The 243,793-nt window shown below is 55.3% G+C and overlaps 1 protein-coding gene and 3 long non-coding RNA genes across 14 annotated transcripts; 2 read left to right on the top strand and 2 right to left on the bottom strand.

Moving 5' to 3' along the window:
• The first annotated feature begins 7,512 nt into the window (after nt 1-7,512).
• Nucleotides 7,513-133,099, top strand: ADGRD1 (adhesion G protein-coupled receptor D1). 5 transcript variants are annotated; one of them, XM_032472189.1, is made up of 26 exons: nt 7,515-8,501; nt 8,590-8,626; nt 18,898-18,981; nt 21,123-21,218; nt 23,052-23,174; nt 33,019-33,198; nt 35,095-35,349; nt 39,233-39,297; nt 40,371-40,526; nt 44,485-44,544; nt 47,525-47,642; nt 48,611-48,721; nt 50,614-50,689; nt 58,405-58,546; nt 89,999-90,072; nt 93,755-93,878; nt 105,216-105,319; nt 106,890-107,001; nt 109,330-109,483; nt 114,598-114,664; nt 117,008-117,074; nt 125,041-125,132; nt 127,811-127,937; nt 129,101-129,142; nt 130,435-130,527; nt 130,910-133,099. In XM_032472189.1, the coding sequence occupies exons 1-26, from the start codon at nt 8,436-8,438 to the stop codon at nt 131,003-131,005; spliced, it is 2,721 nt and encodes a 906-aa protein (XP_032328080.1). In that variant the 5' UTR covers nt 7,515-8,435; the 3' UTR covers nt 131,006-133,099. The 5 variants fall into 5 exon arrangements, 4 of the variants coding, with proteins under 4 accessions (XP_014410139.1, XP_032328080.1, XP_032328079.1 ...); XM_032472188.1 differs by lacking the exon at nt 21,123-21,218 and having other exon boundaries at nt 7,517-8,212; nt 8,349-8,501; XM_032472187.1 differs by lacking the exon at nt 21,123-21,218 and having other exon boundaries at nt 7,517-8,229; nt 8,349-8,501.
• A 39,945-nt stretch (nt 133,100-173,044) lies between these two features.
• Nucleotides 173,045-199,191, top strand: LOC116660920. 7 transcript variants are annotated; one of them, XR_004316578.1, is made up of 5 exons: nt 173,045-173,255; nt 191,067-191,205; nt 195,167-195,298; nt 195,986-196,287; nt 198,654-199,191. It is a non-coding gene; the product is annotated as an uncharacterized LOC116660920 (long non-coding RNA). The 7 variants fall into 7 exon arrangements; XR_004316582.1 differs by having other exon boundaries at nt 195,234-195,298; nt 195,986-199,191; XR_004316577.1 differs by having other exon boundaries at nt 195,986-199,191.
• Nucleotides 191,118-198,689, bottom strand: LOC116660921. Its single transcript, XR_004316583.1, has 4 exons — nt 198,635-198,689; nt 192,577-192,696; nt 191,407-191,574; nt 191,118-191,185 (listed from the first exon to the last, which is right to left on the bottom strand). It is a non-coding gene; the product is annotated as an uncharacterized LOC116660921 (long non-coding RNA).
• Nucleotides 199,192-226,053: 26,862 nt separating the features above from the next.
• On the bottom strand, nt 226,054-230,772 carry LOC116660879. The gene is made up of 3 exons (XR_004316522.1): nt 230,661-230,772; nt 226,459-226,554; nt 226,054-226,142 (listed from the first exon to the last, which is right to left on the bottom strand). It is a non-coding gene; the product is annotated as an uncharacterized LOC116660879 (long non-coding RNA).
• Between the last annotated feature and the right edge of the window lie 13,021 nt (nt 230,773-243,793).

The following is a 243,793-nucleotide window of genomic DNA, read 5'->3' as shown; positions in this document are numbered from 1 at the left end:
TGCTCAGGGCTCTCACCACCCTAGCGGGCTTGGGGGTGGGTCCCCAGGTGCTGGAGCAGAAGCCCAGAGGGTCATGTTCGAGCCTGTTCCGTTCCCTCTGAGTGTGCACGCTCCCTCTCCCAGCCAGGGCACCTTCGCCCCAGAGGGGAACAGGGCTGGACTGAAAGGCCCAGAGTGAGCACCTGGTGCAGGCCTGGACGACCGCTGGGGTGGTCTCGGCCCACCAGCCAGGGGTCCTGACCTGCTGCCTCCGAGAACATTGGTAACGGCCACGCTCACCTTGTTTGGATGCAGTGCTGGGTTGTCGCCACCCCTGTCCCCGACAGCTGCACACCCTCTCTGGCCATGGCGGCTTCTGTCCTCGTGGGGAGCTGCACCGGAGCTGCACGGGTGAGAGCAGGCACGTGGCGTGCGCTGGGGTGTGTGCGGGTGTGGCCACGGGAGTCCCGGGCAGTTTCAGTCTGCTCCCTCTGCCGGGTTCCTGGGTGTGAGCACGTGTGTGTGCACACTCATTACAAGGGGAGTCTAGGTTTCTTACAGCCCTCCTGTTAGTCCCACTGGCTTTCCAACCAGCTAACGGGACCCATGTTCCCACTGTCAGACCCCGGGACTGGGATGGCCCGCGTGTGGTCTGAGCTGCTCACTCCCCAGGGAGGGTCTTCCCCCTGCGTAATCCCTTTCCTCCTCTGCGTCCCTGCCTAGGGGCACAGGTCTTGGCCTGATCACATCTCTCCCCTTCCTACCTGACTCCACGTGGATTTTTTTTACAGCCTTGGTTGTACAAGAGTCTTTCTGCCAGTCTCCAGCTGGTTTTCGGTGAGAGCTGTTCCACGCGTACATGTATTTTTGATGCGTTCTTGTGGGGAAGGGGAGCCCAGCCTCTTTTTGCTCTGCCATCTTGATCCCGCCGCCTCTCTTTCATTTTTTATTGAGGTAAAATTCAAGCACCTACAACTCACTTCTTTAAGGTGCAAAATTGAGTGATTTTTTTTTGTATATTCACGAAGTTATGCAGCCATCACTACTGTCTAGTTTCAGAACATTTTCACCCTCCCCCCAGAGAAATTATACCCAGGACCAGGCACTCCTCAGTCCCCCGACTCCCAGCCTTTCTCCTTCACTTTGAAAAATAATGTTACTAGATACAGAGTTCTGGGTTGCAGGGCCCCTCCTCCTCATGCCCCAAACTCCGGATGTTTCACCACATTGTCTCCTGACTTGCACAGTTTCTGATAAGAAGTCTACCGGCTCCTCTGTACGTGATGTGTATTTTCCTCTTGCTGCCTTCGTGATTTCTCTTTTGGTGATCATGTGTCCAGGCGTGTTTATGTAGTGTGTTTACATGGTGTGTGTGCACGTGTGGTGTGACGTGTGTGCGCATGCGTGTGTGTGTGCATCTGTGGGTGCGCACCTGTGTGGTGTGTTTGGTGTTTATCTTTCTTGGGATTGTCTGAGCTTCTTGGGTCTGTGGTTGAATGTATTTCATTATTTGTGGACTTTCTTGTCCGTTGTCTTTTCAAATGCCTTGTTCTGCCTCACTCTCTCCCGTCTACATCTGGAATTTCAATTTCAGCATCAGAATATCGGATAGTGAGATACGCTTCTTCATGCTCTGTTTTCTTAAAAAAATTATTTTTTTTTTGACTTTGTGCTTCGGCTCGGCTCATTTTAATTGACTTATCGTAGGGTTCGTGGATTCCGTCCCCGCCAGTGTTGAGTCTCCTGCTGAGCCCAGAGCAGGAGTGTTCGATCTGTTATCAGCTGCATCTTTAGTGAGAGCATTTCCATTCTGCTCCTTCGTGTGCGCCTCGTCTCTCTGCAGACCTTTCCCTCCTGTCCATCAGGGCTGTCGCACGTCCCAGGAAAGCATTTAACATATTAGTCAGCGTTACTGGAACCTTTCTGACTTCCAGTTTTGATTGCTCTGTCTCTTGACAGCGTGTTGGTTTTTCTTGCTTTTTTGTGTGTGTCACAATTTTAGAATGAGTGCTGGGCATCAGGCGGGAAACAGTGCAGACTGAGGTAAGTAGTATTCATGCCGGGAAATGGGTACAGCTCTTTTCTGCTAGGTCACTAGTGCACATGTGTGCTTGTGCCTGTGTGTGCAAATGTGTAAATGCATGTGTGTGCATGCATGCACATGCTGTGTGTGTGTCACATGAGCATGACTACGCGTGTGTGCATGCATGTGTGTGCGTGTTAAGCCAGTCTGGTTAGCAGCGGAGCTGGGTTTGGGTTCTGTTGCCGTGGTTACCTCAGTGCACCACTGGCTTCGGCTGCCTCTGGCATAACCTTGCACTTGGGGGGGGGTTTGCTTTGGCAGAGTGTTCCTGCTCCACTTTCAGTTTTAGGCCTTTCTCATCTGCCAGAACATCTCGTGCTCTCGCCTCTCCCATCACCAGGGTGCTGAGTCCTGCTGGCCTGGAAGTCAGGCAGTGGGAATTCTGTTTCCCTGGTCAGCCTCAGTCTCAGGTGGCCCAAGTCCCTTGTCACGGGTGGATTTCCTCAGCGGCTCTGCCCCTCTCCCAGGAGAAGGGGATCTCCCTGCCTCTCTCTGGGGTCAGAGGGTGGTGTCTCCCCTGCCTCCTGCCATAGAGGTGCTCCTGGTGCCCTGGGGTGCAGTGCTGGCTGTCCTCCAGCGACTCCAGGACTGTGGTCCCTGGGGGACAAGGCCCAGGCAGGCATGATGCCTTCGTGGTGGTGGCCACTCACTTCTCCAGTGGGCCCCACTGAGAGACTGTCTCCAGGCTCCCCCCTGCCCTCATTTTCCTCTGAGTACCTGTTGGGGTCACGGAGAAGGGGGGGTGTGACCTCCCCTTTGTTTGCAGCAGCCAGGACCCTGTGCTCTCAGCCTTGTCCACACCAGACATCCCAACATCACTGCAATTCTTTTTTTTTCGGTGGTGGTAGGGTAATTTGGCTCGTTTGTTTATACTGGAGAAACTGGGGACTGAACCCAGGACCTCGTGCATGCTAAGCACGTGCCCTACCCCTGAGCTGTACCCTCCCCCTCACTGCAATTCTTTCGCCAAATTCTCCTTACCTGCTGGAGCCCCACTTCTTCCCGTGCTCTGCCTCACATGAGCCAAGGCCCACGTCCCCTCTCTCCTTGGAGGGGTCTGTCTTCCTCACACCTCCAGCCAGGCAGGGTCTCTCAAACGCTCCCTGTTCATGGGGTCAGGATAAGTCACGAGTTTGGAGGTTAAAGGGCTGTTCTTGTTGCAGAGCGGGAAATGCTCCTTCCAGCTTTCTACGTCCTGGGAGCAAAAGCTTGGTTTTCCCACTCCTGCGCCTGCAGGAGAGCGTCCCCGTCTCTTCAGGAATAGTCAGTTTCCAGCGTTGTGTTAATGCCTGGTGTACCGCGTACTCATATGTGTTCATACCCATATGTGTTCAGCTGTGTGTATATATACATATGTACTCCTTTCCACGTTCTTTTTCATCATAGGCTGTTACAAAGTATTGAACGGAGTTCCCTGTGCTACACAGCAGGTCTTTGTCTGGTTTTAAGGTTTTCCTTGTGTTTCCACTTGTACAAGGGCTTCTGCCAAAGTTCAGTACGTATTCTGTGAGAATTGTTTCACGTGTGGATGCATTTTTGACGGATTCTGAGAGAGGGTGAGCTCCGTGTCCTTCTTGAAGGCCCTTCTCCATCCCTTCTTATCACTTCCACGTTCTGGCCAGAAAGAAGGTCCAGGGCAACAGGCTTCAGGAAGAGCGAAGATGACAAGCGTTTTCTCAGACGCCCGTGCCGGACACCTCTCCCTGTATCTTGCTGTGTGTCTCCACTTGGCCACCCTGACTGAAAGGGAAGCGATCACTTTTCACTGAGCTTACGGGCACCCGGATGCACGTGGGGTTCTGCCTGGGGAGAAGGCAGAGACTAGATCTGGGTAGGCCATTAGCCACGTCGGCCATGCACAGCCTTGCGTAAAACCCTCCTCCCCAACTCGACAACTTTTTAAGCTTTTACCTCTCCCCTCCTCTTTGGAAACTGGATGAAATCTATGCACACTCTTCCCCTAAAATTTCACATAGCCTGCATTTGGACAAAGTTGTGCGTGTGATTTCAGGGTGTGCTTCCCGGGCGGGCTCTGGGAACCCAGTGGGGGGATCAGCAGGGCCCAGCGGCTCCTCACAGGTCTGATGGTTTGCTGCAGGGCATGTGGAGGGTGGGGAGGTGTGCAGGGGTGATGAGAGTCAGGCGTTAAGGACTGGTGGTCCTCACTGCTTCTCCAGCCCTGCCCTGCGTCTGGGCAGCTCTGCGGCGTTTTCCTTCGTGGGGAGCGGGCTGTCCTCTTGCCGGGCACGAGGACGCTTGTCTGGATGTGGGTGAGTCATCTAATTATGTCCCCATTTTCAGCCGGCTTCACACTTGGCTTCATCCTTGTAAAAGTTTACGGAATAGAGCCTAACTGGAATTTAAAGTCCCTTTACATTTGTTCGGCTTTATTGATGTATAGTTGACAAAACTGTAACACACGTTGGGTGTGCAGCGTGGTGACCTGATACACGTGTGTGTGCTTGTGAAAGGGTTCCCGCAGTAGGGTCAAATTAACACGTCCTTCAACTCACGCCTCACATGTTTACCTTTTTTTTCTTTTTTTTTTTGGTGAGCCCACTTACGCTCTACTCTCTTAGCAAACTTCAATTACACCACAGTTTCACCAGCCACAGCCACCATGTGGTACTTTAGCTCCTCAGGCCGCGTCATCGTGTAACGGAAAGTTTGTACCCTTTTACCAACCTCTCCCCATTCCGCCCCCAACTCCCCCAAAACCACCATTCTGCTTTGCTTCTATGACTACAAGTTTTATTTATTTATTTATTTTAAAAAATCTCACACGTAAGGGACATTAGGGTCCCATTTAAAATATTTAATTAACATCTACCCCAGTACAAACCTGATATACTTTTACCGTAGCATAACAATTTTTCCGCCCCTTGAATTAAACACATTCGCTCATTCAAGAGATATTATTGATGGCAAATGCTGGAGAGGGTGTGGAGAAAAGGGAGCACCCCTACACTGTTGGTGGGAATGCAATTTGGTGCAGCCACTGTGGAAAACAGTGTGGAGAGTCCTTAAAGAACTAAAAATGGACTTGCCCTATGAGCTAGCAATCCCATTCCTGGGCATATATCTGGAGAAAACTCAAAGAGACACATGCACCCCAGTGTTCACAGCAGCACTGTTTACAACAGGCAAGACATGGAAGCCACCTAAATGTCCATTGATAAATGGCTGGATAAAGAAGATGTGGTATATCTATACAATGGAATACTACTCAGCCATAAAAAAGAACGAAATGCCATTTGCAGCAACATGGATGGACCTAGAGATGACCATACTAAGTGAAGTAAGCCAGACAGACAAAGACAAAAATCATATATCACTTGTATGGGGAAACTAAAGAAATGAAACAAATTAACTTAATTATAAAACAGAAACAAATTCACAGACATGGAAAACAAGCTTACAGTTACCAGAGAGGAAAGGGGAGTGGGGAGGGCTAAATTGGGAGTTTGGGATTAGCAGATACACACTACTGTATATAAAATAGATAAACAACAAGGTCCTACCATATAGCACAGGGAACTCTATCCAATAGCTTGTAATAGCCTATATTGAATATATGCATAACTGGATCACTATGCTGTACACCAGAAACTAACACATTATAAATCCATAAAAACCTAGAAATATTGTTTGAATAATATCTTGAATATTAAGTACTAGCCCTGTTCTAGGGGCTGAGGATACAGAGTAAACCAGACAGAAAAATTTCCCTACTCTTATGGGGAGACACTGACAGCAAACGACATAAACACTGAAGGTATAAAGGGCGTCGGGCAGCAGCGGCACGAAGAAAAATGTAACAGAAAAGGAAAGGCTTTAAGGAGCGGAAGCATGAGCGTCAAGATGGTCTTGGGGCTGACCTGAAGGAGATGGTGAGGCCAGCACACAGAGGGTCCACGGTCCCGGCGCCCGGACCACGCTCCGCCAGCGCCATCTCCAGCGTCTCCCACTGCGGGGCAGGCTGCTTTCCACGAGGGCGGGCTCGTCTCAGCACCCGAGCATGCAGGGGGGAAGGTGAGCGGTGTGAATCCACACAAACCTGCTCTGCAGGGGGTTGAGACGGAAGGTAAGTCCACGGCGAGTGAGGGCAGGCTCTGCCGAGTTTGATTTATATCCAGTTCACATGACTATTACTGTGCTGCGATACCTCCCATTACCTGATGCTGAATTTTATGGTTAAAAAAGGAATGTACTGGGGGTGGGGAGGGTATAGCTCAAATGGTAGAGCGCATGCTTAGCATGCATGAGGTCCAGGGTTCAATCCCCGGTCCCTCCTCTAAAAATAAATAGATCTAATTGCCTCCCCCTGTTAGAAAAAAAAAAAAAAAAAAAGCAATGTACTGGCAGGGGTCCAGTCTGGGCAATGGGCGAGCTCCACATCATTAGCAATCTGTCTAATTCTTTGCAAATGAAGAACTGCACCGAGAAAACCTGCATCTCCTGCGGTTCCTGCTGCCTGCTTCCCTTTCTTCCAGCGGGAGGCAGCTGGAGGGCAGAAGACTGCCGAAATGCAGAGATAAAGGCTGTAGATTCGTTTCCCCGAGGCCACCAGCCGAGGCAACAGGATAAAGGTCGTAATTACAACAGTGGAATTGATCATTTTCTCAACTGTGAAGAGATAGAGAACCATGCGGGGAGTTTTCTGGAGCCCAGCTGCAGCGGTGCGGTGGGGTCAGGCTCTCAGATCATCCGCGAGGCTGTGGGCTGCAGGCACAAGTTAAAAATAATCACTTCCCGGTTTTGACATCACATTTTTTTTCTCCCCCATGGAGACTGGAAGTCATTTTCTTACCCTCTTTAGGAAGTGCTTGGCCTCAGGACTGTTCCCATTTAAAGTCAGGATGGAGGAGGTAATAATATTAGCTAACGTTTAATGGGTGTTATTGTCTACTTTACAGTAATAGTAATGATCCGAGCTAACATTTATTGAGTGCTGTGTCTTTTTTCATTGCAAAAAATAGCAAGCCTTTATGGGGTGCTGCATATTTTCCAAGCACTGCTTTTGAGAGCCTTGTCTGTATCATCTCATTTCTTATTACAACCCCAGGGAGCAGGAACGATTACCTCTATTTTACAGATGAGGAATTTGAAACAGAGATGTTCAGTAACTTGCCTAAGAACACACAGCGAGTGAACACTGGCAGTGCTACAGGGTGGTGTTAAATCACAGCACATTACAGCTGTGACGGTAACCGTGTGTGTGTGTGTGTGTGTGTGTTTACACGTATGCTGTGTAGATTAGATGAAGTTTTGGTCTCTTGTGAAATGAGGTGCAGGGTCTGCTGCTCTGCTGTCCCCTTGAAAACGCTGTGCGGGTCGCTGTGCTGGCTGGGACCTGGGGTCTGGTGTGATCGCACAGATCACCTTGTAAATGGTTTCATTCGCCTGGGAAAGGGTTAAAGAGAAAAATGCCAGAATTATGTGGAGGGCACGGGGGTGCAGTTCACTGTCTTTCCCCACCCCCTAGATCATCTTCTTTCTTTCTTTGGGCAGACAAAATTCAGCTCTCCACGGAGTTTATGGTTTGCTGTACGTTTTGTATTTGTTGGTGTTTGTGCCGACTTCTGAGGGTGTTGTTGGAAGGCACCTAACGTGGACACAGCGCAGGTCTGTTCCCTCTGCTTCTGAACCTAAGGTCCTGAAAACGTTTCCAGTTGCTCTTAACGGACTGGTGTTAGGACCCAGGAAGGGCAGAGCAGCCATGGGATATAAATAGAGAAGCAGAGCAGAGCGAAGTTTGTGGAGCGGGCCTGACATCACTCACTCTCTCCACTCCGGGCGCTGGGGACGGACAGACAGGACGGACAGACGAGCTGTGAGCCAGGGTCAAACCGCCAGGAGCTGGGCAGAGACGCACCAGCCGGGGCGCCCACGGGGGCTCCAGAAAGTTCCTCCCACATCTAGGAAGGAGAGAACCGTCCAACTCCAAACCTGTATGGAGACAATGAGGACTCTTGACATAAAAAGGAAACCGTGAGGGGCCACGACCTCCCTCTGCGAGCCTGAGGCTGAGCGCTGCCGCCGCAGCCCCACTGCCCCCGGCCGTGCCCGGGGCTGCTTCTCCTCCCCGGCCCCCAGCCCGTCCGCCCCGCCGGTGTGTTTAGCGGTCACCGGAGACTGAAGCACTGGAAGGCGAGGGACAAACCCCGGTTAGCTCCCCGCGGCTGACTCCCTGCGTTAACTCTCTGTGGTTCACAAACTTTGGAGAAACAGATTGTGGGGGTTTTGTCTTTCTTTCTGGAACATGTGAAAATGTCCTTTTCCCAAGGAAGTGAAAACTAAAGAGGACACTGTGCCAGAGACCCTCGGGAATTCCGCTTGGACCACATTTTCACCTCGTCGGGGGAGAAACACCATGAGGAAGCTGCTGCCCCTTTGCTGCTGGCGTCCCTGGCTGCTCTTACTTCACTGCGGCTTCCAGGTAACGTCCCCGGCCGCTCTCACCGCGGCGGGCTAGGTTCTGCCGGGGGGCTCCCAGCGGGTCTCACAATGTGGTGTTTTGTGCGCAGGTGCACGGAGCCGTCGCCAGGTCACAGGCCCATCCAGGTAAGGCAGCTCCCCTCCCGCTCCGCGCAGCGCGGGGGTCTGGAAGCACTTTGCTTGTCTGTTTCTGCACCTGTGGGCGAGGGGCCCTTCCTGGGGCGCCTCTGGCCCCCAGCCGCCCTGACACCCTGCCCTCCGGGTCACTCTGCTTCACCGCCCACGTCCGACTTGGAGAAGCAGGTCTCCCCGTGCGTGCGCGCCCGGGAGCCTCTGGCTCTGGGGCATTTGAAACCTTGTGATTCAGGAAACGAGGTGAGCTCGGATGGAGGGAGCAGCTCTGTCTCGGGCCCCCATCATGTGTCTCCTGTGCAGATTCGCTGGAGCGGACTTAGTGCTCCCTCCCCGCCCCGTTCTGTCCCCGTCCCACCATGGGAACTTGGCCCCTCTGGCCCTTCCGTGGAAACCCTCTGCCCGCGTGCTTTCCTGCTGCCGGGCCCACGTTTCTTCTGCCGCCGTGAGTCCTCGGCCTGCAAGTACTGGCACTAGGCTCTCCGCCGGGGCGGGCAGAGAGGGCATGAAGCCTTCTGCTGCCTCCTCTGCAGCCGGAGGCCCAGCGCGTAGAGGCGGAGGCCTGTGTGAGGGTGGCGGGAATTGGCCTGGCTGGTCCTCGATCCCATTTGCTGCTTGGCTGGCTTGTGCGTGGTGGAGGAGACCCCAAGTCCTTGTTCGGGAGCTGTGAGAACAGCCCCGGCCTCGGGGTGAGCACGCCTCTGACCCACGATTTCTCCTATGAGCAGCGCTGCCCGCCTCCCCGGCGAGCTGGGCGTTAACGACTCACCGGAGATTGTGGGCACAGCACCCGGCCCATGCAGGTCCCAGGGGACAGCTCAGGTCTGGAGGGAGCAGCAGCGCCCTGCGGGTGAAGGCGGACGTGGGGTGGGGCTCCGCCCCCTTCGGAGGGACGCTGCGCTCACGGTGATCTGGGGACATCCCGCTGTCCCCCACCTCCACCTGCCCTTCTCAGTGGTTCTGGTGTTGCCATTTCTCTCTCGTCCCCACGTTCAAGTTAAATCTTCTGTTGAAAGGGTGTGAAGGCAGTGCATTTGCACCAGCTCCCCTTTCCAAAATGCTGAAAGAAAGAAAAGGGCTTTCTGTGGTTGGGGATAGAGAACTCCATCCAGCACCACGTGAAGGAGAGCCCCTCTCGCTTCTCCACGCCTGGAGGCGCCTGCTGGCTTCCCAGGGGAGATGCGGGCAGCCCTCTGGCCGGGGATGTCAGGCAGAGCCACCAGACCGCCCTGAGGCTCCGGCCCGGGCAGGCGGAGAGGAAGCTGTAGGCGTTCCCCACTTCAGGCCTTGGCCATGTGGAGGCCACCGTGCCCACCCATGTCCACCCATGTCCACTCGCATCCTTGACCCTCAACTTCAAGGAACGGCTTAAATTCAATCTTGGTTCCATAGAGAAACTGCTCCTCTCACGTCTTAACTTAGGGTTGGGAAAAAAGCGTTCCTCGGTCAGCTAACCACTGTAGAGAAGTAGTAATGATACTGACGATCATAGAAATGTTACTAAAAAGAATCAACCAGCGCCAAAGCCCGTGTGGAGAACTGGGCCCGGGGGTGCTGGCTGCTAAGCCCCGGGCCGCCTGGCGAGCGGTGCTCGGCGCTTGGAGGGCGCCGCTCCTGACGAGTTCTCCAGCTGTCACGCTCTCGCTCTTCTCGTTCTCCGTCACCCCGAGTGTGTGGTGCCCATTATTTCCTTCTCTTCTGCCTTCCCTCCTTCCCACTGAGAATACAGATGAAGGCTAACCTAGGTGGGTCTTCATCCCCTGTGGACGAGGCGTTATTGCTTCTTTTCCTTTTCTTCCTCCCCTCTCTCCTCCCTCCCTCCCACCTTCTGTCCTTCCTTCCTTCTCTTTCTCTCCCCTTTTCTTTCCTGCCGTCCTTTCCCTCTTATTCCCTCCCTCTCCCTCTCCCTCTCCAGTCCTTTTACCTTGTCTTCTCTTCCTCCGTCGTGGACCCTGCTCAGCCCCCTTCCTGCTGACAGGTCAGACCCCCCAGTGTCACTGCAGCGTCAGCCCCTGGGAGCCTTGCTGCGTTTCTGCTTCTGCGCAGGACGCCTGCAGCATCCCGAGGGGAGCCCGGCGGAGGAAGCCTGACCCCCAGCCGGCCTTCCCGAGAGCGACCGCCTAGGCACACATCAACGCGCAGAGACCCTGTTCCTAATGGGAAGAAATTTGGGTTTTTTTTAAAAATATATATTTTTTTAATTGGAGTGTAGTTGATTTACAGTGTTGTGTTAATTTCTGGTGCACAGCATAGTATTTCATTATACACATGTGCTCCTTTCAGATTCTTTTCCGTTATAGGTTATTACAAGCTATTGAATACAGCTCCCCGTGCTGCACAGTAGGACCTTGTTGTTTATCTGTTTTGTACGTGGTGGTGTGTATCTGCAGATCGAGTGGGAAGAGATGTGGACACAGCCCGAGTACTTAAGAGTGTGGCCGTGGCTACGTGAACTGTAGCCTTTTATTCTGAGGAACGCGAAGTGGGAAGTAAGAACGCCAAGATGATGGTGTCTGGGGTGGGGTTACGTCGACCCTGTACAACCCCCAGCCCCTGGAAGGGGCCTCGTCACTCTCCTGCTGCAGGTGAGGACGCGGTCTCTCCCAGAGAGTAAGTGCTTGGCTCAAGGGCGCACAGCCGGTAGGGCACAGAGGTGACTTGAGGCGGTCACGGTGTGGAGTGGCTGGGGGAGGGGTGCCCTGGCTGTTAGGTGAGCCTGAAGCAGGGGTCCCCAGTAGAGGCTGGACTCCTAGTCTCCTGAAGGGCAGCCTGTTTTCCAGCACACCCACGCCAGGCCGTCCTTTCTGGGGCCCTAACCGGGTGAGTCCGCGTTTCCTGCTTCCCAACACCGTGCTTGCGCACAGTGGGTGCTTAGCTAACTGTCCGCTGGCTGGATGAGCGCCGTCAGCTGATTTGCTGGCCGTCTGCTGAGCTGAGTCACTGAAGATGGCCAGCCTGGTGATTTCAGCGCCCAGCTGGGGGTCTGGCTTCATTATCTGGCTCAGCTGTCTGCATTTCCCCGGTCTTTCTCTCCCCCATGCAGGGAGGCGTTTAGTTTCACCAATAGTTGGAAAACAACCTCAGATCCTTTTGAGTCTTTGCGTTATCTGTGTTCTGTCATTTTGGAGACGTTACAGCATGCTGTGGCTGGAAGGACCACCAAGCTCTATCTAGCCCACCTCCCCATTTGACAGCAGATGGAGGTGAGGCCCAGAGAGGGGAAGCTGGGGACCCCACCCCACACCTGAAACCTTTTCTCTGGCCCCAGGCTGCCCGATTTCTTGCTCGGGCCCCGAGGACGGTGTTCGGAAACTGCGACCGTGGGTAGATCTAATCCATGAATGGTACCAGCCAAGAGATTGCACGTCATTTAAAAAAAGTTTATAAACAGATGACTTTTTTTAATGAGGAAAGGGGGACTTAAAACCCATGTCATCGTCCACAAGTTTCCTGGCCCTGGGGGACGTGGGCAGCTGGTTTCATCTCCAGGGGGTGGTGCCGCTTGCCTCACTGGCCCCAGTTAGAGGGCCGGGCGGCCAACACCGTGATTATGGTAATTATAATTCCCTCTGTTTACAGAGTGGATTTTTTTTTTTCTGGGTGAATCAATAGTTTTTTTCCTTCATTTTTATTTTTTAATTGAGATATAACTGGCATTTCAAATTGCATTAGCTTTGGTTGGAGGGTATAGCTCAGGGGTCGAGCACGTGCTAGGTGTGCACAAGGTCCTGGGCTCAACCTCCAGTGCTTCCATTAAGGGGAAAAATATACATTTGTTTCAGGTGTTTGGCATAATGGTTTGATTTCTGTACCTTTGTGCAATGATCAGCACAGTACGTCCAGCTGGTGTTTGTCACCAGCACAGTGTTGTATGTATAGCCTCTAAAGGACCGTTGGAACCACGAGGTCAAGGCAGAAACCTCATTCTTCATCCCCCTGGTGCAGACACAAAAGTGTTTATGATGGAATTGGTAAAAAGTAATGTTTATGCCCTACTGAATGTGAAAATTAGGCAAACAGAGATTTGGGCGGTATCAGAATTACATATGTAGTCTTTCTGGTTTATTCTTTTGTTTATTCATGATCGCATTTCATCATTCATTCTACCTGTATAGTTAAAAAAATTTATCTTTAAATGGAGGTGCTGGGGATTGAACCCAGGACTTCGTGCATGCTAAGCGCACACTCTACCACTGAGCTGTACCCTCCCCCACTACCTATATTGTTTAAAAAAATTAATTGCTGACATTAAGATTGAGAGGAGATTTCAAATGCAAAACCCTGAATTTCTGGTGCACACACAGACACGTGCCAGCCCGTTTTGGACGTGGGGAGACAGCGCAAACAGAACAAGGTCTCTGCGCTCAAGCTGCAAAGAGCCTGATACAGGAGGGAAGCAAAAAGCAAACATACTCACGAACAGAAGCGTTCAAATAACAGTACGCACCGCGGGAAGACACAATGAGGAACTGGGAGAGAGTGTGGATTGTGGTGGTGGCCAGGAGTGGTCAGGGAAGGCCCCTCAGAGGAGGTGTCCTGGGGGCTGAGGCCCGAATCACAGAGTGAGTTATGCACAGTGAGAGAAGGGCCTTCCGGTCAGTGGGGCCGGCAGGCCAGCCCTGCCGTGGGCGGTGAGCTTGGTGTGCCATGGGCAGAGCAGGACGGAGCCGCCATCTGCCCAGCGGCCGGCCGGGACCAGTCTTCCTCCGGGTGGCGTGGATTTCTGCGGAATAGTCAGCAGAACACTGGGGACGTATCTCCCTACACAGATTCAAGGCGTAAGGGCTTCGCTTCAGTGACACAAAGAGTAACAGGGACGGGATAGAAGTGGGAAATTAGGAAGAAAAACTGAACAGGAAAAAATGAAAGGTTTGGTTCACTTTCTTTTTGAATATTTTCTGTTTTTGGTGATAAATGTTTCCTTTTACTGTTACTATCTTATTTTCCAACCAGTGTCAAAGAAGGATTTGCCGGCCACTGTCACTGCTGTCACTTGCGATACTTATTATCGCTTTAAGTTGAAGTACAGTCAGTTGCAACGCGTCTATCACAGTGTCTCTTTCTGAATATTGTTTGTTTGCTGAAGGGGAGCTAGTGAGGTTTCTTCATTGATTTCCACCTGGAGGAGGCACCGGGGATTGAACCCGGGACCTCCTGGGTGCTGAGCGTGCGCTCTGCCACTGAGCTATACCCTCCCCGCTTCTCTTTCTGAATATCGATACCCCTCCTTTCCTCCCTCCTTACCTCCCTCCCTCCCTCCTTATCTCACCGAACTGGATCCAGGGAACATTAAACCCAGACGGGAAGTTGTCCCTGAAGAACTGATGTGGCGATGCAGGCTGAAAACCTCTCTCCTAGCTTATCTTTTAGGGCCGGGGACGTTGTGAAGTCCCTGTGTGAGCTGGGTTATCACACGGCTGCTGCCTTGTCCAAGTAGACACTTAGTCTGTATGAGAGTTTATCCGGTGAAAACCAGGTGATTGTACAACCCAGAGATCTCATTTCACCTTCTTTTTGGGAAAACAGCCAGAGTGAATTATTTGCAAAGAATGAGATCTTCTTCTGACAGTTTCAGGGTGATGGGTGATTTGCCCCTTAGGTTGTAAAAAGGCATCTTCATATTACATTCAGTTCTTTGGATCTTGGTGACATCTCGCGATGTTTTAATTTAAAAAAAAAAACAACAACAACAACAACCCTTAATTGCTAGCATTAACATTTGGGGAGATTTCAAATGAAAAAATCTGGGTTCCTGGCTTGCCTTTGGAAATGGGAGGCCTGGCTTCGTCCTGGGATCTCCCTGCAGAGGGGTGATCTTCTGTCCTGGGGAGCAGCACTCTTCTTTAGAGAGGACACACAGTGTCCGACTTGCACCAGCCTCCACCCCTCCCACCTCGAGACTTCAGTACCGAAACTCGGGGTGATTCCTTTGTTTCCAGCCTCTGTCCTGGTGGGTCCCCGCCTGGGCCTTCCAGGCTGGAAACCGTCTTGAACACTATGCCTGGCCTCGGTCCAGGTACCTCCTCGTGCCCCTGGCCCCTGTGGATATTTCAGTCATCACCCCCTCCATTCCTTCTTTCGGTCTGTTGGACTAACTCCGTGTTGATCGTTAACCAGACGTCTGTGCAACGTGGTGGGAGTTCACCATCGTCCGCAGTGCAATGGTGTGGAGTGGCCGCCCCTCCTGACCGCAGACCCCCCCTTCCCATCACTCACACTTCCCATCCCTGGGCTGCCTTGGACGGGGCGGACACAGTCCTTTGATTCTGTCAGCCCTGCTGCCCAGAACGGACGTGGCCATTTGTAAACGGAGCTGGCAGGAACAGATTCATTACCCACAGGGTTTACTTTCTGAGGATGAGGATGCTGAAGATACAACGTCTGTTCTTTGGGCACAGATGTTAGTTCCTTTTCTGACTCTACCCGCCCCACGATGAATTGAATAACAAGTCCGGGATGTTTTCTCCTCTTCAAAATGAATATCCTAGATTTCCCCAGAAAGCATGGTAGAAATGAAAGTGAGTATGTCTGAACGCTGTGTTTCGCATTCTCGCGATTGCAGTGCTGGCGAGAACCATTCCCAGCAGACGTCCGCTAAGTCTCTTGACTTCCAGTTTGGACCCGTGTCCATAACCCGGGAGGGACCGCCTCGCTGATGCAAACTGAACAGCAGACCCGATGATGTGGGGCTGGGTGCGCGGTTTGCATCCTGCAGACAGAAATTCAGATGTTAGACGGGGCACTTCCGTTTTCATCTGAAAATTTAGTGTGGACATCACCTATGGTTGTTTGAATTGCGAAGCCAGCCTTAAAGTACTTTTTAAAAGAATACAGGTCTGAACATTCAAATAGAACAGAAATATAAATCTTCTCACATCTTATACCCACTTCCTCAATTTCTTTTCCCCAAAATACGGTTATCAGTTTCTAGGGTGTCCATCCAGACCTGCCCCACTTCCTCTTTTCCTCTTCCCTTCCTCCATGCCCGTTGACAACTGTATTTTACGCAAATAGTTCATAGCACATACATTTTTTCTCACTCTGAGTTTTAAAAATGTAACAATGTAACTTGAAGAACATTCTATATCCAGGCCTGTATATGAGCCTCAATATTTACCAGCTACACACTAGACCATTATAGAGACGCCCCGTATTTGCCCAGCCAGCCTGCTGTTAATGAGCATGTATGCTGTTGGCAGATTCTTGATACTATAAAAAAAAAATGCAGCTGTTACTCTTGCACGTAGGTCTTTGATCATGTGCATGAGTGAATCTGCAGAATAAATTCCCAGGAGTGGAATGACTGGATTGCATGGAGTGTGCGCTTAAAGTTTTGATAGATATAACAATCCTGCCCTCCAGAAAGGCTGTGTGGATTTGAACTCTTACCAGAAAAGTGGTAGAACCTGCCAACTCAGTGTATGTAACTTCTTGTTTGCCAGCCTGACAAGCGAACAGGCTAGCTCACCGCAGGTTTAAACATGCGTTTTAAAATTATGAGCAAGGTTGAGCTTCTTTCCATATCTCTAAAAATCATTTGCATTTCTTTTCCTTTGAGCTGTCTGTGTCCTTGGCCTCAATATTCTGTTGGTTTCAATTTCCTTAATGACAGGAGTTTTATTCGCAGAATGCATTTAATATAGCTAACAATAAATCAGTATGTTTTACTCTAGGTGCTCTATAAATACGGTTCCCCAGTTTAATTTAGCTTGATTCATTCTTCAGAACAGGAAATATTAAAAATCTTCCGTACAGAAATGTTAGAGTAAAAACTTTTTAATTAAAAAATTGTTTTAATTAAAAAATTTTCATATTTATAACCTGATTTGCTCAGAAGCTTTTATGTTTTGTTTTATGGTATTTAAATTTTGATCCATCTGGAAATTGTTATAGTAGAAAGAGGGAGGTGAGGATCTTAATGTTTTTGTAGGTGGCTGATGGGTTCTCATATCTTTGGCTGAATGAATGAACTTTCTCATCTGATTTAAAATACCGTCTATATAATAAATCAAACCTTCGTATTTGCTTGGGAATATTTATGGGCTCTCCCCCACTGAACGGTCTACTCGTGTGTGAGACCACATCGCCTTTACCATCTGGCTTTACAGTGCGTCTCAACATCTGCTGTAGCTAGCCCCCCTCCCCCACTGTCCTTTCACGTCCTCTCTCCAGATTTGCTGGGTTATTCTTGCTTATTTATCATTCTCTATAAGATCCACAATCAGCTTTCTCTGACACAAAAATCTCAGGATTTCTACACCAAATTTCCTAATATATATATATTTATATTAATGAAAGGATAGGTGACAACTGAAATGATTTTTTGAGTTTTCTTTATGAAGAATAGGTTAAGTCCACTATGGAGGACAGTACAGAGTTTCCTTAAGAAACTAAAAATGGACTTACCATATGATCCAGCAATCCCACTCCTGGGTGTATATGTGGAGAAAAACTCTCATTCAAAAAGACACATGCACCCCAGTGTTCATGGCAGCACTGTTTACAACAGCCAAGACATGGAAGCCACCTAAATGTCCATTGCCTGATGGCTGGATAAAGAAGTTGTGATGTGTTTATATATACACAATGGGATATTACTCAGCCATAAAAAAGAATGAAATGATGCCGTCGGCTGCAACATGGATGGACCTAGAGATCTCCATTCTAAGTGAAGTAAATCAGACAGAGAAAGACAAATATCATACGATAGCACCTATACGTGGAATCTAAAAAATGATACAAATGAACTTACTTACAAAGCAGAAACAGACCCACAGACATAGAAAACAAACTGTGGTCATTGGAGGGAAAGCGGGGTGTGGGAGGGTTAGGTTAGGAGTTTGGGATTACCGTATGCACACTGCTGTTTATAAATAAAGATAAACAAGGACCTATTGTATAGCAGGGAGAACTGTATTCAATTTCTTGTAATGAGCTATAATGGAAAAGAATCTGAAAAAATATGTATGTATGTATATGTAGAACTGAATCGCTTTGCTGTACACATGAAGCTAGCATTGTAAATTGACTACACTTCAAGACGAAATAAGAATTAAAAAAAGAGTAAGTTAAGTCCTTCATTTATCCAAGGGTTCTTTTACACCCTTCAGTATTGTTTTATTGTGTTCTTCACGGGCATGTGGTGTAGTTCTTATTCTTTTGTTCTTAAATGTCTTCTCTTTAGTGGCTGCATTTACAAATGAGAACCTTGCTTCTGTTTTTTAGCATTATTTTTTGAATACAGGAGAGCCACTGACATTTGCATATTTAGCCTGTATCAGCCGTCTTACTAAGTTCTTTTATTGTTTGTAACAGTTTTTCACTTTCCAAATTCTTTTCTTATGTGTAATAGCTTTTCATTTTCATTATCAGGCATACATCATTTGAAAATAATGATCGTATTATCTTTTTTTTTTTTGCAATGAACAACCCGAAGATTCCTTTCTTAATTTTAACTTTTCTAGGATCTGGCAGACATTAGGGCATTTCGTCATCTGGACCATTATTTCCACTTTTGGGAACCCATCACAGAGAACTAATCCAAGAGATGATTCAAGTTAGAGAACGGTTGAGTGTGTGACGGTGCAGCCGCCCGAGGGACAGTTACCCCAGCTTGATTATGAGGGCTAGAGAGAAGAAAATGCATGAAATAATTCGTGTGGTATTAAGTGAGTAGAGCTGGGCCAAAAAGAATGTATCTGCACAAAATAGCATCTGCTCAAAGTACTAGGCTCACGGAGGCAATTTTGGAACAATTCATTTTTAGTATGGCGGAAGCAGAGAGAGAGAGCAGAAAGTTCAAGACCAAACACCACGCCCAGCACGATAACAGTGCAGGTTTTCCTCCTTTTTCAGCCTTATTTTTCCCTCTTGTCTGATTGCATCAGGCACTTCTTCTAAAACTCGGGAAGGGATGATGGGATAATGGACTGTCTTGTCCTGTTTCTGGCGCGTGTGGGCGTGCTTCTCACGTGGCACCATTAGACGCCGTGGCTTTCATTTTCTTTGATTAAAAGATCATCTCCCTTCCAATTTATTCTGTTTTATCCTGTACAAATATTCGTTTATGTTTTAACTTACTGAGTTTTTCGAAAACCAGGAGTGGCTGTTGAGTTTTTATTCACATGCCTTTCGAACCCACCCCACGGCCCCTGCGATGCTGACTCCACCTCCCGTTCCTGATGCAGGTGGTAAGTAGCTCCTGGTGTCCAGCTCTGTCTTTCCTAGTGGTGATTTAACATTATCATTGTTTTTTTACCCCCAAGGGTTTGAAGTCTTGGCTTCCGCTTCCTATTACTGGCCGTTGGAAAATGTGGACGGGATCCACGAACTTCAGGACACAACTGGAGGTAGGCACGGGTGGTGAGAGTAACTGAGGCTGTCGGCAGGGTGGCTCTCGGGAATCGGGGGGCCTTCGAGAGAGACAAGCAAAGAGCACCCGCTTTGAAGTCAGGATGGTGGAGATTAATATGCATCTGTGTAGCTTCCCCCAATCATTGTTATTGCAAAGTATTGTACTGGAACTGTTATAGATTTTTATGATTGAAGGACAGCGTTTATGATTCGAAATACTATTAAGATGTGCATTTTCTCCAACAACCTTACAGCAAAAGCAGCTGTTTAAAGCTTTAAACTGCAGACGATAGATCAGCCTCTGTACGAGCACAGATGGATGTTTCCAGAGTAGACCCACCTAGCATCAGCAACATGCCCGTCAAAACAGGGGTCCATCTGAAACTAGCGCCTAAGGTCATGCCAGCAAGGTGAACCCCCTGTTTGCGGGGTCACCATTTCACTCAGCAAAGATGCCCCCCTCCCACCCGTCAGCCCCTCTGCACATGACTGGCAGCTGCCCTTTGAAAAGATCAAACATATAAGATGCTTCCAGTGGTCCCCAAGTCCATGCGAAGTCGTTAATGTTTCCAGTTGACTCAGTTCAGGCAGTGCAGAAGGCACCCCCACCCCAACCTCCCCGAGCACTTTTTCCATTCCAATAAGAAGCTTTTGTAAAGTCTAAGTGCTGAGTGGTTTCGGATGCTTTTCCATTTTAATTTCTCTTTCCTTGCCGCTCTTGGTCATGTCAGACGGCCGACGTGAACAGCAAGGGCTTATGTGCTGTCCTTGCACGTGCTCGCAGAGTCCATACTGGCTCTTTGTAATGGATTAAAAAAAAAAACAAAAACACGCGACACGTTGCTGATCACTGTGCTTCCCACACCAGCACACGGCTGTTTCCTGATTCCCGGGACTTAACGGGCTGCTGTAAGTTGCCGCCTCAGATTCTGAAACGTTTCCCTTGAAATTTGCAAATGGAGAAGCATGACAGGTGAGGTCTGGGCGGCTGGCATCCTGAGAGCAGCAGCTTGGCCAAGGGCGGGGTCATCCCCGCCGGCCGGGCCACCTCCCCCCGCCCCCCCCCCCCCCCCCCCCGTTGCCTCGCGCTGGCCTGCGTATCGGGCAGCAGTGGCAGCCGCGGTGAAAATCCGTCCAGTGGCTGCGTATTTGCTCCAAAGAATCTGTACCACAGGGGTGCAAGTGCCCTGTGGAAATCTATTTTATGACTAGCTCAGGTTAAAAGAAATGGCTTCCCCTCATTTTAATCCGACTCTCTCTTCTCAAGGCCTTTATTATAAAGCCTCTGAAAGGAGATCATTCCTCCAAGTGGAAAATGCATTGTCCGAACACCTCCTAACATCTTAGCAATTACTTCAAACAGGGTCTCCAGTAATGAGCAGTGTATCTCTCTCCTCGCCCCCTTGGCTCAGCTCATTGTGGAAGATGACCAGACACAACCACACTGTGGTGGAATTTTGTTCCCCGAATGTATTAATTCCCCATAAAACTGGGCATATATAGATGTTTGTCCCGAAACCCTCGAAAGATGGAGATTGCATCCATTCTTTATGTTATGACGCTCTGCTGGCTGGCATGTGTCAGTTTGATTATAGGCTTCTTAAGAGGGAAAAAAAAAGGCCCCGAATCCATCAGCACGTCTGGCTGCTGGGGACAGCTGAGTGGCGCTGAAGCCATTGCCGGGCGCACTGCTCTGTCATTTGTTGCTCAGTTCTCTGTTGCTTTGTCCATTTGTCATAATAACGTGTGGTCATTTCCATGCCGTGTTTCATGTTCCATCCGTTCTTGTGACATCACAACCATTAATCCTCTTGTGAAGGCTCTTTTATGGCCGAGTTCGATTTCATATCTCTCAACTAGGGATCCGATGGCAGGGGGAGCCAGCCAATGGGACCCACTGTTGGCGGCCAAACGCAGCGGCACGTGCGCCCCAGCTTCCGGCCTGAACCGGCCGCTGGGGTCTGCCCTGATGCGGACTCCGCCGGGGAGAGGGTGCTAGGACTTACAGACAAAGTCTGCTGGGTAAAAGGCAGGCTTCTCGATGCGTCCGCTGAGTTGAGAGATATGGGGATTCCGTTTGTGTTTTGTGTCACTCATTCATTGTGCTTTTTCTTTTTTCTTTTGTTGTTTCACCCAGCGTTACGAACCCACAACCTCACTGTGCTTCTTCCCCATAATTCTGCCTTTGTTTATACCAATGACTCTGCCTACTCAAATTTCCCTGCGACCGTAGGTGAGCACTCGTTCCTTCTGTGTTCTGCCGAGTTCGGATCTGCGATGAACGTCCAGTCCAGTCCCCTTTGGTTCTCTGTGAAGTCCCTGTAGCTTGGCGAGCCAACAAGAAAATGTCCCCAGAAAGGAGCCCAAGGTCCAGGATCCTGAAGATGGCTACTTCGAGTTAGGTCTAAAGAAAGTGTCCCAGATTGCCCCGGATAGGTGATTTCAAGTGACCTGGGTCTTCCAAACCAGTTGCTTGTTTTTAGAACGATACAGACGTAAGATGAGATGTTTTCTAAAAATAGCAATTGTTTGGATTTTTAAATGGATTATACTCTTTTGGGGGAGGAAAAACATGCCCTTCTAATGGAAAATCCAAGCTGATTTTAGCATACCTCATCAAAAATTTGATCTCTTCCAAACATTAAAATCAGCGTTTCTTCTGTAACTGGAATTAAAAAAAACAAAACAACAAACTCATTGGAAGCTGTTACATAAACTGCACACCCCCCAGGAGTCATGGTTAAACGATTTCTTATTTAATAACCTCCAGACCCCGTATGTTTCAGATTTTTCTTGCCCAGCACAGAGCGACAGGGTAGCAGCAGCTGTGGTATCTCCCCGATCAGCACAGAAAATCAGCTCAGATACTTCAGGTCTCACCGAGGGTCTTTTTTCAACGTACAACCCAATTGCTTTTTCAGCTACAAGATGTTTCGCTTCTAAGATTAATTTTACCCATCAAACTGGCTGGTTTGGGGGTTTCTATAGCCTCATTCAATCATGCAACTGCTAGTTATTTGCCCTTTTAATTTCACAACTATATGAATGCCACCCCCCGCCCCCACCAGCAATAAATGAGATAGAGGGAAGAATAATGAGTTTAAAGACAGAAGGGAAACATGCTGGAACCCTTCAAGTTGTTTATCCCCATGGCAACGGTTGTTAGCAAACCTGAGCTGGTGGCGTGGTCTGACCCCAGAACCCGCACCTCCGGTACGTCTTCAGTGGGGCCGACGGCTCCGCGGGCAGTGGGCGTGTGCCCTTGTGCCTGACAAGGCATCTGGGCGACTTTGACCCTGGTTAACAATCCGTGACAAATCACCCTTGGTCTTCGTAGTCTCCCCTGATCCATTCTGTAAACCATTTACATCACACTCACACCATCAGATAGGTTTGCTACGGGAATGGAACAAAACAAAACGATGACGGAGTTCGCGTCTCAGCCAGGACAGCTGGCCCTGAGGTCTTGTCCTTGGCGGGCTCCACTGGGCCGGCTCGGAATGTAACTCTGGGTTTTCCTCCGGGAGCCTGAAAACGGATTCTCGTCAAGTCACGGGCTCCCAAGCCTAGGTTTGGGGCGCTTTCGATTAGAACTCAAAAGGAGACAGAGTTCAGGGGTAGTTTTTTGCTGAAACTTGCATCTCAGTGTTTCACTTGGAAAGTCTAGTGTCAAGGTGGCCGTGGGAAGGACTCGTGAACAGGCTGATGGAATGAAAGTTTAGGGCAGGAGGAGATGCCAATCATAGCGCTCCTGGCAGCTCTGCCATCAGCAGATGCAGGCATTAGAATCTCATTATATTATAGGACGTACTATACCCTAGAAAATACTAATATGGTAGGATATTTACTCTTAAATAGTCACCCCAACCTACATTGCTGATAATTTAGTTATTAATAAATGTTGATGCCATTAATATTATAGACTAGCAATGCTAGAAATACGTAATTATAAAGATAAATCATGCAGTGTGTTTAGCTGTAAGTTGTCTGTAAGCCTCACACGTCTTTGGACTTTTCATCTTGTGTGGTTATTAAGCGACACCGTCTCGCCGTTCTTCTTGCTTAGACATTGTGGAAGGGAAGGTCAGCAAAGGCGTTTACTTCAAGGAGGACAAAGGAGTCACGTTTCTCCATTACGGGAGCTACAAGGCTTCCTGCATCAGCAACCCAGCGCAGTGCGGCCCTGAGGGTGAGTGATGGGCCACCGTCTTCTTTTTTAATTCATTTCACTTTCAGGTAGCATCTACTCCTCTGGGCCGGGGCAGACACGGAAGTGAGGTTCCCGTGGGCTGCGGGATGCGTGAGAACCTCACACGTGGACCTGAGCGGATGGGAGGGCGGGGGATGGGGGCACCTAGAATTGTAATGAGAGACCACCCTGGAGACAGAATTACTTACTCTTGTAAAGAAGAAAACAAAACAAAACAAAACAAAACACCGAGAAACAGCAGGGGAGGGGATAGCGCAGGGATGGAGGGCATGCCTAATGCACCCGAGGTCCTGGGTTCGATGCCCAGTACCTCCATTAAAAAAATGAATAACCTGATTACCTCCCCCCCAAAAAAAGATGAAAAATAAATAAATTTAAAAAAATAAAATAGTTGCCAAACAATTGGAAAAAAAAAACCTAAGAAAGAAACAAACAAAAACCCCTCCACATAAAAGAGACACAAGGATGTCCCGTTGGGGCTTGGATAGGGCCGTGGCGTTGGTAGGAAGCAAACTGGTGGTGTGGCTCACACAGTGTCATTTCTGGCTCTAGGCTGCTGGTGATCGGTCTGGGCAGGACTTGCCCTTCTTCTTTTCCTTTCTTTTCTTTTTTAAAATTGAAGTACAGTTAATTACAATGCGTCAGTTTCTGGTGCACAGCACGATGTCCCAGCCATGCATATATATGCATGTATATGTTTTCATATTTTTTTCCATTAAAGGTTATTATAAGATATTGAACATAGTTCCCTGTGCTCTACAAAATAAACTTTTTAAAAAATCTATTTTTATATAGATAACATTTGTAAATCTCAAACTCCCAAATGTATCCCCTCCCACCCCTTTTCTCCAGTAACCGTAAGATTGTTCACTAAGTCTGCTTCTGTTTTGTAGATGAGTTCAATAGTGTCCTTTTTTTTATTTTTATTTTTTAAATTCCACATGTGAGTGATATCATGTGGTATTTTTCTTTCTCTTTCTGGCTTATTTCACTTAGAATGACGATCTCCAGGTCCATCCATGTTGCTGCAAATGGCATTATTTCATTCTTTTTATGGCAGAGTAGTATTCCATTGTATAAATATACCACAACTTCTTTATCCAGTCATCTGTTGATGGACATCTAGGTTGCTTCCATGTCTTGGCTGCTGTAAATAGTGCTGCTGTGAACATTGGAGTGTGTGTATGTTTTTGCATTAGAGTTCCCTCCGGATGGGAATGGCCAATAGACATGTCAAAAAAATGCTCAGTATCACTAATTATCAGAGAAATGCAGATCAAATCTACAATGAGGTATCACCTCACACCAGTCAGAATGGCCATCATTCAAAAGTCCATGCACGATAAATGCTGGAGAGGCTGTGGAGAACAGGGAACCCTCCTGCACTGCTGGTGGGAATGTACTTTGGTGCAGCCACTGTGGAAAACAGTGTGGAGATTCCTCAAAAGACTAAAAACAGACTCGCCCTATGATCCAGCCATCCCACTTAAGACCCGTGCTTGTGGGTTTGCTTTTATGTCCATCAAGGTTGGAGGGGGGCGGTGCAGAGAGCTGTCCCAGCAAAAGGTTGCAGGTCTGTGGTTGAAATGATGCCACGGACAGAACACACAGAGGCCAGAGGGAAGCTAGGGGCCTGTTCCTTCCTCTTTTTCTCTGTGAAAGGTAACATGCTCCCTAGTCGCTTTATCTGAGCTTCAGGCAGTGGACATCTGGGCCATGTTTCAAAACTTCCTGGAAAATTGTTCCCGGCCATCCAAATCAAGCCTCAAGCCTCCAAGTTCCATTATCCGAAACAAATGAACATTTTTTTCTTTCTAGGAAAAAAAAAAGAGTTTAATGCAGCCTATCTGAAAGTCCTAAAGATTTTTGGTTATCCCATGGCCTTATCAAAGAAGCCTGGTGGTGAATTCATTGTTCTCGAAGCTGGGCCCTATTGGAGTGCGTTCCAGTAAAAGTAAACAAAACTTCCCACGGTGATAACCTGAGAGAGGAGGCGTCTTGGCCTCTGCAGGACCAAGTTTTGAGAAATGGTTTTGAGGTCCGAAACCGTGGCCAGGTTTACAAATCTGCAGCTCAGGCCGTTCCTGAGTTCCAACAGCCCTATAAACACAGCAGGCTTGTTTATTTCTCTAAATTTAAAACAGCCCCACCTCAGCTGCGGGGACCGCGGCAACCGGGAGGGCAGGCGTGTCCCCGCCCCGGCCGGGAGGGCTGGCGGGCTCTGCCCGGCCTGTCTCTGGGTCTGTGGGACCCGCTTCTCTCCAGCTGCCCACGGGAGTGTATTCACCTGGGATGGGAGGGTCCCAGGAGGTCCCGTGATGGGACTGTCCCAGACAACCAGCCCTTGAAGGGTGACTGGGCTGGGACCCCTGGGAAGCATGGCTGTTGGAAATCAGAACTGTTGGGAAGTTTTATCTGAACTCTGAGGTCACAGACTGGACGCCTCTGAGTGGACTCTGGCCTCTGGCTGCATTTGGTTTTAAATTGGAGTTAAAATTTTTTAATTAGCTGCCAACATTGAAACATAGGAAAATGTCACATGAAAATATAGATTTTAATTTCTCTTAAGAAATCCGCCCCCGACCTCGACTCTGACTGGGTGGGACTGAATCACGGGGGCCCCTTTGTGCTGGACGTTGCCCTCCAGTTCATCCCAGGCTCCTGGCCCTTTGGGCATCGGGCCAGGTGGACACGGAGCACAGTAATAATGTGGGCTCCGTGGCCAGGCGGCCTGGGTTCCAGCCCCAGTTCTGATCCTTTCTGCGGTGACCTTGGGCAGCCACTTAACCTCTGAGTCCGAGTTCCTTATCTGTAAAACCAGTCAATCAAATTGCCTTCTCATGCAGCTGTCCGGAAGGCTGAGAGTTCACACACCCCTGGCACGTGGTCGGGCCAGCTTTGAGAGGCCCTTGGCTTCATTTTTGCCTGTGTGGGTGGCTGTCATTGGGATCTTGGTGTTATCCAACTTGCCCATTTTTTAAAATATAGTTCCATTTATTTTATAGTTGATTTACAATGTTGTGTTAGTTTCTGGTGTATGACAGAGTGATTCAGTTATACACACACACACACACACACACACATATATTCTTTTTCATTCCAGGCCATTACAAGGTATTGAATGTAGTTCCCTGTACTATATAGTAGGACCTTGTGGTTTATGTTTTGAATGTAGTGGTGTGTATCTGCTGATCCCAAACTCCTAATTTATCCCTCCCCTGCCTTTTCCCTTTGGTAACCATGAGTTTGTTTTCTATGTCTGTGAGTCTCTGTTTTGTAAATAAGTTCATTTGTGTCATTTTTTTTTGATTCCACACATAAGTGGTATCACATGGTATTTGTCTTTCTCTGTCTGACTTACTTCACTTAGTATGATGATCTCCAGGTCCATCCATGTTGCTGCAAATGGCGTTATTTTTGTTCTTTTTAATGGCTGAGTAGTATTCCATTGTGTATCTTCTTTACCCAGTCATCTGTAGATGGACATTTGGGTTGTTCCCATGTCTTGGCTGTTGTAAACAGTGCTGCTGTGAACATTGGGGTGCATGTATTTTTTCAAACAAATTTTCTCTGGATACATGCCCAGGAGTGGGACTGCATAGGGTAAATGTACTTTTAGCGTTTTAAGGACACTCCGTCCTGTTCTCCGTAGTGGCTGCACCAGTTACATTCCCACCAACAGTGTAGGAGGGTTCCCTTTTCTCCACACCCTCCAGTTTGCCTGCTTAATGTGACCCTCTGATGAGGGCAGACATAGTTGGACTGATCATAATAATGACCCATGATTGTTAATTGTTTACTACATGCCAGTCAGGGTTTTAATCCCATTACACGTATTAATTCATTTCATCCTCAAAGAAAACGAAACGAGAGAGACTGGAGCTCCAGTGGTGGAGAAAGCTGTGAACTTTGACTTCATGTCCCACCCTGTGGACCTCTCGTGTGTCACGGTTAACGGGAGACTTTTAAAGTGTTTCTTGGGTGGCCACCTTCCGTAGAGTATGGCCAGGTAGCCAGTGAAGCCAGGAAGCCTCCAGTCAACCTTGGCCCCCCCAAGAGAGGATGCTGGTGTGGGCCTTGATGTGGACACTGAGGGAGGCTGGGTATTCCTGGATCTACCGCCCTTGGTCTAGACTTCAGACAGGGCCTCCAAGCATGGATACCACCCTAAGGACCACTGCATGCGTTTCCCAGTTTTATGACCATATCCTTTGCTCAAGTGGGGTTCCCTGGGGCTTCCATGAGCTTGTATGTCTGGGTTCAACAAGAGCAGGGTGTGAACAGGGAAGATCTGTCCAGCATTTTCCAAATGCACCTCCGTGGAGCACGTGAGGTCTGTGAGATGATTCAGGTGGCCCTTGGAGCGGTTACAAAATGCATGGTTATGTTTTAATTTTAAGACAGATAGCTGAGCAGAACTGGGATTCCACTCATACTAGTTAGAATGAGACTTCAGTAAGTAGCAAGCTTTTAAAATTTTTTCTATTTTTTTCATGGAGGGAGGTAATTAAGATTTATTTTCTTATTTATTTACTTGATGGAGGTACCGGGGATGGAACCCAGGACCTCGGGCAAGCTAGGCGTGCACTGTGCCACTGAGCTGCACCCTCACCCCAGTAGCAAGCTTCAAAAATGGGTTGACTTAAAGAACAGTGTTTCATAATCATAATAGAGGCGCTTTGCAGACGTGATGAAAACATGAGCGACTAAAATGCAGGAACCGCGGCTTCTTCGGGTACCTTGGCCTCGCCTCCCCCGCACTTCTTCCTGGAGGTGCGGGTGGGCACAGATGTATAACCCGTTATTCTTACAACGGAACCAACACTTAGATAAAGAGGGAAGCTCTCCCACGCCCGGTCCCACAGGTCAGCTGTTTTCATGCTTGTTGTTTTCAAACTCTCTTGTGGTCTCTGTTCATATTTTCGGCTGTTTTTTTTTTTTTTTTTTTTTTTTTTTTTTTAAGGAATGTTTTAAGAGACAGGGTTGAGGTTAGAGCTTTTCAAAACAGGACGAAGCATCTGAGCAGTCTGGCTGCTCCCTCTCCGGGCTCTCCGCTAGACCCTGGAGTCTTCCTTGTCCGCCCGGGCGCCCGCTCCAAGCCCGTCCAGCCACATCCTGCTGGGCCCCGGGGGTCTCTCCACCTGCCCGTCCACCTTCCTTTGTTTCTCCGAACTGCCCGTGGGGCTTGCCTTCTGGCAAACGGCGCCTCCTGAGGAAGGTTTCTCACAGTACTGGGTGTGGATGCAGGGAAGCTTTTGAGGATCTTTTGAGAGAAAAAGGCTATTTGAACGTCAACCTCGGGAAACACTGCGTTCTTTCAATACCAAGCTGGCTCTCCAACTCCCATGAGCGGCACACACACACGTGGGGAAACCCAGAGTAGGAAGGGGCCCTTCCTGGAACGTCCCAGCACCTTGTGTCCCCCCCATGTAGACCTCGAGGGCTCAGTTCCAGTGTCTCCTCTTAGTGCTCACCACAGCTGTCACCGTGGGGACGCCCACAGTTTATGTCTGTCTTTCCACTTCCTGGCCACTTCTGTCTTCAGACCCTTGCTCATAGTGTCTGATGTGTATGAGCTGCTAAAAAATGTTTGTTGAATGAATAACTGAATGTATGAATGACCCTGTTGCTGTGGCCTGGATGTCTATGTCTGCCCCCTAATTCATACACTGCAGCCGTATCCCTGCTGTGACCATATTTGGAGGGATTAGGGTTAGATGAGGTCATAGTGGGGGACGGGATTAACGCCCTTCTAAGAGAAGGTGGGAACGTGGGCTCTCTGTGTGCGTGGACCAAGGAAGGCCATGTGGAGACAGAACCAGGAAGAGAGCTTTCGCCAAGAACCCAACGTGCTGGCAACCTGGTCGCAGACTCTCAGCTTCCAGAACTGTCGGAAACGACCGTTGTTTAATATGCCCAGGCTGCAATGCTTGTTACAGCAGCCCGAGTGGACTGAGACAAGCGTTGTCCAAGACAGGTCTCAGCCCGGAAGTGACATCGATGTCCTGAGCTTCCCCCTCCAGGATGTTCTTTTTAAAAAAAAAAAATTTTTTTTATCGAAGTGCAGTTGATTTACAATGTGTTAGTTTCTGGTGTACAGTGAAGTGCTTCGGTTATACATACATATATATATTATTTTTCATATTCTTTTCATTATAGTTTATTACAGGATATTTAATATAGTTCCTCATATTATATAGTAGGACCTTGTTGTTTATCTATTCTGCATAAGGTAGTTTGTATTTGCTGATCCCAAACTCCTAATTTATCCCTCCCCCTCCCTTTTCCCCTTTGGTAACCACAAGTGTGCTTTCTATGTCTGTGAATCTATTTCTGTTTTGTAAATAAGTTCAATTTGTGTCATAATTTAGATTCCACATGTAAGTGATACCATGATGTTTGTCTCTCTCTGTCTGACTTACTTCATTTAGAATGATGATCTCCAGGTCCATCCATGTGGCTGCAAATGGCATTATTTCATTCTTTTTTTATGGCTGAGTAGTATTCCATTGCGTACATACGCCACATCTTTATCCAGTCGTCTGTGGATGGACACTTAGGCTGTTTCCATGTCTTGGCTGTTGTAAATAGTGCTGCTCTGAACACTGGGGTCTGTGTATCTCTTTGAATTAGTTTTCTCCACTTAATTTCCTTTATAAGGTATTCTTTATACAGTAAGGAAATTCATTTCTGGTCTGTTAAATGTATTACAAACATTTTTTTCCTGGGCTGCCATTTGTCTTTTGACTTTGTCATGATACATGCTTTGCCTTGCAGAATGTTATAATATTTATGCACTCAAATTTATCCATCTTTTCTCGTGTCAGCTGGGTACTTTTTCTTTTCATTGTTTTGTCTTATTGAGAAAGAGCTTTCCTCACTTTATTTTTCGGATGGGTTAGGGTTCAGTGCTCCTAAGAAGAAAAAAAGCACTGAATCAATTTGTCGATACTGCGCTTATTTCTCCTTCAGATTTATTCCTCTTCGTGCTGACAGTCCCAAGTGCGGGAAGCAAAGTTCCTGAAAAAAATGCGAATATTAGCAGGCTCACTGTGAGCCTTTCAGGACTCTGCAAAGACGCAGATTGATATTTAAATACCAGCTGTTCCTCAGACAGAAATGACTCTCCTCCAGGCTGGATTAACAGAAATGGAAAGCTTGCCTTAGAATAACCATCGTTTCTTTCCCTCTTCCCTTACCTAACACCAAATTGAATGTTTTGTCTTTTTCTCCCAGCGCTGAAAGACATTTGGCCAAGACAGGACTGACTTAAAGGAATTTTTAAATGCGGCGAAGTGTTTGGGGAAAAATGGACTTTTGTGAATCCTGCTGGGAATTCGTTTCATAACAAAAGTTTCACAATGCACTGTATTCGTTTGTTTCTCTGTGAAATTGGTTGTTTCTGAGCGGAGGGGTGCGGCAGGAGGTGGGGGTGGGGGTTCTTCTGGAATCTGGGCCGCCGCAGGGCAAGGCGGACAGAGGTGGCGGGATGCCCGGCCCGTGGGTCCTGCCACCCACCGCCTTCAGGGGGTGCGCTGGGGACAGAGTGTCCGGGACAGGCCAGCTGACCCCTGGGCAAACTCCAGAGTCCCATCCTTCTGCTGGGGTGACCCACATCACAGGGCACTTTTGAGGACTTCCTGCTTTTCTCACTGACCCTAAGAACACAGTCCTCACGACCTGGAGTTCTCCTCTGGGGTCTCTCTGAGCTCAAGGAGAGTCGTAGGCCCCATCCGTTTTTTTGAGATTTCTCTTAACATTAAAAAATACAGATTTTCATACTTCATAAGTGAAGTAAGCCAGAAAGAGAAAAAAAAAACACCACATCACTCATATGTGGAATCTAAAAAAAATGACACAAATGAGCTTATTTGCAAAACAAACAGACTCATAGACATAGAAAACAAACTTACGATTACCAAAGGGGGAAGGGGGTGGGGGATAAATTAGGAGTTTGGGATTAACAGATATACACTACTAACTATAAAATAGATAAACAACACGGTCCTACTGCAGAGCACAGGGAACTATTCCAGTATCTTGTAATAGCCTATAATGAAAAAGAATATGAAAAGGAATATATATATATATATAAAACTGCATCACTGTGCTGTATACCAGAAACTAACACAACATTGTCAACCAACTACACTTCAATTAAAAAAAGGCAAAAAAATAAAGAAACGCCAAACCAGGCTCGTAAAATCCTGCCATGTTTACACGAATCATACCAGGGCTTTGGACTCACAAAGGCATCATGCAATGTGATTGTCACGATTTCATCGTCACAAGACATTTGAACAACTTGTAACACATCTGTCCACTCAGAAGGCGTTACAGCCAGGACGGCTGGTAGTGGGACAGAAGTTTATACGTGATGACAGATGTCTTCTTTGAACTCAGTGACTCAGCCTGTGTCCATAATCTCATTTGAAGGTAAGGGCTGAAGTCTCACTTTGGCGCCATTTATATAAAGAGGGTCCTGGGCAAAGGGTCTTCCGCGTTTCCCTCCCACCCCCGTCACGGGTGGGCTTTGCTCAGCTCTGGGCATCACACGCTTTCCCCGCCCAGAGCCTGGGCCAGGCTGTCGGGGGTGCGGGGGCAGCCTGACCTAGCTCTGGCTTTCACGCACCGGGGCCAGGCAGGCTGCTGGTGCGCACGCGCGCGTACACACACACACACACACACAAACACACACACACACACACACACACACACACACACACACACAGAGTTACTCTCACGCAAAGAAGGGACAAATGTTACCGGCGGTGGAGAAGCAGAGCAAAATACTCAGGGCTCCAAAGGCGACGTCTGGAGCCTCTATCGCGGTCAGGCTCTTACCCGTCGCTGGGCGGCGGTGGGGGCACCCGCCCCCAGGCTTGCAAGGTGATCGTGGCGCCAGGTCTTCACCGTCATAAGCTGGACTTGCTTCTCATGCTCCACCTGCTTCTGGTGATGGAGAGACACCAACCAACGAGCCAGCTCATTCCTGCTCCCGTTTGAGTGGAGACCATTCAGTCCACGTGGAGCATGGGGCCCGGGCCCAGGACGCCAGCGTCTGCAGACTGGCTGTCTTGACAGGGACCTTGGCTGCCAGGGCCCCGGTGAGCCCCACTGTGTTGGAAACAGACAACCATCGGTATCAAAACCTTTAAGACTGGGTCTCCCCTTGGACTAGAGACTCCCTACTACTGGGAGTTAATCCTGAAGGCATGTCGTCTGACGTGTGCAGGAAGGCTTAGCTTCCAGTGCTGTTTGCAAAAGAAAGAGTTGAAGGAAACTGTAAGACCCCGCTCTGGGAGGGTTGCTGTTTAAAAAAAAAATTAGAGTTCCTGCTTAGAAGGTAACGCTGTGCAGATAAAAACAATAGCGATGTGAAGGTGTAGGTATGGGCATTGGAGGGGGTTTATGGTGTAGTAAGTTTAAAACACGTGCCTTGTAAACTGGCCAAATAGGTTTCTGGAGGAGCTCCCTCAACAGACGATGTCTGTGGGGTCAGAGTGGGTTTGAATCTGAAGGGAGTCCATCTCTAGTTCAGTGACTTGGGCAAACCGGCCTCAGTGTTTTCATCTGCATAATGGGGATGAAAACCAGGATCTGTAATATTTAAAACTCTCAGAAAAGTGTCTGGTACTTAGCGGGCTCTTGATAAATATCACCTGGTGGTGTTGCCTGTATTTTATGAATTGAACATACATTGTCTCTAGAATGAGGGGGAAAAAAATGCCTTTTCAAAGAACCAGGAGAACCATCTGCTTCTGTGAGGTTAAATCCCCTCAGCTTTTCATGAACACTGACCCATCGCCTTTCCTGTCCTCAGGGGTCACGTTCTCTTTTTTCTGGAAGACCCAAGGAGAACAGTCCAGACCAACCCCCTCTGCGTACGGGGGTCAGGTCATTTCCAACGGGTTCAAAGTCTGCTCCAGCGGCGGCAAGGGCTCGGTGGAGCTGTATGCGCGGGAGAACTCCATGACGTGGGCGGCCACCTTCAGCCCCCCAGGTAAGGGTGCCCGCGGCCAGAGGGGTGCGGGGAGGCGGGAAGAGGGGGAGGCGGGAGGAGGGGGAGGCAGGACCGCCCACGAGGGAGGGGACGGACCCCAGGGGCAGCGCGCTCTTCCTTTGGCCTCCGGGCACATGAGCCCTCCCGGCACATGAGCCCTCCCTCTAAGGGGCTGTTTGGGAAACTGGGCAGGGTAAGACGGCGTCCTTTGCTGAGATGCCCGTGGTGGGTTAAGGGCCTGGGTCCTGCAGCTGGGTGTCTGGGTTCCCTCTGACCCCCGACTGTGTCTCTGCATCATGTTGCTTAATGTGCTGAGCCTCGGTTTCCGGACAGTGAAGAAATGAGTGCTACTTAGCTTCCAGTTTGGGGGAAATTACATGGAATGCTGCCTGCAAAGGGCTCAGCACAGTGGTGTCTGTTTTCTGCCTCTTCCTGCACATCCCCCGCCCACCCCCGCATCTTTCTTTTCCTCCTTCTCCCCGCCTCCTTCGTTTTGGTGGTACAGACTTGGAAGTATTTAGAAGATGATGCAAAGAAGCTTTTGGAAAAGAGGGTGACGACTGGGGGAGAAAGGAGAGCGGGAGGAGGGGTGTGCGGGCACTGGGCAGTGGGGGCCTGGGGCTCGGGGGGATGCTCTGGGCCAGGTGGGAGGGTGCGGGCAGGGCAGCATGGTTCTGTCTGATGACTCTGATTTTCTCCGGGGTGCAGTGTCGTGGGTGGACGGCCGGGCCTGAGGCAGAGGTGCAGGGCAGGCAGCTGGGGGAGGCTGGGGTCTGGAGTGGGAGCGGGGAGGGGGCCCGGGGACTCAGAGTGTTGTAGGTAGCGTGGTGAGGGGGCCCAGGCCAGACTAGAGACTAAGAAGGGCAGTGTGGTCCTGTTTGTTGATGGAAGGGACTTGTTGTTCTTGCTTCCACGCTCAAGGACAAGTGATGCTTTGGGCCTGTCTAGGATCCAGGGGCGCTCTGGGGACTCACAGTTAGAAAGCTGGGCAAGCCTGAGCACGAAGCCGGGGGTAGCTGCTGGGTGACTTAAGCTGACCGCCTGGCTCGGGTAATCTGTACCCTGCAAAATGCCCCTTCCAGCAGCAAGTCCGTGAGGGCGTCTAGACACACACTTGCACAAATATTTGTGGGGCAAGCTGCCGCCAAAGTCCGGCGGACTCTCTTTTTGTTGGTGAACGTGGTTCTCATGCTGGAGAGATGAGTCACGCAAAGGCTCCTTGATGGAAGGTCCTGATGGAGCCAGGACCGGTCTGGCCTCCCCTGGAGCTGCCATGGTGGTTGGCACGAGGTCAGGGCCAGGGTGGATGGGTACCAGTGGTCTGTGGGCTGAACTGGGTCCTCCAAGAGGTCTCATTGACCTGCACTGTGATGGCCGAGGCTGGGTTAAAAAAAATATTTTTGAACAAATTATGACCATTAGTTATTACTTCATTTAATTGAAAATAGCCAAGGGTCTCTTGGAACTGCTTCTGGCGTTTGGGGGGTGGGGGCAATTTCTTTCCTGGTGCTGCGAAGGACTGAGGGAAGTCAGGTGGATATTATGACCCACACTAGGACTCAGCCAAAGGCAGCAGTGCCCCGCCATCATAGGAAAGAGAAATATCGGGCTGGGCACACCTCAGTGGTAGAGCACGTGCTTAGTATGCATAGGGTCGGGGGTTCAATCCTCAGTGCCTCCATTAAAAAAAAAAATGATAAATAAACCTAATTACCTCCCCCCCCCCCCAGAAAAACAAAACAAAAGTTGCTTGGTAAATGAAAATGAAAGAAAGAAAGAGAAAAAGAAAGAGAAGAAGGAAAGAGAGAGGGAACGGTGCTTACAACTGAAATAACCATGGGGGGACGGGCTGGCACTGGGCCCGCGTCCTCAGAAGGCATCTCTGCTCTCTCCCAGGCCCCTACTGGACTCACGTGCTGTTTACATGGAAGTCCAAGGAGGGTCTGAAGGTCTACGTCAATGGGACCCTGAGCACATCAGACCCAAGTGGAAAAGTGTCTCACGCCTACGGGGAGCCCAGCGTCAACCTCGTCATAGGATCTGAGCAGGACCAGACCAAGGGCTACGAGAACGGAGCTTTTGACGAGTTCATCATCTGGGAGCGGGCCCTGACTCCGGATGAGATCGCCATGTACTTCACGGCCGCCGTTGGTCAGTGGAGGGGGGGCTGCGGGCAGGCCTGACCTCGGCTCCTGGGGTCCTCTTCCCACCCGCCTCCCCTTCCTGGCGCTTCTCTTCTCCCCCGTCCCGATGCAGCCGTCAGGACTGCAGGCTGAGATGGGTCCTGGTGAGCCTCAAAGGCAGTGGTTTTTCTAGAACCCCTGTTCCCTAGGATGGAGGAATTAAGTAACGGTTTCCCAGAAACACACGGAGATGAGTATTCTCCCGCTGGCCGTCGGGGAGGTTTCGAGGTGTCTGTGGTAGGCGGTTATGGAAAGCTTTGGGGAGCAAATATTCCAGGCCCATTAGTGCATGCGATCCACAAATGACACAAATGGCGTTTACCACACGTCCCTTCATACCAGACTCGGCGATGGGCCCTTGGGGAGCCCCAAGGATGCCCTCCCCCCCCCCCCCCGCTCAGCACAGAGCTGTGGTTCAGGTCGGGGACCTGTGGGACAGGTGGACCTGGCTTAAATCCTCACTCAACCGCGACGAGCCGTGGGACTTGGGAAGTCACCTTTAAAAATCTGAGGCAAAACTCATATAACGTGAATGCAACCATTTTACAGCGTGCAGTCGTGTGGTCCTCACTCTATCCATGATACTGGGCAACCATCACCCCAGCAGGAAGCCAGGCACCCACGAGCAGTCACCCCCCACTTCTCCTCCTTCTGGCTCCCGGCAACCGCTTGTTTACCTTCTGTCTCTATGGACTTACCTACTCTGGATTTTCCATATAAATGGACCATATAACATGTGACCTTTCGTGTCTCAGATGATGTCACAGGAAACCTCTGTTTTGGACTCTGCCTTCCTTTGCTTTCTTGTGCTGCCAGGACGGGCTCCCCGCAGGGTTCCATCCTCCAGCAACCTTGGCAGGAAACTCGGTGTGTCTCTCCTCTGTTACCTGCTGACCATCACTCTCATTGGCCCAGATTGACCCGTATGTTTCCCACGAACCAATTGCTGTGGCTGCGGGTGTAGAATACCCCGATTGGCTTAAGCCTGGGTCACAACCCACCCCTGAAATGGCAGTGGGGTCAGCCTCACCCAAAACAAAGAGAAAAAGGGGCTCCCCAACACATGGTCAGGTTTGCTGGGTTCAAGAGCTGCTGTGCAAGCGAAACAGCCTGTGTCCATGGAAGCTCTGACAATTCCATCTTTCACCCAGAAAACAGAATTCATTCCTTTTCACAGAAGTGACGTAGTGAGACAGGCTGGGACCTGGGGCCGGACACCCTTTACTGCAGGGCTGGCACCTGGACAGACCTCTCCTCGAGCAACAGAACACAAAGAAACTATAAGGGACTAAAACTAGCCGCACACATGCACAGTAGCAGTCGGGGCAAATGATGACCCTTAAGATGAGGCCACAACCCACAACATGTGTTACCGGCCTGTGCCCTTGGACTCTTTAATCAATAGACGTTGACAAGAGGCCAGATGAGACATTCAGGCAAGGCTTTACTGGGACTCGTGCTGCAGCCTCGGGGAGCAAAAACAAGGAACAGGTTCCCTTGCTCACTCCCTAGGCGGGTGGTGGGGAGGCCGTGAGCTGGCCCCATGGGTGAGGGTGAGGGCAGATTGATCGATCAGGCCAGAGGGGTGGCTTAGGGGTCTGCCCACCCCCTTGGTGGTGCTGTGAGCAAGGACCGTGTGCAGTCCTCTGCCTTTGCTCCCAGCACCTCAGAAGTGGCCATCAGGAGGCTTTGCCTAGATTGCTCACCTGCCCTCTTATTAATTTTTATTGATTAAAGAGTCCAAGGGCCCAGGCTGGTCAGTAGGACAAAATATACCTCTCTTTAGGAGAAAGAAAGGATATCAGCCTATTGCATTTTATTGCCTAAGAGTCAGAGATTTGTCACTTTGAGACCAAGATGTCATCTGTATTTGCATTACTGAGAGCCTCAAACAAATCCTGCCTTCGCGATAGCTTGCTGTTGTAGCAGCCTTAGGAAGAGGCCGTACCGCTGCTGATTCTTGTGGCCGTCCCAGCAAACCCTCGTCACCAAGACATGCCCAGGCTCAGGGATGTGGCACGTCAGTACCCACCCTCCCCCAGTGGTACAGCGTGTCAGGAAGTCCTTGCTGCTGAATCGCATCTGTGCCGTTCACTCTCGCCCTCCATGCTTCTTGAGGATGCTGTGCGAGTCTCTGGGGGACTCAGGAGAAGTGTTCTGTTAACATTCCTGCATCCTGGTGTGGGGGGCGGGGGGCGCATGCCCTCACTTTTGCTGAACCAGAACTGGACCCATCAGGTCCCCACGCCACTTGGGGACTTGGTTCTGAAGACGGGGCCATGATGAAAAGCATCATAGGAGAAGGGGCCCTTGAAGCCCCCGCAGGGCTGCCCGTGGGGCTCTGGGGCCTTCGCTCTGTCAGCCAGCTCAGCCTGTTCACAGCTGCTGTGCTCAGACAGACGACTGGGGCTGAAATCCAGCCTGCCATGGGGCTGTGTCCACAGGAGGAACTAGACCCTGGTCTTTGCACAAAGATGTGTGTGCACGTGGAGCTGTGGGCAGGGGCTGCACGTGCCCTGTCCTGAGGGGCCCTCTCCTGACCCTGGTAGCTCGGGCAGGTGCTGTTTTCTGATGGATCGGTCCAGATGGGGTGGCCTTCCTTCTCTCTCAGTCACGCAGAGGTGGAGTGCCGATCCACTGCCACCCTGGCGGGGCTTCCCTCCAGCACTGGGATGGAGGGCTCCTCCTTTTGTAGGGAAGCAGAGGGAGTGGAAGGCTGTCTTCAGAGTCCCAGGACTGGAACGCGTGCCTCTTTGACACTAGGAACACACTCAGCACAGCCAGATGCTCACACAACAAGAGCAACCCAGGAACCGGGGCTGACCTAGGACACGGCAGACTCATTTCTCACCTGAGTCTCGCGTGCGCGTAACTGTGAGCGGCGGTGCGAGGAGCAGGGCTGCGGGCAGAGTTTCATTGTCCTCCACTTTCTCTGCCGGACTCACAAGTGAAATGTAATTTGATGGGGCTCCTGGGCCTCCCAGGAGCAAATGTCACTCTGACTTGGAGAACAGAGTCTGGGGCCCTGGGCTGCCCAGCAGTGTCACGCTTTCTGCTCTCACCAGCTACCCAGCCCGACCCCCACCCACGGGGTCATTTACTTCTGGAACCAGCGAGGGGGGTGATGAGGCCACTTCCTCAGGCCACCGAAAGCTACCGGAGGCGTTTCCAGCAGTGAAGCAGCGTGTCTAGCCAAGTCTGTGTCCTCACCAGGGACTACTAAGATTAGGGATCGTTGGTGGAAACAGGCAGAAAACAGCAAGTCACGGCTAAGTCTTTGACCTGAGATGCCTTCATTGTTGTAATCGTTCGTAGTTAACCAAATGGGGTCTTTAATAGAAAGAACAATTAGAGTTCCCCGGGGTGGCAAGGGCTCAGGAAGATAGTCCCCCCACCACGTCACTGGGGTCCACTCCAGCATCCCCTCGCTGGGAGGGGAGGTGGCCAGGTCTCCTGTCTGTCCCGGCCCAATGGTTCACAGAGCTCTGTATTTTATCTCCGACTAGTCCAGACGCAAAGGAAATCCATTTCCTCTGCTTCTTTATTTATTTGAAATCGGCAAAAAGCCTGTGTAAAATCATCTTTTTCTGTGATGACTTGCATGATGGGTGTTGCAAAGCAATTTAGATTATACATAGAAAAATAATTGGACCTGGGAAAATCCATGCCATCTAGCCATCCAGCCAATTTATTAGCCCTGATCTTCCCAGCAATGTTCCTCCTCAGAACATTCTCAGGCTGGCTTAGTTGCGTCTGAAGCTAGTAGGTTTCTGAACAAGGACAAGCCTTCCTGAGGGTGAACCTGGTGACCATGTTTTAGTCCCTAACTAAGCATTATCGATTTTTTCCAGGAAAGCATGTCTTCTTGTCTTCAACACCACCAAGCCTCTTCATGACACCCACAGCAAACACCGTGGTGAGCAGACACGTTTATCTTTTGTCCCCCATCTTGGTGATGTCTTGTTGCTGATTTTTCGCTTGGACTGTATGCGGGCAGAGTGGGAGTCGCACTAGACAGCCTGGCTCTCCCTCACTGGCAGGATAATGTCTGGGAGGAAATAATACATGGAGGAGAGGCTGACTTTGGCACTAATTCTTGATGCTCAGAGTGACTAAAGGGAAGCCCCTCTGCTTCCCGGGGCCTGTAGCCTCAGGTGCCTCCACGGAGTAGCCAAGACTGTCTGGGGACACCTGGACACTGAGCCTGTTTGCTGGTGCACTTGGCACAGTGAGCACAGAGCGAGGACGAGCTGGCCTTGATGCTTGACTTCTTCCTTTGCCATTTTCTTCCTTTTTGGGGGGTGGAGTGGGTAATGAGGTTTGCTTGCTTGCTTGTTTGTTTGTTTGTTTACTAATGGAGGTTCTGGGGATTGAACCCAGGACCTCGTGCATGCTAAGCATGTGCTCTATCACTGAGCGACATCCACCCCCTCCCTTATGCCATTTTTTCCTGATGTTTGAGGAAAGGATGAATTCATTTAGAAAGCATTCCCCTCTGGAATTAGCATTTGTGATCAAACAATTTTTCTTCCACGAGGACTTTAATGTCAATTGCGAGTGAGCAGACTCTAGAACCATCTGCTTGGGGTCAAATCCCGGTTCCACCAGTCATTTCTGCGCAAGTGTCTTGATGCTTAGTTTTGTCTGTCAAACGGGTGTGTTATTTCGTGAGGCTGTTGTAAGGATGAAATGTTAGCATATGTAAAACAGTCACAAGAGTGCCTGGTGTACGGTAGGTCCTATTACTCTTATTATTGCAGTGTAAGAAGCACAAGACCCAGAGGATGCACTGAACTTCTGTAGAACATCTCGGCTTTAGTTCTTAATAGGAACTCAGGTCTCTGATTTCTTAAATATTTTTCTTTTTAATGGAGGTACTGGGGATTGAACCCAGGACCTCGTGCATGCTAAGCGTGCGCTCTACCACTGAGATCTCTACCCACCACCCTTCCTAAATAATTTATTTTAAATGTCACTGATTTCTTTTAGCCGCCCACCGATGCCTACCGTCCCATCATAACCAACTTGACAGAGGAGAGGAAGAACTTCCAGAGTGCTGGAGTTGTTTTGAATTACCTCCAAAATGTGTCCCTCAGCTTACCCAATAAATCCCTCTCGGAGGAAACAGGACTGAATCTCACCAAGGTAAAGCTGTTTGATTTCTGTGCCGAGCGGATCGGGGATGGCCGACTGTCAGACTATGGCCCACAGATGTGTCTTGTTTAACTTACACAGAGTTTAAAAATTAGAAACTGTAAAAGTCTGGACTTGAGACTTCTCACGAACAACCAGGTGGTGTAGCCACTCCAGCCAGCTCTGCACAGCTCCGTGGGGCCTCCTTCTGATGGGACTCAACCCTTCATTTCTTTTTCTCAGCACTCAGCCAGCCTGGCCCATCTCCCCATCTACCTGGCCCCCGTAGGCATTCGGGTTTGGAACTCCTGTTCTAAATTCTGCCGTCTCCCTTGTATCAGGTAAAAGGTGGAGCTGGGTCTTCGGCAGATTTAGCTGTGGGGCCACAGTGGGACCCCAGCGCTGTGACTTGTATCTCAGTGGGAATTCCCAGGCTCATCTAAATCGTTTTGTAAATGCACCGTGCAAGGCATTGGCACCAAGGTGCTTTCTCTTTTCATTCTCCTCAAAATCTTTCCAGGCCAAGGTAGAGGAGGGTGCTGGGCTCTCGTGGACTTGATAACTTCAATCTCAGCACCAGGGCTCTTGGCTGATGTGGAGACAGAAGGGATGTTTGAGGCTGTTTCACTTCAAAAGTACAGCATAAGGGTGAAGAGCAGGATGTGCAGGGTCTGACCGCCGGGTTGAATGTCTCTCTGCCGGTTACTTCCTGTGCACCCTTGGTCATGTTACTTAACACCTCTTTGCCTCACTTTGCTCATCTGAGAAGTGGGGGAAAGAACAGTAGTATTCACCCCATTGGGGACTAAATGGGTTCCTCTGCAAAGCCTGATGAGTACTTTTTAAGGGTTCTTAATTCGTACTGGTTTCCTTGCTGAAGACAGACCCAGAGAAGCACCCAAAGCAGCAGGTGAAAGCACGTGTTCAGTAAACAGAGACACCCTGAAATGCAGGGTGGGCCCCAATAGCTTTCCTGCCCAGGTGAGGGAGGCAAGAGACTTCTCAGATTGCTTTCATCCATTCATAGCACATGCTAGGTCTGGGGCTGCAGGATGGCCGAGAGCCACTTCCTGCCTCCAAGAGGCTCAGGGCTGAAGGGCGAGGGTGGACCACGGGCTCTGAAAAGCGCTGGAAGGCGAGGTCCGGAGCTGCAGGAACCGGGGGGTTCAGGGCTCAAGCAAACCCAGCTCTGTGTCCTAGCACGCCTCCGCTTCCGGACTCACTCACCCAGGGCTCTCTCTGTTACAATGGTTGTGACCGCAAATCACCAATATGATTAAATACTTTTCAAAAAATAAAAATCAGAGCATTTAATCGCTTCCCTCCAGGCAAATCGGTTTCTTCGTTGTTCAGTCACAGCAGGGATCCGGGAGGCAGCCCTCTGGCTCCCTTGGCACCTGCTGTTTCCCGGGCGCGGGGGCAGCTGCACACACCACGCCTTACAGACGGCGACCCTGTGAGAAAGGAGGGGCGGGGCACCGCTGACTTTATAGGGAGGGACTGTCTTTCCCATGAGTCCCTCTGCCAATATCCCCTCACATGACCGTGCCTAGACCAATCACTGGCCGAGGGGAGGTTCCCGGCATGCTGCCTCAGCCAATCACAGGAGATGTGGGCGGGGCCGAGGCGGCCCGAGCACTTCCGGGCTCCCCACATGAGCCCAGCGGTGTGGGTGTGAGGCTGCCCAGCAGGAGGAGGCTGCCGGGAGGGCTCGGGCCTCTCCGTAGCCTTGACGGGGTGTCTGTGCGGGAACAGAGAATCCACTGCTCGTCTCCTTGGGAAACGCTTCCTGAGCTTGGTTATTCCCTGTTTGCTTTGACTCCCTTCTCCCCTCGCCCAGACAGGACAGTCAGAGGTCATAAGCTCAGATGCGTGCAGGGACCAAATAAGGTAAATGGATGCCGGGGTCCGATGGATAATAGGGAGGAGTGGAGACTGTGGCAAACTGGAAGGCACCCACCCACAGGGAGGAGCAGCTAGCTGCTCCGAGTCACCTGATTTTAATCTTTACCGTGACCGCTTCTGGTTTTGCAAGCAAAGCTCCATACCTGGTTTTTTTTTTTTTTTTTTTTAGAAAATCATCCAATTTTAAAAAATAGACAGCTGACTGAAATTTAAAAGCAATTATGGACAAACCAAATCAAAGACAGTCATGAGGCAGATTTGGCCTGTGGGTCATCAGTTTGAGATCTCTGGTGTGGATCCGTGTGGAGATACCCAACTCTCAGTATCCCGGAGAGGAACCATACCGATGTACCCAGAACTCCACCAATCTCTGATTTGATGAGAAATAAAAAATCTTTGGCATCCATTATTCAATTTTCCATTAAGTCCTGGCTTCTCACCACTGATAGCTGAACAGGAAAATGACAAGAATTCGTTTCCTGTGCTGCATAATAAGGTGGTCATTAGCCACAAGTGGCTCCTGGACACCTGAACTGTGGCCAGTTCAAATTAGGATGTGCTGTAAGTGTAAAATACACATAGAATTTCTAAAACTTAGTATCACAGAAGAATGTGAAATACCAAATTGATCATTTTTACAGTGATTACCTGTTGCAGTGATATTTTAGGTTTATTGGACCAAGTAGAATATGTTTTTAAAATTAATTTCACCAGTTTTCTTTTTACTTTTTAAAATATAGCTACTAGAAAATTTAAAATAAAAATGTGGCTCCCATTGTATTTCTATTCAGCTGAACCACTCTAGATCAGTAGTCAGTAAACTATAGCCCTTGGGCCAAATCTAGCCCATTGCCTGTTTTTGGAAATAAAATTTTGCTGTACCACACTCATTTACTTGTGTGTTGTCTATGGCTAATTTTGCCCGACAGTGGCAGGACTAAGGGTTTGTGACAGAGTGAGGGTATAGCACATAAAGCCTGAATTTTCTACTAGGTGACCCTTTAAAAACAAAAAAGTGCTGGTCCTTGGTCTACATTATAAACTCTGCCCACTAGACCTCAAGCCCAGTGAGGATAGAGATCACGGTTGGTTTTTTTCATTCTAAATTCTTCAGGCATTGCACTTAGGGTCTTAGTGTCTATAAAATAAATATAAATGAAAGAATGAGGGGTTTTGGTGATGTATTCTCTAAATATTTAGTGTCTAAATGTGTGAGGAAGAATGTGATTTTTCCCGAGAGAGCAGTTTGTTGGAAATACAAGAGACTTAGATCAGGCTCTAAGTGTAATTCTGATAGTAGGAGACACAGTTAAAAACCCGCGTGAGTAATGAAATGAGGGAGACAGACTAGGTGTAGCTATAGGGCGGGGTGAGGACTGGGGTGACCCGGGTAACGCACATCTGCCCAAGGGAGCAGCTGCTGTTCAATTTTGGTCAGTGGCGTCTATGTGGGACAGTGGGGTAGGGATTGTTCTAGCTTCTGCTTTTTTTTTCAAAAGAACCAGGAAACACATATATTTTCAGTTAAATCTCCCGTTTGAAGATGTTAGAAGCTAATTTCCTTTTTCAGAACAGTAGTGAGCCAAACCAGACATGGTTTTAAGGTGATTTTGACCAAGTGCCCCCAAGTAACTTCTGCTTTATGGAGAGGTAATTTCCAATGAACAAGTGTTTTTTTTTGTTTTGTTTAATGCCAGGGAAAGCATATTGAGCATGATTTGTTTGTTTATTCATTCAGCCGTTCGTTCATTCATTCATTCATTCAACAGGCATTTACTGAGGGCCTGGCACTGTGCTTAGGGCTTCTGCTGTAACTAAATGGTGTTCATTCTGACATCTAAATGCTTCTCGTTGCCTAAAGGGTTGTCACAGGGAAAAAAATGAGAAAACGCGTATAAAAGGGCTTTGTAAAATATAACCCAATCCATTCATGGGAGCTATTTTCATTTACTACTTTACATATTCAAAATGCAGCCTGTGGCTGGCAAAGATGGGAAAATCGAAGGTCTTACACTTCTGAGACTTAAGGACACACACTCAGCAGTGTCATCTTGTCTGCTTTTAGACTTTCTTGAAAACCGTGGGAGAGGTTCTTCGTTTGCCCAGTTGGACTGCCGTGTCAGAGGTAAGAGGAAAGACCATTTTGAACTTCAAAACGTACATACCTTGGGAGCCATTTTGTCTTCCTTGAAGGGGCGTTAACCTGGCCCCATCCTTATCTGTGAGGGAAACAGCCCTTAGTCCTGAGATCCGGGATATAAAAGCTCATTTCGACTGGATGGATGACCTACTTGCCATGCTCTTTCTTCTCTGTGGACCAGAGTTCTGTGAGCATCAGGGACATGGTGCCGTTGTCAGTCATGAGCAGGGAAACGGATTTCTTCATGAAGAATGTATGCTTGTTTATCATTTTAATAATACATATATTTTCACCATCACATTGTTCCTGAATGATAATAAAACACATGTATGATGTTTAAAGATCACTAGATTAAATGAAAAAAGTAGAACATGTAACAATACACTTCATGATTTTCTTTTTAAATTGAAGTATAGTCGGTTTACAGTGTTGTGTTAGTTTCTGGTGTACAGCATAATGCTTCAGTCACATATTATATATATATATATATATATTCCTTTTCATATTTTTCTTCATTATAGGCTATTAACAGGCTATTTTCTGTGCTATACAGTGGGATCTTGTTGTTCATCAATTTTATGTATAGTAGTTAGTATCTGCAAATCCCAAACTCCCAATTTATCCCTCCACCTCTTCCCCTTAACCATAAGTTTGTCTTCTATGTCTGTGAATCTGGTTCTCTTTTGGAAATAAGTTCATTTTTTGAAGTTTCCGTATATAAGTGATATCATATGATATTTTTCTTTCTCTTTCTGACTTACTTCACTTAGAATAATAATCTCCAGGTCCATCCATGTTGCTGCAAATGGCATTATTTTATTCTTCTTATGGCTGAATAGTATTCCATTGTATATATACACCACATCTTCTTTATCCAGTTATCTGTCAATGGACATTTCACTTCATGATTTTAAGTGTAAAAATCAAAACAGCTTCTCTTTTTCTCTGTAATCAAAAGAATTGGAAAGGAGGTTAGAATACTTTTTGTTTTCTTTTTTAAAATAACTTTATTGATTTTACTTATTTAAAAAATAAAACAAGTGAATATGTTGTGGAGAAGTTAGAAAATGCAGATGATAAAAGTATATAAAATAAAAGTCACCTGAAATCCTCAGGCTGAGAGATAATGTTGACACTCTTGTGCATATTCCTTAGAGTCTGGTTTTCAATTCTCTTGTATGCATATATAGTCTGCACATATGCTATGGACCTGAGTTTACCCATTTTCCTTCATTATGTCAAGAGCACTTCCCAATGATATTACATATTCTTCCATGATGCTGTATCAGTCAGGCTAGGCTAGGCTGTGCTGCAGTAACAAATAGCTCCTACATCTCAGTGGCTCAGCACAGTGGACGTTTACTTCTTACTCCTGCCAAGTCTGATATGGGTCAGAGGAGCCTCTTCTCCACCCAGTGACCTGAGGATCCTGGCTTGGTCCATTTTCTGATGTCTCTGTCTCAACACATGACTTCCAAGGTTACCCCACCGTGGAGGTGGTGGAGGAAGACAAGACTCTTAACTGCCTTGCCTAGACTGGCCGCACACATACCAGTGTGACATTACACTGCTCCCTTTTCTGAACTCCTATAGTGTTCAATGCATATTTGCCAGTGTGAGGCAGAATGACATCTCATTCTCTCGTAAGTAATGAGATTGCTCCAGGGTTTACGTTTTGTGAACTTTTTATTTGAATGAGATTGGACTTCACCTTGGCAGAGGGAGAAAAAAATGGTCTTAAATTTAAGGCTGATATGATCTTACCTAGAAACACATTAAAAAAAAAAAAAGGCACAGCCCTCCAGAGTTCATGATTTCTTGGGGGGGGGTGGGGGGCTGTGTGCAGGGCTGCTGCTAGGAACCACCCGGAGGCTGACCCGTGGAGGACCTGAGCAGATGTTTTTTCTGCATTGTTTTCAGTTAACTCTTCCTGAAGGCTCTGCCGCAAAACATGAATAACCATGAAACTATTCAGACCCAGGCAGGCTCTACTGTGCATTAAAGAGGAGATATGAATCAGCCGCCACCCAGCAGAACTGCCTGCCAGAAACAGATTTTCCTGTGCTTAACTGTGCTTGCCTGATTGAAATCAGACACAGGCCTGAAGGAAAAGGTCTCACGTTGGCCTAAGTGTTCTATTTCCAGCTCATTGGACTCTCGTGGAGCATGTGTTTGTGAGCACGCCGAGGACGCTTAGCAACAGACAGATGTTTGTTTCAGAAAGGCGGGAAGGAGGGGAGGCAGTGAGGCAGAGACTCACACGCTGCGCTCCTGGGGGAACCTGAGAGGCCCCTCCCTGCTCAACGTGTGTCTGACGATGAGTGACAGCTCAGTCTGAGCTCACTGCAGAGAAATGGGGTGGCCAGGAGGGACCCCTGCCTTCTTGGGGTGGCACCCACTGGGATCTCTTTTGCTGTGGGGCCTCAGAGTGAGTGTGGGGACTCCCACGGGGGAAGGGCATGCTAGCTAGCACATGGGGGAGGCCAGGGATGACTTGGGGTGCTGGCGTCTCTGAAGCACCCGCCCCTTCACGGAGATCAGGACAGAACTGCTAGCATCCTCACTTTGGAGGGTATTTGGGGCTGATTACCCTCCTCCTCGTGAGACAGAAGGGGATGCAGCTGGAGGGGCAGGTCAGAGACTTGCCAGGGTCCCCAGCGAGTTGAGGCTGGAGCCAGGACCAGGTCCCAGTCTCCCCCGTCTGAGCATAGATGCCTTGGAGCCGATGTGACCTCCGTGGTCGCCTCCGCGCCTGTGAAGTGGGGTAGGGGTGTGACCCTCTCCTCTCCCGGGGGCGTGAGGACAGAGCCTGGCCCGCGAGGCGGCTCAGCAGGTGCTGGCGGTGCTCCTTTGGAGGAATGTTGACGGCGAGCGCGGTGCCTGACTGTGCGTTTGGTGCCTCCTTCTCCCGCCATCACTGCACGAGCTCCCTCTTCACGTCTCCTTCCTCTTGTGGTGTTTTCAGGACAGCGCCGTGGTGCTGGGCTTGATAGAAACCATCGACGCCGTCCTGGGCCACATATCTTCCAACCTGCAGGCCAGCGAGCCCAAGGTCACCATCGCGGGCTCCTCGTCCATGGCAGGTAGCTCGGGGCGCGTGCGCGCGGGTGGGGACCGGCGGGGCGCGGGGCGCGTTTCCCTCGGCGCCGCGCACCGGTGCGCACGGGCTCGCGCGCCGGCAGCGGGGACAGCGCTCTCCCGCGTCCTAAACTACGTTGCCCGAGGCGCGGTCACATTTTGGAGGAAGGCGGAGTTCGGTCACGGCGGCCGTGCTCAGCGCGCTGCTCACGCAGGACCATGTGAACCTTGGATGCTGACTTGGGGGCCAAACTCATCTCGTATGACAACGGCCTGGAGTGTCCGTGGGGTAACGGGCGCACGGTCAGGTTTCCCACGGTCAGCTGGAGGCTTTGCCAAGATAACCCTCGCGCAGCCCCTGCAAGCAGACGTCTCGGCCCTTCTGTTTGAAAGTCTGTATCTGGCGAGCATGGCAGAGCTAATGCGTCACCCCAGAGCCAAGCTCTGGGAAGTAAGCTGAATTCACCCACTTGCGTTAGTTTTAACGGGAGTTTGTCGGCCAGGAGAGCTCCCTTCGGGGTGGGATGATGCGTCTGCCTCTCGTCAAAGATGGGCGTCTGAGGTGTTTTCATGGGCTCCCCAGCCTGGAGGAGGAGCCTCCCCGCCCCCAGCACAGGGGTCTCCCTGCAGGACTGGGCGCAGCCAGTGCCCGAGGCATCTGGAGCCGAGGGGCTGCCCCAAGGGCGGAGGGGTCACTGCAGGCCTGGAGCCCCCGCAGCGTGTGGCGGGCGGACATGCCAGCCACATGGTTGCAATTTCCACCCTGAATGCGCCTACTTTTTAGGTCCTCATTTCCTAAAGGTAATTACACTCCCCAGGAGCGCTCTTTCTGTTAAAAAAAAAAAAAAAAAAAAAAAAAAAAGAAGAAGAAGAAAGAAAGAAAGAAAAGAAAAGGCAAAAGCAGACGGGGTTTACAGCCTGGTTTCCTGCCCTGCAGCTGACTGACTGCAGCTTCCTCTCTGGCTTGTTCTAGACTTTTCAGTGGCCAGACTCCTACCCAAGACCATGAACTCCTCCCATTACCGCTTCCCGGCCCGGGGCCAGAGCTACATCGAGATCCCCCACGAGGCTTTCCACAGCCAAGGTGAGCACAGCCGCGGACCCCTACAGCCCGGGACCCTGGGGGGAGACTCAACCCAGAGAGCTCTGGCCTGGCCGAGGGGCTGCCTGGCCTCCTCCGGGTCCCTGCGGGGGCAGCTCTGGGCCAGGTCTCCGTGGTGGGAACACAGTGTGTCACTGGAGGAGCCTAACGTGTTCTCCCAGGCTCTCTCCAAGTCCGCGCCAGCCCAGCGAGCCGGGACTGGGGAGGAGGGGCTGGGAATCCGCATCCTGGACAGCCTGCTGGGTGATTTTGGTCCTCCGGGCAGGAGGCTGTGCGTCCTCTCGAATCTGCACGGCTCCTCGCTAGCAGAACTTAAACAGATGTGACCACCTCCCCGCTCAGGGTGGCCTCAGGCTGGGTGAGGGGGTCTGCCTGCTCAGGGACCCCGGGTCCTCCTGGGCAGGATGAAGCCGAGGGCTGTAATGAACCAGCAGCCGAGGTGACCCTGGTTACTCCTTCCGGGGCCCCAGGTGGTTCTGGCCATTTTTGCTGCAGTGACTGTCCCCTCTGCCCCTTGAAAGGTGACTGTGCTCTGCAGGCCTTTCCCTTCATCCCAGGGGTCTTGGGCAGTCAGGGAGTCGTGGGTTCTTAGCTCCTGACAACCTGGCCAGAGGCCACATGCTTCCTGGTTCTGCCTTGTTGACTGGGGACCAGGCTGGGTGATGCAGGACCGTGATGGCCTCTCCCAGCAAGGAGTCGTCACTCCCCGGCCCTCGGGAGCCCTCCTCTGTTCCCTGTTCCCTCTAGCTGGCTGGTGTGACAGGTGCTCCGGGATGTCAGGTGTGTCCTGTCCTCAGGGGGCCGTCCCCCTACACTCAGGGTGAACGGGGGAGTGCAGTTCAAGGGCGGACAATGCCGCGGGCGACCGGCTGCGTATGCGATCCTTTCTCATCTCACGCCACCTGGCTGCATGAAGTGTTAGAAATCCTCAGTTTTGCAGAACTGGCAGGGCCACAGCCTCGTGGTCTGTACATATGGAAACTTCTCACACTTGGCAGGAGAACTTATTAGTCACAGCACCGACTCTGTGGCTGGAATTTTTGGCCTCGAATCCTGGCTCGTCCACTTACCGGCTGTGTGGCTTGGACAAGTTGCTGCACGTGCCGGGCCTCAGTTTCCTCCTCTGTGAAACAGGGGGCAGTAGGAGTACCTGCCTCAGTGCATGGCAGTGGGAACTGAAGCAGCAAAGCCCTCATCCCGGGGCCTGGCCCACGGGGAGCGGTGAGCACCATCTGAATTGCTGATTGCATTTGTGAAATGCTAACACCCTCCACAGAGTCCGGAAGAACTGAGAAGTCAGCTCGCAGCTTGCTTCCCCCAGCCTCCTGTTGAGCTGGTGGAGGGAAGTAACGGAATATATGATTCCGGCTTCCAAGTTGTGATATTCTGAGAGGTGGGACCCAGCCGGAGGCACGACAGACGTCGGGGTGACTTGTGAATCCTGCTTCTGCTGCCTCGCTCAAGTGCTGGTGTTGCTATAAATACTCCACGCAGACGGCCTCCGAGACACGCTCACGGCTGCCGCACTGGGCTGCGGCCCGCAGCTGGAGCGGGGCTCTGGACTCAGATGCTCGTGCTGTTCCTGGCGGGTCTGGCTCCCCCGGGAGCTGCAGCGTCTGTGCATCGAGAGCTGGCTCAGGCGGGAGGTGGGGAGTGGTCACCACGGTTGAATTCACAATTGAAGAGTGGAGTGGGCTCTCGCCAGCTCTGACCCTGGGTGTCCCTCCCCGTCTCCCCCTCCAGGAGCTGCCCGGCTCCTGCTTGTGAGGTCCGCGCCGCGCGTCGCTGGGCGAGTGGGCCTGGCGGGGGCTTTGTGTCTCTCCTGCGCGTCCCCCGGGATGCTGACAGGTGTCTGCCGTCTGTTCTTTCCCCAGCCTGGACCACCATCGTGGGCCTCCTCTACCACTCCGTGCACTATTACCTGAGCAACATCCCGCCAGCCAACACCAAGTGAGTCTCCTGGGGCCGCACGGCATGGAGCGGGGAGAGGGCGTGCGGGTTTGCGTGGCGCTGACCTCGGTGTGTGCCAGAGGACTTGTGATGCCACTATCAGAGTGAGGGAGATGCAGGGACTCCTACGCTGGGGGTCCGGCTAGTCCTGGGGCATGTGACAGCACAGTGATGACCGTGTGGGTTCCACCTTGCCAGCTGTGTGGCCTTGGACAAGTGACTTGATTATTCTGCACCTCAGTTTCCACTTCTGTGGGATGCAAGGCCGGCAGCACATGCTTATATCAGTCAAGGCTGTGTGGGATGCATCAGCTTAGGCCGAAGGCCAGGGAGCTAAGGGCTCGAGCGACTAAGAAGGGCTGTAGGCTGGCTTCAGGCATGGCTGGATCCAGGGACCCAGAGGATCTGTCTTGACCTGGCCTCTCTGTCCCCTGCCTCTGCCCTCCTCTGTGCTGGCTCATTTCCAGGCAGGCCCCTCCATCGAGGCACGGCTAGCTCTTGTAGCTTCAGGCCCACATGGGTTTGGGTCCTGAGATCTCAAGAAGGAAAGTGACTCTCTTTCGTGAATGAAAAGTCAGTTTCATTCAAAACCCAGGGAGGTCTGTGACTGGCCCACTCGGGTCAAGTGCCCATCCTGGCCCCCCAGTCATGGTGTGAGAGGATCCTGCTCTCTGTCCTGTTCTCTCACTGGCCACGTCTGCTCACGTGACCGTCTAGGGTTCAGGGATGGATCAGCCCTACTCAGACCACGGGGAGGGGCTGGTTCCCCAGGGAGCGATTAGGGAAGGTAGAAATATCGTCGGGGAGTGGGGCCTGCTCCTCCCTTTCACGGGGTCGCTGGGAGGGAGCAGGAGGGCAGAGCCCAGGGCCCGTGCAGAGAAGGTGCCAACAAGGTGTGAGCCTGAGGGACTGTTTCTACAGTTAGTGTTTGGAGGATGGAGCCATTTCTGGCAGGGCAGAGCCGCCCCAGATAGGGGCTCAGTGGAGGGCAGCAGGCCGGCTCGGGTCCAGCTCCATTCCCGGTCACCTGGCGCAGTGCCCGGCCCAGAGTGGGGGCTCGGGAGAGGGCCCTGCATCTCAGAAGGAGCCATCCAGCGCCTTCACCACGGGCCCCAGCGAGGCCCTGCTTCCCGGCCCCAGTGGACAGAGACTGGGAGCGCTGATGGGTGCGGGGAGGGCCGTTCCTGCAAGTTTGCCCCCCCTGCCGGTGGGGAGCCCGGGGGTGAGCTGTAGCTGGGGTCTGGCGTCATCGGTGGTGGGGAGCAGAGGCTGTTTGCACCACCTACAGTTGGGGGGTAGATGGCAAATACCTCCCCGTGGTGCCGGCGCCTGCGCCCTGCGGTCTTGTGTCTCTCCGATGAAGCACCTCTCCTGACGCCCGATGTGAGGGGCCGGTCCTCCTGCAGACCCCTGGGGGAGGGCTGGGGTGGGCGGCACGCAGCCGTGGTTCACCTGTAGACCTGGAGGAAGGCCAGGTTCTGGGCCTCTCTTTGAGAAAGTCGCAAAGGAAGATGCAACCTACTTTCCTCTGAAACATCCCTTCTCGACTCTTTGGGGGAAATTTCTCCAAACCCGAGATTCTGAGTGAAAAGTGGACCCACTCGTGGCCCCCACGCACTTATTTAAGCTCTCACTGCTGAAGGTTCAGACAGAAACGGACTTTCCAGTGAAATCCAGGAACATGTATTTATGGCTGTCACCGGTCCCAGCTCCTCCTGCTCACTGCACGACAGGCCAGTAAATTGAGGGGCGAGCTGTTGGGGGCGAGGAATAGCGACTTTCTTCGGAAAGCCAGCAGATGGAGAAGATGGTGGACTAGTGTCCCAAAGAACTATCTTCCCTGAGTTAGAATTCAGACTTCTTTTGTACTCAGAGGGGAGGGAGCAAAGTCAGGTGTTCCCTGGGTCCGGTCAGCCTCCCGAGGGGTGTGTTAATTTCGTCCTTCCTGCGGTCGTTCCCAGGGGGGGCCTGGTCAGGGTGCTCCCTGTGAGCTCAACCAAGGTGTTTTAGCTTAACGCGCACTCCCTGGGAGGCAGGTTCCCCAAGATGGGCCGTTACGTGTAATTTAAGCTCGTTGGTGAGCTTGGCACGTGCCTGGCTCCCTCCGTGCCTGCGTTCTCCTTTCTAAGAGTGGTGCCGGCTGTCCCGACGCCCGAGGGGCTCCGTGAGCGCTTAGCTCGTGGTTTACATAAAGCGCGATGCCCTGGAACGTGACATGTTAAGCGCTCGCTGGCTTTATCCCTCCACAAGGTGGTCGGACGTTCTCCCGTGACCTGCCTCTGAGATAATTAGCAAGTTGCACGCAGGATCAGAAGCAGACCAGTGGAATCGCGCTGATAGCATTCTGGCGTCTGCACGTGCAGGCACTGCTGACTTCGTTCCGTTTTAGTTTTGTGCACGATCCTCTTCACCTGTTCATGGGTTTTGTGAGGTTGAAAAGACGCGGTGGAACCGTAATGTCCTTTAAATCCCTCTGCAGTGTTGGGGGTGGAGTCAGCACGTGAGTTTAAGGCACTGGGATGCATTCCCCAGCCCCACGCCCCGCCCTGTGTGGACCACTCAGGGCCCAAGTGACACCTGCCTGGGGCAACGCCTGACCGTCCACAGGTCCTGGGCGGGGCTTAGCTGGTCCCTGCAGGGCCGCCTGCACACAGCGGTCCTCTGAGTCTCCCCTCCCCTGGCCCCGCAGTACAAGGAGTGTTGAGTTCTTACTGATTCTCTTCCTGCCAGACGAGCGACTGGGATAACTGATGCCTTCAAACCAGCCACCTGAGCTGGACGGGGCAGGGTCACCTGCTCCCACTCCTCCTCCATAGAGGACATGCGGCCCAGAGCTCCAGCGGTCAGAGACGGGCTGAGACTGGCCCTCAGGGTGTCAGCGTCTCGTTGATGGACTCTCAGGTGCTTCAGAAGGATGCATTCCTGGAGGCTGACTCAGCTGAAATGTCTCCACTTCTTTGTAGAGTTAACGCCGAGCAATCAAGGCAGGAGCAATGGCAGAGTCAGAAAGTACGATCTTGCAGCCCTTGGTGTAGTCACTGATTCATCCTCTGTGCCAACACCACTGGGCGAAGGGCCGTGGGGGGACAGGGCTGTCATTCACCATCACCCCACGGGGTACCTGCTAATCACCAGGTGAGGAGGTCCCCGAGAGCAGAGTTGTTGTCAACCTCACTCCCACCAACAAGTCTTACCAGCACTGGGACAGGCTGACATCCTGCGTCCCCCGAAGTGAAGCAGTGGGAAGGAGTTAGCATGGCCGGTGGGGTCATCTTGCCCCCAGGTGCTTGACCAGAAGCCCCTATCAGGACACAGTCAAGGGACATTCTGCAAAACTTTGGTTTGGACTGGGGAACCGTCCATGCAGTAGAAGGAGTGGGGGCTCTGCCAGCTCGGGGAGGACTGAGACCCGGGAGTCAAATGGGGTGCAGCCCTCCCCTTGACTGGAAGGAAGCAGAGCTCTGGAGGACACCGCAGGGGCACCGGGGACACTGGCCTGTGGGCCGGGCGCCAGATCACGTATGGAAGCCACGTTAGCTTTCTGAGCCAGATGATGGTGTGGTTGTGATGGAGGGGACAGACTTTATTTTTAGAAGATGCACATTAGAGCATCTCGAGGCGAGTGTCATGACGTACCTTCTGATGGCTGAGCAGAAAGAAGGGGTGTGTGTTGCTTGGCGTTTCCAGCGGTTTGTCGCTGCTGTGCTGGTGGTCAGCATGAACGCGGCTCTGATGGCGAGGGTGAGGCTGGGCTCCAGAGTTAAGTGGAGTTTTGGGGCTGATCGGAACAAGGGAAGCGGGTGGGCTGCGACCTCCTCGGGCTGACGGGGCAGGAGGACACAGCTCCTGAGCGGAGCTGGAGGGGCCGTGGACAGGCCACCAGACAGGCATCGCGCCCGACGGTGGGCTGGGGCCGACGTGGCGTGACCCCTGGGAACAGTGCTGTCTGGGGCTCACTCTCCTAGTGGATTAAAAAAGAAATCAAACCTGGATCAGATTTATGAAAACAAAGCAAAACCCTTATTAAAATTCAAGGAGGGGCGAGGATGTAGCTCAAGTGGTAGAGCGCATGCTTAGCATGCACGAGGTCCTGGGTTCAGTCCCCAGTGCCTCCGAAAAATAAACAAATAAACCGGGTTACCTCCGCCCGCCCCACCCCGTGCTAAATCAATCAGCTGATCAAGGGGCCGGAAAGATTAAGTGAAGTCATTAAAACAAAACAAAACAAAACAACCTCTTTTTATTCTGAAAAAAATTCAAGCATCTGTGAAAACAGAGAGGTGGTCCTCTCCGGGTCACAGCGGTTCCCACCCACGGCCATCTGCGCTTCGTCCGCACACCCGCCCTCTCTCCCCGGCCCCACCAGTTAGTTATTTTGAGGCAAATCTCTGACATCGTTCAGTTTCATCTGTAAATATTTAGTCTCTATTTTTAAAAGATAAAGACGCTTTAAAAGAGACAGAGTAAACGACGTTCTGTGATCGCATCTAAAAAGTAAACTTAGTCGGTCCGATGTCTCGTCCCTGTCGACCTGGGTGGGTCGTGTTGGGGCGGTGGGCTCCCCCTGGATGGGGCCTCTGCAGGGCAGACCCAGCCAGGAGGAAGGGCCTCGCTGGCTGCAGGAGGAGTGAGTCACTGGGGACCAGCCATGCAAACCCGTCTGCTTAAACTGGGAAATCGCGCTTTTGCAGAGTAAAAATATTCTTAGGGGCAGGGTCGCCCGACAGCCTCACCGTGATTTGGTGAGTCTGGCATCCATTTCTGCCCTGAAACGCGGTGTTTACCAGGCTACGTGCGGCTGAATCCTGGAGTGCAATCATGGAATCTGAATCCGCTCTGGATTTGCGGTCTGCCTGTTGATTTAAGGTTGTCCGTTAAGGCTTACATTTCCCCCGTATGTGTTTCTTAAGACTTTGATCTAAGTCATCATTGTCTGCTTGTGAGCAGATTCATTCATCCTGCACATTAGTGGAGTACCTACTGTGTGTCGGGCAGTGACCAGGATGGATAAGAATTGGGCCCCAATGGAGCTTATATCCCAGTGGAAGGTGACCGCCGACCGGACGAACTATTAGAAAATGTGCACAGAGTTGGGGAAGGGGGAGTGATAAAGGTGCTCTAGTTTTAGGGTCTCACACTCATGGTTGCGATTTTATTGTTGGCTCATATTATAGTCCTAATTTCTGCTAGAAAAATGATTTCTAGTTTGTCTGGTGGAACTACACACACGATGAATTCCCGGACTTCTGCAGAGAAAAGCATGACTTTAAGGGGCTGGGTACCTGGAGTCTCAGGGGAAACGATGCTGAGCTGAAACATCTTAGCTCCCCGGAGTCACGGGCAGAGAGGCTGCCCCCTTGGGCCGCCTGCTCGTTCTGTGAGCGCGTTGGCCTCTGTCACTGGGGACCACGGCTTTCTGTCTTTGGGTCTAATTTGCCCCTGGTGACATCAAGCCAGTCTTAACTTTCTAACACAGAAGCTGAACCACAGGCATTCTCAGCGGGAGTGATGCCACCCCTGTGGGGTGAAAATTGGTTTTGGGGACAAAGAGTCTGAGACGTTACAATGGCTGTGGCTTTGCAAAGTTCCAGAAAGCATATTTAGGTACGTAAGCAGATTTCCTGTATCTCTGTGATACTAAAATTCCATGGGGTGGGTGGGGTATTAGAAAAAAATGTTTCTAAAAAGACTCTTTAAGGGGCGAGAATAAAAAAAAAAATGTTTGGGAAGCGCTAGGCTAGAGTGATGCTTTCTTCTCGGTGTGTTTTGGGTTTGAAAATGCGTGTTTCCTCTTCCACGGGTGTCTTCTAGCTTTGGGCAGGCTCCAGCGAGGGTTCCCCGAGGAAGGATAACCAGATAGGGGATCGGACGTGTTTTGTGAGTTTCCAGGGGAGCCTCGGGGTTTCGCCCTGGGTGGTGATGGCACGGGCACGAGGAGTGAATGCCTGTGTTTTGCCTCAGACCCGGGTGCTTGGTGGCGTTCCGTAGAGATACCCACTTGCTCTAGTGAAGGCAGGGCTGGGCTGTTAAACCTTTATGGCGCTGTTTGTGTAAACATCTCATGCTTACCATTCCAGGAGTAGTTCCGCGTGCCTCTGGGGGCCTGCTCTTTCTCAGGGACTCGTGTGAGAAGCGTGGGCAGAGCGGGCGGGGTGGGGGGAGGGGGAGGCTGCTGGCCCCCCCGGCTCCGCCCCAAGTGCCCCAGTTTGAGTCTAGGTAGCAGGTAAAACTAGTCGAAGGCGGAGGAAGACGGTGCGCCCAGCTCGCAGGGGCCCATCAGCTGCTCTGAAGATGGTTCTCTGGGCAGAAACACACGGAGGCGCGGAATCCTCAGTCGGGCTTTGGAGAGTGAACAGGAAGGCGCGCCAAGTCCAGATTAGGCGAGAAACCCGCACATGGCTGGGTGCCCCGAGTGGGGCCGGATGACTCCGGGTCTCAGGCACCCTTGCGGAAGCTGCCTGAGATTCAAACTCCAGCCACAAACATGCTGCCCCAGGCCAGGCAGGGCCAGACGGGGGCGAGGCAGGCAGTCACCTAGAGCACGGCATTCGGAGCAGTGCCCAGTCTGGGAGTCATTCACGGGCCGCCTGTGCCAGACCCTGACCGTGAGCACCTCCTTAGCTCTTGCCCCCCAGGTTCCTTGCTTGCCTGGCCCTGAGTATCCTTTCGGCCTCATGACTCCAGGAGGCAAGTGGCATGTATATCAGTCAGGGTTCTTTTGACTGGGTTGTAAGTGAGAGAAACTCCAGCTCGAGCTGTTTTAGGCAGAAGAGGAGTTTACTGGATCATGTAAACTGAAAAGTGCACGGGTAGGGTGGCTTCAGGAGCAGCTTGATCCAGCATCCAGTTACTGTCGCTCAGCTCGATCTCTCAGCTCTTCTGCAGGGTGGACTCCCTTCCCAGTCAGTCTCTCTGCTCCTGATTGTAAGCCACCACCAAGACCTCATGCTTCAGGGCTGACATCTAGCAGAGAGACGTGAGACTCGCTGATTTAGGATTTCTCATCTGAACCTTGTTGCTTCTCCTGGGATCTTCCTGGCTCACGTGCTCATCCCTGAAAAACCCCCAGGAGGAATGCAGCGCTCTGATTAATTCAGGCCTGGACAGCAGGGTTTACTCTTGAGTCAAGGAGGGAGTCCCTTCCAAAGCACACGGGCTGGAAGTGGGGAAGGGTGGTCACCTGGAGGGGAGCTGAGGTCCCTTCATCGGGAGGAGAATGACGGGATCCTGGGCGACAGGACAGCGGGTGTCCATCACACGACTTCTCCCCGCACTGGTTAACAATCAGGGCAAGCGAGGTTCCACCAGGGGAGTCACTTGCCCAAGGCCACACAGCCAGGCATGGGCTTGCTGAGGCTCCAACTCACTGTGCTGGCTTCTCTGCCGTCCCCACTCCATGGGCCACCTCCCCCTCTTCTGCTAGATTATAGGCGCTGTGCGGTCAGTGGTTCCGTCTCACCTTGGCACCAGCTTCAGGCCTTAAAGAGAGAGCCACGTCCTGGATGATAGAAATAAAAGGCCAACCCCGAGACTTCGGTCTCAAAAATCTGGCTCCACGTTAATGGTTTTTACTGGTGCACAGTCGATTTACGGTATTGTCTCAGTTTCCGGTGTACAGCACAGGGGTTCATTTCTGCATATTTTAAACCCGAGCCCAGCGGCACGCCGCCCCTTTGAAAACCCTGATTTGTAACGATGTTCCCTTTGTTTCCAAGGATCACTGAGGCAGCACATTACAAAAGCTGCTTGCTGTCTGCCGCCAGCCACCTGATCTCCCTGGAGGTCTCCCCGACGCCCAGGCTCTCCCAGAACCTGTCGGGCTCCCCGCTCGTCACTGTCCATCTCCGGCACCACTTGGTGAGTTGAAGCGAATTCGCCCTCATTTCTGTTCTTCGGTTTGTTTTGCAACGAGGACTGTTCCGTCGTCTGTATGATTGTGCACAGAAACCTAGGAGGGATCGGTGGTGGCGGCCGGAGTGAGCAGTTCTCTCCCCAGCGTGCCTTTTCTCCTGACTGTCTTTGAGCTCCCGGGGAAAGGCCCCCGGGCGGTGGGGGGGATGGACACAGCACTGACTCGGGTGCCAGGGCCTCTGAGGGCCGGCGTCGCCCTCAGAGATGCGTGTGCGGCAACTGTGGGTGCTTCTGACTTACAGCGTGTCCTTTTGGGAGGAGGGGACAAACTGGCCAGTTGTCCCTTACCTTGATGACAGCCATTAGCAAGACGAAGCGCTCTGCTGTCTCTGAGAAACGCACGTCCGCGCTTCGAGAGACCGTGTTTACGCTTTGTGCCCTGGGGGATGAGCCATTCGCCTTGCTCCCCCGGAGCCAGCGCTCTCTCTGCGTTCGCTTTGTCCTTGTGGGCGGCGGGAACCACAGAGGTACTGGGGACACAGGTGTGCGCCTGTCCTTGAGGAAGTGCAGCTCTTCCTGTGCCGGGATCATGTCCTATGTGTGACACAGCGTCGATTCAATGCCCGAAGGCTGCGGCTTTTCAGGAACTCAGTGTGCATTTCTGTTGTTTGAAGTAATACAGAGAGGTTTCCCACTGGGATTTTTGACTTCATTCTGCTTTATACTGTTCCGTCCCATTCCACCCACGCTACCTGAAGACCACCACACTACCTGCTGCGTGCCAGCTGCTGGGTTTGGGGCCTCTCTTGCCGGTCCACGTGTGAGCGCGTTTCATCCCCTCCTGGACGAGACGGCCCTCGGGCTGCTGAGGGAAGCCGGCCAGTCGGGCCGGAGGACCGCTCACTGCAGCCTCTGTGTCGCCCGGCCCGGCCCCTCCTTCCCTGCGGTGGCAGGTCCTTTCTTGTCTCCCTGGAAACCCAGTCCGCCCAGTGGTCCGTATTTGTGCTGCACAGGCCGATGGGTGCCCCCAGATGGCCGTGGCCTCCTGACCTCTTTCATCCTGACCATGTCACCTCCATGTCACCACCTGTCTCATCAGTCCTCAGGGAAGGACGTCTTCCTCCTCTTCTTCAGAGCTACCCTTTCTTCAGGAACCTTCCCTGCCCTCTGCTCGCCACCCACCCCCGCATGCCCCACCCCCCTCCCCATGATCCTTTCCATCCTGCAAAGGTGCCCCATCCACCTGCAGAGAGTCTTGACCTGAGGATGCCCCACCACCCTACTACCAATCTCTCTCACCTTTTGAAAATCACAAAACATTTAAAATTTTTCATTTGTGTGGGGGAGATAGAGCTCAGTGGCAGAGTGCACGCCTCGCATGCACGAGGTCCTGGGTTCAATCCCTGGCACCTCCATTAAAGAAAAATGCATCAACAAACCTAATTGTCTCCCCCCAACAACAACAAAATAAATGAAGCTTTCCAACTGTGGTAAAATACACTCCATCGCAGGAAGTTTACCACGTGAACCGTTTTTAAGCGAACAGTTCCGTGATGCGAAGTGCATTTCGTATTGCTGTGCACCCGTCACCACCACCCCCCTCTAGAACCCTCTTCATCTTAAAAAACAGAAACTCTGTCCCCGTTAAACACTGACCCCCCCCCCCTCCCAGCCCCGCCCCCCCCCCCCCACCGTCTCCGTGGCTTTGACGGCGCTGGGGACCTCACCTAAGTGAAGTCGTGCAGGACTTGTCCTCTTGCGTCTGGCTTGTTCTGCTTGGCATCACGTCCCCGAGGTTCACCCGTGTCGTGACGCGTGCTGAAATTTCCCCCTTTCTAAGGCTGAATAATATTCTGCTGTGCGGATGGACCACACTTTTATCCGTGCGTCCATCGACGGATGCGTGGGTTGCTCCCAGCTCTTGGCTCTTGTGAGTGATGCTGCCGTGAACGTGGGTGGATGAGCACCTCTGCAAGACCCTGCTTTCAGTCCCCGTGGGTGTGCGTGCAGAAGGGGCTGCGCCGGATCCCACGTTCTGGGGACCTTGTGGGACGTGCACCTCCCCCTTCTCTTCTTCGAACTATTCAAAGTCGATTTGCACCATCTCTGCTTTCTATACCCATTTCCAAGCTGTACAGAATGGTCTCAGAAGTCTGCAGAGACCTCTGCTCACCTGAGCTCCGTCAGGCCGGCACCCCCGAGGCCCCGAGGTCCCCACCCTGACCCGGCCTGCGCGGGCGCCGCCCTGACCCTGACGCCGGCCCGTCTCTGCCGCACTGCCTGCTCTAACTCCTGAGACAGGTGTTGCTTCGGTCCCTCTGTGTCACGCTCACTTCTCTGAGTTCACGGGCTTGCTGTGGTTTCAGTCGCCACCGCCGTGCACACGTCCCTGACGACAGGAAGCCCACAGCTTCCCTTGGCCCCGCCCGGCAGCTCCTGCTGGCCGGCGGGCTTCTCGGCTCCAGGCGCGCAGCGTGGGCACCTGGCCCCGAGCATGCGTCCTCAGGTCCGGTGCTTCTGTCGCAGCGCCGTCCGCCTTTGGCTCCGAGTCTGGGACCTTGGCGCCCTCCTGGGTCCTGGCCGCTGCGCTCCACGCAGGCCCGGGGTGTCCCTCCCACGTGCCCTCCCTCCTGCTGCCCGCCCCCCGGTTCAGAGTCTCGTTGCTGATTCGGTCCTGCCTGAGCTAGGCGCTTCCGGACGGTTGTCCCTGCTTCACTCCCGCCAAGTTCCCAGGCTTATCCTCCAGAAACACACACCAGATGGTGTTACTCACCTATTTAAAATCAATCAGTGACTCAAGTTTCCCCGAAGAAACTGGGCCTCACAGTCAGGTCTCCAGCGGACCTTTCCTAGCCTGACTTTCCATGTGAACCTTTGTCCAGCAGAATGGAAACACTCGCTCTCCTTTGAAGTCCAGGCCCAGTCGGCCTCTCCATCTTTCTGTGCCCCCCTCCCTTCGTCTGGAATCCCTCCTCCCATGTCTCTGGGATCCGGCCCCACCCATGACAAGGTCGCTGGAGTCGCTCCCAGCTCCTCCGCCAAGCCCTCTCCGATCTCCCGGGGAAGAGCCGTTCTTCCCTCCATGGCGTCCCTGCACTGCATCGGTCCATGTCCGAGGACCTTTATTTCTGCAAGTCTGCCATCTCTTCAAGCAGCCGGGCCTTTCTGCAGAAGCCACCCTGTTCCCCGTCTGGAGTCACCTCTTCCTTCCATAATGCCCAGCGTTGGGCTTTGGATCCGGCAGCGGCTCAGCGAACCTTTGTGCTCAGAGCAGGCAGCCTCCTCCTGGAGCTGTGTTGTTATCTGTGCGTCTTTGTGTGGAGAGAATGCTCGTCCTCGGGGCTCTTCCCCCACAGCCCCCGCGAGGACGCTGCTAACTCTACGAGAATGAGCGCGGCAGGCTCAGCCTGCATTGGAAATTGAGTCCTGCCGTGACGCAGAGGCAGCTTTAGTGCCTCCAGTGCTGGGAGTTTTGTAATGTGGCGTTGAGATATTGCAAGTCTGTAATCAAGAGAGCATAAAAGCAGAGAAGGCTTGCTTTAAAGACTCTGGCAGCGGCATGCATTTGAGGTTGAAGTTGCCCCAGTGAAGGGGGGCTGTGGGTCACAGCAGATGTCGGGGGCCAGCTGTGCTGGGGCTGCGGGGTGCTGAGAGCAGGCGGGCTGGGGACCAGGTCCCGACCCCGAGACAGGAGGCTGAGCAGGAAGGGTAGGGAGGAACAGCCTGGGGAGGTGCTGAGAAGACAGTCGTGCTGGGATTTCCCGGTGTTTCCCGTGAGTTCACATGCGCATGGGCATGTCCATGCACGTGTGCACACACACACACACACACACACACCCAGTACACATGGAGACACACTAATACAGGCGCACAGCCGGACCCAGCACGCCAGAGGGAGAGTGGTAGGAGGGATGGCTCACGAGTCGCGGGCCTGTCCTGGGCCAGAGGGTGCCAGGGAAGGGGGTGTAGTTCCAGGGTCACCTGTCTGGGTTTGTGCACCGAGACAGCAGCCCCCCAAGCCATGGACCATGCGCACAGACGCACTCACACATTCCAGCACCCAGGCTTCCTCCTGCGTCTGGAAGGCGCCCACGTGCTCATGGACAAGTGCTCCTCGGGGTCTGTGACCTTCTCAAAGCACAAACAGGCACACACACGCACACACGTTGCTGGACCCAGAATACACACACACACGCACACACAAGTGCACACCCGTGCCCACAGCTCCCACACCCCCGTCCTTGTTAGATCGGGTCGGCGTGAGCCTGGAAATTGAAGAGTGGCCGTGATTTTGTTTTGTTCATCACAGTTTTTTTACCCCCCTGCCAACCCCTTTCCGAGTGGGGCCGGCTCCACCCTCAGGAGGGCCCCCCCCCAGGACCTCACAGTCTGCCTGCTCTCCCACCCAAGCAGCCCCTTCACCTTCTCCCTCCTTCCAAGCAGGGCTGCCCCACATTCTGATGGCACCGAACCCTCGCCCTCACGGCTCGCAGCAAGGCAGGGAGGCTGTCAATGGAGTTCCCCCTCTACCCCCGATGTGAGATTGCGGTCCTTCTCCTGCTGTTTGCGTGTCTCTGAGGGGCGCTGGTCCCGGTCACATGCCGCCACACGCCCGCTGCGGAGCACCCTCCCCCAGAGTTTTCCCAAAGAGACTTTTCATCCAACAAGACAAAACCTCACAGGATGCCAGGGTCAGCGCACCCTGCCAGCGGGGGCTCCCCCTCAGCCCGTTTCTTTTGGGATGCTCTGCCATCGATTTATTTCATGCCACAAAGAGCCCTGCTGTAAAAGTTTTTCACAATTTTCTTAGGAAACCAACTCAAGTCAGTTGCTGCTGCAAACAAATGAACAAACCAGAATCCACTTGCCTGCTCTCAAGCGGCTTTGCTTTGAGACCTCGGTGTTCGCGGCAGTGCGACGTGGGCCTGCGGGTGGGGACCAGGGCAAGTTACTGTGCTCTCCCTTCGTGAGTTACAGCGTCTTGCGGGGGAGATGCTGTGAAACTGCACAGCTGTCCTTCATCCCGTTACTTTCTCCGTGAATTTTAGCTTCCGTGGGTGGTGGTTTCCTGCAGAAATCATTACTGTAGTGTCTGCGTAATGGTGATTTCTGTGTCCGTCGTTCCTTCTGCATTTATTAACTGCAACACTAATATAAGGACAAAGCGTCATTCATGCATTCAATTATTTATTTACATCAACGTGACTCCTTGAATATTTCTTCCCTAGATTATAATCCAACAACGATCACTGTCTATTTCGTTGCTCAAATACCCCCAGCTGTGACCATCGGGAGCTTTTTTCCAGTTGGCTTTTCTGTGTCCTTTTGACGTGCCTTCCTCGTTTTTCAATCTTTTCGTACTTTCTGGCATTAAAGCCATTCTAGGCTCATGGAACCCACCCTTTCTCCAAGAAGCCCCAGGCCATTTTATTGGAGAGCGGTGGTGTTTAGACACCAAGATCTGGGTGCCAGGTGTGCTCATTTCTGCTGGGGTGTCGTTGCTTCCTGATCCCCTGAGCAGACGGAGCTGGGAAGTTACGTATGTACTTATACAAGCGAACACACGCACTTCCCTGTGTCTGTCCATCTGTAGGTACGTATGTCAAAAAGCATGGGTTCATTCTGATAACTCTTTCCGATCTAAGAGCACAGAACTCACTCGCGTCTTTCCTCACATCCGTCATCCTCCAGACCTGCCTCTCATTGTTCTTGGTGTTTGTTTCTTATTCGTTTAAGTGCATTGCACACAGCAGATGCAGGATTGCTCACCGTACCCCTGTGGGAAACAACTGTGCTAACTAGAGAACAGCATTTGTTCGAGTTCTCTTGGATGTTGGCTTATGTGTGACGGCTGAAATTCTGTTTCACAAACGTGCCTAAGTCTGTTCCTTTCTTTCCTGCTCCCAGAGGGGTTGCATCCTTTATGGTAGAGTGAGATTCATCGGTGCTTGTCTGTATCCCCTTCCTGGTCCATTTCAGTTGCTGATTCACTGGGGGCGGGGTGCATGTGGTCAGATCTGTGCAAGCAGGTGCACTCAGCAGAGGGGCCCCCCCCCGCCCCGTCCCATCCTCTGTTCCTTCTGCTCCACCCCCACCCACGCACTCTAGGTAAGCAGTTCTCTTGGTTTCTGGTTGGTCTTTTCTGTGTTTTGTTTGTGTTGAATGAATAGGCATGTGTACATTTTCTTCCATCTCCATCTTTTTCCCCCAGAGGGAAGTGGGCTGCAGAAACTCTTTTGAACTTTGCAGTTTTTCACTTCACAGTATATCCTGCACATCACCCTAAACCAGTTCATAGAGATCATCTTTTTTTTTTCTGCACAGTGCTCTGCTGTGTGGCTTTCTTCAGCCATCATGGCGTTGGGAGTTTGAGTTGTTTCCAATATTTTGCAAGCAATTTGTTGGAGTGAATGACCTTGTGCATCTGCATTTTCCTGCTGTGAGAGGTACAGCCTCCAGGCCGGGTTCTCCAGAAAGTGTGTGTCTCCTTGCAGATGCCTTCCTACCCAGGCTCCTCCCTCCCTCCCTTGTCTTGCCCTCTGGCCGTTCAGGGGCAGCGGAGGGACAAACAGCAGAGAGGACGGGAAGAGCTCAGCCCCTACACGTGAGGTCACTCTGAGAATGGACGCTTTCAGCCGGTTCCTCCCCTCGGCCTCTCCTGCGATCCACGCGTGCACACGCACATGTGTTTAATTCGTTTCTGAAGATGCAGCCTTACGAGCTGTCGAGCACAGACAACAGAACGGATCTCCCAGATGAGATGTGTTGCATGGTGATCATCCACAGGGCCTAGATGAATAGCGATTTGGGGAGCAGCAGAGCCTAGAATAATGCCCCTCCCCCCCGAGTGACGGAGAGGCTCTGGAAGGGGTGGGCGGGCGGCAGGTGCCGCCGGGCCGCTGGGCTGCCTGGGCCGACCCGTGTGACCTGGGGCCTGGCTGGGGGGAGGCGGAGGGTGGCTTCGAGTGGTGTTGAAAGCCACTGGGCTTCAGGTGTAGCTGGAGAGGCAGCACCAGATGGAATCGAGTGTCACTACTCTTTTGGCAGAAACAATTTTCTTCTTTAAGGACACCAGCCTTCCAGACTCAAGATGCTGAGGAGAGAGGTTTGGATGAGAGTCTCTTTGTTCTGCGAGGCTCTGGGCAGGGGCTCCCTGGGACACTTTCACTGCTCCTTGACACATTCTCGTCACAGGGGTGCCTTGATAGACCAGGGACAGCGAGGGAGGGGAGGTGAGGGGAGGCGGGAGGGCGGGGGTGGGGGGGCAGTCCTCTGAAAACACCCCTCCTCCCCCCACCGCAGCTGGCGTGCCAGCTTCTGTTGGCCTGGCTGCTGCTGCTGGGTGTTTTGCAGAAGTTTAGATTTTTTTCCTTCTGTGAAATCAGAAAGATGCCAGTTTGGAAACCAGAGAAAGAGAAAGGGTGGATTCAAATGCAATGCCTGTTTTAATGCTTGGTTACTGAAGTTATTTTTAAAGAAGCAAGTTTCTGAGCGAAGTCTGTCGTCCCGAGGAGAGGCGGGGAGGAATGCCTATCACACAGCAGAGGACGCTAATTGCGGCTTCTCGCAGCCAGGCGTTCTCCGGGGCCTTGGAGGTTTTGCTTTTGAAGGTTGCTTTTACATTTCTGAGGACGGTTTTGGAGGCTTTTTTGGGTTTCAGTGATTTGTCCGATGGGAACCGTTTCTCATGGAGGCCCGTACCAGCGGGAAGCATGGGGGCGAGCAGGGCTCAGGAGGAGCGTGGAGGCTGGCAGGCTGTCCCCGTCGCCGAGGGACACATGGCAAGGCGCCGCCGACCTTTATCCCTGGGGGGTGTGGGGGGGGGGCAAGGCTGATGGGCTGCTTCTTCTGGCCTGGAGCGGGGGCTCCGTGGGGTCTCCCCGGGGCTGTGGTCTCAGGCCCGTCCCCAGGCCTTCGTCGGGGAGCTGCAAGGAGGGTTAGCTAAATCCGGGATGAGGGTGGCCCACTGAGGCGCGGTGCCCGTGTTTCTGGGCCATGTGGCCACATTGTTCCGTCCATGTCTGAGTCCAGCAAGTCCCATCTGTTACATCAGATGGTCGGGCAGCAGAGGGCAAGTCGGAGCAGGATGCTCAGAGCCCAGCCTGGCCTCTGACCCCAGGGCCTGGAACATGCACTGAGGGCAGACAGAGAGGCCGGAGTAGCCGCAGGCCTGCCCAGGGGCCCCACCGCCACCTTGGGCCTGTCCCCGGGCCGTCCAGGGGCTGACTGGTCTCATTAAGCTTCCCCTCTGAGCCCGACAGATTTCTTCTCCCAAAGTGCCGATTTTAGTGTCTTGTGGGCACCTGTGTCTCATCAGCTAGGACGTTTGCATAAACCTCGGGGAGTGGGCTCCGGGAGGTTCCTGCGCGACCCCAAGCCTCGGGCGTTGAAGTCCCCACTGGACAGAAGGACGACTCCTTTCCTCTGGGCCCTGGGCCTCCCGGCTGAGATGGTCCTGGCTTCTGTGTTGGTGAAATTCACCAGGCAGGGCTTCTCAGCTGCGACACTACTGCTGTGCGGCGTCCAAATACATTTCCGAACGGTGCCAGGGGCCGCTGGAGACGCCCTGCAGAGCACCGCCGGTGCATGCTCCGTCAACAGTGGCCGCCGGGCCGTTCTCGTCGCTGTGTGATGGCCCCTCCAATTTATTTACCCGTGGATATTTGGTGGTTTCTCATTTCGGACTATTAAAAACAGTCACTTTTCTCTGCTTGCTAAATTGTAATTTTTTTAAGTAAATTTTTTCCATCCTTTTTTTTTTTTTTTTGGTGGAGGGAGGAGGTGATTAGGTTTATTTATTAATTTATTTGTTTTTGGAAGAGGTAGTGGGAGTTGAACCCAGAACCTCATGCACGCCAGGCATGCGCTTTACCACTTGAGCTGCACCTCCCCCCCAGTTAAATTGTAATATTCAGGACTAGACTTAAGAGAGGTGCAAGCAAGTGGGTTGATGTTGCTGAGAGGTGTGAGCCCTCCTGGCGGGGGTTGTGGCTTCGCCGCCGTTACTTCTCTAGGATGTGCTGTGCATGAGAAAACAGTTTTATTTTGAGTGGAAAAAAAAAAAGTTTGCTATGCCTCCTGTGGCCATTCATTGGCGCTAGGGACCTGGGATGTTCCTGGTCCGCAGACTGCCTCGTAAACCCTGGTTCCCACATACGGTGATTTAAAAAAATACACGTGCGCGCACACACACATAGACGTGCGCATGGAGACACACCGACACGCACATGCACACACATGCAGACACACACAAGTGCACACATGCGTAGCCGAGTGTCATTTGAAGCCCCGCCATCCAGAGGCCACCACCGTGAACACGTGAACGAGCTTCCTGGGGGAGCTTCTGGAGGGGAACGTGTGTGCTCCGCAGCTTCCCGTCAGCAGTTTGAGCTATCCATGCTGCCGCTTCCTTTCTCATTTAGCTTGCCTGTGTTTCCATGCCAGTAACTATAAAATACAGAATCATATTCGTGGCTGCGTAACGGCCTGTTTATTTACCGTCCTTCTGTTGTACATTTAGTTTGTTCCCTGTTTTCATGACTATAAACGAAACTGTAATGAGCCTGCTGTGTTCTTGTTCAGTTTTTGCTGTAGGATAACGTCTTCGAAGTAGAATCGCTCAGTTAAAAGTCCACGCTTTATTCTTCTCCTTTTAAAATTCATTTTGTGTGTTTAAGCTCAATCTCCATCTCCTTACCAGGGGAGGAAGTGGTCTCATGGAAGCGAAGTGTTAGAGCTAGAGGCACAAAATAGATAAACAACAAGGACCTACTGTAGAGCACAGGGAACTGTATTCAATTTCTCGTAATGAGTCGTAATGGAAAAGAAACTGAAAGTACACATATGTATGTATATATGTGTATAATCCCTTTGCTGCACACCTGAAACTAACCTTGCAAATCGACTACACATCAATAAAAAAATGTTAGAGCCAGGAGCTCACAGTATTCTGAGCAAACGTCTCCTTTCCTCCCAGTTTTAAAAGTAGGCATGCTCTTCAAGTGTAGGGTACTTACAGAGAAGCACACACGTAAGCGTGTGCCGTATGGCACTTCCACGGAGTGAACGCACGCGTGACATCACCTCCCCACCAGCAGGAAACAGCGCGTGCCCAGCATCGCAGAGCGCCCCTCCCGGACACTGCCCGTCAGTCGGTCTGGGGCAGAGCAGACAGTGCGTCTTGGATGTGCCGTTTGGTGACTGAATACAGGCACTTCTGTTTGTTGTAAGCCCGGGAGAGGAGCTGCAAGCTTGTGGGGCACGCACGTGTTTACTGAATCGGCAACGCCAGACAATTCCCCCCGAAGGGGATGCTGGTGCACCCCGTCATTCATGTGCGGCTGTTCCAGCTGCCAGCACGTGGCCTTGTCCGCCATCTCCAGCCTTGCTTTTCTGGAGGCTTATGCTGTCTCGTTCGGTCTTTATTTGCTTTCCCTTAAAGACCATGCTGTCTGCATGCTCGTTGACTGTTCTGGTGGTGTGTTTTGGTCCGTGTTATCCCAGTCTGTGCCCATTTTTCTACTGGGATGCCTTCCTTTTTCCTCCTTATTGACTTTCAGGCGTCCTTGCGATATTCTGGGGTGAGTCCGTTGTCGGGTCTGAACTGCAGGTGTCTTTTCTGACTGGGTCTTGCCTTCTTACTCTTGGGGTGTCTCCCGAGGAACGGGAGTTTTGCATTTTAACTCACTGCCTCATTCAGCCCTTCTTCTGCGCTTCGTGCTTTTGTGTCCTGGTCAAGGAACGTCGCCTGACCCGAGGTCACAAAGATGGTCTCCCTGAAAGCTCCATTGTTCTCTCTCTCACGTTTGGACCAAGTCCTTCTGTAACAGTTTCTGTGTGTGCTGTGAAGCAGAGGGCAGGATTTATTTACTTTTCCCAGGTGGATATCGCATTTACTGTGGGCTGTTGGTTGAAGCGATAAGCCTCCCTTTTTACACTGCCATGCCGCCTTTGTCATCAGCCAATTCACTGCTCACGTGTGGGGCTGTTTCTGGACTCTGCTCCTGTTTGTTTATTCTGGCGCCAATACCTCGCTCTCCTGCTGACTGCTGCAGGTTTCCAACAGGTCCGGAGACGGGCTCAAGCCCTCCACCTTGGTTCTACCAGGTTACCTGGGCTATTTTTGGTGAGATACACATTTTAACATTTGATACACATTGACACACATTTGCTACACAAAGTACTTTTTTGGAAAGCTTGTAACAACGTGTACTGCCCCTGAAGAGGCACCAGCTTCCCCCCATCATTGCAAACTCTGATGGCAAGACGTCCCCTCGCGCTGTTACTGTGGCTTTTTCTTTGCATTTCTTTGATGATTACTGCAGCCAGACGTCTTGTCCCACGGGAATCGGCCACTTGCATTTTTATTGCTCATATCATGTTTGTTTCCCCATTGACTTCTAAGCACTGTCTGCCTAGTACGGTGTTAACTCATGGCCTGATGTCTCAACCTACCACGCTTACTTTTCATTTTGACTGTTTTGATCATGTGCAAGTTAAAAATTTTTATATCATCAAATGTATCCACCGTTTTCTGCAGAAGAAGGGTGTGTTAGTTTCTAATTGCTGCTGTAACAAATCACCACAGAGTGGTTTAAAACAACACAACTTTACAATCTTGCAGCTCTGGAGGTCAGACCTCCAACATCAGTCTCCTTGGGCTAAAATCAAGGTGCCAGCAGGTCTCCGTTCCTTCTGGAAGCCCCAGAAGAGACTCTGTCTCCTTGCAGCTTCACCTTTAACCTCTACTTCCATCTTCATGTGTCCTTCTCTGTCTCTGACCCTCCCACCTCCCCCTCCCACATCAGACCCTTGCAGATCATCCAGGATAATCTCCTATCTCAAGAGCTTCAACGTAACCCCACCTGCAAAGCCCCTTTTGCAGTGTCAAGTAACATTCACAGGTTCTCGGGACGAGGATGTGGTCTCTTTTGGCCGGCCGCGTTGCTCCCTTTACCGCGGAGGGCAGTTTAGGGGTCTGCAGAAAGCGCCTTCCAGATCAGCACCAGTGAAGCCCTCCGGGAAGGCAGCGGTTTCTGAGCGTGGACAGCCACCACTGTGGGGTGGGCAGACTTTTCTAAACCATAAGACTGGACCTTTCCCTCTGATGGATGTGATGCGACACAGAGGCAGATAAATGCTCGCTGCGCCTTACTCCTTCCCCAGCAGAGGAGCCCGGTCAGCTGTGTGGCAGGGCCGGGACGCGGGATGTCAGCACGTGTCCTTAGAAACAGTGGTCTGCCTGCTTCCATGGAACCGAGAAAGTGCTCTCCCCGGCTTTGTGGCCACGTGTGAATGCCAGATAATTCAGCGTGTGGCACCCCCAGTGTGTCCCAGTGACACGGAGAAGAAACAGAAGACCACTAATCTAACACTCGTGTCAAAGCCCATCTCTTAAGCAGCCCGTTTGCTGAACACAGAGCATCTCTTGTCTGCAAGGGAAACCGGGGAGCTGGTTCAGCCGACTCTGTGGTCCTGGGGTGACCGTGGGCACCGGGCACCTCTCATCACACAGTGTGTCTTAACCACGCAGCCATCCTCCTGTGGGGCTTCCAGATTCCACGTGGGCAGAGGAGACACCGCTTCTCACTCTGCACTTTTGAAATCGCTCCACGGACACCCTGGGAATGGGAATGCGGGCCGGGCAAAGCCTCTGTCCCCACTGTCTGCAGCTCCTGTTAAACGCGGGTAGGGAGGGCCTCGGGCTGCCCAGCCTGCCTGTTTGAACTCTCTGCTTTTTTTTTTCAATGGCTTTTCTTCCAAGAAAACTGAGATGCAGTGTCATGGGCTGGCTTGAGTCTTTCCAGCCCTTTAACCTCATCTGCCCACCTCCCTCTCCATAGTGCCACCAGACAGAGGCCTCTGAGAGCAGAACCAGCTCTGGTGGGCGATGTTCGGGGCTGCAGGTGTTCGCCCAGCTCAGCTAAAACTCTGGACTAACATCCGACCCCCTCCCTTCAGGGATGCTTCTAAGCCCCACTTCCTTTCTCTGCCATTGCCCTTTGTGGGACCAGCAGGGCCCACCACAGTCCCAGAGCCCCGGAGCGCTGCAGCTCGTGGAGGGGGACGGGGCTGCCCACGCCCTGTCTCCTCCGAGACCTCGGGCTCCTTAGGCAAAACAGCCTAGCTTCCTTCCAGGGACCAGCGCTGCATGCCAGACTGTGGGGGGTGGGGGCTCTTGCCGCCACTCAAAGCACCCCAAGATGTTGTCACCCCCACCTCCCACATCCGGGGTGTCTGCCTGCCTCGTCGGTGTGAAAGCAGGCGGAGCTGTTCAGGTGACTGGCCTGTGAGTTGCCACCTGGGCAGGATGCCTTTGAAATGACCCCAGACTGGCCCCTTGCCTGGTTCAAATGTCCACATGTGGCCCTGGGATTCCAATGCCTTTGACCCCCCGAGAGTGGAGGTGACATTTCTGTCCAGATGCAGCCCCCAGCTCTTCAGACAGAGACCACGAGGGCTCTCCCCGAGGAATCACAACCTCTCCCCAGCGGGATGCGCCCCAGCCCCGCCCCCAGCAAGGCCCCGCCCCGCGGAAGCCCCGCCCCGCGGGAGCCCCGCCCCCGCCGGGCTGCTGAGCCGGGGGCCTGGTGGAACTCGCCAGCTGGCTGTCTTCAAAGGGCGTCTCGCAAACCCACCGGTCACTGTTCAAGTCGCCTCCCTCCCCGGGGACGAGCCACCTGACGGATCCCAACACTCGCTCTGAGAGTTCGGCCTTGTGGTGGGCGTCACGACTCAGTGCGGGTCCCTGAAAACATACTCGGTGGTTCCGTGGAAGCTTCCGGCCGGCACTCGGTGGCCCTGGCGGTGAGGGCCGGCGGCGGCCAGGCGGCCGCGGGGGGCGCGTGGAGCCGCCGCCACGAGCCCGGGCTCCCCTGGCGGCGGCGTGTGGCGCTGCCCCTGCCCTCCCGGCCTCCGCCCCGTCCCAGCCGGGGGCGCTGCTGGGGAAGCCCCGGGACCGCCTCGGCGGCCCCTCGGTCAGTCCGGTCGCCCCCCGCCCCCCCAGCCGGGCGAAGCTCCCGGCGGGCCTGCGGCCTTCGCGGACACGCGAGGAGACCGGCCCGCGTCCAGCGCTCCCCGCCGCGCTGCTCCTGCCCTGCCTGCCGAGCGGGGCTGTCGGCGGGCCCCCGTCGGCTCGTCCGGATGGGGTGGGGCCGGGGTTCTGTGCGGCGGGGGTGGGGCGGGCCGGGGTGGGGTCTGAGGGAGCCGAGGTTTCCAGAGCCGGCCTGCACGCTGGTGACGTAGACGCTCATTCATTCACCGGACAAACACTGGTTGAGCACCGCGCGCGTGCTCTGCGTTGTCGCGGGCTCCGGGGACGCAGACGTGTCCACATAGGGTGTTCTCTTCCCTGCTGGGAGTGTGGGCGTGCTGCGCTGGGCTGTTGGTTTCTTTCTCTTCTGAGATTGGCCTGGACACATGGAATCCTTATTCTTGGCGGGGCTGGGAGCGTGTGTGGTGATGAGGGCGTCTAGACGGGCACCTCTTTGATGGGAAAGTGAGTGTGAGTCCCTCTCATCCAGCTCCCGGAGTCGGGGTGATGGGCTGGAGGCCAGCGGTGGGGAGGACGGCCTGTGGGCTGGGGGGACACAGGAGAGGCAAGGGACGTGGTCCTCGCCAGGGGCCAGCACAGCTGCGTTGTTCACTGGGGATGCTTGCACAGCTGCTGCGTCCACTGGGGGAGGACGGCTGAGTCATGGTGGGGCCTCAGTGAAGAGGCAGAGGGCTGGGGACACACACGGTGTCACATGGCGCCGAAGAAAGTTCCATGCGAGCTGATGATCTGGGGTGTTAGTGTCTGAGCATTTGCTCGGTGCTCTTAGCAGGACATAGCCCGCCCTCTGCTGGCCCCACCACGTGGATGAGAAAAGACCAGCCTGCTGGCTCGGTTTCCATCTCACGTCCCAAATCCATTCATGTCCCATCTCCACTGTCCCCACCCAAGATCTTCCTCCCTCGTCCGAGCCCCAGGGACAGTCTCCCAATGGCTCTTCCGCTGCTGGACTTGCCCCACCGCCCACGTGTCCAGAGCGAGGCAGTCGGCCCTCCACGTCCATGGGTTCAATCAATCTGGCTCAAAAATATTAGCAGAACAAATTCCAGAAAGTTCTGAAAAGCAAAACTTACATTTGTTGGGTGCTGGCAACCGTCTGCCTAGCACCTGTGTTGAATTTACAACTAATTTCATAGCATGTCCCTTGCAGTGGGCGTTATAAGGGATCTGGAGGTGACTTTGTGTACGTGGGAGTCGGTAGGTTGTATGCAAATACGAAGCCATTTTACGTAAGGGGCTTGAATGTCTTCGGCTTTTGCTATCCGAGGGTGGGGGGATGGTCCTGGAACCAGTCCCCCGTGGATACCGAGGGATGACTTCATTCGAAACATCCGTCAAATTGAGCGACTCTTGTGCTTGAAACCCTGTTCTGCCTTCCCTGTGTTCTGAGTCAGATCTAAGTCTACAAAGCCCTGCTGTTTCCTCTCAGCCCTGTTCTGTGTTGCACTCCTCTTCCCTCTCTGACTCTGCCCCGGGGCCTTTGCACCTGCCGCATCTGCTGCAGCTCAGACCAGCTGCAGTGTCGCTCTCTGAGGGGTCTTCCCTGACCCGGGGGGGGTCACCATCGTGCCCTTTTCCCTGGTGGCACTAACACTCAGCATGTCGTCACTTGATGGGTGTTTGTCTTTCCCCCAAGCTGTGCACTTTGTGCATTCTCGCTCGTCACCCTGTGGGCAGCAGATGGCACACAGCAGGGTCTTTTGACGAGGACACTGAGCTTGGAAAAGTGAAATGACCTTCTCCGAATTACCCAGCTGGGGAGTGATGGCGACAGGTATTGGATCCAGGTCTGAGAGACACCAAAGCCCCGAGTTCAGACGCAGCCGGTGCTCTCTGGGGGATAAGTGCCGGCTTCGGTTAGCATCTTCAGACGTGTTCTGTGTTTCATGCCAGGGAAGAACAACGCACTGCTCAAGACTTAGCTTTTCTGCATTTAGTTGTCGGTGTGATGTCGGTAGCTGGTCCCCAAACATGATGTTTCCTTGATTGTTTTAAGGTTTGAAATAGAAACACTGCAACGTCAATCACTTGACTGGTGTGATGCTGTTGTCATGTTTTTTTTTAAGAAGCTACACGGTAACAATGTAAATGGAGGTCAAAATACAAGAAGAAAGATGTTCCCGGCTTCCTAGATACAGTCCTATTCACGCCTCGCACACACGCGTGCGTTTTATACAGCAGGAGCCGCCACGTAGATGAAGGCTTTCTTCTCCCAGTTAATTATTTTCCATCTGTCTGTCAAAGGCAAATGATTGCTTGGAGATTCATTCACATTAAAACGAGTAGAGAGAAAAATTATGCCACTATTAAGTACTCTTATTCTTGCTTGTTTATCTGCTTTAAAAAAAATAAGCAAAGCTTTAAAAACAAGCCAGTGTTGGGGAGATACGACCCTGCTTCTGTCTCCAGTCTGCTCGCCCCGGGCGCCTGTTTGCACGTGCTCGCCATCTGGGGCGCGCTCCCGCGGCGGCCGGGCGCTCGGCGACGCGGCACCTGGGCGGACCCTCCCTCCCTGCGGACCAGGCAGGTCTGGACGCAGCCCGGGAGGCGGTGCAGCCGGACCACGTGGCCTGGAGCTCTCCCCACTTCCCCGTGCTTCTCTGTTGCGGGGTCTTGCTCTTTTATTTGGTACTTCAGAGCAGGCGCCGTGTCTGATGGAGAATGCATGTATTTTCTAAACTAGGCTTGACAAATCTTCCAGTTTTCAAGAATCCATAATTCATTTAATATGAAAATTCTCCAGATTTTTGGAACACGGTTCAGGCCTCACACAACATGCCTGGAGACGAGGACCAGCTCCACAACTGTGGCTCCCTCCGGGTGCTCCCAGTGCTCCCATCTCCCCCGTCCTCCTCCCGTCGCCATGATCATGACAGCCAGCGCGGCTCGCAGCTCTGAGCGCTTCAGGGTGCCAGGGGCTGGCTGGAGCACCTGCCCTGAATGCAGGAGTCCTGACTGCCCCGCAGACAGTCTAGCTGGGGGCACATCCTCTTTCCTCCCCTACTGGGGCAGAGGACAGAGGGGCTGGTACTGGGGTCCCAGGACAGGTGTGACACACTAATGCCTCCAGGGGCCAGCCCCAAAGTGGCCCAATGGTGAGACTCTTGGGCACTCTCCCTGCCCCCGCCCCGTGAGACTTGCCCCCACCTGTGACTCTAAACCCCGGCCAGGAGGCACTGATGGTTCCCATGACCCCCCACTGCCCACTCCCACTCCTGGACACTGGGTGAAGAGATGGGCAGGGACCCTGTGCACCCCGACCCTGGCCGCCGGGATGGAGGCCCAGACGACTGGGTCGGAGCTTGGCCCCGACAGGAGGTGTGGCAGAGCAGAGGGGTGTCCCACATCTGTGCGACATGGAAGTGGCCAGCACCGCCTCTAAGCCATCACGGACAGACGGCTTCCTTCTGCCAGGTCAGGGGTGGGAATTCCAGTCTGAGCTGCAGCCTTTCCAGACAGAAGTCTGACCAACTGCATCAGCAGGAGGGGCTTTTCCCCTTCGTTAGGGGGGCTCCGGGCGCAGCAGTGGTGCTGTAAGAGCCCCACCACGGTGCTTCGTGGAACGTGGTGAATCAGTGGGAGGAGGTTCGGCTTCGAGGAAAATGACGTCATTATCGTCAACCACTGCCCCCAGAGCCCCCAAAGGTCTCCCCAAAAGCCCCCGAAGCCCCAAAAGACAGCAGCTTGAACAGCGGGCTGGCTCTGTCTCGGGGGGGGGACAGTCCCCAGTCTTGCAGTGTGGGGCCCCGGGGACCAGCGCTTACAGGATCTGGACCCTGTTCTCCAAGCCCAGGGTGGTGCCCCGCTTGTCACCCCCACACCACACACCCCCGGGGGTGGGCTTTGGGGCTGGGGGCTCTGGTCCGTGTGCCCACCGACACCCCACCGCTCAGAGTCTAGTCACATGGCAGCTGCAGCTTCCAGGCTGGGAAGCACGGGCTCTGCTGGCGGTCAGCCGGAGGCCCGTTCCCTGGCACGAGGGAGAACAGATGTCCGTCTGCCACAGACCTCTGTCCTGCCCGCCCCGGGAGCTGAGGGCTCTGCATCCTGCTTGCTGGGTGGGAGGCTGCGGGGTCAGCCCCAGGCCAGCAGGCTTTCTGAAACTGAGCGGGCGGGGAGGCCGGGTCATCTCCGAGCTTCCCCCTCCCCAGCGAGGGCGTCCCCCCGGCCTTCCTGCAGCTGGCCGGAGGGAGCTGGCGTCACGGGGGCTGGAGGCGGACACCCATCCTCCGGGCTCGGGAGGTGCTGCTGCAGCCCTGGTGTGGCCCAGATGTGCATGGGGCTGGCCGACCATCCCGGGTTCAAACCCGCGGCCTCCGGGAAGCCCTGGGGCGTGGGAGTCTCGGGTGATTGAGGGCTCCTTGGCCTTGCAGGGTGGAGGGCGTTCCAGGCGCCTCCCAGCTGACGCTCAGATCAGTAATTCATTCCATGATGATCATAGGCTGCTGATCCAGTAACTGTTTATAGTTCACATGAAAGACTCTTGTCCTCTGAGGCACCGTTCTTAGTTTATGGGCGGGACGAGATCACTCTCAGATGTTGGTGTGGCCCTCCTGCCCTCCATGGGACAAACCCATGTCCAAGGGGCCCCGGAGTCCAGAACTGGATCCATCGAGTGGGGGCTGAACACCAGAACCTGCCGCCTCTCCTCCCCGGGACCCAGACCTTCTCCTCCACAGGCCCCCTCTCCAGTGCTCCCTCCTGCTGAGAGGCCCTGGCTCAGAGAGCAGCCAACAGGTCCTCCCTGAGGCTAAGGCAGGCCCTGCTTTCCCCACGAGCAGAGTGCCAGCTCTGGAGCTAACCCCCTGGGTTCAAGTGCCAGCTCCATCACGGGTTAGCTGTGTGACCTTGGGCTGGTCACTGGAGGTCTCTGGTCTCAGCTTCCTCCCATGTACGGTGGGGCCCGTAATGCTGTCTGCAGACGGGCATGAGGGCTCTGTGAGCTCACAGGTGCGAAGCAGGTGCAGCAGCACTGGCTAGTGTGTGGGCGGCTCTCGGGAGGCAGCAGCCGCAGGGCTCCACCCCAGTGCCCGTCTCAACTCACTCACTTCTGGTCCGCCCTCCTGGTTTCTGCACATCTGTTCCCCATGCCCTTCTCTGCCCTTATGTTGATAAGCTTCTTTTCACCCTAAATGCCTCCCTTTCTCTCACTCTCATCATAGCCAGAAATTCTGGGAATGAAATGCTCATTGCAGCGTTTTCCAATGTGTTAACTGGAGATGTAACCAAGATGCTGTGTTCATCCATTCACCTCCCCCACGCCTGCAAAATGACACCAGGGGTGATCAGCTGAACTGGCTTCTGGTGAGTGCTGGTTAGGGACAGCTGACAACGCCTGGTGCGCCTGATCATTTTTCGGAAGGCTGTGAGGATAAACACGGTATCTTGATTATGTTTGCATTTACATAACCAAGTGGTCCACTGTGACCGCATGCTCTGTGGGCTGAGTGTAGAAGCAGGGCCACCCCTGTGAGTGGTGAACCTGCTGCCCAGCTTTCAGGAATGGGTTTTATTAGGTAGGAGAAAGATGTGAGTTCCTCACCAAGGACTGGCCGCGCCTCTCCTTGGGGCTGGTGGTGGGACTGAAAGTCTGGAGATGTCTGGTGGAGGGAGGGGTGGTGGGAGATACAAAAGAAAGAGGTCAGAGCCAACACTTGAAGCCTGGAAAAGTGAGACAGTCATGGCCTACAAGGTCACCCTGGGTGGTCCAGGAAGCCCTCCTGCTGCTGCTTGGGCTCTGTCCTGCCCCTGGGGAACTGGGCAAAAATGCTTCATCTGCAAAGTGCTTGGAGCATCCATTGGCTCTACCAGTTCCAGGAAGTTGTGCAGGAAGCTGGGAACTCAGTGAGTCCCAGCTGGGACAGCGCTGCACTCGTGGCCGTTGGTGGCCCCTTACGGAACAGAACAACAGAGCCCTGTCTTTTACACAAGAATCCTCGTCACCAGTGCTGTTCCCAGGACACCCTGGCTGCACTCGTGGCAGGCAGTGCTGCTAGTTGGGTGGGCCAGGTGTCCTGGAGTTGCTCCATTAGAATGTGACTTGTTTCCTGGTCCAGATTTGCAGGGGTCATGAGCCATTTGCCCTCCTTCCCTCCTTCCGATGCTCACCAGCTGTGTTCAGCGGGAGGGCTGACGGGGCGGTCCTCTTGGTGACATCCACACCTGCATAAGGTTTAGGATTTTGCCGATTTGTCCCCAAGTAACAAGAATTCTTGGTCTCTTTCGATTGGCATCAGCAAAGGCCCATGGTACACTTCATTGTCTTCTCTGTTATTTGATTTGAAACAGAACTTGGGTGTTTGCATTTAAATGGTAGATTTCCATCAAGATTCCTCTGTTTAGACAAGTTGAGAAATCTCAGTAACAGCATGTAATTTTCTGGAGTGTAAGCTCTTTGGGACAGCGGCGGATGTCTGACCTCCTGAAACTTTTAAAATGATTCTTGACCAATGGTTTCCTTTGCTGTGCAAAAGCTTTTATGTTTAATTAGGTCCCATTTGTTTAGTTTTGCTTTTATTTTCCTTACTCCAGAAGCTGGTTTGAAAAAAATATTACTCTGATTTATGTCAAAGCGTGTTCTGACGATGCTTTCCTCTAGGAGTTTTGTAGTATCTGGTCTTACGTTGGGGTCTTTAATCCGTGTTGAGTTTATTTTTGTATGTGGTGTTAGAGAATGTTCTAATTTTATTCTTTCACAGGTAGCTGTCCAGTTTGCCTAGGGCCACTTGTTGAAGAGACTTTCTTTACTCCGTTGTATACTCTTGCCTCCTTTGTCCTAGATTAAGTGGCCGTAAGTGCGCGGGTTTACTTCTGGACTTTCCATCCTGTTGCACTGATCTGTGTGTCTGTTTTTGTGCCAGGACCACACTGTTTTGATGACCGTAGCTTTGTAGGATGGTCTGGAGTCAGGGAGCGTGATTCCTCCAGCTCTGTTCTTTCTCAAGACTGTTTTGGGTGTTCAGGGTCTTTTGTGTTTCCATAGAAATTTTAACTTTTTTTGTTGTTGTTTCAGGTCTGTGAAAAGTGTCATTGGCAATTTGATAGGGATTGTGTTGAATCTGTGTATTTCGACCAATAGGGGGCATTTTAGAGGAAGAGGGGACATTTTTTTTTCCCAGGGTGGCTGGAACGATGCGTTGACTCTTATCTAAGAAGGGGCTCAAGCTTGTTTCAAAGGATGCCTCCAAACTCCCATCTTCCCTCACCTTCTCAAATGAACCCGTGTGGGTTGAGGTCTCCTCCTCCTCACACTGCAGAAATCACATCTTTCCTAGCCTCCTGGGGTCTGTCTGCAGGACCAGGAAAGACCACTGTCAGGAGAGGAGGGGCTCCCGGGAGCAGAGCGGCGGGAGGTTGCCGCCCACCCCACGGCCCGAGAAACTGCGCCTGTCAGTGCGGTACCCACTCCACCCAGGTGCTCACCCTCCTCCTCCGGCCGCTCTGAGCCTCCGTCACAGCCTCGGACCCAGGGGCTGACGGGGCTGGAGGAGGAGGGCTGGGTGGAGTCGCAGCAGCAGGAGGGCCGAGACCCCCGCAGTGAGTCCAGTGCTGGCAGGGTGGGGCCCTGAGCATCCTTGGGGCAGCTCCTTCCGCTCCACTGACGGCCGTGCTCACTCCTCACTCACTTTTTGGAGCCTTCTCTTCCCAGCCTGGACCAGCTGGCCCCACACGAGCCCTGCGCCCCCGAGGGGGGGGTTACTGCCCCTGTTCCCGGTCATCCAGGGGTCCAAGGAGGCTCTCCTGGTGCTGATGGAGACTGAACACCTCTCCCCTCCTCCAGGGACCGACGGGCTTCTTCCTCAGTGAGTAGCCGGGAGGCGACCATGCACGGACTAGCTTAGACCCGGCTCGAGGGGAGCAGCGGGGACGGGGGACAGAGAGAGCGATGAGAAACCTGCTGCAGTGAAATCAGGTGAAACAGAGACACGTGGGGAACAGGTTCAGAGCAGCCGAAACAAGGGAAGTCGAGGGCGCCTTCCTTTCTCGGGGACTTAGTGGAATCGAGTCGAGGAGGCTGGTTTCACGAGCTCTTTCGGGATCATAGGTGACTCTGAAGGGGCGGGGGCCCCCAGGGAGCAAGAGTTGTGATAACAGCAGCAACCAGACCGGCTGAGGGCCCAGCTGGTCCTGCCGTGGGGGGCCACCACCTGCCCGGTGCATTTGGCCCATTTTCCAGCACACAGCGCATCTGGGGGTGCCGCCGGCCACACAGCCTGCCACGTGCACGGAGCCTGGGGCTGCTCTCTGCCAGATCCGGGCACTGAGACCTCCCGAGTCATGCCCCGTCACGTGCGGGTTTCCAGACAGTCCTTCCATTCTTTCTTGTAATTGCTTTTCTGACAACCCTCGTGGCGCCGACACCTGCACCGTCGCGGCAGAACCAGGGATGCTGGTAGACGGGACACCCTACTCGCCGCCGTCTGCGTGCCCCGCGCTCCTTCACTCTCCCAGAGCTCTCAGTTTGCATCTTCCTTTTTGTCATATTTATACCATTGCTTATAACGAGCGTTTTATCTTTCTTTTCTTGGAAACCCTTCTTTGTTTGTTCAGGGCTGCTAAATTCTGCCGACGTGCCCTTCCACATCAGGAAAAGGCATATCTTTAAGGAGAAGTTTTTCTATAGAAGCCAACACAGTGGTTTGGGAAAAAAATCTCAAATGGATTTTGTGCCCTTTGGATGACAGGTGTTCATTTCACCAGTAATTGGCCGTGTTCATATTTCGGGACCTTGGGGAATCTGGCTTAAGAAATCATGTTCTGTGGACTGTTCCCATTTAGATCTTCAGTTCTGCTCATTGAAATGCAAGTGTAGTCTGGCAGAGATGGCGAGCTGGCTGAATGGTTATTTCCCTGTGGTTATCGACCAGTTTTGCCAGTTTTGCATCTGTTAATCAGATTTATTTCTGCATACCTGATGACCTCAGAGGTGTGTGATTCTTTGAATTTTCCTTTGAAGTGATATGGCCATCTTAGTGGTTGCTTCATCATCAGTGAGTTAAAGAATATAATTAATAGGTGTTCATTTTATATCTGAGAGTCATGATTTTACCCTTTTCAACTGTAGTCTTTTAGTGTGGGAGAAGGGGATTTCAAGGGAAAGGCTTTGTATAGTCTCTAGGATTTTTTCTTTTTTTCTTTTTCTTTTTTTTTTTTTTTTTTTGCGTGTGTGAATTTAAGGCCCCGGGGAAATTTGGGTTAAACTATGTTATAAATGAACTAATAAAATAGAGTAGCAAATGGGAAGATGGGGAACAAAAATGATTAATGGGAAATACGTGTTACTGAACACATCTTTCCTTAGACAGTTCAAGAATGCAGGCTGTGGGCTTCTAAATTCCTAGTTTCTTTTCTAAGTAAAATCGCTCATCGTTCATGAGAAATACTATCATTTTTAATGTGCTTTATAAGAGGGTTCAAGATCGCAAACATGATTTATTATTATTAACAGCCATAGAACCAGGCTGTAAAACATATCAGCATTTTCTAACCTTTAATCCCATAAACCATTATTTATGTAGAAATAAAAGTGTTACCCTCCCTGGGACTTTCCGAGATGGCCCCCGGGGGTTACCTGTAATCGGAACTTCCTGATTATCTGCCAGTCCTGGAAGTTTATGTTGAGAGTTCTGCTTTGCAGTCTGTGTCATGAAAGCACTCTTTTTTTCCCCTCCCGTCTAAGGACACTGATGTACTGAGAGTCAGCCTTTCTCTATTTTGATTGCAAACTCTTTTCAGACGTGCATTCAAGGTTATAGTTGAGTTTATAATCCCAGAAGGTTTTCTGGCTGCAGGAAAACATTCCAACATTTTTTTTCTCCCTTCTTGTATCACAGTACAGATAACATTAAAGTCTGCAAAACATCTTTGAAAAATTCTAACCAGGTGTCTGGGGAAAAAAATTGATAACACAAATATTCCATGAGCAAGGGGCATCTGGGAAGAAAAATATTCCGGAAGGAGGCCTGGAGGCAAAAGCTGACCACTTTTGATGTGGGTGGAGGATGGATGCTGACCCGGACGGGCGGCAGGCTGTGGACGGGCCTTCTGTGAAGTCATCGCTCCCCTGGGTTCTGGCCCGGACCACACAAGAGATACTAGTGCTTTAAAGTGGGAACAAAACATACACCTCAGGATGCAAACGGGGATGTTGATGTAAAACCTGGGGCCCTGGGGAGTAGAAGGAAGTCCCTGGGAAGAGGTGAAGCTGTCTGTGCCTGGCCTGTGCCTCTGGTCGCACAGGGACTGCTTGGGACTCACACGTGGGGACCTTGGGCCAACAGCCGAGATTTGAGGTGCCAGGGAGGTGGGCGCGTGGTAACTAATTGTAGTGTAATTGTCTTCCGTGCTGGGAGTAACCGTCTTACCTGTGGTCCCCTTAGCTGGCTTGCCGACCGATTCCGTGGTCCTGTGCCGGGTTCAGCTAATCCAAAGGAGACTTAAATATCAAAGCCCCGGGCTTAATGGTGGGGACATCGCGTCTCCCACTCCAGCTAGAAAGCCTGGCTCGGTGATCACTGATTCTGGTTGATGCTAGTTTAACGCTTTTTAAAACTTTTTATTTTGAAATAACGGTAATTCACAGGAACACCACTGGAATCAAGATGCCGATGCACCTCACCACCCAGAACATCTGCCTCCCTTTGGCTGCGTTTTCTTCCCCCGCTGCCCCTGACTGCTGGCAGCAACTACCCATCTGTTTTCTGTCTTTAGGGCTTTGTCGTTTTGAAAATGGTGCCTGAGTGGAATCGTACAGACTTGGCCTTTTGAGTTTGGCTTTTTCCATCCTTCCTGATGCCTGTGAGGTCCATGCAAGCTGCCATGTGTATCACTAGTTCCTACCTTTGGTTGACGAATCGTGACCCAGGGCCTGGATGAATTGCAGGGAGTTTAGCCAGTCGCCCCCGGAGGGCTGTTTTGGTTGTTGCCAGTGTTTGATAATTACAAGTAAAGCTGCTGTGAAGACGCATGAACTGGTTTTCCTGCAGACACAGCTTCCATTTCTCTGGGGTAAATGCCCAGGAGTAAAAATGCAGGGTCATGGGTTAAATATTTTCAATATTAAAAAAAAAAAAAACTCCCAAACTGTTTTCCAGACATTTCGCATTCCCACCAGCAGTGGCTGAGCGATTTGGTTCCTCTGCATCTTTGCTGGCATTTGCTGCAGTCGGTCTTTTATTTTCGTTATTCCCAGTGTGATCGGAGTCTGGATTTCCCTAGGGGTTAGTGATGCTGAAGATCTTGTCTTGTGGTTCTTGGCCATCTGTATGTCCTCTTCAGCGAAATGTCTCTTCATCAAGGCCTTTCCCCTTTTTCTAACTGGATTCTTTATTTTCACAGTGGAGCTTTGAGAATCCTTTATAAATTCTAGATATGACGCCTGTGTCAGACATGCGCTTTGTAAATATTTTCTACTGGTCTGTAGCTTGGCGTTTTATTAAAAAGAGATAAATTGGGAGTTTTAGATTTGCAGATACTAACTACGGTGTACAAAATAGGTGAACAACAAGGTCCTACTGTAGAGCACAGGGAACTATACTCAATACCCTGTAATAACCTGTAATGGGAAAGAATCTGAAAAAGCTTCTGCACGTGTATATGTATGACTGAGTCACTGTGCTGTACGCCTGAAACTAACACAACTTTGTAAATTAACTATAGTTCAATTAAAAAGTGGTTAAAAATGTTACTAGTGTTACACACAAATGGTCTACACTGATAACAAATTCATTCACTGATATTCCTTGAAATAAAAAAAAACAAGACTGTTTGCAGCTCATTCTTGTCAAACGGAGATGGAGACTCTCGGAAAGTTCCTGCCTCCTTTTCTGCTTCTGTTTTCGGCCCCGCGCTCCGCCGACCTGTGACCCCCCGTCTGCTCTCTGAGACGTCGCAGCTGCAACCGCCAAGCGCAGGGACAGCCCGGGGGCCGGTCTGGCCCGTGTCAGCCCATTTCCCCCCGAGACCATCCTGGTCCGGCGTTGCCTGGGCCAGGGGGACGATCAGAAAACACTTCCTATGCGACTTCAGTCAGGCTGTCCTCTTTCCAGCTCCCCGTGTGACGTCACAGGTTTTGTTTCTCTTTGTTTTTTGCTTGAAGCCTCAAAGCAGGTTCCTGTCTGCGTGTTTCCCTCGCCTACTGAGTGTCAGCCGTGAGCATGAGACTCAGGCGTCTGCAGCCCCGTTCCTCTCTGACTGGAGCCGTGCGGCTTCGCAGGAGAGGGGATGGGGGAAACCACGGAGGGTCCCATTTAGAATTTCACTCCCTCTGTCAGCAGGCCCTCCCCTGGGCCCAGAGTCCTACAGGGACGGTGAAGGTGGAGAAAGTTGAGTTCCCCGCAGGTGCGGGGACACCGCGTACCCCAGGCCTCTGGGTGGGGGCCTCGAGGGCGTCTCCCACCCTGGTCCCGGTGGCCGGGGGCTGACACATCCCTGCGGTGTCTCCGCTGCACTCAGCTGCGCGTGGAGGGGAGAGACAGGTCGGGAGTTTGGGGCCTGTCTGGGACTGAGGCCCGGCTGACAGCTGAGGGTGAGGACGTGTCAGCCCCTCCCGGGCCGTCTGTGCACGTGTGGTCAGGACGTGTCTGTCCACAGACAGGACAGACAGACTCCAGCCCAAAGGGGCCTCTATCAGCTGGTGGACCTGGAAGGGCTGGGGGAAGTGGGGGTTCAGGCATCATTTGGACAGGGGAGAGGGCATGGGGGCTGGGGGTCAGGGCCCTTGAGATGTCCTTGGATGACCTAACCACACACTGAGGCTCCAGAAGCAGCCTGGGGTGAATGTACCCCGGGCACCCCTGCCTCTCCTGGGAGCCAGGATGGGGAGAGCCCAGTGCAGAGGCTGCTGAGTGGTGGTGGGGTGGCTGGGTAGAGCCCCTGATCCACGGGGTCAAAGCTGTCAGCTTCTCACCCTGCCTGACCTTGTGCCCTCGACACTCGGGCCGGCCCAGCCCATCAGCCCGCCCAGGTCCCCTTCCCGGGGGTCAGTCTCAGGTGTCTCCTTCATGGGCACCCCCTCCAGCCACCCCCATCCCGCTCTGGGCCTGCCTCGTCATCTTCAAGGAGGGGCTGCCTCTACGGAGCTGGACTGCCTAGGACTCTGTGAGACCCAGAAACATCCGCAAACGCCGGGGGACCGAGGCCGGCTAAAGGGTCTTCTGCGCCACCCCCACCCCATCACTCAGTTATTCCTGTTTCCCCCCAAGGCGGGATGTTTCAAGCCTGCAGAGTGCTGGGCCCCGGCTCGTGACAGGAGCCAGGCCGGAGCGGAGGGTGCACGGCAGGGACGGCTGCCCCAGACCTTCCGCCCACAGCGCGCGGACCTGCCCACGGCTCTGGGGTCGGCGTTCTGACCACCTCCCTGGGGGCCAGAGCTCAGGGCTGTGGTACCATCCGCGTTTTGCTTGGGAAACAGTGTTAGGCAAACGTCTCTCCAACTAGTGTGCGAGGGAAGCTGTGCGCAGCCAGCCCCCGTGCCTGCGGCTCCCGCCTCCACATACCCCACCCACGGCGGATGGGAAACACTTGGGAAAAAAATTCCGGAAAGTTCCGAAAAGCAAAACTTGCATTGGCCGCGCCTGGTAACTGTTTACAGAGCATTTATGTTGTGTTAGGTGTCGGAAATAACCCAGAGACGACCTGAGGTCCCCAGGAGGGAGCTCGTCGGTTACGTGCAAATGCGGCACCGCTTTGTACGAGGTGGGCCTCGTCTAACCCCCGCGGGTACCGAGGGACTGCCGCAGGGGAAGGAAAAGCAAGCGCGTCTCCAGACGAGGAGCATTCACAGCTGCTGCCAGGAGACTGCTCTCGAGCTGCGTCCCCGAGGAGACCCCTTGCTGCGCCCTGGTCACAGTGATTACTTGATTAATCCTCTCTGCTTCTCCCCACGTGGGAAGTCCCTCCGGCTGTTTGCAGACGTCTCAGAACCCACAGGAGATGTTCCCTGGGGCCCACGTGGCCCTTGCCCGTCGGACGTGCTGAAGCGAAGGTGTCTGATGGAGGGTCGGGCTCTGCGGGGTCTGTGGGCTCAGGACCCACGAGGGGTCCGGGTGGCTGCTGCCCTCCCCAGCCTGATGAGGACACCCGGCTCCCGGACCCCGGCCAGCGGGGTGGCTGGCTGGAATGGCTCTCCTCTCTCACCCCGGCACTCGGGAGGCAGATGGGCGGGTGCACCTCCCACATCTCTGGGAAAGTGGGCTGTGACCCCGTGCTCCTCTCTCCGATGGCACCACGCCCCGTGTCAGCACCCGCCGCTCCCCTCCTAATCGTGCTCCTGGGGCCTGTCTAGGCCTCCTTTCTTGAAGATGTGCTGAGAGCCTTTGTTCCATTCCGGCTGCAAACTCTTCACCCAGAAGGAGGGGCTCTGCTTTTCCCATCGCAGGAGCGGAGCCTCGAGGAACCCAGACGGAGGCAGGAGTTTCCTGTTTCGGGTGTTACCCTGGCGCCAGATCCCAGGGAGCCCTGCCGGCCCTCCACCCTGCTGGCCACACACACGCTGGGCTCGGGGCTCTGCCTGATTTATTTTTCCATTCCCCGTGGAGAGCAGTTTAGATCTGCAGTCAGAGGGGCAGGACTCCGCCTCTGCGCCGCCCCCAGGTGGAAATGCTGCCGTGGGCTCAGAGCGGGTGCTGGTTCCCGGGTCCAGGTTGGAGGCCGTGAGGGAAAAAAGTGAACCGTCTCCCCGGGGAAGCCCTCAGGGCCTCCCACTGTGTGTGAGCCTGGGCCAGGCTCCTTCCAGTCCCGGCTGCCTGGACATTTCCTTACGTGACACAAGCATCACCCACGTGCACCTCCTTGTTTGAAAATGGCACATAAACACCTGGGACCTAATTAACCTGAGAAGCACAGCAAAGGAGACCACTGACAAAAATGAAAAGACAACCCACTGAATGGGAGAAGGTATCTGCAAATGATACGACCTATAAGGGCTTAATATCCACCATATGTAAACAGCTCACACAGCTCAACATGAAGAAAACAAACAACCCTGTGAAAAAGTGGGCAAAAGAACTGAAGAGACATTTTTCCAAAGAGGAAGTGCAGATGGCCAACAGGTACATAAAAAAGATGCTCAGCATCACTCATCATCAGGGAAATTCAAATCAAAACCACAATGAGATGTCGCCTCACATTTGTCAGAATGGCCATCATCAGAAAGAACACAGATGACCAACGCTGGAGAGGGTGTGGGGAAGAGGGAGCCCTGCTGCACTGCTGCTGGGAGTGTGAGCTGTGCAGCCACAGTGGAAAAAACAGTGTGGAGGTTTCTCAAAAAACTAAAACTAGAACTACTAGATGACCCAGCAATCGCACTTCTGGGCATATTTCTGAAAAAAAAAAAAAAAAAAAAAAAAAAAAACAGAAACACTGAAATTCCAAAAGTTACATGCACCCCAATGTTCACAGCAGCACTATTTAGAACAGCCAAGGCATGGAAGCAACCTACACGTCCGTCAACAGAGGACTGGAGAAAGAAGCTGTGGTGTATTTTTACGGTGGAATACTACTTAGCCATAAAAAGGATGAAAGTTTACCATTAGCAGCAACATGGATGGACCTGGAGGGCATTACACTAAAAGAAATACAGCAGAGAAAGACAAATAGTACATGATATCAATTACATGTGGAATCTAAAAAAATACAACAAACTAGTGAATATATTAAAAAAAAGAAACAGACTCACAGATCTAGAGAACAAATTAGTGGGGACCAGTGGGGAGAGGGAAGCGGGGAGGGGCAAGATGGGGGGAGCAAAACACAGCGCAGGGAGCAGTCCTGGAGGGCGTGCGGCTAGTGCTGCAGGAGGTGGGGGTCGCGCTTCATGTCTTCGACTCGGTGGGTTTCGCACTTTGCAGCTCCCCCCTCGCTGATGGCCTCCTGCTGTGCCAAGTGGCTGCAAGACCCAGGGCTCCGTGTGTCTGCACGGAGCTCACGGCAGGCTGAGAGTTAGGGGGCACAGGAGAAGAGACTCTTTTCTAGCCTTCAGTGGTTCTCGGGTTCATGTGCGTCCCCCGAAGGCCTTGTCCCCATGCCCAGGGTCTGCGATTCTGCGGTGGGGCCCTGGCATGGCCGCTCCAGGTCCCCGGCTGATGCCGGGACAGCCGTGGGGGCCACACTCACGCACCCTCCTTGGCATTGAACGTGGGAAGGGGCGCCAGCCGGGGTGGCCCAGGTGGCGTGGGGACCAGGCCGGGCATCTTGGGCACAGCTAGAAAAACAGGGTGAGAGAAATGAGGGCTTGACCTTTTTAGGGTTTCTTCCTGTTGACTTTCCTGAGCCTGAGGGTGTGTCGCTTGGGCGCCCCGAGTTTCTATAAGGGTTTGAGGTCAGGTAAACGCATCTCCCCGAGCACCAGGCCCCTCCCTCCCGAACCAGTGGGCGCTCGGAGAGAGGGTGGCCCTCTCGGTTCCGACTTGCACGCTATCTTTCAGCCCAGCTTGGCCGTCCAAACTGGGTGGGCGTCCGGGGCGCCCGTCCATGCAGCTGCAGCCGCGTCCCGCCCGCGGGAAGGCAGAGCTCAGCTGCGCGTTAGCACGGGGCTCCGTGAGTGAGTGAGCAGCGGGCCATCAGGTAAGGGGATTTCGATTTGATCAGGAATCAATTAGCGACCACGTATCCCGGAGTCCAGCCGCCTGTGAGCAGCCCCGGTTTCCGCTGGAGCCGCCGGCTTCCCAGGCTTCCTGGCAACGGGTCCTGGAGGAAGCTCTGCATCTGTTTAGGGCGGTCCAGCTGCTGCCTGGTGCCCCGAGCTGGCATCCAGGAAGTCCCAGGACGAGGCTTTTGCTCTCTCGGGAAAGCGAGAAGCCTAGGAACAGGGTCGTTGATTGATCTGTTCAGTCGTTCATTCTTTGGTCCATTCATTTAATAAATACTCAGTAAGCGCCTGCTGTGTGCCACACACTAGGCGAGGCACTGGGGACACAGCAGGGGGTGACAGCCGAGGGCTCACCGTGTGCACGTTCTGGAGAGGAAGTCAGCAGACAAACAAGTGCATGCGTAACACGCTGCGTGGAACGCGATGCTACGAAGAACGCAGCTAAGAGAGGGGGCAGGTTGGTGGTGTTTTGAATGGGCAGGCAGGGTCTCGGGGAGGAAGTAACCTGCGGCAGCGACCCGGAGGGAGCGAGGGAGGGGGCCCTGTGGTTGCCTCGGGGAGGGGCATTCTAGAGGGAGGCTGCAGCAAGTGCAAAGGCCCCGAGGCAGGACCCCTGGTTGATGGGCTGTTGTGGGCAAAGGAGTGCGGCGTGAGGTGGGGCTGGCTGACCACAAGGGTTGAGATGGAAAGTCACGGCTTTGTGTATCACCCACCCAGGGTCTGGTGGGCCGTGGGAGGGCAGCTCGTGCTTCATTGCTGGGAACTCTGCTCCTCCAGCTGGACTGTGAAGCGTATCTCTTCTCTGTCATTTCAGACTCAAAGGCAGTACATCGAGGCCACCAATGAGAGCAACAGAGTCTTCCTGTACTGCGCCTTCCTGGACTTCAGGTACGGTGTGCTCAGGGGGCTCCCGGGGCCGGGAGGGGGCAGAGGAGGGGAGGGCGTGGGGGCCTCAGGGTGCAGGGTGTCCAGCCTTATGCTCGGTCACAGGACGGTCAGGTTATGATCTTTTTTTTCCCCGTTTGTCTCGTATGTTCTCTTTTTCTTACTTCGTTTGGATTTGGGGTATATTTTTGTTGCCACTTTATCTCCACCGTTGATTTCTCGTGTCTTCCTTTTAACTTTTTTTTTTTTTTTTTTGCAGTGGTTCCCCTAGGGCTTAGAGCGTGTATCTGTAACCCGCCTGTGTCTACCTTTAAACAACACTGTATCCCCCCCGTGTGCTCTGAGACATTGTAACAGCCTTTTCATAATTCTTCTCACCGTCCTTTGTGCCAGTCTTACCACACATTTACCTTTACTGACGCCGTAAATGCACGTGCATCGCTAGTATTTTTGCTTTACATAATCAGTTGTCTTCTAAAGCAATTCAAATTAAGAAAATCATAATTGTATGTTTCCCTTCCTTTTTCTTCCCCCCCTTTTCCAGCTCTTTAATTTCTTTGTGCAGAGACACGTTTCCGTCCGGCATATTCCTGTAACCTTCCTTGCAGTGCAAATTGCTGGCAGGAAGTTCAGTTCTTGTGTTTCTGAGAAAGTATCCTCTTTTAGTTTTGAAAGATTTTCTCGCTGGGCTTAGGGTGCTGGGTCACATTTTTTTCTAGATTTACACTTTAAGAAAGGATGCAAGCCATCTATCAGTACATTATTCTTTTTAAAAGTGAAACATTATTAAAAAGCACGTGTCCCGTTGGACCTTCGTGTCACCCTGATTGCCTCTCCTCTTGCCGGTGGAGGCCACGTGGGGAGACTTGTGTGTGTGTGTTCTCAATAATTTACGCGTGGTTTATGTTTACGTTCCCAGGAAATGCATGGTGTGGTTTAGCGCCACGTCTTTCCATCATCCCGCCCCTCTTTGCATTGCCTTCTGCCCACGGCTCTTCTAACTGACGCGCAGCCCCGTACGCACCACGTTGCATTTGCGCACAGGAGTGAACTTCTTTCTACTTCCTAGGTCACGGGGCTGGACGTATTTTATGTTGATATCCTCGGCCTGGCTTCCGTCGCAGATTTATTTGCGCCCAAGCCGGGGAGCGAGCCCCTCGTCCCCGCGGGCCCCCGGGACGCGCTTCTTGACGCAGGCGCAGAGGCCGTGCCGCGCGGGGCTCAGCTCGGCCACCCCGGCTGACAGCGTTGTCACGCCCGCCCGGCCCCGTTAGGGGAAAGGTGGCCTTCGCGGCTTTTACTTCGCAGTCACTCTGCATAAGCAGAAGACGCCCTTTCCAGCCCTGCGCCCGCGTCCCCCCCAGTTCGGGCCCGCCGCTAACTGAAGAAGGGCGCTCCTGCATTCGGGGGACGGACCAAGGTGCATCTCTGACCCGGCAGCTGGCGTCGCTGACTCCCCTCGGGGACAGTCAGCTGGAGCGGGCGGCCCGGGAGGGGGGACGTGCCCGTCTCTAAGTCCCTCTTATTCCGATGTTCCTGGGGAGGCTTTGCTCCTTAAGCTGAGAGGTCCGCGTGGCGCTGGCTGCGCTCTCTGGTCTCCTCTAAATGCCGCCACCCCCCTGAGGAGGGCAGACCGCTTGTCACCAACACTGCCTCCACAGTGGCTGTCCCCGCGTCGCTGCCGTCAGGGTCGGTGCCACTCCCGAGTCACCTCCAGGGGACACCTCCCACCCCACCCTCAGGTCTCGTGTTGCCCAAGCCTCACCCAGGGTTACAGCCACTCCATGTCCTCGTGGGGACACTCCCTGCCTCAGAGAGGAAATTAAAATGCTGCCCGTGACTGCTTTGTCCATGGGACACCGGCAGGAGGGGGCAGGACTGCGTCTTTATCGGTCACCCCCCCTGGGACGGCCGCGTTTCTCATCTGCTCCGTTCACGGCTGGCCCTGCAGTGAAAACTGAATGTTAAGCAAAGAGAAACTCAAGCTTTTAAATCTCTTCAACTTCCAAAAAGCTGTCCCCAAGGTCCCCTGCCTTCGGCCCAAGCAAAGGTCTGTCTTTGCTGATAACGCCAAGTTGCAGCTTCTGGGAAGGATCATTTCAGCATCATTTTTGGAATTTGACGATACAGAGAGATCCAGAGAAGAAACCTGCTGTCACCGATATTCTCACCGTAAGAATTAACCACAGTTAACATTTGAGCGTATTTGCTTCAAGTCATTTTTGTCTTGGTTTGTACTTTAAGAAATGATACAAGATTGAAGGAGGGGACAGCTGAGCGGTGGAGCGCATGGTTCCGTCCCCAGGACCTCTGTTAAAAGAAGAAGAAAAGAAATGATACAAGTAATAGGTGGAAACCGTATTCTTTTTTAAAAAAAGTAAAACATTATCAAAAAGCAAACATGTAAAAGACTTTCACATCTCGTCCTGGTCTCCTTCCCTCTCCGAGGGGGAGGTTCCCCAATAATTTGTGTGTAATTTATGGTCATGTCCACAGAAAACGCAGGCTCTTCTTTTGCTTTGTGCCCCTGGCACCATCACTCCATGTTACACGTTGCACATTATGCGTCTGTGTTTCACCCACGCGGACACGTGTTGCTTCTGACTGATGTGTAGAGCCCTGTCGTGTTTGTGTCTGACACGTTGCATTCATCCAGGCCCCCAGGGGACATCAGGTGACTTCAGAATGTTCTCTATCTGATGTCACTGTCATCTGTCATTCAGTAAGTAGCCCAGACGCCCCGCTGTGCGTGCAGCTCCAGATTCCCTAGACGAGGGATGCTGGGCTGCAGGACTGGCGTATTCCTTTTTTTTTTTTTTCTTTTTTAATTGAAGTATAATTGACGTACAATGTTGTCTTAGTTTCGAGAGGACAGCAAAGTGACTCATATATATATATATAGACACGTATATACACACATATGCATTCTTTTTCCGATTCTTTTCCATTAAGGTCATTACAAGTTATTGAATATAGTTCCCTGTGCTCTACAGCAGGACCTCGTTGTTTATCTGTTTTATATACAGTAACGTGCATCTGTTAATCCCAAACTCCTAATTTATCCCCTCTTGCCCCTTGCCCCTCTGGTAACCAGAGTTTGTTTTCTATGTCTGTGAGTCTGTTTCTGGTTTGTAAATAAGTTCATTTCTATCATTTTTTTAAGATTCCACATATGAGTGATATCATATGGTATTTGTCTTTCTCTGTCTGACTTACTTCACTTAGAATGATGATCTCCCAGTCCATCCATGTTGCTGCAAATGGCATTATTTGATTCTTTTTTATGGCTGAGTAGTATTCCATTGTATAGATATACCTCAACTTCTTTATCCAGTCATCTACTGATGGACACTTGGGTGGCTTCCGTGTCTTGGCTATTATATATAGTGCTGCTATGAACATTGGGGTGCAGGTGTCTTTTCAAATTAGAGCTTTCATCTTTTCTGGATATATGCCCAGGAGGGCACATTTCATTTTTACTGGCTATTAGTCGGGTGCTTTCCAAAGTGATCATGCCGAAGTGGTTATACCATTTTCCTCTAAGGAAACAAATCTTGCTTCCTTGTGGCCTGACTGACACCAGGCACATCCTACTCTTGTCAGCCTGATGGGTGAGAACACGGTCTCAGCTCACGGGCCAAGGGGGGCTATCGCGTCCCGCTGACCACTTCTCCTGTGTCCTCAGCTCCGGAGAAGGCGTCTGGTCGAACCAGGGCTGCGCTCTCACGGAAGGGAACCTCAGCTACTCCACCTGCCGCTGCACACACCTCACCAACTTCGCCATCCTGATGCAGGTGGTCCCGCTGGAGGTGAGCACCAGGCAGCAGGAGGTCCTGGACCACGGAGAGGGGGGTGCCCTTTCTCCATCAGTCTGCAGTAGGGCCGGGTGGCCAGTCTCTGAGAGATCTGACTTCCAGGGTCAGCGTTAGCCCTGTGGTTGAGGGGGGCTGCCCACCGCCTTCTGGGTCCCCCTCTCTAAACAGGGCCAGGACGGCGACCCTAGCTGCAGGTTAAGGAGGGAAGAGGCCCCTCCTCGCTGGGCTTCTCTGCTTCAGAATATTTAACTTTTATCACCTGCTAGGTCAGCACTAGAGGTGAATTTCTTTGGTTTAAAGCAAGCATAGCTGGTAAGGGAAGGAAAAGATGCTCTTCAAGATGCCCCTGGGGCGCCGCCTCTGAACTGCTGCTGTCCCTGACACCGGGGTGTGAATGCCTTCCTTGGCTCCTAGGCCCCCAGAGGCAGATGAGCTTCCTGGTGGGGGCGGAGAGCAGGGAGGGGACAGGGCTTCCCCCAGGATTCCCGAGGTGCAGGGGAGCCGGGTACCTCGAGGCAAGTTTGGTTTCGTCCCACGCTGAGCTGTGGAAACTGGAACATTGACGTGTGACTCTGGGTTTCTGGCTTCTTTTGAAGATTCAGAGGGTTTGGTGCTGCGGAGCCAGAGTTTTTACTGGGAGCGGTGGGGCCAGAGCTGGGTGGGGCTGTCCTCCCCCGTCAGCCGAGCTGAGCCCTCCACCGGCCACTTGTCAGGAAGGGGCCCTGAGCTCCCACCTCCGTGTGCCTCCGTGAAGGGAGCGGGCGGCGGCGGGTGGGAGATGGGGGCGCCTGCTCCCGCCGAGTCACCTTTGCTGTGTGACCCGCTCTGGCAAACCCACTCCTGTGACGGGGCTGGGGTCCCCACCCGCTCCACGGGGCCTGTGTGTCTATGACAGACTCCGTTCCCCGGGGTTTCATAGTCCAGGGGCTGCATCTGTTGGACATCAGCAAATGTCTGGCGAGCACACGGCGCATCAGGTTTGTGAGGGGTGCTGTGATTCCGGTAGCGACACCGAGACTGTGGCCGGGGTTTCCCTGAGGACTGATGCCGCGTCCGCCATCGTTCAGCAAATACCTACCCGGCACCCACAGGTGGGCCGGGCCGGGGGGTTCACTTGTGAACAAGAGACACAATGTCTATAAGAAAGACAGACAAATAAATGAACAATAAGTAGGTAATTTCAGATAGCAGTACAGGTGGGCGGGACACTGGAGAGAGGGACGGAGAAGGAGGGCGCCTTTCCAGAGTGTGGTCGGGGGAGGTGTCTCCGAGGAGGTGACACCTGGATGGCCACCAGGCTGCTTGCCAGCAGCCCCGGGGGAAGCATACTCCAGGCTGAGAAGGGGCAAGCGCGGGGGCGGGAGGTAGACGAGGAGGGGGCGGCGGGCGGCGGGCGGCGGGCGCGAGGGATCTTCACGTTTGCCGAGAGCACGTGGCTGCCACGAGGAGCATGGAGTGGAGGCTCCAGACAGGTTCCCGGGGACGCGGGGCGGGGAGGGGGCGCTGCGCCACCCTCTCCCGCCCGTCCCCACCCGCTCCCGCTCAGCCGCACCCAGCGCTGTCGCTCTGGACGGAGGCCCTTTGCTCTGCCTGTGCCGACGCTTCAGGTGAGGGTGGGCTGTGCCGACGTCCCGGCAGCCCGTCAGCCGGCGTGGCGGGGAGGGCGGGTGCGGCCGGGGGTCCCGACGGCGGGTGGAGAGAAGCCAGGCACTCACGTCGGGTCCTTCAGGCCATGGCTCTTACTTTTAGGGTCCCGAACCGGCGGTTCTTCATAGACCTGAAGGGTGCAGGCCCCCGGCCCCCCAGCGCCCTTGGTGGAGTCTCTGTTCAGGCAGCTGTGACCCCCAAGCAGCCCCGGGGAGCAGTATTTGAAGGTGTGACATCGAGGGGCAGCTGCCCGTCGAGTAACTGGCACCCCTGTCCCCTTTAGCCGCCGTCCTTGCCGCGTGCTCGGCCAGACCCCCTTCTCTCGCTGTCCCGCAGCTCCTGCATCCTGGACCGGGCTGCACACTGGGCTGTGACCCACTGGTGGCTGAGGAGATCAGTGTGGTGGGCTGTCACTAGTAATTTAAAGAAAAGTGGCATAAGATGGACCACGTACCAGGGAGCCCTGAAGGGGGCAGGTGGGTCCCTGTCCGTGAGCCCCAGCGTCAGTTACCCCGACTGCACAAGATGCTCGTTTTGCTGGTCCATCCGCTCCGTCGCTCCCTCCGCTGTCCCTGCTTGTCCTAGTCTGCGGTCACGACATCACTCCTGTCTCCTAGCTCGGGCCCCCCAAGATGAGGAGCAGGGCCTCCGTGAGGCTCACGCCCCCACCTCCGTCCTGCACACAGGCCCCCCTGTCCTCCCTTCCGCCGGGGCCTCGGCCCGGGGCTCACCCGGCTCCCCTCCGGTGTCTGGGAGGGGGGAGTCCAGCCACTCACTTTAGAAGAGGCGCCACGCTGCCGCCACGCAGAACCTACGGCAGCGGGGCTGGGGGGGTCCGTGTGGTCCTGTGCCCGAGGCCTCTGCCTGGCGGGTGGAGGAAATGAGGCCCGGAGGGCGGGGTGGCCTGGCCTGTGGTCGTTCACCCTCTATCAACAAAACATGGAATTCTTGGCAAACCCTAGGCTTCGTAGGCGTTATTCAGGAAAAACCACGGTGCTCGTGACCTTGAGTGGGGGGAGGGCGGAGCCATGCTGACAGGGACCCCTGAGAAGGGGCTGCGCGGAGGCAGGTGTGGCCCCCGGAAGGGTGCAGGGGGCTTCAGACACAAAACGTCCGGGGGGGCAGAGGCGGCAGATGCGGTGGGAGTGGGGAACCGTCGCAGCCGGTGGGGACGTGGCGAGCTGAGATCCCCGCCCCGTGGACAGGGCAGCCCAGCAGATCAGACTCCGTGCTGCCCCCTCTTCGAGAAAAGCTGGAGGCTGGTTTTGGGCAGAATCTCCTGGTGTTTAGACGCGGCCTTAATTCTTCTGTCTAGGCCTCGTGTGAGGGGTGTGTCCGTGGGCGGGCCTGGCCCGGTGTCCCAGGACCGGCAGCCCTCCCCGCGTGCTCAGGAACCACCAGCTCTTGTGAGGATGCTGACTTCGGCTCCACGGGTCTGCGTGTGGCCCTGGTCCTTCCTTCTAGCAGAGCCCGGGTGGTACCCAGGCACTGCTGGCCCCCGACCACGCTCTGAGTACACCCTAGACACACGTACCTCAGTCTGTAAAAGTCAGATCCAGCTTCCTGTTCACGTCCGGTGACAATGGCCGGGCCGATTGTTCCAGATTTGAAGGGACGGCGCGTTAGGGTTGGTCTGATTCCAGATGTGTGCTCAGTACAGGTGGGAACATGACCTAGTTTGGGGGTCTGCAGGAGGTAAGTTGCAGAGCAAGCCTGTCAGACCGCCTTTTGGGAGAGGAGTTCCAGGGACGCAGCAAACAGCATGATTTAAAACGAGCCGCAGATGCAGAGCCTGCAGGGCAGGTGTTCTGCGTGTGGGCGTGGCCATCGATGCTCCTCCCACAAGGGCAGCTCTGGAGGGTGGGCACCGGGGGTCACTGGAGGTGGCATGGAACAGACAACCTGCTGGTGCAGCCAGGACAGGACAGGCACCGTTTCAGGGTCTCTTCTCTCCTTCCGGCCTCGCCACGTGGAGGGGGCGCTGTCACCATCGCCATCACAGGTGAGAGTCTGGGGACGTCCCCCAGGTCCCCAGGGAGTGGAGTCTGGACTTGAGCTCTGCTCTCAAATCCCAAAGCTCAGGCTGGTGGCCGTGCCCCTGGACGGCCCGCGAGCAGAGCAGCTTCCTCTGCAGCCTTCACACACCGAGGACTGAATCCGGTTTACTCTGTGACGCGGGTGGGTCTGCTGGCCGGCGGGAGTGGGCCGAGGGGCCCGACACTCTCAGGAAGCTGTGTTTGTGCATGTGGGAGGGGGCATGGGAGGCAGCTCAGTCCAGCGAGCTAAAAACATCCGGAGTCACAGAGCGGCTGTGATTATAGACCTGTGACCGCCCAGCGGGGACGCCAGATTTAGACTGTCTGTGGGTGTCTTCGTGGAAGCAAATCATAGCTACTCATTGCCAGGAAAGGTCGAGTTTGAAATGGCTTAAAATTATTCATGCTAAAAATGAACAAAACAAAAGCTAAGGCAGTTATCACAAGTAGACGCCAAATCCGTAGTACGTTTGGAGCGTTAATAAAAACAGCACCAGCGCCTTGTTTCCCTGATGAGTCTGCATCCTCCGGCGCCCCGCCAAGGCGAGCAGGAAACGGGCCTGGGCCCCCTCCGTCCCTTGCGAATCCTGATCGTGGACACTCAGGATGGCCCGTCGGGACCCCCGTGCAGCCCAGCGCATCTGGCCACTCGACTGTGACTGTTTTCGTTGTCTTCTACTTAACCTGTCCTTACCTTCTTCTCTGATTAAAAACATCATAGTTAATATTTAGCTAGTACGTACACCTTCAAAAACCTCAAGCTGTCAAAGGTATTTGAGTGAAGTCTTTCTCCCACCACGTCTGCCTCCTAATTCCACTCCTGTGAAACCACGGCTGTTACCAGCGTCTCACGCCTCCTCTGTCCAGGTGTGAGTCGTGCCCTGGCCGCAGGGCCGTCCCTGCAGATGGGGCGTCAGGCCTCCTCCCTGCCCCGCAGTTTGCTCCACGGTTGCCCAAGCCCCTGCCTCGTACTTGTCACAGCTGGGTCATGCACAATCAGGAGCCCCGGCTCTGAGGACGTTCGTCCAGGCAGCTGCCACCGGGCACCCAGCTGGGCCGGTCTCTGGCTTCTTCCAGCAGCCCAGTGGTGCGTGCACCATCTTGGACGCACCCGTCCAGAAGAAAGTCCCGGCAGGCGAATCTGTGGGCCAAGGGCACAGGCACTGGAATTTTGAAAGACACCAATACGTAGCTCTCTGGGGACCCCGACCCAGTTTGCACTTCCTCCAGGGGGTGAGAACGGGCGACTTGACTGTAAATGTGAGTCGCAGAAGTGCGGCTCCCTGGCTGGGGCTGTCTGACTTGCGATGTACGTGCATCTCACGTGGGGAATAAGCTTTTACACTAACGCCAGTACCTCTGGGTCCGAGTCCATCGCGCGGGGTGCCAGCCGGGCGACTCCCTCAAACTCGTTCTCCGCATCTTTAAAATCAGCGAACTCAAATCCAGTAAGAGTTCCAAGAAACTAACTTGTTTCCTATTGGATAAAATTACCTCAAAGTTAATTTGGAGCCGCGAGTTTCAAGAAAATCAAGGGAAAGAGTGGAAGGAGAGACTTGGCTGTGACACTGATCGGAGTACACTGAGAAGCTGCCGTGACCAAAGCGGCATGCCCAGAAGGGAGTCATCGGGACAGACAGAGAGTCCAGAATGGACCCCGTAACTTCTCGACACACCCAGGAGAATCTGTGTTGCAGAATTAAGAGGCAGAAAGCAAGATACTGTGCAAAAGTATAAGATAATATTTGCAACCTTATTTGTGGTGGAAATAACAGAACAACAGAAACATTAACGAACGTAGCACTAACGACTGTGTAAATCCTGACACATCAATGCCAAGGAAGGTCACGTACCTCTATGTTGACAGAGGTGATTGAATCAAGAGATAAGCTGCAGTTATGATTAAAGAATGAATTATAATCGCGCCAGCTGGCTTGACGGAATCTCCAAGGTATTGCGTGAAAAGGGCAAGATGCTGAACGGAGCGTGTAAGTATCTCGTTTTTATAAGACCGGGTCAGATCCCGGTGTGTGCATGGGTTCACGTGGGAGGTTGTGTCTCAGTATATGGTAAGAAGAAAGGTCTAGAAGGTGCATGCTAGGCTGTCAGCAGGGTCGGGGGGCCATGTGGGTCCAGTAAGGGCAGGAGGTGGTGGTGGGGGTCACATACGGGTCGAACCTCCTATTTGGAGAGACTGGACCAGGACCCCCCGTGAGACAAGTTCCTGTTGATGCATTTGTGTGGAATGACCTCAGATGATTGAATAAGTGGCTTGGAGAGGTGGTTGTAAGGTCTGCTCCCCAGGTGAGGTTCTGAGAGCACCTCTCGTTCACGGTCCTTCCCGACACCCAGGGCCACCGAGCCCGGCATGGTGCAGAGGTGGCGTGAACACACGTGAATGAGCGAGTCTGTTCCAGAGGGGAGAGGCGCTCAGGGTAGTACGGGAGCGTCTCCCTGGACGCCGGAACGCGGAGCGCACGCTGGTTTAGTCAGTCACCTGGCTCCTAGGCACAGGGATGGGCAGGTGTGCAGGTGCAGGCAGGTGGGCACCGCAATGTTGGGCATCCCTAAGGACTGACCAGCAGGGGGCGCCGGGAACCGAGGAACAGAGGCTCCCTCGGCGGGGGATGCTCTCGCGGGCTGGTCCAGGAAGGAGGCAGGTGTATGTCACCTGGGGCTTCCTGAGTGCCTGACTTAAGAGCGGAATTTGTAGGAAGGGAAGTCAGAACAGTCAGGCTTTGGAGGAAGTGAGAACAGGAAGGCTCTGGGGTGAAGGGCTGAAGCTACGGGAGTGTCCGGGACCCCCACCCAAGGTTCGCAACCCAGGGGCACCGTCTGGTTGTCTACCGTGGGGAAGCTGTGTGTAACGACAAATGGTCCTGCCAAGGCTGCACCGGGGGGCCTGGGGACGCTCAAGGTGGGGTGGTGGTGGGCATGGCCCTTGCTGGCAGGAGCACCGGTGTGGCTTGAACTTCCTCCAGGTGGCTTCCCCCCCCCCCCCGCCCCGCCTGGCCCAGGCGCCCCCCCCCCCCCCCGTCCCCTTGAGGCGTGGGCGTCTGTCCTGGGGAAGGAGGAGGAGCGCCGTGTCGGGGCAGGTGCACCTGAAAGCTGGTGCCAGGAAGCCCCGCGCCTTCCCTCAGGCGGAGCCCAGCCAGGGAGCCTGGGGTGAGGGGCCGGGCAGCCACAGGCCAGGAGCAGTTCCCTAAGCCAGAGGCACAGCCCGTGGTCTGGAGGCTGACTTCGGCCAGTGGACTTGTGCCACTTAGCCCATTTGTCAATATTTCAAAATCCAGATACATTACCTAAAATTTTGGATGTGTGGTTTTCTTACAAAAGCTGCAGGAGCAGCTCTGGCCGCACAGAGTCCCACTCCTGACCGAGCCGCCCTGCCCCCTGCAGATGGGCGTGTGCACTGCAGCTCGCCCCAGTCCCCACCACTCCCTACTGCCTCCCACAGGCTAGGGGCCGGCTGCCACTCACCTTCCCACTGCTGTTCTGTGTTTAGGAAGACGGTGCCATGTTCCTTGTTCTTTTCTAGGGTAGGAAAGTGACATCTGCCAAGAGGAACTTTTGAAAAAGGAAAAGAAGATAAAGATAACTCTTTTTGGAAGAAGAGACCCGCTTGTTTATTATGTATGCAGGCTCCCGCTGGCCTCATGAATTTATATGAGCCGCCTCTCTGGAGGCATTGGCGTTTGTGGTCTCTGACTCAGAGGAATCCATGTCCTGAAGCAAACTCCAGGCTTTTCTGGGCATTTCTAAATCTAGCCACTGACGGGACAGGAAGGGTATGGCTGGGGCACACCACGCCTTCCCTGAGGCCGGAGCTGCAGTGGGGGTCCTGCCTCCACAGGACCCGCTTCCCCATCTCTCGGGGCCGGTGTCCCCTCTGGGCCAGTGGCTGTAGGACCCGCCCAGCAGTCACCTGGCGAGTGTAGCTGCCGAAAGCTACTCGCCCTGGCTCTGGCTGCCTGGGAGGACGAATGTGAAGTGGCAGCTTAATTACACAGCGGCCCTGGGGCTGGGCAGTCCCCTCCCTCTGAGCTGTGTTTGTGGTCCTGCGAGTGTAGCAGACAGGCCAGGCCAGCAGCTAGTGCCGGTGGAGGGCTCAGCTCACCCCCGGGAAGCAGTCCCTTCCTCCAGGGTCCCCGCACACGCATGCCACTCACCCGAGGAGCACCCACTACACGGCACCCCTGGGAAGGGAAGTGGGTTCCTCTCCAGGTGCAAGGGCGCCCTCGGGCAAGGTGATCTGGGAGCCACGCCTGCTGGGTGGAGGCTTGGTGGAAATGGGGTGTAAGGAGGAGCAGCGAGGAGGTCCGGGGGTGGAGGGGGTGGGGGTTAAGGCAGGGGCTACGGAAAGTGGGGAAAACGAGAGACGCAGAAAGTGGGGAAAACGAGAGACATATGGGTATGTGTCAGCCGAGGAAGCAGAAGGACTCGGGGAGGGGGGCTTGGAGGGGAGTGGGGACCCAGAAGGACTCTCAGATCCGGGCCCCTCCCCGCCTTCCACTTACCACCTCCACCGCAGCCCCCGCTCCTTCCATCACAGCCTCGTCAGTCCCAGAACTCTCGACCTTATTTATTCATGTTTATCTGTTTCTGTCTTTGCTCAGCATCTGCTTTCCCCATTGCAGTGTGAGCCCCACGCCAGGCACACAGTGGGTGCTTAATACCTGCTTGCTGCGGATGGGAGCCCAGGCCGTCTGGGTTGCCCGCCCAGACCGAGGACACTCCAGTCTATGAGCAGTCTTCAGGGTTTTCAAAGGGCCTTTTAATCACCTCTCCTGTTCAGCTTATGGGCTCACTTTATAATTCACGGGTCATGGAAAAGAGGACCTTCCGATGCCTTATGTTCTGTATGAGCATTTCAAGGCTGCCCCGCTGGGGTGTTAGCTCGGCTCAGGAGAGGGGCCACAGCTCACTCTTCCTAGTGTTGTGCCTGGCATAAGGCTGGCTTTGGCTGGGGCTGGTAAAAGTGTGGTGAAGAGTTGGTTGACGGTGGGTTTGGCTGATAGTGGGGTTGGTTAATGGTAGAGCTGGTTGATGATGGGGTTGGTTGATGGTAAGGTTGGTTGATGGTGAAGCTGGTTGATGGTAAGGTTGGTTAATGGTTGAGTTGGTTGATTACAGGGGTTGGCTGATGGTGAGGTTGACCGATGGTAAGGTAGGCTTATGATAAGGTTGGTTGATGGTGGAGTTGGTTGATGGTAAGGTATGCTGATGGTATGGTTGCTTTATGGTAAGCTCGGTTGGTGGTAGGGTTGGTCAATGGTAAGACTGGTTAATGGGTGAACTGGTTGATAACAGGGTTGGTTGATGGTGGAGCTGATTGGTGGTGGCGTTGATTGGTGGTGGTGCTGGTTGATGGTAAGGTAGGTTGATGATAAGGGTGGCTGATGGTGGAGTGGGTCGATGGTGGGGTTGAAGATCCCATGGTGCAGGACTGGGTAGGTGTGGGTCTGAGGCTAAGGCTGGACTTCCGTTTATCAGAAGCTCCAGGCAGAGGGTGCACAGAGAACAGGTAAAGATTTCAGTGAGTGTGTCTGACCAGGCACAGCCCTCGCACATGGGAAGCTTCTGTATTGTGCAGTGAACTCTCGGTTTAGCCCACCGGAACCTCACCACCAGTCTGTGAATGGAGGAGGTAAAACTTGATCATCTCTCTAAGAGGCATATAAACAGTGCTGTAGACTAAATAAATCTTTCATAGTGAATCAGCAGGGGAGTCAGAGGAGTACACTTGAGGGCTCTTTCCACCCTGAAACTGTCAGCAAAAACCTCTGGAAAACCATTATCCTCGGTGCAACCCTGCTGTTCTCAGAGCTGTGGGTGCTGAGACAGTGAGAGTGTCGTGAACATGATCTCTGTCCTCAGCTCCCCATCTCTCCAGGAGAAAGAAGACATGCAATGTGACAGCGGCAGCGAAGAGCGGGGCACATCCCACCGGGGGAAGAGAGACGATTGAAGCAGAACAGACATGAGCAGGGATGGGGCAAAGCCGAGGCCCTGTGGAGCGGAGGGCTCACGCAGAGAACCTGGGCTCAGAGTCCCACTAGGGAGGGGACTGCCCGGGGACAACGGGTGAAGATGTCCCCGGGGCCAGGCAAGCCCTCGGACGCAGGCACGTTGCTGCCCTTCACTTCCTGACGTGGCCGTCGATTACGTTAATTCCGGCTTAGTGGGTGCTGCACAGGAGGACCTTAGTTTCCAAGACCAGCGGACGGTCTGACAACGTCCATAAACTCTTGTAACGGACACTTCCCTGTGTCTCCAGGCAGAAATCATTGGCATGGTAACAAGATTTTCCAATTGCCTTATGAGACAACAAAGAAGCGTTACACATTCTGTACAATGTTAGTGTTTTCTCATTTGGTTTTAGTCGCCGTTTCTGAAAAGTATCACTTCAGTGACAGCAGCTTCAGAAGAGGTGCTCTCTTCTCGTCCCCCAGAGAACCTGAGAGATACCAAGCTATATATGTGTATTCATATTCATATTTATATTTATATTTACCTGCAGGATTTCTCAGAAGCCTTAAATTGCTTCTAGTCACCAAAAGCCTTTAGAGGCAGGGAGAGAGTGCAGCTTTCCTGAAACTTATCTAACGCCAGAAACCTCATTTCACAGGAGACGAGCAACAGCGTCTCGTGGGAACCAGAGTGTTAAGATACAGAGTGTGGGGATGTGGCCCTAGGAATACGTTCCCATTGCCTTCCTAGGACATTTGATGATTCAGAATGCCACCTGCAGACAGAGAAGGCCAGGGCTGCAGGGCGTCCTGGCCCAGGCTGGAGGGACCTTGACGTCTGGTGCTGAACACAGGCGCAGAGAGAGCTCCCGGCTGGGTCTCTGGCGCCGACGGAGCCGTGAGCCACGGCAGGAAGCCCACGCCTCTGCGGGGACAGGCTCCGGGAAGCTGGTCTGCTAAGCATGCGATTGAGGGAGCATGGAGCAATTTGGCTCCCAGGGTCAAACGTGTGTGCCCTTGAGACGCCAGTTCCCAGAGCCAAGGGAGCTGCCATCTGGGGTTGTGCTGTTAGGTGAGCTGTGGTTTCCGTCACTCCCCATTGTGGCTTTGCAGCTGCTAAACTCACCACGTTTGTTTATGCTCTACCCGGCGTCAGGGATTATAGCAAAGTCCTCCAGCCAGGAGTAGTCACAAGTCCCGGGTCAGCAGCTGGGACAGGGTCACGCTGGGACTTGAACCCGGGGGTCTGGGTCCTGGGTCCGGCTCTTAAGCAAACCCTACATCTCCTGTGCAGCTAAGGGCGTTGCAGTCCAGACGCGGGGGTGCAGGGCAGGCGGGCTGGGCAGGGATCGGCGGGGGAGTGGAGGGGCTGGGCAGTGGCAGGGCAGAGGCTGGACGGATGGGGGAGTTTGAGTGGTTGGCGGAGCCATTTGGAGCATCTGAAATGTGCAGAACTGAGGGCCAGCACCAAAGAACTGGACCTCCTGGTGGCCGCAGTGGGGCACCTGGGGAGAGGCAGGGGCTGGTGGTCACCACCAACTCACGGCACAGTGGCTGCCTCATGTTCGGCTGTGCATTGGCCCCGGGACCCTTTCCAGCCTGAAGCCCCCCATCAGGGCCAGTCCCCCTCCAGGACCGGGACCGGCCGGCTGACCACCTCTGCTTTGCTTCCCGCACAGCTCGCTCTCGGACACCAGGTGGCGCTCTCGTCCATCAGCTACATCGGCTGCTCGCTGTCGGTGCTCTGCCTGGCCGTCACGCTGGTGACCTTCGCCGTGCTCTCGTGAGTCATCTCCTGCTCTCCCCGGGCTCCGGGAGGTTTGGCGGCTTTGTGTAAATGTCAGTGCCACCCCTGCACCACTTTAGTTTCACTTGTACTCGGGACTCTGCCCACGGTGTGCGCCAGCTGGGCAGTTACTGTTTGTTTCGAGATCTGGGGTGCAGGGAGGGCGCTGGGGGGTGGCTACTGGAAAAGGGACGAGAGAGGAGGGGTGCAGAACTGGAGGACACCTGGCTTAGGCTAAGCTGGAAAGTTCTGGAAAGGTCCCCAGCCCACAGGGCTTGCTGACCACTGACTGGCCAGCTGAGAGCCAGGATTGAGGACCTGCTCCCTCCAAATGGTATCAAAGCAGCAAGATCCCGTGGGGCGGGGCTGCGGGAGGCCCTCCGGGTGAGAAGATGGGGTTGGGGGGACACCTCCCAGCCGGCCGAAGCCACATCGCCCCATCACTGCTTAAAGCAGTGGAGTGGAGGCTGGCGGCTGGTCCCTCTGCAGCCCTCTCTGAACTGGGACAGGAAAGTGAAGCGAGGGACCTGCGTCTGGGCGGACAGCTGGGAAGTCCTGTTCGCGCACCGCCTCAGGCCTGCTGGGCCTCAGGGGCGGGGGTTTTACTCACACCCGGGGGGGGGGCTCACACTCTGGGGCTGCTTGGGAGTTTATACCTGCCCCCCCCACACCTTCCTCTGCTGGTGGGGGTTCCTCCTGGAGGCCAGCGCCCCTCCTCACCTGCCCTGTTCCCTGAGGACACCCGCCACCCGGCTGCGTCTGTGACTGGGGTTGGGGGCCCAGGCTGGGCTGATCGGGGGCTGCAGCAAAATCAGCAGGCGAGGCAGTCAGCTTCCTGAGCCCCTCCTTCTCTTCCGCCCCCCCACTCTGGAACCCCGGGCGCTTTGAGGGGAGGTGGGCGGGTGTGCAGATGACCACACGGGCTTCTGGTGGGATCTGAGCCAGGTGAGAGGAGACAGACGTGGGTTTGGAGGGGCCCCAGCCTTACAATCAGGACGTTTCTTCTTTGATTCCCTCACCCCGCCCAGTTGTAGTCAGCGCTGAGGACAGGACGCAGCTGTGCCCAAGGCAGATAAAACCTGCCTGGGTGGGGAATGGGGGCCGGACGAGGAGTGAGGACTCAAAGGCCTGAATAGACATCGTCCCAGCTTTCAGAGCCCCGCCGAGAGAGCAGTTTAAGAGGGGCTGGATGTCCTCTGCTCCCTCTGGGACGCTCTCATCCCCGGGAGGCCTGTGAAGGGAGTTTACTGCGGAGGAGCAGCTGGTGCAAAGGCCTGGAGGCTGAGCAGACTGGAGGTCCTGGAGGACCAGGAAAGGGTGTCTGTGTGTGAGCAGGAGAAGGGACAGGGGTCAGAGCGATGGACAGGGGTCAGGCCCTGCAGGGCCTGCGGAAGGAGCTGGGTCATTTCTAAGAGCAATAGGAAGCCACTGCAGGTTCCCAGCCTGGAGTGGCTGCATCTGGGAGGCTTATAAGGACATCTTCGGCGGCCCTTGGAGGTGCAGTACCGAGCAGCCGTGGCTGAGCCAGTGCTGGTCCGGGGCCTCACCCCTGCCTCTCTGTCCCCAGCTCGGTCAGCACCATCCGGAACCAGCGCTACCACATCCATGCCAACCTGTCCCTTGCCGTCCTGGTGGCCCAGGTCCTGCTGCTCATCAGCTTCCGCTTCGAGCCGGGCACGGTGAGTAGGCGCCCTCTGTCCCATGGTGTCAAAAGTGGGCCTCCCTCCTGCCCCCGCCCCTCCACATCACCAGGGGTGGTACCTTCTCCTGCTGGTTTCAACTCAGAACTCAGACCACATCCCCCAGACAGCAAGACTGTGGCTCCTCAGGGACAGTGACAGGCGGGTGCTGGAGTCCCTGCTCAACATCAGACTCAGTGATGAAGACACGTGTGGCCCACGGTGTGTGGGGCTCTGTGCTGAGGGCGCCATAGATCCACCCAGTCAGTCCTCGTACCAGCCCACGAGGTGATGCTGTCAAAACCCTCCTGCTCTAGACGCAGGACTGAGGGCTACCGCAGCTCGCCCAGGGTTACCTGGTAAGTGCTGACTAGGGTCTGACCTTGTGCAGTCTTGCTGCAGACACTGTCCTCCCTCCTGCTCTGACCACCCACAGCCGCACCCCCTCTGCCTGCCGAGGGTGGGCTCTCGGCAAAGGGACGGGGAAGACCCAGACCCGCCATCTCCCCGCCCTTGGTATCGCGTGAGGGTTCTCCAGGGACCCAGGAAGTCTTAGATCTCACAGAAGGTAAAATGCTGAGGCTGAAACGGCCCAGGCTTGGGTGACATGGGTTATAACCACAGCCGATGAGAGGGAGAAGCAGAGATATGCTTGCCCCACACAGGAAGGAGGGAGAGGTGGTTCTGGGGAACCGAGCAGTGTAAGTCAGTGGTCCTGGGATGCAGCCCGGATTGGCCGATGTGGGGTGAGCCCTTTATCCCACATGGTGAAGGTCAGCAGAGCCTCACTTCTCCCCACCCAGCAGGGTCCTCAGCCCCACCACCTTTCCGGGGGTGGCTGCCTCCAGACGGATCCACCCTCCTCTGCTCACAGGTTTAGGGTTTCATCCAAGCACCTAAGAGTTCCTGGCTGTGCCATGGACAGGTGAGGGCTGCACCAGCCTCATTCTCTCCTTCTGGATGCATCTCAAGCTCCACTGTCTATCATCACATGGGGTTCCCTAAAATGCAGGTTTGGGTTCAGGTCCCACTGCGTGGTGGCAGCAGGAGGGAAAGCAGTCCAGGCACCCCATTCCGGATGGTGACCCTGGGACTGGGAGAGCTGCTCCCTCCGCGTATCTGAAATCCCAGGCAGGGCCGAGTGGTCCTGCTTCAGTGATCCGCCCACTGGGGGACCTCTGTGGCAGACGAGAGGTAACTGTGGTGGTTGGTCTCACCTCACGCAAAAGGGGCAGCTGGTCCTAGAAAAGGCAGGGCCACCGGTGCTGGGACCACAAATACAATATATGTGTCTCATTTTTGTATCTCAGTGTAACAGGTCCTGATAACAAGAAACATGGCATTTCAGCCACTTGTATATGCATTTTTAATCTGTGAATTAACTGACCGGGGGTCCTTGGGAGGACGTGGAGCCCCCCACCGAGGTGGTGGTTCTGGTTTTCATGTTTGTTTTCCTCCCCGGGGCTCCCGGTTCCCTGGACCTTTTATCCGAGCTCAGGGATGGGTGGCTGCTAACTCAGAGAGCACAGGGGGATCTCTGATCTGGGGTCCCGGGAGAATCTGAGACCGTGTGGCTGAGCCTGGAGTTACGGCCGACACACCAGGGAGCAGGGGGCGCCAGCAGAGCCTGGCTGCCCTGAGCAGGGAGCCGAGCCCGCTGTGCTGAGCAGGCCCCTGCCCTCGCTGGCTCCTCGGAGAGAAGTCGGGGGCCGCCTTCTGGGTATGGGCGCTGCAAGCAGCGGGAAACAAGACACTGCAGGGAGTTGGCGCATCTCTGTCCATTCCCCTGCTGAGAGCAAACTCTAGGGAAGCCCTGGGTCACGCAGGCCTCTTTCAGCTCCGGGGGGTAACTGACACCCTGAGGTGGAGCCGGATCGCAGGCTGCTTGCTCCCTGGCCCTCCACTCCCTTCCCTTCCTGGGCTCCGCCCTGCCGACCTTCCCTCTGGGACCCAGCGCTCCAGGCTCCCGTCCTGACCTGCTCCCTGGGGGCCCGCCCACCCGGGAACCCACCCCATTGGGCCGGGTGGGTCACATGCCTCCTCCTGACCAATCCTGCTGCAGGGTGGAAATGTTCATGCTGATTGGCTGGGCTTGGATCCCTGCCCTCTGCTGAGCCAATTGCTGCGCCTGGTGGGGGGATCTGATGCAGTGATTGGCTACTGCCTGAGTCACGTGTTCCACCCAAATCACTCGGCCTGGAAAGGCAAGACATGACTCCCAGGAGAAAATGAGGCCACGTGTCGGGAAGGTGCCCCCAGGAAACGGATCAGGGAGGCCGGGACCCCTGCTCACAGCCCGAGGGCGCTTACCCTCTGCTCTGCTCCTAGACCCCGTGCCGGGTGCTGGCCGTGCTCCTGCACTACTTCTTCCTGAGCGCCTTTGCGTGGATGCTGGTGGAAGGGCTGCATCTCTACAGCATGGTGATCAAGGTCTTCGGCTCGGAGGACAGCAAGCGCGGCTACTACTACGGGATGGGCTGGGGTAGGTGGGGGGGGCGGGATGGGGCGCGGGGGGGATGGGATAGAGCCGGGTGGGGTGGGGCGGTGGGTTGCCCTTTCACCTTCCTGTGACGCACCCGGAAGAAGCCAGGTTGCTCTTAGCCTTCAGCTTCCCCACCCTTTTTCAGAAAGGTCGGTTCCCATGGGGAGCGCTTTGGAGTTCTCTGTCCTCGGGGTCGGCTTCCCTCCCACCTGGGGAAGTCCCAGAGGCACTGCTCTGGGGCCAGGGCGTGGACAGTGGCCCGCTTCGCTTGGATTGATGCCCCTGCTTTAGTGCAGGGCACTGGGCAGGGGAGGTGGCCTCTAATGTCAGTGGGTGAGTGTCCCGAGGTGAGCACACTCAGGGACCATATTCTCGACCAGTCACACCTGGGATAGTCCCAGATGAAGGGACGGAGGGAACCCTGGTCTCCTGGTCCCTCTTACCTGGAAGAGTTTCTGCAGCATGGCCCTGGGGAGAGTAATAAATGCAGACAGCCTGGCCCAGAGGTATCGTGGCTCTGGGCTGGGCCCCAGGGGAGGGAGCCTGTCTCACCGGCCACACCTGCCTGGAGTTGTGGCCTAGGTGTCCCAGCCTGAGTTTTTGTTTTTTTCTTTCTTTTTTTTTTTTTGTTTTTTGTTTTTTGTTTTTATCCAGACTTAGTAGATTTTCTTGAATCCTTTTTTCTTAATTTGCTGTATGCCCTTGGGTAGTTTTACAGAGCCTTTCCATGGCCGTGCGTTTTTACAGCTAATTTCCACCAGCGGTGGTGGTCTCACTGAGGGGTGGTCTGTGGAGCTGCCCTGGGAGTCACCTCCCCATGGACTCGGCTTGTTTATTTCGCTTCCTCCTGCACAGCTGGAGGAAGACCCCAGAGCACGGGGTAGTTGACACCGGGCATTCCAGCGTCTGCTCTGAATCATTAATCCGACATAGGGACCTGCTGCTCGTTTCTGATTTTCTTCAAATAGACTTAATGGTCACAGCCCTCATTGTGCAGGGAGCAGACGGACGTGTTATTTTGTGCTCTGAGCTGCCTGATGGAACTTACTTGGGGATGTAGTGGAGGTAAATTACACACCCCTCCTGCCTTCTCCAGGGAGACTGGAGAGGATCATTGGGTGATGTGGAAAGAGGGGACTCGGCAGCCACCTCCAAACTGGTGTGGTCGCCGCTGATGCCCTGGGCCCAGCCTGTGAGCAGGCTTGCTGTTCCTGGTGCAGTTTTCCACCCTGGGTCCCCAGAACGAATGTCTTCTCCGCCCCACCCTCCCCTTGGTGAGCCCAACTCAGAAGTGACCTTCTCCTCCAGTCCTGCCGTGACTCCCTGCGAGAGCAGGGTTACTCCTGCCTCTGACTTCCGACTGCACGTAGTGAGGGTTGATAGGACAACATGGGACCCACCACCTGCCATCCTGAGGTCCTTTATGGAGATGGTCATACAGTGTAGAGACGCACACACACCCCCCGCAAGCCAAGCAGGGACAGTTGAAATGAATTAAAAGTGTGAAATTTGTCTCTCCGGTGAGAGGAGCCATCTCTGTTGGCTCAGGATGGAGGTGGTTGGTCAGGGGGTCATAATCCAATCCAATCCAGCTGTGAAGGATGCTGGAGATAAAAATGAGACATGAAAGAAATTCATCACCAATGTTTAAAAATCGAGAGATCTTACATAAAATTATAGAGTTCTTTTAAAAAATGTGATGATCTGGGAACCCTGAGCTTCCATTCCTGCTTGACAACGTTAGCTGTGAGGTTTCTGATGCCAGCATCTTCCTGGTGGGTGTCTGCGTGGGGAGCCCCTGTTAGAAGTTCTCTGTGAATGGAGCGCTGGGCTGGGATCCAGCCGGCCTGCCGCCTCTTGTCTCCACGTCAGCTTCCCCTTAGCTGATTTCATCAGGGCTCGTGACCAACCTCCATCCTTCCAATTGGGTCAGACTCAGCTCTGGTCTAAGTGAAGACCGTCTGCAGTGGCTGGGCTCTCTCCACATGCAGTTATTGATTAAAAAGGAGCTGGAAGCTGGCCCAGGGCGTGGGAGAGTTCACGCTACGGGAGGGCCCCTCGGAGGGGCTGCTTCCCTGTAGATTTCCACCCTGCTCTTATCCCGACCTTCTAACAGCATCATTTTTGGAAACCAAAAGACTGTGTTTTCAGAGGAGGTGGCATGGAGGTGTCAAATTAACAACATACCCAAGGTTTTGTTGTACGTCAGCCCCCCTGCTTGAGCTTGTAAGATGAGTGGAATGTAACCTCTGTCCTCAAGGAGTCCACATGGGAACCGGGGAGGTGAGTGATAAACAGTCGAGAGTTTACACGTCGGTGCAGCAGACAGAAATCTCTGACCACAGACTCAGAAGAGAAAGAAACAGAACTTGCTTTATTTTTCTCTATTACAATTTCTGTTGTGAGCCCCCACTCATCTTGGGGTGAACACTTAATCTTAGTTCATTCTGAGCCCTGCCTTTCTTTGCAGTGGTGCTGGTGTACCAGGAAGATGACAGGTGCCGAGACCCTGGGAGGTGTATTAGTCAGGGCAGGCTAGGTAATGCTGCTGTAACAAGCAGTCCTGACTCACATTGGCTGAAAACAACAGTGTTTATTTCCAGATTACACTACATGTCCTCAGTGGGCTGGCCGTCACCTGAGGGGCTCTGCTCACAGCAGTCACTCAGGAGCCCAGGGTGATGCAGAAGGCGCTGCCTTGAGCCACTGCCATGAGAGGGAAGGTGACATGGGCAGATGTCACCCTGGAAATGAAATACTCAGCCATTAGAGGCGTGTGTCACTTCTGTTCACAACCCACTGCCCAGAAGGAGCCGGTGGCCCCCACACCCCCAGGGTGCAGAAGTGCAAACCTCCCACACGCCCAGAGCAAAGCGTCCGGAATGTGGCACCGGTGATGTGACGGGGGAGGAGTGGACCACTTGTCTCCTGGCATTGCCATCTCAGCCCCTTCTCCGTCAAGATATCCCCGCCCCTCTGTTGGGTTTCACATCGTCCGTTGTCTCAGGTCTCCGTCTGTCTGTCTGGGCCAATGTCTCATGGCAGGTGCTCCTTATGGTCAGGCCTGCGTCACCCCTCCCTCCCTCCTTGGTCTCAGGAGGCAGAAGCCAGGGAGGCACCGGTGCGGTCCCTCTGAAAGGTCGCCACATCCCAGAGGGCACTTCTTGAGCCCCATAGAGTAGGCGTCCACACGGTAGGGCCAGGGGGACCCCACACCGTCTGCAGAAGCAGGTCCCGTGCCTGCGTGGGTTATCAGGGTGTGAATCTCAGGTGGCGGCGCCAGTAGAAAAGGCATCCGAGCTGCTTCATAATAGTGGAGGTTGTTCAGGGGGCGGCCTCACACATCGGCGCCTCCTTGTTCACACGCACGGCCGCCTCTCCTGTGAGCCTCGGCGCAGCCCGGCGGGGAGGGCTGTTAGCTCCGGTTCCAGGGTGAGAACGTGCTGGCCCAGAGGGGTTCATCCGGGCCCCTGGGCTGCACCGGGGTGCAGGGTGGGCCTGGGAGCAGAACCAGGTGCTGTTTGGCTCCGCAGCGCAGGCTGTTCCATGCACTGCTCTCTTCATCCTGCTCCCCTCTGTGAGCCTTTTCTTTTCAACAGCACACACGCTCAGCCGGTCTCTGTGGCTCCTGCAGCCTGCTTCAGAGAAAGCAGAGAGTAGGGCCTGCCCTCGTCTCAGACAGACCCTTCTGGTCACCGTCCCGGTGGCCTGGCCTCTGCCAGACACGGAGGATGGTGCAGGGGGAGGCACGGCAAAGGAGCGTCAGTTTGGGATTGTAGGAGACATGCGTCAGTTGTGGGTGCAAAGAATCCTCGACTCCTCCACTTAACTTTGGGCAGCAGAGACGCCAGCCCCTGACTCGGGCACCTCTGGTCCCTACTGCCCCTTGCAGAACCCACCAGCAGGGGCCCCTGGGGACGTGGCCTCGGCCCCGTGTGTGCACCTGCTGGGCTGTCCCGGGACCCGGTGCTCCCACAGCGCCTGCTCCTCCCACCCCTGAGGCTCGGGCTTCCTTCTGGAGGATGGGGGGCTCTCGGTCCTTGATGTCCTCAAGGCCCCTCACCACCTCAAGTCCCCCGTGCCCTTCTCACCCCAAGTAAGCCAGGCAGCAGGGGTTCCCTGCATTGGCCGAGGAAACCGAGGCCCTCGGTGAGTGGGCAGCGGACCCCAGGTGCCCCACCCCTACTCGCTTCCTGCAGCTCTGGGCCCATCTGAGCGGGAGCACCCCAGCCAGAGGCTCCAACACCGAGGGAAGGCTCCAGCTTCTGTTAGCTCATGCATGCAGGTGGAGACCACGAGCGGGGCAGTGGGGTCAGCGGCGAGAGCACGTCCTGGTCTGTCCGCCTCTCCCTGGAAGCCGGTTGGTCCCCTTTGAGGGCCTGGCTGCTGTCTGGTCCAGCCCCTCTGTGACGCAGTCAGACTGTCTTGACATCAAGACAAAGTGTCAGAGATACAACTCTCCAGAAGTTCCTTTTCAAAGACGTTATTTAAAACCAACACCGAGAGGGCAGGCGTAGAGCTGACTGCACCCCCAGAGGTCGCAGGAGGGCTGCGGTGTCGGGGCGCCAGGCCTGGAGCCTGGGACAGGCATCCCTCTGGGTCCAGGGGACCTGGGGCAGAGACCACCCATGGGTGGGGCAGACTCAGCCAGGGCGCAGCCAGGGTGCTGCGTGTTCCAGTGTGTTTCCCCACCCTATTTTATTTTATTTTTTATTTTATTCTATTCTATTTTATTTTATTCTAGTAATAGGCAAAATGCAGTTTCCTTGTCGAGAGCCCTTTCTCTCCACCACCCTCTGGAGGAGAGGGTCAGTGGGTGGAAAAAGCATCCGTTTCTGTCTCTCCTCCTGGCCCCCGCCCCTCATTGCACAGGGGGCAGGGGGAGGGGCTGCTGCGCTCACGGCCCTGCATCAGACGGAGCCCTGAGGACGCTGCTCTCCCAGCAGCCAGAAGTGGGTTCCTTTCAGATATAGAAATCGATTCATAACAGATCTGCCTTAAAATGCACACGCGTGCGCGCATTCTTTCTATATATTGGGTATGAAATGAATCAGCGAATAAACGATTAATCAGGAGACTGGAGCTTATAGACGATCCTCTCTCATTTTCTGCAGGTTTTCCTCTTCTGATCTGTATCATTTCAATAGTCTTTGCCACGGACAGTTACGGAGCAAGTAAGAAGTAAGTGAAGGGGACAATCTCTGTGTTTGGCGGGGGTTCCATGGGAAGCAGCGCTGTGATGGGTCCCCGTGTCTTCCCCTGTTCTTCTGGGGGAGGGTCTGCACAGGGCTGGCATCCTGCAGGCTCATAGACTGAGAAACACCCCCCTGCTGTGCTCTGGGCACTCTCCCACCTTGGAACTAGCAACGTGGGGCTCAGAGTGCTTGCAGGATCGGGTGGCCAGTTGGAGTCTCTGATCTAAACTTTTTCATCCATGTGGTTTCCTAGACACACAGTCCGGTCACCCATGGAGCCCAATTTGGTGACCCTTTAGTCCTTTGTTGGAGTGGTCGGTGGGCGATTGCCTAGCACACAGAAGGTGCCCGTTGAATTACAGCCGAGTTAGTACATGATGGCTTGAGTTAAGTGTGGCCCAGGGTGGGCCCTAAGGTTCTCATCGCTTGGGCAGCAGCAGATGGGACTTTGAGGGGCTCCAGACCTCATGCCGTCATTTTGAAACTGGAGCTGGTGGGTCTGCAGCTGAATCAGGAGGAGGACAGGATGGTGCTGTGTGTCCAGGACAGGTGTTCACATTCCAGAAGCATGATTTCCTTTCCTTCCAAGAGAAAAAGGCTCAGATGTCTTTAGGAAGCTGCCCCCTCTCTTCCGCCAAGCTGAGGAACCACTGAGGGAGAGCATCACGGAGAGTGTTTAGGAGGAGAGAGAGAGTTAAACATTTCTCAGCTGAGCTGCTAAACGGGGAGGAAGCTGGCTTTTTGTACTTTAGGGCGACGATTTCCTGAAGATGAAGCACTTAGAGGAAGCACCATCTGAGCTCATGTTGAAACCAGAATGACTAAACCACCACTGTTCCGGCCCATTCCGTGCACTCCTGCGTGGTTTCCGAAGGCAAGGCGCTCATTAAAGGAAGAAACTTCTCAGACGCGTGTCACTGGCACTTGTTCTGTTTCACTCCATCTGGAGTGTGCAGACGCTGGCCCGCCCCCAGTGCGTGTCTCAGCTCCAGGCCCGTCTCTCACAGAAGCCTCCCTCCTGCTCACGTGCCCGAGACCAAGGCAGCAGAGGGTCAGGAGGGTCTGGGGAGGACAGGGGTCTGAAGACCCTCGTCGGCTGGCCGTCCTGCAGGACAGTGCTGGAGAGCACCGGCTTCCTCTCTGCAGAGTCGTCGCCCTCGCAGGGAGCCTGGGTTGGAGCCGCATCTTTGCAGGGGAACCAGCACCAGGCTCCCTGCGTTTTCACTTTAAATGCCGCGTCCTCGGACAGGAGGCTCTTCCCTCCCAGCTCTGGGCTCTGGACGTGAACGAGCCTCTTACAGGGGCTGTGACCTGTTTGGGGCATTCAGTGTCTCCTGGTCCAGGAGGTCTCGGGGGAGGACCGCGGGCAGAAAGGCGGGGCCCAGGCGCGTGCACGCGGGTCCCCTAACCTCCCTGGGCCTCAGCTTCCCCCTGTGCAGGGCGGGTGTCGTCACAGCGCCTCCCAGGGGGCACCGTGAGGTTACGGGAGGAGATGCAGCCCCTGGGTTGCTGTGCTGTGGGCGGGCGGGGGCTCAGTGGGCCGGCTTGAGTGAGTGAACGGGGCGGCCCCGCAGGGACGGCCACGTCCTGTGTTGGTGAGGACGTGCCTGCGCCCGGCCAGATCCCGGAGAACATGCCAGGTCCCGGGGCTGCCCCAGATCCAGGGGGTGACGTGTCCCCGGGAGCCCCAGGCTCTTGGCGGCTCTGATGCTCTGGAGAGAAGTGAGGGGGGTCAAGGGGCTGGCTTTCTTGCCCAAGTTCCTGGAATGACACCTCGGGAACCAGGGAGAGTTTCACATCCTCAAACTGGACCCTGCTTCCCAGACGAGGCTTCTCTGGAACTCCGAGCTGTGGCTGGGCTCCGCTGGGACCTCTCCTCTTGGCTGGGTGGCCCTGCTGTGCAGTGGAACTGACCAGTAGGTGATGAGCAGGTGGAGGTGGCCAGCCCTGTGTCACATGCTGGCTCTTCACTCTAATCCCAGCTGCAGACACCGAAGTGCCCGGAAGAGAGCTGGCCCCTGGCAAGGGTCTTACTTTCTTGTCATAATAAAATTAAAACCTTTTTTGGATTTGGGCTAGACTGTTGAGAGAAGGTGACCTGCTAAAGCTTTCTTTTCCCTGAGCCGGTCTGCAGACTGGGGACACCCTTCCCAAGGGCGGGGGACACGAGGTCACGGCCAGGATGCAGTGTGTGTGTTGGGAAGAGCACTGTCCCTGGACCGTGCCCCAGGTTGTCCCTGTGCCGTCTTGGCAGCTGCTCTGGCGGAAGCGCCCCGGCGCCCGGGCAGGTGGGTGACGCCCTGAAGTAACACTCTGCCCCCTCCCGCAGTTGCTGGCTGTCTCTCAGGAACGGCGCCGTCTGGGCCTTCGTCGCCCCAGCGCTCTTCATCATTGTGGTACGTCCCCCGCCGCCGTGCGGACACGGGGTGGGACGGGCCGGGGGGGAGGAGGCACCGGGGCTCTGCTGAGACGGGCCAGGGCCCCCCGAGAGCGCGTCCCAAGCTGGGCGGCATCGTCCTGCTAAAGCCGCTCTTGGCGGATGTGGCCGGGGTCTCTTTTGTCCCAGCGCCTCTCAGGGAGGGTTAACGCAGCTCTGTTTAAGGCTCTCCCAGCTGAAGCAGCGGGCGAGGGTGTGCACCCGGGAGGGGCCGTAACAGAAGTCCTGTGATCACAAGGGGCAGGAAACCCGGCTCAGAGAGGTCGGCGGGAACGGGCATCTGTGAGCCCAGGGCAGGAGCCGGCCGGGCCGCTCGGTCCAGGGCTCGGGCGGGGCCGCCTCCGTGTGTTCCCGCGCCCCGTCCCTCAGCTGTTTCCCTCCAGGGCGGCTCCACTGGCAGACGGGTCGCCCCGGGGCTGATAAGGAACTCAAGGGAGGGCCTCATAAAACCCTAGTGACTGTCAGGGGGAGAGACCCCTTCGCTGTCCTGCTGCTGTTGGAGCCGCGTGTCCCGCAGCCGTCCCAGGGCCGAGTGTCCTCACACTGCGGGGCGAGGGCAGGGCTCCTGCCGGAGACACTTGCTCCTTCAGGGCCCGCACGCACCGCCGCCCCCGCCGGGCGTCCCTGCCTGCCGTCGCGGCAACCACAGCCTGTGTCCCGGGCCTCGTGATAACTCACACTGCCCGTGTCACCAGTGGTGGCCGTCAGCAGGCACTTGGGGAGCGGGTCCGTGGAGGCGCTGAAGCCCAGCGCCCCTGCTGCCCGCCCCCGCGGACAGCCCACAGATGCTGCGAGGCCAGCCCTCCCCTCTCGGCCCCGCTCCTGCTCCCTTCCCCAGCTGCTGGTTGAAAGCTTCCCTTGACTTTGTTCCCAGTTTGTGCCGCTGACTGAGGCCGGGGGCCCTGGTGGTTAATTAGAAGCGTATCCGAGGGAAGATGCTGAGGTCACGGCTTCTTCCTCCTTGATTAACGTTCCGCTCAGACGTCCTCACGCCACACGGAGGGGCGGCGGCCTCTTCCTGGTAAAGAGCTTCTGGAAGGGCAGAGTCGGGGTCGTCACCGTGGTGTCAACGTCTGTCTGGGACGGGGGGTGGCACGATGCCCTCAGTCAGGCTGCGCTGACTGCTCCCCTGCACGCCCGGCTCCTGCCGGGTGACGCATGCTCCGGGGCGTCCACAGGGACCAGCTGGAGACAGGGTTTCCCTTCACCCCGTGCTGGCCTGTGGGCCTCCTGGGCCCTCCATGGCCCCGGTGTCCGGCCTCTGTGCCAGGGGAGGGCCGGGCCGCGCTCCCTGCCTGGTGGGGCTGTGGGCCCACTGGGGTCTCTGTAGGATCTGCATGGGGCCCTGGTGGGAGCGGTGGGCCACGGGGAGATGGGAGCCATGTGGGCGTCAGCTGAGCGCCCCTCCCCAAGCTGTGCCCAGGGCGCTGGTCTGGACGGATGTGGACCAGGTTCAGGTGTGGGGGGTGGACGGATGCCCAGAGTGCACCCCGGCCCCCTGTGCAGGGCTGTGGGTGCAGGGCTGCTCCATCCCCCACAGCCACACTGCTGTCGCAGAGCCGGCCGCAGCCCGACCGCAGGCTCCCTGAAGCTGTCTCTCTGCTTTCAGCCCTTCTGTCTCACAGGAGCCGCTGTCCCAGGGGGTCAGAATCACACTGTTGTGTCCCCTCTGCGAGGGAGGGGCACCGCAGTCTCTGCCAGGCCAGGGCAGGACTGGCGCACCTGTTCTGTAGAGGAGATTGCCTTCCAGGAAGGGGGCAGCGTCGGGAGGGCACAGGGCCGAGGTCCCCGAGCGTCAGCCCCTCCTCTGCGCTAACCCACAGCTCTGAGGACAGGCCGGGCTCTTCGCTGACCTGCTCTCCGCTGCGGGAGGAGGCGGTGTGTTGTCGTGGTGACGTGTCCCTGAGCTTTCAGTCCAGGCTGCCCCCTGTCCCCTGTCCCCGGGGCTGCATGAGGGCCATCTGCAGTCACTTGACCGCTGGCCTTTAGCAGGATGCCAGGGGCCTCAGGGGGTGACCCCGCATGTGCCCTCTCTTCCTGCTCTCTGGGGTCAGGGAGGGCGATGCACCTGGTCAACCTGAGACACAGGCTCAGACCAGACTCCAGTGCCCTCGAGGATTAAACCCTCCCGGGCAGAGCACGGGCGCTGGAGGGGGTGGAAGGGGAGCAACTGGATTTGCAGTCCCCGCGTCCCCGGTTCTCTCTGCCCTGACTTAACCCTCCAGATCTGGGGGGCTGGCAGGATCGCCCCCGTTCCAGACTTTCCCAGGTGGTCTGAGTGTCTGTCCTGACTTTGGTCAGTGACAGCGGGGGATCTGGAGGCAGCCCTGCCCGGACCCTTCCCCACCCCCACCCCAGCGCAGGGGTCCAGCAGCTGGGGTCCCAGCCTCCCGTGTCCTCCGGGCCTGCTGGAGCCCCGCTGTTGTTCCCGAGGGGGCGTCACCTCCAGCCCCAGCCCAGCCCTGCTCCTCAAGGTCAGCCATCAACCCTGAGAATGGCGGTCCTCCAACTTGTCAGTGGTGGAATTGCTGGGGAGCCTGAGAGCAGCTCGCACGCTGGGCCCCGCCTCAGAGGGTCTGGGTTTACTGGACCCGGGATCCGCGATTTGTCAGAGCTCCAGAGAATTCCAGCGTGGAGCCAACCTGAGGTCCACGGTGGGCTTGGGGAAGTCAGAGAGCCCCGCTGAGAAGTGGGCTGAAAAGTCTTGGACGACGGCTTCACAGTCACGTGCGTGGTCAGCTGGCTGCGGCCAACGTGGTAAAGCACGCTTCTTGGTGCAACAGACACAGCCACTTCCTTACACGCTCTCTGCGGCAGCTGTCACGCTGTCGCAGTTGAGTTTAATTGTTGCCAGAGAGGCTGGGTGTCCCCCAATGCCAGGCACATTTGCTCCCTGGACCTTGACAGAAGCAGCACGTAGACCCAGGGCTGGGATGCGGCGGAGGGGTCCCGAGACCCAGCCTCCCTGACTCTGTCAGGTCTCTCGCTGGCCGGGGCCGGGGGTGCCTTGTGTGCTTCGTCCCCTCAGAGGACCCTTGGCTGTGCCGTCGTGAGTTGCGCCACATTGTCCCCCAGGTCCTCTACCTGGTTTCCAAACGAAGACAGCAGGTTTCAGAACAAGAAGTGTGGCCTGACCCCGTTGTATAGAGCGTGCACAGCTCTGCCTGGGTGCACTTTCCCGTGAGTCTGCCCACAGGACGAGTGCACACGGGATGGGGCTCCCTAGAGAGCGATTTGTGTCCGGGGAGCATGCCCTTCAACGTCCCCTGTTTAGAAACACTCATGTGTCTCTTGCAGAGTTTTAAACTGAAACGCTCATGGGCAGGTGCGTGTTTGTGCTGGGGCGTGTGGTTTCTGTGTGTCCTGATGAGCTGGCCCTGGAGGGGCAGGCACCTAGGGACGGTGATGGTCCCTGTGGTGCCTGCTGGGCCCAGTGCTGGCGAGGAAAGAACAGAGCTGAGCCCCTTCCTGTAACAGCTTGTGCTGTCACCTCACTGCCAAATGCACGCCCACCGACTGTCCCTCTGCAAGCTGTTCCCACAAGTGTGACGGGAAATGTGTGTCATTTTCTGGGGGACTCCAGTTAGGGTGAGTGCAAACACATCCCAAGGACTCAGCGGGTTTTACAGAAGCAGGGACCCCGCGGCCAGCAGGGGCATCTTGGCCTGAGCCCCGCCCCCTCCCCACGGGGTCTGCTCCGTGTCCACCCCGCTGGGGAGAAAGCCTCCAACCAGGGAAGAGGGTCTGGAGTCTTAAAATTCTCCTCTCACTTGAGAAGGAGCCACAGTGGCCACGTGAGTACATTGGTAAAGACACACGGATTCAGACACAGTTACAAATTCATAGACACGGACACGACATGGACACAAACACGGTCACCGCTGCAGGCGCTTAGATGGGGAGGGAGGTACAGAGTCCGACATGCACGCGGAACCGGGCGTGGACACACACCGCAGGCCTCACGCTGTCCGTGCTGTGTGTTCGTGCGCACGTGCAGCCTTGCGTTGTCAGATCGTGCTGTCCGTCCCGATGGCTTGCCACCAGTACCTGAGCGGTGACCCTGAGCCAGGTCAAGACACAGAGCCTGGCCCAAACCCAGAAGCCCTGCCCAGCCCGCTCCCTCCTCGGAGCAGAGGCCCCCGTGATGTTGAGTGTGTGTCCTTCCTCCACCCGCCCCCCCCCCTTCTTGCTGGCATGCGGCCCTTTGACGTCCGTCCCCGTAGCTTGCCGGCTGTTCTGAGGCAGGGGCACTTAGCCAGTGAGATGCCCCCGTCTCCTTACAGACGGGGCCTTTTCTGGTCTGCAGCCAGGCGCAAGTCAGGGCGAGCGAGATGGAGCGAGGGGCCCAGGCCACTTCTGTTCTGTATTTTCATGAAACGCCAGACTCGTTTCCCCCGCAGCCGCCGCTCCCACACTTAATTGCGCATTGATGCAGGATCAGAGGCCAGGGCGCCCTCTCTCGTGATGCCGCCCGCAGCAGACATGCTTGCCTTACCAACGCGGAGGGAATGTGGGCGCCAGATGAGATCAGACAGGCCCCCAGCTGATGTGGGGGGGGGGAATAAATCAGCCCCAGCGAAGCTTTCGAGAGACAGGGTTGATGATGGACTGTAACAGACAGTAATGCCAGCAGCTTAAGCACGACTGAAGCGCTTTCTTAAGGCCTTTCTTGGGCCTTAAATACAGAGGCCAAGAAATAACAAAAGGGCTGAAATCCAATTAATCACTGAGAGCATTTCCGTGTCTGTTAAACAATTTGCCATAATCTGATTTTCCATTCAGTGGCCACATCACATGGTCTATGAATAGCAGTCTGTGAATCCCCTGGTGTCTCACCTGAGTCGCACGTTTCAGCCTCCAGCTGGCGAAGGGGGAGGTTATCTTAATGAGACCAGCGGGGTCACGCGGGGGGTTCAGGCCCCCCCAGAGGCTGCCTGGCGCCCGTCCCCCGGGTTCTGGGCTCTGGTTTGTCCACCTCTTTCCCTGAATTACTGGGACACTTCACAATTAAGTCTCTTTCCTCCTGAGCCCAAGGATGCTACTAAGACGTTCACAGAAAAAGGGATTTATGTTATTCCCCTTTCATAATTTAATTAGTTTGATTTTTGAATTTTAACACACATGGTTAAAACTTTGAAAGCAACGCTTAACAACGTACACGGATAGTCTGTCCCCAGGCCTCTCCTCGACTCCCTGGTTTCCACCTGCCCCCCCCCCCCCCGCAGCGGACAGCCCCTGGTGCTAACTGCTTGTGTGTCCTGGGGGCCCCGTGCAGACGCGGGCGAGTATGAGCGTAGATTCGCCCCGTGCTGGGCCTCCTCCACCCGGCAGATGTCGGTCCGTGGCTTTATCGGCACTGGAGGAGCTGTCTTTGTCCACTAGGTCCGCAGTGCAGGCCGACCACCGTAGCCCCCAAACCGCTCCCTGTGGAAAACAAGTCAAGTTGTTTCCAGTCTTTTCTTGTTACAAGTGAGGCTTCAGCCTTGGCCAGTGAGTGAGGAACCCAGGGCATCGTTCCCAGAGCTGCTGTTTATTTATGACTTAGATGGCTGACGCCTTGAGCACGTGTGAGCACATCTGACTGTCCGTCATGACTGGATCACCGCGTTCCGTTGATTCTTGTTTCATGGTTGGCTTTATTCCTTTGATAACTGTGTAAGTTTAAAAAGCTAAAGCTCTGAACTGTTCTTAGAAACACTGATCAGTACATACACGTAAACTTAAAAAATGTGCAGCGTATTGTGTATCTGTATTTACGTGTGATACACTGTATACGTGGAGTCAAATTGTAACAATCTGCCTAATAAAACTGAAAAGTGGAAAAAGAGAAAGAAAGAGGCAGGTCTTGCAGGGTGGCGGGTGGAGAACCTAGGGACGTGTTCTCGCCCAGAAAGCAAGGAAACTGCCGGAAGAGTTACCTGTGTAAGAAACCCAGACCTCTCAGAGCTCCAGAACTCACCCACTGGCACTGAAACTGAAGAGCATTTATTCACGAAAAATTGCTGGCTCTTGGTGAGAGCAGCAGGGTCTGTGGCTTTGGGCCGGGGCCACCCCAGCCCACGTCCCCGCCTCGTGACGCAGCTGTTGACCCTGGAGGCGAGGGTGTGCAGTGCCCACCTGCCCCAGAGCATACGCTCTTCTCAGATGCCGCTGGACCTCAGTGTCTGGAATTGAAACCCCTGTCCTTGAAGCAGCCGCCTGTTAGTTCCCTCGCACTTGTCACTGTCCCCCTTGAATGGGGCGTCCCCGCGTTTTCACACCAGAAGCCCAGCATCCGGGCGGACCCACCTCTTTCTGTCTGGCTGAGCGTGGCTTTCTCGCGGCTGTAACGCAGTCAGCCGGCGCCGGGGGGCGGGAGGCGCAGGGATTGCTGGATGTTCCCATCTGCGAACCTCTCCGTCTTCCCTGACCGCAGGAGGATCCCACCATGGCCCTCGTTTTACACAACGAGGGCCAAGGAGGTGGCCTGACTGCCAGGAGCTGGGCTGCCAGGTGGGAGGTGGTTAGCTCAGACCAGGGCCCAGCTAAGAGCATTTGTTCTCCTTTCACTGTAACGGCTGACGGTTAAGCCTTTACTCGCTTGCTGCGGTAGTGTAAGCCAGGGACCGAGCGGGCAGAGATGCCAGCTCCCCGGGGCTCCGCCCCACATAGCAGCGGGCATGGGGGTGTCTCACTGCTGCACAGGCCCTGAAGGAGAGGCTGCTGCTGACTCGAGGACCCAGGAGCTGGGAGGGGGAGGAGGAGGTGGGCTGGGCGTGGGACAGGGCTGCGCACGGAGGCAGAGTGGGGAGAGGTGTCTGCAGGGTCCCTGAGATAAGAGGTGAGAGCAGAGGTGCTTGGGAAAAGCATCAGGCTGGGCGCCCAGGGGAGGCCTCCAAGGCAGGTGTGTGTGTGTGGCGTGGCCAGCCTGGGAGGGGCCTGGGTGCCCACCTGTAGCTCCCTTCACAGCCTAGGATGCTCTGCTGTGCCCCGGGCTTCAGCCGCTTTCCCTGTGAGGCCTGCCAGGCCTGTCGTTGCCCTGTCGTTGTCTGTGGTCAGGCCCAGACGTTCACACGTGGCCTGAAACTGGACTCCCCACCGACTCTGTAAATGACCTCAGAGTTTTTCAAAAACAAGGGAGAGGTCCCTGGTCCCAGCACCGCCCCTGAACCTGGCTGTGGCCCCTGGAGCAGAAGGAGCTCGGGGTGGGCGGCCCTCACTTCCCCTGCTGTCACCTGCCTGTCAGGCTCCTGTTCAGGACCCTGGAGAGCTGCCCGCGGGAGGGGCAGGCTCTGCAGGAGCCTCGGCCAGAGACACTCTCAGCCCCCCAGCCCCCCGCCCACAAGGGGAGCCTCCCAGCAGGTTCCTAGCAGGGAGGGAGCCTTGGGGAAGAGATGACAGCCCTCTGCTTGGACTCCTGGGTCCTACAGCCGCAGGCCGGGGGTGGGGGCGGGAAGTGAGAGCCAGGCTGTCCTCCGGGCTTTGCAGACGTGGCTTCTCATCCGTCTAACACTCCGATTGCACTGTGGGCATCACCACTCTTTCTCATCAGGTGGGGAAACAGGTTCAGAGGACTTGGGTAAGTTGCCAGGGCCACACCAGTGAGCATGTGCTGACATGGGCTGGGCCCAGGCCTGGCTGATTCTGTGGCTCATGCTCGCCTTGGTGCTGAGCCGAGGGGAGCGCCCTTCCATGTGCTCCTGGGGACTAGAACGGGGTGTCTTGCTGTCTGTTCTTGGTGGCACAGCCTCGAGCCCTGGGAAGGCAGTCTTGCAGGTGGTCTGCGTTGGTAAGCGTTCAAGGACACAGCTTAGGTTCCTCCCAGAGACCCGCCTGTGGTCTCGGGAGGCCTGGCTGGGGAGTGGGCGCTGCCAGGTGGGCTGGGGTGTGCTGCAACTGTGTGCCAGCCCCTCACCCCGTCTCCCGTGCCCCTCCTCCTCGTGCAGGTCAACATCGGCATCCTCATCGCCGTGACCAGGGTCATTTCACAGATCAGCGCTGACAACTACAAGATACACGGTGACCCCAGCGCCTTCAAGTAAGCTGGGCCCTGGGCTGGCGGCTGCACCCCCTGCCCGTGGAGATGGCTCGGGGCAGCAGGGGGGCAGGGCGCAGCCCTGGTCTCACTTGGTGTCCTTTCCACATCACTGGGAGCACAGGGCTCAGGTTTTCATCCGTCTCTGTGGGAGGACCAGCCCCCGTTCTCAGCTCGCTGCCAGCATTTGTAAAGGGGGGGGGGGTTCTCCCAGGGACTGCTTCACCCCTGGGGTGAGAGGAGCTTGTGGCGGGGCAGAGAGAATCCTGGAAATTGGCCGCCCGACCTGTGTCAGTCCTGCCTCAGCCCCTCCCCACGGGGACCTGTGGGTCGCTCAGCCCGGCAACGCCTTGTCCTCCTCGCCTGTGAAGTGGGGTGGCCGTGGTCGTCTCACAGGGCGGGCCTCCCTGGCGTGTCTGGGGCTGGTCCCCAGGAGGAGCAGGGGTCTCAGGCAGGGATTCCACCCACACGCTCGCTGCCTTCTGGGCCTTCCTGACCCCATACGCAGGGTTCTGCCGAATGCAACCCAACCCAGCACAATTTGGCTAAAGCAGAAGGCGTGTTTATTGACACAAGTGACCATAGTCCGGGGGGGAGTCTAGAATGGCTTGGGCCAGGGGATCAGGTAACATCACCAGGACCCCGTTGCTCCTCATTTCTCAGCTCTGTGTCCTCTGTCGGCTTCGTGCTGAGAGGGACTCTGCCTTCTGGTGACAGAAGAGCCGCAACAGGAGGTTCAGGTCCCTGGGAAGGTGTGTCTGTTTCCCCCGCAGTCAGACAGAGAACCTGGGCCTGGGGGCCGAGACCCAGACCAGCCCACATGCCCATCCCTGAACCAGTCTCGGAGGATGGGAGTCACCCGTTAACCGGGACCTGAGGCACGTGGTGCGTCCTGGTTCTGGGGTGCAGCCAGCAGCCCCAAACCACACGGCCAGGAAGTGCGGGAGGCGGTTCCTCACAGGGGACTTAGGGGCACAGACACCAGGGAGCTGACGTTCCCTAAGTCGCTTTAGCCTCGCTGAATCTCTTCTGATCTGAAAGGGAAGCCCGTAAACGCGCCAGCAGCAAATCAGTAAGACAATCATCCTGTGATGAATGCTAAACACTGTGAATTAACCTGACAAGTGGCTCCGGCCTCTGGGGCTTTTTCAGCCCCTGGGAACCGTGGCAGCTGCGCCCCGTGGGAGAGGAGATGCTCCCGCATCAGGGGTCGCCTTCCTTCCTCCTCCATCCAGAGCAGGCGGGCTGCCCTGTGAGGCTGACCCTCGGGGCCTGGCCAGGGAGGAGCCCGTCCCTCCCTCACCCCGACCTCAGACCCCCGGGGCCTCCCCTCGGCGCTCAGAACCCTGTCGGTCTCCAGCACAAGCTCCCGCTCCCCCGTCTGGCCCGGCACTGGCGGGACCACAGCCCTCCTGGGCCCAGAACAGCCCGGGTGCTCAGCCCACACCTGTGCGCCCCGTCTCTGCCCCCTGCCTGCCCCTCTCTTTGCCCCCACGGCCCCGGGAGGCAGCCTCGTCTACGGTCTGTCTGCTCTCAGGGTACCTGGTCCCCAAGTGGAGGCCGACATGGGGGAGGTGGGGGCTGTGCTTCAGGAGGGCGCTTCCGTGTCTCTGTGGGCTGGCGGCGTGGCCCGCTGTCCCTCCCGTGTCCTGCAGGTGACAGGACGGCCCAGGGACCGACCTCCTGGAGAGAGCCCACCCGGCTCCCTGGGCAGACCCCTGATTCCCCCCCACCGCCCGGCACAGGCCCTGCACTGGCTCCTCCTCTTCAAGGGGCCGGGCCGGACTAACAAGCCAGCCAAGTGCTCATGACTGACAGACGAGGTGCTTCCTCGGGAGCCCATCCCGGGCTGGCTCCCACCTGCTTCCTAAGCCGTGTTCCGTGGTCACGAGCCCCGACTCCCCAGCAAGCAGCAGAGAACTGTGTTTTCCCAAGTGAGACCCGGGTCCTGGGGGCGGGGGCAGGTGGAGCCGCCCACGTGAGCAAGGACGTGGGAAGTGGGCGCTCACGTGGCCCAAGCCCCTCGCAGGCGCGGCCCCCCCGGGGGGGCGGCATCAGGGAGTAACATGCGTCTGGACGGCGTCCCCACCTGCCCAGGCCTCCTCTGGCGCAGGGACCCCCCCCTCCTGCGTTTGACAAGGGGGCCTGACAGCTCTGGCCGCGTGAACAGGGGTCCTCAGTGAGCCTCCTCTAGGAGAGGATTTTCCAGAATCTGCAGTTTTATTGCCTTCATTTTTCAGAAAAAAACAAGCGTGGCTTTAAAAACAGCACATTTGATGCCTGTGTCTCAGTGACTGCTCCTTTCAATTACAGCTTTCCAGGATCTAAAGATTGAAGCTGAATAATTCAAGATATTTTGCCTTCCCAGATTCAGGTGTTTTATTTTAACTGTATTGACTTTATGAAGACACCTGGGCTGCAGCCTCCCCGAGAGCTGACGTGTGGTTCCGGGCGCCCAGCGCCAGCTGCGGCCGAGCAGGGCCAGGGCTGTCAGCTTGGCCCAGAGGTGGCTGGGGGGGGGGCCCCGGACTCACACGTCCCAGACGGCCAGCTCCTCACTCGTGGTGCGGAGCCCAGGGCTCAGTCCCGGCAGGGGCCATCTGCTCGCATCCAGGAGCCTCACGTCGGGACCCACCCTGCCTGCCCACCACCCAGAGTGGCCACGCCTGTTTCCCTTTCAGGTTGACAGCGAAAGCTGTGGCCGTGCTGCTGCCCATCCTGGGAACCTCATGGGTCTTCGGCGTCCTTGCTGTCAACAGCCAGGCCGTGGTCTTCCAGTACATGTTTGCCATACTCAACTCCCTGCAGGTGAGGCCCGATGGACCGTCAGACGGGCGAGCTGGCTTCAGTTTTGTGCGTGGAGGTGGGGGCACCCCGGAGGCCGGCAGACAAAGCCATCAAGGGAGCACACACCAGGGTCTGAGCAGACGAGGTGTGCAGGGTCATGACCCCATTCACAGCAGGGCTGCCTCGTCCTCCTGGCCAGTATCTGTGGGAGGCCCCTCCAGGCCTGAAAGAAGATGGTCAGCCTGTGGGCAGCGCCTGAACGAGAGCCGGGCGTGGAGAGGTGGTGATAGTGGGGGTGGGTGATGGAGAGCTGGTGGTGGTACCTCGGGTTCTGAGTTCTCATCTGCCCCCTGCGTGGAAGGGCTGGAAGGGTAACAGCCTAGAAACCAAAGACGTGAGATGCCCAGCATCTCAGTCCCCAGACCCACAAGCCCGCACAGCCGAGCCGAAGGCTGAAGCCTGGCGAGCACCCGCACCGCCCAGCCCCGTGCTCACTGCGGCGTCCTTGCTGCGCCCGGCACCAAGCCCCCACGCGCAGCTTCCCTCTGGCGGTTTCTAGCGAAAGGTGGCAGGGGGTCCTGGCTGCAGCCGCCACACGCTCCTCATTTCCCTTCTCGGTGTCCCACTCTTCCTCCTCCACAAAGCGGGGACAACAACAGGACCCAGCTCCCGGGGCTGCTTTTAGCACTGAGTGCGATGACTCCCGTGAAGGGCCTGCCCAGTGCTGACGCGGAGTACGGTCTCTAGGCGTCTGGGGACATCCCCATTCTTGCATCTGTTTTCACTGTGACCGTCGTCCTCAGCCTGCGGCGCGGACGCCAAGGCTCAGCTAGGGTGACGGCGCCACGCCCTCCCACTCGCCCTCCCCAGCAGGTTCGCTCCTCTCCCTGGCTAAGCCTGCCTGGGATCCACCTGTCTCTCTGTCTTTGTCCAAGCGTCACAGCACCGGTGGGCCCCGGTCACACTGGCTGTCTCCGTCTAGGCCAGATCCCAGGACACCCTTCCACCCTCATGGCCTCCGGGTCACAGGATCCGGCCCCACAGCCCGCTCCCACGCTCCCCGACGCCGAGCCGTGCCGGTGCCGCTCAGAGCCCGTGGGCGGCGCTGGGAAGAGCCCTCAGGAGGTGTTTGCAACAAAATGCGAGTGGCTCTAATTCTGTGTTTTTCTCCCCTTCGTTCCCAGGGATTTTTCATCTTCCTCTTTCACTGTCTCCTGAATTCGGAGGTATGTCTGCTCCACATCTTGACCACATGAAGCTGTTTTTTCATTTCTGAAAGGGCGCGGAGAGCGGGAACGGTGTTGCCCCTCAGGCCAGTGTCGGGGAGTGGGATCCTGAGTGAGCCCTGGTGCTGGACACGGGCTGTGTGCAGGGAGCCACTTTCCATCAGCCTTGCTCCCTTGTGCTGGTTGCTAAGCAACGTACGTGCATCCTCCCGCATTGGTGTCACGCAGGCACCGATGGCTCTGTGGAGGACCAGGGGAGACGGAGACAGGGTGGGATAGCTGAGCCGAGAACCGGGACCTTGTTTGGCACCTGATGTATTAGGGAGAGTGAGATGCACATGTGCTCCCAGAAAACCCTCCCCAGAGGCATTCGGGAAGCCGCCCGAGGTGAGAGGAGGAGCCCCGACTGCGGGGGGGGGGGGGGGCTTCTGTGACGCGGCCTCCACGGGCCTGGGGTAGCGGGGCTCATTCTTCTCGGTGCCTCCGGGAGCCTCGCCCCTGCTGTGCACTTGGCCATGGGTGAGTGCCACACCCCATCCCTTGGGGCTTACAGTCCACGGGAGAAGTTTTATCCTTAAATTGTGGGCTTGGCTTGCGTTCCTTGGCATCTGAGCCCCTGCCAGGCTACCGTCAGGGGGAAATGCCTCTGGAGTGGTGACTGGGACCAGGGCAGGAGCACCACCTCATCTGTGCTTTGTCAGGAGCGTCCATCCATTTGCTCAGGGGTGGGTCAGGCAAGACGGGGGGAGCTGTGGGGGTGGGGCAGGGCGGGGTGAGTTGCCAAGGACGATGGCGGCCGACGGGGGCCGGGGGGGGGGGGAGTCCCATGATTGCAAAGACCAGGGAGCAGCCCAGGCCGGGTCTGAGACTGGTCCCGCGGCAGAGGGGGCGCAGCCTCAGAACCACACACGGCCCGCCCCACGTGTGCGTCTGTTCCTTTACCTCTGTGTGTGGCTCTGTGCCAGGCACGCACTCTGCCCCCATGCCCTTCACTGTTGAGCGTGGCCTGTCTCCCCACCCAGAGCTGTGCGGCAGCAAAGGCCAGGCCAGATCCAGCTCCTTCTGCCCGTGCAGGGTCCGGGCCGTTGGTGGGGACACAGCCTCCACCTGCCAGATGAGTCAGTGACACAGAGCTCAGCTCTGGACCACGGACTCTGTCTGGGTCTGACGTTCAGGAATCCTGTCCTCCTCTGAGCTCGGTGTTTCCGCTTTAAATCAGCACAGACTCCTCGAGACCTTTTAGAATGACCTCTTATCACTGCTTCTAACGCGCCTTCCATTCTGCTTTGAAGGTGAGAGCGGCCTTCAAGCATAAAACCAAGGTCTGGTCCCTCACGAGCAGCTCCGCCCGCCACGCCAACGTGAAGCCCTTCAGCTCGGACATTGTGAGTGCCCGGCGTGTCTCGCCTGCCCCCTTCCCCCGCTGGCCGGCCCTGCCCTGAGCGCCTCCCCTCCTCAGCCCTCACTGACCGAGAGCTCTGGTTCCCTGTCCCCGTTGCCTGGTAAGCCTGTCCTCGTCAGCCCCGCCCTGGACTTGCTTTCCAGCTTCATGAGTTACGTGCAGCCTCTGCCTTACTGAGGATGGCGCGGCTCTGAGGATGGGTCTTTTAAATCCTGAGCCTCCAGCCTCAGCTTCTCCTTCCCTGGCACCATCATCTGCATCATCTGTCCTGGGCAGACAGCTGCCCGGGCCGGGCCGGGGTGATGGAGGCTCAGGGGCTGGTCCTCATTCAACCCTTTCATGCCTCCCCCCTTTGCGGTTTGCAGATGAATGGGACCCGGCCAGGCACAGGCTCCACCAAGCTCGGCCCCTGGGACAAGAGCAGCCACTCTGCGCACCGCGTGGACCTGTCTGCCGTGTGAGCAGGGAGGCCACTGCCCCGGCTGGCCTGCTGCTCAGAATCCCCCAGCCCCTGCAAACAACACACGAGAAACACTCCACCCTCGCCAGTGGGACCCTCTCCTCGTTGCTGTCTGGACGTGGGGGTCACGGCCCCTGTGACAGCCGTCCTCACCTGTGACCCGCCCTCTGTGACAGAGCCCACGGCTCAGCCCGCAGCCTGTTTCACAGCGATGGCGACCCTGGCTGTGGGCTGAGCGTCTGCCTCGGGGCCCCTGGAACACACCACGGTCCCTCCCCGTAATCACTGCAAGTGCACGGAGTGTCGGCCCCTTGATACCGTGTGCACACAGGACCCAGGGCTGCAGCACCAGGAGGGAAGTTTAGCCTCTGCCACGCGAAGGGGACGGGGACCAGAGGCGAGGGTCCTGCAGGGGAGGGTCAGGCGGAGGCAGCTGTGGGCACATGGAAAAGCGAATAAGGAAGGTTTGCCACCTGCTGACTTTACCCAACAAGGTCCCCAAAGCCAGGCGCCCACCAAACAGTGACCCTTTCTGCAGGGTGACACCAGCGTGGGCCACCTTCACGATCTGGTCATGTGGCCATGCTGGGGCTCCGCTGAGGCCGAGGGCTTTGGGCTGGAGGGGCCAGGGGGGTGGCTGCCCAGGCCCTGTCTGTGGGCGGTGCCTTGCCAAGGTGAAGCCCCAGCTGGGGTCTTCTGCCCCGAGAGCTTCTCAGCCTCTTCCCCGGGAGCCCCGGGAGTGCTGGCTCGCCAGACCCACAGGCAGCCGTAAACTCTGCCCCTTTTCTTGCATCTGAGCCTTCTCTGTGTTCACGGCGGCCCACCAAGCCACCGTCTTCCAGCTTCCCCTAGAGAGTTTCTCCCTCATCACGTGTAAATTTTCCACGTCTGTAAGGAGCAGATCCCAGTGTGGGGGGAGCACAGTACATGATTTCCTGTCGCTACGAAGGCAGATCCTGACAGGCGGCGGCTGCCTGCTCCCCGCGTGGCACGCTGCTGGGAGGGGGTCCGGCCCGGTGACGGAGGGTGGCAGTAGCCGTGTCTTCCGAGTTGACATTAATTCGTGGACCTGGCCTCAGCCCCCCGGGAAATGGGATAATCACTATGGCTCCACGTGTGGGTTTGCGGTCCTGGATGGGAGCCGGAAGGCCCCTGGAATGTTGGCAGAGAGACTACGAGCTGTCGTGCTGTGATGACAGCTCTCCCCGTGCTGTGGTGAGTGTGGGTGAGAAGTGCCAGCCTGCTTGTGATACTGGAAGCCCTTCCTTTAGAACTGTGACTGTCGTGGCGTTAATGCCCGCCCCCCACGTCTGCTTTGTGTCGGAGTGAGTGTTTATGGAGTTCCGGGGACCTATTCCCTCTTCAGTGGACGCCTTCGTAGGTCACCCCCTCCCCCGCCCCCGAGGACCACGAGTGTAAGGTCATCTTCAAGGTCTCCTGCCGGGGCACGGGCCGCACACCCAGCAGTGTGTTGCACTTCCTCCCGGGTGAGGTCCCACGTGCACCAGCCCACCCAGCACCCGGTGACAGCGCCACATGCCGTCCCCACGGACCTGCCGCGGGGGGTGAGCCCGGCTGGTGCAGGCGGAGACCCCACGCTGCGTGAAAAGTCCAAGTGTGCCGGCGCCTGCCCCTGGCGCCCCCGGAAGCCAGTCCCGTGTAGTGCGGTTTAGGCCCTTGTCCAGCCTGAGCGCACCTAGAAGTGAGAACACTGTATTCCTACGATTTACACTTGGATTTTTTTTCTTATTTAGTTTCTGCTGAAGCAAATCAAGTAGGGAACTGTCTTCATTTTAGATGGGACTCTGTTTTTTTTTTTTAACTCTCAGCGTATTCACTCTACGTAGCTAACGTGTCAGGGGAAGTAACGGACGAACCTTTTATTTCTAAAGAATGGAAGTAGCGCACCCTGTTGATAGGCTGCATGTTTGGCTTCTGCGGTACTTTGTTATCTACACATAATTTGGCCAAAGATAAGAAATCGGAAAGAACTGTGTGTTCAAAGGAGTTTCTCGCACAGGAAAAATGATGAGCGCCACGCAGCAGTGAAAATACATTGTGATTTTGGGGAAATAAAATCTTAACATCCTCCAAATAAAGTGTGATCCTCGATCTCTTGCTAGTGGAAGGGCAGCGGAACTGTGAGTCTTCCTGACAAAAATCTAAAGAGAAACAAAACACACGTGGGTGAGAGCCTGGCCTGGGATTCACTCAACACGCATTTGTCCAGCGCCTTCTGGGCACCTGGCACACGCCAGCTCCGGGGACACAGTGGTGGACGATGCCCTGCGCTCTGGGGAGACGCCAGCCAGTGGGCGTGGTGAGGAGGGACCGGCACTGGGGCTGGTGCAGCCCCGTGTCTCCCCAGGCTGATGCACTGCACGGTATACTGGTGCTTTTTTTTTTTTTTAACTTTAACAATATACTTTATTTAAGGGGGGAGAGGGTATAGCTCAACGCTAGAGCGCGTGCTTAGCACAAGGTCCTGGGCTCAGTCCCCGGTGCCTCCATTAAACACATGAATGGATGAACAAATAAGTAAATAGATAAACAGACGAACCAAATTACTCCCCCAAAACAGAAACCCCCCAAAGACGTACTTCATTTAAGCTAATATATATCAAAAATATTATTTCAACACACAATCAATGTTAAAAAAAATTACTGAGCTATTTTACATCGTTTTTCCTACACCAAGTCTTTAAATCAGGTTTATTATTTTTTATTAAAATCTTCAAAATTAAAAAAAAGTCTTTACACGATTTTTAAAGTTTACACTCCATCTGTCATTACAAGTTACTGGCTCCATTCCCCGTGTTGTGTGACGCGTCCTGTAGCCGATCGGCGCCCAGTCGTGTTCAGCCTCCTCCGCCCGACCTTAGATTGTCCCCCTCCTCCGCCGGGGGCCACCGGTCTGCTCTCTGTGTCTGTGAGTCTGCTTCTGTCACATTCCCTAGTGTGTTGTATTTCTTAGATTTTATATATATATACACACACACTGGTGCTTCCCCCGTCCTCCCCAGCTGTGTTTGTTCATTTGTGTCACCACGTCACTCTTGGCACCTTGTGCACAGTGGACATCCGTCTGCTTTTAAACTAGATGCATTTTCCCCGTGACTAGATTTTGTTCATAATTATAACCATAACATATATATATACAAAAAGCATTCAGTTACACATTATGTTTCACCAAACCCTTGCACTGTTTCCATGCCTCTGTGTTATATACAGCACATGTAACACCTATTTTGTTTATATTCATATTACATATTTTAATATACTTTACATCTAGAGAGCTCGATAGGTATTGATGTCTTCCTGCTGCCGACCTTCTTCCCCCTAATATTGATTATTTTCCAGGTTAAAATTTCAAAATTGGATTTCTGCACCAGAGTAAATGATTCCATGACTCCTGAAACACTTTGCTAAATTGCTTACCAAAACGGTCCCTGGGTCGATTCTCGCTGTCAAGGATAACTTATTCCTAGTCTCGTTTTTCAAGTATTTTACCAGCAAGGAGTGTTCCCCGTGTCTTTGTTACCAAGTTCACACGTGTGACGCTGCCATCGTCTGCGTGTCTTCGCTCACTGCTGAGATGGAAAGGTTTTCATCTCTGCCTTTACTTTTCCTTTCCCTTGGAAGGAGGGGTGAACATTCTGAACACCCAGGGGAGACATTTCCTTTATCTGTGGTATTTTCTCACCACGCTTTGAGTCCATCTCCGTCCTGTGCTCCTGTGGTCGATATGAAGTGGGCCTGGTCAGAGTCAGAGGGTCAGGGTGATGTCCCACTCGGCGAGGACAATGAGGACCAGCCTCCCGCTCGCACACTGACAGCACAGCCTGCGTTTATCATCACTGCCACGGGCATCCTGTGAAAATGCCTCGGCCGGCTTCCAGGTTTCCAGCTCTCGTTGAGACCCTGGTTGAGCCCCTGGGGCACGGTTCCTGCTCCCCCCTGGGATGTGGGAGGGAGGTGGGCGCAGGCGAGGCTGCTTCCTGCCACAGCTTCCTTCAGCCAGGAGGCCTGAGTGCGGTGAGTGGGGACAGAGCAAGGAGCCAAGGGGCCACCAGAAAGGATGCTCCACGGGGGGTCCTCATGGCTGCCCCGGGGGTGGGGGTGGGGGAGTGGTGCCTGATCCCTGGTCCCTGCCTCCTTCCAACAGAACCCACAGCCCGCCTTTCCCAGCAACCTTCTCACGCCATCTTCCCTGCAGAGACGCCTCAGAACTTGGAGTCCACACCCAGAGGACACGATTCTTCTGGGCTCGAAAAATAGTTTACCCTTTAAACTATTTTTTTCACCATGTTTAGGGAGTTTGGGTGTGCGTGCTAGGGCGGTGGGGGAGGTAGGGCTGGTGCTCAGTTCTCACCATTGGCCGACTCCCTACTTCCTTCCTTTTTCTAATTTCATTATTTTTTGAGTATACTTGGCACACAACATTGTAGTAGTCTGAGGTGTAGAACTCGATGACTTGACATTGGTGTGCGCACGGCAGAAGGATCACCGCAATGAGTCTAGTTAACACCCATCGCCAGGCACAGCTACAGAATTTCCCCCCTTGTGATGAGAGCTGCTAAGATCTACTTTCAACGCCTCTCAAATATCCAGTACAGTAGTATTAACTCTAGCCGCCGCGTTGCAGATTGCATCCACAGGGCTTCTCTCTTTTGCAACTGGAAGTCTGTGCCTTTTGACTCCCTTTATCCACGTCGCCTACCCCCAGCCCCCTGCCTCTGGCACCGCCAGTCATTCATAGCATTTACTTGCATTTTCATATGACTTCTTAAGTCGGTGACAGCAAGGGATTCATCTGGTATAAAAACGCAACGTCCAGTTTGTGTCACTGCGCGGGCACCGCCTTGAGACTCTATGATGATGTCGAGAGCCACCCGATGTTGTAAGACTGCCTTTCTCAATAAAGACGCTTCAAATTTAAAAGATTTATAGCTTGTTGACTATCATTTAAGGCTTCTCGGGGAAACTCTGGCTAAAGCTTCCACATGAGTATTGACATCTCCAACTCCCAGCGCAGGAAGAAAAATAGAAGCCAAATGGCTAACCGAGCCCATCTTGCTTCTTACAAGGGGTAGTTTCCAGAGGCTGAGCTGAGGGCTGTGTGAGTATGCCCCTGAGTCCAGGGAAGTCCTAAGAGGCAGCATCCTCTCCACCTGGGAGGGACCCACGGCCAGAAGTTAGTGTCACAAAGCCATTGGGTTCCATTTGGGGCTACCCAGTAAACACCAGGCTATGTATCCCAGTCAATTCCCAGCCAACTGAGGTGGGAAGCCCCATGAAAAGACCGGCAGGACCCCCAGGCAGGGCCACTACTTTCCCACCAGCGCCGTCCGGTTCCCTGGCCCAGAGGCTCTGTCTCACTTTTGTGCATCTATGAAATGGCTTGCTTCTAGGAAAGTGGAACATACTCCTAAGATTCTATTGGTTCCCTAAGCTCACTCCTGACTGGTCCATTTGCAACACCTCATTTGCATAAAGCTCACTCCTGATTGGCCCATGTCTAAAAAGCTCATTCCTGATTGGTCAACTTTGTTACACCTTATTTGCATATGATGTTGCAAAGTCTAGACTGGCAGCCTATAGAAGCCTGTGTAAACCTACAGACGGGGTCCAGAGCTTGGAGTGTTAACTCCTCTGGGCCCCATGGCCTGATAAATCTGAGTTCTCCAACCCTCCAAGTGCTGCTTGGTCTCTCGCCAGGACCCAGGGTGCTGTAACACTGAGCTGTGACACCGAGCTGAAACGCAGTCACTAGCCTTTACAATGATAGTTGCCACACAAGAATCATGCGGTGCCCCATCCCTGCCGGCAGGGTGTCATTAGGTAAGTTCGTCTTTGTAAAATTAAGCTGTTCCCAACATAATGGGGCTTTGGGTTTTAGACGTCCATAATCCAGTGTTAACCATATAAATCTGTCCCATAATTGGGGAACGGTACTCCCCAAAGGACGAAAGGTGCCATTCTTCAGCTCTGACCTTCTGGTTCTTTCCTGAGAGATGGGGCCTTAGCAGCATGAAGAAAAAGCAAATAGCAAAGTCTAGAGCTGTTTCAGGCTTGGTTGGTGGTTCCAATTCCAATTCATGCAGATTCCAATCAGTGATATTCGTGGTTTCTGAAGTAATACAGTAATACAAGCCTTTCCTTCTTCTAAGATGAGCTTTCTTAAAGCCAACCAGTTGAATCCTTGTAATGGGGACAACCACCAAGGTAACTCAGAAGTGCTGGAAACGGGCCATTTTCCACAAATCCAACAACTGGGTTCATTTTAAAAGTCAGCACCTGACTTTTGGAGAAAAACATTTGAATCAAAAGCATTGACATATGGAAAAAGGCAAATAAAAAGGAAGATTTTGCAGACTGGGCCCCAGATCTCGGGAAAGCTGTCCACAGCAAGGTTTTGTTTGCTTCCTCCTCCTGGCTCTTGTCTAGTTCATTTGAGCTTCAGGTCTCTGGATAGTTGTGAGGTCCAGGCAGGAGGCAGCATCTTCTTTAGGCAAGAAACATGAATCCAGGAGTCAATGCCCTTAAGCTTAGTGGCACAAGGGTTAGTTAATCGTGCCTGGTAAGGCCCCTTCCGACAAGGCTGGACAGCATCTTTGTGAAGGCGTTGTTTCCAGTAGACACAGTCACTGGGTGGGAGGTCGCGATGCAAGCCTTCAGCTCCCAGGAGCACGCTGTGAAAAGTCTGCCCTGCAAGCTTTGCATGGATTTTAAGGGCTTTAGTTAATTCTGGGCAAAAGGTGAGAAGATATCCTTTAATCATGGCAGATTCATATGTTCGTTCATCTAGTTTCATGAGCCTGCCAGTAACAATTTAAGATGGTGACAGTCTGTTTTTCCTGAGGGAGTGGATCTGAGATTATGCAAAACCAAAGGCAGTGCTTCAAGCCACGGCAGCTTGAATGGTTCAACTAATTTTCAAACTAACAGTTTCAATTATTCCGTTAGTGCACTCTGCCCATCCAGAGGCCTGAGGATGGTGGGGGCAGTGAAAACGCTGCACAACTGGTCAAATGTTACATACAGGCTGTAAAATTTGTCCTGCAAAGTGGGAGCTTCTGTCGCTCTGTACGTGGTTCAGAGGGAATCTGAGTTGGGATCTTTTTTTTTTTCTAATAGCACGTCACTAACTACTGTGTCTGCAGCTTTGCGACAAGGAAATGCTTCTACCCAGAGAGAGAAATGTGCAAATCACTACCAGAACACATTTATACCCTTGAGAGGGAGACAACTGGATGAAGTCCGTTTGCGGTATCTCAAAGAATCCTGAAGGGAGAGGAAGGTGTCCTGTGGAGGCATAAATAGGTTCTCCTGGGTTATATAAGTTTAGGACAAATTGGGCATCTCCAATAAACTCAGGGGGTTGTCTTTGGGGGTAACTTCCAGGAGCATTGTTTTCCCTATTTTATCAGTATTGCAATGAGTTAATTCATATACGTAATTCAAAATTTGTTCTCCTATTAAAGATCTGACCCATTAGCATGGAATTGACAATGAAATTTTGTTCTCTCTGTGACACCCATCATTTTCAGGTGATGAGTAGGATTATGACTGATTACATTTGACTAGGACATATCCAACTTTGAGGAATTTCATGTATTGTCTAGAACATTTATGTTAATAACATTTAGCCGTACCATACAACCTAAGAAGATTTATCATCATTTGACAATACTTCCTATGTCATTTATCATACCAATAAACCTAATTAGTTTAATATCTCTCTTTTAGAAGGAGAGAAAATAAATCTTTTGAGGTGTTCCAGAGGCCCTTCTGGAAAACTCTAAGGTTATTTCCAGGTCAGTAAGTCTTCATTTACAATTTGGTTTTTAGAACACTTGTCAAAAATATCAAGTTTTAAAAACACTTGGTCGAATAGACCATAGATCACTGTGAAACAAGACTTAGTTATCCATTTGATCAAAGTCACAAAGACTTCACAGGCAAAAACAGGAAGTTAAATAGTCGTAAAAAGTCTTAGCTACAAAAATATGGAATCTCTGTTTTTTTAATCAGATTACATTAATAGTCAATAAAAATTTTGCTTACAATTTCTCATTAAGACCATCCTGATAATCTAAAAAAAAACTTTGTCCTTTTAACAAAGAGAACAAATGTTAACTTTGTGCCAGATTACTTTTGATATTAAAATATCTTCATTAAATTCATTCCAATCTTAACCAGTCTTGATCATACACAAAATTCCTTTCCAAATATTTCTTAAAAATTTAACTTAACTCATTATTTAGCTTAATTGAGCAAAATTCTAAGGGTGTAAGTTACCAAAAGGAATTGGGAACCTGTTTTCAAACTGACGTATCATAACATATAATTATTCTTGAAGAGTTCACCTAAAAACTCTTATCCATTTACATTTATTTAATTTATTTATGAAAGTATTACGCCAAGTTATTTTTCTTGCTGACAAACTTTGTAACAAAGATAACATGAACTTACTTGACTTTCAGGACATCTCAGCACAATGAGAGCAGTATGCTTAATGTTGGTAACTCTAAAGACGAGACCATATTGATTACACCAACAGGCTTGCGCTAGCTGTAAATACTGAATATCTTCCCAGATCACGTGAGCCTGAAACTCCTTTAGGTCGGATTCTGTTATACTCCTGAGACGTTTATGTGAGTGCCTGTTTGTTTAAGCCAGTTAAATGGATTTCTTTTACACATTAACTGTGGCAATGCCACCTGGAGATAGAAAAGTACCATTTCGATAACATACATACGTACAGATATGCACAGACATCTCAGAGTTTTCATCTTAAAACTTCAGCCACGAGTCAGGCGCAATGTGAAACTCACTAGTGTTTGCAAGTAACAGGTGGAATAAGTAAGTGTGCCCCTCACATGGTGGTCTCCCGTTACTCGTGGAGAAGACTTTCAAGGTCTGTATTTGCCCCTGAGAAGTGATGTTAAGGAGGCCCTTTGGGCAAGAGGGAGTCCTTTTTAGCAATCTGTATTTAAAAAGACCTTGTTCCCTGTCTCTTTTCTTTTTTCTTTTTTTTCCTTCAGTCTTAAGAGGTGGAGGTGGTCTGGATAAGAGTTCCTGGAGAGGTTACAAGCCTTTTGCGATAAACCGGGGAGGTTTGGAGACTGATGAAAAAGAATGGGTGGAATTGAACAGCCTCTCAAGCTGCATTTCCAGTTTTGCAAAGATTTGTTAAAAGGAGCTTCAGTGGCATCATAGGTTGATCCATCCATCCAACTACACCTGGTTTTAAATGGGCTGCATTACGGGGTAGGGGGTGGGGTGGGCAGTATTCCTAGCCTTCTGCAAGGGATCAAACTCAGTATTGTTCCTTTAAAAAGTTCAGAGGGACGTGAACAGCACAGTGGAGAGCATTGCGGTGGGCGTTCAGAAGAACAGGAAGGAGCAGAGGGAGCCAGAGAGGGCGCTCGCACACCTCAGAGAAATTTCTCCAGCTGGGAAATCCTTTGAGATGATTGTTGAGTCAGTTTCTTTGCGGGGAAGCAATAGTGGATTCATTCGGGGACCTCTAAACACCGCTTGCAGCAGCTTCCTATGCTTCCTGTCTTATCCTGTAGGGTTTTCCCCCCAATTAAGTGTGCAAATAGAGTAATTCAGAAACCTCGAATGAGGCCCAGTGACTCGAGAGAGTTTCAAGTCATTGTGGGTCATTTTAGTCCAACGTCAGAGTAATTTTTAAGAGGAGGGCCCATAAGTTTTAAAACGAGCTTGAACTCTGGATGGGGACTGCCCGTCAGCGGGGGCCTTAGAAACTAAACTCCCCATAGCTGAGTACTCTCACGATTCCCTTCCTGGATAAAGCTGACAACAGAGAAACCCAAATAAAGGCTCAGAACCTCCACCAAAATGGGAGGTTTGGAACCACGAGGACCTACCCCCATGACCCATGGCTGCCAAGGAGACAGCCGAGCCCAGGGGGCCCCTAGGTGCCCTACTCATGTCCATGGCGGGCTGGAAGCGGAGGTGAGTCACTCTGAGTTCCACCTCTGACACCGTGTAATGATGAACAATAATTAGCATCAAGGCTGCAAAGCACAGAGCTTTACTCAGGGCTATGAGAACTGCAGTTTGTAGAGGGAGGGTACAAATCAGTGGTAGGGGGCGTGCTTAACACACACAAGGCCCTGGGCTCAATCCCCAGCACCTCCACTAAAAAATAATAATAATTAAAAAATACATAAATAAACCTAATTACTCCCCCCCTGCCCTCCCCCCAAGAATTGCAGCTTAGGAGACACAGATTCGGGTGAATTGAAAGTGTTCCAGGGAGGAGGGAGTGTCAGGGGCTCATAAAGGCAAAAGCCACAAGGTTGTTCAAGAATTATGACTTATTCTGATGCAATTTGTCCTTCACGGGATAGGCTGTCACATGTTACTTTAGGGGAAGTGTCCAATAAGTAGGCAGGCGTCAGGAGTCACCTTAGAGAAAGGGTCCGATAAGTATCTTGAGTTTCCGGAGTACTGGGCAGATGTCCTGGACGCCTGCGCGAGGACAACTAGTGGCCAGAACGGCCGAGACGTGCGGCGTACTTCCTCGGGGGCCTCCCGGCCCCGTTTCGGAGAGCCCTCTCAGCAACGCCAAGCCTGTTTGCACTTCCCTTTCGCCAGATGGAGGCACTGTTGCTGTGGGGGAGGACGCAGCTCCTCTTCCCAGAATCTAAAGAATGAATCCCCTTTCCCCACGAAGGAACGTCGGTGCCCACAACCAGATGAACTCCAGACACCAAACCCAAACCGAAGAGGAGTGCGTTGGGGGTCAGTGGTTGGAGTGAAAGGCCTGCCCAGGTGTCAGACACACCCCTTCCTGCACTGACGGCTGCGGCCAATAGGGATTCAGGCCCCTTCTGACAGTCAAGGCCCCTGAGGACCCCCAGGTGAGGGCCCGGAGGAGCAGCCCTGGGGCTCTGAGGCCCCGGACTTGATGGGTGCAGCAGCCCTCAGCCCTGAAGCCAGCTCACAGGGAGGCTGGTGGGGCACCTGCTCTCACCTTGGACCCTTTCTCTGCCTGCAGGATGGAGCCACCACCGTGTCTCCAGAGAGCGGAGTGCAGACCTGCTTCTGCAACACTCAGAGGTCCCCTGGGCCCCGCAGCTCCCTGTCCTCTGTTCCCCCAGGGCACCTGGGGCCAGCGGCGGGGCAGGAAGCAGGTTTCATCACTGTTCACACCTGCAGGGGCCACCAGGTGAGCGGATTTGCAGGAAACGCTGCCGTGGGGGTGGGTCTGAGCCTCCCAGGGCCCTTCAAACCCCACGTGGTGTGTTACCCGCAGCTGAGCCCTGGGAGGAAGGGCTGGTGTGTCTCCTGCTCTGTGGCTGTAACTGCAGGTTTGAGCTGCAGAAGGAGGAGTTTGACACTAGGAAGGAAGAAGGGAGCTCCTTTGCAGAGAGAGGACAGAGGATTCCAGAGAGTGAAGCAGGCCTCCTGCCTCCGAGCCCGGCCTGAAGCTGGAACCGCAAGGCGACTGGCTCCCTGAACTCCCCGCGAAGGAGCAGCAGAGCTCAGACTTCAGGGGAGGGCCCAGCCCTTTCCTGTAACATCACTGTCGCTGCAGCAGCTGGAGGCTCTGTGAGCATGCAAATGCAAATACCGCAGAATCCTCTCTCCCCTCTAACGGTTCCACCTGGGCTGTCAAAGGGGTCCCGGCACCTGGTGTGAGGGAGCAGTGGGGGTGTTTGCTCTGCCCCCCAGGCTGCAGGAGGGGAGTGGGGCAGGTCTGCAGGGAGAGGCGGCAGTGGGGCAGGAGTCCAGGGACTGATGTGGGGGGGCAGGGGGGCAGCTGGGGGCGGTGTGCAGAGGCTCAGCTGGAGAAAACAAAATTCAGGGCAGGCAGGCACCCCGCGGGGGAGGGCTGAGCGGCGCTGTCTGCAGAGCTGGGCTGGGCTGAGCACTGGGTTCGGTGGACCTGGGCCCGCAGGGAAGGTGTTTCTCATGATCCCACGGAAGGGCAGCTGCACGGGTGGTGAGCCCCCCGTCACCAGGAGGGTTCAAACAGAGATGGGGCGATGGGTCTGCAGCCAGGGGCGCCGTCCTCAGGGGGAGGTGGGACCTGGGCTCCTCCCTGTCAGGTCCCTGGTGACGCCTGTTGGAGACCGTGTCTGCGAAGCTGGAGTGCGTCAGGGCGTGGCTTCTCCCTGCAGAGTCTGACTCAGGGTCTGGGGGTGCCGGGGACCCCCTTGCCTCCGCAGCTGCTCCTGTGTCTGAGAATTTTCACTCCTGGGGTCTGAGTGCCCCAGGCCTGGAACTGGTCTTGGACCCTCCTCCTCTGTGCAGCCGGGGCTCCCAGAGGGCAGGGGTCTCGATCCCAGTGCCGGGAACAGCTTTGGCTCCAGGCATATTCTCACCCAGTGTGTGTCGACATACGGGACAAACAGGGGGGTCGGTGCCCCCTGCCCCCCTCCCGCCCCCTGGGCTATGAGACAGGAGCCTTGGTCTGGGGGCCCTTGAGGGCCCAGCCTGCGGAGACGAGCCCTGGACGGTGGTGACCACCCCCGCAGGAAGCCCCCAGAGGAGGCAGCATTCAGAGAAGTCTGGCCCCAGCTGCTGGTGTCGTCCCACAGGAGGGGTCTTCCCGCTGTGACAACTAAGGACGCACTGAGTGGGCCACCCCTCCCTGTACCATTGGAAGATGGTCTTGCTTGGAAACCAAACTCAAGTTAGGAGCAGTGGGTGCTATGTGTGGACTGTCAGGCACGAGGTTTGTTTCCGATTCTGGACCCATGTCAGCCCTGAGCCCCCGGTCCCTGTGCACACACAATGGCGGGTGGACAGAGGACGAAGCCCAGGGAGCCGTGTCATGGGGTGGCCCCCTCAGCACCGCCATCCACCAGGACGGGACCCGGGGGATCGGATCTGGGAGGAGCGGGTCCCGGGTGGGAGCGGGGCCCCTGCTCAGGAAGCGGCCCCTGCTGCCCGTGCTGGGCTAGCGGACAGAGGGGCCCCGTCCTAGGAGGGCCCCAGCACAGCCCTGCCGGGAGCAGATCCGTCCACCCCGGGGAAGTGGTGCAGGACCCCCCTGATTCCCACAGGAAGTGGCCCCAGGACCCAGTGTCTGCTGGGCACGGTGGGGTGAGCTCTGCTCAGGGGACCAGGCTCGGTTTCCTCCGGCTTGTGCTTGGTCCCGTCAGGAGCGGGGGGGGGGCTTCAGGGAGCCCGGGGGAGGGGTTCTGTCTGGGGCGAGGTGCCCAGAGCACCCCAGCACCCGAGTGAGCCCCGGGCAGCAGCGACGGGACCCTCGGGGTGCACGTGGGCCTGACGCCCCGGGAACGGACCCGCCGGGGCTGCGAAGTGTCCGCCCCGTCCATCCTGCCCGAGACAGCCTCTGCCCCGCAGAGGGGCTGCGCTCGCTGTTCAGACAAATGTTAAACAAGGGGCGAGTGAGGGGCCTGAGCCTCAGAGCCCTCGGGCAGCTGTCTGGCTTCTATTTAGTAACAAGGGCCATTTGTGGGCATTTCCACGCATTATCTACGGGAAAAGGGGTCACTATTTTAAAACACTTCAGTTTTTGAGTAGTTTTAAGTCCGCAGCACAATTGAGGGGACGGTGCAGAGCTGTCCCGCACGCCCCCGGCCACGCCAGCCTCCCCCCAACACCGCTCCCAACACCGCCCCCAGGGGTGCGTTTGTTACAGCTGATGAGCCTGCCCTGACGCGCCACCGCCGGGAGTCCAGGAGTTACGTCAGGGTTCACGCGTGCTGACGTCCGTCCCGGGGGCTTGGACAAATGGGTAAGGACGCGTATGCATCACTACAGCCTCATACTGAGTATTTTTGAGGCGGGAAGCCCCACAAAAAGACCTGCAGGGCCCCAAGCAGGGCCGCTGCTCTCCTGCCGGCACCATCCGTCTCCCGTGGCCCAGAGGCTCTACCTCGCTTTTTGCCTCTGAAACGGCTTACTTACCCCTAAGGTTCTATTGGTTCCCTGAGCTCAGTTCTGATTGGTTATTGCCCTCACGTCTGATTGGCCCACTTCCCTAACTTCTGATTGGTCCACTTGTAGTACTTCATTTGCATGGAGCTCACTCCTGGTTGGTTATTCCTCTCACTCCTGATTGGTCTATTTCTACAAAGCTTCTTCCTGGTTGGTCAATTTCTGTTATACTTTATTTGCCTATGATGTTGCAAAGCGTAAAACTGGCAGCCTATAAAGGCCTGTGTAAACCTACAGACGGGGTCCAGAGCTTGGAGTGTTGACTATTACGGGGCTCCTGGCATAATAGAGCTGAGCTCTCCAGCTCTCCGAGTGCTGCCTAGTCTCTCGCCCGGATCCAGGTTGCTGTCACAACTGAGCTGCAATACCGAGCCGTAACACATTTTTCTGCAACATTTTCATTGCCCTGGGAACCCTCTGTGCTCCGCAGTTCTTCCCTCCCTCACGCCTCACTGCTGGCAACACTTACTTTAAGTTGTCTCCAGACCCTTGCCTCTTCCAGAATGTCACGTAGCTGGAATCCTGCAGCAGGGAGTCTTTTCAGATGGCTGCTGCCACTCACCGACGTGCATTTAGGAATCCTCCGTGTCTCTGTTGGGCTTGATAGGTCGTTTATTTTTTTTTCCAGCTTTAATGTGACATAATTGGCAGATAAATTTGTGCAGGTTTAGGGGATACAACATGTTGATTGGAAACACTTGTATGTTGTGAAAAACACACATCTTACCACATCACGTAGTTGCCACTTCTTTTTTGTGGTGAGAACACTTAAAATTTGCTTTCTTACTTATTTTTCTTCTGTATTTTCTAGTGAATTTCAAGTATATAACCCAGTAGTATTAACTTGTGACAAGTGCCTGTGTTAGATTCTCCGGCACTTACGGTCTAACTGGAGGTTGGTGTCCCCCGATCAGCACTTCCCCATTTCCCACACCCCAGACCCCTTAGTAATCAGCATTCTGCTGTCTGCTCGTGTGAGCCTGGCTTTTTTCGATCTCACACGTGGGTGATATCACACAGTGTTTGTCTGACTTATTTCATTTAGAGTAATTCCTTCAAGTCGATCCGTGTTGTCGCCAGTGACGGGATTCCCTCTTTTCTCGTGGCTGAGTAATATTCCATTGTGTGTCCGTGTACATACACGACGTCTTTATCCATTCATCCACGGACGGGCACTGAGTCTGTTCCGCGTTCTGGCTTCCGTGAGCACTGCTGCAGAGAGCACAGGAGTGCAGGTGCCTCTTTGAAACGCTGTTTTCGTTTCCTTTGGGTGTGAACCCGGAAGCAGAATTGCTGGAGCATGTGAAATTTCTATTTTGAATTATTCGCTGAGACACCGCTGTTGCCCACAGAGGCTGTACCAGGTCGCATTCCTGCCAGCAGGGCTCCCTCTTCTCTAAGTCTTGGTTTCCTCCTGGTGAGCAAGTGGGTGCCTGAGTACCCCCCACTGAGCAGGGTCGGGGGGGGGTACGTCGTCCTCTCCAGGGGGTGAGAAGCTAATAAAAAGCCACAGGACCCATGACAGGCTCTCTCTTAGAGTGTCCTCAATTATCCCAGGGGAAGGCTCATTTTTCCTTTTATTGAAATTTAATTACAAACCGCAAGTGCCAGCCCAATAGACTTCCGCAGGGTGAGCACGCCCGGGTGACCTGCGCGCAGCTCAGGAAGCCACACTTCCAGCCGAGCAGGGGACCCTCCCACCCCCTCCCGCTTAGGACGGGCTCGCTCTGAAATCCAGCAGATGGCAACAGCAATCAGAGAAACCGCTGTTCAGTTCCGTCTGGAAAATACAGTGAAAAGCAATAGATCGGGAATGCTGAAGGGCCCTTACGGGCAGGACCGCAGCTCTCCTGGGTCTGTGCCTGAGACGGGTTGGTTCTAATGACAAATCCCGTGAGACCCTCATTCCATTTGCCCTTTCATTGTCTAGGGTTTTGGCTCTGTTTACTTTGCCTCACGTCCCCACTTTATTCACAAGGAATCAATCCACCAGAAAAACCAATTAAAAACCCGAAGAGATTAAGGGCATTTACTGTTACCATGTGCACATTTCAAATGGCATCGGGGATAAACAGCTTAAAACCTACTCACATTAAAATTAAACTAATACTTCACATTCAGCATGCATTTCCTCAGTCAGGTTTTGTGTTGTTTCTATGGAAACATGGAGCACTTGTGCTAAATGCGGCCCCCTTCAAAGTTTATGTACTCTCCACCCAGGTCTAGTAGCTCCCACTAACACCCAACGCTTCCTCGGTGAGGCTTGTCTCTGATGTATGACGCACATTGTCTGATGCATCATCATTTTCAGGCAAGTTTCCTGGTAAGTAAACAGAAGTTTTACCTCAGGGGGGACGTCTGCACTAAGACTTTGGGGGAACAGAACAGTGTGCCCCAAGATTCCTTCCGGTGCATGGCTGTGGGTTTTGTGTCTACGCAGTAAAAAGGAACAGACTTTTCAAGGGCCTGCCTTCAAGGGAGTTCGGGGTCTGTCCCAATTCTCATTCAACCAGCAAGAACAGCCCTGAATTCACAGGAGCGAGCTCAGACAGCTTCCATCAGAGATCGGAAGGAAAAATCCAAACCATAAGCTCCATTTTTTGAACCGAGTGTATTTAATTAATACCTCTGAGTGTCATTTGGACTCTCTTGCCTCAAAAAGTAGAGACTGGCATCAGGAGTGGGGCGGTGCTCAGGAGTCATCCTTGGTCAGTGTCGGGTCCTACACATCACTCGACGTGGCTACTTTGCTGAGTGTGTCTGTAGCATATAAGGACCCATGTCTTTCGTACAACATGGCTCTTAAATGCACGCTGTCTCCCTCCTCTGATGCTCGGCTGGAGAAACAGGGATCTGGTCCATCACTGCAGGAAAACTGTTCACGGTGGGTGCACCCCAGAGAGAGATGCGCCGTCCTTGCCCCGCAGTTCAGGGGCTCCGTGAGGCACAACGGCAAGGAGACTTTTGATTATGTATGATTTCATCCCACATACTGACTTCAGACCTTTACTTCTGGAAAAGACGTAACTCAGCTATTTTATTAAAAAGTATGAGGTTTTTTAAAAATGATTCTGCTGTTGATTGATTCCTTGAGTATGCGTGAGCACATGTGACGGTCCTTTATGACTGGATCACCGCATTCTGTTGATCCTTATTTTGTGGTTGGCTTTATTCCTTTGATAACTAGGTAAGCTTAAAAAGCTAAAGCTCTAACCTGTTCTTGGAAACAATGGGCGGTACACATATGCAGATTTTAAAACGGCTTTACCTCTCAGTGAGCTGCCCTTCCTGGGATGAACTTTGTTTACCAAAAAATAAAAATAAGAAGTTGTACCAGGACGGAATGTTTAGGGCGAGGGGACTGGCACATTTCTTAACAGTGGTCGTGGCTATAGGGCTGTATGCATTTGCCCAAGCTCATGGAACTATCCCGAGAAAAGTTAATTTTTCTGTATGTAAATTTAAAAAGTGAATAAAAATTTAGAAGTTAAAAAAATAGAGGGACCCACTGTCTAAGGGAAGCTTGTAAGGTTCTGGGCTCAGGCCAGGCGCCCAGGGGCAGGAGCAGTGCGGCAGAAGTGACCGTCGCTGTCACAGAGGAGACGCCCACTCCCTCCACGCTTGGGGGATGAGAACGCGGATCGTAACTCACACGGAGCACGAGCTGCATGTCGGCGCTGTTCCAGCTAAGCCCGCACGGAAGCCGGTCTGCGGCTCCAGAGGCGGAGACGCGGAGAGAGGGAGCAACGTCCCCCTGCCCCCCGGCTTGCAGCCAGCAGCTTCCAGCATCCGTGGCCTCGCCCACTGCACATCCTGAACCCGAGCAGGACTCCGGGTTATTAATACAGAGCGTGAAACACAGCTGCTGATCCGCCCAGCCGGCCACTCCGGCCTTACGGCCTCTTGGTGCCACAGGGATGGAGTGTGGAGGGTGTTGGAGTCCAGGAGCCCCAGTGGAGGTTGCTTCCTTAGAAGGCAGCCTCCTTGGTGAGGCTCCCTCTTCCCACATCTACCTCTGGGACCCGGGGTTGGCGGAGGGCCCGCTCAGGTGCCAGGAGAGGCACAGAGACCCCCACTCACAGCCCTGCTCCTGCTGGTAAGCCACAACCTCCCCGAGCCCCAGTGGACCCTGGTGCCCGCGTCGGCCACACATCCCTGGTGGCCTCACTGCTCACAGCCAAGGAGGCGCCCCCCCCCCAGGTGGCACCCCCCAGCCTCTCTCCCCGTCTCGCTGTGGCACCCTGGCCCGCCCTCCGCTCTGCCACGCTCCTGCCTTGTGCTCACGCCTGGGGAGCGGCTCCCTGGTGTACCCGCGCGGACGCAGTTCTCGCGCCCCGGGAAAACCACGCGTCGTTGCAGTGGACACTGGTGCTTGTGGCGTCTTGGTGGTTTGTTGCCCAGCATCCACTGGACAAACTGACGGTTGTAGGAGGCAGGACTGGACAAATGGGCAGTTTGCACTCCTCCAAACGGTTCATTAGCCCTGAAGACATCAGGTTGATTACACTACAGCCAACAGTCGAGCAGCGATAGGAAGTCAGAAATATCTGTATATACATTCTTAGGGCCTGGTATTCAGGCATCTCTGGAAAATTTCCTTTCTACCCAACGTGGCTGCCCCACCCGGGACTCACACCCCCTCCTGGACTTCGCGCCTGGTGCCACCCACGTGGGGCCCCAGCCCTGGGCCGCTGTCCAGGGCTCGGAGCTCGGCTGTCACCCCGATCCCCGAGCTCTGGGCGCTAAGGCTGCTGGCTGTTCTACGCGTGAGGGGGCAGCGCTTCTGAAGTTCAAGTAGCGGTGCTGAGCTCCCGTCCCGCCCCAGTCCCACCCAGTCAGCCCCCTTCCTCCTGCTCCCCTGTGGCTGAGCATCACGGCTCAGCGTCTGGGGAAGAGGAAGGATGAATGGTGCGGACGGGGCAGAGCGCCCGGGCTGGAGGAAGTAGGGGAAGGCTCAGAGGGTAGCTCGGAGTGAGGATTGGGTGTGCTTAGACGCAGGAAGGGCTCCGCATCCTCCCCACCCCGCTGTTGGTCGAATGGGGAAACGGGACCCAGAGGTGTGTTCCTAGGAACAGGCGAAGGGGACCTGTGGTTGAGCTCTGAGCCCAGGATGCTTCCGTGTCTGGGTTGATGGGGGTCCAATATCACCTTTCCAAGGCTTCCTGGGGAGACGGTGAAGGTCAGGACTCTGAGAGCATCACCTCCAAGCCCCTTAGGACCACATGGGGAAACTGAGGCCGGGTGGGAGACGTGGTTCCCTAAGACCACTCTGGCAGGGGTGGAACCCAGACCAGAACCCAGGATGCTCGGCTCTCTGACCACGTAGTCATGGTGTTGCCGGATGCAACCGGTGTTCCAGGTTCTTGTCCCGTCCCAGAAAGAATTCAGAGACAAGACGCAGTGGTTAAAAATAGTAAAGTGAGGATTTATTTAAGGATGGATTGTACACTCTCAAGGGGAGAGCAGGCAGGCTCAGGTGAGCGGCTGCCCTCAGTTTCTCTGGCAAGTTGGTTACACAGGGTGTAAAAATGAATGGGCAGAATATTCACTGGGGAGAGAAGGGTCTGGGGTTGTGTTCCCTGATTATCACCCCAACTCCACATTCCCAAAGGGAGGAGGGACTTTTGTCCTCGTTTAGTCTGGATCGGAAGTGTCCTGGCGTCGGTGCGTGATGGGTACTTCCGACCTGCAAGGCTAATTTTATTGAAACGAGAGCATAATAAGCAAAAGGTTGCATTTGGACATGAAATTCCCGCCTTTTCTCACCTTTCTTTGTTCATCTCCAGGCCACTCACCACCCCAAAAGGTGTGGCCCCTTATCAGCCCAGAGGGTCCTGCTTTTCCTTCTCTGCCAGGGGACCCCTTGTGCTCACACGGTGTGTGGTTCCCTGCATCCGGCCCGTGCCCCTCCTTTCTGCCCCATTCCTGCCATGTGGTCTGCGTCCCCCTTTGTCTGCTCACATCTAGCTGCTTGCCTGCTCTGACAGTGGGGGCAGAGCACAGGGAAATTTGGTCAGGATGACTTACATTCCCATGTATTTGAAAAGCGGAGGCCTGGCTGGGTTCACAGGCTCGGCATTCATTCCCTCTGTCTCTTCTCCCCTCTCAGTCCTGTAAAAGCAGCCTGTCTCCCCGTAGTCACAAAACCACAGGGAGGGAGCCGTGCAGGGGCACACGTCCTCCTGGGTCCCCCCGAACCAGGCGCTATGGGGCCAGCCCTGCCGGGGCCGGTTCACAGTCCACAGCAAAGCGAGGCGGGCGTGCAGTCCCGGGACCTGTGACTTTGGGACCGTTGCCCGGTTCACCACGTGTCTGTACAAGGAGACGCCTGCACTCGGCAGCCCTTGGAAGCAGTCCTGAGCCAAGCTCAGCTTCGGACTCCGTGGTGAACTCACACCATCCGGCTTAATGCACAAAAGCAGGGCGTGCCAGGTGGGTTCCCACTGAAATCTGCTGGGGCTGAATCAAGTTTGTTCCTCAGCGGAATCCTCCTCCCTGACGCAGGGCGTGGGTCAGAGGGAGCTGGGAGGGGGGCGGCGCTGGGCCTGCAGGGCTGTGGGAGTCGGGGTCACAGGCTGAGCAAACTTGGAGAGTTTTCTGCCGCAAACACAGTCACTGTTAGAGGAACCGCCCGGGGGACTGGGCTGGGTCTCCAGAGGCCTGAGATTCGGTTTGAAAACAATCAGTGCTCCCTTGGTGAGCAAACTCCCCGGAGTGACCGGGCCACCTGCTCAGGGATGTGGCGCCCCCCCCAGCTTTCACCCTGAAGCTACAGGATTGGTGTCTCCTTTCCAGTCCCCAGCTGCCCTCCTGCTGGCCCGTTTTCAAGGCGGCAGTTTGTCCACCATCCAAGTAGGTGGCTGGTGCCCGGGGCCCAGGGGCCCGAGGTCGGCTCATATCTCAATACCTAGGCTGGTTAGCGATGGGATGGGACCGTGGAGTGAGAAGCCACTGCTTCGTAATGCTCACATGGTGTACCCTGGGGTGAAGGCCTTCCTGAGTGTCCTTCTGGGGTCACCTGGCTGCCCTGCAGAAGGTCCAGGTCCCAGGAACACACACCCTCATGAAGGCACCAATTCAAGCTACAGGAATCTTCACGGAGAGAAAAAGGGTTCTTTGATTGCACCATCTGTGTCAAACTTCTGGTCCAGGAACCTTCACCTTGAAGGAAGTTTTGTCTGATGGAAAACGAAGCCCAGGAGAACTGAGTTCTGTGGTAAGTCAGGCAGGCACCTGCCCACGGGGGACGCACCCCTACGCCTGCCCCGCGAGATGCTCCGGGCTTCTGTCCGGAATGACCGCACTGCCGCGGAGTCACGCACGACGCGCTGTGGCTGGAGCTCTGACTTCTGTGGAAGCAACAGCTGGTGTGTGGTGTGCCCATGGGCTTCCCAGGGGGCGCAGGGGGTCCAGACTGAAGCTCCTCCGCCCTGGCCCCGGCAGCTGGCGCTCCGCTCCTTGAAGACGCCTCGACGTCTGAGCCAGCTTGACACTGCCCTTCTCCGTCTTCTCGGCTTCCCCAAGAAAGGGCCAGGAGTTCCTGACTCTCTGGCTGCAATTTCTCTTCTCCCGTCAGACTGGAGAGTGATGAACTACACGGGTCGCATGCCCGAAATGTTTAATTAGAAGCAGACCTGGGTGCTTGCTTTCCAGATCATCCCCCCAGACTTGGACACAGGTGTCTGCGTGTGTCTGGGCTTCCTGGGACCCTCTCAGGAGCCGCCTTTCAAGGACAGACTCGGGCGCCTGCAGCACAAATGACGCTCGTTCAGAAAGACGGAGCAGGATGTCTGAGTGCTGAAAACACAGTACTGCGTTCCTGGACTGTATCGTTGAGACAACTTCATCTTTATCTGATACTCAGGGGGACAGTTGTTCCTGGAAGTGAAAGGCGAGTTAGAGGCTACTGCGCCCGTAAATCATCCATAAACAGAGGAAGAGCTGACCTCCCGCAGTGGTCGGACTTCTGTGTGTGCGAAGCTGGGGAATGCTCGTTTTAAATGTCTCAGCAGGACAAGAGTCAGACTGGCTCTGCACCCCAGCTCTCCTGTCAGATGGCAGCTTTCCTGCAGGAAGTCTGGGTCCAGTGTGCACACTGAGAAGAGGCGTCCTGTGTCTGGCTGGTTAGGGCTTCATGGGTGCCCCACGGTGAGTGTCAGCAGGGGGTATCAGAGGTCTTGGAAGGGAAAGGCTGTTTCAGCGAATGGTGTGGTTGGATTTACCTTGCAGAGGGAGGACAGCTGACACATGGGTCTTGTGAAATGCACTGAATGTCCTGTCATGGTGACCGATAATAAAAGCTACGACTTAACCAGAGTCCAGCGGCGCAAAAGCTTCTTAAAACATCAAACGGTCCTCGTGGGCTTCCCTGGCTGCTGTCACACACGTTTTAAGAAGCAATTTGCATCTCCCTTCCAGTTGGAACTGGCTGTTGCCTTTCTGTTCTTAAATTTGTGTCATCCAACTGCTTGCAGATCTCAGGGAGCTACTGTTCCTGTTTGTTTGAAATCATCTCTCTGAGGTCCTAGCTTGCCTGAGATTGGCCGCGCCCAGCTCAGATCACTCTGTCAAGGCATGCCTCGTTCATCTTTATTTACTGACCATTTATTATATCTTATTCATTAAGGAAAGAATGTATTCTAATTTTTTTTATTGAAGTATATGTGATTTATAATAGCACATGACTGCTGCCCCTGCCTCTCCCTTTCCCCAGGTGGGACTCGTGTCCCCAGGATGAGTGTGTCTCGACTCGTGTCAGGAGGAGGAAGGAACCGCAGGTCCCTGAAGGCTGGTCTGAGCGCTGAGAGACTGGGACGGCCCACAGCCCTTGGGCAGGGCGTGGGGAGACGGGCCTCAGGGCCCTGACCAGCTCGGACCCACCACCTCCCACTGCCCAGGGTTGGGGGTGGGCAGGACAGTGTTCAGCACCCACCTGGGGCCCTGGGGGGCTCGGGAGCTCCTGCTGCTGCTTTCCCTCCACCCCCACACCCCACTCTGCTTCTGCTCCTTAGCGGAGCAAAGGGAGAGCCCCCGACCCCACCACAGGGTTCCCAGCCAGGGAGTTGAGGAGAACCTAGGACAGACCCCATGGGTGGGTGAGAAGCCTAGAAGCGTGCCCCCAGACCGGTGGGAAGTTCTGCCAAATGCGCACTTGCAGGGGCTGAAGGGTGAGCCTGAACCAACAGGCGATGCCCTTGCTGTGACCTTGGGGTCCACAGATACGTCCTCCAAAGTCGGGGGGCGGGGCCCCAGCAGCATCTGCTGACGGAGGGACGACGTAGCCGCCGTGTCCAGCAGGCCTGCCCTCGGCCTCCACGGGCCTGGAGCCGCCCTCCCGGGCCCTTCCTCTGCACCCGAGGTGGGGCTGCTCCGCTGGGCAGTGACCGCGCAGCCCTCCCACAGCTGCAACCAGCAGCTGCTCGAGTCACTTAGGGACGGTTGTGTCCCTGCAGCGTCCCCGTGGGCTCTGTGCCCAGGAGGCCAGGAGGGGCTCTCGTCCAGGGAGCTGGGATTCTGGGCTGAACACACTCCGTCATGACGGCTGGTTCCGGATAAGACGCGCGTGAGGTGTGAGCCTCAGTCTGCGATCTTAGGTTTGCAAGGAAACAGCACTTCGGGTCGCTTTTCCGTAACTGAAGCTCATCTGTCTGAGGCTCTGCTGTGTGTCTTTGGTGGAGCCGTCACGTCAGCCCGGTCAGGGTCCGCTTTCCCCTTCCCCTGGTGTTGCTCCAAGTCCCGCAAAGGTGAGGGGGCAATTTTTTTCTTATTTATGTCCAAGACCTCCCCTATTCATTGATGTGTTTGGCAAATTTCCAGACGTATGAGTATGAGCTGAGTCAGAAAACGCAAGCCCCTCGCCGTCCGCCTGCGTCCAGGATGTGCTGGGGGCCGGGTTGCGGCAGCGAAGGTGACCGGTCCCTCGTCTGGTCGGGTCAGGTCATTGTTCCAACCCTGACCACCATCCTCCCGACCACTCAGTGGGCGCCCCAGGTTCCTTCACATAAACTCACTTTCTGCCTGATCTGCCCAAGTGCCCATCTGAGATGCTGACCGGTGTGTGGGGCCACGTGGTGCTGTGACATTGTGGGTGAGGGGCCCCTGGTCTGGGACGTCATGACTCCCATTAATCCCTCAGACTCTGGTCCTCGCTGGTCTCTGTGATTCCTTCTCCTCCCCCAGGGCAGCTCCAGGATCCACGTCTCTCTCTGCCCCCCCCCCCCAGGAGCCTGGGGACTGCCAGCTGCTCCCTCCTCCTCCGGGGAAGCCTGGGGACCCCAAGATCCGTCTCATGACTCTGTGTGGACAAAGTCCAACAGCAATGGAGGGTCGGGGCACCAAGAAAGTGGGGCTGGGTCAGGGGATGTGACACCAGGCACACTGAGCATCGCAGGAGCCGCCCCTGAACGGGGACAAGCTAGGTCAGAAGCGTGGGAGGTGACAGCTGAGGGCTCCACCCCGGCCTCACGTGAACCAGTAACTCAGAGGCACCTGAGATGGGAAGGAGAAGCTCCTCAATTGTCTAGAAAAAGCATCTGCCACCCTGAACAACGCCGTTCACCTGGAAGGGCGTCTGCTGTGTTTAACCATCAGGCAGAGCGAGGGCTCTGGAGGGGAACTACGTTCAGTTGTCAGAGAACCAAGTTCTGTCACACACTTGGGCTGAGGGCTTAGAAGTCCATGTGAGCTGAGTGTGCTTCGGGAGAAGCGGTTACGGGCAGCGTGACAGATGTCAGATCTGCTTTAGAGCCAGCAGATGCAGAAACAATTTTGCTTCTTTACCAAGAAGTGGGGTTTGCCCAGGGCTGATGGCTGCTCTGGGCCTGACGTCATCGTGAGTCTGGAGGGCGGGGGCGGGGGGACATTCAGTCACCTGAGGGCGGGCGAAAGGCCGCCTCAGCCCAGTCCCCGGGAGCAGCTGAGCCGGGAGGAGGGGGGAGAAGCAGCGGACGGATGGAGGGAAGAGGAGGCAGAGGGCAAAGGAGGGAGGGAGAGCTGGGCTGCGAGGAGGGGCGCGGGGTGGGGGAGCCACGGGCGAGGTCCTGATTTGGGGGCACCTGCCCGGCTCAGGTCTGGGGAGGAGGCGGGGAGCTTCCGGTTGGAGGAGGAACCACCAGCAGAGCTTTTCCACCCGCCACGTACAAGGCTTCAGGATGCGCTGCTGCCTTCACTCACTCAGGAGAGCTCTGTCATCATCCGCTGTGGCCCTGACACTGCTGACAGATGGTGCCGAGGAGGACAAGGACCTGCCCTCCTAGGAAGCCGACAACAGACAGTAACATGAGAAGGAAGCCAACACGATTTTCTGCAGTGATGATGGCTGCACCGGGAACAAGACAGTGATGGGGCGGACAACCACGTGGGGACCGCTGCCACGGGGTCAGAGAAGGTCTCTGCGACGGGACAGCAGCGCTGAGAGCGGGAAGGGGAGAAGGAACAGCCACGCGGACGTGGCGGGAAGACCGTTCTAGACAGAGGGCAGAACAAGTGCAAAGCCCATGGGACAGGCTGACGCGTGGGGCCTCTGACAAACCGGAAGAACCTGAGCGCCCCCGACACCACGTGAGCACTGAGCACGGCCCCGAGGCCAGGTGGGAGCCCGCGGCGGGGCCGGGTCAGGTTCTGGGGGAGTTTATTTGAACTTGGGGACATGGTATCGACTGTATTTCATCTGCTCCCCAGGTAGCCCAGTGCAGTGGCCGGGGCGGTGTCTCACCTCCTGCGATGCTCTGACTTTGGAAATGTCACTGCCTTTCTCCAGGAATCATGAAAATCAGACTGTAGAATGCTCGGGCCCAAGAGAAAGCAATTTCAAGGGTGTTATAAGAACCAAAGGTGGGAAGGATCTGGTTTCTCGGAGCATAATCGGGGTTTGTGTCAGAAGCTGAGGGAATGGATGACACTCGAGACAGGAGATGTGTGATACAGGCCGCTGGGTCCACCGCGAACACAGCCGCTCCCGTCCCACTGAGGACGGGGGTTCACGCAGGCCCATGAGGAGACGTGGGCCAGCCCCTTGGTGCCCCTGACAACAGCCCCTTAGAAAGCAGCTCTGAACCCTGGTCCTGCCAGCCCAGTGCGGCTGGGCTGTGGGACGTGGGACAGGGCAGTGTCCCCGGGGTGGGGGCACTTTGTTAAATCACAGAAGATGAATTAAGGCACCACTGTGCCTGGAGGTGTCCTGGGGATACAGAGGAATCAAAGACAGAGACCACTGAACTAATTTTGGCGTGTCACCCCCCACTGTTAGGAGGTCTCATGAAAGCTGAACAGGGAATCAAAGGGTGACCTGACAGGAGGGAAATAAAGGACCTCATGAAAATGTGGAGGTCCACAGGGTCTCACTGCATCAACACAAGCTGTAAAGTACAAAATGCAGTCAGGCAGGGAGGCACCTGGGTCCAGGGACGCAGGGCAGCCCCACCGGGGAGCCCCTCCTGGCTGGTTAAGCCCTGGGTCTCTCCAGTCTGCCCCTCCTCCTGCCTCAGTCACCTCTGGGATGGCAAACCACCCAAGAGTGCTTTGGCTCAAAACACCGGGGATTCATTATTTCCCACAATTCTGTGGTCAGATTTCAGGCAGGACCAGGCGGTTGCCCAGGTGGCCTTGGCTGGGGTCACTCCATCAGCTGCCTCCAGTTAGTGGCGGGGCTGAGCTGGAAGGTTCTAGAAGGTTCTTAAACACCTGCCACCTTGTTTTCAGCACCACTGAAAGCAGCCAGGGTAAATCTACCACCAAGATCTCAAAATTTCCCCAGAGACCATTTTATTATCAAGAGGAGAGTTCGGGAGAGGAATCTGTCAAGTGAGTGAAGGCTGTCAAGTGTAGGCGCTTTCTCATCTGAAGGATGGTTCTGAACCACGGGCCTTGGGGCAGTTTCTCCTTGAAGTCTGGGCAGCCAGGATCCCAGGTGATGGATCGCTCTGAGCTTGAACTTGAGACTTCACTAGTCTTGATCTCAGCCGGGAAGAAGGGAGACTGGAGATATTCTGAAAAATACAATGTTTGATTAACTAATTCCCAAGAAAATGGAGCCAGAACATCTCATTTGGGGGAATTTAGGAAGCTTGGCTATTGGCTCCATCAAATGCCCAAAGCTCACTGTGCATCTGATGAAGTGACCGGTTCCCGGGAGGGTGGCTGTGGATGGACTGCTCAGCACCCTCCCTGCCTGCCCCTCCCTCCCTGCCCTGCAGGGACCTGCGCGTCCTCCCCTCCACCAGCCTCCCCCCCCCCCCCGCTGGCCTCCCATCAGCACAGACTGCCCGAGAACACCTCCCTCCACCCTGAAAGTGCTCCGTCTCTGCCACACTCACTCACCCCTTAGCTGCCCTCCGTTCTCCGCTCACGGGGAGCCTTCCAGGGAAATGGGTGCAGCAGGAGGAGGTTTGCACGGAGTGTCTAAGGTGCTTTTCTTTCCTGTGTTCCTGTCACTGTGGCCACTCCCAGCCACCCAGGTGGGCTGCTTCCGGGGGCTCAGGGGAGCATTACAGGTGGTGCCCATCTTCCTCCTAATAGACCCCCCCCCTGTATTTGGGACACACCCCCCAGGGGCATACTGAGAGTAAAAATTCCTTGTTACTTATCTGAAATTAAAATTTAACTCGCATCCTGTATTTTATTTGCTAAATGTGACGATTCTACCTGGAATGACTTAGGTATGTCCCTGTGATGCCCCTCTGAAGTGTCACCGATGTGTTTAGATGTGCAGGTCGGACCATGACATGCATATGCGGCGGTTTCCCCCTTAAAGAAGAGGACTCTGTAATGAGAACTATCGCTCCCCAGCCGGGGGTCTCCTCCCAGCCAGGGTCCCTGCTTGGCAGGTGTGTGGGACCCCGTGGTCTGTGGGGAGAGCAGGGGGCAGGGGCACACTGTCCTGTGCCCTCCAGCACACGCTGGGGAAATGCTGACTCAGGACCATGAGGGACATGTAAGAGGATGTTGTCTGAGTGTGTGTGTGGCAGCCAGGAGTTGGAGGCTACCTGGGGAGGGTGGAGGAAAAATGTGGGGACTGACCACCTGGGAGCACGATGCAGCCACGAATAATGATGGAGTCACTGTGCACTGAGCAATACAAGCACCCGTTCAAACATAATTGAAAAGTGTCATAAACAGAATGCCCTATGCAACACAACACCATTGAGGTCTACGTAAAATGCATGCCCACCAAACTGCAATGGACATGTTATGAGGACACTTAAATAAAGATAGCCATTAAACACAGTTCAAGGATTTCCTAAGCATGAAATTTTAAGGAAGAGTCTCAATAAACACACTCAAATAAAGAAGATAAAAATTCAATAAAAATGAAAAAGGTACTAGCAAACACAGTTTTATGATTTCCTAAGAGCAGGAGAGGAAGGGGATTAAAGAAGAATAAAGAAATAATAAAACCAGATGGAATCCACGTGCAGACAAATGACAAAATCTGTGCAGTGTGATTAGTTCACCCCGCTTGTCTTGAGACCCGATAAAGAACGTGAAAATGGAAGCAGTGAAGAGGGGCTGTGAGGACCCTGGAGGCCCGTCCATGCGGACATCACCTAGTCTGTCCCCGTTCCCACTACAGAGCATTCGAAGCCCTGCTCCTCTGGCCTGGCCCCGCCCCGTCTGGCCCCGCCCTCTGGTCTGGCCCCGCCCCCACATGACCCCACCCCTCCAGGCTGGCCCCGCCCTCTGGTCTGGCCCCGCCCCCACCTGACCACACCCCTCCAGGCTGGCCCCGCCCTCTGGTCTGGCCCCGCCCCACCTTGCCCCGCCCCTCCGGCCGGGCCCCACCCCCAGGCCCCCACCTGGGCCTTCCCCACTCTGCAGTGTGACCTCAAGGGTTATGGCAACGGGTGTGACGGCCTTTCCGCTGTGGGGCGCAGTCCGGAGCTTCCAAGGCCCCGGGGTCTGCACACGCGGACCCTGCGGAGGCGGGCGGGTGCGTCTCTCTGGGACCCCCCGGCCCTTGCTCCCTGTTCCCACCTCCCCGGCTGTCCTGCCTCCGTCCACTGCATGGAACCCCAGGAAGAGCAGCGTCCTCCTGTCCCGCTCCTGGGGCAGTGCCTGCAGGGATGGGGGTCCCCGGAATTCCCCCCCCCCACCCCAGACCAACGCCCCCACCCCTGCCCAGGCCCTTACGCAGGGAAACCTTCCCAAATGTCAGGCCATTGACATTCCGTGAGCAAAGACAATTCTGTGGAAACAGTAAAAATGATGGATGGTGGTTGAAGCCAGGCCAGTGGTGTCAGCAATTTTTTCTCCATTTCTCATTTTTGTCTGTTGTTTCAATTCTGCCTCAAATAGGAAGAAGCTTCAGAGACAAATAACGAGGCACCATGTGAGGAGGTGGCCTTGAGAGGAGGCTAGGACGTCAGCAGGCATGGGCGCCGGACCGGGGGTGGAGCCGTCCGGTTTCCAGGTGCGCGATGCCGAGGGAGAGACTGCTTGTCCAACCTCAGCTTCTCCTTCCGCACAGGGGCCCGATGGAATTCACCTCCCAGGGCGCTGGCCCTCGGGTCCTAACTTCCGTGCAACGTGTCCGCTTTGATCCATGTGCACTGCTACCCTCCCGAGGCACCATCCCCCTTGTCAGGTTACCTGCAGTCTCCTAAGCCCCCGCCCCCACCCTCAGTCATCTTTTAAAGCCTCTGAACTGAATGAAGTCATCTCTGCACCTGAAGTCCCTCCAGTGGTTTCCTGTTGCCTCAAACCTCAAATGCAGTAAAGGCTGGACCTGGACAGAAAAGTGGAGACTTGGTGGCACCTGAGGTGGCAGACCAGAGGGGTTGCCTTGGGCCGGGGAGGAGGAGCGAAGTTTGGGTGATGCAGAGAAGGGCCACTGGTGGACCCAGCTCCGCACACCTCCTGGGTTGGGGGAGCGAGTGGTGGGCAGGGCCCTGGGGCACACATGGTGCTGAACCACTGCCCACCTGGGAAGGACCCCCTGGGGAACCCTAGGACCATGGGGGAGGGGCCGGGGCTCCCGGGGACGGGGCTCTGCAGGGCAGCTGGAGGAGCTGGAGGGACATCCTCTTGTTCAGAAGCCCCTCCCCTCTCCGGTCCCCACCAGAACCCCAGTGGCCAGGAGCTGGCAGGGTCCTGCTCAGGGGAGCAGGTTCACAGACCCCAGACCCCTTCATGGAGCAGAGCATGGCAGGGGGGATGTGTCAGCAGGAGATCTCCGCACAGAGGCCAACAGGGTCCTGGGGGACTGTCCCCAACCCTGGGATGCATTTCCCCACTCTCCCCAGCATGGGCTGAGGTCCTGCCTCACTGGACCTTGCTAGTCCCCAGGTCACCATGTACCTCTGCCTGGGGCCCTGACCTCCTGCCCCTCTGCCCTCGAGGCCCCCCTCTCCTGGTCAGCCTTGCTCACCCCTCCCATCTCAGCTCCAGCCTCCCTCCCCAGGGAAGTGTTCCTCCCCTGTGTCCCCTAGGTCTTGTCCCCTGGGCTGTCTCCTCCTTCATGCCACTCAGCACAGCTGACAGGTCACCTCTGGTCAATCCCCTTCCCTCTAGAGGCAGGTCCTTGTCCTTGTGCTCAAAGACCACCCTTCCCTGCTGCCTTGCGCACAGTAGGTGCGTCATCCTGGGAGGAGCCTGCAGTGAGTCAGCCCTGGCTACACAGAGGGTGCATATTAGTAAGAAAGGAATAGATGGAGGGGCTGAGCCCTGCTTCAGGGATCCAAGATGTAAATAGGGGCCAAAGCCAGAGAGACACCACAGAGGTCCATACTGTGAGAAATCCCGCACAGCAGCTCTTGGGGGCCTCGGTTCCGGCCAGTGTGAAAGTGGACACTTCTCTTGCTGATGAGCAGGGGCTGCCAAGGAAGTGGGGGGTGCAGAGCTGGTGACAGGAATTGTCTGGTCCACAGAAAGAGGATGGAGGAAAGTGTTCCATAAGGTACCTTCCTCCACCCCTGGACAGGATGGGACAGTGATGGGCGCAGAGGGGTCATCCCCCACGCTCTTCACAGCCCCATCCCATCAGCGAGGTCTGATCCACCCTGGCTTGGTCCACTCTCCCCAGGTCTCCTGCTGCCGTCCTGGTCCAGGCCCCCGTCCTGTCCCACCCGGGCTGTAGTGACATTGCTCTTGGAGTATGAGACCATCACACATCCATCTCAGTTATGTGAATTCAGATACATGCACTTGGGAAGAAACTGAGAGGCAGGTCATTGTCGGGGGAACTCAGGTGCCAGCGGGGGTCCTGCCACCGCAGGTGAGTGACAGCTGCCTGAGAATCCTGTTACGCATCTTCATGTTCCGATCGAGACACAAGTGGATTCTCACTTGCCCGGTGGATTCACTCATCATGTGGGCCGTAGCCCTGCACAGAAGGGAGCTTGGTCAAAACTGCCTTTATAAATCTCTGAAACCACCCATGAAACACAACACCCAATGGCTTTGCAAAATTCGTCCAAAACAGATGCAAATATATTCAGAATGTGAAATACACAGCAAAATGAACAGCATATCATAAATAGTACATGTGTAAATTTAATTTTACAGCTCAATTTGAATTATTTCTTTTTTTTTTTTTTTTTTTTTTTTGCAAAACACATACATTTGAATGCTTATGAATTAAACGTGGATTTGGTGAGAACACAGTTGTTCAGTCTCAGAACGGCCAGCAGAGAACAGGCCCCACTTCACAGAGTCACACCCTCAGCTCTGCAGGTGCACATCTCACATCAGCCCTGGGAACCAGTGGTGCCCTCACCTGCCCTGCAGTTCCACGGAGGAAGCCCAGTGCGCTGGGGTTGGAGATTAAGGCAGAGTCTGCCAAGTGCACCCCAACTTCTCACAGCCCAGATGAGTGATTTGACAAAAACCAGTGTAAAATCCCTGTCAGCCAGCCCCTCTGAGCCCTGTCCCTCATCTTAAAGGCACCAAGTTCTGCATGTACCAATGCATTCACTTTGTTTAATCTAGTGTTTCTCAAAAAAAAAAAAAAAAATCACAGAATCCTGTTTTCATGCAACAGGTATTAATATCTGCAGATTTAGTGTTTGCATAAGAGACTATGAAAAAGGCAGGTCTGTACGATGAATCCCAAACCCCTCAGCCTGGCATTCAAAGCCTTCAAAAGTTTGACTCCCATCATGACAGCCAACACTGACACAATGACTGCATTCGCAACACACTCTTCTTAACACTTAACCTATGTTAGCTCATTCGAGGCAGGTATTATTATCATCATCAAACCATCACCATCATCATCATCATCATTCAGAGAGTTTATAAGACACACTGAGCTATGGGTCCCAAGTCTGTGATCCCTGCAATAGTTAGCTTCTGTGGGAGTAACAAACATCTCCAAAGTTTCAGCAGCATGAGGGAACTTGAGTTAGTTTCTCACTCACAGGAACACCCAGGGTCCCAGGCTGACAGAGGCTCTCCCTGTCAGAACTACACTCTCAGGAATACATGGGCCCCCTGGTTGTAGCAGCAGGAAAGATGCTGGGTGAGGGACAGATGCTGGTTCTTCTCTGCCTCAGCCCAGCTGTCACCATGTGCCTCCTGTCCTCAGCCCATTGGCCAAAACTAATCACATGGCCCTGCCCATCAGCAGGGAGGTGGAACATGTGGGGACAGATGGAGTGTCCAGTGGGCACCATGACCCCCACCACCCCAATCCTGCTCAGTCTTGAGTAGGACTTAGAGGGCCCCCCATTTATGCTCATGTTTCTCGGACTTCTTGGATATCAAAGTCCAGAGAAAAGAGTAGGCTTAAGTAGCCTTGCTATTGTTTTTTTCTTTTTTTTTCATGACTTTGATTTAATTTGCAGAGCATCCAAGTAGTGAGCAAAACATGCACTAAAAACTTGGCAAAATCCCACTGAAAATGTAGCCCTCAAAGTTTCCAAGTGAAGCTCAGAGCACATCTTTCGAACATCAGCCGAAATGAATTCAGAGACACGTTTGTTCAATGTACAGCAAACTTTCTCCCCTAAATTTATTAAATATGAAGCAAAATGAACAACAACAAAAAAGTGATGGTCTTTTGATTGTTCATGGTGCTATGTGGCCCCAGAAGACAAAGAAGCTTTCCAGGTCTGGGGAGCAGAATGAGCAGGATGAATCTGTATCAGTTAGCACTTGCTGTGTAACAACCAATCCCAAATCTCAATGGCACAAACAATAAGCACTTATTTCTCATGGGTCAGTGGATAGGCTGGGGTGACTCAGCTCAGCTCAGCAGGGCTCCTTCAAGGATCTGGGGGTTGGCTGGCTGCATGTCAGCTAATTTCAAGGAGGCTCGGCTGGGCAGCTGCACTGCTGCATGCCTGTCTGCGGTCAGCTTTGCTCCATGTGTCTCCCATCCTCCCAGACCAGCAGGCTGTTCTGGTGGCAGTGGAAGCACAGGGAGCAAGTCTGACTGTGCAAGCCCTTTCAAGCCTGTGGTGGCATCTGTCCATTCATTGTCCAAACATCTCAGATGACCAAGCCCAAAGTTCAGGGGTGTGGATATTCCATCCACAGAGGTAGGAGGAGAAAGGGAATAATATTTCCGAAAAGCCATCTAATCTCCCCCAGAATGCAGCCACGTGTGGGCCTGGGGTGCCCTCTGCACCACTCACAGCCCAGACCCGCTGTGTCCTCAGCTGGACTCAGAAGTCACGGCTCCCACTGCCCAACCCGGGGGCCGACATGCTGATTCCTGACCCATGTGGTCTTGTCTCCACCTCCCATGGTGACTGAAATAAGCTTAAAGCATTCCTGCCATTTCCCCACAAGGTGCCGCAAACTTGCCACCTTGGAGGCCCCAAATCTCTGAGTTCAGAGCTGTTGATAATTAGAAACTCTTCACCCGGAATGGGATTACTTCTCACATTTCTGATGAGTTGCCAGCATAATCAGACCATCCCACTGGGGGCGGTTTTACAGGTACATCTGTGCTCGGAACATAAAGGCTTATTACAATCCGATCGCTCATCGTGAGTAAGTGCATTGCAAATTACTGTTCAGGAGGAGTTTGTGGAGGGACGACCTTTCTTTCTTAGAATCCTCTGATCAGAGGTATATTTCCTCAGATTGGAGTCATAAAACACCCATAAGTAGTAATTCCGTGTTTGTTATATATGAGTGTAAATTACCTGTTAAGCGTCTAAGAGCATGTCAGCTCCCAGAAGCCTGGTATCTTCAGAGAATGCAATAGAGGACTGTCTTCTCCTGCTTTCAGGATTTGATTTCCAGCGTGCTGAGGAGCTGGGGACGTGTAAGCCGAGGTTACTGTCACTCCTTCCCCATTGGACTGGCCAGAGCCAGTCATGGGCTCAAACCCAAAGCCAAGGTCAAAGGGTGGGCACCCTGCAGGGATGGGTAAAGAACAGGGCCACAGCTCAGTCCAGCCTTGCAGAGGGCCCTCTTGCCCATGGGTGAGAGACGCAGGGCTGCCCCCGGTGCACAGGTGAGGAATGGGCACAGGCAGGTGTGACTAGCAAACGTCTCAGGAGGACCACTCTCAAACCCGGGCCAGCCTCACTCTTCTGCAAAGGGACAGATTGAAAGTGGAGAGATGAGGGTCGGTGATGTTTGCAGGGACGCTGCATGAGGACTTGCAGAAATGTCTGTGTCTCTTTTTCTCTTTCAGAAGTTGATTTAGCGTCAAGCAAGAGGAAACTTTGCTTAACACTACAGAGCATCTCAAGACTTGAGCTACAAAAGAATACCACAGTATTTGCACCTGTAATTGGCCTCTCCTTTTACGCATGTTGGCAAGAGAAAAAAATAGCATATGGCTGAAAGATAAAATAACTGAATTTCCATGGAAACCTTTAAAATGAGAGGTAAGGCTTATGTTAAAAGGATGGATTAACCTACATAGTAAACCTTTTTTTTGTTTGTTTAACACTAGTTAATCAAAAATCTTTTTTTTCCTTTTGATGACCTGTTTTTTCATATACAGACTGGAAATAAAGTTTTACATGTCTTTTTTTTTTTTTTTTTTCCTGCCTTGGTTGGTGTTTCAACAAAGTAGCTCTAAATTCCATCCATTCGGATGTTAAACATTTTGATTTATTTAAACAGGGATTGATCATAGGTGAAAAAATGACTTTGAACGGTATACAGGACTGGTGGAGATCGGCTATTTCAGCTCAACACCAGAGCTCCCCACTCCTGACATTTCTAAGGCATATCTGTAAAGAAGACAGACAACTGGCTGAGAAGCAAACTTTGAAATACAATGTTACAGCGAGTATGGAAAATGATACACTTGATGTTATGCTAAACAATTACTGGTTAACAATGGCAATTTCCCCAGAGGAAACAGAAAGACAAAATAGAGCTAAAAGGATGTGTACGGATAGTCTAAAGCCAGAGGGCAATGAAAGGAATTAGTAATTACAATTTAGAAAGGAGATGGAGATTCTAATTAATTAGCTTTAGTAAATATAATACACATGTAGAAGGGTAGGCAACCATTCAGAGACTCAAAATACTTACCTGATAGATTAGCAGGGGAAGAAAAAGGAATGAAAAAATTCTCAAGAGGACAAGATCATAAGGTCCCATAATTTTTTTAAGGCATTTTTGTCAGTTCCCCACAAGGGTGAACATTTCTACATTTGTTTAAAATGTCTCTGAAAAGTTCACAAAAAGCAGACTTGCCCACGGAGGGGAGAACTTGAAGATCTGTGTTTAAGTGGTGGTTGTGAGAGAAAGAGTTACAGCCACTTAAAGTCATACCAGCACCTTCCTAGTAAAAATAAATGTAACTTCACTAAAAGCTCTAAAGTGGTCAAAAGCTTGGGGGAGATTAGGAGGGAAAAGGGAGAACACAGGAGAGAAACAGGCTTAGGAGAGGGTTTCTTCTAAGGTGGGAGCACGTGGGTCTCCTTAAGGTGACGGGAGGGAGCCGGGGGCCTCTGGACCCACCGGGCGGAGCCGCAGGTCTGATGGGGGCCACGGCAGACGCAGGGCCAGCACATGCTGCTCAGGGCTGCCCGGTCATTTTCAGTTGCTGCTCCTTCTGTCCCAGGCTTTAAATATTTGGAATATTTCCCTGGACGCACGAGGTCCTGGGCTGAAGACAGGATGAAGACCCAGAGGTGGTGCAGGTGCCCAGGATGTGGATCAGGAGGAACCTGCCCGGGTTGAGAGGGAAGGGAGGCCGAGTGAGCGCTGGCGCCGCCGGGGCCTGAGCGCTGGCGCCGCCGGGGCCTGAGCGCAGGAGGACGTCCAGTCTGGGGGTTGGAGGAGGTGGGAGCGCAGGCCTCAGCATCACACCTGGGAGGTGTCAGGTGGCCTCGGCAGGAACAAGAGTCACCACGGTGTCACCCTGTTTGCACCTGATTCCACCCTCCGTCCTCCCGAGCTGCTCCACCACCCCGGTCAGCTGACTCCTTCCTCACCGGAGCCTGACAGGGACACCCGGTTTGTATAAAACGTCAGACACCCAAACACAAGGGAAGGGGCCTGAAGTCGCATCAGCTAAATCCCGCTCATCAAGCCTCTCCCGAGGCCCCGCTCTTCCTAAAGCAGGATGAGTAGCAAACCCCTGGCAGCGTGGTGTGTGGACGCCGCAGGAGTGACTCACAGTTGGTTAATTTCAAATAGAGTTAACAGCACAGGATAATCCAGACCCCTCCTCCTCACAGAACAAGGCTGCCAGGAACCATGCTTCTCAGCACTGCCCCCCATGGCGCGCCATTTCCCCTCTCAGGAGTCAGCCCTGGCCCCCGAGCCGTGGGACACCCCAGCTGGAGATCCTCCATCACCGTGTCTGCTGCCAGTCCCCTCCGTCTGTGTTAGTGGTCAGCCTCCACGTGCGTGTTCCTGCTCCAAGTGACCAGTTAAAGCAGGTGTGTCATTGCACATGTTTCCTGAGAGAGCCCTGAGTCAGCGCAGGGCTCCTGCCGTGGGTGTCCCTGCATCCCTGCCACCCCGACCTGGCACCAGCACATGAATGGAAGTGGGGGGGGGGATTCCATGCATTCAGCCCTGCAGCCGGTTCTGTGCATCCTCGGGGCCCTCACGCCCAGCAGGAGGAGACGTGAGGACAAAGGACGTGTGAGAAGGGCCCTGCCCTCTGCCAGCCAGGGGTCCAACGTGCAGAGCCAGGGGACACACATGTGACCTTTCAGTTCAGGGTGAAGGGGCCAGAGCGGACTCCAGTGTCCAGGGTTCTTGGTGCCACAGCAGAAACCCTCTCTGTCTTAAAGTCGAAGGGAAGCCATCCTCTGCTTTCAGGGTCCACAGAACTGTTGCCAGGGGCCAGGCATCAGGGACCCTCAGGGGTCACACCCAGGCACCCCTTCCTGTGCACCCCACTGGCCTCCACGTGACCCCTCCAGCTCTGCCTCCCTCACTTGAACCTCTAATCCTGGAGTAAGCACCTGATTGGCCAAGCCGGGAGCATCTCCTCACCCTGGGTACCAGCCCTGGAGGAGCCTCATTTGTTAAAAGGAGCCACACAGGGTCCCTGTGAACAGGTGAACACACGGCATTTAACCTGCCCCAGTCCAGGCTCACCTCTGTGGTTGCTGGTCCTAAACTCTTATAAACAGTTGAGTGTAAACAACCCGATGAATGTTTTATATATATATTTATATATTCACATGCATATATATGCATGTGTATCTTTACTGAGCTAATTTCCAGAAACAGAGTCTCCGTGGAGGAGGACAGTTGTTGGAAACCGGCCAGGCTGAGTCTAGGAAGGCTGATAACACGTCCTTCCTTCGAAGGGACCGCGCCCTGGGGGAGTGCAGAGAGACGTCCTGTGACGGCCGATGCCTCCTGCCTGATAGGACGCAGATTGTGTCCGCAGCTGAACAAAGGCTAAATTGGAGCCCTGGCTCTTTCTGACCTCAGGGAACATTCTGGCAGCCAGAGCCCGGTTCCCCCCCCCCCCCAGGATTGTAGAGAAAAACAGAATTTGAAAACTGGTGATGTGCATTAGTTTCCTTGCTGTGTCCCTTTAAGGCGAGCTCCCAGCTGCCTTATCCGGGGCACCTGTCCCCACGCCCCAGGCTCAGAGGTCCCCAGGAGAGCTGATGGAACCAGGTTCCTTTCCTGGGTTCAGCCGAGTGAGCTGGAGCTTACTGCTGGCTCCCTGCTGCGCCTGGAGCCCTGCTGGTGCTGTAGGCTGGAGCCAGGAGGGCAAGCAGCCAGAGAGGCTTTACAGGAAAAGGCAACCGCCCCAGAGACCACACAAACAGGAGGATGTGGACAGGTGACTGGCATTTACTGGGTCCCCATGTGGACTCGACTCTGTGGGGAAACAAAACACAGAGATGCTCAGGGCCAGACCCGTTTGCGGACGCAGGATCGAGCAGGATGGGAGTCTGTTGTTACACTGCATCCAGTGATGGGGTGAGGCATGCGCAGGTCGCACCCTCCCTGCAAGTCGTGTCGCAAACAGCGCGCTACACAGCAGACGTCCTGCCTTCGGACAGGGGCGGACTGTCTCGCTTCTGTTTCCACGTTAAAGATCGGTTCTGATTGCACAACTGACGCAGGAACGTTGTCCGGGGGGGCTGCGGTGGGAATGTATGCATTCGTTTTGAGTTAGCCAGCCACGTGTGGACACCTTCCTGTAAAGCTGAGGCGTCAGCTTTGACGCCGCCCCGGTCACCCCTCCTCGCGTGAGCCCGGTAACCTGCAGCGTTCACACCAGCCTGGCGCTTCTCCCTTGAGCTCGCTTCCCTCTGGCACGCTCACGAGAGGAAGGCCCGCAGTGGCGCTCTGCCTACGCAGGGCCCGTATCAGCACCCCGGCGTGGCCGCTCCCCAGGGCCCCCAGCCTTGTCTGAGCAGGCCGGACGCTGCTTCCCCGTCACAGGAGGCTGGGGCAGGCGGGGGTCCCAGGGCCCTTCCACCTCACTGCGCTGCCTTCCCTGGGGCATCACCCTGGTCTACAGGGCTGAGCCTGGGACCCCACCCCCACGTCTGCAACCCAGCCGGCAGGAGGGAGAAAGGGACTGGAAGTGGAGGGCGGTCAGCTTCCTTATAAGGAAGTCACCGGAAGTGAGGGCATCACACCTGCTCACATCCCACTGGCCAGAACTTGGTCACATGACCACACCTCACCGCAAAGGAGCCTGGGGAATGTAGTCTCCAGCCTGCTAAACTCAGGGGCTCTGCTAAAAATGGGGGGGAGTGGGTGTCTTTCTGACAGACTGCACACGCCAGGAGGAGTGACAGTGTTGCTGTCTTTCCACCTGGAGCGTTAGTACAAGCCCCGCTGAGAACAGCTTCTCAGTAAACTCTGAATGGTTAAACTTCGAATGATTAAATGAATGCGGCATAATGAAGGAAGGAATAGCTTACAATTCTTTCTTTACAAAACAAAAACCTTACAGGATGGGTGGCTGCCTCAGTGGGGTTATTAACCTGCAAGTGCCTTGAGAACAAGGGGGAAACATAACGAACAATCTGTGCACTTTAAGTAATAGCTTATTGGACATGATCCTCAAAGAACAAGCTTTTGCCAAACCTAACCCCCTTTTCCCTATGGCATGCCGATCTGGGGGGAGGGGAAGGTTAAAGTTAAAAAAAATGTAGTGACCAGTGTGGAGAGGGAAAGAGGGAGGGGCAAGTTAGGGCTATGGGGTGGAAACATGCAAACTTCTATGTATAAAACAGATAAGCAACAAGGACATACTGCAGGGCATGGGGAATTATAGCCATTATGTTGCAATACGTTTTAATGGAGTAAAATCTGTCAAAATACTGAATCACTCTGCTGTAACCCGAAACCATTATGACATTGTAAATCAACTGCTCTTCGATTAAAAAAAAAAAGTTCCCAACCAGAACACCTTTGACAATTCCCAGGTGTGTACAGATACAAAGTTCACGAAACCCATTTGCTGGTTAGAAGTACACACTTCATTACTTCTCGAAGGACTGAAACAGACTTAACTAAACCCTGCCAATCAAGTCACTATTCGGCGGACACCAAGCATGGAAATTTAATCCCTAAGTGGAACCTTAATAAAGTCATGTGTGGCTGAAAATGAGACCACTAATGAAACAATTTCTGGGAGTGTCTGGACATTTTACAGAGAAATGAATGATGCTTGTTGGAATAATTTTGAATAATATCTCTCGTGCTCCAAGGCAGACTTGGAAGACCCACTGGGGACATCCAGAGTTTGGGGCTATGGGGAATATCAATAATTCTAGAAATTTTCACAGCCCTTGGTCCTGGGATTGCTGAGGAAGCTTCAGACAGTGGGAGTCACACTTGACAGACAGAGTCAGACTTCCGGGATTTTACTGGCATGTCCCGAATCCTGGAACGTTTCTCTTTCATATAACCCACATCTCTACAGCAGTGCAGCCTTCACATTCAGGGCAAAGATTCAGGACTGGTCCATGACCACCTTCCTCGCCTCTCATCCCACATCCAGCATCTTATAAGTTCTAGAGGGTCTACCTCAAATACGTATTGACTTAGTTTATGTCCCCCCAGAAGCTGGCCTGGAGCACAGCTCTGCCACAGGGCTCCACCTGCGCTCTGGGGGCTCAGAGGAGGGAGCGTCGAGGGCAGACTGGGGATCCAGGAGAGGAGGTCATGAGAGGCTGGGCCTCAGACGTTTCTGGAGGTGAGAGGAGGTCTGAGCGCTGTGTAGAGCTCAGCCCCTGCCTTTTTGGGTTCCTGCTCCTTAACTGCTGTGTGGGTTCGCCCCAGCAGCACCGAGGGCAGATGGCAGGGCAGCCAGTCTGCGACTTTCTCCACTTAAGGACAGACCTGTCACCACGGGACTGTGCTCACCTCCTCTGGACACAGAACTGTGGGCGCAGTTGTACCCCCATCTTACAACTTACTTTAGGAGCCTCCACACCAGAATCTCTCTTTCTGATTCTAAGCCTTTGCATCTCATTAGGCAGCATTTCCAGTTTCCAAATCAAGAGGCGAGTCCCAGGACTGGGGTTTCGCTCCAGCGCGCACATCCGTAGTCTGCATTTCCCTGATACCTTGAACGGCTGTGGATGATTCATCAGCTCCCGAGTTCATGAATGAGGTTAAAAATTCAAATTTCATTAGAGACTCAAGATCTTCCACAGTTCAGTATAATTTATATTCCGCTAATGCACAAAGCCCCCAATCTTCATGCTGATACACTCAGGGCTAAACCTTCCAACTACGAAAGTACCATTTTAAGGAGCGCATTACAGTGAGCTCAGAGAGGCGTGAGCCCGTGGCTGGGCTGAATCTGCAGGACCAGAGAAAGGGCAGGACGCAGAGCAGGGTGGCCGAGCTCTGGCCACAGCTGCCCAGCAGGCCTTAGTCCCAGCCAGTCCCAGGCTCTGGCTGGTGTCAGCGGGTCTCAGAGATGAGTGTTAATGGGGAGGGTATAGTTCAAGTGGCAGAGCACATACTTGGTAAGCATGAGGTCCTGGGTTCAAGTACCTCCTCTAAAAATACACCTAATTACCTTCCCTCCTAGCATAAAATAATTAAATACAATAATAAATAAATAAAATTATAAAAAAAAAAAAAAAGTGTGTCCAAGACCAGAAGTGGGGGCCAGGCTGCATCCTTCTTCTCTTCCCAACAGGTCCCCAAGTGGAGGCGGCTGGGGGTCTGGGGCCCTGACCCAGCGTCTGTGGAGAGATGTCTCCCCGCATCCACCTCTCCTCTAGGAGCGCCTGAGTTTCCCTCGGGAATCACCTCCCACGGTAAGACCCGTGATCCAGGCAGTGCACCCTCTGCTCCAGGTGGGACTGGGAGTCTGGTCTAGTCAAGTAAAGCCCTGCAGGGACTGAAGTGACTAGTCCCGATCCAGTCACATAACCTCAGCTTGTCCAGTCGGGGTGAGCGCCAGGCCTTGCCCCAGGACCAACAGGAAAGGCTCCTGCACTTCCCACTGCCTATGTTCTGGCTGCAGTGATTGGGCAGAGCTGGTCACATGACCTCTGTGTGTCCAATCAGAGTGAGCATCAGGACTTGCTCAAGGACCAATAGGGAAGGCTCTTACAGTTCCGCTGGCTGTATCCTGGCTGCACTGATTGGGTGAGAAATGGTCACATGACCTCGTTCAGTCCAATCACCAGGAGCGCCAGGCCTTGCCCCGGGCCGACAGGAGAGCCTCGGCCCTGAGAGGAGGCGGGGACGGGACGCTGCCGCCACCTTGTCACCTGTGGAGGAGCCTGGAGGAGCCCGGCGGGGAGACTGGGGCCTGTTAGCGAAGCCAGGCCGCATGAAGGCAAAGGCTTGAGCTGGAAGAAGGAGCAGACTGAGTTCTGACGACACCACTGGAGCCCTGGATCCAGCCGCGCCTGAAGCTGGGCCTGCGCTGCCGAGACCGCAGGTCAGGAGCGCACCAACCGCCCGGCTTTTTCCTGAGCAAATTTGAGGTGTGTTTCTGCCCCTCTGGGGCGAGGAGTCCTCGTTAGTACAGAGGGGGCGGGGCGGGGCCGAGAACGGGGACTGTGCCCTTCCCGGCGCCCTGGCCCCGGTGTCCCGTCTGAAGCGGGGGTCAGGGAGCCCGTCCTGGGGGTGGGGGGTCGGGGCGCCGGGGCCGCGGGGGGTGGGGGTCACCCGGAAACCACTCCCAGGAGTAGGGCACGCGTAGGGGGACGTGGAGCTGCGGGCACACAGCGGTCTGTGGGCAACGCAGAGTAATAGCCTCCAGCTGCAGCGCACGCACAGGTGGACGCGCACAGGGCTCAGAGCAGACTCTTGGCAACACAGATAAGCAGTGACACTCACAGGCGACATGTGAAAGTGACGCGAGGTACTGCCACGTTCAGGCAGCACTGATGTATCACACAGCAGCACGGGGCCCAGGTAGCACACGGGTCACGTAGACAAAGATGGCATCCGTCCAGGTAGCGGTGTGTGGGAGGCTGACAGTACAGTCACCGGGAACACACGTAAGAAGCCCGTAGAGCACAAGAGGACGGCACGTGGGTGACACGCAGCGGAACAGCTGTAAGACAAACAGGTGAGGCACACTGGTAGCCCCCGCGTCACACCCACAGGCAGTTCACATGGGGCCGGACTGCCGGTAACACAGACGCCGCCCCAGATGCACGCACGTGGACTGTATCAAGCTGCAGCACATACACAAGCTGACGCAGCCCCAGACTCGGTCATAAGATTCGAGAAGGATCAGATCTGGGCCCAGTGCTTCCTTTTAGCGTGAGAGCCAGAGGCTCTGGGAGACACCGCGTGTTTGGAAAAGGGTGGCGGGTAGAGAAGGGCTGGCAGCTTGGCTGTCGTGCTTGCGTCTGTGGGAAAGCCTGGGGCGCTTAGCATTGGTCTGAGTCCTTGTTTGTGTATTGCGTCAGACCCCTAAATCGTTATCCTTCAGCCTTCCCCAGAGACGACCATCAGGATGTTTAAGTAAAATAACTTTCATGCACATTGCCTTTCCGGCATCACAGGAGCAGTAAACATTTTGCAATGATGCCTTATCTTAGATCTAAAAAACTTGCCCGGACCCCTCCTTGACTTCACAGATCTTCCCCGGTTACGTCCTGTTGCCTAGCCCTTCCCAAGAGCCCCTCTCATTAATGGAAAGAGGGCTTATCTGGGGTGTTGTGGCTGCTGAGAGACCTTCAGATAGCGCGGGGGGCGGGGGGCCCTCCAGGAGCCGGGCGGCGCTGGGCTTCCTGCACCCACCCCTGAGAGCTCCGAGGAAAGACGGGGCCGGGGTCCCTCACGAGGAGGTTGTTGAGGAAACGGTGGAGAGCGGTGCTGCACCTGGACTTTCCGTCCTGGGAGCATTTTCTCCTCTCCACCTTTGGAGTGACCTGAGGATGCTGTCCCTGCTGTGGGCCAGCGCTGACGAAGCTGTGGACACCTTGCCAAGGTGGGGCCGATGGAGGAAGCTGACCCTGGGAGGCGCTGTCATCTGCCGGGTCCTCAGGGGAAGCCCTCACCCAGGGTGGGGTGAGGAGGCTGTCTCATAGCTGTTGCTGTGAGGCCACTCTGAGCCAAGCTCCCTCCCTCCCTTTCCTTCACACAGCACGCACGGGGTAGCAGGAGAAGGGGAAGGACTCTAAGCTCTGGATGCAAATCTGCTCAATTTCCCACGTTGCTGATGCTTGGCACTGTCCAGGGTCCAGGTCTGCAGCTTCGACCCAGAGAATCATGCTCCACCCCTGGCAGAGACGGCGACCCATGGGCACAGCACAGGCTCGGACCCGGGTTCCTTGGGAGGTGAGCTGCCCTTCTGCGTCATGGAGATGACAGTCGCAGCTCAGCCGTGACAGGACTGGGACCCCTCACCCACTGCACCCACCCGGGGACAGGTTTGGGAGCTGGACCATCTCAGTATGACAGTTCTGTTCAAGGTCATGCTCAGCCCAGCTCCCAGAATGCTCCTGGCAGAGCCTGCAGAACTGAGAAAAGAGTTTCTGCATGAATTAAAAATGTATTAAGGCTTTGAAAGACATCAAAGTCAATTCCAGTTTTCAAGAACAAAACACATTTCATGGAATGTCATTGCAATTACCCTGCATTATCAACACCTCTTAGCATCATCTCCATCCTCTCATTTCTTATGCATGATCTTAGCACAGAGTGACATCTGCCTTAGTTTTAATTACAAGCTCATAGTGTCTGAGCGCATTTAGAAGGGAAAGGGACACAGTTCTCCTTGGAGGATAATTATGTGCTTGCTGTAGCCCGTTTACTGTGCCCCAGGCAGTGTATGGCTCAGCCCACACACCCACCATGGACCTTGCTAGAGCTTTGACACCGGCTGCAGGTGCTGAGTGGGTCCAAGAGCCAGTGCCCTCCCAATCAGGTGATCAAGACTGTCTGCATCCCCAAGACCAGTGTGAGATCACTGGGTGTCTCTAAGTCTTCCCGGTGAAGCCCCGAGGGCCAGTCAGGAAGGAAGCCTTGGGCAGTGCCTCACAGCCTACATACAGGGGGTCTCTTGGCCCTGAAATCTCTGGGATGTCGGCTACAGTCAGAAGGTGTTCTCCCAGGGAAGACGCTGCCCCTGAGTGGCCAGACCTTTCCACTCATTCATTTGTTTATCATGTGTTTCCTGGGAACCAGACTCCATCCTTGGTACTGAAGATACGAATCGTAGCAAAGCAGACTCATCCCCTGCCCTTAAGTTCACAGTCCAGAGAAGGATACAGAAGGGGAGTTACTAATCACAGAATCGCAACCTGTGATATATATCGGGACAGACAATTACAGGGAGTTTGGGGGGAACGTGTAACAGGGAGGTCCAGGGAGCTGACATCTGGAGGGTGTGCAGTCAAAGGGCAGGACATTCCAAGCAGAAGGAACAGCAGGTGCAAAGGTCCTGAGGTGAGAGGCCGCACACCACTCAAGTACAAACATCATTGCACCAAAACCTGACGCTGACTCGGGGCTCACTGTGCTCACACGCAGTTCTTGCCTCCTTAAATACACCTTCTCATCTGATTCTCATTCCAGCCTGAAAAGTAAAGACAACTTAATGAGCATATTACCATTATTATTTCCGTACTGCAGATGAGGGTGCCAAGGTGCACTGTGGGTAATTTGCCTAAGTTCACACAGTTCGTGAGTGGCAGGGCCTGAACAAAGCCATCTGGCACCCGGTGCTGAACTAAAAGATCTCCTAGCACAGCTTGAGCTGTAAGGAGAGAAGAACGCACCGGCAGAGACGTCCTCCCGAGGCTGGGACCCACAACCCACCAGATCCCCAGGCCGGCTCCCTGCAGGGCAGTGGGGTAATGACGAGAGAGGATGCTGAGGACTTTGGGGCCTCAAAGAGAGCAGGGAAGAAGCTGGAGAGAGAGTGACCCCGTCTGATTGCAGACAGACCTGCTTGGGTGTGAGTGACATCAGCCAGGCTCCCTCCCGCATCATTGTAACCAAGTGTCAGAAAAGATAAATAGAGCCATCTTAGACCAGCGACCTGAAAACCCACCTGCCAGGCTACTGACGCACCTGCTGGATCCTTCCTGGGCTGCTGACACCCGCCGCTCGCTGCTGCATTACAGGTGCAAGCCTGCGGCGGAGTGGGGCCCGCCGGGTGGCCAGGGGAGGGGAGGTGGTGTGCTTCCTGTCACTGGAGGCTGAAGAGCAGTGGGCCCTGGACCTCCATCCCGGCCAGGCCCTTGCTCCCTGCCCGGCCCAGCACGTGAAGATCCGCTCTGCTGCCTGCTCCCCTCCAGTGGCTGCTCTCACGGGCGCGGGCCGGGCAGGAGCTGCCACGCGTGGTGCAGGGGAGCCCTGACCCCCACTACCCACGTGTGGTCGGGGACCAGGAAATGCGGAATCCCCGTTCTCGGCTCCAGCCCAGGAATCGGCATCCATGGTGTGAGCAGCCTCAGGGGCTTGGGGCTTGGAGGGCAGTTGCCGTGAGCAGTTGGCACAGCACAGCACAGGGGGAAGAAATGCACCCATTGTGGCTGCGTCAGGCAGGGTGAGTCCCACGTGTGGAGAAGCGGGGTCCAGGGCTGGCATCACCGTTCACAGTCATAAGGGAAGGAGGCCCCTCTATCTCATAGGAATTCCTCAAAATCTGATTCTTCCTTACGTTCCAAGATGACTGCGTAAGCTCCAACCTCCACATCTACATTCCAACTGCTGGGACAGGCAGGCCACCACCTTATCTGACTCTACTCTCCCGACCTTCTCGTCACCGCCAGGCTTGGGGAACACAAAAAACCACAGCAGCCACAGCCTGTGTCCTGGGATGAGCACTGGGAAAGCCAGAGTGACCCTCCCAGCAGCGCCAGGGTGAGCGTTCTGTGTGCCCCGCGCTCCCGCCCCACATGGCGAGAGCCTGCCTGGTGTCCACCTGTAGGACCCAGCAGGGAGAGGAGGGAGAGAGTCGACACACTTAGGAAAGTTCTTGCAAGCCTGGAAACCTGTAGAACCAGGAGCAGAGCAGAGGGACAGACCTGTTTGCGATGTAACTGACAAGCACAGCTCGTGAATCTGATGGAAGCAGAGGAGGCTCCAGAATGTCCAGTCACGTGGACAGGCTGCAGAGGGTGCAGGAGCCAGACCACTATCTCATCTGTCTGCACCGACTCCATCAGACCCATGGCTTTTCTTGATTAAATCTTCTGTAAGGGTGCCTGGTGTGGGCGTGCGGGGGAAGGGGGGCAGTCGCACGTGTCCAGGGGCAACGTGAGGGCACCAAGTGGTGCCCCCCACGACCAGCACCTGCCAACAGTCCCTCTTCCTTCCCCAGCCCCTGGGCTACGAGCTGACTTCACCCCCAGACTCTGAGCTCGGCGAGCAGCCAGTGTTCTTGCAAACGGTCTCTCTGGTGGTGGCTTATCTTTGGCTTCGCCTTCATTCTCTCTGAAACATTTTAGATGACTTACTGATTTCTCCAGACAATCATCGATTGCTTTCTCTGGCATTGCATTCTCGATTTCCTTCCTGCCTCTCTGATTTTTTTATTCGCCGCCATCATTGTCTCTCTTCCCCATGTGCAGACGTTTCCCCGAGGTTCAGTTATTAGCCACCTTCCCTTTGTAAACGATCCCTTGGAATTCCGTCTACCCCTGTGGTCCAAGTATCATGTAAATAACTCCCATCTCTGCATCTCCAGCCTCGACCCCTTTTCCAGATTCTGTCTCCACTGAAATCCTGCTATGTGATATCTCTGATCTGTTCAGGGTGCATCCAATTATCTGACCTCCCAATACTCGCTCCCGCTGTCTTGTTCAGGGCAGCCCCACCTTCCCAGCCCCCAGGTCCCAAATACCGATGTCATGCCTCCTTGAAATGTGCTGATGACCCACATCCAATCCAAGACCCATGTCTGGGCTGTCTTGGATCTGTAACCAGACAGAATAGGTGTCGCTGATGGCACGTGGTGGCACCAAGAGAACGAGGATCCGATTAGGCTGAAAAGCAGGGCTGTCTCTAGCCGCTAAACGCTGCCCTCTTGCAGGAGACATCTGGGCAGCGCTCTGCAAAGGCCAGCCTCGGGATGCGCAAACACCCTGAACGAGGCGCACGCTGAGGCAGTGTGCTTGATGGGGGCAGCCCCTCAGAAGTCACTGTTGCTCCCTAGCCAGACAAGCACTGAGTAAACGCAAGTGATCAGCGCCCAAAGTCAGGTCCCCTCGGGCCCCACGTGCAGGGAGGGGGCGTCCGGCAACCCTGAGGCGCGGCACAGCGCAGGGTCGGCAGGCTTCCGGGAAGTGGCCGCTAGATGGACAAGCAACGAACAAATGAATGAACGTGCAAGAGCGCTGCCCACAGATGCAGCCTCTCCCCGGAGGATGCGTGACAGCCATAGGGGCTCCCTGGTCAGAAGCCCGAGCTCCCGGCGCCCACGGCTCCTGGCAGCAAATGCCTGTAAGACCAAGCGCTGGTCCCACGTGTCAGCTCTCGGGGAGGCTGCAGCCGGGTGCCTTCACAAAGTCAATACAGGTAAAATAAAACACCTGAATCTGGGAAGGCAAAATACCTTGAATTATTCAGCTTCAATCTTTAGATCCTGGAAAGCTGTAATTGAAAGGAGCAGTCACTGAGACACAGGCATCAAATGTGCTGTTTTTAAAGCCACGCTTGTTTCTTCTGAAAAATGAAGGCAATAAAACTGAAGATCTCTGGAAAACCCTCTCCTAGAGGAGGCTCACTGAGGACCCCTGTTCACGCGGCCAGAGCTGTCAGGCCCCCTTGTCAAACGCAGGAGGGGGGGTCCCTGCGCCAGAGGAGGCCTGGGCAGGTGGGGGCGCCGTCCAGACGCATGTTACTCCCTGATGCCGCCCCCCCGGGGGGGGGTGCCGGGCCGCGTGAGCGCCCACCTCCCACGTCCTCGCTCACCTGCGTGGCTCCACGCGGCTCCACCTGCCCCCGCCCCCAGGGCCCGGGTCTCACTGGGAAAACAGTTCTCTGTTGCTTGCTGGGGAGTCGGGGCTCGTGACCACGGAACACGGCTTAGGAAGCAGGTGGGAGCCAGCCCGGGATGGGCTCCCGAGGAAGCACCTCGTCTGTCAGTGATGAGCGCCGAGCTGCTCGCAGGGAGGAAAGTGCTGGACTGAATCCGAGAGACGAGGAGGAAGGAGGAGCCAGAAGTGATCCCAAGAGTCTGGGCTGCGTCTTACCGCCTGGATCCAGGCTCCTGCTTCCCCAGCCTGGGAAAGGATGGTCACACTAATGACATGAAGAAGACAGAGGGCACGTGACCGGGGTGCGGCCCGGCCCCTTGAAGAGAAGGAGCCAGCGCAGGGCCTGTGCCGGGCGGTGGGGGGGGAATCAGGGGTCTGCCCAGGGAGCCGGGTGGGCTCTCTCCAGGAGGTCAGTCCCTGGGCCGTCCTGTCACCTGCAGGACACGGGAGGGACAGCGGGCCACGCCGCCAGCCCACAGAGACACGGAAGCGCCCTCCTGAAGCACAGCCCCCACCTCCCCCATGTCAGCCTCCACTCGGGGACCAGGTACCCTGAGAGCAGACAGGCCGTGGACGAGGCTGCCTCCCGGGGCCGTGGGGGCAAAGAGAGGGGCAGGCTGGGGGCAGAGACGGGGCGCACAGGTGTGGGCTGAGCACCCGGGCTGTTCTGGGCCCAGGAGGGCTGTGGTCCCGCCAGTGCCGGGCCAGACAGGGGAGCGGGAGCTTGTGCTGGAGACCGACAGGGTTCTGAGCGCCGAGGGGAGGCCCCGGGGGTCTGAGGTCAGGGTGAGGGAGGGACGGGCTCCTCCCTGGCCAGGCCCCGAGGGTCAGCCTCACAGGGCAGCCTGTCTGCTCTGGATGGAGGAGGAAGGAAAGGCGACCCCTGATGCGGGAGCATCTCCTCTCCCACGGGGCGCAGCCTGCCACGGTTCCCAGGGGCTGAAAAAGCCCCAGAGGCCGGAGCCACTTGTCAGGTTAATTCACAGTGTTTAGCATTCATCACAGGTTACTCGTCTCATTGATTTGCTGCTGGCGCGTTTACGGGTTTTCCTTTCCGTTCAGAAGGGTTACAGGGTAGCTGGAGCACCTGCAGTTGTGCCAGTGCTTGGGAACTGTGAAAGCTGCTGGCACTTCAGGTATTTTCAGTTCAGCAAAATGGAAATGAGCCTTCATGATAAACGTTCAGCGTGGCAGGGCCGGTGTCCTGGGAAGTCACTGTCTGTCATCACATGTCAGGCGCCTCTCTCCCCCGACCCCCCTCCAACTCCAGCTCCAGGACAAGGGACCCCTGTGTGCTCCGTCCACTGGCTGTGGGGTGGGTCTGCCCACAGTCCCCTCTTGTTCTGTGTGACATCTGTCTGTTTGTAATTCCCACCAGTGGCCCTGCCTCTAATGTTCAGAACAGCCCCCAAACTCCCTGTGAGGAGGCACTTCTCCCGTTACTTTCTGGCCTGTGGTTTGGGGGCGCTGACTGCACCCCAGAGCCAGAGTGGACCATGTGACTTAACTGGTGACTTCCATCCGCTGTGGCTGGTTCAGGGGTGGGCATGTGTCCCAGCCTGAGTCTCAGCCTCCAGGCTCAGGACCTCCGTCAGCAGGTGAGAGAGAGAGGGTCCTCCCGTGTCACCAGGAGGCAGAGGCCCAGCCTGAAGCCCACACACAGGATGCAGAGCCAAAAGACGCACGCAAAGCAGGCACTGGGTCCTGGTGATGTCACCGCAAAGTCACTGCTGTAAAGCAGGTCATTCTGAGGTCTGGACTTGACAGTTACCTGTGTCGACAAATACACCTTGTGGTTTAGCCAGTTTGTGTTGGGCTTTCTGTCACTTGCAATTGGCAGAACCCCGCTAATGGGGTGAGAAAAGCCTAGAAGACAGCCAGTGTGTGGGCAGAATCCCCACCCGAGACCTCTGGTCCTTCTGCAGATGGACCAGCCCCAGAGCACACCAGGAAACTCTACCCTGGTTGTTGAAAGGGTTAAGGACTAATGGGGTGTGTGTGTGTGTGTGTGTGTGTGTGTGTGTGTGTATTTGTGTGTGTGTTTGTGTATTTGTGTGTGTATTTGTGTTTGTGTGTGTATTTGTGTGTATGTGTATTTGTGTGTGTGTGTATTTGTGTGTGTATGTGTGTGTATATGTGTGTATTTGTGTGTGTATGTGTGTGTATATGTGTGTGTGTATTTGTGTGTGTGTGTGTGTGTGTATTAGTGTGTGTATTTGTGTTTGTGTATTTGCGTGTGTATGTGTGTGTGTGTATATGTGTGTGTATTTGTGTTTGTGTGTTTGTGTGTATCTGTGTTTGTGTGTGAATGTATTTGTGTTTGTTTGTATTTGTGTGTGTGTGTATTTGTGTGTATTTGTGTGTTTGTATTTGTGTTTGTGTGTTTGTGTGTGTTTGCGTTTGTATTTGTGTGTGTATTTGTGTGTGTGTACTTGTGTGTGTATGTGTGTGTGTATTTGTGTATGTGTGTCTATATGTTTGCGTGTGTATTTGTGTGTGTGTGTGTGTTTGTGTGTGTGTACTAGCACACTACCAGGCTCTCACTTCCCGCCCCCACCCCCGGCCTGCGGCTGTAGGACCCAGGAGTCCAAGCAGAGGGCTGTCATCTCTTCCCCAAGGCTCCCTCCCTGCTAGGAACCTGCTGGGAGGCTCCCCTTGTGGGCGGGGGGCTGGGGGGCTGAGAGTGTCTCTGGCCGAGGCTCCTGCAGAGCCTGCCCCTCCCGCGGGCAGCTCTCCAGGGTCCTGAACAGGAGCCTGACAGGCAGGTGACAGCAGGGGAAGTGAGGGCCGCCCACCCCGAGCTCCTTCTGCTCCAGGGGCCACAGCCAGATTCAGGGTTGGTGCTGGGACCAGGGACCTCTCCCTTCCTTCTGAAAAACTCTGATGTCTAAAAAACGGAACCACCTTCTTTGCCTCAGTTTCCTATCTGTAAAGTGAGGGTACTCCTCCTCTCTCCCTGGGTCTCGGGAGGGTGGGACCCCGCGGCGTCTGCACAGAGGGCATGTTCAGAACAGCAGCGCCTGCCCTGCGCTCTGGCTCGTGCAGTGATGATCGGGAGGCCACCCCGGACCGGGTCACGGCCGTGAGCCAGCGCAGACGGGAGAACGTTGTTTGCAAAGCGCAGCTCCACTGCCCTCACATGGAAGAGTAGTGCCCGGAGCTTGCATTGCTAATCGGATCATTGCTTTCATGAACATAGGGAATCTGCAGCGACACACTTACCTGCAGTCATTAGAAGCTGGTGGTGGTGATGAGGAGGGTGGTTATCCTCTGAGCTCAGACTGAGCTGGCATACTGCTAGGCAAACCCTCTTGCCTCTAACACAAGGCTCAGATCCAGCCCGGTGATCTGTCTTGGTCGTCAGTGCCTCGGGGCAGTGGGGATGCACGTGGAATGTCCTCCTAGAAAGCTGTTCCGGCACCTCTCTCCCAGTTAAATGTAGACCCTGGAGGCCTGGGCCCCCCAGTTTCTGCCCTTTCAGCCTGGTTCCTGTGACATTTACAGAAGTCTGACCTGCAGGACAGACAGAGAATTCAGCATCCACTCCCCCGACCCCTGTTCCCACTGCAGAAGGAGGACAGGTCAGTGCATCCCAGGCAGCATTCAGGAGCTGGGGTGTCAGGTGTCTGGGGAGATGTGCAGGTGTGGGAAATGCGGGACTTTTCTCCAGAGGCAGCGAGTTCAGGAGACCCGTGTAATGGGACAGGAGTTCTCGCCCATCATCTCCCCAGGACCGTGGCTCTGTGCCCCTGCTCTCGCACCTTGCTCTGCTTCAGCCCCAAACACCTCCATTAGGGCTGGAACCACAGGGCCATCAGGCTCACCCTCCTCGGCCTGAGAAGCTCTCCTCACCTCCCACCTCAGATCTCAGCATAAATGTCGTGTCCGGTCCAGGAGCCCTTCCTGACCAACAGCCCAAGAGTACAGCCCAGGAGTACTGCATTCTTTCAGGATAACCCCAGGCCTGCCATCCTCACTCCCAGTGTCTATTTGTAAAGACTTATCTGTTGATGTAGGGGCCGCCTTCCCCACTAGACTCTAAGCTCCAAAGTCCAGGCTATGCCTGCCCCTGCCCCTCGTCTGCAGTGTCACCTCAGCGAGTCGGCCTGGGCATCCGTCCCCTGTAGCTGGAGGTCCCCACTAGGTCTCCTCTCACACTCACAGGGGCTTCTTTCTGAACCAGAGATCCAGGCCCCGGGTCTCAAAATTCAGGGAGCTCCTGGAATAGCTGGCCAGACATGGACCTCCAGCCGGGCGTGGAGAGTCCAGACCAGCAGAGGCCCCAGCCACCTGCCCAGGCAGGATAGACCGGGCAACAGCAACATGGCACCACTGCCCAGGCGTCAGAATGGAAGCCCGCGTCTGTGACAGGCCCTGGAAGGAATAATAAGTGATTGTGTTTCCCAAACACCAACGTGTGTCTGATTAATAAGGGACAGCCGACCTTTGGCTGTTTCTCGGTGTCTGTACTTAGGACCCAGAAAAAGCAGTTTGGTATCAGGCTGCTGGCATTACTGGCTGTTACAGCCCATCCGTGTGCCTGTTTCCCCAGAGGTTTTGCCGTGTCTGGTTTCTTCCTGTTGCTCCCTCTCTTGCCAGGCCTGTCTGTTCCTCTGGTGCGCATGCTCCCTCCACCGTGGGGGGACAGTCACACCTGCTGTGGCACTGTGAGAGGAGGCGCGGCTGCCCCGCGGGCTCCGGTCCCGCGTCGGTGTGCAGTTGGCAGGGGGACAGCGGCTGCCAGTGAAACAAAGCCAGTGTTTCATGAAAACTCAAAGCAGAAGCCGGCCTGCCCCCTCCCTCCCTTCATTTCACGGGTCCTGCTCCGCACCTGGTGGAGCCGCCCCCAAGTCCCCCTGCCAATCAGAAGGCCCCGGGGAGGCGGGGTGACGAGAGTGTCACTGGGGCTTCACCACCCAAGCACCTCTCCACGGGGCCTGCCCACAAGCCACTCACACCAGGTGTGGGACAAATCACTGGGAGATTAACTCAGGGGCTGCACTGCGACTCCAGATGGAAATGGAGACCCCGCTGCCGCGGGATGCTGGGCACGGATGAGATGTGGCGTTTCTGTCTCATCTGGTTGTTTAAACTAGATGGTGTTCTTGTTTCCGGTTTTATTTTCTCATCTCATCCAAAGCTACTTTTAAAACTGTGTTCAGAATTACGGTTTAGAAAAGTAGAGAGCAGGAAAGAGTGAAGCTCCCAGCCAGACAACGTGCACACAGCCGGACAGGCTGCAAACCAGCAGCTTTTCTTGAACCTGTGAGCGAGCTGGGCTTGCAGAGCAAACGGCTCGCCTGGAATCCTGAGAATCCGGGGTCTGTGGAAGCAGAACCAGAACATGAGGTTAATTGGGGCAGCCAGTGTCAAATACATAAGAAGATTAAACTAGAAATGTTAGCAGATTGTTAAAGGGGGAGCACGGGCTGATGACGGACTCTGAAGCAGGCTGTCCGCAGACACAGGTTCCACACCCGGCTTGTTCCAGACTTTTCCTCCAGGAAACCCACCAGGCGCCCCCAGGCAGCTTAGGGAGAACCCTGAGGAGGAGGCTTCACAGCAGGGAGGGATGGGGCCATCACTGAAACACCCCAAGACCCACATCCTCCTCCATCCTTGGGGCAGAGGAGAAAGGACCACAACACCGCATCCTGAGGCAGGATCCCACCGTGGGTGGGGGAGGGGAATGGGGGCCTCTTCCCTGGGGGACGGGCAGGGACACCGTGTCCGCCAGACCCAGTCACAGTGCCCACCCAAGATGGCAGCAGGACTAAGCATCTGAGAGCCCCCACTCCATACTCTTAACACCCTACTAAGGACCCGCATATAGAGTTGACAGTGGACACAGCGCTCTGTGGGGCAGCACCAGGGGGATCCACATTTGAGGGGCAACAGAAACGAGGCACCCCAGAGGCGTTGGAGGTCTCTGGTGGAGCCCACCTCGGCTCCCGACTAGTGTCGCACAGCCCCTAGCACTGCAGGCCGAGCGGGAGGAAAGGCGTGCTTGTCTCCAAGCACAGACAGTGCTGACCTGCCAGGTACACATACCCTGCCCTGAACAGAAATCACAGGGCACAGAAATGAGCAAGGCAAAATGAAGCACCACCTGAAGACACAGTGTGGTTCTCAGAGCCAGGCTTTTACTCAGCGCTCCAGACCTACCAGACAGGAAATCGAATTTTTTAAAACAGTATGATACAGGTTCTCATGGAAAAGATGGTGAATGCGCTATTTGGTAGGTAATTTCAGCAGAGAGGGAACCTATAAACAAGAATAAAACGGTGATGCCAGAGATCAAAATGACGGTAATAGAAATAAAGAAATCCTCCAAAGGGTGCGTAAGTAAACTTGACAGAGCCTCGTAAAGAATCAAAGACCACTTAGACAAGCCAGTGGAAATTTCCCAAACCAAAACACAAGACAGAGGAAAACAGAAATGGACTTTTAAAAACACCCACATAGAATAGAGCTTCCGAAACCAGTGGAACAAAAAAAAAAAAAGCGCTGAAGTACCCTCAATGCCCAGATGGAGCAGGAGAGAGTGGGCTGGAAGGAACGGCTGAAGGACAATCGCCGGATTTTCCAAAATGGGGGAAGACAGCAAACCACAAAGTCCAAGAAACTGAAAGATCGCCAAGCAGGGGGGACGAGGACCCCACGGAGCCCCAGCCCATCCATCAAACCACGGAAGATCCAAGCAGAGGGACGCTCGGGGGGACCGGGGGTGGGGGTGTCGCCCGGAGAGGGACAGAGGTGCAAATCACGCAGCCATCCTCAGGGAAAGTTGCCAAACTGAAGCACAGGAAGAGACATCTTTAAGGTGCTGAGGGGGAACAGGGGGAGTCCCCCTGTGCCCATTGGAAACACCTCACAAAAGTGAGGGAGACATGAAGCCATTCCTGGTAAACACCCGCGGCCCCACCTCCGCAAGACACGCTAAAGGAAGTTCCCCCGGCTGAGGGGACGCGGTGCACGTGGGGACTGAACTAGGAAAACCAGAGTAAGAAATGGGCTCAGGGAAGATACACAGTATCTGCTTAATTCTTACGTCAGTTAAAAGCCATTGGATGCTAGTGTGCTGAGCCGTGTGTGTAACATGGCAGCAATGCACCGGGCTCGGGGCAGAGGGGGTGCTCACACAGCAGGGGGGCAGTATTGCACCACGTGAAGGGGACACGGAGCGTTTGAAAATGAATATTACACACCACAGTTCAACCACCAAAAATGTTTCTAAATGAGGAATAAACAATCGATCAGCTGAGGAGATAAGACGGAATAACAAACGCATCGGAACTCAGACAAGGCAGGAAACACTCCACCGGTTGCCACCTCAGTGAGAGGGTCCAAACTCTCCCGCTAACACCCAGGGGGCGTCAGACTGGATACAGATGAGCAAGAACCGGCCACACACGGGCAACGAGAAATGCACTTCACACGTCAGAGCACCTGTCTGTCAGCAGGAAGAGGGACGGGGAAGGCACGCCGCGCAGGCAGCACACAGAGGAGGCTGCGGCGAAGCCCCGGTTTCAGGTAAAGCGGGCGTCAGAACGAGGGCGACACTCAGAGGCAAGCAGGTCGTCGCGGGAGGAGAAACGGCCGTGCCCCCCAGGGAGACGTAGCAATCCAGGGTGGCGGTGCGCCTCCCAGCAGAGCTGCAGATCACACGAAGTGACGACTGATTGGACTGAAAGGAGGAACCGACAGACCCGCAGGTGGAGGAGGAGCCCCCACGCTGCGCCCTCAGCCACCCCAGACGCGCAGACGGGAAGTCAGTGAGGACGCTGCCACCCGGCGGCGAGACCGAGCCGCTCGCCGCGGACGTTCCGGACACTCTGCTCGGTGACCACAGAACGTCCAGGGCACACAGAGCACTCGCTCAGCCGGGCCACACACACCAGGGCCGTAAGATTTAAAACTGCAAACCATGCAAGTGCGCTCTTGAGCCGTTGTGGAATTAAGCCGGAAATCAGTATCCAGAAAATGCCCCAAAGTTTGGAAACTGAACAACACATTTCTAATAAGCCGGGAGTCACGCAGGAAGTCTCCACTGGATAAACACACACACATACAATATCGCACAGACGCGTATGAAATCGCAAACACACACACGTGAAAGGGAAACTACAGCAGACCCGGCGAGCTGCATTTAAAGCGGCCCTGAGGGGTTCAGACTGTCACAGGCACAGAGAAAGCGCGAAGACACCGTGCCGGCTGCGCTGAGGCTGCAAACGCTGACAGTCACGGCCTGGGTCCCCGCAGAGGGTGAAGTGCAGGGCGGCACACGGGTTCTCCCCACTATGCATCTGTAAGCTGTTCGCAGAGGGGCCCCCTGCTCAGGGCCCGGACCCCCTGGTGAGGAAGATGGACAGTGTCTGGAGGCGGGAGGCAGCATCAGAATGTGGTCTCCCCCCGACCCCTCAGCAGAGGAGCCCCAGGGCTGTGGTCCCAGGTGATGGCTGTTACCCCCTTGTGAGCAGGTGGGGTGGGCTGGAGGTAACGCCCCCTCGGGAACGACAGCGGGGCTCCAGCAGGCCCGGAGGACACGGGAGGCTGGGACCCCGCTGCTGGACCCCTCGCTGGGGTGGGGGTGGGGAAGGGTCCGGGCAGGGCCGCCTCCAGATCCCCCGCTGTCACTGACCAAAGTCAGGACAGACACTCAGACCACCTGGGAAAGTCTGGAACGGAGGCGATCCTGCCGGCCTCCCAGATCTGGAGGGTCAAGTCAGGGCAGAGAAAACGGGGTACGTGGGGACTGCAAATCCAGTTGCTCCCCTTCCACCCCCTCCAGCGCCCGTGCTCTGCCCGGGAGGGTTTAATCCTCGAGGGCACTGGAGTCTGGTCTGAGCCTGTGTCTCAGGTTGACCAGGTGTATCGCCCTCCCTGACCCCAGAGAGCAGGAAGAGAGGGCACACGCGGGGTCACCCCCTGAGGCCCCTGGCATCCTGATAAAGGCCAGCGGTCAAGTGACTGCAGATGGCCCTCATGCAGCCCCGGGGACAGGGGACAGGGGGCAGCCTGGACTGAAAGTCAGGGACACGTCACCACGACAACACACCGCCTCCTCCCGCAGCCGAGAGCAGGTCAGCGAAGAGCCCGGCCTGTCCTCAGAGCTCTGGGTTAGCGCAGAGGAGGGGCTGACGCTCGGGGACCTCGGCCCTGTGCCCTCCCGACGCTGCCCCCTTCCTGGAAGGCAATCTCCTCTACAGAACAGGTGCGCCGTCCTGGCCTGGCAGGACCCCCGGCCCCATGCTTGGTTCCCGGGCTGGTCCAGCTCCTCTGAGGCCCCCCCCACAGGAAGCCATCCTTGTTCACGTCCATCCCCAGACGGTGGCTCAGCCTCCAAGGATGGCGGCCAGGACGTGAGGGTCAAAGATCAGCCGTGATGGTGGGGACTGACCGGTCAGCAGGGACCCTGGGCCGAGGGCAGGTTTCAGCTGAGCCCCACCCAACCACCTGCTCCCTCTGCTGCCTCGGGGATGTTCACCCAGGTTGGGGGGTTTCCCCCCAGCCCCTCAGTCCAGAGCAGCTGCTACAAGGGCCTCCGGCAGCGTCGCGTCTGCTCAGCCCCTGATGTCTTGTTTTACCAGCACACTGAGCACCGGAAGTGGGCTCTCTGGTGAAATGACCAGCTTGTTAACTAGCATCCCTGGTCTTAGAAACGCGTTCTTGCTGGATGAGGGGACCCCCCCCACATCTGACATGTGCAGGTGAAGGGGCCAGCAGGACAGGCGGTCTGCACCCACGGTCCCTGCGCAGTCCTGGCTCCACCTCGTGGGTCAGAGGACGCTGCGGCTGGCGCTGAGCCGGGGGTAAAGGCCCCGCCCTGGACGTCAGGTGGGCGTCACGGCGGGGCTGGATCAGTCCCAGTGGGGAGACCTGAGAGCTTCTCGGGCCTTCAGGAGAGCTTGACGGGGGCCTTCAGTGTCTGCCTCCCGATGAGCGAGTGTGACCATGACGCCTGCGTGTCCGGGTGGGTCTGAGCCTCGCCGCGCCTGGTAGGAGGGCTGTGCGCGAGCACGTGGCCCTCGTCATCGCAGACTTTCCGGAAGGAACTCACGCACCAGAAATAACCGAATCCCTGTCTGTGAACAAATCGGCTTAGGCGACGTCACCACCTCCCTCTCCCTGATGGCAGCTCCGTGTCACAGCCGGGAGGACGCGCAGGAGGAGGGCCGCTGTGCTGCTCCCTGAGGCAGGCGGCCAGGTCGACTCCTGGCGACTGTGGACCAGGGAGGCAGGTGGAGGGTGTGGTCTGAAAAGAAATGCCCTTAAAATTCAGGCAAGAAAGCCAGCCCCTTGACCACCTCACTTCTCTCCTGAGCATGAGAGCCGCCAAGAGCCTGGGGCTCCCGGGGACACGTCACCCCCTGGATCTGGGGCAGCCCCGGGACCTGGCATGTCCTCCGGGATCTGGCCGGGCGCAGGCACGTCCTCACCAACACAGGACGTGGCCGTCCCTGCGGGGCCGCCCCGTTCACTCACTCAAGCCGGCCCACTGAGCCCCCGCCCGCCCACAGCACAGCAACCCAGGGGCTGCATCTCCTCCCGTAACCTCACGGTGCCCCCTGGGAGGCGCTGTGACGACACCCGCCCTGCACAGGGGGAAGCTGAGGCCCAGGGAGGTTAGGGGACCCACGTCCACGCGCCTGGGCCCCGCCTTTCTGCCCCTGGTCCTCCCCCGAGACCTCCTGGACCAGGAGACACTGAATGCCCCAAACAGGTCACAGCCCCTGTAAGAGGCTCGTTCACGTCCAGAGCCCAGAGCTGGGAGGGAAGAGCCTCCCGTCCGAGGACGCGGCGTTTAAAGTGAAAACGCAGGGAGCCTGGTGCTGGTTCCCCTGCAAAGATGCGGCTCCAACCCAGGCTCCCTGCGAGGGCGACGACTCTGCAGAGAGGAAGCCGGTGCTCTCCAGCACTGTCCTGCAGGACGGCCGGCCGACGAGGGTCTTCAGACCCCTGTCCTCCCCAGACCCTCAGGGAGCCTCCCGACACTCTGCTGGGGCTGCCTGGCCCCAGGCTTAGGTCAGGAGGGACTGTCCTTGCTGACCCCGCCGCCCCTTCCAGGAGCCACGCAGGTGTCTCTTTCCCTTCCCTCCCCCATCTCGCAATTTCCAGAAGAAAGAAACCTCAGAAAAAGAAAAGCCAACTTTCATCAAAGGCAAACCCCAAACTCCACACAAGTAGATCTGGCTTCCTCCTTGCCCAGCGTCAGGGCGGTTTGGCTGCCAAAGCTGCCGCGTGACAGCGCAACGTCCTCTTCGTCGTCGTCTTTTTTTTCCCTGAGCTTCTTATCAAATATTTCTGTGCCTTTTATCCTAAGGCTTTTTTCTCCTCTTCTTTTCTTTTCAGACTGAAAGCTTCTGAACTATTTTTCATGATGTTCCTGCCGGAGGAGGCGCCCCTGGAAACACCCTTGCACCGCTCTCCCTCCTGCCGAGGCTGGGTGCCGACTCGGAGCTGACGGCCTGCTGCTGAAACAGTGTCCTGGGTGAGCGGGCGGGGCCGGGCCGGGGCCGGGGCCGGGGGGCCGGGAGCCGAGGCGGGGCGGCGGACTCGCGCCCGGAGGCCCTCTCCCCGCGCCGCACCCCCACGCCTGCCGACCAGGGGCAAGAGCTTTCAAAGGGGAGTTTCTGGGAGGTGCACAGGTGGAGGGAGGGGCCGCGCGTGGCGCAGCACGGTCAGCGCTGACCCTCGTCGTAAGTTGGTCATGCGGTGGTCTGGTCTCTGTCGTCTTGCGTCCTTTAAGTACAGTTTATCCTCGGCTCCAGGGCCGGTTTGTTCTTGCTTATTTGAGGCCAGACCTTGGAATCGTGCGGAGCTGCTTCAGCCTGGTCATCATGCGGGTCACGTCTTCCACCTGGGGTGGGGGGGGGGTTAGTACCTACAAAACAGCCCAAAGGATGCGGCTCAGGATCATTTCTCCGGCCCCGACAAGGAACTAAAGGTCCTTGAAACTTTGTGTAATGGCTGAACTGTTAGTGTTCTGTGTTGCCTGACTGTTTCCCTTTGTTTCTGCATTTTCTTGTTTCTCTGATTAAACTTATTCTTGACTAAAGTTTTTCTACAGACAGGAGGCAGGCGGAGGACGTGGGGAGGGGTCTGTGCGGGGAAGACCCCGCAGGGCCCCGCTCCGGTTCACACCGAGGACCGATCCCCACGCCCCGCGCCCTCTGCCGTCACAGACTCCGGTTCCCTCTCTCATCGACAGACGGGTCGGCGGTCAGTAGGAGGAGGGTTAGCTGTCCCCTGAGATCCCCACAGGGATTCACTTGGCCTCACACATGCTTGTGAGCAAACACAACGGAGCAGGAGGCACTGATGGTTCTAAAGGCAGAAGAAAACTTCAGAGACTCAGCCATCAAGACACCATCTCGTTTGACCCAAAGGGGACGAGGTGGCATCTGAGCCCAGCCCCTAGTGTCGTGCACCACGGTAGCAAGTGTCCAGGTGAAGTGGGTTGGGTCCACACCTTGGGGGTGAGAATCTGGTCAAAGTTCTGATCGGTGAGGATGGGGCAGGGAGTCGGGGTTGGGGTCAGGAGGCTGACTTTTCCCACAGTCTTTACACCCTCGGAGGGTTTACTCTGTGCATTTGAAGTTTGCTTCAAAAACGAGGATAAACACACCGTTAAAAGCAGCCAGCCGCTTGAAGTGTCTGGTGCCAGCTTTCGGGGTACGACGGGCGTGGAAATCCCACGACAACCCAGCCCCCAGTGTCTCTGTGCGCACGGGCCGTGGGCGCCACAGCCAGGAGTCCCCCAGGAGTGGCTGTGGCCTGGCCGATGGCGGTGGTGCATCTTCTCCTTCACACGTCCCTCCTCATCCCTGCGATTCTTCAAGAGCAGCCCCCCCACACTTACTTATTTACAGCGGGGTGACGTTGCAGCACTGCTGGGCGACGAATGGTCGGCTCATCTCGGGTCCTTCTAGCCATGATTGCACTTCTGAACGAAGATGCCTCCAACTGTTAGGCCTCTATTCTGGGAGGGAGAGAGAGGCTGACTGTAAGTTCTGCTGCCGTGGACCACAAATATCTTCATCTGCTTGGGCTGCAGCAAAAAAGTTACCAGAGACCGGGCAGCTTGTAAACAACAGAAATTTATTTACTTCTGGAGGCCGGAAGCCCTAGACGACGGCGCTGGCAGCCTCGGGGTCCGGGGAGGGCCCGCTCCCTGGTCCAGATGCCGTCTGCTCGCTGCGGCCTGACGTGGAGGCATTACAGGAGCGCTTGGGTCCCTTTTATAAAAACACGACCCCATCCATGAGGGCTCCACCATTGGCACCCAGTCCCTCCCCAGAGAGCCCGCCTCCTGGTCCCACCGCATCTGGGGCTGTGATTCCAGCATCTGAATCTGGGAGGGGCACAAACTTTGCAGCTGTGGCAACTGATGCTTCTTGTATTTGCTTGGCTGCAGCATTTTTTTCCCACCTTGCAGGAGTCTCTGCGATCTCATTTGCGATTGCCTTTCCCATACCCTCGTACACTCACTTCTGCCCAGATTCAGTGGGTTGGTAGCAGTAACAGGAGAAAGTCACTAGGTCTGCCACAAGGCTCACTGGAGAATTTTAAAATGTTGAAGGACTGTCGCTGAAAGCATCACGGTCCTGGTCTGGACTTTCCCCCCCGAATTCATATCTGAGACGAGTGTGTTTTCATTCACAGGACTGCGTTTCCTTTGGCCTCCAGGTACATAGGAGAGTTAGGCTTGTTTTAATTATTGCTTTATTTTCTTTCCACAAACCAATCAGAAATGAAAAGAATTCAGAAGCGTGTGCCGGTACCATTCAAACCTTTCCAGAAGCGCCGGGAATAAACAGCGGGACCCCGGTCTCAGCATCGCTCTGAAGCCGGGCAGACGCCTTGCATCCGGCATCAATTCCCTGGGCCAAATCTCCTGCCATTTCCGTGGTCATCTACAGAACCCAGGCTGAAATGCAGAAACCACGGGGGTTGTTGGAGCCCAGCGTGGACATTTCCACGTCTGCCCAGTTACAGCGGTAGTAATGTTTGTCCCTGGTGTGTGGTGCACGTGGCCCGAAGCAGCATCTCACGGCACATTTCACGGTGGGTCGCCGAGAAGTTATGCTTGGAGAACTTCTGCATGAGATATTTTGGGAAACAGAACAGTGTGTCCTCGGGTTGTCCTGTGTGGCTGGTATATGCTTTTGTGTCTCTGCACTAAATAAAAGCGCGTTTCACTGGCTGGCCTCGAGGGCAGCCGGGCTCGGAGCCCAGCGCTCATTCAATCAGGAAGAAAAGCCCTCGGTGCCAACAGACTGGATGGGAGCGGGCCGTTTGTGAGCAGAGAGAGCCAACGGGAAAACAGAAACAGCAGACGTCTGTCTCGGGCAGATTCGGCCAGCTGGATCAATGAGTCTGAAGAAACAGAGCCTGAAGTCGGGCAGGAGCAGCCGCTGCGCACCGTGTAAGGGCAGCGAGCGCTGCCCTGGGGGCCCCGCAGGAGGAGCCTCCTCCGCCCGGCGTGGGCAGTGCAGTCACCCCGGGGTGGGGGGGCTGGTGATGCTGTGCCGAGTCTGGTGCCCGCGGTCATGAGGGGTCAGACGACGGGTCCACCTGGGAAACCTGGGGGCCCCGCAGCAGAATGTGATCAGGTCGTGCCCTGCCGTCCTGAGCGAGGCTTCCTGCCTGGAGTGGCGCCGTGAGGCGAGAGGCGGCTCAGTCACAACTCTGCCGGAGGCCCTTCCTGCCCACATTTCGGAGGGCAAACCTGAGCGTCTGTGTCTGCCTCGTGGGACTGCAGGGCGAAGGCAGCTCCCCGCGGGGTCAGGTCAGTTTCCATGGTGAGAGGTCACCTATTGGCCAGAGTCACCCCTTGGACCCTGGCTGTTGGGATGGGTGTATCGGGAGACCTGGGCAATCGGTCACACTGGGTCACACGGGATCGGTCACTGTGTGGACACCCAGCCCGAGCTGACAGTGGGGCCCTCTCCCTGGGAAGGTGCCCTTGGGGCCAGGAGAGTCCATCTCAGACAGGGCTGGCCTCTAACTTGGAGGAGGCAGAAGAGCTCAGGGACCAGCAGGTGGAAACCCTGAGAAGTCCAACCTCCGGTAACAAACGGTGAAGCAGCCACGTTGGGAGAATCAGAGGGGAGGTGGCCTCTCTCTTGGCAAACCACACTTTCCTGGGTTCTCTCCAGCACCGGGCAGCCCCGTGCCAGCTCCTCCTCCTTCAGGAGGGAAGGGAAGGTCCCGTGTGAGCTGAGGAATTGGGTCAGCCCAGGGACATCAGCGACCAGTGAGTCCTCAGAGCTCCCAGGTCCGCCCGCCAACACCTCCTCCGCTTTTACCAGTTTGCACCAAGTTCTGCCGCTTACGGCTACGGTCCCTGCAGAGCTGCACGGGACCAGCACCCTCCGCCCTGCCCAGCTCCGGGGGAGGGTTTCTTTCATCCCCACTGGGTGTTGATTCCTCCCCTTCTTTTGAGGCAGGAAAAGATGGAGATGAACTTGGAACAGAGATGCATACAGATTCTTCTCCCACTGTGTTCCGTTCAAGGTGTTTCTCCAAACGTGAGCCGAGAGCCTGGGCGTGAAGGAGAGAGGAGAGACCTCAAGGGCCAGGTGAGCGTGGCGGGCAGGGGAGCCGGGAAGGAGCAGGGGGCTGCGTCCCTTGGAGCCTGTGGGCCACCTGCCTCCCCCGTCCCCTTCCCCTCATCGTCGTCTCCATCACCCTCTCCTCTGCCCCCTCCCCCCCGACCCGGCCCTTTCTCCATCCCCTTCTGCTCCCCCTTCCCGCCCCCTCCCTCGCCATCCCCCCCAGGCTGGATGAGCTGTGATGGGTCTGGCAGCATGCGTCCTCCGGGACCGGGGCCCCAGAGGCTCCTGCCGCTGCGTGAGGATGCTCAGGGACGCGGCCGGCCGAGGTGTGCTGAGTCTGGGGCTCTGGCTCTCCTGGCCCCTTCGTGCTGCGTCTGTCACGAGGAGCCCCAGGTCCTTCACAGTCTCCCATGAGACAGAGGTCGAGCCAGAATACCAGGATAAAGCCGTAATTTCCCCGTGTTTACCGTCTTCAGCTCGGCGGGGGAGGGGCTGTCCTCCCAGCAACCCCAGGGGTTCGGAGTGAGTCCGGCATCGCTCTCCTCTCACCACCCTCCACACGCTCGTTTTGTTTTTTTAATTGAAGTGAGTTTCATAGAACCAGACATTTTAAAAATTACACTCCAGCAGCATCCAGAACGTTCACAATACTGATAAACCATCACTGCTGCCTCAGTCCAGAGCATTTTCATCACCCCACCCCACCCACAGCCCATGGCGACCGAGGGTCCACCTCCTCTCCGACTCTGAATTTACTGATTCTGACTCGTCAGTACAAGCGAAACCACACGACACACGACCGTTTTTCTGCCCAGAATGGCGTTCTGGAGGTCCGTCCACAGCGGACCGTCCGTCAGCACATCGCTGCGCATCCCCTGCTTCCCACCGCGCTGTGGCTGCTGCCGTTTTCTACCTGCCGTCTGTTCGGTGCGGACTGGTGTCTCGTTGCGTAGGATTCGCAGTGTCCCAGCGACTCGTGACGCTGAGAACCTCCTCACGTGTGTGTTGACCACGTATGTATCTTCTTTTGAAAAATCTCTGTTCAAGTCCTTTGCTCATTAAAACCAATCAGGTCATCTGTCTTCCTGCTGTTGGGTTGTAAGAGTTCCTTCTACGTCTACATTCTAGACCCTCAGCTTACGTGTGGTTTGCAAACATTTCCCCTCATTCTGTAGGTTGTTTTTTCATTTCCTTGATGGTTTCCTTCGACACACAAAACATTTAACTTTGATGAAGCCCAGTTCATGTGTTTTTTCTTTTGCTGTTTATGCCTTTGGTAGCACATCTAAGAATCTCACTGCCAGACCCCAAGTCACGAAGATTCGCTCCTACGTTTTCTCCTGATGGTCTTGTTCTGTTAGCTTTTCCATTTCGATCTTTGACCGCCTTTGAGTTACTTTTTACGTGTGGAGTGAGGTAGACTAGTTTCATCCTCTTGCACGTGGAAATCCAGTTTTCCCAACCCCTTTTCGCAAAGAGACTGTTCTTTCCGGATTGAATTATCTCGGCATCCTTGTCGAAAAGCAATCGACCGTGGGTGTGTGAGTTAAGTTCTGGACTCTCCGTTTCATTCCACTGGTTTGTAAGTGTGTCTTTGTGCCAGTGCCACACTGTTTCCGACTGATGTAGCAGCGTATTGATATTGAGATAGGGAGGTGTGAGTCCTGCAGCTCTGTTCTTATTTCTCAATATCGTGTTGACTATTTGGGACAACTTGCAATTTCATGAGAATTTTGAGATCTGATTCACCAGATGTGAGGGGGAAAAAGCCGAAGCTGTTCTGATAGGGAGTTCGCTGCATCTGTGAATTGCTTTGGGGCGCTTTGACGTCTTAACAATATTAAAACTTTCAATCTGTGAACACAGGATATATTCCCTTTTTTTTATATACATCTTATCTAATTACTTTCATTGATGTTTAGTGGTTTCCAGCGTGCAAGTCTTACACCTTTTGATTAAACTTATTCCTGAGTATTTTATTCTTTTTGATGCTGTTTTTATATGAAAGTTCTTTCCTAATTTCATTTTTGGATCATGCATTGCTAGTGTATAGAAACACAACTAGCTTTTATCTGTTGAACTTGTATCCTGCAACTTTGCAGAATTCTCTTATTAGCTCTGGCAGTTTCCTGTGACGTATTTAGGATTTTCAATATTTAAGATCGAGTCATCTGTGGATAGAGATGGTTTCACGTCTTCATTTCCAATCTGTATGCCTTTCCTTCCCTTTCCTTGCCTAATTGTTCTGGTGAGAACAACACAGTGTTGAACAGAGGAGGGAAGCAGGAAGCCTGTCTTGTTCCTGAACGAGGCTGGGAAGCTGTGTATTTTTCCATCATGAAAGGCTGCTGGCTTTTGTCAGAGACTTTTTCTGTATTGGTTGAGATGATCATCTTTCTTCTTCATCTTCTGTTGTGTTACGTTGAATGACTTTGGTGTGTTTTAACCATCCTCGCGTTCCTGAGATAAATCCCATTGGGTAGTGGAATTTATTAGTCTTTTCAATATGCTGCTAGATCAAACTTCCTAGTATTTTGCTGATATTTTATGCACCAATATTCACAAGGGGAACTGGTATGTGGTTTTCTTTTCTTGTGATGTCTTTGTCTGGCTTCGGTATAAGGGTGACACTGGCCTCATGTAACGCTTTAGAGAGTGTTTCCTCCTCTTCCGTTTATAAAGAAGGGTTTGAAGAGGTCTTGGCCCTTCTGAATGTTGGGCAGCGTTCCCCAGTGCAGGCGTCTTGCCGCGGTTTAGACTGAGTCCTGCTTCAGTCGCTTGCCCTGTTACGGCTCTGCGCAGGTTTTCCCTTTCTTCCTGAGTCAGATCTGTCATTTACGTGTTTCTAAGATGCCCCCCCCCACCAGACTTTATCAGATCCCTTTTCTCAGTGGCACGTGTCACAGAGCGGCCGCCTGGTGATTCCACGGTTAGCACCTAGGGTTGCTAGTGCCCAGGACGATCAGAGCTGGGGCTCTCAGGCGGTGCCACGTGGAGCCTGACAGGGACTGCAGCACAGCAGAAGGCAGGGCCCCGCCAAGCAGAGATTCTCGCCTGATAGCTACACTGAGCCCTTCCCGCGGCCCTGCCGAGGTCAGGACGCCCGTGCCTTTCAAGGTATCCAAACGAACAAATGTCTCCCCCAAGCAAGCCAACCAACCAACCAACCACCTTTGTCCTTCATCCAGCAAGAACCAGATTTCAGCCACTTGCCCCCAAGAGTCTTAACTTCTAAAGCTATCCTCTCCAAACTTTGTAGAATTTTGTTCCCACCACCCGTTACCATGACGACCCACCTATTGATCGAGTTAGTTTCATGAACAGCGGAGGTGGCGAGGCCACTTACGGTGCTGGTCTTACCCAAGTGTATCTTCATCAGTGTGCTGGATTAGGTTCTCTAGCTCCTGTAGACGCCACGTGCTTCCAGGACCCTAAACGACCAGACGATACTCTCAGAAAGCACAGCCCATCCGGGGGTGACGTGAACGCCGCTGCACGGGGAGCAGGGCAGGAAGAAGCAGAAACAGTACAGAGTCGTCAACTCAGAAATTCAGCTCTGATCCGGGAACATCCCGATTTGAGAGCAGAGCTTCAGTAGAACTGATGAATTATAAATCCTCTCCTCCCCAAGCTGCTTACACAAAACCGTTCCACACAGTGCTCATTCACCACTTTATTTAATTCTTTCATTTCTATTTTTGGGGAGGGGGGAGTGTCCATGCTCCGGGGCCTGTGGGTTGAGCTAATTAGCACCTAGGGCAGGTGGGGGTGGGGACGGGGAGGAACTGGTCTGCTTTGTGATGTTTATGCAACAAAGAATGTCAGGGGAAAAAAGCTTCTTTATGTAACTTAATGGGGGACTCTCCATGTTAGCTACAGGATTTCACCAAGACTTCAAATAAATTAAATGAAATTTCCACCAGCTCTTATCCTCAAAGTTATTTGAAGAGAGAGGAGCGTTAGAATTTAAACCCAGTGACTACAGAGAGAGAGAGTGGTGATGGCTGACTTCCTCAGCCCACATCTTCCTTCCCGGAAAAGGAGCGAAGCTGTGGATATAAAAGTTCTGATAATACTTGCCCTCTCCCCCGTAGCTCTGGATGAATTCCTCCAACCCCGAGAGCCTGCAGAGAACCACACGTGGGCCGCACAGGCTCCTGCTCCAAAGCGCTTCCTCAGGAGAGACCGTCCATCACTGACTAGCTGGCTCAGCCCCCGGCGGGTCTTCTCAGGAGCCCTGGGGACGGACCCCACGGCGGGGGGCTGGGGGACGTCCTTTCCCCAGAATGGGCCCCTCCCACTGGTCCCTCTCTCCACCCCCAGCAATGAAATGCAGGGGCCAAGCCTGCGCTGTGCGGGCTCTGTCCACCCGGCCCACCAGTCTCCCAATAGCTGGGGAGCAACGTATTCTGTGTTCCCGTTACTCTGCGGGTCTGGACTGGGATCCTGAGCGGTTCATTTCCAGGAGACACACAGCTCCCTCCAAGGGCCCCGTGGCGGCTGAATCTGCCTCGGGACCAACACCAGCGACTCCCATCCCCGCATCTGCCCTGCGCAAACTCCAGACTGCATCCCGTCCCCCCCGCCCAGGCCTCCCCGTCAGGGGAGGGGCACCGACATCCACTCCGCGGCCCCAGGCCAACTTCTAGGCAGGTGCTCAGTGAGTGTTTCTTGCTGAAGTAATGAACCCCTGGTCACAGCTCACCAGTTCTCTTTGGAATCCCGTAGGGGGGCCTGTGGTTCAGTTTGGGGGGTGTCACAAGCATGGAAGGAGGTGCTTCCGGCGCCAAGCTTGTCCTGTGCCCCCTCACAGCCGGTCCTTCCCCCCAGTGCCCCCGATTTGCTGGGAGGCAAGTGTTTGAGCTGCTGTGAATATTTGATGGCCCAGCCGTGCAGGAGAAGCTCTGAAGCATCGCAGAGCGGCCTCCTGCGCAGATGGCAGCCTCTCGAGGATGGAAGGGCCCTCGGGGTTCATTCTGCATCAGAGGTTCAGGGGCCAGCGGCCTGAAAAGCAATTCAGTTACCCTCTCGGTGAGGCCTCGGAAGCTTCCGGAAGCCGCCAGGCTCTCAGAGGGTGTCTCTCTCAGACCCCCTGAGCTCTGCCCCGCTGGCATAACCCCTGGACCTGACCCTCAGCCTCCCTCACACCCCCTGGGGTGACCCTTGGAGTCCCTGTCTCCTGCGGGGCTCACACCACCCCCGTCTGCCCCCTGGAGCGTGGATGCTGTGAACACGGGCCTGGTCTGCTCAGTCCCCGTGTCCCCGGCACCGATGGATGGATGGAGGAGGAAGGAAGGAAGGGCCACTTCCGGGCCCGGCCCCAGGTCTTCCTACGGCGCTGGTCCCCACACCTCAGAGACACGTGGAGACCGGGGAGCTTGTTAAAGAGCACGGGCCCGGCGCCTCCCTCGTGCTCTGAGGCGGGAGTCTGGGCCGGGACCCAAGAACCTGCATCGCTAACGAGGACTCCTAGAGGCTTCTAACCTGTGACCAGGTGCGGCCCCCACAAGGCAGCCCCTGGGAGGACAGCGCTGCCCTCTCTGCTCTCCGTCCCGCGGATCCAAACGAGGCCGAGGCTCGGGGTTCTTCCTTCTGGACGCCGAGGATGCCTCTCTCCGGTGGTGCTGAAGAGCGGGTGGGAAGGGCAGACATCTCGCAGGGACGGGCTCTCAGGCTGTCGGGGGGAAGCAGATTCGCGAGGCTGTTTCCCAGAGTGTGGTGGCCACGGTGTCGGCAGGGGACCTGCACCCGCCACCTCGGACGCCAGCCGACGGGACGCTGGACTCTCACCTCGCTTTGCTCGGGGCCCATTCAGTGTCGGCGTGCCTGCTGCCCCAGCCTGGTGCCCAGGGAGGAGACGGGAGATTCTGGGCCCGGGAGGACCTGGGGTGACAGCCCCAAACTCAGGGGACGGTGAGCTCGGTGGGCGAGGCCAGAGTCAGGGGAAGGGAGACCAGGGTGCTCCCCAGAGCCTGCCACGGGGGCGCCCCAGACACACACCAGCACCTGTGTGCCCGCACGTGCACACACGTACACATGCATACGCACACATGCATACACACCCACACGTGTGCACACACACAGCACCACCACCGTGCCCTCTGCCTCGCCCTCTCTGAAAGGACTTTCCCATCCCCGCAGTGCCCCACACCTGCCGCTCCTGCAAACCTCGGAGAAGCCAGGCCCCACTGAAGCGACCTCTGGTTCCTGCAGAAGGCGTGGCCCTCGCACACCAGGGCAGGCTTGGCCCCCCGTCCCAAGCCCTCTGCTGTCCCACCACCGGGAGAGGGCTCCCCGGGGACACCGGGGCCTGTTAACTCCCATGTTTAAGACATTCAGGAGCCTGTTTTCCCCAAATTGGAAGATTTGCAGTCACAGGACCTGTCCTGGTCATTTCAGGAAACCGAGGGCTCAGGGGAAGGTTCCAGAACCTTCTGTGAAAAGGACATGGGAGCTGCTGATGCTGGAGACTGAGCTGGACGAGCCGAGAGGGACACGGTGACCCAGAGAAGCTGTGGAACTCAGCAGGGGACAGAGCGGAGCCCCCCAGGCCCTGCGTCTGGGGGCGGGGCTGGTGGGCAGCTGTGAGATCCCTGGGGGCCTGGCTCATTCTCGGCCCCCACCCTCCCCTGTCTGCTTCCCCTCCTGGCCTGGCCCCAGGCAAGGGACCAGAGGGCCTCAGGGGGAGGGGGCTGCAGCTGGGCCCTGTGGGGAGGGGAGCGACTCTGAAAGGCCCTCAGAGAGCCACACAAGACAGCCTTGTTTGCGAACAGCCTCCCCAGGCTGGGATCTCCACCCTGCTGAGCAGGAAGGGTGACCCGGACCCGCGGTCAGGGGGCCTGGACTGCGTGGGGGACCTGCGGGGCTATTTCTAGCTCCTTCTCTGGCCCCACAGACACGGGGCATTGAAAGAGGCTGTTTGCAGCTTGAAATATTCTGCTGGGGGCCCTCCCTGCAGCTGGAACCTCGCTGAGGGCAGAGGTGACAGACCTCAGGGCAGGAGGGGTCAGAGGGCCCAGCTGTGAGGGTGGACGAGGCTGAAGCCTCCGCACTGGCCAGGAGGGCCCCTTGGGGGCCCCGGGGGCAGCGTGACCTTCCTCCACAAGCTTCCCTGGCTCCCCGTTGCGGTGGGGGGAGTCCAGGCCCCTCCTGACCCAGGTCAGCCCTGTGACAGCCACTCTCAGTGTCCACCCTCCCCGCGTCCCGGTCTCTGGGCTGAGACCGCCTCCCCAGGGCTGAGACCCCCTCCCCAGGGCTGAGACCGCCTCCCCAGGGCTGAGGCCCCCTCCCCAGGGCTTAGACCGCCTCCCCAGGGCTGAGGCCCCCTCCCCAGGGCTGAGACCCGCTCCCCAGGGCAGGGCCAGCAGCCCCACCCTCTGAGCTCCGTGCCCAGAGCGAGACTCCAAGGATGGCCCCGGGGGTGCACAGGAGAGATGACGGTGACCCCTGCCCGGTGCGCGGTGAGCCCCGGGTACCACCCCGCCCGTTAGTGCCGCTGCTGCCTGGACTGTGGGATGCAGTGGCCCGCAGCCAGCCCTGCAGGGTCCGCTCAGGGCAGGGACAGCCCCTGACTGTCCCCAAGGACCCAAGTCAAATCCCTCTGCGACCAGCTGGGGGGCCCGCGGGTCCACCGGACCTGTTTCCTCTCCTGTGAAACGGGAGTGAAGATCACAGCGGGGGACCCTGGCAGGCGGGGTGGGGGCTGTGAGGATAACGGAGGGAGCAGGTGGGAGACACCCTCTCCCACCTGGCGGGATCAGCACGCTGAGGTCCCCAGACCCCCTCCTGGGTCAGCGGTGACCATGACAGACGGCACCCTTCCTCCTCCCAGCGAGCGGCCGGTCCCTGGGGCGTAGGGGGAAAGACAGAGGGCAGGCCTGCCTTGGGAAAATGTCCCCCTAGAACTGGGGGCCCTGATTCAGACCCTGAGGAGGAACCTCTGGGCCCAGCATGGATGCCTGGGGGTGCCCCTCACAAGGGGTCTTCTCCTCCTCCCCCAGCCCCCACAGCAGACCCTCAGCTGCAGGGCCCTGAGGACAAGCTGGCAGGGCGTGGCCCTGGGGCAGGTGCAGTGGGAGGGAGGCCTGGGCTCAAAGCCGCAGGGGGAGGGGCAGGGACATCCTTGAGGCTCAGACCCCAGCACATGTGGGGGCAGAGTCACACCTGCAGGGGGCAGTGCAGAGCCAGCGCAGAGCAGCAGCACCGAATGAATGAGTCGTGAGAAACTCTCCAGAGGTTCCCAGAGACGGTGTTGGGGACCAGGCCCCTGAAAGGAATGGGGTTGTAACTCGCAGGTGGGCTGATGAGCCAGCGGAAAGAGAAAAGACTCAAGCAGGTCGCGGCACAAAGGGAAATGTAATGAACATCTCAGGATGGGGCAGCTTCAGGCACAGTTTGATCCAGCAGCTCAAACACTGACTTTAGGGCCTGACCTCTCTTCACCTCGTGGCTCAGGTTCCCTGTGTCCATGTCTCTCCAGGTCAATCTCTCTTCAGGGTTACATGTTCCAAAACAGAGTCTCTTCTCCAAGCAGATCCCGTCAAATCCTCACCCCTGAGCCCAACGCCCAGGCCATGGGAAGGGCATGTTCTGGTCTGCAGAGGCCTGAGTCACAGGAGCCCATCGTGGCCTGGGGGTGGAGTCAGCCTCACGCAGACCACACAGACAGAGAGGGGACGGGACCCCCAGTGAACAGAAGAAGCAAGGAGCCCAGGCCTCTCAGCTGTCTCTCCAGGACTGGGCTTCAGAAATCCCTCCTGCAGAAGTGGTGCCGCCACCTCCCGGCCCCCAGATGCCCAACGGGCTTTCCCTCCTCCTGAGTCTGCGGTCACAGTGCCTGAAACAGGGCTCATGGAAGGACCCACAGGCGCCGCACGGGAGGAGAGCTGGCCGCCTTAACCTCCCGGCCCGCACGCTGTCCCGCCGCGTCCTGGCTGTCCCCCGTCTTTGTCACGGGTCAGCCTGGGCTGCTTTCTGAGGGGCTGCTCCTGTCACCCGAGCCAGGAGGAGGGACACAGCCCCAGGGACGCTTGCTAATTAACGAGACAGTGTGATTAGCCAGTTAAAGGCAAACTCCTAAGGCTGCTGACGGGGTTTCTAATTTGGGAGGAGGAAAGGGGTTAAGCTGTGCTGAGAGCAGGAAAGGTTTGGAATCCAAGATGGTTTCTGGTTCCGTGTTTTGTCCTGGTAATTAACTGGATGGAAGTTGTTAAAGTTTATGAGGAAACCAGAGATAATGTGGGTTCACCGACTCTCTGGAAGATTAAGTTCATTTATCTCCTCCCAGAACTGCCAGAATCACCCAAGTCGATGCTGATTCAGAGAGAGAGGAGCAGAGCGGGCTGCAGCAGCACTCGCCCGAAAGTGAGGGGGAAAATGAGAGGCTTTGTGTTTTGGGCACCTCAACGTGTAGCGCCCAAGGGGAAATCAGAGCGCTAGCTGCTTCCTCAGGTGATTTCAGGATGTGGAATTGCTTTCAGTTTCGTCGTCTTGGCCGACTTCGCCCCTAGAAGCCTGCATCTGGCCTGGGGGGCGGCCTCCCCCACCCTGAGGACCTGCCCTCCCCCAGCCCTCCCCTCCCTGCACCTGTGTCTCAGCCCCAGGACCCCTCCTTCCTGCAGGGGGTGGGCCTCCCCTCCGGGCTCCCCAGCCCCCCCCCTACTTTGTCCGGAACAGCCCCTTCCCTTCCCTTAACCCCCTTCCGCTGGTGATTCAAGTCCTGGGGTTGGGGGCACCAGCCTCCATCTTCCCCTGGAAACATCCAGGCCAGTGCCCCTCTCACTGTGTTTTTAAACTACCTGCCTCCTCGCACAGGTTATCTCTTGACACATTAATAGCCACTATTTTTTAATTTAAATTGTAAATACGTTGTTGCAGAAATGTAATTCCTCATGTTATAAATATTGACATTTAAAAATAAACTAGTGCATCTCTCTTCTCAGTGTAGCCCGCGGGATCTGAGACCATGGAGGTGCCTCTCTCCCCATCATTCGCTTACGACTCCAACACGGGAATTTGCATCTTTCTCCTTTAACTCATAGTTTGCTCCAGTCCATTTTGCCCGAGAATTTTCATCCTAAGTAGTATATGTTTGCTTAAAAATATTTTATTTTTACCATATTACGCTTTGCTGCAAATATGTATACAGAAACTCATTTACGTATCAAAATAATTCTATGTCTATAAAGCTCCAGGGGTGAATGCATTCTTCTGGACTGAATGAGAATTGCATTGTTAGTAGCAGCCAGTACATCGGAGATAAACATAGTAACTTTAAACGATCATTTACAAAATAAAATGGAAACTGCCCTTTATAGAAGTGGAGTCCATGCTCTCTAAGCCTTAATGGAAGGCATTGCCTAACTGTCACCCTGGGGGCTCCCTGGGTCCCTACGCCCCGGCCCAGGATAAGGCACCTGAGGCTTGCAGGATCGGGAGGTTTTCCCTGTGAATTTCTCTGTAACTGGACCTTCGCTGATGCCCCCAGCCCCACCCCTCCACCTCTATGCTCCGTGGGGCGGGACCAGGTCAAGGAGCTCACCCCTGCACAGAGCCTGGCGCCCCTACGCTCGGGGAGCCCTGCAAACCGGGTCCCGACAGCACTGCCATCTCTTCATTTCTCGTGGTCCTTAGCACTGTGGATTTCTCTCATTTTATGTGTTTACTGTGTATGTTGTCTGTCCACCTGCCCCAGGATGGAGCTCCAGGCGGCAGGGATTTGGTCTGTTTTGTTCCCTGACAGATCTGCAGAGCCTAGAACAGCGCCTGGCACACAGTAGGTGCTGCAGGAAATGTTTGTTGAATGAATGAATGCAGGCACATTCGAGGTGATGGCGAGTTGTGGAGGGGAGGTCTCAACTCAGACACCAGGGTGGCAGAGGAAGGGTTACTTGGTAATCTGACACATTTACAACATAGATCCAGAAAGCCGGTTTCCGCTGACATTTACAACATATCCCAAACAGAGCAGGGAGATTCATTTTCAAAGTGTATCAAAATCAATTTGCCTTTAGGCAAAGTCAGAGAAACCAGTCTTTGCCGCCACCTGTCCTTCTATAAATTGCATTTTCCAGACAGCTGCAGAGACAAAGAGGATAGGTCAGTTTCTCCCCCAGCGCGGTGACTGTCACTCTGTCCTCCAGCCCGAGCTCTGCGCATGCCTTTTGGTCCAGCTGGTATCCGAGCTTTGCACACGGGCTGCTGAGGCAGCTCCAGCCTCAGGTCTGGCTTCTTACTGTGCGGGGAGGGTGGGTGTCTTGGCCCAACAGGACCCTCTGCGCAGCAGTGGCCAGGAGAGCTGCTGTTCCTTCAAATAAACACTGTTGTGCCTGGAACCAGCCCTGCACCCTCACCTTTCTCAGCAGGACATTTGGAGGCCGAGACCCCCTCCCTCCAGAGCACCGTCCAGCCTTGGCGGCCCCTGCAGCTCTGAGCACCCTGCCTCTCCCAGGGGTGCCCTCGGGGTGCAGGGCTGGAGCAGCCCCTGGTCAGGTGGGCGCAGCAGGTGCAGGTGTGTCTGTGTAACGGGGAGGCCCCTGCCCTTAGGAGAGGTGAGCCCTCTCCACTTCTCCGCAGTCCCCACCCCTCCCTGTCGCTCCCCTCCAGACGCCTGCACTCCCACACTCCTGCCTGGGCCCTGAGGACACTCGCCTTCACGGCCTTGTCCTGAATCCTTGTCGGGTCTGAGGCACGCAGCGCTGTGGTCAGCAGCTGGGTGCGAGGGACTGAGCTGCTGGGAAGTGAGGCTCCCACACTCTGTGTCATCCTCACCACACTCCCCGCGCTGTGAGCCCAGGAGATGGCTTTGGGTGATTTAGAAATGGACCCTTCCTTAGACACGTTACTGCCATCTGCTGGGAGGCCGTCCCAGTGGTCCCAAGGGAGGGTGGGGAGATGCATCCAGACCCCTGGGAGAGAGGCCAGCGGTGAGAAGGCTGGGCGGTCCAGCAGGAGCCCTCGACCCCCTCCCCTGACCTTGTAGGACCTCGGCCCCCCCCCCCCCGTTTGAACAAGAGCCTGGCGTCCGAGGCCGATCAGGGCAATCATGCTGCTGCGAGGACTCCGGTGGAGCGGACGTGGGTGCGGGCCCTCGCCTCCCTCCTCATTAGCAGGCTTAATGAGCCTGCGCCCCGTGGAATTCCATTTCAGAGAACGATCAGCAACTAATCAAAGGGACAAATCGCCAAGGCCACCCGACCCGCGGCGGCGGAGGAAGGAGGGGGGCCTCCCCCGGCACCGTGGGGACGTCTCAGATGTGATTAAGTAAACGCTCGGGGACGGACAGGGTGGCTGTCCTCCCCCACCCTGTCTCCCAGAGCTGGGACGCCAGCAGACATGGCTTAAACAGCCCGTGTTTCTGAAAGGCAGGCGCTGCTTTCCTGAGAGCGCCGGCAAAGGAGGGGCCCCTCCTGGTCCAGCCTGTGCTCGTCACAGAGCCACTCACTGTGGCCAGGGAGACGGGGAACGTCCGGTGACCTGGCTTGGCAACGTGCTCCCTGCGAGCTCAGAGACGGGGTCTGTCCCCCTCGAATGAATGGGCTGAGGATGGAGGCGAGGTTCCCGTGGGGGTGCTGGGCAGGTGCACGTACACACGGATGTATATACACACGTGCACACGCAGCTACATGCACATGCGTGCACATATACACCCGCACACTTCTGTCCCGGGAGGAGCAGAAAGCCCCGGACTTGGAGCCCAGAGTCCCTGTCCGATGGGGAACCTCAGGCAGCTGCTCTGGGACTCTCACCACCCACCTGCTCATCGGGGTGGGGTGGGGTGGGGGTGACCAGGTGGGCTCTAGTCCAGCCTGACCCCCGGCATCCTGCAGCCCAGGACAGGCCGGGGGGAAGGTGAGGGGTGAGTGGACAGCCCATTCTGGCCAAACAGGGAGCTGGAGCGGGAGCGGGGACACGACCCCAGCACTTCCTAGATGCAGCATCACCTGCCCTTCCCCCTCTGCCCACCTGGCACCTGGCGAAGGGCCACGGCCTGCCTCCTGTCCGGGGAGGAGACGAGAGGGAGGGGCAGGACCCCAGCTGGACAGAGGCCGGCGCTCTGGGAGGGCTGGCGGGGGAGACACGTGGTTTCCTCTGCTCCCTGCTCCTCCGTGGACGCCCTCTGTGGGGTGCGGAGGGGCGCAGGCAGGTTTCCAGTGTGAACAGATGGAGATGTGAGCCCCCGGCAGGGGCCGGGGAGAGGGCACGAGAGAGGCCCTGCAGCGTGCCCTGGCCCCGTGGTCCTGGGCACAGGGAGAGAAGGCTGGGGCCCTGGGTGTCCCCAGGAAGGGGACCAGGGGACAAAGGTGAGGCAGAGGTCACGTCCTGCGGCATCCTGCACAGCTGATGGGGCCGCTGTCTAGTCCCTCCACAGACACCGCTGATGTCAGTCACTGGGCGCCCGGCTGCCATGGCAACGGTGCCGTGGCGGCCCCACCCGCCTCCGCGCCAGCGCAGCTGGGATTCATGTGTTAAATTAATTTAGGATCATCACCGCCCCTGGGAGTCAAGTCTAAAGCCACTTTGGGTGCTGGGCCCTGACCTTCCAGGACCCATCATGAGAGGACACAGGAGGGTCAGGAAGGAGCCCGCACCCGCGCCCCAGGCCTCCTGTCAGCCACCCCTGCCGCCTCCGCAGCTGTGGGTGGGGAGACGAAGGAGCCACCTGAGCGGGGGTGCAGGTTATGTTCACAGGGTCCCTGCAGTGGCGACCCCCACGCTGGGCCGTTCAGACCTGAGCGTCCTCAGGACCCCAGCCCCTCCCAGCCCCCACCCTGAGGTGACCAACGTCCTCAAGCCTCTCTCTGCGTTTTCATCTGTGCTTTGACCCGCTCCGGGCACCCTGCACACGCAGGGGTGCGGCTGCCACTCTGCACGTGTGTGAGATGCAGCCACCCAGCCCCAACGCCTGTGATCGGCTGACTGAGCGCAGCTTGTTTCTGAATGTCGCCCGCCCGTGGTAGCCGGTGCGTTGGGAAGGGAGGGAGTAGCTCAGTGGGAAAGTGCACGCTTAGCACGCGCCAGTCCCGGTTCCGGCCCAGGACCTCCACTGAAGAAGTAAAGCGCGTCAGTCATTCCTTCGTTCACTTTCCCTGCGGGCGGAACCCGCGTGCGTCGCACTCCATCAGCGCTAACAAGGCCGTCTGCTCGCTTGTGCGTTTGTGAGCGATGCTCCCACGCACGCGCAGGGTGTTGGGATGATTCAGTGAGTCGGCGCCTCTGCCCACCCGCCTTCGCACCGGGCCCGGCCGCTCTCGAAAGTTACATGAGTGTGTTGATACCGTGATCACTGGTGGGATCGCATTGGGATGTTCTGGCAACGGACCCTTTGGAACCAAGGACGCGCCTCCCAGAGCCGTCTTGCTCTGCGTCCTGGATCACTGCCCCGTGAGCGCCTCCTCGGGCTCCCTGACCTTCCAACCCGAGCCTGTGGCCCTGGGTGCCCTGGGGGATGCGACACAGAGGGCAGGGTCAGCGAGGTAAAATCACAGACAGGGTCAAGACAAGACAGCGACAAACGCCGTCAGCAGCATTAGGAACAACCGGAGCTACGTCACTTGTCTCTTGTGGAGGGCTGGGCTGTGTCTGCTGCTTTAGCGGGGCCGTCCTCACACCTCACACCTCAGTCATGCCAACAGGACGACTGTCCCCATTTTACAGACGGGCAAACTGAGAGTCTGAGTGGTGACGTCACTGCCCCAAGTCACGGCGGCTGCGGCTGGATTCTGCCTCAGATCCGCCCGACTCTCAGCCAGCGCCCCTCACCCCTCCTGCCCCAGAGGCGGGCGCCCTGCCGGCCACGTTCCAGCACTCCCACCGCGGGAGACCACGGGCCCCCTCTCCCGAGTCCCAGCCTCCCTCCCACTGGCTCCAGCTGAGGCTCTGGCTTCTCTTTCCTCTCCCCCCCCCCCCCAGCACAGGCGCAGCTCTGGGGCAGCAGTGAATGATGTGGGACTCGCTCTCTGCACGCTCTGAACCACAGCCAGGGAACCGGCTTCGGCATGAATCCCGGGGCACCAAACTGCAGCCAGCACACGGCCAGGAAATGAGGACCTGCCACATCTGGGACTCCGGGGTGCGGGTCCTGGGTGGCAGCGCAGACGCAGTTTTATCGGGAACGCGGCGTCCAGAGTCATCACCGCACAAGCCAAGTCCTCGTGGACTAAAGACTTAATCTGTCATCAGGGATGAAATAGATGGAGATTTCAGCCTGTTTTCCACGGCGTGCGCATGATGGATGCTCAAATGCGCAGCAGACCCTCTCCCGGGGCTTCTCTAGAATCTGACAAACCCAGAAAGGTTTTGCAGGGGAGGGAGAGGCCAGGGCAGTTCTGAGCACCAGACGACGAACAGCTCTTCAAACCGAAAGGGACAGGCAGAGCCTGGGCGCCCATCTGCCCTGAAATCGCCCCCTAGGGCGCTGGGACGTCCCTGCCGGGGTCCCGTCCTCCATGTGCGCTCCTGGATGGCAGCGAGTTTGTGGGGAGAGGTGAGCGGGGTCGGACCGAGCGGGCTGTTCCGTCTGGCCCCCGGCCCAGCACTTCCGCGGGCCGCCCGTGCTTCTGTGCTGCACTGCGAGCAGGCCGGCTCCCCCTCGACCTTCTCATGTCTGCCTCCAGCCCCAGTCCCAGCCTGCAGACGAGCGAAATCAATGATGGAGTCACAGAAGGGAGTGAAGAGAAATGCCCGGGGTGTGCCCGTGGCCCGTGTGCCCCTGGTTAAGGGACAGTCTATTTCAGCACCAGAATGAGCTAGAAAAGCTCAACTCTAAAATTCACTGTTACTGCCAATATGTATTTGATGCAACCGTCACACTGAAAATTCATGGAGATAGTCTGTTCCATAATTGATTTTCTATTCCTTCGGAGATGCTGACATAAATATGAATAAGGCACAGATGTGGGACGGGATGCCAGAGACCTCGAGCATCCTCGCAAACCGAGGGGTGTGACGGCCCCTCTGCAATCTGGGGGGACGTGGAAAAGTGAACTTCAGAGAGAAGGGAACTGCGATGGCGGTCGTGCAATCTCCATTAAAAGTCATAAAAGTCATCCTTTAGAGAAATCAAACAGGAGAAAAGAGTCACCTTCTCTACTCGGCATATCGGTAGATTACAGTTCATTTCCAGACCTGGAAATAAGACTGAGATTCCAGCTGCTGAATAATACATCTTCATTCTTTCATACAGAGGACTCAAAAAAAAAAAAAAAAAAACCCAAAGGTGAAACACAGTGATTTTCAACCTCGTTTCTCCTCTGACACACAAACAGGCAGCTGCAATCATTTCTGCAGCCCTGTCCCCAGGACACGAGGGGAATGTCACAGAAAACAACCAGGCTGCGTCGCGGGGGTGTCAGCGGCTCAGGCTTGCCATCGGGAGCGCAGAGAGCTGGGAGAGGGGACCCGGGAAAGTTCCAGAAGCAGGAGGGACCGAGGGCAAAGGCATCCGGCAGAGTGGGGTGGCCGCCAGAGGCAGGGCCACGGCGTGGATGTCAGCGCGTGTGGGTCCAGGCACCCTCCCCCCGACGCCGCCCTCCTCCTGTCCCCGGGCCCCCTTCCTCAGTTCCTCCTCCTCCTGCTGGTGCAGGAAGGACCACAGCGGCGTGGTCTCTGTGACGGATTCCGGTGGCCAGTTGGAATCCTGGAGCACTTCTAAACAGCTGTGTGCCAGGCGTGAGTCTTCTCTGCTCGGGGTGGACGAGGCTTCCCCGTCGGGGCTGCCCCGGCCGGAAGCTCCTCCCCGGGCCGGGGTGGGCGGGTGTCAGGGCCTCCAGGACTTTGCGTCTGTCCTGTTTTCATCACCTCGGGCAAAAATAACAGAACCACCCAGGACCCTGGACCGCTGGTCGCGGCCCCCTGGGCCCTCCGCCTCCCTCAGGCACGGCAGGTGGCTTCCCAGCACCTCCAACCCTGCCCAAGCTCTGACGCTCCCGGAACATTCTGTCTGGAGATGCTCTGCGCTGTCCCAGGACCCTGGGCTTCTCTCGGGAACCATGAACTACCCTGTCCCTCCAGTCGGGTGGCGTCGATGACAGTACAGGGCCCTGTATGTACTACTACGCAGGGGAGGGAGGAGGGGGGATCCATGAGAAAGGGGAGGCGACGATGAGGGGAGGGGACGGAGGAGAAGCAGGTGGAAAGCAGAGGTGCGGGGCCAGCTGCCTGCGCCTCTACTTGGGGTGGGGAGCACAAGGGAGTCGGTCCCACAGCCGTTTCTCGAAGCACCTCCAGGAGCCTCAGGACCCCACTCTGAGCCATATGCTGAATTCACGCCGTGGAGTCACGCCTGGTTTGCCGTCAGATGCACCATCTGTGAGACTGGTACCCAGTAACCACAGTGTCCCCGCCCTGAGCCTGGCTGCTCAGGCACCGTCCTCCGCCACCGTCCACAGGCATCTGCCTGGGTCCCAACCTCTCCTGCCCCAGGACAGCTGACAGCGGCTCCCTCCCTGCAGCACTGGCCTGAGTGACCCCCGGGCATCTCCACTGAGACGGGGATCAAAGCCAGGAGCCCCTGCAATTAGCCAGCATCTCCCCAGGCCCAGCTGGACTTGACCTCTGACCTGCTTTCCAGCACCATCATTGAGCCCTAAATGGTGATCTGATGTGGGCTTGAGGGGCTGACCCCCCAGGATGCTCCCGCTGGTCTGGGAAGAGAGGGGTTGGAGACCGGGGTGTGTCTGTGATGTTCTGCAAAGCTCAGAGGGGAGAGGGTGACAAGGCTTGATGCCCCAGGTGACCGTCCTCAAAAGGAAGGAGAGAGGGCGTGACAAGTTCCATCTTGAAAGGAAATGCCGGGGCTCCAGGAGGTGGAGTGAAGAACGTTGGGGCCACAAGACAGCGAACGTGCTGGAGCTGGATGGCCCCCAGACGGGCACAGACTGCATGTCCCTTCGTCTCCACAGCCACCCTGCCGGGAGGGGTCTTACATCCACCCCACAAGCCAGGAGACGAAGCCCGCGGCTCACGGGGATGGAGCAGGGCTTGGCCTCGGTCTCTCAGACCCTAAAGTCCCTGAGGTGCCACTTCCCTCTCCGGGCAGGGGAGGAGGGACTGGGCATGGTGGGTCCATCCGTCTATGTGGATAACTGACCAGGGCTCCTGGGGAAACGTGGGGCATGCACAGGTGAGTGGGGAGCACCTGGCAGTACAGAGATTGAACACATGCACACACATGCACGCACGCACGCAGGCACACACACCCATGTGTGCAATCACAGGACAGGACACACGGTCCCCAGGAAAGAGGTCCGGTGGCCAAACTGGAAAAGCCCCTCTCCCCTGTCACCTCTGGTGTCCCGAGAGATTCTTGAAACACTGGGTAAAATTACAAACTGTGGGGAGAGTGTGGACTCCAGTTAATAACGACACTGGCATTAGTTCAGGAGCTGCCCTGAGGGGCCCACCTGTAGGACGTCAGTGAAGGGGAAGCCGGCGATGGGGCTTCAGGAGAGCTCTCTGCACTGTCCTCACGGCTTTTCGGTAAGACTAACGGCATTCTACAATGAGCTGTTTCTTAAAATACGTAAATTCATACTGGGTGAGTGTGGGGTCACAGTGGTCCCCTGAAGGTGTGCCCACGGGGAGGTCCCGTCAACAGGGAGAGGCACCTGGGCCTCCGGGCTCAGCGTTCCCATGACAACCGAGACACCGCCACCCGGGGGAGGGGTGTGCGCCAGATTCTATGAACATTGTTCTTTGTTTTTTTGCTTTAATCTCCCCCAAACAGGACATGCCCATGGTTCAAAACATAGAGTATAAAACAGGGTGCAGCAGGGAGGAGAGGAGTCTCTTCTTTGTTACTTGGACCACAGAGTCTCCCGTTGGCCTCACCAAAGGCAGCCGTCACCCTCCCGTTTAAAGGGTCTTTCCAGAGACGGTCTGAACATGAACGAGAACATAGAAGAATGAGCAGGAACAAGATGAATTAAAATACACATGCACTTGTGCATCTCCCAGTGGTAGCACATTACAGGCATTTGTTAATATTATATGATCTTCCTTTTTTCAGTAAACAGAAATTTCAAAGTCTCTTCCAAATCATTGGAACTGCAGCACCCTGACGGTGGTTAAAGACCCCGAGTGTCCCGTGTACAGACGCCCACGAGTCAGTGAAGTGGTTCCCTCACGGCAGACGTTCATCTCAGTCTTCCGTTACAACAGACAAGCCTGCAGTGAGCATCCTTGCCCAGACGCCCTTGTGCGCGTCATGGCGTTGCTTTTAATGCCTGCTTGGAGAGCTGTGAGAACACTGCATGGTAATTTATTTAATGGGTCCCTATTTTTAAACATTTAGATTGTCTCCAATTTTTCCATCATTATAAACAGCACTGCTAGGATCATAAATCTTGGCATACATCCGTGGGGTGAATTTCTAGAGGGAAGTGCTGGGCAGACACATTTTAACCTCAAAGCTGCTTCAAGCCCACTTCCCGAGGCCTGAGTCAGGGCTGCCCTGCCTGGTGGTGCAGGTTGTGCACTGCTCAGAGGTCCCAGAACAGGCCGCGGAGGAGCCCGTGGTCCACTCCCAGGTGACACCTGGAGCAGGTAACTTTTTCTAGTCTGCACAAAGGCGCTGGAGATGCTAGCAGGTACTGGCTGAGTGGTCAGAGGAAGAGTCTGAGGTCAGAGAAGCCCCCACGGAGCTTCAGACACACGTGGTGCGACCTCCCCTTCCCTCTACAATGCCAGTGGTCCACGGGCACCAAATCTCCTCTCCTCTGAGCCCCAGCGCTGTGCAGCCTTCTCCACACAGGCGATTCCTGAAGGACCTGGGCGTCCCTTTCCTCTGACCCCAGGCCGCGGCGGATGCGGGGACCAGGAGTTGGAGGCCGGGGGGCTGCGAGCTCCTGCCCACAGAGGGGAGGCCGCTGGCCGCTGCCCGGAAGGACGCCTGCCCCGTGGGGCCTGACCTTCTGAGTTTAAAGAGAAGCTAAAAGGCTGAAAGCTGGCATTTTAACTTTAAATTCTTCAAAGCTGGCTTCATGCAGACCAATTAAATGACACCCTGGGCCACCAGTCTGTAAGGCCTGCCTTAAACGTTTGAAATGTGGCCGAACCTGCAGGGTCATGTGTAAGTAATGAGCTCTGGCAGGGGCCCCCACCTGGGGAGCTCGGTGCTGTTCAGACTCAGACCCCCGAAAAGCCCAAGTGTCTGCCCCCCGCAACCCGCCAACCGGGTGGCCGGGCCGGGAGAAGGCGCCCTTCGTAGAGAGGGACGCAGCTCCACTCCCACCCCTGCTCCTTTTCTCGGCTGCAGAGCTGTGCGGTCAGACTGTCAGGGGAACCTTTGAGAACCCATTTCAGCCCCTCACCTGCTGGAGAGGGCCCGGCAGGAGGAGCCGTGGTCACCGCACCGCACACCCGCAGCCGGGAGGCCTGAGCCTTGGACGTCCGAGTCTGACCTTGTTCTGACTTTGCAGGGCCTGGGGCAGAGCTGCTTCTTGGGGGGCCACTGCCCCGCAGGGCTGGCAGGGGCTGTCGGTGAAGGGAGACTGCACCTGCCTGGTGGGCCCGGATGTGGGGGATCCTTGGGAGGCGGCGCTGGGGCATGAGCACCAGGTGCAAGCACGCCTGGGGGAGATCCTGCTCCTGGAAGCACCTGGAGACGGGACCGCAGGGCCGCCGGTCCCGGGAGGCCTCCTTTGGCCGCTGCTGAGGTCAGTTAATTCGCACACTCACGACGGCCTGCAAAGGTGGGTCCAGAGCGCAGGGGAGCGCAGCCCTGAGAATTAAGCCTGTGCCCCCCAGCCTCCGCTCTGGGTCACCCAGCCCTGCCCACAGCGTCAGATTCCAGCTCCCTGACGGCCAGGGGCCGGGTGCTGTGCGAGCATCTCTGTGACACCACCCCCACCCAGGCCATCCATCCAGAGGACCGAGGGCCCTGTGAGTCCACACCCCGGACCCAGCAGCAGCCTCCAGAGTCGCATCTCCCAGGAGCCCCCCAAGGGCAAACAGACAGCTTCCAGGGGGCCCAGAAGCCCTGAACAGGGCTGCAAACTGGAGACCGTGGGTTTGGGGTAAGAATTTCTGCACAGAGAACTTTCCCAGGCACCTCTGACAACACCCGCCTGGGCACTGCCACAGTGGGGCTCCGTGTGTGAAGAGGTTTATTATAAAGATCTGGCCTGTGTGGCTTGGGAGGCTGCGACATTTAAAGTCTGCAGCCGGCCGGCTGGAGGCCAAGGATGCCCGGGGTGTGGGGGGAGTTCCAGTCTGGGTCCGAGGCTGACGGCAGGCCGGGGTCCACGCCCCCCTGCCGTGACCGTCAGGCAGAGTGAACGTGCCCTCCTGGCCCTCTTTGTTCTGCTCAGGCCTGTAGTGCTGCTTGGAGGAGGCCCACCCACTGAGGGGGGCTGCCCCCTTCACCCAGTCCATGGGCGCAAGCACCGGTTCCTCCAAAACACCCTCCCAGACACACCCTGAGCGCCGCTATCCGGCGCCGGGTCAGGTAGATGCAGAGTTAACCATCACAGGTGGACAGGCGGTGCCTGCTCACCACCGTTACAGACACATTTCTCGTGTTTCAACACCGTGAGCTCAGAGCCACCAGGTGGGGCGGGTGGGGAGGGTGGCTGACCGCGTCCCGAGCCCCCACAGCTGCTCCCGCCTCTTCCGGAGGGGGTCTGACACCGTCACTCGGACGTGCCCGCTGGGATCAGGGCTTCCCGTCACCGAGCAGACACGTGTCGTTTCCTCCCTCCCCCCCTCCCCCCTCCTCTGCTTTGGCTCCACGTCTCTTTGCAGAGGAAGGAAATAGGGAACCCAGCGCCAACCGCCTGCCCGGCCCCCACCTCACAGGACAGGAGAGCAGGGTCCCCCAGGGCCAGCCTTAGCCTCCGGGGGCGGCCTGACACCGCTTCCTCCCCCGTCTCCCTGTCTCTCTCTGTCTCCCTGTCTCTTTCTGTCTCTGTCTCCCTGTCTCTTTCTGTCTCTGTCTCCCTGTGTCTCTCTGTCTTCCTGTCTCTGTCTCTCCGTCTCTCTCTGTCTCTGTCTCTCTCGTAGGTTTAGTCCCTGAGCTGACGGGGTCAAGCGTGCTCATTAAAAGTCCATCATCTCAAAAGAGCTGCTTTTGTACCCAAACGGGGTTTTGAAATTGAAATTGCCGGAGGTCAGCGCATTAGCCCCGCAGACAAAGGCGGCTGGGCGCCCTCAGACCCCCTGCTGTCCCTGCGGTGAAGCTGCCTCTGACTCTCCCGCCACAGGGTCCCCGCGAGGCGCCGCTTCCGCTCAGACAGGGCGACCCTCTGCCTGGGACGCTGTCGCAGGAGAGTCACTCTGAGTGTGTTTCCACCCGCTAAGGTCCACGCGTGCTCCGAGGGGACAGCTGTCATTCATTGTGGCCGGAGGCTGTCACTTGCCAGGATCTCACAGTCAAGTGTAATCGGGGAAACCTGGGGAGAGTTCAGCTCGAACCCCCTCCCCACACGGAGGCGCGGGGGCAACCAGGGGGCTCCTCTCTGCTCAGCCCCAGGCCGCGCTCGGGGGCAGAGCTGCTCCCGGGCCTGCGGACCGAGGATTTCACAGGGACCGCGAACGTCCCCAGAGAGGGGTGTGAGCTCCCACGGCTGAGGCGGCTCCCTCACAGCCGTGTCTCTCCTCCCACACACTCTGTCCAGACGCCGACGTCCCGCCCTGTGCTGGGCACAGCCAGGGGGCCCACGGACGCGGATGGAGGGGCCCCCGGCTGGTCCACCTGACCCCCTTGTCAGGTGCGGGGACCTCCTCAGCCTTCCTTGTCAGGTGCGGGGACCTCCTCAGCCTTTCCCACCACCATCCCTGCCCTCCATTGGGGGTTAACGGGCTCCCAGGGCCAGAGGACAGGGATGGTCCCTGGGGGGTAATCTACGGGGGCTCAGGACCCAGGCAGGCATCACTCAGCTGTGACCAGTGGGGGAATTGGTGCCTGCTGGTGGTGGACGGTCCCCGTGCTGTCAACAGGAGGAAGGTCGTACTGCCCCTCAGCCTGGGCTATGCACAGGGTCACCTGAATGAGACCAGACAGTCACTGGCACTGACCCCACCCACTCCCGGGGGCCCTGGGGCCTCAGGTGGGCGGTCTTCCGGGCAGGGGTGGGGGCGCCCCGCTGCTGGCTGGGCTCCTGCATGCTTAAGCACCCTCGTGTCTGTCCTGGAGGTGGAGATCTGAAGCGTTTGTTTTTCTAGTCTTTCTATTTTATAATAGACCCTGGTTTCTGAATCCTCAGCCAAGGATTGAATGCCTTCATCCTCGGTTTCCATGGAAACGCCCTCCCCTGAGGCCCCTGGGGGTCGTGGCAGGGGACACGTGGGTGACGGTGCAGGTCGGGGATCTGCCTGCCCAGGCCGCCACCGCCTCTGCACAGCCAGGCCTGCTCCCTCACCGGCAAGCGGGGTGGTAGACCCTGCGTCGCAGGTGCGCGAGGACTCCCTGCGTCAGTCTCACGGAACACCCGGAGCAGAGCCTTGCTCCTGAGTCAGTCAGCGCGTGATTGCCGATTGTGGGCGTCTCGGGCTGGGGCCAGGGTGCTGCTGGATGAGGAGGGGTGGGGGGCACCACATTAGAGGAAGATGTTCGGTGACATAACCGTGCGTGAAACTGAGAGTGAACAGCAGGGAAGGAGGCCGGGACTGGGCCGTGCAGGGGCTCAGCTTGCCCTGTGACACCCGATGCCGAGTCACCTGCATTCGTTAGCTCCTCCCTGGGGAAAGGTGGGCTGAGGAGGCTGGTCCTACCCCGGCCCCCAGCCCCTGAGCCCACACTGTCAGCCACGAGGCTGTGCCCCGCTGCCGGTGTGCCCGGCTGGGCTGGGACTGACGACCTACCGATTATAAATGTTACCTTCAGGCACATTAATGCATGTAAACATGCAGAAAACGCCAGATGCCCCGCACCGAGCGGCTCAGAGCAGTGACCTCTAAGGGTCACCCGGGGAAGGGGAGAGCGGTGACCACAGGGGCACCGGGCCCGTCTGTAGTGCCTGGACTTTGCATGAGGAGAGCATGTCCATCTGTCGCTGTGTGCGCCACCTCTCGGTGCCCGAGGGGCTGGGGCATTCAGCAGCCGGGCTGGGCCTCGGTTTTCTGTGTGTAAAGTGGGGGCTCTAAGGGAACCACAGGGAAGTCGTTAGATCGCATGCTGCTGCGACTACAGCCCAGCCAGCAGGGGCCCAACACGGCCAGCGGGGGCCACGGGCTGTGAGACGACAGCAGCCCCTCCCTCGCCCCGTGTAAGATGAGGGGACGCAGGAGGGAGCCCTCACTTGCATGGCAGGCACACACCCCGCAGGGTCTGAATCCTCACGATGGGTGGCTGCGGTTGGGGGGCTCCTCTGACCTCAGACTCTTCCTCTGACAGCTCAGCCAGGGCCCCGCTAGCACCTGCTCCAGGGGACAGCTGCCCCCTGCTCCCTCCTGCGCCCCCACCCCCGCCCCCCTCTGGGCACCTTAAGCAGCGCACAGCCTGTGCCACGGGCTCTCCTGATGGTCTAACCGCACCTCTCTGCCAGCAGCTTCTCCCTCCCCACCCACTGCCTGCCTTGGGGGATTCCTACGAAGGGCCTCCTTCTCCCGGCCCGGCCACCCAGTGGGCGGGTTGTGGGGGGCAGACACTTGGGCTTTTCGGGGGTCTGAGTCTGAGCAGCACCGAGCTCCCCAGGTGGGGGCCCCTGCCAGAGCTCATTACTTACACATGACCCTGCAGGTTCGGCCACATTTCAAACGTTTAAGGCAGGCCTTGCAGACTGGTGGCCCGGGGTGTCATTTAATTGGTCTGCATGAAGCCAGCTTTGAAGAATTTAAAGTTAAAATGCCAGCTTTCAGCCTTTTAGCTTCTCTTTAAACTCAGAAGGTCAGGCCCCACGGGGCAGGCGTCCTTCCGGGCAGCGGCCAGCGGCCTCCCCTCTGTGGGCAGGAGCTCGCAGCCCCCCGGCCTCCAACTCCTGGTCCCCGCATCCGCCGCGGCCTGGGGTCAGAGGAAAGGGACGCCCAGGTCCTTCAGGAATCGCCTGTGTGGAGAAGGCTGCACAGCGCTGGGGCTCAGAGGAGAGGAGATTTGGTGCCCGTGGACCACTGGCATTGTAGAGGGAAGGGGAGGTCGCACCACGTGTGTCTGAAGCTCCGTGGGGGCTTCTCTGACCTCAGACTCTTCTTCTGACCACTCAGCCAGTACCTGCTAGCATCTCCAGCGCCTTTTGTGCAGACTAGAAAAAGTTACCTGCTCCAGGTGTCACCTGGGAGTGGACCACGGGCTCCTCCGCGGCCCGTTCTGGGACCTCTGAGCAGTGCGCAACCTGCACCACCAGGCAGGGCAGCCCTGACTCAGGCCTCGGGAAGTGGGCTTGAAGCAGCTTTGAGGTTAAAATGTGTCTGCCCAGCACTTCCCTCTAGAAATTCACCCCACGGATGTATGCCAAGATTTATGGTCCTAGCAGTGCTATTTACAATAGTGGAAAAATTGGAGACAATCTAAATGTTTAAAATAGAAGATGCATTATATAAATTATTGTACATTATTCTAATAGTGTTCCCAGCAGATTAAAATAATGCCGTAGTGTGCACAAAGATATCTGAACAAAGACATTCATTATGATGCTGTTTGTAATAAAAGACAGAGATAAACGTCTGTTGATAGGGAATTGCTTAAATAAATTATGGAGCATCTGTACGGAAGGGCACTCTGAAACCATTAAAATAATGAGAGTGCTGTGAAAGAAGAATTGTACAATATGAAAATGGATATGCGTGTGCCAGGCTGTGTGTCTGCGTGTGTCTGTGTGTGTGTGTGCGTGTGTGCACTTGTTCAAGTTCAGACCATCTCTGGAAAGATTCTTAAAAACAGGGTGACAGCAGCTGCCTTTGTGGAGGCTTTGGGGTCAAAATAACAAGGAAGAAACTTTTTTCCTCCCCACTGGGTCCCATTTGATAGCTTACACTTTTTAACCATGCATGCATCTTTTTCTCAAATTCTTGTTTTTTACTGCAGCGTAGTCCATTGACAGTGTTGGTTTCAGGTGCACAGCAAAGCAATCCAGTTACACATGCACATACGTGTACATTTTCAGTTTCTTTCCCATTGTGGTTCATTATAAAAAACTGAGTATAGCTCCCTGTGCTGTACAGGAGGGCCTGTTGTTCACCAATTTTATGTATAGTAGTATGTGTGTGTGTTAATCCCAAACTCCTAATCTTTCCTTCCCTCTCCTTTCCCCCTGGTAACCTCTGTTTGTTTTCTATGTCTATGAGTTGATTTCTGGCTTGTAAATAAAATCTGTACTTTTTTTTTTAGATGCCACATAAAAGCAACATCACATGGTATTTGTCTGTCTCTGTCTGATTTACTTCACTTAGTATGATCATCTCTAGGTCCATCCACGTTGCAGCAAATGGCGTTATTTCCTACTTTTTTTGGCTGAGGAGTACTCCACTGTATAAATGTACCACGTCTTCCTCATCCAGTCATCTGCCTGTGGACTTTTAGGTTGTTTCCATGTCTTGGCTGTTGTAAATAGTGCTTCTGTGAACACTGGGGTAACCCTGGATATATTTTTGGGAGAGATAAAAGCAAAAAAAAAAAAAAAAAAAAAGAATCACACAATCGAATGTACAAAATCTAGCGATGGCGGAACCATGTCTCGGCCGTCGTCAGCAATGCTCCGCCAGCCCAGGTCCCTCTCCTCTGTGCACGTCACCTCGTGGGAAACAGTCCTTCGTCTCTTAACTACACAACCCAACACCAACCATATTCGATACTTTAAAGAAGCTTAATTGTCAGATAGTCCCGGTCTCGCTGAAAGCTTGTGAAGGTAACACAGACGTTTCTCACGGACTCCGCACAGGTTCCCCACCGCTAACACCTTACGTGACCACGGCGCGTTTGACACAACTCAGTGAGCCAGTATTGATCGTTATTCATAACTAAGCCCTTACTCTGCTCATGTTCCCTCCTTCTTCCCTAGTGTCCTTTCGGTCCCTACTCCCCAGCCAGGGGCAGAACCACATTTAGGCGTCATGCCCCCTTGGGGCTATTTTGGCTGTGCCGTTTCTCCGACCCCCTGGCTCCTCGTGACTTTGGCCTTGTTGAGGAGCAGGGAGACACGCGGCCTCCACACAGTGTTTCCAGGGACACCTGCTCCTCCCGCCCACTGACATTCGGGGCAGTGAGGACGTGGGGCAGGTGGTGAGCGGAGCTGAGGGCAGCTCTGCGGGCCTTCCAGGAGGCAGTGTCCCTCTGGGCGTGGGGTTCATGTCACTGAGGGAGCGGCAGGAACTCCCGGGGTCAGAGCAATGTTGGAGACTCAGCCTCCGAGAGGCCCAGGCTGGAGCCTCCATCTCTGCCGCGCAGAGTGGGTGCAGCCACGCCCCGCTGGAGGGTGGTGATGCCACAGAGCGAGGCCTCAGACAGACCAGGCCCAGCGCCGGCACCCAGTAAGTGGGAGTGAGTTCGGGGGGGTCCTTATGAGAGAGGCCAGACCTGCACCGGGCCCCACAGCGTTGGGTGTGGTTGAGGCGGTTATGGGCTAAATGGTGTCGCCTCAAAATTCACCTGCTGAGTCTCTGGCCCTGGGATGTGGAGACGGGGCCTTTAAATGGGTGACGGACGTAAAGTGAAGTCATTCGGGTGGGGACAAATCCCATAGGACTGGTGTTCTTTGTTTTTATTTATTTAGGGGGGTAATTAAGTTTGTTTATTTATTTATTTAATGGAGGCACCGGGGACGGAACCCAGGACCTCATACTTGCCCCTCCTGGGAACGGAGAGTGGAGCATGGCCTTCACCCAAGTGACTGGGTCCCTGCACGGGCGGGCAGCGGCCATCACAGGGCAGACGGGGAGGCCGGCCAGGGCCTCAGCACCCAGGAGGCAGGAGAGGTAGACTGGTGGGGTGGTGAGCAGTGGGCAAACATAAAATGAGCACGAATTTCGAGATGACAGCCACAGAGTGCTAAACCCGAGCAGGGTCCCTCTGAGTGTGGAGGAGACCCCGGCCCAGCAGATGCGTCTGCTCTGGACAACACTTGAGTGAGAAACACGTTACTAAGATCCAGAAACCGGCAGGAGGCGCTCCTGCCCCCATCGCCCCGGGACCAGGAGAGAGCCGCTGCACAGAGGAGGAAGCTGAGGGTTCGGAGGTGCCCCGGGGACTCAGGGGTAACAGCAAAGCCGGAGTCCCAGCCAGGCTGCAGGGCAGTGAGAGGTCAGCGAGCATGTACCGCCCTGAATCCGCCTGACCAGGCGGAGGCATCGGCGTCCTGAGCACGGCGCCCCCCACCCCAGTGTCAGTGCTGGAATCCGGGGGTGGGGGCTTTTCTTTCACAGGCAGGAGTGTCCCCCACCTCCCGTTTCAGCTCTAGTTGGAGAAACACTTAACACGCTCCGACACAAATGGACTTACTCGTCCACTCTGTCATTGATTTCGCTCGTCTGCAGGCTGGGACTGGGGCTGGAGGCAGACATGAGAAGGTCGAGGGGGAGCCGGCCTGCTCGCAGTGCAGCACAGAAACATGGGGGGCCCGCGGAAGTGCTGGGCCGGGGGCCAGACGGAACAGCCCGCTCGGTCCGACCCCGCTCACCTCTCCCCACAAACTCGCTGCCATCCAGGAGCGCACACGGAGGACGGGACCCCGGCAGGGACGTCCCAGCGCCCTAGGGGGCGATTTCAGGGCAGATGGGCGCCCAGGCTCTGCCTGTCCCTTTCGGTTTGAAGAGCTGTTCGTCGTCTGGTGCTCAGAACTGCCCTGGCCTCTCCCTCCCCTGCAAAACCTTTCTGGGTTTGTCAGATTCTAGAGAAGCCCCGGGAGAGGGTCTGCTGCGCATTTGAGCATCCATCATGCGCACGCCGTGGAAAACAGGCTGAAATCTCCATCTATTTCATCCCTGATGACAGATTAAGTCTTTAGTCCACGAGGACTTGGCTTGTGCGGTGATGACTCTGGACGCCGCGTTCCCGATAAAACTGCGTCTGCGCTGCCACCCAGGACCCGCACCCCGGAGTCCCAGATGTGGCAGGTCCTCATTTCCTGGCCGTGTGCTGGCTGCAGTTTGGTGCCCCGGGATTCATGCCGAAGCCGGTTCCCTGGTTGTGGTTCAGAGCGTGCAGAGAGCGAGTCCCACATCATTCACTGCTGCCCCAGAGCTGCGCCTGTGCTCGGGGGGGAGAGGAAAGAGAAGCCAGAGCCTCAGCTGGAGCCAGTGGGAGGGAGGCTGGGACTCGGGAGAGGGGGCCCGTGGTCTCCCGCGGTGGGAGTGCCGGGACGTGGCCGGCAGGGCGCCCGCCTCTGGGGCAGGAGGGGTGAGGGGTGCAGGCTGAGAGTCGGGCAGATCTGAGCTAGAATCCAGCCGCAGCCGCCGTGACTTGGGGCAATGACGTCACCACTCAGACTCTCAGTTTGCCCGTCTGTAAAATGGGGACAGTCATTCTGTTGGCATGACTGAGGTGTGAGGTGAAGATAGACACAATTTAGTTGCCCAAAGCTTGTTAATGAGTTTGAGAAATTCATGGTGATGAGGTGGTGGCAGCAGCTCCAGCCACAGCCTCCAGGTTCCCGAGTGTTCGGGCGAGAGCTCACCTGGGTCCGCAGGTTCCAATGTGAATGTTGCCTGAAACTGATGGGCTCAGCTGGGTCACCTGGTCCCACTGGAAACCATCCTTGTGGCAGGAGGGTGAGCCCTGTGCTCAGACCTGAGTCACACGGGGTTGGGTGGACAGGAAGAACCAACGTCCACCATGAATGGGGAGTGGGGGGTGGGAATGAGAACAGCACCTGGAAAGGGGCCCCTCTGCTCGGCTGCCGCAGGCGCAGACGTCCACACAGACCCCCACCCACGAGCTTCCTCCCACATCTGCACCCGGCCCTCTCCCTGGCCTGGTTCACCTCTCCCCTCCTGCAGACCCAGGACATAGCGTGGCTTTGCCCGCACCCTGACGCCAGGAACAGTCCTGCCCCCCACCGTCCCCAGTCCCTGCCTCCCTCCTGACTCCTGGTCCTGCTGTTCACATCGGGAGTGGGTTCCCCAGCAGAGACATCAGACACGGGTGTTTACTGCACATGTGAGGGAGGGGTCTGGGAGGGGCAGTTCTGAGTGTCAACCTGGCTGGGCTACGGCGCCCAGGTCTTTGATCCATATTCTGTGAGGGTGGTTCTAGGTGAGGTTGACATTTAACTCAGTGGACTCTGAGTAAAGCAGATTGCCCTCCCTAGGGTGGGTGGGCCTCGTCCAATCAGGTGATGTCCTGAATAGAGCAAAAGACTGACCTCCCCAGGGTCAAGGGGGAATTCTGCAGCAGACAGCCTTCAGGCTGAATGGCACCAGTGACTCTCCTGGGTCTGCAGCCAGACAGCCCACCCTGCAGATTTTGGACACACCAGCCTCCACAATCACATGAGCCAACAGTTTATGATAAACCTTCCCACAGATACATGACCTCTTGGTTCTGTGGCTCTGCAGAACCCTGACTAACACAGGTCCTGAGTGTGAGCCTTTCTGGCTCTTAGGAGGACCCCAGAACTGATGTGGGGGCCCTGGGAGGGTGTAGGGAGGCCTAGGACGCACGTGGGGGTGGGAAGGACTCAGAGCAGGGACACCGGGGCAGCCCCGCCTTCCTGACTCTCCTAGGACGGCTTACCTGCAGTGTGAGCCCCTCTGTCACCTATCAGCACCCCCAGTTTTCCTACCATTTCTCCTCCGGCTCCCCCCGCTGAACGAGCTTGTCTATGAATTGTAGGATTCCAGGAAACCTCTTAAACTCAATCCGTCCCAGCACTGGGGCCACCGGACACACGGCTCCACGGGTGAAGGTGTCTCCGGGGGCCGCGTGGACTTTCTCCCTGATGGAGGAGGCTGTGATGTCGTGTCCCAGCGGTGGGGCCAGAGAACGTTTCTGAAGCTGGCATTTCTCTGATAAAAATCACGGTCTAAAATTTATGAGCCTGAGCAGCACATTCATTTTCGTGATACAGAAGGAAATAAGGCGTGCGTTTTCCAGTTTCTTTTCTAATTCATCGGGCACCATGTGCATTACTCCTCCGCTTGTCAAAATGTTTTAATTCATGAATTTGTTTTTTTTAAAGTGCGGGATTGGCAGGAACTTGGGAGGGCCCCCCTCCTGAGAATACCTTTGGGTGATTATCCCCAAATGATGTCCCTGAGTGTCCATCCTGGGACAGGACAGCCCGAACCCTGGGGTGGAGGCTGCCAGCTTCTCTGCTCACCTGTGTCCACGGCCCTGGGCTCAGCACTGCCCTTGGCTCCAAGGGCCCCCAAGGGCCTCCTCAACCTCCTGCAGGAACCGCCTGACATCCAGGAACCTGCAGTCCCGGGACCCCACAGAGACCTCAGTGTGAGGAGTGGCGGCTGGAGGGGCCCCCAAGACACCCCCAGCAATCCACCCTCAGCCCCTCGGCCTCCCTGGGGTCTCACCTGCCCCAAACAGCAGAGCTCCTCCCCAGCAGCCTGGACGGGCCTCCTTCCCCCACCCCCAGCGCCAGCAGAGGGGGCCTCGGAGAAGTGGGGTGTCCAGGACACTGTTCAAGCATGGACTGGCTGACCCCCGCCTGAGAGCCCAGCGCAGGCCTGGGGGTGAGGGTGAGCCTGGGGACAGGACACACCCCCACAGGGCGTCTCAGGTCGAGTGATTTGTGGGGCAGCACAAAAGGAAATTCAGGGCCCCTTGTTCCAAAATCAGGGAAAAGTGCTGTGAACGGCACTGAAATATGAGCTCCTCCCTCTCCCTTGGTGTCTCCAGGCGTGCCGTGGGCGCTTGTATTTGCCATTTATTTTATTTTATTGTTCTATGTGAATAAAATTAAAATTTCAAGTTGTTGGCGTAAGTTTTACCGCTCGTTTTTATATTTACAACAACGGTTTAAATGCAGACGTGAACATCTAACTCGGGTGGGAAGTCAGCGGAAAGGCACACATCTTGTCTGCGGCTCCCCTGGAGGGGGCCTGCGGGGGGCGGCCCGGGGCAGGTGGAGGCAGGGGGTCCCCGGGTGTGGAACCGGAGCGCTCGGGGGCACAGGGACCCTCAGGGCGAGAGCAGCCCTCAGGGGACACCCACACGCGCTAGGAGGCCACCAGCTCCCTGCTCTGCGTGGACTCCGGGGCCCTGGCCCTCCCCTCCTCCCCCAGCCCACAGGGAGCCCAGTCACAGCTGCTCAGCCAGGGCTCGCGGTGGGCACGTGGGGGAGGGGGCCTGCTCCCAGCCCGGGACACGCTCCGCCTTCACCCTCCATCTCGGGCTTTAGAGAAGAGCTCTCTTCATCCCACAGAGACAGTGGCCCAGGCGGGAGGGGAAAGGCTGCTGCCGCCTGGGTTCCCCAGGAGCAACCCGAGCGCTGAGCCCCTCCAGGATCCACACGTGTCCAGGGGCCGCACCCCCAGACCCGGAGCCCAGCGGCAGGGGCTCAGCGGAGGGCAGCCCAGAGCAGGGAGGCCACTGCCCAGAAGGCAGCCGGGGTCTGCGGGGCTCCCTCCAAATGCCCCCTCTGGCCTTCCCAGAGCCTGTGTGCCTGAGGGTCCTTCCAAGATTTCCCCGAGCTCCAGCCGTTCCTCCTCACTGGGAAGGGCCCCAGTGACCCCAGCGGGGCAGACCCCTCCCAGCCTCCGGGCAAAGTCAGCCTCCTTCTGAGCGCCTCCAGCTTGACTCTGTCTCGGGGGCGGCGAGGGGGATGTGTCAGAACAGAAACTCTGCCAGGGGATTTTCTTTATTTAGGCCTTCTTTCTCCTGAAGGGTCTCTGCTGTTACTAAGCCTTGCCCTGAATTCAGCTTAGTGGAGAAATCTCCGCCGGTCGCTGGAGAGAGCAGGGTGCAGATTTAGGTGAGAAAACTCATTTCCGAGAGCCCCGCGACCAACTGCAGAAGTGAGCGAACACGCCGACCAGCACACGCGAGGAGGAGGCAGAGGGCAGGCGGGGGAGGGCGTTAGCCTCGCGCCCAGTAGACAAAGGTTTGGTGTCTGGAACATCTAAGGGGCTTCCCAAGTCAGCAGTCAGCAGAGAAAACCCGGCAGGAGAGTGGGCAGTTGTAGGAACAGGCGTTCACAGAAAAGGATGGAAAACCCCAATGAAACACGAGCACAGACGTCCCGACCCACTGGTCAGCCAGGCACTGAGCGCGGCAGATCTGGCACGTTTCCCGCCTCCCGGTCCATGCTGCCCTGCTTTGGAGTGTAGACAGCAGCCCGGGACCCCCGCCCCACCTCCTCGCTGCGGCCGCGCCAGGGCCTCCCCTGGAAAGTCCCGGGAGGGGGCACCCCAGCTTCGTCGGCAAGGTGACCCGGCGCCTGTCCTCCGCTGTCCGTTCCCGAGTCCCCTGAGCCACTCCGGTGGGAGCGCCACTGGTCACCGTGCTGATGCAGGAGGCAGGCTGTGCTATGTCAGTGAGACGTTCAGGGCGCTGGGCAGGGTGGGCCCTTGGTACAGGTCTGGGGGGCCCACCTGTGTCCCCTCCTTGTCTGGGGGGACATTTATGCCTCTGCAGGGGACTCCCGCTGAGGGCAAGCTGGGAAGGGAGGGTTTCTAAAGGGGAACTCACTTCCTGCCTTGTAATGAGGGGCTCAGGACAGGAGGGGGCGCCTGTACCTCAGCAAGAACAGGAGAGCTCAATAGTGATGACACTAGTAGCCGCAGGCACGGTTTACTGCGATCTGCCGCGAGCCTGGGGCTGCGCCCAGCCCTGCCCTCACCTCCCCACACCCTCCTCTCCCTGGAAGGAGGCACCGCCGTCATCACCACCATCACCACCGCCGTCATCGTCACCTGCATCTCTGCCATCGCTCGGCTGATGCTCACAAGATCCCCATCACCTTCATCACCATCACCACCATCGTCACCTTCACCTTCATCATCATCATGGACATAATCACCACCGCACTGACTCTCACAAGATCAGCATCACCATCTTCTTCGTGACCCTCATCACCAGCATCAACACCACCGTCGTCACCAGCATCCCTATTTCACAGCTGAAGAAGCTCAGCCACTGGGCGCTAAGCGATGACCACATGAAAAAGAGGTTAAATTTCTCCTAAGCGCACAAGTTCCCTTTTCCCTCGGGTCCTCTGGAAGCAGCTGACTGAAGCTGACCAGGCCGCACTCAGCCAGTGGGTGGGATAAATGGGAGATGAGGGGTCCCCTCCGTCCTGTCAGACCCAGAAGTTGCTCTCCTGGTCTCGGCTCACCGTGCACTGGTCAGAACTCAAGTCCATTGGTCACGAGGTCCCCGAGGCTGCACGGGAGGCTGGGAACTGCAGTCTTTGCAGCCACGTGCCTGATCCCACTGGAGGCTCTGACCCACTGGAGGGGCAGAAGTGGAGGGAGGAGCCTGGGAGTCTGCGTTTATGACGAGCTGTTGGGAATGCGGAGACCCAGGCTGAGGAGCAAAGCGTGGGGCTCGGTCGCCCCGTGTCTTTCCCTGTGGGGCACCTGCTCAGGGCCATGGAGGCTCCATTCAGCCCAGGATCCTCTCTGCAGAGCCTCCTGACGGGCCTCTGAGGACGGGCCTTCCAGGCTCCTCTGTCAGTTGGCGCAGCATTTCTTGTGGTGGGTTCTCCCCCAGGACCGTCCCTGGGACGCCTGGCGCCTGCTCTGTTTGCCCAGCCTTGATCTGACGCGGGCAATGGAAGCACAGGGCTGGCTGAGCAGGGGGGTAATTTCTCCTGCGACATCAACATACCCGGTGCATCGCCAAGCCTGCTCCTTAGACGTTCAACTGCGTTCAGGGACGGGAACCTAAGAATCCCCACCAAGGGTCTCTTTGTCTCCAACTTCAGAGGGGAGTGTGTGTGGGGCCCGGGGGTGGCATGAGGAGACACCGAGACTCCAGCCAAGGGGAGGGGACCCCTGTGGCTTCCGGGGCAGGGATGCGTGTCCTCAGCGTGCAGGCGATATGAGCGGGGGGACCGTGGTGACTGGGCTGCAGTCCCCGTGGGCAGGACACTTTCTCATTGGGGACCCAGGAGCCACATCGCCATGGCCTCCGGCCCATGTCCCCCGACTCGTCCCTGAGGTCAAACGTCAGCTAATCCCCATGAAGGATGAGACAGCCCCGTACACCCCATTCTGCAGGCGTCGGCGCTGGGCAAACACCGACACGTCGGGGTGCTGCCCACCGGGCTGCTCCAGCCGAGCCAGGGAAGGACGGGTGACGCTTCCCTGAGAGTCCACGTCCACCCTGCGGTTGCCACCTTGCAGGACGTGCAGTGCCCTGACTGGCCTCGCCACAGCCTGGTGGGAGGCAGCTGTGTGCCCCCCAACCCCAACCACACTATACACCGTTTTGCCGCAAAGGGGTCACCCCAGAACCCCCACCCCCGAGCTTCCAAGGCCTGGCCCGGTGAGCCGTAACTGCCAGACTTCTCTCCATTTAAGCAAATCTCCGCTGCAGGCCTCACTTCCTCCCCCCAGCTCTGACCGTCTCAGTGAGCGTTGCTGCGCGTGTCCTGGTTCTCGCGTCCCGCGTGCACATTGAGCGTCTCTCCAGGTGGACCTGAGACGCGGAGGAGCGCAGGGCGGGCCGGGCTCTGTCCCCGGGACGCGCCCGGATGCCTGGCCGCGAAAAGCCACGCAAACGCACGTTCTCCCCAGCAGCACGTCGGAGTCCTGCTCGCTCCTCTCCGCTCACACTCGCTGTTGCCAGCCGTGCTCGTGTTTGCCAAGTAGATGAGAAAGGAGATCTTGTTTAAACTTGCTTTTCCCTCCTTCCTACTGAGCTGGGCATTTTCTGTGTTTATCTGGCCACTCGTCATTTCTCTCCCTTGAACTTGTGTTTCTGTCCTTTGCCTGAATTACTGCAGGCCGTTCGTCCGCTTCATATCCCTCTGTGCAGGTGGCGCGTGTTCTGCCCGTGGATCCGTTGCTCTGTGCGGTGTGAATGCTCTCCCCAAGTCTGCGGGTCGGCCTTAGCTGTCTTGAGTCCCATAGAAATCCTAAGTTTCGAGGTAGTCGATGTGTTCTTCATTTGAGCCTCTTAACTAGGACCCTCTGGCCAGGCTCCTCCTGCAGCCACAGCCCCCCTCTCTGTGCCCCACACTTGGGACCCTGGTCGGGGGGCTTCCTGATGGCCCAGGGACTGGGGACCCTCTGGCCTGAGCGAAACAGGGAGCTTCTCTGCCACCCAGGGAGCTGCGCCTACACTCCCTCCGAGGGGGGCCTGAGCCCAGCCACAACGGGCCCTGCCTTGGCCATCTCCCCCACCACGGAGAGACACGAGGGTGTTCTTACACCTGTAGTTGCTCCTTCATCCAGTTTTGGTCATTCTTTATATTAAGTTTCCGCTGCTTAAATCCCCATGCGATTTCTGCCTCCTGGCCGGGAGCAGACTGATGCCCAAGTCAGGAGGAGGAGTCACAGGAGAGCTGAGGACCGGTCCCCGTCGCAAAGGGCACTAGGTGGGAATGAGACGAGGAGCTGGAGGGCCCCACGGAGAATATTCTGTCCAACAAAGTGATTCAAAATGTTCACAGATTCTACTCCACTTAAAGTTATAAAGTATTGGTTATATTCCCTGTGCTGTGAACTTGCAGCTTATTTTTATTTGCTGTCTTGTAGTTTGTCCTCTTACTCCCCTTCCCCTGTCTGGTCCCTCCCCCTCCCCCCTCCCACCGTAACCCTTAGTTTGTTCTCTGAGTCTGTGAGGCTGCTTTGTTGCTCGTTCTTTTGTTGTCTTTTTTAGATCCCACATCTAAGTGATAACATGCAGCGTCTGTCTTTCTTTCCTGACTTATTCCCCCACACAGAATACCTCCAGGTCCACCCATGTTGTTGCAAATGGAAAAATTATCGTTCTTGTTTATGGCTGAGTAGTATTCCATTGTACATACATATACCGCAACATCTTCATCCTTTCATCTGTGGATGGACACTTAGGTTGCTTCCCTATCTTGGCCATTGTAAATAACGCTGCTATGAACATTGAGGTGGATGTATCTTTTCAAATCAGTGTTTTCATTTTCTTTGGCTATTCAGCCAGGAGTGGGATGGCTGGATCCTACGTTAGTTCTATTTTTGCTTTTCTGAGGAAGAGCCATGCTGTTCTCCACAGTGGCTGCACCTAATTTACATTCCCACCAACAGTGTGCGAGGGCTCCCTTTTCTCCACACGCTCGCCAACGTTAGTTATCTGTGTTCTTTTTGACGATGGCCAATCCAACAGGTGTGAGGTGATGTCTCATAGTAGTTTTGATTTGCATTTCTCTGATGACTAACGATGTCGAGCTTCTTCCCACGTGCCTGTTGGCCATCTGTGTGTCTTCTTTGGGAAAATATCTATTCAGATCTTCTGCCCATGTTTCAGTTGGGGTGTTTGTTCTTCTCACATTGAGTTGGATGAGCTTTTTATATATTTTGGATATTAACCCCTTATCAGCCACATCACTTGCAAATATTCTTTTCCCACTCAGGAGGTTGTGTTTCCGTTTTGTTGACAGTTTCCTTTGCTATGCTAAAGCTTTCGAGCTTAATTAGGTCCTATTTGCTTATTTTTGCTATTATTTCCTTTGCCTGAGGAGACAGAGTAAAAAAACATATTGCTACAATTTATGTCAAAACACATTCTGCCTGTTTTCTTCTAGGAATTTTATGATTTCTGTCTTACATTTAGGTCTTTAATTCATTTTGAATTTATTTATTTATCATTTATTTGTTTTCGTGGTTGTCATCTTTTTTCTTAATGGATTTTCTTTTTCGTGGGGGTGGGGCATTGGGAGGTAGTTAGGTTTGTTTATATTTTTTCAGAGGAGGTACTGGGGATTGAACACAGGACCCTGTGCGTGCTGAGCATGCAGCCTGCCACCTGAGCTATCCCTCCCCCTGGAGTTTGTTCTTACAGTGAAGGAATGTTCTCATCCCATTCTTCTACATGCCGCTGCCCGGTCTTCCGGGCGCCGCTCGCTGAGCAGGCTGTCTTTTCTCCACTGTATGTCCTCGCCTCCTCTGTCCGGGATTCACTGCCTGTAAGTGTGTGGGCTTATTCCTGGGCTGTCCCGTCCCATTGATCTGTGTGTCTGTTTTGGGGCCAGTGCGATGCTGTTTTGATGACTGTAGCTTTGTAGTACTCAGGGGGCGTGATTCCCCCAGCTTTGTTTTTTCTCAAAATTATTTTGGCTCTTAGGGGTATTTTATGCTTCCGTACGAATTTTAAAATTATTTTTCCTACTTACGTGAAAACTGCCATTGATATCTTGATGAGGATTGCAATGAATCTAACTTGGCTTGGGTAGCGCGGCCAGTTTCACAGTATGGTCTGTCCTTCCCTCCGTTTGTGTTGTCTTCAGTTTCTTTCGTCAGTGTCTTACAGTTTTCTGAGGTCTTTTACCTCCTTAGATAAATTTATTCCTGGGTATTTTATTCTTTTTGACCCTATTATAGATGGGATTGTTTCTGTAATTGCCTGATAGTTCTGATAACTTGTTGTTAATGCATAGAAATGCAACAGATTTCTGTGTATTAACTTCGTATCCTGCAAATTTGCCAAACTCATTGATGAACCCTAGTAGATTTTGGTGACACGGTTGTGGATTTTATCCCCAGGGCAAGGGGACCGCTGGAGGGGGTTTTCGGGGAGGGCCGTGGGGCGAGCAGGGTGACCTGCTCAAGGGTCACCAGGCAGCCCAAAGGAGAAGGATTACGAAGCAGGAGTGAACGTCCAGGACACTCGAGGAAGAGGGGCTGGGACCAGGCAGGAGTGGGGAGGGGACAGAGGTGGACGGATTTGGGGTCTGTTCTGGGGACGGAGATGACAGGACATGACGTGGAGTTGGATGGAGGAGAGGAGGAAGAGAGAAGGACCAAGGGTGGCTCTGAGGCATGGGGCCCCTGAGAAGGGATGGAGGGAGGTGAGTGCCCAGAGGGCCTGGCCCAGAGGATGGGCTCCAACTAATGAATGAATGCGTGAATAAGCAAATGATGAATGAGTGAATAAATGAGAGTGATTGAATGAACGAATGAATGAGTGAATGAATGAATATATGAGTGAATGAGTCAATGAATGAGTGAGCGAGTGAATGAGAGTGTAATGATTGAGTGTGTGAGCGAATGAGTCAGGAATGAGTGAGTGAATGACTATGAATGAGTGTGTGAGGGAGTGAATGAGTGCACGTGTGAGTGAATGAGCCCGTGCACAGGGCCCCCTCCCCGTCACCCCCGCTCCCCAGGCCAGCAGGCCCCTGGGTCCCTCACTCCTTCCAACCTCCCAGCGCTGCCCCTGCACCCCAGCACTGGGTAGAATCCAGGGCTCCCGTAGTTGAAAGTCACGTTGCTTCAAATGAGGACCGGGTGCTGGTGAGCAAAGCCTGGCTTCTGACAGTGCTCTGGTCCCCGCACCTGCACACCAAGCAGCTCCAGCAAACGTGACCGAGAAGAGGACGATCCTGGATGCAGGCGAAGCTCAGAGCCCCTCTCTTCTCCTGGGAACAAAGGGCTGAAAGGACGCTGCCAGTTTCGGGTCCCGGCCCTCCTCAAGGACGGCATGTCTGGACCACCTGCCCGGGCGTTCTGAGACGGTGCTGCAAAAGCTGAAAGTAAGTCTGCAGAGCTGCCGGCTCCCGCCCTGCCCGGACTCAGGGCTCCTCCAGGGAAGGCGCAGGGCTGCCGAGGGGCTGCCTGGAGGACTCGGAGCACCACAACCTGAGAGCTCTGCGGGCGGAAAGCAAGGGTCCCGGAAGGGGCCTGGTGAGCTTCCCCTCCAAGCGCAGGGCCAGGGCTGCGGGGCTGGGCTGCAGAGAGAAGGTGGTGAGCGTCGGGGGCAGGTGGGGCGGGGCGCAGGGGCTCAGCGCTGGGAGAACCGGATGGCAGCCCCCGTGACCTCAAACTTCAGCACTTGTCTCCCTCAGGCCTGCGTGTGACGCGGGTCCCTTGAAGGTGCAGGACTCGGCGGCGTCTGCGCTGTGGGCTGGTGAGGGGGAACAGGAGACACAGCGGGGCGGTGGTTCAACAGAACAAGGCAGAGACGGCCAGGAAGGAGGAGCCCACAAGTCCCAAGGTGCATGGGGTCTCAGCCAAGTGCACGCTGGGCTTGAAGGGCTGGGTGACCCCCTCTGATTGGAGAGTTTGGGGGACACCCAAGAATCCGACCCTTGACGTACAAAGGGTTTGAGCCGCGAGGAAACATGAAACTCTGTTCCTTGACGGGTCTCAGCTCACGGGGGGTGTGGCAGGCACTGTTGTGCTGCTCAGTGTCTCTTCTCCCAGCTCCTTAGGCACAAACTCGAATTTTAACACAAATGGAAGCACCAGATAAAAGACTGTATTTTCAACTTGCAGCTAAATGTGACCACAAGTGTGGAAATCCCTGTGTGGGAGGCTGTTCAAGAGGCTGATTCTGATGAGAAGAACAGCCCTTCTGCTCTTTCCTGCTTCCTCCTTTCTGCTGCCAGAAAGTAGATGTGAAGACTGGATCTCCAGCAGCCATATTGGACCATGAGGCACCACAGTAAAGATAACGAGGCAGAAAGATGGAAGGATTCTGGGTCTCTGGTGACACTCAGGCTCCCACCTGAGAGTCGCCCTGCATCCCCATGGCACTGTGACTTTAACCCATCTGTTACCTGCCATTGCACTTCTCCCCACACATTCCTTTGACCTGCCCTCTGCCAAACTTTCTTTCTCTGCTGCATTGCAGGCCCCATGACAGCATCTTAGGTGGAACCCATCATTTTCCAGTAACTTTCTGTTATTGAACAATAAAGACAAACTCAGCCCAGACAGCTTTCAAGACCCACATGGTTTTAGAAACCTGAACTGTGGAGGGGCCGTGGTCTGCTGCTTCACCCCTCTCACTTCAACCTCTCTGTTTCCCATTTCCCCGGGGTTTGCTGTCTGTTCACCTACCTGAGGCTGACACATCTGATGGTCTCTGGTCCTTACATCACCTTGTTACAGAGGCAGCACAGGGTGGTGGACGTGAGCAGAGGCTGTAGACCCGTGTGACCCTGCTCTGTGCTGTGTGACATCGGGATAAGCCATGCACCTCTCTGTGCCTCATTGCCTTCATCTGTAAAATGGGACTGTTGGCGATTCCAACCCTAAAGGCTTGTTGTGGGGTGTGCAGAGCTCACCGTCATGTCTGACCAAATGGACTCAGGGCACGCATGCCAGGGAAGGCATCTGCTTTGCTTCCCTCCAGGAGCAGACCACGGTGTGCCAACACAGACCGGCACCGGCCACCTGCCTCTACGGGGATTAAACCACGAGCCGCTGCAGCCACTGATCCGGAATGAGGCGCTGTGTGCGCCGGGGACACTGGCGGAACAGCCCTTTGGATTGTTGGATCTTTTCAAGAGAAAATTTTATGAGCCCAAATTCTCGCAAGTCCTCATATCTAGAAAAGCACTAAAAATCATTAGCAGAGACACCTGCTCCTCATGGCCAGCAGCAGCCTTCCGCAAAAATGTGTGCCTGACCGCACGTGCCCCCGTCACTAAGACCACGTACACACAGGCTTGCCCCCACCCCTTCAGAGCCGGTCCTCAGAGCGATCCGAGGGGTTGTCCCCCGGGCTGTAGTCCTCACTTTGCCCCAAATAAAACTGAACTCACAACTCTCATGCTGTGCAGCTTTCTGGGTATTTTTTTTTTTCAGTCAACACCAGAAGCCCAGCATCCCGGCTCTCTCCCAGCGCAGCTATGTGTAGGGAATCACACCATACACGTAAACGTCCACTTCAAAGAGCTAATTTGGGGGCTTTTAATGTTAGGGCAATAAAATCCACATGAAACACGCACGTTTATGAGTTAAATCTCTCTTGCTTTTCCCAGCAACTCCACACTTCCCGGCTCAGCCATTTGCACTGATCAATTCGAACATTTGGATAATGGATGCATCACAGTGTGAGTCAGCCAGGCAGTCAGCCAGCCTTGACTGGTGGTGTGGACGCCCCAGCGAGTGTGGACACGGGGGTGCCCGTGAGCCTACACTGGCCCAGAGACGACAGGAAATGAGCCATTACATGGATAACTGGAGTGCAGAGAACTCCTCTCAAGAACCTGGACGACTCAGGCCACATGGACTGGCTGGACGAGTTTCTGTGGTCACCCCAGTGTCCCCTATGCTCCCCACGCAGATGCCGCCAGGAGTGTCTGTCACCTGCAGAGGGCGACAGTGAGGCCCAGTGCAGGGGGACTGAGCGACTGCCCTCCCCCCCAGGGGAGCAGAAGACCTGTCTTTCCTCCACCACAAACTAGCACACCCCCAGACTTGGCTTGGAGAAGGCACCTGCCTATTGATTTCAATTTGCATTTTTAAACAAACTAAGTCCCTCCGGAAAGATAGTAGAAGTTCACTCGTGTGGTGAAATGTCATTTTCATCAATTCCTTGCACGGGAAGCTTAACTACAGCTCTCCAGAGAGCAATCCAGGGACTCAGACCCACCGAGCCACCCGCAGGAGCTCAGGCATCAGAGCAGAAGTGAGCTGGGACAGCAGGGCTGGTCGGGAGGGCCTGGCTGCCCCGGGATGGGGGGCCTCCTCCCCAGACTCAGAGGACCCAGGCCCTGACCTGGGGTGGGCGGCGGGCGGCCTGACCAGCAGCTGAGTCAGCAGAGTGCAGGCAGGGCTGAGGGCCGCTGCTGGGGACTCCCGCCTCTCCCCACTGCGGTCCAGACACGGGCATTAGTCCCCAGACCCAGACAAGCAATCCCGCAGCAGCCGCCAGCTTTAAAGATGGAAGAGCCTCATCTAATCGTTCACTCATTCAGCCGGCAAATATGTATTAATTAGAGATCATTTTTGCACTGCCTATTCAAATTTAAAATGCATTTACCTGCAAAGGCAATTCAACAGAAAAAAAATCTTTCCAACACAGCGCTTTGGCAAGCGAACATCCAGATGCAGAATATGGCCTCAGGCTGTACGTCACACCTTATTACAAAAATTACTTCAAAACGTACCGCAGATCAAAATGCAAATTTTCTTTTTTATGAAAGAAAACAGAAAATTTTGTGAAGTTACCATCCTCCGCCTGGGTGGGGCCCTCGATCCTGCAGACGAGCTCAGAGATACTGCGATGTGTCTCCCTCGTGCTGTGAGGTACCTCCCAGGACCCTGCTTTGTCAATGCACTGTTGTTTCTTGACTGCTCCTCCTTGTCTCTGCATTCCCTCCCTTCCTTGTTTGACAATGGTTGGAATCTGCCCTTTGGAGCTCAGGGAAGGTCAAGGAGGCTGAATGAAGCCTGCTTCCTGCAAACAAGAAATGGGGACAAGGACTGGTGCCCAAGAGAACACCACAGGGTCCTGCTCCGTTTCAACCCTCCCTTTGCCTCGATTCTCCTCAGTCTTGAGTAGAACGGCTGTTGGAGAAGGAAGGAAGCATCATTCTGGACAGAGACATTCATCACAACCTCGGCAGAGGAACTCGGTTTTAGAGGGACTCAGTTTTACAAGGCGCAGTGTCAGGAAGGCAGGTCCTCCTGGAGCAGCGGGAGGCCCAAGGCCAGGGGAAGACAGAGGCTGTCAGCAGACGGTGCTGCAGCCTCAGGACTGCCTGGGGAGCTGGGCCCAGGATTCAGCAAGTCTGCATGCAGGGCACCCACTACATTTAAATTTCCCATAAACACCAAGTTGAGACGGGAGGGAAGGGGCAGGGCACAGCCGTTCAAGGAATGACAGCAACTAACACCAAGGTGGTGGAAGATTCAACCCCCTCTTGGCCTTGAGGATTGAGATGGCGGGAGGTTTGGCTTCTAATAGACCTTGAGCTTCCTTACATGCTCATCGTGACATATCAGCATGACAAGTAACACGCCCACAGGCGCCATGACAGTCCCAAGGCTGACCACAAAGGTCAAAGAACCCCAGCCCCTTCCCCGGGGTTGTTGGCCTAGTCCTCCCACTTGCCGGCGTGCGAAGCCACCGAGCCCATAAAACTGGCAGCTCCACGCCTCGTGGCTCTCCCGCTCCCTCCCGCTCTCTGTCTATGGAGTGTGTACTAACTTTTACTTTAACCTGAGCACCCAACCCCCACACCTCGTGGCCTTTCAGTGTATCTCTCTGAATAAACCTGCCTTCACTCAACTGTGGCTCCCTCCTGAATTCTTTCCTCCGTGAAGCCAAGGACCCACGCCTGGCGGGGCACGTCCCAAGGGTTCCACCACCCCACCTCCGGGCCCTCCCCACGCCCCACCTCCGTTTCTCCTGCATCATTTTTACTATAACTCCTGCGGTATTTGGGACATACTTAATGCTAAAATTATTGGCATTTTTGTGAAATTCAAATTTGACTGAGCATCCTGTATTTTATCTGATAACCTAGAGAGAAACTGTAAATTGACAAGAAGAAACCCTAGGAAAGTGGGACCAGCGGGGACAACGCCGACACGCAGGTGGGGGTCGGGGTCGGGGTCAGCGAGGCTCCTCCCGCAGCACCGCAGCCCCGGCCCCGCCCCCCGGCTGGGGGGGGGGTGCCCTGCGTGGGGTGCAGTGCCTCCTCCCGGCTCACGGGGGCAGCACGGGCGGCGCGGGGCTCCCACGTCCACGGGAGCGGGGCCTGGTGTCGGGGGACGTTCTGGGGCAGGCGCTGGCCCCACCAGAGGACCCAGGAGCATAACCCCAGGCCACCCCACTTGTAAGAGGACGGGGACCACACCCCTTCTGACGGGGTCAGGTGAGACCTCCGGGAGCCCCAGCCAGCAGCCCCCTCGGGGCTCCGGGAGCCCGGAAGCCAGCAGGGCCCTCCCTCCCTGGGGCGGAGGTGAGGGAAAGGCGCCGGGAGCACGTGCGTCTGCGCCCCCCAGCGCCGCTCTCTGGCCACGCGGGGTCGGGGGTGGGGTGGGCGCAGGCTCCCTCCCTGGGCCCCAGGTGAAGAGCTGGGGGAGGGGGAGGGGAGGCCAGTGAGGGCAGGGAAGCGGGGGAGGGTGCCGGGACATAGCAAAGCCCTCGGTAATGCCCCGTCTCTCTGTTGGTGTTTTGGGAAGAATTTCAGTCAATATTTCATCGGATCTTATTTGTGGCTGTGATTCTGGGAGGAGGGGGTCCCCAGAGGGCGGGTTTGCAGGGTTTCCTGGTCCCCTGCTTGCAGGCATCAGGCTCTGGGCAGGGATGAGCTCCCAGACCTGGCCGCCACCCCTCAGAACTTAGAGGTGGAGGTGCCCCGGGGGTGGGGGTTAGGGGACAGAGACCAGTGAAGACCCAGTGACAGTGAAATTCAGTAGAAAGTCTCCCCATCCTGAATGCCCTCAGGTGCACTGTCCTGGTGAGACAGGAGGGAGGGGGCCGGGAATGACACCCAAGGAATGACAGCAATTTAACACCAGAATGGTGGACGATTCACCTCCTAGTTGGCCTTGAAGATTAAGGGGTTTAACTTCTAGTGGACCTTGCGCTTCCTTATATGCTCATTGTAACAGCGTGATCATGACAGCCCCAAGGCCAACCGCGGAGGGCCAAAGAATGGGCGGTGGCCCAGTTCCTGGCAATCCCAGCCCCTTCCCCAGGGCGGTTGGAATGCTCCCACCTGTAGGCCTGTGAAGCTACTGAGACCACAAAATCTTACAACACCACGCCTAGCGGCCCTTTTCGCTCCCTCCCCTTTGGAGACGACCCACATTCTGTCCATGGAGTGTGTACCTACTTTTAATCTGAGCACCCAGCCCCCACACCTCATGGCCTTTCTCTTGCCTTTCAGTGTATCTCTCTGAATAAAGTCTACCTTCACTCAGCTGTGGCTTGCTCTTGAATTCTTTCCTGCGCGAAGCCAAGGACCCACGCGTGGCGGGGCACGTCCCAGGGGCTCAACCGAAGCCTGGGACACTGCCCTCCTCACGCCCCACATCTGTTTTCCTGCATCTCTGGAACATTGACCTAGGGAGCCCCCGGGAAATTCCTTCATCAAGTCATCAAAAATTTGTCCAGGGGGTAGGGTAGAGATCAGTGGTACAGTGCATGCCTAGCATGCATTAGGTCCTGGGTTCAATCCTCAATACTTCCATTAAAAACAATAAATAAACCTAATTACCACGCCCACCAAAAAAAAAATCCATCCAATCCATTTCCATAAAAGGGCATTATCCTTTTCTAAAAATTAATACTTATCAAAATTTGATTATATTAAATACATAAATAGATAACATACGTGTATTATGTATGTCAATATTTATCTTATGCATTACATAAGAATGTATCTGTTATATACTTAATATATAAATATAACATATTTATATCTGATATAAATACACGCATTATATAAACATTATATAAATGTTTAATATATGTTGAAGCATTTCCACTAAATATGCAATTATATCTCAGTCCGGAAGAATATTGTTCACGCTTGGAAGACTTTAGACACAAAATTTATTTTATTTAAACTTTAAATACATACATAATATTTTTTGTAGAGAAGTATAATTTAGCAATCAATGACATACTTCCAAGCATCAGGGCACTGCATGGGGGAAAGGGAATGGGGTGAAATATGAGTTGAAGGAGCAAAAAGAATAATGTAAATTTCCCTTTTGTCACTTTAAATAGATGATGTAATTTCAAATGGATGACACATCACCAGGACTCCAGGAATGCATAGATACACCGAGAAGAGTGATGTAGCTGTTTTGTTATAAATGTCAATATTTGTAACATGAGGAATTACAGTTCTGCAACACTATATTTACATTTTAAATAAAAAGAGTGGATATTAATGTGCCAAGAGATAAAGTGTGCAAGGAGGCACTCTTTTAAAAAAACAGTGAGAAGGGCACTGGCCTGGATGTTTCCAGGGGAAGATGGAGGCTGGTGCCCCCCAGGACTTGAATGACCAGCGGAAGGGGGTTAAGGGAAGGGAAGGGGCTGTTCCGGACAAAGGGGGGGAGGCTGGGGAGCCCGGAGGGGAGGCCCACCCCCTGCAGGAAGGAGGGGTCCTGGGGCTGAGACACAGGTGCAGGGAGGGGAGGGCTGGGGGAGGGCAGGTCCTCAGGGTGGGGGAGGCCGCCCCCCAGGCCAGATGCAGGCTTCTAGGGGCGAAGTCGGCCAAGACGACGAAACTGAAAGCAATTCCACATCCTGAAATCACCTGAGGAAGCAGCTAGCGCTCTGATTTCCCCTTGGGCGCTACACGTTGAGGTGCCCAAAACACAAAGCCTCTCATTTTCCCCCTCACTTTCGGGCGAGTGCTGCTGCAGCCCGCTCTGCTCCTCTCTCTCTGAATCAGCATCGACTTGGGTGATTCTGGCAGTTCTGGGAGGAGATAAATGAACTTAATCTTCCAGAGAGTTGGTGAACCCACATTATCTCTGGTTTCCTCATAAACTTTAACAACTTCCATCCAGTTAATTACCAGGACAAAACACGGAACCAGAAACCATCTTGGATTCCAAACCTTTCCTGCTCTCAGCACAGCTTAACCCCTTTCCTCCTCCCAAATTAGAAACCCCGTCAGCAGCCTTAGGAGTTTGCCTTTAACTGGCTAATCACACTGTCTCGTTAATTAGCAAGCGTCCCTGGGGCTGTGTCCCTCCTCCTGGCTCGGGTGACAGGAGCAGCCCCTCAGAAAGCGGCCCAGGCTGACCCGTGACAAAGACGGGGGACAGCCAGGACGCGGCGGGACAGCGTGCGGGCCGGGAGGTTAAGGCGGCCAGCTCTCCTCCCGTGCGGCGCCTGTGGGTCCTTCCATGCGCCCTGTTTCAGGCACTGTGACCGCAGACTCAGGAGGAGGGAAAGCCCGTTGGGCATCTGGGGGCCGGGAGGTGGCGGCACCACTTCTGCAGGAGGGATTTCTGAAGCCCAGTCCTGGAGAGACAGCTGAGAGGCCTGGGCTCCTTGCTTCTTCTGTTCACTGGGGGTCCCGTCCCCTCTCTGTCTGTGTGGTCTGCGTGAGGCTGACTCCACCCCCAGGCCACGATGGGCTCCTGTGACTCAGGCCTCTGCAGACCAGAACATGCCCTTCCCATGGCCTGGGCGTTGGGCTCAGGGGTGAGGATTTGACGGGACCTGCTTGGAGAAGAGACTCTGTTTTGGAACATGTAACCCTGAAGAGAGATTGACCTGGAGAGACATGGACACAGGGAACCTGAGCCACGAGGTGAAGAGAGGTCAGGCCCTAAAGTCAGTGTTTGAGCTGCTGGATCAAACTGTGCCTGAAGCTGCCCCATCCTGAGATGTTCATTACATTTCCCTTTGTGCCGCGACCTGCTTGAGTCTTTTCTCTTTCCGCTGGCTCATCAGCCCACCTGCGAGATACCAACCCCACTCCCTTTCAGGGGCCTCGTCCCCAACGCCGTCTCTGGGAACCTCTGGAGAGTTTCTCACGACTCATTCATTCGGTGCTGCTGCTCTGCGCTGGCTCTGCACTGCCCCCTGCAGGTGTCACTCTGCCCCCACATGTGCTGGGGTCTGAGCCTCAAGGATGTCCCTGCCCCTCCCCCTGCGGCTTTGAGCCCAGGCCTCCCTCCCACTGCACCTGCCCCAGGGCCACGCCCTGCCAGCTTGTCCTCAGGGCCCTGCAGCTCAGGGTCTGCTGTGGGGGCTGGGGGAGGAGGAGAAGACCCCTTGTGAGGGGCACCCCCAGGCATCCATGCTGGGCCCAGAGGTTCCTCCTCAGGGTCTGAATCAGGGCCCCC

The sequence above is a fragment of the Camelus ferus genome, chromosome 32, assembly GCF_009834535.1.
Source record: "Camelus ferus isolate YT-003-E chromosome 32, BCGSAC_Cfer_1.0, whole genome shotgun sequence".
Lineage (NCBI taxonomy): Eukaryota > Metazoa > Chordata > Mammalia > Artiodactyla > Camelidae > Camelus > Camelus ferus.
Note: the sequence above shows the minus strand (reverse complement) of the source record. Positions and strands in the feature narration are given on the sequence as shown.

What these genes read in the sequence shown, in the direction of transcription:
- ADGRD1 (XM_032472189.1), top strand. Translation starts at nt 8,436, where the DNA reads ATGAGGAAGCTGCTGCCCCTTTGCTGCTGGCGTCCCTGGCTGCTCTTA. An exon ending in CACCCACAGCAAACACCGTG is followed by an intron (nt 39,298 to 40,370) that starts GTGAGCAGACAC and finishes GATTTCTTTTAG; the next exon opens with CCGCCCACCGATGCCTACCG. An exon ending in GGGCTCCTCGTCCATGGCAG is followed by an intron (nt 47,643 to 48,610) that starts GTAGCTCGGGGC and finishes GGCTTGTTCTAG; the next exon opens with ACTTTTCAGTGGCCAGACTC.